Below are 288268 nucleotides of genomic sequence, written 5' to 3'. Positions count from 1 at the left end.
AACCGAAGGAAGAACCAAGGACAAATATACCAAGTAAATTTTTTTTATATATATTTAATTAGGATTAGTTTTATTAATACTTTAGCTTTTCAGTTATATGACTATGAAGATAAAGAAATGAAAAACAGAAGGAAGACCAAGGACAAATATAGCAAGTAAATTTTTTATATAGATTTAATTAGGATTAGTTTTATTAATGTAATAGCTTTTCAGTTATAGGACTATAAAGATGAAGAACCAAGGACAAATATACCAGATAATTTTTTTATATATATTTAATTAGGATTAGTTTTATCAATATTTTAGCTTTTCAGTTATATGACTATGAAGATGAAGAAATGAAGAACAGAAGGAAGAACCAAGGACAAATATACCAAGTAATTTTTTTATATATATTTAATTAGGATTAGTTTTATTAATATTTCATCTTTTCAGTTATATGACTATGAAGATGAAGAAATGAAGAACAGAAGGAAGAACTAAGGACAAATATACCAAGTAATTTTTTTTATATATATTTAATTAGGATTAGTTTTATTAATATTTCAGCTTTTCAGTTATATGACTATGAAGATGAAGAAATGAAGAACAGAAGGAAGAACCAAGGACAAATATACCAAGTAAATTTTTTTTATATATATTTAATTAGGATTAGTTTTATTAATACTTTAGCTTTTCAGTTATATGACTATGAAGATAAAGAAATGAAAAACAGAAGGAAGACCAAGGACAAATATAGCAAGTAAATTTTTTATATAGATTTAATTAGGATTAGTTTTATTAATGTAATAGCTTTTCAGTTATAGGACTATGAAGATGAAGAACCAAGGACAAATATACCAGATAATTTTTTTATATATATTTAATTAGGATTAGTTTTATTAATATTTTAGCTTTTCAGTTATATGACTATGAAGATGAAGAAATGAAGAGCAGAAGGAAGAACCAAGGACAAATATACCAAGTAATTTTTTTGATATATATTTAATTAGGATTAGTTTTATTAATATTTCAGCTTTTCAGTTATATGACTATGAAGATGAAGAAATGAAGAACAGAAGGAAGAACCAAGGACAAATATACCAAGTAATTTTTTTTAAATATATTTAATTAGGATTAGTTTTAATAATATTTTAGCTTTTCAGTTATATGACTATGAAGATGAAGAAATGAAGAACAGAAGGAAGAACCAAGGACAAATATACCAAGTAATTTTTTTTATATATATTTAATTAGGATTAGTTTTATTAATGTTATAGTTTTCAGTTATAGGACTATGAAGATGAAGAAATGAAGAACAGAAGGAAGACCAAGGACAAATATACCAAGTAATTTTTTTTATATACATTCAATTAGGATTAGTTTTATAAATGTTATAGTTTTCAGTTATAGGACTATGAAGATGAAGAAATGAAGAACAGAAGGAAGACCAAGGACAAATATACCAAGTAATTTTTTTTATATATATTTAATTAGGATTAGTTTTATTAATATTTTAGCTTTTTAGTTATATGACTATGAAGATGAAGAAATGAAGAGCAGAAGGAAGAACCAAGGACAAATATACCAAGTAAATTTTTTTTATATATATTTAATTAGGATTAGTTTTATTAATACTTTAGCTTTTCAGTTATATGACTATGAAGATGAGGTAATGAAGAACGGAAGGAAGACCAAGGACAAATATACCAAGTAATTTTTTTATATATATTTGATTAGGATTAGTTTTATTAATATTTTAGCTTTTCAGTTATATGACTATGAAGATGAAGAAATGAAGAACAGAAGGAAGAACCAAGGACAAATATACCAAGTAAATTTTTTATATAATTTTAATTAGGCTTAGTGTTATTATTGGTATAGCTTTTCAGTTATAGGACTATGGAGATGAAGAACATAAGGAAGATCCAAAGACAAATATACGATTTTTTTTTCGTATGGTCCATGAAACGGCTGGAACACGTTTTGTTGTAGTGCACTTTGTTGTCATTATATTCATAGAAAAATATTAGCCAAAAACTTTTCACTGTAAGGTGAAAAAAAATACCCAAGAATTAATTTCAGTTAAATATTTTATTGTAGTGGAATTCGGAAAACTAATTGTCTTTTTATTTAAAAAAAACTTGCCACTAATAGGTTAATGTAGGAACAGGCAAGTTTCGACACGTACATGGTTAGGTAACAAATATTATGAATGACTAAAAATTTGAATTTTTTGTAAAATTGAGTTACCTAAATTTAATTGATATCATAATAAAATATTTACTTACCTTTGCTGTTCTTTCAATTAGAAAATTATTATAATAGATACATCTAGCCTACACTACATTAAGTCTTGTATATTTATTTTCAGCTTTCCTGACCTTTGCTTGAAAGTTTGCAAGACAATTTATTGTTTCATCAAAAGTTATGCGACATTGTCAACTGTCTGATATGCATCACTTGGTGAGTTGGAAGCCTATCGAGTCCAACCAGCAAAGCAAGTACGTAATTAGAAACTTTTTGATATTAATTGAAATATCATTTTTAGACACTGTTAGTCGGGTGTTATGAGTGAGTTATCTCATGCAAACAATTTTTGATATTTGAATGATTAAGATTTAATATGTAGCCTATAAACATATTTTAATTTGAAGTTAAAGTCATGTAATGGATTTATTGAAATATATTTTTATTTCTAAATATTTATTTAATTATCTCAATCGGCCATATACGGTTTTCAATTAGATCGGGAAATTGTGGCATTGTCATAACGCAACAATTATGAAACAATGTAACAATTAAAATTATGCGTTGTGTCCTGATAATAATTCCAGTACGCCCCTACATGTTGTAAACTGAACCTGATGTAGGCTGCTAAGTAGGCTTCCAATACGTCCCGCTTAAGGCGGGACAGTCCCGCTTTTTAGCGTCTTGTCCCGCCGGCCCAACAAGTCAGCCAAAGGTCCCGCTTTGGCGTTCAGCCATCCAGCACAATACACGAACATATTCTCGTTACTGTTGTTGCTGTGTAGCGCAACACTAGCCTACTTACTGAAGGTAAAAGCGTTATTTTGTTTGTTTCCTTGTTTCCCGCTAACATTGTTAACGAACGTATAACATGTAAAATCAATTCTAATTGGTTTTGTTTGGACGTTCACGTGAATGTAACATTGAACAACGTCTTTTTGAAGGTGTTATCTACAGAAAAGCATGCTTGGGCAAATAAGTAAATTTTAAATGCTTGAAAACGGCAGACTGTTTCATTATTCGTTATTCTATTTGCTGTACATAAGAAAATCTAAATTCGGATAACTTGTATCGCTAGCGTCTATTCCTTTCTATTTTTTTGAAATGAACCCGATATTTAGACAGAGAATATGCACATGAACTCTCGATGACAATATGGTCAATGAAGACAGCCGGGATGGCTTTAAATGTAGGCCAACGTAGTAAAATCGGCAACAGTAAAGTTACAGGATCACAGCCAAAGGGTCTTGTCTTTGGAGGCGTTCCGCTTTAAAGTCAAAAAAATATGGTAACCCTACTGCTAAGCAGATGAGTATCTTGCTGAATTCGGGTGGACAGCAACGTCGCTGGTTTGGCGCTAATGGCATAAATTATTTGTTTATCGTTCATCTATATTATTCTATTATATGAAATCCGAAGATAATAACATACCACCGGCTTCATGACTAATTTTTTATACTTACAGATTTTCTCAATCATTAAACTTGGTCACACCAGTTAATCAAATATGAGCATGTAACGGTGAAGATAACTAAGATGTGCTCACAGACAAACGCATTGCAGCCGCACGTGTGCGATCCAAGGCTTCAATATAAAAGACTGAATGTAACACAAATTGTATTCAAACGCTTCTACAAATCAAGACTATTTAAACAAATCATTGTTTTGTAATTTTTATATGAAACCGCATAAATGATCATTGCTATTTGTTTTTATATATATATCTACCAAACTTTGTAGTACATATGTCTATAATATATTTTTATTTTTTTGCATCCCTCCATTTCATTTATAAACATATATCTCTGTAATATTAAGATAATCTGGCATGAATTAGAAACAATTTCCATGTAATTTGATATTTTGCATCCCTACATTCCATTTGTAAACAAATATCTCTGTAATATTAAAATAATCTGGCATGACTTAGTAACAATTTATTATGTAATTTTCTATGTTATTTTTAATGAATGGGAATGAATGATTAAGACGCATATCTGATTATTATTTGTTTTCATATCAACAAATTATGTTCATAAAAGTATTGTTTATATTTTATTGTATTTTAATTTTCTCCCATCCCTCCATTCAAGTTTAAATTAAACATCTATTTCCGTTAGATTATCATAATCTGGCATGATGGAGACGGCGTCATTCGACATATATGTCATATAGCTTAATTATACAGTTACTGTCCTAATTAATGCCAAATTGGCATTACAAATATATATAATACATAAAAAATCTTTTTTGGAACTATCTGTTTGCTAAATTACGGATTCTGTCGATAAACAACTGATGTGTGATTTGACCTGTATCTAGTACAAACTAAATAAAGTCTATTATGATTGTCGATGCTACCAAAACACAAATATACTCTAATACTTCATCAACACTGCCGGTTTTTGTTTGGAAATCATCTTCAGGAGACAAACCAGGCCGGCATGGTTTGTATATTCTGTCGATGACTCTCCTTCAAAAAACAAAAAACAAATACAATACACTCACATACACAGGGGTTGGGAGGGGGGAAGGGGGTTCTGGGAAGGGGTTGGGCCCTGGGAGGGAGAACACAGCATCGATATCATTAACAGGCGATATTTGTTTGGCCTATGCTAAAATAAAACCCGTGACGGGATAACATGAAACTATTGGCAGAATCCGATATATTTGAAGTAATTTTTGCAACTTTTGAAATAAATTACTGTTGAAAGACGGTGCTTTCTTTCTGCAATCAGAAATAGTATAACAAACAAAGCGTTTTACTAATTAAGTATAGTAAACCCTACGAGCCTCATTGTTTGACAAGCCTCTGTTTGGTGGCGGTAATCATTTCCAAACACTCATTCTGCTGCCAAATATCCCATAATACCTATAAATAAGATATATATATATATATATATATTGTCAGTAAAAAAACAAAAGTGTGCTTTCCATGACCATTCCATGAAGTTCAGTCCCATTTTTATTTGATGACTATTTTTATAATTTATCTGAACATAGTTTTTTATTTTTATTACTGATTGTGAAATGAAGTTAAATTTTCCTTTACCGATTTGTTATCTCCCTGATTAATCTTTTTTCGTGTATAAATTCGAATATACCAAAATTTGTAGGGTGTGTTCACCAAGCCATAAAATTCCATGATGGTAGCATTACTTCTACGGTCCAATATTCAAAAATACCTGAAAATGAAACATTCGTCGGGCACTGAAACAAAAAATATTTTTCTATAATATGCTGTCCAATACCCAATATAGAAACATTCGTTTGGATTTTAAAATGAAACCATTATCAATAATATGCTGTCTCCATCTGGCTATCTCATTTGTCATATTCATGATGAATGGTTAATCACCTTGGACGGTGAATAGTAATGTCAATATAGAAATTTTGCATATTGCACTTTGTACTTACATGACCAAAATTCATCTTGATTTTAATTCAATTACCATTATTCTGGCGAATCCTCTCCAAGTATATGCACAAAGTTTATATTTCTGATTGTGAAATGATGTTAAATTACCCTTTCCGATGTGTTGTACCTCCCAGAGTAGTCTCTTTTCGTATGCAAATTCCAATATACCTAAATTTTTAGGGTGTGTTTGACAAACCACTATTTGTTGTTTTTTAAACTTTTTGATTCTCCGTGTTGGTAGCACTAATGCTTCGGTCTTAAATTCCAAATTGCCTAATATAGAAACATTCGTTTAGCTTTCAAAATGAAACCATTTCCAAAAATATTCTGTCCCCATTAGGCAATCTCATTCTTCCTATTCATGATGAATGACAAATCACTTTGGATGGTAGCTAGTGATGTCATTATAAAAATTTTGCTTCACGTTGCACTTTGTACTTACATGACCAAAATTCGTCTTGATTTTAATTCAATTACTCTTATTCTGGCGAATCCTCTCCAAGTATATGTACAAAGTTTATATTTCTTATTGTGAATTGATGTTAAATCACCCTTTCCGATGTGTTATATCTCCCACAGTAGTCTCTTTTCGTATGAAAATTCAAATATACCTAAATTTTTAGGGTGTGTTTGACAAACCACTATTTGTTGGTTGAAAACAGTTTTGACTCTCCGTGTTGGTAGCACTAATGCTTCGGTCCTAAATTCCAAATTGCTTAATATAGAGACATTCGTTCGGCTTTCAAAATGAAACCATTTTCTTTAATATGCTGTCTCCATTTGGCTATCCTATTCGTCATATTCGTGATGAATGAATATAACCTTGGATACTGACTAGTGATGTCATTATAGAAATTTGGCTACACGGTGTGCTTTGTATCTACATGACCAAAATTTGTCTTGATTATAATTTAATTACTATTTTTCAGCCGAATCCTATCCAAATATATGCACAGAGTAAATTTTTCTATTACTGATTGTGAAAATGTTGTTAATACCCCCTCGCCGTACCTCCCAGATTAGTCTCTTTGTGTACAAATTCAAATATTCCTAAATTTGTAGGGTGTGTTTGACATCATATTCTTGATGAATGATAAATCACTTTGGACGGTGACTAGAAATGTCATTATAGAAATTTTGCTACTCGTTGCGTTTCGTACTTACGTGACCAAAATTCGTCTTGATTTTGATTCAATTACTCTTATTGTGGCGAATCCTCTTCAAGTATATGTACAAAGTTTATATTTCTGATTGTGAATTGATGTTAAATCACCCTTTCCGATGTGTTATACCTCCCAGAATAGTCTTTTTTCGTATGCAAATTCCAATATACCTAAATTTTTAGGGTGTGTTTGACAAACCACTATTTGTTGGTTGCTAAACTTTTTGATTCTCCATGTTGGTAGCACTAGTGCTGCGGTCCTAAATTCCAAATTGCCTAATATAGAAACATTCGTTTGGCTTTCAAAATGAAACCATTTTCAATAATATTCTGTCCCTATTAGGCGATCTCATTCTTCCTATTCATGATGAATGACAAATCACCTTGAATAGTGACTAGTGATGTCATTATAAAAATTTTGCTTCACGTTGCACTTTATACTTACATTGACCAAAATTCGTCTTGATTTTAATTCAATTACCATTATTCTGGCGAATCCTCTCCATGTATATGTACAAAGTTTATATTTCTGATTGTGAATTGATGTTAAATCACTCTTTCCGGTGTGTTATATCTCCCACAGTAGTCTCTTTTCGTATAGAAAATATACCTAAATTTTTAGGGCGTGTTTGACAAACCACTATTTGTTGGTTGTTAATCTTTTTGTTTCCATGTTGGCAGCCCTAATGTTGTGGTCCTAAATTCCGAATTTCCTAATATAGAAATATTCGTTTGACACTCAAAATGATACAATTTTCTATAACATACTGTCTATTTTTGGCTATCCATTCGTCATATTCTTGATGAATGATAAATCACCGTGGACGGTGACTAGTAATGTCATTATAGAATTTTTGCTCCACATTGCGTTTTGAACTTACATGACCAAAATTCGTCTTGATTTTAATTCAATTACCAATATTCTGGCGAATCCTCTCCAAGTATATGCATAAAGTTTTTATTTCTGATTGTGAATTGATGTTAAATCACCCTTTCCGATGTGTTATATCTCCCACAGTAGTCTCTTTTCGTATGCAAATTCAAATATACTAAAATTTTAGGGTGTGATTGACAAACCAATATTTGTTGGTTGGAAACCTTTTTGACTCTCCGTGTTGATAGCACTAGTGCTGCGGTCATCAATTCCAAATTGCTTAAGATAGAAATATTCGTTTGGCTTTCAAAATGAAACCATTTTCTTCAATATTAATATGCTGTCTCCGTTTGGCTATCCTATTCGTCGTCATATTCATGATGAATGATTAATAACCTTGGATACTGACTAGTGATGTCATTATAGAAATTTTGCTACACATTGCGCTTTGTTCTTACATGACCAAAATTCGTCTTGATTATAATTTAATTACTATTTTTCAGCCGAATCCTATCCAAATATATGCACAGAGTAAATTTTTCTATTACTGATTGTGAAAATGTTGTTAATACCCCCTCGCCATACCTCCCAGATTAGTCTCTTTGTGTACAAATTCAAATATACCTAAATTTGTAGGGTGTGTTTGACAAACCACTATTTGTTGGTTGTTAAACATTTTGACTCTCCATGTTGGTAGCCCTAATTATTGTAATGTCATTATTGAAATTTTGCTCCACGTTGCGTTTTGTACTTACATGACCAAAATTCGTCTTGATTTTAATTCAATTATTCTTATTCTGGCGAATCCTCTCTAAGTATGTGTACAAAGTTTATATTTCTGATTGTGAATTGATGTTAAATCACCCTTTCCGATGTGTTATACCTCCCAGAATAGTCTTTTTTCGTATGCAAATTCCAATATACCTAAATTTTTAGGGTGTGTTTGACAAACCACTATTTGTTGGTTGCTAAACTTTTTGATTCTCCATGTTGGTAGCACTAGTGCTGCGGTCCTAAATTCCAAATTGCCTAATATAGAAACTTTCGTTTGGCTTTCAAAATGAAACCATTTTCAATAATATTCTGTCCCTATTAGGCGATCTCATTCTTCCTATTCATGATGAATGACAAATCATCTTGAATAGTGACTAGTGATGTCATTATAAAAATTTTGCTTCAAGTTGCACTTTATACTTACATTGACCAAAATTCGTCTTGATTTTAATTCAATTACCATCATTCTGGCGAATCCTCTCCATGTATATGTACAAAGTTTATATTTCTGATTGTGAATTGATGTTAAATCACTCTTTCCGGTGTGTTATATCTCCCACAGTAGTCTCTTTTCGTATAGAAAATATACCTAAATTTTTAGGGCGTGTTTGACAAACCACTATTTGTTGGTTGTTAATCTTTTTGTTTCCATGTTGGCAGCCCTAATGTTGTGGTCCTAAATTCCGAATTTCCTAATATAGAAATATTCGTTTGACACTCAAAATGATACAATTTTCTATAACATACTGTCTATTTTTGGCTATCCATTCGTCATATTCTTGATGAATGATAAATCACCGTGGACGGTGACTAGTAATGTCATTATAGAATTTTTGCTCCACATTGCGTTTTGAACTTACATGACCAAAAGTCGTCTTGATTTTAATTCAATTACCATTATTCTGGCGAATCCTCTCCAAGTATATGCATAAAGTTTTTATTTCTGATTGTGAATTCATGTTAAATCACCCTTTCCGATGTGTTATATCTCCCACAGTAGTCTCTTTTCGTATGCAAATTCAAATATACTTAAATTTTAGGGTGTGTTTGACAAACCAATATTTGTTGGTTGAAAACCTTTTTGACTCTCCGTGTTGGTAGCACTAGTGCTGCGGTCATCAATTCCAAATTGCTTAAGATAGAAATATTCGTTTGGCTTCCAAAATGAAACCATTTTCTTCAATATTAATATGCTGTCTCCGTTTGGCTATCCTATTCGTCGTCATATTCATGATGAATGATTAATAACCTTGGATACTGACTAGTGATGTCATTATAGAAATTTTGCTACACATTGCGCTTTGTTCTTACATGACCAAAATTCGTCTTGATTATAATTTAATTACTATTTTTCAGCCGAATCCTATCCAAATATATGCACAGAGTAAATTTTTCTATTACTGATTGTGAAAATGTTGTTAATAACCCCTCGCCATACCTCCCAGATTAGTCTCTTTGTGTACAAATTCAAATATACCTAAATTTGTAGGGTGTGTTTGACAAACCACTATTTGTTGGTTGTTAAACATTTTGACTCTCCATGTTGGTAGCCCTAATTATTGTAATGTCATTATTGAAATTTTGCTCCACGTTGCGTTTTGTACTTACATGACCAAAATTCGTCTTGATTTTAATTCAATTATTCTTATTCTGGCGAATCCTCTCTAAGTATGTGTACAAAGTTTATATTTCTGATTGTGAATTGATGTTAAATCACCCTTTCCGATGTGTTATACCTCCTAGAGTAGTCTCTTTCCGTATGCAAACTCCAATATACCTAAATTTTTAGGATGTGTTGGACAAACCACTATTTTTTGGTTGTTAAACTTTTTGATTCTCCATGTTGGTAGCATTAGTGCTGCGGTCCTAAATTCCAAATTGCCTAGGTTTCAGAATGAGACATTTTTCAATAATATGCTGTCCGATCTCATTCTTCATATTCATGATGGATGAAAAATAACCTTGGATAGTGACTAGTGATGTCAATTTGGAAATTTTGCTTCACGTTGCACTTTGTACTTACATGACCAAAATTTGTCTTGATTTTAATTTAATTAACAATTTTCCGACGAATCCTATCCGAATAGATGCACAAAGTTTATATTTTTATTGCTGATTGTGAAATTGTGTCGAACATCTTTTACCAATGTGTTATATCTACCAGAGTAGTCTTTTTGTGTACAAATTCAAATATACCAAATTTGTAGGGTGTGTTTGACAAACCACTATTTGTTGGTTGTTAAACATTTTGTTTCCATGTTGGCAGCCCTAATGCTGTGGTCCTAAATTCCGAATTTTCTAATATAGAAACATTCGTTTGGCACTCAAAAAGATCGATTTTCTATAACATACTGTCTATTTTTGGCTATCTCATTCGTCATATTCTCGATGAATGATAAATCACCGTGGTCGGTGACTAGTAATGTCATTATAGAAATTTTGCTCCACATTGCGTTTTGTACTTACATGACCAAAATTCGTCTTGATTTTAATTCAATTACCATTATTCTGGCGAATCCTCTCCAAGTATATGCATGAAGTTTTTATTTCTGATTGTGAATTGATGTTAAATCACCCTTTTCGATGTGTTATATCTCCCACAGTAGTCTCTTTTCGTATGCAAATTCAAATATACCTAAATTTTAGGGTGTGTTTGACAACCACTATTTGTTGGTTGAAAACATTTTTGACTCTCCGTGTTGGTAGCGCTAATGCTGCGGTCTTAAATTCCAAATTGCTTAAGATAGAAATATTCGTTTGGCACTCAAAATTCTCTCCAAGTATATGCATAAAGTTTTTATTTCTGATTGTGAATTGATGTTAAATCACCCTTTCCGATGTGTTATATCTCCCACAGTAGTCTCTTTTCGTATGCAAATTCAAATATACTTAAATTTTAGGGTGTGTTTGACAAACCAATATTTGTTGGTTGAAAACCTTTTTGAATCTCCGTGTTGGTAGCACTAGTGTTGCGGTCATCAATTCCAAATTGATTAAGATAGAAATATTCGTTTGGCTTTCAAAATGAAACCATTTTCTTTAATATTAATATGCTGTCTCCGTTTGGCTATCCTATTCGTCGTCATATTCATGATGAATGATTAATAACCTTGGATACTGACTAGTGATGTCATTATAGAAATTTTGCTACACATTGCGCTTTGTTCTTACATGACCTAAATTCGTCTTGATTATAATTTGTTTACTATTTTTCAGCCGAATCCTATCCAAATATATGCACAGAGTAAATTTTTTTATTACTGATTGTGAAAATGTTGTTAATACCCCCTCGCCATACATCCCAGATTAGTCTCTTTGTGTACAAATTCAAATATACCTAAATTTTTAGGGTGTGTTTGACAAACCACTATTTGTTGGTTGTCAAACATTTTGACTCTCCATGTTGGTAGACCTAATTATTGTAATGTCATTATTGAAATTTTGCTCCACGTTGCGTTTTGTACTTACATGACCAAAATTCGTCTTGATTTTAATTCAATTATTGTTATTCTGGCGAATCCTCATTAAGTATGTGTACAAAGTTTATATTTCTGATTGTGAATTGATGTTAAATCACCCTTTCCGATGTGTTATACCTCCCAGAGTAGTCTCTTTTCGAATGCAAACTCCAATATACCTAAATTTTTAGGGTGTGTTTGATAAACCACTATTTGTTGGTTGTTAAACATTTTGTTTCCATGTTGGCAGCCCTAATGCTGTGGTCCTAAATTCCGAATTTCCTAATATAGAAACATTCGTTTGGCACTCAAAATGATCGATTTTCTATAACATACTGTCTACATTTGGCTATCTCATTCGTCATATTCTTGATGAATGATAAATCACATTGGACGGTGACTAGTAATGTCATTATAGAAATTTTGCTCCACGTTGCGTTTTGTACTTACATGACCAAAATTCGTCTTAATTTTAATTCAATTACCATTATTCTGGTGAATTCTCTCCAAGTATATGCACAAAGTTTTTATTTCTGATTGTGAATTGATGTTAAATCACCCTTTCCAATGTGTTATATCTCCCACAATAGTCTCTTTTAGTATGCAAATTCAAATATACCTAAATTTTTAGGGTGTGTTTGACAAACCACTATTTGTTGGTTGAAAACCTTTTTGACTCTCCGTGTTGGTAGCCCTAGTGCTGCGGTCTTCAATTCCAAATTGCTTAAGATAGAAATATTCGTTTGGCTTTCAAAATGAAACCATTTTCTTTAATATTAATATGCTGTCTCCGTTTGGCTATCCTATTCGTCGTCATATTCATGATGAATGATTAATAACCTTGGATACTGACTAGTGAAGTCATTATAGAAATTTTGCTACACATTGCGCTTTGTTCTTACATGACCAAAATTCGTCTTGATTATAATTTAATTACTATTTTTCAGCCGAATCCTATCCAAATATATGCACAGAGTAAATTTTTCTATTACTGATTGTGAAAATGTTGTTAATACCCCCTCGCCATACCTCCCAGATTAGTCTCTTTGTGTACAAATTCAAATATTCCTAAATTTGTAGGATGTGTTTGAAAAACCACTATTTGTTGGTTGTTAAACATTTTGACTCTCCATGTTGGTAGCCCTAATGCTGCGGTCCTAAATTTCAAATTTCCTAACATAAAAAAATTCGTTTGGCACTCAAAATAAAACAATTTTTTATATTATGCTTTATCCATTTGGCTATATTATTCATCATATTCTTGTCATTATGTCATTATAGAAATTTTGTTACTCGTTGCGTTTCGTACTTACGTGACCAAAATTCGTCTTGATTTTGATTCAATTACTCTTATTGTGGCGAATCCTCTTCAAGTATATGTACAAAGTTTATATTTCTGATTGTGAATTGATGTTAAATCACCCTTTCCGATGTGTTATACCTCCCAGAATAGTCTTTTTTCGTATGCAAATTCCAATATACCTAAATTTTTAGGGTGTGTTTGACAAACCACTATTTGTTGGTTGTTAAACTTTTTGATTCTCCATGTTGGTAGCACTAGTGCTGCGGTCCTAAATTCCAAATTGCCTAATATAGAAACTTTCGTTTGGCTTTCAAAATGAAACCATTTTCAATAATATTCTGTCCCTATTAGGCGATCTCATTCTTCCTATTCATGATGAATGACAAATCACCTTGAATAGTGACTAGTGATGTCATTATAAAAATTTTGCTTCACGTTGCACTTTATACTTACATTGACCAAAATTCGTCTTGATTTTAATTCAATTACCATTATTCTGGCGAATCCTCTCCAGGTATATGTACAAAGTTTATATTTCTGATTGTGAATTGATGTTAAATCACTCTTTCCGATGTGTTATATCTCCCACAGTAGTCTCTTTTCGTATAGAAAATATACCTAAATTTTTAGGGCGTGTTTGACAAACCACTATTTGTTGGTTGTTAATCTTTTTGTTTCCATGTTGGCAGCCCTAATGTTGTGGTCCTAAATTCCGAATTTCCTAATATAGAAATATTCGTTTGGCTCTCAAAATGATACAATTTTCTATAACATACTGTCTATTTTTGGCTATCCATTCGTCATATTCTTGATGAATGATAAATCACCGTGGACGGTGACTAGTAATGTCATTATAGAATTTTTGCTCCACATTGCGTTTTGAACTTACATGACCAAAATTCGTCTTGATTTTAATTCAATTACCATTATTCTGGCGAAATCCTCTCCAAGTATATGCATAAAGTTTTTATTTCTGATTGTGAATTCATGTTAAATCACCCTTTCCGATGTGTTATATCTCCCACAGTAGTCTCTTTTCGTATGCAAATTCAAATATACTTAAATTTTAGGGTGTGTTTGACAAACCAATATTTGTTGGTTGAAAACCTTTTTGACTCTCCGTGTTGGTAGCACTAGTGCTGCGGTCATCAATTCCAAATTGCTTAAGATAGAAATATTCGTTTGGCTTTCAAAATGAAACCATTTTCTTTAATATTAATATGCTGTCTCCGTTTGGCTATCCTATTCGTCGTCATATTCATGATGAATGATTAATAACCTTGGATACTGACTAGTGCTGTCATTATAGAAATTTTGCTACACATTGCGCTTTGTTCTTACATGACCAAAATTCGTCTTGATTATAATTTAATTACTATTTTTCAGCCGAATCCTATCCAAATATATGCACAGAGTAAATTTTTTTATTACTGATTGTGAAAATGTTGTTAATACCCCCTCGCCATACCTCCCAGATTAGTCTCTTTGTGTACAAATTCAAATATACCTAAATTTGTAGGGTGTGTTTGACAAATCACTATTTGTTGGTTGTTAAACATTTTGACTCTCCATGTTGGTAGCCCTAATTATTGTAATGTCATTATTGAAATTTTGCTCCACGTCGCGTTTTGTACTTACATGACCAAAATTCGTCTTGATTTTAGTTCAATTATTCTTATTCTGGCGAATCCTCTCTAAGTATGTGTACAAAGTTTATATTTCTGATTGTGAATTGATGTTAAATCACCCTTTCCGATGTGTTATACCTCCTAGAGTAGTCTCTTTTCGTATGCAAACTCCAATATACCTAAATTTTTAGGGTGTGTTTGACAAACCACTATTTTTTGGTTGTTAAACTTTTTGATTCTCCACGTTGGTAGCACTAGTGCTGCGGTCCTAAATTCCAAATTGCCTAGGTTTCAAAATGAGACATTTTTCAATAATATGCTGTCCGATCTCATTCTTCATATTCATGATGAATGAAAAATAACCTTGGATAGTGACTAGTGATGTCAATTTGGAAATTTTGCTTCACGTTGCACTTTGTACTTACATGACCAAAATTTGTCTTGATTTTAATTTAATTAACAATTTTCCGACGAATCCTATCCGAATAGATGCACAAAGTTTATATTTTTATTGCTGATTGTGAAATTGTGTCAAACATCTTTTACCAATGTGTTATATCTACCAGAGTAGTCTTTTTGTGTACAAATTCAAATATACCAAATTTGTAGGGTGTGTTTGACAAACCACTATTTGTTGGTTGTTAAACATTTTGTTTCCATGTTGGCAGCCCTAATGCTGTGGTCCTAAATTCCGAATTTCCTAATATAGAAACATTCGTTTGGCACTCAAAATGATCGATTTTCTGTAACATACTCTCTATTTTTGGCTATCTCATTCGTCATATTCTCGATGAATGATAAATCACCGTGGTCGGTGACTAGTAATGTCATTATAGAAATTTTGCTCCACATTGCGTTTTGTACTTACATGACCAAAATTCGTCTTGATTTTAATTCAATTACCATTATTCTGGCGAATCCTCTCCAAGTATATGCATAAAGATTTTATTTCTGATTGTGAATTGATGTTAAATCACCCTTTTCGATGTGTTATATCTCCCACAGTAGTCTCTTTTCGTATGCAAATTCAAATATACCTAAATTTTAGGGTGTGTTTGACAACCACTATTTGTTGATTGAAAACCTTTTTGACTCTCCGTGTTGGTAGCATTAGTGCTGCAGTCTTAAATTCCAAATTGCTTAAGATAGAAATATTCGTTTGGCACTCAAAATTCTCTCCAAGTATATGCATAAAGTTTTTATTTCTGATTGTGAATTCATGTTAAATCACCCTTTCCGATGTGTTATATCTCCCACAGTAGTCTTTTTTCGTATGCAAACTCCAATATACCTAAATTTTTAGGGTGTGTTTGACAAACCACTATTTTTTGGTTGTTAAACTTTTTGATTCTCCATGTTGGTAGCACTAGTGCTGCGGTCCTAAATTCCAAATTGCCTAGGTTTCAAAATGAGACATTTTTCAATAATATGCTGCCCGATCTCATTCTTCATATTCATGATGAATGAAAAATAACCTTGGATAGTAACTAGTGATGTCAATTTGGAAATTTTGCTTCACGTTGCACTTTGTACTTACATGACCAAAATTTGTCTTGATTTTAATTTAATTAACAATTTTCCGACGAATTCTATCCGAATAGATGCACAAAGTTTATATTTTTATTGCTGATTGTGAAATTGTGTCAAACATCTTTTACCAATGTGTTATATCTACCAGAGTAGTCTTTTTGTGTACAAATTCAAATATACCAAATTTGTAGGGTGTGTTTGACAAACCACTATTTGTTGGTTGTTAAACATTTTGTTTCCATGTTGGCAGCCCTAATGCTGTGGTCCTAAATTCCGAATTTCCTAATATAGAAACATTCGTTTGGCACTCAAAATGATCGATTTTCTATAACATACTGTCTAGTTTTGGCTATCTCATTCGTCATATTCTCGATGAATGATAAATCACCGTGGTCGGTGAGTAGTAATGTCATTATAGAAATTTTGCTCCACATTGCGTTTTGTACTTACATGACCAAAATTCGTCTTGATTTTAATTCAATTACCATTATTCTGGCAAATCCTCTCCAAGTATATGCATAAAGTTTTTATTTCTGATTGTGAATTGATGTTAAATCACCCTTTTCGATGTGTTATATCTTCCACAGTAGTCTCTTTTCGTATGCAAATTCAAATATACCTAAATTTTAGGGTGTGTTTGACAACCACTATTTGTTGGTTGAAAACCTTTTTGACTCTCCGTGTTGGTAGCATTAGTGCTGCGGTCTTAAATTCCAAATTGCTTAAGATAGAAATATTCGTTTGGCACTCAAAATTCTCTCCAAGTATATGCATAAAGTTTTTATTTCTGATTGTGAATTCATGTTAAATCACCCTTTCCGATGTGTTATATCTCCCACAGTAGTCTCTTTTCGTATGCAAATTCAAATATACTTAAATTTTAGGGTGTGTTTGACAAACCAATATTTGTTGGTTGAAAACCTTTTTGACTCTCCGTGTTGGTAGCACTAGTGCTGCGGTCATCAATTCCAAATTGCTTAAGATAGAAATATTCGTTTGGCTTTCAAAATGAAACCATTTTCTTTAATATTAATATGCTGTCTCCGTTTGGCTATCCTATTCGTCCTCATATTCATGATGAATGATTAATAACCTTGGATACTGACTAGTGCTGTCATTATAGAAATTTTGCTACACATTGCGCTTTGTTCTTACATGACCAAAATTCGTCTTGATTATAATTTAATTACTATTTTTCAGCCGAATCCTATCCAAATATATGCACAGAGTAAATTTTTCTATTACTGATTGTGAAAATGTTGTTAATACCCCCTCGCCATACCTCCCAGATTAGTCTCTTGTGTACAAATTCAAATATACCTAAATTTGTAGGGTGTGTTTGACAAACCACTATTTGTTGGTTGTTAAACATTTTGACTCTCCATGTTGGTAGCCCTAATTATTGTAATGTCATTATTGAAATTTTGCTCCACGTTGCGTTTTGTACTTACATGACCAAAATTCGTCTTGATTTTAATTCAATTATTCTTATTCTGGCGAATCCTCTCTAAGTATGTGTACAAAGTTTATATTTCTGATTGTGAATTGATGTTAAATCACCCTTTGCGATGTGTTATACCTCCTAGAGTAGTCTCTTTTCGTATGCAAACTCCAATATACCTAAATTTTTAGGGTGTGTTTGACAAACCACTATTTTTTGGTTGTTAAACTTTTTGATTCTCCATGTTGGTAGCACTAGTGCTGCGGTCTTAAATTCCAAATTGCCTAGGTTTCAAAATGAGACATTTTTCAATAATATGCTGCCCGATCTCATTCTTCATATTCATGATGAATGAAAAATAACCTTGGATAGTAACTAGTGATGTCAATTTGGAAATTTTGCTTCACGTTGCACTTTGTACTTACATGACCAAAATTTGTCTTGATTTTAATTTAATTAACAATTTTCCGACGAATTCTATCCGAATAGATGCACAAAGTTTATATTTTTATTGCTGATTGTGAAATTGTGTCAAACATCTTTTACCAATGTGTTATATCTACCAGAGTAGTCTTTTTGTGTACAAATTCAAATATACCAAATTTGTAGGGTGTGTTTGACAAACCACTATTTGTTGGTTGTTAAACATTTTGTTTCCATGTTGGCAGCCCTAATGCTGTGGTCCTAAATTCCGAATTTCCTAATATAGAAACATTCGTTTGGCACTCAAAATGATCGATTTTCTATAACATACTGTCTAGTTTTGGCTATCTCATTCGTCATATTCTCGATGAATGATAAATCACCGTGGTCGGTGAGTAGTAATGTCATTATAGAAATTTTGCTCCACATTGCGTTTTGTACTTACATGACCAAAATTCGTCTTGATTTTAATTCAATTACCATTATTCTGGCGAATCCTCTCCAAGTATATGCATAAAGTTTTTATTTCTGATTGTGAATTGATATTAAATCACCCTTTTCGATGTGTTATATCTCCCACAGTAGTCTCTTTTCATATGCAAATTCAAATATACCTAAATTTTAGGGTGTGTTTGACAACCACTATTTGTTGGTTGAAAGCCTTTTTGACTCTCCGTGTTGGTAGCATTAGTGCTGCGGTCTTAAATTCCAAATTGCTCAAGATAGAAATATTCGTTTGGCACTCAAAATTCTCTCCAAGTATATGCATAAAGTTTTTATTTCTGATTGTGAATTCATGTTAAATCACCCTTTCCGATGTGTTATATCTCCCGCAGTAGTCTCTTTTCGTATGCAAATTCAAATATACTTAAATTTTAGGGTGTGTTTGACAAACCAATTTGTTGGTTGAAAACCTTTTTGACTCTCCGTGTTGGTAGCACTAGTGCTGCGGTCATCAATTCCAAATTGCTTAAGATAGAAATATTCGTTTGGCTTTCAAAATGAAACCATTTTCTTTAATATTAATATGCTGTCTCCGTTTGGCTATCCTATTCGTCGTCATATTCATGATGAATGATTAATAACCTTGGATACTGACTAGTGCTGTCATTATAGAAATTTTGCTACACATTGCGCTTTGTTCTTACATGACCAAAATTCGTCTTGATTATAATTTAATTACTATTTTTCAGCCGAATCCTATCCAAATATATGCACAGAGTAAATTTTTCTATTACTGATTGTGAAAATGTTGTTAATACCCCCTCGCCATACCTCCGAGATTAGTCTCTTTGTGTACAAATTCAAATATACCTAAATTTGTAGGGTGTGTTTGACAAACCACTATTTGTTGGTTGTTAAACATTTTGACTCTCCATGTTGGTAGCCCTAATTATTGTAAGGTCATTATTGAAATTTTGCTCCACGTTGCGTTTTGTACTTACATGACCAAAATTCGTCTTGATTTTAATTCTATTATTCTTATTCTGGCGAATCCTCTCTAAGTATGTGTACAAAGTTTATATTTCTGATTGTGAATTGATGTTAAATCACCCTTTCCGATGTGTTATACCTCCTAGAGTAGTCTCTTTTCGTATGCAAACTCCAATATACCTAAATTTTTAGGGTGTGTTTGACAAACCACTATTTTTTGGTTGTTAAACTTTTTGATTCTCCATGTTGGTAGCACTAGTGCTGCGGTCCTAAATTCCAAATTGCCTAGGTTTCAAAATGAGACATTTTTCAATAATATGCTGTCCGATCTCATTCTTCATATTCATGATGAATGAAAAATAACCTTGGATAGTGACTAGTGATGTCAATTTGGAAATTTTGCTTCACGTTGCACTTTGTACTTACATGACCAAAATTTGTCTTGATTTTAATTTAATTAACAATTTTCCGACGAATCCTATCCGAATAGATGCACAAAGTTTATATTTTTATTGCTGATTGTGAAATTGTGTCAAACATCTTTTACCAATGTGTTATATCTACCAGAGTAGTCTTTTTGTGTACAAATTCAAATATACCAAATTTGTAGGGTGTGTTTGACAAACCACTATTTGTTGGTTGTTAAACATTTTGTTTCCATGTTGGCAGCCCTAATGCTGTGGTCCTAAATTCCGAATTTCCTAATATAGAAACATTCGTTTGGCACTCAAAATGATCGATTTTCTATAACATACTGTCTATTTTTGGCTATCTCATTCGTCATATTCTCGATGAATGATAAATCACCGTGGTCGGTGACTAGTAATGTCATTATAGAAATTTTGGTCCACATTGCGTTTTGTACTTACATGACCAAAATTCGTCTTGATTTTAATTCAATTACCATTATTCTGGCGAATCCTCTCCAAGTATATGCATAAAGTTTTTATTTCTGATTGTGAATTGATGTTAAATCACCCTTTTCGATGTGTTATATCTCCCACAGTAGTCTCTTTTCGTATGCAAATTCAAATATACCTAAATTTTAGGGTGTGTTTGACAACCACTATTTGTTGGTTGAAAACCTTTTTGACTCTCCGTGTTGGTAGCACTAGTGCTGCGGTCTTAAATTCCAAATTGCTTAAGATAGAAATATTCGTTTGGCACTCAAAATTCTCTCCAAGTATATGCATAAAGTTTTTATTTCTGATTGTGAATTGATGTTAAATCACCCTTTCCGATGTGTTATATCTCCCACAGTAGTCTCTTTTCGTATGCAAATTCAAATATACTTAAATTTTAGGGTGTGTTTGACAAACCAATATTTGTTGGTTGAAAACCTTTTTGAATCTCCGTGTTGGTAGCACTAGTGCTGCGGTCATCAATTCCAAATTGCTTAAGATAGAAATATTCGTTTGGCTTTCAAAATGAAACCATTTTCTTTAATATTAATATGCTGTCTCCGTTTGGCTATCCAATTCGTCGTCATATTCATGATGAATGATTAATAACCTTGGATACTGACTAGTGATGTCATTATAGAAATTTTGCTACACATTGCGCTTTGTTCTTACATGACCAAAATTTGTCTTGATTATAATTTAATTACTATTTTTCAGCCGAATCCTATCCAAATATATGCACAGAGTAAATTTTTCTATTACTGATTGTGAAAATGTTGTTAATACCCCCTCGCCATACCTCCCAGATTAGTCTCTTTGTGTACAAATTCAAATATACCTAAATTTGTAGGGTGTGTTTGACAAACCACTATTTGTTGGTTGTTAAACATTTTGACTCTCCATGTTGGTAGCCCTAATTATTGTAATGTCATTATTGAAATTTTGCTCCACGTTGCGTTTTGTACTTACATGACCAAAATTCGTCTTGATTTTAATTCAATTATTCTTATTCTGGCGAATCCTCTCTAAGTATGTGTACAAAGTTCATATTTCTGATTGTGAATTGATGTTAAATCACCCTTTCCGATGTGTTATACCTCCTAGAGTAGTCTCTTTTCGTATGCAAACTCCAATATACCTAAATTTTTAGGGTGTGTTTGACAAACCACTATTTTTTGGTTGTTAAACTTTTTGATTCTCCATGTTGGTAGCACTAGTGCTGCGGTCCTAAATTCCAAATTGCCTAAGTTTCAAAATGAGACATTTTTCAATAATATGCTGTCCGATCTCATTCTTCATATTCATGATGAATGAAAAATAACCTTGGATAGTGACTAGTGATGTCAATTTGGAAATTTTGCTTCACGTTGCACTTTGTACTTACATGAGCAAAATTTGTCTTGATTTTAATTTAATTAACAATTTTCCGACGAATCCTATCCGAATAGATGCACAAAGTTTATATTTTTATTGCTGATTGTGAAATTGTGTCAAACATCTTTTACCAATGTGTTATATCTACCAGAGTAGTCTTTTTGTGTACAAATTCAAATATACCAAATTTGTAGGGTGTGTTTGACAAACCACTATTTGTTGGTTGTTAAACATTTTGTTTCCATGTTGGCAGCCCTAATGCTGTGGTCCTAAATTCCGAATTTCCTAATATAGAAACATTCGTTTGGCACTCAAAATGATCGATTTTCTATAACATACTGTCTAGTTTTGGCTATCTCATTCGTCATATTCTCGATGAATGATAAATCACCGTGGTCGGTGACTAGTAATGTCATTATAGAAATTTTGCTCCACATTGCGTTTTGTACTTACATGACCAAAATTCGTCTTGATTTAAATTCAATTACCATTATTCTGGCGAATCCTCTCTAAGTATATGCATAAAGTTTTTATTTCTGATTGTGAATTGATGTTAAATCACCCTTTTCGATGTGTTATATCTCCCACAGTAGTCGCTTTTCGTATGCAAATTCAAATATACCTAAACTTTAGGGTGTGTTTGACAACCACTATTTGTTGGTTGAAAATCTTTTTGACTCTCCGTGTTGGTAGCAATAGTGCTGCGGTCTTAAATTCCAAATTGCTTAAGATAGAAATATTCGTTTGGCACTCAAAATTCTCTCCAAGTATATGCATAAAGTTTTTATTTCTGATTGTGAATTCATGTTAAATCCCCCTTTCCGATGTGTTATATCTCTCACAATAGTCTCTTTTCGTATGCAAATTCAAATATACCTAAATTTTAGGGTGTGTTTGATAAACTACTATTTGTTGGTTGAAAACCTTTTTGACTCTCCGTGTTGGTAGCCCAAGTGCTGCGGTCTTCAATTCCAAATTGCTTAAGATAGATTCATGATGAATGATTAATAACCTTGGATACTGACTAGTGATGTCATTATAGAAATTTTGCTACACATTGCGCTTTGTTCTTACATGACCAAAATTCGTCTTGATTATAATTTAATTACTATTTTTCAGCCGAATCCTATCCAAATATATGCATAGAGTAAATTTTTCTATTATTGATTGTGAAAATGTTGTTAATACCCCCTCGCCATACCTCCGAGATTAGTCTCTTTGTGTACAAATTCAAATATTCCTAAATTTGTAGGGTGTGTTTGACAAACCACTATTTGTTGGTTGTTAAACATTTTGACTCTCCATGTTGGTAGCCCTAATGCTGCGGTCCTAAATTTCAAATTTCCTAAAATAGAAAAATTCGTTTGGCACTCAAAATAAAACAATTTTTTATATTATGCTTTATCCATTTGGCTATATTATTCATCATATTCTTGTCATTATGTCATTATAGAAATTTTGCTACTCGTTGCGTTTCGTACTTACGTGACCAAAGTTCGTCTTGATTTTGATTCAATTACTCTTATTCTGGCGAATCCTCTTCAAGTATATGCACAAAGTTTATATTTCTGATTGTGAATTGATGTTAAATCACCCTTTCCGGTGTGTTATATCTCCCACAGTAGTCTCTTTTCGTATGCAAATATTCCTAAATTTGTAGGGTGTGTTTGACAAACCACTATTTGTTGGTTGAAAACCTTTTTGACTCTCTGTGTTGGTAGCACTAGTGCTGCGGACCTAAATTCCAAATTGCTTAAGATAGAAACATTCGTTTGGCTCTCAAAATGAAACCATTTTCTTTAATATGCTGTCTCCATTTGACTATCCTATTCGTCATATTCATGATGAATGATCAATAACCTTGGATACTGACTAGTGGTGTCATTATAGAAATTTGGCTACACGGTGCGCTTTGTATCTACATGACCAAAATTCGTCTTGATTATAATTTAATTACTATTTTCAGCCTAATCCTATCCAAATATATGCACAGAGTTTATATTTTCATTACTGATTGTGAAAATGTTGTTAATACCCCCTCGCCATACCTCATAGATTTGTCTCCTTGTGTACAAATTCAAATATACCTAAATTTGTAGGGTGTGTTTGACAAACCACTATTTGTTGGTTGTTAAACAGTTTGACTCTCCGTGTTGGTAGCCCTAATGCTGCGGTCCTAAATATCAAAATTCCTAAAATAGAAAAATTTGTTTGGCACTCAAAATAAAACAATTTTCTATATTATGCTGTTTCCATTTGGCTTTATTATTTATCATATTCTTGATGAATGATAAATCACTTTCAACGGTGACTAGTAATGTCATTATAGAAATTTTGCTTCACGTTGCACTTTGTACTTGCAAATTCCAAATTTCTTTTTGGATACTGACTAGTGATGTAATTATAGAAATTTTGTTTGACAAACCACTATTTGTTGGTTGTTAAACTTTTTGATTCTCCATGTTGGTAGCACTAGTGCTGCGGTCCTAAATTTCAAATTGCCTAATATAGAAACATTTGTTTGGCTTTCTAAATGAAACCATTTTCAATAATATGCTGTCCCCATTAGGCGATCTCATTCTTCATGAATGAAAAATCACCTTGGATAGTGACTAGTGATGTCATTATAGAAATTTTGCTTCACGTTGCATTTTGTACTTACTAACATGACCAAAATTCGTCTTGATTTTTATTTGATATCTAATTTTCTAAAATATCTCATCACAATGTATTTTCATAGTTTTAATTTCAATACTGATTATTAAATGTTGTTGCGATCTCCTATCCGAATTGTTATATTCATGAGAACAGTCTTTTCGTGTACAAATTGAAATATTACCAAAATTTGTAGGGTGTGTTTGACTAGCCTCTTTTTGTTGGCAATCAAACTTTTCGATTATCCAGACTGCTCTTACTGCCAGATTCCTGCTTGCCAAATTCCCTAAAATAGTTGTATTCATTTGACACTAAAGAATGGGCATAGGGCGTTTCAGAGTTTTCTGGATCGCGATAGGACCCCATCTACAAGTCCTAACGAGTGGGTCAACCGACACCTCCTGGGTCCACTTGGAAGCTCGGTAGAATATTAAGACAAATTTTATAGGAAAATTATTTTCTATACAAACTAGTTTTGATTGTTGAAATATGCAATGTTGTCTATTTTTTTTGTGTGTGAAAATAAATAAATATTTTTTCATAAAAAAATGGTTTTGTTTTCTATTTTCGAATTTGACAGTATCTATATCGAGATGACAGATCAATTCGGGTTATCGTTAAATTACGTTTTCCTTCCCAAGTTGAACTGTCCGTATTAGACAGCTATATTGAAGAGTGCTGGATTGAGCATTGAGCGAAATAGGACGCGCTCGGTGTATCAAAGAAAGGGGGTAACCACAGAAATTTCTGTAGACGACCCACTTAACATTGATTTGCTCAGTATTGGCGTAGAGCAGCGGAAAATGTTCAGGTGGTACGCGAGCAGTTTTGAATTATTGCAACAATTAAACTTTCTAAAATATGCCGACAACGCTTTATCTTCCATGCTGTATGTATTCGCTGTGCGGCCTTTATGCATCTTTTCCCGGGCATCAATTTCCTTGTTTATTTCCATAACCATAACCAATCAACAAAGGGTCAACATTGATGTAACAATTGCAATTTCTGCAGTCGCTCAAACACTTCTGTCCCTCAGACAGATATTCAAGTATGGTTGTAAAGTAAACATTGTCTCGTTTTTGTAGTTTAGCGGATTATTTGTTAGTTTTCAGTTGTGTTTCGAAAAAATAGTTGTGGATTAAATATCTTGATTATTTTAGTTGCTGTAATAAAAAATGAGTCTCACAAATGCTGCGATAGACTAGTCTAAACTAAGCTATTAGTGCCTGTAAGCGTCACATGATTGATTAATTTTAATGAAAGTGAGGGTTTTAAACACGTAAATAAGCTCATAAGCGCCAATACATCAAAACATTCTCAAAATAAGTATAAAATTTTTTGCAATAGTAAAGTATAGGAAGAATTTGTCTAGGGTCAAAGGTCGGAGAAACGTTCTATTGACCAGCCCAGTCTTTAGCTATTGTCCACGAACGAATCGAGATGGACTTTTTGGTGCACTAAGTGTTTTATAAATTTAGAAACTGTGAACCAGAGATAACACGATCAGTTTGCACAAGAGATAGAATAAATCAAATTGATGAATCGAATGAGTTTTTATCATATAAATTTAGAATTGTTACAAATATTAGATTATTGATTTGGGGAAAATTTTGAAATTTTCGAATTTACAAGTTGTCTATTCTGAGACCCGAATTTGGCATCAACCAAGTAGCATAGGTTGATCAGATTCATGCAAAGAAAATGTGAAATTATTGAAATTTCATGTTTTTCGCATATTTTGATTTTGACCAAATGGGAATTTTCGGTAACGGATTACACATGAATGCAAACATTTTTACTTAACTCAAATTGTGGGATGTAGATTGTTTAAACTGAAATAATTTTAAATAATGAATAAAATTTCGTCCCTCCTAATTGAATAGACAAGCTGTTGTGGTTTAAGAATTGCATAATTTCGCGTTCTTTTGCCTATGTCGATTTTGACCAAGTTGGGATTTCCCAGTAACGGATTGCACAATAATGCAAATTTGTGTTCCGAACAACCCTAATTGTATGATATACCACATATTTACTATTGCACTTTTTAAATTTGCTGACTGCTAATTTTAAATCAGCAGTTTTTCTTGTATTTTTTATGCCAAATCCTTTAATAATATAAATGCTTTGTTTTTCGGGGCTGATAGTTTGTATGAGGAATTTTGTCATATAGGACAGGGGTTCTCTTTTGGTGTTACGGAACCGTTGAAGAGGTTGATTATTATTCACGGATTCCACATTAAATTTCAAAAATAAAACAAGCAAAACATTGTAAACAAGCAAAACACAAGTAACAACACATTGTTACTTGTGATGAGCTGGATTGTCCATTAGGCGAAATAAGCACGTGCCTAAGGAACCAAGGATAATGGGGCACCCCAGAAATTTCCATATACGAACCGCAATGAATGCATTTATAATAGAATGGAAGAGTAATTGACTATAGCCTTCACATTGATGAGCTGATATTTCATCAGATTCGGATGAATAGAAAGATACATAGCACGCGCAGTTTACTACATTTCATCTTTAGTGCATGGGGTAGCACGTTTTACCTGTCGCGGGGCTCTTCAGCAGGGGCGTGCCAAACATTTCTGCTGCCCGAGGCGAGTTTTTGATAATGATGCCCCTTATACCTAACTTCAAAAATATTAAATGAATTAAAAGTCAAGTAAGATAGAAACGTTTTGTTTTATTGAATAAGTATTCAAACTAGACAACAAACTCACATGTATAAGTTCAAACTCATTCATTAACAAAAAGCAAGTCACTTATTTCTATGTCCAATCGCTAATTTTCTGGTAACAAATGTCTGAACGACAGCCTTCTTCACCCCGCTCTTCAGGAATTTCTTTTCGATGCTAATCAAAGATAAACTTGACAGATGCTAATTCGACATCGAAAACCTCGAATATTTTCCATCTGTTTTAACTCTGAGAAAGATCGTTCGCAACTAGCAATTGAGTAGACGATTGTGAGTAATAAACAATATGGGACATATGCACCCATGAACGTTTTCACCCATGTAGCCTACATTTGCGGTTTACACACACGAACATTCGCACCCACGGAAATTTGCACGCGCGTATATTTGCACCCCCAGACATTTGCACCCATGTACGTTCGGATGTGCGGTGAGTTCGTTTTCATTACTAAGTATAACATTAGGAGGTCCCTATTTTGGCACAAATAGCAATATAACTTCTTTAATAAAGAATGGTATAAATGAGTGTAAATGTTTGGTGCAAATGTACATGCAACGTTGGTGCAAATGTACATGGGTCTAAATATTTATGGATTCAAATGTTCATGGATGCAGACATACAGGCTGTATTTGGTGTTAAGAGCTGTGGATGCAAATCTCCGTCGGTACAAAAGTATGCAAATGCAATTGTCCTGGGTGCAAATGTAAATGGTGCAAAGATAATGAAACCCAATGATTATACTGTGTTCTCATATATTTTAATTGCATCAATCATAAATTAGTACAAAAATAGCTGTGACGAGGCTAAAATAATTTACCGGTACTTTTAAATAATAGGGTTGAATATTTTGAATCAAAATGATTGTTCAAAACATATAAACTAGTATGAGGCGCTTAATCGCGAAACCACCCAAAAATGTGCTCCCAAAATGTTGCAATTGTAAAATAGGAAAAGAAGAATTTTTCTAGAGTCAGTGGTCGAGAAAACATCCATCGTTGACTCTCCATCATCACAATCGGTCACTCATAATGTCAGCTTTTGATTTGATACAAGTCGGGAAAAACATGTATAACAGCGACTACTCTACCGCATGGTTTTGCTGTCCCCTACAACGCTCTGCCCGGGGCGGTTGCCCCTTCCACCCCTTCTAGGCACTCCACTGCTCTTCAGACAAAATTTAAGGTGTTTTTTTTATTTTTTTAATGTGTATGATATCATTTCAATCTATAACTAGGCATAACGTCGCTCCAATTTTGATCTGAGATGTTTTATAAATTCAGAAAAGTAAACAAGAAATACGACGGCCAGTTAGCACGAGAGACAGAAAGAATTAAATTAGTATTTCTCCTTTGACAGTCAGAAATTTGGTTTGCACATTCACTAATTTGAATTATCTTAGCATTTTCATTAAAAACTAAACTAAACTGAAACAAAAAATTAAAAGGGTAATTACCACATTAAATTTTTGTTGTTAAATTGTTAAAAAGAAATGTGGGAGAATAATTCGAACAAACCACACTACCCTGACAGGGGATGAGGATCCCAGTGATCGGGGCGGGAGTGAAAATTACGAATGTTAAAAGAATGAATATAAGGGAAAATCCACCAAAAAAAGAGAGCCAACGAAAAAGCGGAGATATAGTGGAAAAAAATCGAGAAAATGAAAAAATTGTTAGGTTAGGCCAAGAAAAATCAGCGATCAGATATTGAAGAAGCCGAAAATAGCTAATAAGAAATGAATAATGCAAACCACACTGGCCTGTGTTGTGATTTGTTAGGTAGGGAGCAATAAAAAGTTACATCACTAAAAAGTAGTTAGTTATTCAGTAGTAAAGGAATGAAAACGCAAAATGAAAAAGAAAAGATAACGAGCGAGAGTGAAAATTACGAATGTAAAAAGGCCCAAAAAAAATTCTATGAGAAAGAAAGAAGCCAAAAAAGCCCTAAGGAAAGGACGGGACAATATAATGCAAAAAGATTTCAAAAAAGAAAAGTGGGAGTGAAATTGTAGGGTTTGAGGATCAGGACTGGCCTGAGTTGTAGCTGGTTGGGGCAGCAATGAAAAATTAAAAATGAAGAATAAACGCAATTAGTAAGGGTGAGTAAAAATTCGAGGAACTAAATAATAAAAATTCGGCGAGGGGCCTAAGAATAAAGGAACTAATGAAATAAGCAAAATGAAATAAAATGGAGGCCAAAAGCAAAATTAGGATTCAATGAGAATAGAAAACGAAAGTCAAGGGTATATAAAATAGAGATGGAATGAAATGGAAAAACCACGTGGACTGACTGAAGCAGAAATCACTGAAAATAAAAACAGCAGCCAAGTTGCAAGAAGTTAAAAATGGAAAATAAAACCAGCCCTATTAGTAAAAGAAATAGAAGTGAGTGAAAATATAATTTCAGCGAGGCCTCAACGGAAACAGTAGGAGAAATGTGAAAGAAAATAGAAAAATCATCGAGGCTGGCTGGAGCAGCAGAGTTTTTGCACAAAATCATGAAAAATAACACTGGCCGACAAAAATTTTTTTTTATGATACCTAAGATGTTTTAATCGTTTTTAACAAATTTGAGGGCGCTGATTCCAGAAATGATGTTACTTTTTCTCTATCAAGTCTAGTTTTTTTATGGTATATCCCTGAATTTCCACAATGTATGTATCATGTTTATATTCATTTTACATTATGTATTTGTGCAAATCAAGTATGGTCTATTTATAGCAACTAACCCCCAAATGTACCCCATTTCATGTTAAAAATATGAAAACAAAGTTAATTTTTCTCAAAATTCGAACAAAGACTTTCGTAGGAATCAAATTACACCAGTTTTAAGAACATAACAGGTTTCATCCAGTCATTATCAAATTAAAATCTATATTCTCAAGACCTTTGGCACTGATTGAAATAATTATATCTAAGTTCCCATCCGTACGATGTACCTAATTACCCTTATTGAGATAATAGAAGTTTCTGTTTATAACGTGAATCACGAGCTCACGTTTACAGTATTTAATTGGATTTACGACTAGGATATCTTTCGATAAGGAGAGAAGACGATGTAAACTATTCTAAGCTAGTCTGGATAAATGTTATAAAATTTATATTCTGTGTGTTGTGGAAATTTACGAATAAAAACATATAGAGATTTTTAACGCATCTTCATTCACGTGGGCGTTGAAGCTGAAGGGTGAACGGGTGACTTGCAAGTCAGAGACAATCTACGAAATAGCAATATACGGTAACATACATACTTTTCTCAACATATATGCTATAAATGGTGACAAAGCCGACTTGAATTAACCTTCTGAAACGGACCAGATCAACGGACAACAACCAGGACAAGCAACAATTGGACGGAATCAACCAAAAAGCTGACCAAGCGAAAGCTTTCAACAATTGCCGAGAAACCGTCTCTACAAAACGTGCGAAAATCAAATTCGACCAACTTACGAACGTCGGGGAGATTCAAATTGCCTGGAACAACGAGTGAAGTATCAAATTGCTGACAAGCCGAAATAATCAAAAACATTATGAAAAGACAATAATCTCAATTGAAAACAGTTGAACTATGGTAACGGACTCTGGAAACGTCAAAATCATGAATATGGACTGTATTGAACATCGATCGAAATGAACTTTTTTAGAAAATGATATATGTTCGAGGTGAAAAACCTAATCAAAAAACGAACTGTTGAAAACAATGAACTCTATGGACTGTTTTACGGTAAATTACGCGCTCTATTCCAAACAATAGAGATATTTTCGCGCATACCTAATAGATATACATATCAGGAGCATGTTAAATCTACAATTTGTTTCATGATTTGCAGGTTTTTCTCCTCATTGAGACAGACATTTTTCATTCTTCCACTAATACTAAGGTAAAGTACTTCTTTTTCTTCTTATATATACATGGCGTTTCATTCGGTTTTCAATTTTTATAAATTAATTAATGGTAAAACTTTGAATATTCTAATTTCAAATACCTTTCAAGAGATTTATATTATTGAATATTTGTGGTTAGAATTCCTTTTCGATTAAATAGATTTCGTTAGAATTAAAATGCTTTCTAAAAGTAGATTCGAGCGAGTCATACTTTTAATTATTTACAAAGCCGTCACATAGAACGGTAAAATAATAAGCTCGTTTAACAAAAATTGTATCCAAAAGCGTTATTTTTTCAAAAAAACCCTGAGATGGCATAAACTTAAAAATGCGTTTTTTCTTCCCGACATGGGACAAGCATATATTGACCAACTAGGTCTACAAAATCGTAACAATGCGATAAAGCGAGTATAAGTATTTTAACTTAGCGAAATACATTAAATTGAAAACATGTTTCAACCGTTCAAAACCAAAATTTTTCAAATATAAATACGCCATCTTTCTGTAATTCTACTTTACAATCTTTACTATTTCTATAAACTCTTCTTTATATCAATGTCGTGTCTCATTGTAGATCATATACATGTAAATATTTTTTTTTGACTTATATCCTTAATTTTAGCATTGTGTATTGTATTTTTCTATATATTTTCAATTTATTAGAGGGTGCCAAATCTTTAAACTTCCAGTTAGTAAGATGGGGAGATAATATAGCAACTAACCCCCAAATGTACCCCATTTCATGTTAAAAATATGAAAACAAAGTTAATTTTTCTCAAAATTCGAACAAAGACTTTCGTAGGAATCAAATTACACCAGTTTTAAGAACATAACAGGTTTCATCCAGTCATTATCAAATTAAAATCTATATTCTCAAGACCTTTGGCACTGATTGAAATAATTATATCTAAGTTCCCATCCGTACGATGTACCTAATTACCCTTATTGAGATAATAGAAGTTTCTGTTTATAACGTGAATCACGAGCTCACGTTTACAGTATTTAATTGGATTTACGACTAGGATATCTTTCGATAAGGAGAGAAGACGATGTAAACCATTCAAAGCGAGTGTGGATAAATGTTATAAGATTTATATTCTGTGTATCGTGGAAATCTGAGAATAAGAACAAACAGAGTTTTACCAATCATATATGCTATATATTTACAACTACTTTTTATTCATAAAAAGAACAGTTGTGATATTTAGCTTAGATTTTAATTTTTTTGTTCTCGCGACGGCGAATTTCATGCTTGTTTACCATCATATCTGGCAACACTGTATAGACATATTATGTTCAGTTGATTTTGATTCATTTTCCCGGCAATTGTGGCCATTTTTGTGTCATCAATTGCCGGACTCTTGAGAGATTCTGGTGCTGAGATAAACATGGATATGTGTTATTACATTCGTGGGATGCCAGCCCACACTCGTGTGACGCTAGCCCACACTCGTTTTTGTTAGGCCATATTAGGAGTAACTGGGCCGTGTTTAGTATTGCATTTGCGTTGCGTATATCAGATATGGTCTCTATATTGTCAAAGCCACCAAGTTTTTATGTGATAACGTTTATAAAGTTAGTAAAATAGTTGGTTAACCCGTTGACGTCAGGCTGAGTGTGGGCTGAGCGAGTGTGGGCTGGGGTAACTTTGGTGTCTGGCAATGGCAAGACTGTCTGACCGTATCCGCCTGATTCTCAGCTTCTCATATTTTATTTTATAAAGTCACAATAATGACTTCAGCCAGTGATAGAGAGTCTCTGCAAATGTATGAACTTGCCTTAGTGAGGCTAAATAAATATTTTCAAGTCTATAATCAACCAGATGTGGGTTGCACTCCGAGAAAGATGTTACATTTCACATCACAGCAATTGAGGAACTTCCCCAAGTAAGTTTAAACACATTATTAATATTAAGCACTGTAATCACAGAATTACTATCACAAGTAGGTAACATCATGTTGCCATGGCAAATTTGGTAAATATTGTCAGATTGTATTTCAGATAAAACTGTAAAATGGCAAGCAGGTGATAAACACCTGAACACAGAAATACTGAAATAGCTGTCTAGTGATATTCTGACCTGCTGAATGGAATAACTCTATTTTAAAACTTCATCTTTATACATGTAATTGAATTATCCTGAAGATTTAAGTTTGAATCATCTATACAACCTTACCTTAGCCATCAGTTTTGAAATATCCTGATAATACCGTAATAATTTCAATAACATTTAATTTTGTAATATACATCTGCTCTGTATTATAATATCACAATATAGTTTAAATCAGAGTTATTCAAACATTTTTCATCTCGACCCACCTGGCACGACCACATTCGCCCTCATGAACTAAAATAAAGTAAAATTTGATGATACAGGAAGTAGTTTGGAAAAGAATAAAATTGACAATACCTATCCAATTAAAGATGAGACCAATGTGCTTGCATATTCACGCACAAAAGATTGAATCCTGGCTCTATTTTGGGGGTCTCAGTACTGGTTCCAAATCTTTCAAATTTGATCGATATTTTGTTTTAATATAAGTTAGTGTCGAAAAAGATTTTACCACGATCCCCATTTCATGACCCACTGGCAGGTCAAGACCCCCAGTTTGAAGAGCACTGGTTTAAATAACTCAAGACTCAAGTGTTTTGATAGATGCAATCTGTCGAGGTGATATTTCGATATTTACAGAGTCATATCTCACTATTGAGTCATCTTTCTTTTTTATTTAGTTTGCTGAACTTTTACCAAAATGGCCCAGAATTTTCTTCTAATTCCCGTCAAGTCGCACCAGACCAGTTTGAAGAATTTTTCAATAATGTTCAACTTCTCAAAGACTTGAAGGTAAGTGGCTAAAAGTTTTGAGAGTTTGCTTAGAATACCAATTTCAAAATGAAGAATATAAATAAGGTTCCACCCACACACAAGAAGCTTCTTGACAAAATGTTACCAATTATAGCTTTTATATAAAAAATGATATGGCTGACTCTCTTTTGTGTTAGAACCCCCGCATAAAATGCTTCACAGTCAATTTTGATATTCATTATTCGGGTCTAGTTTAGTTTCGTACCTAAAGTACTTCTAGTGGGCGTAGCATAACAATTTTTTCATTTGTTAATCTTAACCCCCACCTGATTGCATCATCCAAAAATTCACACTGATATAATAGAGCCCTTCAAACTATACGAATTGTCATCCAAGACGCGCAGACGATCACCGGCAATCAAGCAAGCTATTTTTCTCGTTTTCTCGTCACAATGATCGCATTAGTTCTTTATCATAAGCGCATATGCCAATCGGACGATCATACAAATATTTTGGCAAGCTCTATGCCGTGATTGTGACATCATAGTGATGTAATTTTGGGATGGCATAGTCAGGTGAGGGTTAGGATTGACACATGAAAAAATTGTTATGGTATGCCCACTAGAAGTATGTTAGGTACAAAACTACAGGAGACCTTATTGTTTATTAAAGTAGTACAGTAATGACCTGATCAGAATACTTATATATATCCATAATTTTTAGTTCAAAAGTACATTTGCTTTAGTATGTTTTCATTTTAAGCATTTTAAATTGATAATCTATGACTTGTCAAAGTTGTAACATGTAACATCATGTCATTGTATTTTTTTCATTACTTTGAATCTGTTTTTTTTTAGTAAAAAATTCAATGGAAAGAATTATATAACTAAATATTCTTGGTTAGTTTCAAAACAAATTTTTTAAGATATATGAACAATTGACTAATTTATCTCAACCATACCACCATGCATGTTATGCAGGAAATTGTTAGAAATTTGTAGATCAATAGCATTCATTTTTTGCTGACTTTTTCAAATTACTCATTTTAATGTTGAATATGACTCTTTTATCAAGTATGAATGATACCTGAATCAGATTATCACTCAACAAGGTTCATATTTGTCGTAGTTGAGATAATAGGTGATGATTGTTTGTCATTCAATAAAAGATGTGTACATGATTATATGTTATTGCGCAATATATGCATTTGTGTTTACTGGAAAGGTTATACGAGAAGCTGTGCTTTGCCATGTAATGATTTGTCATATACTCAATTTATGATTAAGTCATCTTATTGGCTTACTTCCCCCCTCACGACAAACGTGAAAATTTTATCCATCTTTGTAAACACTCCCACAGATTATCGCTTACCTTTACAAAGACTTGTTCACTGGTTCATATATTTTATTTTTTATAGCTACAGCGCTTCGTTGCTTTGTTGCAGCTTTACTTGGATTTACGTTTTTTGCTTTATGTGATACTGCTCCATAAAAACTGAGTCTACTGTTTATCATTGAAACGAGGTATTTATCTAGTGTGGATTGTTTCAGGTATCCTGTTCTGGAGAATTCATTGCCGAATTGCAGCACTTTCGATCTTTGGAACGAGTTCATATAGTCGGACCATGTCTCAACTCCGTCAAAGGCTTACGGGCTGTCAGCACAAATTTGCATACGCTGATTGCAGAAAAGTATATAATACGATTATTGATTATGAATATGTCAAATATTATTAGAATTTAATAGGATGTATCTGTTGTATATGTAGTTTTCTTTTCTGAGTAATTTGTTTTGAAATAAGCTTGGATTAGTCATGAGATATAAGCAAAAAACTGTTTGAGATACAATAATAAAGTTGCTAACTGCATTGTTCTGTCAATGACCCTACACTGACTTTTTAGAAACATTATTATTTTCCCAAAATGCTCATTGGACTGGAAGTAAAGAATTAGTTTCTGTGTTGAAATTAGGTTATAACTGTTATAAAGGAATGGAAAGTTTGTGTTCAATGTTTAGTTATATACATATTTATATACGAGATTGCTGTTATTATAATTTCAGAATAACACTTTTGAATAACATAAATTTGAGAGTTTAATGCCAACAAAAAGACATGGCTCTGTCTCGTATTATGGAGATTTTACAAGGGCTTTGACGACTGTTACGGTAATTTTTGGGGCGCACTTAGGTAATCGCCCCCCTTGGGAAACTGCTGGACTATGGTCATTCACCTGCTTTATATGTTCTGTTTTCTCAGAGGGACAATCACATTGCATGAGTTATTATCCTCATGCTGCATGGATGAAAGCGGACCAATGTCATGGCCTAAACTACTTTGCCTCGAAGTTTCAGAATGTTTTTTGACGAGCCTGGACTCTTCACTGGTATGAAAATATATTATTACAGAATCATGAATCAAATGTTATATTGCCAAAATTTATTCAACCAATACATTTGAATTATTTTTCAAGTGAGTGTAAAACTAAGAGCTAGCTAAAACTACAATACATCTGCTTCTAGAATTTGAATTTTTCTTTGAAAAATTCAATATTGAATTAATGTGAATATGTTTTTGTGTCTACAGTAGGCATGATTATAAAGTCATAATATTTTCTTAGTGTTTTTAATTTTGTAACTTGGCATTGACCTGAATAATTTCGAATGTTGATGGAATTTGTTTGAGAAAACTATAGCCAGTAGGGCTATACTATAGAAAATGATTTTTGATATTGATCACGGAAGTGGAAAGCCATTGAGGCATCCTAATATAGGGCACCTGGTCACTCGCAAAGACACTACTGGCCATAAAAAAGCCAGGTTCAGCCAATTGAGTGCCATGCATGCATCGATGCATGGCCTTTGATGAATGATGAAGGAAATTGAGCAGTAAGTTTTTGAACTAATTTGCAATTGTGGGGACTCCAGTAATCTTTCTGTACGTAACCATTGTCTTTGGAAGTCTGATTCTACCCATAATCAATAAGAATAATGGTTATGTAATCAGTCTTGTCATACCTTTTTCTTCAAATTATTTAATTTCAACATTTTTCATTATTTAGAAACTTCTACCAAACTTACAAGAGCTGGACCTTAGCTTCAATCGAATATCATCGATTGGGAATGAACTTTGTTACCTGGATCGCCTTACACATTTGAATCTTAGTTACAATCGTTTGCCAGAAATTCCACAGGTATGATTTATTTGTTCTTCGAAATATATATTTTCTGTAGCAAGGCACCAATTTAGGGTCCACATGGTCTGTGAAATTTGTACAGTGGGGACCACAAAAATGTGACAAACGTGGCAATATCGGTTATAATATGATTTGCTTATAAAAAATCTCGGTTGAAACCTTCATCACAATACACCGCAAATATCTTAGGTGCTTGTAGTGAAGCCTTATAATTCAGATAATCATCACTATCATCAATGGCTTCTCCGACACGCGGCACCGTCTAAAATTTAGGAAGCAAACAAGTTTCACCAATAGCACAATGTCTATAATGCAACATAACATAATAAATTTTCACTCAAGATTCATTCTTAGTAGCATAGCATTGTTGTCAAAGAATATGCCAGCGAATGCTTCGCAGTACTTGGAGCCAAAATTTACAAAATAAGAAAATTGAAAAAAAAATAATGAGAATAAAGACAGTTATGTCAGTCAGATGATTGAACCTCAGCATCTTGTGCCTGAAAGAGCAACAATTACGATATTTTCGATGAAGAATCCATTAAGCTCAGTTTTATTGAATGCACTTCCCATACTCAGTGGCTTGATGACCTGCAAACTCTGAAGCTTCTTTGGGAAAGTCCCCATGGCGAGTGATGCTTCATTGATTCTCACATGTGTATGTGTGCTGCGCTTGGTGCCAGTGATTTGAGTCGAGCATCATTCAATGAATTTATAATTCATTTGAAGTTTTCTTCGCTTTCCAGAAGTGAGCTGTCTCATAATTGAGTGGATAGTGGGAATTTTGAACTTAAATATGTCTATAATTAGATAATTTTGCTTAGATAAGTTGGTGGGTCTGTGATCGAAAGATTGTCTCTGGTCTGTCATGTCATTGTTTGTAATGTTTCTCTTATAATGTTACTGAGATGCTGATGTCGAATGTTAAATTTATGGTACTCCCATAGTATGTGTACCAGGTTAGGGTTGGGCCATAATTTTATTCCGATTTTCTTCATTTCAGTTCTATTACGAGTTCGTGGACTGTTTGTATTGGCAATGTTTATCCCCCCTGCCTATGGGTTTCCGTCCTTTTACTCTTTTACACAACTGTACAACAAAATTAGTTACCTCCATATTGGTACACATACCATGATGCTTACCAAGGACATTAAAGCAATTGAAGATTACCATTGGACATAGGCCAGTACAGAAGTTCGTGTGAAATACCTAATGAACCTTAAAAAATCAACGGTTTTGCTTTTCTTACATGTAACCATTTCCATAAGACCAATACCATTTCATTGTGGAAGAATTTTTATTTTTAAGGGACAGAAATGCTTCAATATCAAACGATAAAAAGAGGTAATGCGAAACATGACATGTTGTATACACATTTCACAGTATAAAAACAAGCGAACAATGACAAACAAAAACAGGAATGGGCACATTCATGAAATTAATACAAATACCAACGCAACACCAAAATGTAGCTGAGAAATCAATGTGATTCATTGTAAACTTTCAATGCTTTTTAATCAGCATATTTTTCACAGTGCTGCTTACACATCAAATTGACTTTGCAAATATGACTTTACAGCAGAGTTATTTACCACTTTTATAGCTGCATAACCATATACTGCATTGTCATTGCCAATTCCTATGTCTATAACTTTATCGTATTGATTTGAAATCCTATATGTTTTTCATTCAATGCAATGCGAAAAACAGATATTTCAAGTCCTTTTATTTAGCTTTTCAATCTAATCTTTTTGTTGAGTGTACATACCATAAATTCGCCTAAAAAGAAAATATTTCTAGTATAATGTGGTTGCACTGGGCACGCACCAACATGGATTGCAATGGTGATTTTGGCGTTTGAAATTAACATTTATGCTCATTGAGCATGATAATTAAGTTGGATATTGTAAATTCGGTTTACTGCTTTAAAATAAAGCTTAATGCAGCACTGCTCAGGCAAAACTTGAATGAGAATCTGGGGTCTTATTTTCACGGTAACCAAACTTGTAACTTGGCAGTATGTATACCATGCATAGGTTCACAGTGATTACGTAATGTTCATCAGGCAGGCAGAGATGTCCAAAGCAAACAAGGTCTGTGTCATCAGCCTTATCCTTGCTATTTCAAAATTGACTGTGCATATGCAAATTAGTTTCCGGAAAGCAACATTTGAGTTTGAACATTAACGATGTTCTGAGGAGGAACATATTAAAATATGTAACAACACAAATAAAACTATTAAATATTGATCGCCAATCAATATCAATTCTGTAATTGAGAATTGTCTATAATTCGTCTAGTTTTGTATTATGAGCTAAATGTTCTCAGTGCTAAGAGTCTATATTTTTAGTTAAAGGTTTGCAATATTCACTTTTAGTTTCACCGAGTAACCAATGAGTTGTTTCTGTCCACCAGCTATTTGTTTTAGAAACGTGGTGAACAAAGTTTGATTTCGTTTCATTTCTGTTTTCTTCATGAATAGTTATAACTGCTATTTCAGGTTCTGATTTCTGTACTGTAATAACATCTAAAGAACAATATAATCCCCAAAGTAGAAGAAAACAGCCTGATAGAGCAATAAGTTTGAGAACTCGTTCTGTTGGTGGTTTTTCTGTTAGCGCTGATTCATATTGATTTAGCTCTAATGGAGGGCAATATCCGACTTGCATATTGTCTGATGATGTTAAGTTATTGCTCTTGTTTTTATTTGTTGCAAAGTCATCAATATTGAAGGGTTTGAGATATTCCCCGCTCATTGCCTCCTCTACTCTTTCTCTTTGAGCCTGTAAAACATGAATAGTTTAACAATTGGTCTTGTTTTGCATTCGAATGATTTTAAGAAATTTTTATTTAAGTATTGAAATGGTTCATCCATTTGATATTCCAAAATACTCCTACCTTTGCCAATAAATATAAATTATAATTAATCAGATCTTCATCAAATGATGAATTTTATGAATTTAAGTTTATTTTATGAAATGATTAATAGATTTTACAAAACATTCCATTTGAAGTTATTTATGCCAGCATTTTTTTAGGAAAAAACATTGATTGATAGAAACACATCGACTCCATTATTACCTATTCATGAGTTGGCTGTCTGATCATGTGATTGAATGCAATACGGGTGGCCGAGTCATAAAATAAACATTTGTGAGAAAAAAAATGGATTCGTTCCTGTTGCATCACATAGGTTTAGACAAAAATGCTGATCAATATGCTCGATTTGTGTTTGTAATTGATTGATAGCGATATTTACTGAAATTCTGAATGTATGTTGTAAATAGATTCACTTTATTTAGATGAGTAAATACCAGTGAGACATTGAATCATCCATAAAGTTGTTTTATATTCGCTTGAAATCGAAATTCGACTTACTTCAATATCAATCTGTGTTAGCATTGATCCATATAAAGTTATTTTCCAATTTCTTAGTTCTCCCATCATTGTTCTTGGTCGATCAACTGTATCATGTATGATCAACCTTGAAAAAAACATAATAAGTTTAGGCACTTGTTATAGGCTTTTTTGACTCGACTACTAAAGAACTTTATAAAATAATTATAATAAAGTGAAGTGGTATCATCATAAATCATTAATTGTAATATAGTAATTTTCATAGCAATTTATTGCTTGGAGGCAATAAATCAATATTTGTGGTGTGGCTGAACCACCATCCTTATCACATACCTGTAGGTACCAAATGGTTGTTCGCCCCAACACTTAACGGTGGCGAAGGTCCAGTTCCACAAGCCACTTGAAGAGTCGTCATTTTTTCGTGGTCCGCCTATAACTGATGTTGTTCCACTGGGGCACACAAGTGAAATAAATAAATCTCCTCTGCGTGGATGCTCAATGTCGACAGTTATCTGAAATTGATGAATGTTTATAGTCTGTAGAAATAACGCTTGCAATGTAATTTATCATATTCACTCTCCTCCATTCGTTAGATTTTGTATTTTGATAAACATTGGTTATTAATTTAAAACTACTATTTCTGCTGATTCATAGCATATAACAAATATCTATTTTGAGTTTACCTAAAAAGGCTGTGGTAATAATTTAAAACCAATTGAAACATAGGCAAAAATGAAATATTCTTACCAAAACTTGCTCCAATGTATACACCATGTTGTTGCGGCATTGTTTTTCAGTCACCAACATTTTTACAATGAGAGCTCGCTTCTTTGTATTCGGAATGATTTGATGCCGATCAGGGCACTCCAAATCAAGAGATGTAAGCCAAGGTACTGGACGCCACACTCTAGCAGCATTTACCATTCTCCAAGCATTCAACAGTCCAAAACTGTAATCAAAAAAGAAAATTAACGAATGTTAGTATGTTACTACCTAATTAATACTGCAATGAATGTTGCAATACTGCAATGTTTATTAGCAATGAATGGAATGTTATAAAAATATAATAATCCAATCAGCTATCACTGCAAAATCTAAACCTTGGTCAATTTAAAAGTCATTAGTGGTTGAATAGGAAAGTAAAAAAAAGTATATTAGCATCTGTGAAAAGCGTTTATAACCAAATATGTAAGTGTGAGAGTGCTAAAAACAATCACAGCAATGTGATAATTTAAGATATAACAAGCCTGGTCAAAATGTTCATGTTTTAAGTTAGTAGTGTCATTTTACAGAGGACAGCGTTTTATTAGGGTTTACATTTTCCTCTTACCCTCTTTCATCACTATGATGAAATCCTGCACTGTTTGTAGTCCATTCTTCGCCATCAGGTTTAATTTTTATTGCTGTCATAACCATGATGTGCTGAATATCTCTCCAAGTAAGGCAAGGTCTTGCTTCTAACATCAGTGCTACCATACCTGACAATGAAAGATTTGTAATCACCCAGAACTAGATAATTTTCTAATACTATTACGGAATATTTTAAGCTCTTCGATAGAAGAGTTAACAAAATCTGAACTTCAGTACACAAACTTTTTTATGCAAACTTGATACCAGTTTCACTAAGTACACAGAGTGATCTTTGGAATTCCAATACCATCATACCAATATACAATTTTTACAACTCCATCCACATAGAAAAATGGTTTTACCTGCTGCAAGTGGAGTGGCGGCACTTGTGCCAGTGTGGGACTCTGTGCAGCCGCTTGTCCTCTTCTTGTTCTTTCCCAATGTCCAGTCTGTAGTAACTATTTTCCTTGCACTTCCATCTGAAAAATCAATTGTTATATTTTATTGTACATTGTACCGTAGTGAAGCCAGCTATATGGTATGCATAAAAGTTCGCAAAGCAATACTGGTTGAAAGGAAACTCACCTTCATTACCTGCCCCACTGCTAAAGGTGCACGCAAGCATAGAGGCACATTTTTCAGCATAACTAGGAACACGACCAAATTCATCTACAGCACCAATAGTGATAGTATAGATTGAGTTCGCATAGCCATCATAGTTGCAATTATCACCCTGAATGTAAAAGATGAGATATCAAACATGATTACTATTAACTCAAGTCTGAAGTAAATACCTGTGTCAGTTCGTGAAATATCAGCATCATATTAGACAGACAGGCAGGCACTCTATACATTTAATCTAAGAAAAATTGATTTGTACTGTAATGCAGTTATTATATATGCCGGAACTATTCTTACTTTATGACCACCGTTTCCACTGGCAACAATGTAAATGCTCCCTAATCCATGTCTTCCTGCAACTACTCCATGCTTTAGTGCTGCCTGTGCAAGTGGATGTGGCCCATCAATTGTTTTTCCGTCATCTTCTGGACCCCAAGAACAACTAAAAAGTTAGTGTTAGTGTTATTTGTGAAGAAAATTAGAATATTACAGGTTGAAAGTAGATGAGACAGAGGCGCATTTAGCATTTAATTTGAGATAGGTCCCGTGAAAAAATGGTCAAGTTCCACCAAAAATTCTATATCGTTATAGTCATGGATGTGAAAGTTAATGCTTTATCTCAATATATATACCTGTATATATCATTGATGTCGAGATGTTTGTTAAATGCTGCTGCTTCCATAGAGTCTGTCAAAGGTCCATCTAGAATTCTTATTCCACTAAATTTGGCGCCATATGCAACTCCAACACCACAATGGTCATTAGGCACTGCTGCTATTTCTCCAGCACACCTTGTGCCATGTTTATTCTCTTCTTTGTTATCTCGCACAGGCATGGGGTCATCATCATTTGCATTAAGGTCGAAACTTCCCTCGGGGCAGTAGTTGTCTATAAGATCAGGATGGTCCCATTGGACTCCATCGTCGACAACTGCAACCACAACCCCTCTTCCAGTAATTCCGTATTTCCATACACCCGTTACATTGCAATCACCGACACCTGCTTTGCTTTCTGAATTCTGCAGATGCCATTGTCTCAAGAATAAAGGATCACTGAATTTACCACTAGTTCCATGATTGTTTTCCAGAGAATCTGCATTATAAGGTGGCCACCAATCTCCTGCTGATTCTTCTTCCTCTGTATCAAGTCCCATTCTTCGACCACCTATACCTCCGCCACTCGATCCAATTAAATCTTTATATTTTTGGTTATAAGTTATTTCCAATTGTTGTGGTGTTACTGTAGTAGGATGAGAATGTTTATTGACGATCTTTATATAAAAATTATGTCTTGATTCTTCTTCACTTTTTTCACTCGGATTGGGAGAAGATGGTATTAGTTGTGATTTAGTACTAATGAGCATTGTTGTATTTGGTACTGATGCAAAATCTAATGTAGTTGTAGTAACATTTTGTGTGATCTTTTGATTTTTGAGTTTTAATCGTTTTTCTGCTTGTAAGTCTGTTTTATCCATCTTCAATATTGGAAGATAACCTCTTTTGCTGCGTGTCAGCAGAACCTGCAAGAAAATAGAGCTAATTTAGTCATATGAGTGATTATTTTATATTGATTATTATATGTTTAGGGCATTAACTTTTATAGAGATAAAAAGGAAACACATTTTATATTATTTCAAGTATATGAAGAGTTGTGAAAGTAATTCGGCAAAATTTCAAATTCTGTGTTATTTTAGTATTTCCTGGTACCTGATGACCCTGCCATTCCACTTGATTGTGCTGTATAAGCCCCTTCTCAAGCATCCTTTGAGTAGGTTCTTGAGTACTGAATAAATGTGTTGGTTCTACCTCACCATCTGTGTATACGTCAGTCGTCACTGGTGAATCTGTCGTTGTGGCAAGACCTGATAAAAAATGTATTTGAATTTGTGCAATACAAAAAGTTTATGGTTAAGATAGCATTCTGAATTTTTTGCCCGTTGTATAAATTTGAAAGTGGTAAACTGATGTAATCAGTAATTTAATTATACCTTGAGTAATATCATCTGAACTTTAACTATATACTGTATGTTGTTTCCTTTACTGGTAATTTTATTTATTTTGTTTTATTTTTACCTTTGCATTTCAAAAAATCGAATATAAGATCTGACCTGCAACATAAGGTGTAGTATGGGATGTTATAGACTTTTCCTCTGTCTTTGGCGTTTGTTGCTCGTCCCTTTCTTCTTGTATTGATGATGATGATGCAATTGCAGATGCCATGGTGGTCCATGTTTCTGGACTGTCTTTTTTCATGAAGAGATAATACCCTGAAAATATATGAATGTTACGAACTTTTCGTTTTATGCCTAATGGAACATATTGATTTGTAAAGCTATTCTTACCTTTCAATTCTCCTATTTGCCCGTGGTTTTCTAAACCATGTTCTTGTGCTATTATATCAGCAGATAAATCAAGTTCTTCTCGACTATCTTTGTCATGTTCAAATTTCAATTTTACAGCCCACATTCCTGTAATCCCATCCTCTAGCCTTTCTTGTGAACTTTCATCCAGGCTGTTCATATAATGTCTCATTTTTTTACTATGGAACAAAAATTTGAAGCTGTCTAGTGGATTGTATGAGCTTATATATTCTTTTCCAATCCATCTTGGTTGATTTGAACGAAATTGACGAATAAAATCTTCATGTACAATGTTCTCTTTGGGGTGTGCATTACAACTGGTAAAAGTCAACCATATGCATAAGATAACTGTTGTGTAGTATTTGAAGTATCCCATTACTTGATGAGTACCTAGGGTTGCAAGCTTCGCAAACAAATTTTGGTGTTGCCACCTTTTACATTTTGATCTGCATCTTCCAGTTGATATATCCTCTTGGCTTTTTGTAGTGTTGAATATGCATATTCCGCAAGTTGGTAATGGATTACTTTGGCGCATTTCACGCTTTATTGGACTGTCTCTGCTGATTTCATGTGTATCTGAAGTTGAGAATATATTCTCTGACGAGTCATTTCCCATCAGCCTCATTGTCTAAAAATCCCTGTTTTTATCTAGTATGTAAATATAACCTGGTTGCGGTCAAATATTATTTATTTATCTGCATTATGACCTCTAAAACATAAGTGTTTGGTATTATTAACATTTCCTGAAAAGCAGTTTGTCATATGCAAAGGGCTACTGCCATATCAGAATTTTCCTTTCAAGGAAATATCATTTTGAAAGTGTTGATGAATTAATTATACAGTTAATAATAAGAAACTATACGGTGCGGCGGTGTGGCTCAACGGGCTAAGCGTTAGGAATACGCTCGCCACCGCACCTCTAATTACTCTGCGTGGGTTCGCAGGTTCGAATCCAATGCAGGGATGGTTATGTGCGAGACGATTGCTGGACTCTTCGCCGTCGTTGGGTGGTTCACGTAACCGCTGGTCGGTTACGGCTTCCTCCACCACCAAGTCCATGCCTCCGAAAACAAACAATATAACTAATCCCATACCCGACTTGGAATGGTAACCGGACGAGAGGTCGTGGTTCGCCATATGGATAAGCCGTCTTATCGGCTTTCCTCTCTTCCTGGATAAATATGTAAATCCTATCCTATACCTTATTCGATATAAGATGATTTGTGACTGTGATGATCTGATTGTGACATCTGCACTATTTTTTTTTGTGCATGTGCTACCTGGGGATAAATAAAAATACTAAAAATACACATTATACACTGCATGATATCCAATTAGTATGCTGTACATAGGACAACTAACCATTTTATTATTTAACTGCTTCCTTTGTGACAACCTCTCCTTTTCAGTTACTTTATTTTCTACTTCAAGTTTGGAAAGGTTATCTTATGGAATGTCTTCTGATGGTGAACTATCCTCAATATTTGGTCATCAATAAAATAAATAATATAACTATTTAACATCATGGCGGTGTTTATAAAATATACATTTCCTAAGATTGTGCATGCCCTTAATTCCATCCTCAACGACAAAATAACATCGACAAAATTGATTCACAGTAGATGTGAACCTTCCTATCCTTGTGATATCTAGAGCGATTTTATTCATTATATAAACCAGGCCATATGCACATTTCTGTTCCCATTGTGTTATAAAGCAAATCGCTTCCCGTTGAGAACGAACATAAGGTAATTTGATTAGGTTTCCAACTAATCGCTTATTTTGTCGTTTGTTTTTCGATAGTACAGTATGGCAAACGGATTAACTGACTTCCTATTTGGCGCTATAGAAACCGTATATCAGGAATGAAATTTAAAATATGATAGTGATTAAACGTTTCATCCTTTATGCCGCAGCCGTAACCGCAAAAGCGTACCTTACATTGAACATATTCAAATCATGACTGGGAAAAATTTAAAGGCAGCAATTTTGAAAAATCGTACAAACAAAGTCTTGCGACATATTCACACAAACCTTCCCGAGTTCCGTCTTACGACTCTTTTACATATGACCTCGGGACACGTCTTTATTGCATGGCTGGCGTATTATTTGTGCAAACAGTAAGTGCACGGAAGTTATATTATTGTGATATTTCATTTAAACATATATTTTCTTAGTGTTGAATGTCAGCTTTGCCAGCGATTGTCATCCTAGTGTTTATATTATTATTTATAATTCCCTTATGTTCATAGATGAGATGTTAAAACCTATAAGTGTAACTAGGTTCATAATGCATGCCATTTATTTAAGCTTGATAGAATAACGGACCAAGTAAAGGTCCTTGAGGGACTCCGTGCTCCATGACACAAATATTAGTGGAGAACAAATTGCCATTTCACATCTCGTTAAAACTGAATCGTTAAATTGTATAATATTCTAAGCGCGTTTAACATATACAAGGTATATCAACGATACAATCACGGGTAATTTTGGTAGGGTTCGCGCGTTTTTAACAGTCTGTCGCTAATACAGGGTGGTCGCTAGAAAATCAGAAAATTTGAAGGTCAAATGAGATCACGAATAAAATGCGTGCTTACTTATTTTTTTTCGATACGTTCTTATTTTTTCAGTTGATATCTTTCAGGTTGTATTTGATTTCTATTGTGACACCCACACCATGGAAGCAGGCAGGAAATAGCTTTGTAAAAGTTATTCTTTGTGAAAATGAATAGCTGTTTGACAAATTTTCTGTTTATCTAGCGACCATCCTATATATATACTATACACTTTCCTTATATGTCAATTTACTCAATTGTATAGACACGACTAGCGTACTCAACAGCTTCAATTATACGAACTAGATATCGATAGCTAACAGCATGCGATTGATTTTGAATTCGAGTAATTGGCCTATTGATCCATTGCTAATTGCTGAGCTAATGCAAGTATCCAAGTAAAATAATTAGAAAAAGTAAAAAAAAAAGTTTTGGAAACACTATAAAATAATCGCGTGACTTTCGCGCGATTATCGAATACTCCAATGAAGTGTTAAAGTCTACAGATCTTTATTTGATGGGCAATGACAAATGAATGGAAACTGTTTGCACGAAGTGAAAATACTTTTGTATTGAAACAAATGTGCAGACCGCATAAAACATTTCAAAATTTGTAATGAAAATCAGTGCATTTTACTTTGTGGCGTGGAACATTTTCAATACTCAGCGAAGATAGCTTATTATGGACATGTCACGTTAATAACAAATGCTGAAAGTTGTTTCTCTGATATACGGGATGTGACCGATCGAACGAACTTCCGTTCAGAAAGAAATGATTCATGGGTAAATTTAATATTCCAGTAGCAGCGTATATACTGCACGCGCTTATTAAACATTCAGAAAGGCGTCTTCCGACTGGTGATAGTAACACGTTATAGGGTTAATTCAGGCTGCTAATTATCTGGCCCGCAGAGATTTGTGTTTGCGGGTTTTGCCGCCTGTATAAACGATTAAGCACTACTGTCCGACTGTTTGAACGACTACGACTACGGTATCTTCCATAGCTATTTTTTTACTGTAAAATTTATCCGTTATAATCAAACAAAAAAATAATAACCCAAATACAATTAATATACGACTTCTCTCATACCGCATTCGGCGAAACATTCTTTTGGAATGTGCCTTTGTCATAAATTATTACATATATTTCGTATCCAAATACGTGACTCAATTTTGAAATATAAGTCACAATGCGGTAACGTCCCGCTAAGCTTCAATTGGTAAACTCATTTTGAACAATCGAGATATCACAATGACTTGTCATCGTGTCTTAGTCATTTCAATACGTCGGAGATATTGTTGAAAATATTCCGTTATCGAAATTGCTGCAATCATTGCAGGTAAATAACAGTATTTTTGATACTCCTTTATACGGTCTGGAATTTGTTTTGATGTTACTTCCCAAGTGACGAATTAAAAATATTTGAAAATGAAAAAAATCCAAAGAAAAGTATTTTAATACGGACACTCCTTTATACCGTCTGGAATTTGTTTTGATGTTACTTCCCAAGTGACGAATTAAAAATATTTGAAAATGAAAAAAATCCAAAGAAAAGTATTTTAACACGAACACAATCGTCATCGTTGCATTAACATTGTGCTTGGACCAAACAAACTTAATTTCACATATCAGTCTCCTGGTACTAAAACTTTTAATAAACCTAATGTCACTCAAGTCGTATCTCACATCTCGATATTGATATAGAAGTGATTTATTTTACCATTTCGGAAATAGTCGTGAGTCGATAGTCGTTTTTTCTGCAATGTATGACTGAAACAAGTATTAACTATAACTGATAATATATTGACAAAGTAATTTTATCTCTCTCAAGTAAAACCGGAGACCTAATTGTTGAATCGTTATACTCTGACTGCAACTCGATACTAAGTTAAGATTGCTGAAATACGAGACTTAAATTGATTCGTCTTTCTAATTTCAATCGCACAAGTCCTCTAAATATTTGAAAAACCAAAGACATCTAATTTTTACACACAGCTCCGAATCTCGTTTCATGCGTAAGTATTCGATAGCCTACGGCGTTTTAATATATCAGTTCAATTCAGGCACGCGTTTTTTTTTATTATTTTATATGGCTATGATGAACGGTCATGTTCACGACAGTGTATTTTTACCACATTACGACCTACGGTATTTGTTATTAGCTCGATCGCCACAGGCTGAATTATAATTGAAGACATTTGCGCTCGTTGCAAATTTCAAACGGTTTTGTGTGGGTGTGATCAATTCAATACTGCGTCTTTTGTTGTGAATCGCGACTTTCTTTTGTTTTCTTAAGGCTATGCTCTTACTTCATATATAAAGATTCCTGGGCCTTTTAAAAACAGGACGTACCCAAATGATCACGTGACACTCGGTATTATTAAAATGACCATCGAGCAATGTTTTTGTGGCGACCTGGTCATGTTAGCGTTTAGGGACTTCAGTTATTATTTATTTATTTAGAGACATACTGACATGCGTCTATAAAGTTCCGTTTATTCTATGGAAATCCGTGGTTGGTCCGAAAGTTACACAAAGAAATTTCACCATCCGCGGACATATAGCATACTATTAATACTTCTGTGAAGGTTCATGCTTCTGAAATAAACGCGTTTATGTAAATAGTGACTGACGCAATCCGCCAAATCAAATATAGAAGAACTATTTATAATGGTCGACTTCACAACTTGTAAATTTCGTTTCGGTCCTTCATGACGGCATAAACCATAAAAGTATACAACATCATTCCATAATGGCGGTCATGTTATTGATCAATTATCGATACTTAGGATTAATACTAGCATACTTTAGGAACTACATTTTGATTCGTAAATTATGGATGCCGCAAATTTTTGGCTTCGTAACATACGAAAGTGCTTTTCACCGATTTAATTTTGTTTTTAACGGTTAAAATACTGCCTTGGATAACACAAAGGAGTCATAAAATCCCTATTTTTATAATACAAATATACGAGAAATGTTTTCTCGTGAAACCTTCTTCCGCTCGTGAGCACAACCCTGTTCCATTCTGCAGTTATCGAAATAAAAACCTGCTGTATCGCGCGAACTGTTTCTGGTTCAAGTAATTGCTTTTTATCTGCACTGAATTGCGTGCTTTTGTACTCGGCTGACCTTGAGCGAAAAACAAAGCCGCCAGCGTGATCGATGTCGTTCCATATTCTACCTCATAACTGATAATATACAACGCCTATTCACAGCTTGCCGTTATTAAAATAAACACTATTCACTAAAATACAGAACTCGACGACTGAAAGTGAACGAACGCACTGACGTATTGATTAGCCTGCTGACTTGGTCGCATAGAATTACGCAGCCTTAGACCTCGGTATGTCGTTCGCATGGTTCGATATATCTAATCCTAAGCAAAGAAAGCACTGGTGGTGTAGCGACGACACGCACCACTGCTCTCCCGCGAATGACTAAGCAACATGTCGCACGTCCTTTTCAATAATTTTGTTGTGTGAGCGTGTGTGTGTGTATTTCTAACTTATAATGGATTTGATATAGCAGCCATAGAGTTGAATCACCAGCCGTAGAACGTGATAATTGTTCCGCTTACTGTCCACTTGATTTTAATAGTGTTTTGTACAAGATATAAGTAGGATTTAATAGTGTCAAGTATGAGCCATTGATATCATGCTATGTTGTTCTATTTATGGATTGTTCTTGGCAATAAATGACATCATTTTGTTTGCTAAGGAGGTCAGTAGTTTTAATAACCATGGAAGATGTAAACATCATTCTGCCCTGCCATATATCCTTCATTCATTCAATTTATCATCCATACAAGTTAGCCGGATATAAAATTTCCTGTTTTTTTCCTCAGTCTGTCATGATATTTCTAGATTGCATCCCCTATCTTTATTAATGGATTGCGAATGTCCTTTGTCCTCCTGCATTCAGGTGGTCTCTTACATATTGTATAATATTGATAAAAACTGAATTTATCTCATTCAAGATCAATTGTATTGATTATGTTGGACGTAAACAAAATTCTGACAAAACTAGGTTTACTTACTCAGTTTTGTCTCAAATATAGAAATTATAAGTAAATGAATTACTATTGAAAATTTAATGATATTCGATGTCAAATGACAAGGTATGGAACAGGGGTGGGCAGGGTTTTGGGACCAGGGGCTAAAAATTTTGCCCACCTTGACTGACGGGCCATGTAAGTGTGACATAAAAAGTTACATTTTATGAACAATATTTACAGTGTTACAAAAGCAAAAGTGGGAATCAATATGCCTATTGCCAAAACTAAATTTAATTGCAATTTCAACAAATTCCTTGAGCTCTTTTTAGCTAAAACATCGAAATTTGGATTTAGTTTGGTTGTGGCAGCATCAGGTGGGCCAGATTGAATTACCCAGCGGGCTGAATTTGGCCCGCGGGTCGTAGTTTGCCCATGTCAGGTATAGAATGTTCAAGAATATTCCTGTAATTCAGTCCAATATGTTTTTATCTAATTCTTCTTGGTTTTTTTCAGCTGCTTGGTAGAATTCGATGGAGATTACAATATCTTTACTTATCATACAATGAAATATCAACATGTGAAGGTTTGGAAACGTTAGAAAGTTTAATCGAACTCAATATCTCAAATAATCTACTTATTCAACATGATACGTTGGTTCCACTGAGACGACTAAGTAAATTGCAAAAAGTAAGTATAATTACTTTCTATTTTAAAGTGAAAGTAAATAATACCCATCATAGTGTCGTGCATGGAAATAGCCGTATTTTGAACGCTCCAGAAGTGTGTGTACCAATATGGAGCTAACTAATTTTGTTCGCCTACTTTACATCAACCTGTGTAGGGGGACTGATTACTATGGGCAGGGTTTATATTCTCTTGGGCTAACACAGACAGTCCCCAAACTCGTAATAGAACTAAAATAAGGAAAATCGGAATGAAATTATGGTCCAACCCTTACCTGGTACACGCACAATGGGACTATCATATTTTGTGTCATGAAATGTCCCTTTGTTATAAGAACCCCAGGATCAATAGAATGTTAGATTTACAAAAAGTTGATTCTAAAATTGAGATAACGAAAGTTATTATATTTTTATTTTAAAACTTCCTCATATTTCCCAGCTGCAGTGACCAATGAACAAATTTTAAATCACCTTGTCTTGTTTTGAATTACTCACTCTTATTTTTCTCAAATCACAGCTTGACTTGCGAGGAAATCCACTTTCTTTTAACAAAAACCATCGATTTTTGAGCCTACAGTCGATATCTCCAGAATCTGTAAAACCAGAGTTTCTATTGGATGGAATGCTCCTTTCAAAGAAAGATTTAAAGGTTTGATAAATTGCTAAAAATTTGTTTGAGCTTTTGAATAATAAATGAGAAATTTTAATAGCTCTTCTGGTATTATTTTTCATAATAATATATTGATTATAACGAACATTTTTGGAATGGTAGAAACAGTTCGACCCTTTCACGGCATATGTCCCAAGCTTGGAAACAAAGTTATCATAAGTGATAGCTTATTTGGTATTCATTCCGGAGAGAGGAAAAATGAAAAATAAGACTCTGAATAATGTGGCCAATGTTGACACCTCTTTCAGTTACCATTTTTTATAAATAGCATTATTAAGGTTGATGTTTGTTTATATACAGTTCTAGTATGGCCCTCAAATATATTTGATTTTGCTTGGAGGTCATCCCTGTATAATTTATTACTGTTTAATTTTAGGATGTTATGTATACTCCTATGGCAGTATCAGTGCAACCCTACCCAAGCAATCATGAATTTATGAGTATAAATACTGCAGAGCCAGAACTTTATGATGTCAGTATGTCATCTGCTGCTGTATTCACTCGGAGAAGAACAGAAGGAGATTTAATTCACAAATTTTCAAGTTTGAAGGTTGGTTTATTTTTTAGGTAACTTTAGGGTCTCACTATTTTCAATAACATTTTAGGCTGCACTTGTTATCAGACAAGGTATTATTTTCACATATACACAGCCATGTCCCTGAAGACCTGCCTAATCCCAAGTAATATCTCTCGGTCTCAAAATATTTTATTATATGGCTGTTCTGGAATGCAAACAAAACCAATATTTATACAAGTTTGATACTATTTGCGTTGTGTCTAGATTGAGACAATCTAAATTTATGTTGTTCTCATTAGTTCTAAGATTGATGGAACATTTAATTTAAAATACAATTTTGAGGGTATTAATAATTCTGGGTTTTTGTTTGGGCATGGTGCGAATCTTGGCACTATGTAAACTGCATTTAGTCAATATTTACAGCTTCAATTTATTTTGTAATCAGATCGAATTGGCAAGTGAGAAAATACAATCATTCTTTAAAGTTTAGTTAGTTTTTCTTACTTTTATTTGCCTTACTTAATATAGTGAAAAACACTGAAATTTTCTTGAAAGTTTGGACATAAAGTCATATTATAACGTATATATTATATATAATAAATATATTCTGAATTGTGAAATATATCATGATAAATGAATTGTTACCTAATTATTCTGTTGAGAAGATGCATTATTCCATTAAACTTCTTGTCTAGTGACCCTATGAAAAAATTGTTCTCTTTCTAATTCCAGAACAAAAGAATGCCAGGTTCAACGTCTAAACTCAATACAAATGATGATATTTTTGAACCTGATGCCTCAGGTGAATTTATATTCATTCTAAAACTATATAAATTATATAGAGTTGTAAAATTATCAATTACCTTTAACCAACTTTTTTAATTATTAAGTTTGGGCTATTAAATTTTTGATTGCAATAATTACATTAGAAATGATGATGGCATTTTAATACAATGCTCTTTGTCCACCTACAACTGTAAGAATAAACCATTTGTGAAAGAGTCAATTACTAGGGCTGGGGAATTTCAGTGAAAACACTTTAACCGTTAACTGGGTAAAATGAACCGGTTAACCGCAGCGTGACATTTGACGTAATAATTTATAATTTCAGCGTGTTACGTCGCAATGGTTAGAAAGCAATTTCGCGTGATCTTATCCCGATATCGCTCAAAATTATTCACCATTCGAGATAGGACATGATTGCTCTGCTGCAAGAGATATGCAGCGTTGTTCGGACACGTGGAAGTATTTTAAAAATCCCGATTCTGTTATCAAACGTCATTCATGTGACAATGTTTAAGTGTTCGATGTACAAACTCTACTTCGAGATATCATAAAGAAAAACGGCATAAACTGCGCACTTGTTTGATGACATTGAATATACGATTTTGCAATAAAATTGTGGAAAATATATTTCGACCGAAAACTGATTCTGAATTTATCATTGTAAATTTTCATAATAAGCAAACTTGGTACTTCAATTATTTTTCACATTCATTGAGACCGTACCCACACAGTTAGTGATATTCTTTTGAATTAAATGCCACAGGAGATAAATTTGCGATGACATAATCATTTTTGAAGAAATTGTACAGTATAAAAATGATTTGTACCCAAGATGTCAGTTAACGGTTAAAATAAATCGTAACCGTTAACCATCTAAAATTGGTTAACCGGTTAACCATTCCCAGCCCTATCAATTACCTTTGTGCTTGACTAAATTGGGTCGTCTTATATTTTTCGTAATATTTCATATAAGACTGTTGAAGTGTCTCATCGTTAATATGAAAATCATGATTTTGATATTGAACTGTATGGATATTTTAATGTATTTTCATACATTATCACTTTTCATATCCTGGAGAATTTGCTCAAATAAATCTTCAAATTCAATTTATTTATATGCTGTCATCCTATTATTTTATGAAAATATCAACTAAACAGGGTTTAGAATTTCTGATGTCATTTAAAGAGTTGAAGATGAAATTTAGCTATTAATAAGTTATAAGTACTATCCGGGGTTGAAATGCTTTTATCAGACATAATTCTTCATTCAAATCAAGGGTGTGCAACCTGCGGCCCACGAAAGAGGTGCCAATTTTGAATGGTGCGCGGCCGGCGAAACAGTTTTTAATTTAGTTTAATCTGGTACGTGCGAGTAACTCCAATCCCTTTGCGTTGCATAGCTTGTACCTGGGGCCCATTTATTATCTATCTCTATGACGTTACAATTTCCGAACAGCTAGCTTGTGCAAAGCGAACAACGCATGTCATGAGATCAATATACAAAATTTTTGTGCCTGCAACTATTAGAAAGCTTATGTTAAATGAAGGTTGCACCACCCTGATTTAAAACATTAGCCAACTTATATATCCCACTAGACTTCTTTAGATAAGTAATGTTGAGCAAAACTTTTGTTATCAACAACAATTCAGATTAATAAAGCCAGAAGCAAATGTTTGTTGTCATTGGCTACCTTTGGGTAACATCCTGGGTTGAGTGATCAACAAAAGCCCAATTCATTGTTATTTCAACATTGGAATTTTTCTTGCCCTTCATCAGATAACACATATTAATGTTAATAAGCTATTTATCCTTTTATTCGTCTTGATAAAAATAGCATTTCCTTACTTATTTTCAAGTTATAATAATCAAGACGTCAGACCATCCATTCTATAGGGAGTAACAAAGTGTGCCATATTATGTTCTTTTCATATGCAAACTTGTAGATTATTTCAAGTTGTGAATACTAGTTACTCCTGTAGTATGAGTACCAGGTTAGGGTTAGGCCATAATTTTATTCTGATTTTCCTTATTTCTGTTCTATTACGAGTTTGGGGACTGTCTGTGTTAGCTAAGTGAATATCCCCCTGCCCACTGGCTTTCGTTGTACGCCGAATACTAACTAATACATTTGCCTACTGGTACAAAAAGTTATGCATACAATATTAATTTATTTAAAAAAGTTTGAAAATATATCTCTTAATAAATATGAACTTTTATTTTCGCAAGGTGAACTCACTGATGAAGATATGCCTTCGATGGATTTTGATCCTCCAAATTCATTTACTGTGGAAAAGAAAACATCAGTTAGTGACAATTCAGATGGGACATCATCCAACGGAACTCCGCGAGACTTTGACCAAGACTCAGATGCTTTATCAATGGGATCTGCAATTTCTCAAAATTCTGTTAGCGATTTACAAATATCGCATGTATCACTTTCAAGAAGCCCTGCCTCTTGTCAAGATGAAAAAAGTTGGTATCAGTTTGTCATGTATTGAGATAAATTACCTTTCCATTATCAAGCATCAATCAAGAACTCAAAATTTCTAAAAATTCTATGGGTAATGACTAATTAGGTATATTCAAAAGCTATCCCAGGGCTATGTACAATGATTGCAGCTCAAATTGAAAAAAATAATACTAAATGGCCATTATTATTTGCATCAATGTAATAGTCACTGTATCAGAAGTGGCAGAAATCTGACAGATTAACTCAGGTGCTATAACTTGTCGGATTTAAAATATATAATGGCATAAACAATCGATTTGGTTGCAATCTTGTTCATACAAACTTTGTCAGCCATAAATATTTAACTGCTTTTATTAAGCAACTCCTTCAGTTCATTCAGGGTTGTGCTAGTTTACTATGCCGGTATGATAAGCAATACATTATTTGGCGCTCCAGAAGTGTGTGTACCAATATGGAGGTAACTATTTTTTTCGCCTACTTTCTATCACATTGAGCCTGATATTCACTTGGCTAACACAGACAGTCCCCGAACTCATAATAAAACTAAAATAAAGTAAACGGGATAAAATTATGGCCCAACCCTAACCTGGTACACACACTACGTACGGGAGTACCCATTATTTTCCTTGGAAAATTGGTTTATTCATATTAAAATTTCTTGTTTTAGAAAGTAGTAAACTGACAGGGAACAGCGATGAATATGCTTCGCCAGTAGATGAATATAATGTCTATGATGAATCTTCATCTTACAAAAATGGAGATGACAGTAACAACTTATTTACGAGTGCAACAAATGATTCCAAAACAAGTGGAACATCGACACTGACAACAATTGACAATGGGGAAATTGAATCAGTTACTCTTCCACTACATGTGAAAAGGTTTGGCATTCATTTTTAGGTTTCGAAATCATTTTTTAGGAACCTTCTTAACAAAATATCTCATTGTCATATATTATATATCTCATCTTTAATGTAACTATCAGTTGGGGCACGTCTAACTCCATATCCTTCCTCTGCACCAGTTGATCTGTATGCGTATAATGCAAGGGTGCAGGAATCAGGAATAAACATGACGATACTATGTAATTCAAAACTCCTGCTGCTCAGATATACATTTGTGTTAGTGTGCGACAGAACTTTCAATATAATGGTATATTTTATTAGTTTTTTTAATGTTTGATTAAATAATATTATATCAGGAGCGTTACGAATGAATTGGATACTGAAACAATTTTGTCTGGTCCAAGTGAAGTCTATCTTGCTGCAACACATAATCATCTCATTGAAAAAGATATTGAAACTGGAAAATTATGGGAAGAATTGGAGCTATCTACAATATCTGATGTCTCATTGAATCTAAATCAAAAAGTAAAATTTTTTCAATTTCATCTACCTTGTCAGACTGGTAAAAACTTTGACTCCCCCCCCTCTTGACTTCAGCTTGAAGAAAATTTTTAGCTCTCAAGCTCGAGAAAATCGAATTTTGACCACGAAAACATAGGTCAGCATTAAGGGTTAAAGAATCCTCTGGAATTATAGCACTTTGAAAAGTATGACCCCAATACCAATAAAACGTGCCAAACTCTTAGGCTCCAGCATCCACACACCCTTTTGCATAGTGGGTAAATTTTAGGGTTTATCAATTCATTTTATTTCCATCTTCAGATGCCAGTTATTGATTTGAAATTTACATATTTACGAAAAAACAGAAGGACAAGACGTTATGTTGTTTTAGACATCGGTGCAAATGAAGCAATCGAACTTCTGTATCGGTTAGTGGGAAATATTAAAATATTTGATTTCTTAGGAAACTTTGAATTCAAATTTTAATTCTTTTTGATGATTTATACTGAAATTTTAATTTTTGCCAAATTCCATCAAGTAGTGTCATGATTTTATATAAAGAAATGAGTATGGTATCAATATTTGCTGAGCGTCGATATTTTCCATTGTGCTTTTTTGTTCAGAGAGCTTGAATCAGTTGCATTTCGGAACAGAGAAGTGAAAAATCGTAGTTACATATGTCTGAAATGTTCTAAACATTTCACACTGGGTCCTGGACAAAATTTACCTCCTGGGAAAGATATGTCTGATGATACAAAATCTTCCAACATTCTTGGAGCAATGAAGAAATCACAAAGCGACCAATCAAAATCTAGTGGAATATTGTGTTCTTGTGGTAGTGACAAAGTAAGAATATTTTCTGTCCGATAATATTTTTGGCATATGAATACCAGAACAATTACAAATTATTTCATCCCCTAATACTAGACAGAAAATGATTGAATAGGGTCTCATGCTAGGTTAGTGACAAAAGAAAGAGATATTATCATTATTTTATGACAATTGATAAGAAACTGATAGGAAACGCTTTTAAATTTAGGGCTGTCCAAGCGAACCAAATAAAATAGCAAAAATAGCATCTACAGGCTTCACATGTCCTATCAAGACTGAATCCATTAGAATTGAGATTGCAATTTTTGAATTGTGCAATTTTTACTCTTAACACTTAACAGCTTTCGAGTCCCAGATTTTGGAGTACACCAGTCATTGCTCCAGTAAAAGTAATGTTTATTGTCTTATGAAGGTTGTTGAAAAAGAAATTTATGCAAATACCAATAATCTAATCACTGTGAATGAGGATGAATGTCAAGAAGCCACAGAATATGTTGCTGAAGTTACGAGAAGTCGAAATATACCTCGCAAAGATTTACATCGATCTGCAAGCATTGATGTCGGAAGAACACTAGGTGGTGTAGATGCAAGTTTGTCGTGGATTCATACACTTCAATCTGTCCCCGATGCCAGTTCAGGTTTTCATGAACGACAACATATGCATGTGACGGAAAATGAAAGACATTTATCGGGTTCTTTGCCGACAGATCTCTCGTCCGTTCTCATGCAAACGAAGGACAATCTTGAAAATGCTGTGTCTGTACCCACAGTCGATATGTCTCACCAAGCACAGACCCCTTTTAAAACGTTTTCTCATTTGTTAACGACGCATGATTTATATAAACTCATTAATGTTACACCATCTATCGTGACAATGAATAGCAAAAATTTTACTCAGTATGATCAACAGACACATGATGTCTCAGAAAATGTCAGATTTACACCTCAACCAAGGGATAATCACACAAGTATGTTATCCATAATATATACCGGTAATCATATTGGGAAATATTACTTGAGGTTCTACTTTACATATATAAATTAATTTGGTTCAAAAAGTGCCTATACTTATTTTTAGCGAGTAAAATTTAACAATAAAATTTTCTTGTGGGTCTCAATTTTGAATATGTATATGCTGCAAAATTGTCAATTTGTGCACATCATTTCAAGGTATTTTGTTTCTTATAACCATATGAAAACCAGGAATTGAATAGCTTATCGCCTTCACACTTGATTTTTTTCATCACATTTAATTCACTTTAGTTGAAACATAATAACTATTTAAGAAAGCAGAATTCAAATATGTTTTAAGAAAGTCAAATTAAAAATTATTTCTTAGGTGCAATGTCATCTATACCAAGCCACAAGAAAATGATTGTGACATCAACACCACGAAGAAAACCAAATAGACTCACAACTGACAATGTTCCTTTGTCAGTCGGACATAATCCTGTGATTCGCGATGATGGAGCTTCCATAATTGTACGAGATGCGAAACGACGCAGAGGACTTAATTTTGAAGGTTCAGAATCGAAACATAAAATCGATAGTTTAACGATGGAAGATTTAGCAGGATTGCCTGTGGAATATTATGAGTTCGATGAAGCTAACGAATCAAAATCTTTCGAATCTTGTGTCTTCAAAATAAGCACAAAGTTAAAACGTTTCATTGAAGAAGAATTATTAGAGGCAGAGGAAGAAATTTGTTCAATAGTGCAAACTAGATTGATAAGAGAACGCGGAAAAGTTTTGAATACAACAGTGTCCAACACTCCACCCCGTGTTACAGGCAGCGGAAAAAAGAGAGGATTGTTTGGATCAGCAAAAAAGAAAAAAATGACATCACCAACACAGGGTGTTTCTACTCTTTCTCAAGAAATATCGCCACCGAATGAAATTGATGTTCTTTTAATCTTGACAACAAAAAATATTCAGATTTTACAGATTACTGACACAAAGTGAGTGAGGGTGTTACATTTTACATAAGACCCCCAAACTATATTAACTGTCATCTAAGACGCGCAGACGTTCACCCGAAGTTGAGCAAGCTATTTTTTTCATCGAAATGATCCCGATATGAGCGAGATTGCTGGCGATAGTGAGTTTGGTATCGTTGGCAAAGATTCCATTTCATGCGCTCGTAGCTATACTTTAGCAAGTTATTTGATGTGATTGTGAGGTCGTATCGATGTAATCTTTGGATGCTTGCATTGTTTAGTGAACCATGTGCCAATATATGTATGAATTTAGATGTGGGATATTAGAAGCAAATTCCAAGCTATACTCATAACTAATTTTTTTTTTCAAGTTTGAAAAAAGAAAATGTATAATTTATAATTGTGAAGAAGTTCATTTCTAGAATACTTTCATTTATTATGCTCCTATTCTTCAACAGGGTAGAAATTGGTCCAGAGTCATTGGAGTGCATGTCATCCTACCATCTCAATCAAATATTGGGCATAGATCTTGGATTGTCAAACTGTGCTTTGTATTTTGCTGTCACTGGAAACAATTCAGACGATTCGGATATCAAAAGTGAATTTTCTCCGAGAAACACATCAGGAAAAAAATTTGGATTTGAAAACATAGAGCAAATATATGCCGTGCATTTCAGAGATACAGAAAAATGTGAACGATTTTATCAATGCTGGATGATGTTGTACGATGCTAGACAAAATATAAATTCCTTATCTGCGTCACTTCATTCAAATCATAGCAGTGCTTCCAATAATCAACCAAACTCTGTTCTTATTCCACCTGTCAATGGAGACTGCATGAGTGCATTCTCAGATGCATTAGAGAAGAATTTTTCTGAGCATGTTTTAATGAGTTTAGATCTGAGTATACTGGAACCTAAAGTGAAGAAAACAGAAGTTGAGTCGAATGATTTCTCTAACAAATTACTCACTGATAAACTGTTTGTCTACAAACCGTGTTGGTTATTTGATGGTGAGCAAATCTAATATTCTCAAAGCTTTTCAAGAGTTAATTTTGCAGAAGCATGTATATTCTGCAATCACATTTTTATTAATGAAGAAAATTAGGTACTCCCGTAGTATGTATACCAGGTTAGAGTTAGGCCATAATTTTATTCTGATTTTCCTTATCTTAGTTATATGACGAGTTCGGGCACTGTCTGTGTCAGCCAAGTGAATATCTACCCATAAGTTTCAGTCCCTTTACACAAGTCGATGTAAAGTAGGTGGACAAAATCGTGTTCGTGTTGGTTCACATACTTCTGGAGCAACGAAAATTATAGTTTTAGATAGAATAGCAATTGATCATAGCGTATTACTGAGTCTATGCATCTGAAACGAATAGCTGGTTAACTAATCACATATCTGACATTGATTTGTAATCATATGAGATCCAGAGATACACCATAAAATTAGGCTTTCTCGTCTTTTCCCTCCATCGGGGTAAATGTGAAAAAATTGATCCTACTTATTGAAGCTTTTTCTACTCTATAGCTCTATATTTATATATTGAATTTTTATTTTGTAATTTTTGAAAGTGAATAATATCTAATCTTTTTTACGCTTTAATTAATAATGATATAAGTTATAAAATCTTCACTTATCAACCATCTTCGTAAACCGATGTCCCATCTCCGCAAGCCAAGACTTTTTTTCCACATTCTTTTTATTTTGTTTCAGTAAACGTAGGAAAGGAGGTTCCCGTTGGTGTTGTTATATCATGTGGCGGATCTTTATCATTAGTTATAGAAGAATCATCTCTCATTATGTATGAGTTTGCATCTGCTCTTGTTCAAGCAAAAAGAAGCAAAGCCAAGCATGTGTCAAGATCAAATTCATTTTCTTCCGATGTATCATTAAGAAATCAATCTGTTATGTCACCATTGCAGCAAATTAATCATTCAGACCTAAATTCACTCAGCAGACAAGTTTATGTTAAAAAGATTTCAACAAAATGTTCTGAAATTAAAAGTATTGTTCGGTACAAGGATCATCCTCTCTGTCTAGAATTAAATTTTGCAGAGTCAGCGGTAAGAAGCGTTTTATGTTGAGAATTGTCTACTTCTGTCTACATGAATTACAATCTCAAAAGTTATCAGCGTTTTTTATGCTCAGCCTTCAGTCATCTGTAGTTTCTTGATATATTAGGGCGGCGTTTCTAAACCTTTTTTCCCTGTGAAATCATGAAACGATTCTTGCATCTCAAATTCGTTAATTGATGAAAAATATTGTTTATTTGTGTAAATAGAGAAACAATTGCGCTGTTTTCATTTATCTTATGCATTTACCCTTACGTACAGCTTTTGCACCCCTTAGGAGTGTTTACACCCCTGGTTAGGAAACCCTATGCAAGCATTGTTTGATATGTTTTGTAATCATGTTTTTCAGGTACCAGAAAATATCTTCTTAACTTGGCAACTCAACTTTTCTTCACCATTTTCACTTCTTGATACTGAAGAAATTCTACGGGCATATTTTGAAGCAGAAAAGGGTTCCGATATTGCAGTCAATTGGAAATGAATGTACTTAGCAAAAGTTCAATTTTGATATATTTCTTAAAACATGATTTTGCCCTGAATAAGATGTGACCATGTGTTACATGTTGTGCTTTGTTTTGTTGTTTTTTTAATTTTTTTTGCTGATTGTTCGCTTATGTATAATCATATTAATGTGCAATGATATTATATCACCATCTATTTCAGATCTATTGAGAATTTATATATACATCCAAAATTATTGCTGAAATAGATCATTTCAAAACATATATATATACATTATGCATCTCATTTTTTTAGTTTTTCTCAAAATGGCCGTTTATCAGAACTGTGATGTACATTGTGAAGCTGATTCTACACCATATATAAAACCCCCAACCTTTAAAGCTTCTACGGGTATTGTGTAAGGGGCTTCTGTTGAAAGCTTATGAGATTAAAAGTTTTTTCTTGTAATTTTTATGTTTTATGTAATCATCTCTCATTATGAGTCCTTGCCGATTATTGTAATTCACCCATTGACAGCAGTATGAAGGATCTTTAATACTATCATTTCACAGTTTTAAAGAATGAAAAAGTTGCTATGAGCTTGTCGAGTATTCCTACTTTGCGTAGTATCGATTTACGATTTATATATGGGATTCACTGGATTTTAAGATTGGGTACAGTACCACAAGAGAAGAAACGACGACTCGCTTCTTTAATCCCAATTTAAAAAATTCACAATTGTGCTTGATGAAAAATAGTAAGATGCATCAAATCTTGATCGAATTCTGTTGTCAAAAATAAAAGCAGGGTATGAGAGTTGGATTCAAGGAGCCGTGTCGTTTTGCTGGAGCCGAGCTGCCAGAAAGTTTAGTTTCTCTGATTCATAACCATCAAATTATTTTTTACACATTCAAAATCTTCTAATAATTCATACAAATAATAATTTTTTTTTCATCTTAACCTATTGCAGTTAAATTTGTATATTTATATTATTTAATTTCCAACCCTTTCATCAAACCGGAACCCAGAAAAAAAATGCAGTGACAAAGCGAAGCCACTGTTTCCAAACAGATCCCCACCCCCGAGTAAAAGTTCGAAACTCCTGACCAGGCGTGCTTTTATTCTTGATCTATCCAAAACCAGTCCGAAAGTCGATTCCACCTTGCGTCAAGTCGCGCGTAGGCTAGGGTCTTTGACTGATAGTGTTCAGTAAAATTAATCGACAATCTGTTCAAATATGTATATGCTCTGATAGCGGGAAAGCTGTGCATCTGCCTAAAATGTCTGGGCATTTAGTTGCCAAGTTATCACCTACGTGCGTGTCGGTACGCATATCACTCTCTGCTAGTTTAACTCCGTTCTTAAAATCGTTTACAGATGCTTTCATGTGTATGGTTCATACTCTGATCGAGTTGTAATCTATTCTCAGAAAACAAACGCAGGAGACGAAGAATGAGGACACATTTTTCAAATACATATATATATATATATGGGGCATAAAAGCTCTATGACGTATACGTTCTACATAAATTGTTTAGTTTATGTCTGATTTTCCGATCTCTTAACATATCTTTCGAAAAAATTGGCTAAACGATTAGAATAAGGTAGAGTCCATGCTAAAAATTGGCGTAGGAGTTTATCATTCGAGGTTTAATGGTATTGGACATTGTTACGTCATAAAGGTATAGTTATATTTTTAATTTAGGGCAAATAGGGATTATACACTAAATGCGATTTACTATGGGCGGTGGGTAAACCTCCGTTCTTTTATGTTAGGGTTTGAATGGCAAAATGCTCGTAGATAGGTTTTATTCTACGCTTTCTGTCCAAGGACTAAGTCGTGTAAGCATTTTCGTGCAATTTATGCTGGGTTCTTTGATCAGAATTTTGACTTCTGTCGGCCAGCGACTTCCTTTGATACTGGCTGCATGGACCGTTTCATTGTCAAAATTGCTGCTTATATCTATGGTGGGATTCACCGCCTGGGTGAATAGCTTCCCCGTCGAACAATTTTCTGCTACATTTTCATTCGTGATTCTGTGTATTTCCGCCGCTTATTCATCTTATGTATATCTCGGAAGAAATGAAAGTGATGCTGTATGCAAGAAGATTGATTTTTGGTGAGAATTTCGTTTCTAGTGCTAATTTAATCTCCGGTATCTTATTAAAAATATTACTGAGAATAATACTGGTGAAAATTACTAATTTTGTTATACTTGCCAATCAATAGTAACGATAATGAAATTTTTTTTTTTTTATAAGTTTGCTCGAAGCTAGTTATATACGGGAAATACAGGTGGAAAATGTCGATAATAAGATATTTAAAGTGATTCAATAGTCTTGCTGCACACTTACACAAAAATATATTTGTGCTAGTGTGCAGCGAGACTATTGAATCACTTAGGATAGTTATCTTCACTCTTGCTACAGCATCCTTGCATTATATGCATACGGATCCACCGACGCAAAAGCATAGAAGACTGAAAAGTAGAAACCCAATCGATAGCAAAAGATATTTATATTCACATAAATTCCAAGTACCGAAATGCGATTCCACATGCGTTTCAGGGCTTTCTAATAAATTCCAAGTACCGAAATGCGATTCCACATGCGTTTCAGGGCTATTTAGTATCGAACTTTAGGTGACTATGGATAGCACACTCACACCTCGGATGTATAGCTCATTGAATCTTTACTTTTTTGGTAGTGAAAAGAAAGCCTTATATATGAGATAGTATCGTTAAAAAGATAAACTATTTGTATCCAGGGATCAAGAAATGAAAACCATACGCGAGAAATGGATATGCGCAGTTGAAGACGGGAAAGCGAACAAAGGTGCTGAACAACCTGAGCGGCAATGTGAAAAAACTCAAAGCGAAATTAAGAGAATGCAAGATTTGTTGACGAAATCTACTGAACAAAACAAAGAATTGGAACGTGAAGTTCAAGAACGAAGGTATGGCATTGATTTAATCGTTATTTGTATTACATTTAAGTTTTTTTAGCGAAAAAAAAACTGAAAGTTCCAGTCATCAGCAATACTGGGTTTGGTTTAAGTGGATAAGAATGCATGTGATGACCTTATGATCGTATCGCACCCTTCAGTCTATACCGAATTAACTTGTATATTTTGTATATATATATATATATATATATTATTGTACCATTACTTGTTTGCTGGTTGACGAAACAATCTCTCTCTCTCTTTTTCTCTCTCTTTCACGGGAGCTATACTATTGGAAATGATGGCGCTATACACCATATTGTTATTTTTTCATTCTGTTACAATTTCCCAAAATATCTTTTCACATGTATCATACAGGAAAGATGCAATCACTGCCAGCAAAAATTTTCGTCGTAAACTTGATGAAATGGAATCAGTCATTGAAAGCATGAAGGTTCTTGAACAAGATAAGAAAGCAACCGACGTCCAGCTACGAACAGAATACGAAGCGAAGGAACAATTTAAAAACGATATCCGCATGCTCCAGGATACTATCCAGGTTAAACCCTGAATCACGTAAATCTAAACTATGCATTAATAATGTTTTAAGGACGGAATGACATCATAATTTGTGAAAACTAACCAGAAAGTGGTTTATGTTATGTTTTATTGCAACTTATATATAAAATTTAAGTGGGTACTCTCTTATTTTTAGACTCTCAACAAACAAAACAGAAAACTGGCCGCTGAGAACAATAGACTGAGAATGCAAATGACAGAGCAAACTTCAAGAGATGAGGAGGAATATATAAGTGACGTGCGAGAGGTATTTAACTTTTCCACTTATGAATATGTGAAGTCCTAGCAATAAGTTTTTAAAAATCAGAAATTAATCAAATCTTCGAGTTACATCCTATTTCTTCATCTTTTGCAGATAGCACAACGCCTTCAGACATCCCTTTCCTCTGCCAAAGGAAAATTAAGCAGAGTTGGAGATTTTCTCAAAAATGACGATTCTGTTGTCATGAAACGAACCTACAAGAGACCACGAAATCTGTCAAATCAATCAGCACGATGAATATTTCTCTAATATTACATGAAAATAGATCTTTATAGATTAATAATGTTAAATGTTAAAGCAATAATTACAAAAAATGTTTGGTAAGATGTTCAGACCTTCGAGCAAGAGTTGGATAAAGCTGTTTAATTGACGACCAATCAAAGTTTCGTTAACATGTAACGTATCTCGCGCTAATGGCACATTGATTTCATCTCAGTATTATTTGCAACATTCGGCTTTCTTTTCCATGTACACCAGGAAATGAACTTGAATAGGAACTGGTAATCTGATTTAGTTGATTTCGAAAAGGGATAATGCATGCTCCAAACTTTTAGTGGGTATGCTGTTTGAATTTTGCAACTCACAAATTAGGGCTGAGCATTTTCGAATACCTGATGATTTCAGAATCAGATCGAATATTTTTTCGAATCGAATCCCGAATACTTGGGAAATATATAATTGTATGTAACTTTCTCATTGTATTGGGTCCTCCAGACACATAAATTACTGACATAGAATAATACATCACCCAGACAGATTGCTGAGTGTTCACGCACATAAAAACACGTCAAACACAATAAAAAAGTTGAAATATTTACCTCAACCATTGGCAAAAAGAAAAAAAAGATGGCGGCGATTCGAAATTTTGTTCTGAACCGATTCGAATAATTTACTACTTGATTCAAAATGCCCAGTCCTATCATAAATCAGATCTTTTAGTTCATTCGAACAAAAATGCATTTGGCAGTGTTTCCGATGCGTTACGCCTTTGTTAACCCCCTCCGTCGTTTTATGGAAATATTGCTGCTGAGTGCGGCGCTCAGCTTAACAAATCTTAGATCTTTTACAGGCCATCTCTCATCTTTGTGGAGAATTATATATCGTCGTCTGTTAGTAATTTCAGGTAATTCCGTTACATTCCGATGTTTTGCGTTGGATAAATTAGCATAGTCTTGAATATTGGCAGATTGGACAGCGTCAATAACTACTTTTGAATTGTCTAAAATGTGAGGTAATATTTCGTTTCTATTTGTACGCTCAGTGACAAAAGTGACTGTTTTTTTCTGGTGGTTGTCGGATTCAGATACCTCTGTTTCAGAAGGCGCTATTGTAGCGTTGTCAACCGTTTTCGACGCTTCTGATTGGGTAAAGGTCGAGGCATATCCAAATTGTTCATTAAAAAATGAAGTTCTTTTTGCCAAACGATTTCTTTGGTTTCCGCTTCTTTGGACTCTTCCTAAATCCACATTTTTCAACAAGTCTTTCATGACGGATGTTTTCTGCTTCTGCTTTTCCATGAAAACTTTTTGTTGCCACTTACTATGTAAAATGAAATTGTATCTTTGCTTCGACATCTCAAACAATTTAGCGTCCAGCATTTTCTGTTCAGTGATATTTTTTGGCGGTTGAGCAGATACTCTGCTGGAATTTCCTGAAGAAATAGAAAAATATACATTGTCAATAAAATCAAAATCAAACATATAAAGTAGTCCCGAACAAACTTTCGAATATAATTACCTCTGCCAAATTCCGATTTTGCGTCTGATATCCAACCTTCTATCTCGTCCATTGCATCTCGTTTTTTACCTTTGAAAAATCGACTTGTTAGTCCCGTATTACCAACTGCGCTTGCTGGCATGATGTCCAATATGCCCTACAACACCTCCGAATACATCAACTCAAATTGTATCACAGCAGCCTGCCGAAGAACTTTACGCCGCAGGAGGGTATGTTGCCACAACGCCACGATGGTATAAACGTGAAATGGCGACACCCCCAGAGTTAGCAAACCAATTGCCATAATTGCTTTGAACACTGGCAACATTTTCACTACACATTCAAGAGACAACAGACGAAATGTTACACTTTTATCAGCTTTGTTTACATGGTAAGCACTGGTTCTTTCTAATTACGCGTTCTCAGATTGTCGAGTAAAGCATTTGCTTGTCGTAGGTATCAGGTGTCGACGCTGCTCAAAAACGACAAATTACGTCGTACCGCATATTGAATTCCACACAGTATATATATATATATATATATATATCATACAGTACTTCTCGTTCTCGTGAGAAATTTTCGTCCCCAGTCACCCCATTGGAAAGTATTTAACATTCTAATGGTTATCTGCTTTCAATATGACGCATTTATGATAAAACAGTTAGGCTTGCATGGTGTTCTCTTGAGCACAGACTAAGTGCAACGGCTGTATGTGAAACCTGTTTTAACAGACAGCTACGCATTGTTGGCAAGGTGACCGTCCATTTGAACCCATGTGTATCTCCGTTGGTTCAATCTATATGCGGGTGCTAAAACCCATGGATTAGGGTTAGTATGGGTTCAAATATCCGTAAAACAAAAAAAAAGGTGCAATGGCATGAAGTGCAATTTTCGTGGGTTCAAATGTACATGGTTCAAATGTAATGGAACTTGTTGGCAATATCACTCGAGACATTTAAAATACCTATCGCTCGGCGGCTCTCTACCGCCACTGAGTCGCACCATACACGTTACCCTGCGGTAGATATGAAATTACTTTCAAGTAACCTCAATAAGTGAACCAAGACACTAATGAAAAAATTTAGGGCTTTGTAGATTCAGGAACTTTCGTCTGATGGGCAATACTTTGGGTTAGACAAGTGGTTCTCAAACTTTTTAAGCCGCTCCCCCTTTTTAGAATTTCTCATGTCTCGAGCCCACCTCATAATACCTAGCTAAGAATAAGCTACAAATAACAGATAGTAAGGCGAAGGTATGTTTTATTCAAAAAACACGTTAAAAATACGTGGATGGAACGTAAATAATAAAATAAATGAAAAGTTATAAAAACAAATAAGGCGGGCAAGATCAAAGACAAATAACAAATATTTTTATTTTTAATTAGCTTCACGCCCTCTCAAAAATTGTCTACGCCTCCCTTGTGGGGATGCGCCCTACCGTTTGAGAACCATTGGGTTAGAGTTAGACGTGTTGCGAATGTGCATTGTAACTATTGATTATACTCAGTGTTGGGATTCAGGCGGTTCGCACCGGTTATATGGAACCCTCTCACTGAATTTTTTGAGATCAGCGAACCGGTTAGCATTACCGGTTATCGTCAATGACTTTTTGTAACAGAACCGGCTGAAAAAATATGACTTTTGTGATGGAACCGGCTGACAAAAAATTTGAATCCCACCACTGATTATATATACTGTTAACCCCTCCATATTAAAAGTGTCGCATTCTGTGGAATATGTCATTTTTATTATTGCTACAGCAAGAAGACTTCGTTCTATGTATAAAAGCCTTTCTTGTATCGATCAATTTGATGACGTATGTTTTCCGGATTATGCCAAGGCTGGAATATTTAGATAGTGTTTTGGATGTTCTTCTGATTTTGACTTCTGATCTAACTGTAAGGTTTTACGTGTAAATTGTTACCTGTTTTTGGATCAATTGGATTGTGCATCTTTACAAAATACAAACATTTGGCAATCAACACATTGTGTGCTTATGAACGTCTGAAGGAGCCCAGGTTGGAGCTACAATCCCATAACGTGTGTACACTAAAACGGGGAACAAACTATAGACTTATAGGTCCACTTGTCACCCATGTCCCATTCGTATCACTTGTGTCACCGATGTGTCTTACTTGTCACAAAGGACAAGAATAAAACGTAAGATGCACGTAGGGTTTGTCTATGCGCTGAGTTAAACTCAATCCACGTACGGCGTGAGAGGTACATTACTTGGATGGCTTCATATGTATATTAAATTTGTAGTATACGCATATGACATTGTAGGACATCGCTGTATATGCATATTTAGTTGGCGCTATGTGTATATTTTTGACTGTATATGTATGTCACGTTACCAATCCCACTCAATATTTTTGCTTTTTGGACTCAGTCATGTTAAAGCAGAGTGTCCAACACTAGAGGCTCAATTTACCTAGTCATGCATCGAATAAAAGAAAAGAGTAACAAAACAATGGTCATTTCATCTAAAACCTAAATATCGATTATTTCCAGTCTAACACATCATAAGTGACACTTGACATCATCATCGATATATACACGTAGAGAAATTTTGTGGGTGTCGTTTATATACGACGATATTGTTTGAATTGGTTATGAAATTTTAAGCTCTGAATATAAAACAGTTAGCCTTGATATTGATTAAGAATGCCTGCGATAAGGATACTGTAAAGCTTCAGGATATCTAAGAAATAATATTCCTAGTATAGTATCGTCCTAACATTACCAATAAAATAGTGATTTATTGATGCTGGTCGAAAGACTGATTCCAACAATTTATATGTTGTATAAGTCGGTTGGATAGACAAAAAAAGATGACTTGAACATACTCTATATATATCGATGTTAAAGAAAATATGATCGCAAGAATGACATAACGTTCCTTACGCAGATTGCTGAAAAAAAAAATATATTTTATCTTTGGCGTTTTACTTTTTATACTTTTTTTCTTCTAAAACCTGACTCAAACACAAGTGCAATTTAATATGCATTGTACAAGAAACTGAAGCGATAAAGTATATATATATTTTTTATACCTAACCCAAATCAGGTATTAATCAAAAAAGAAATGGTTACGTTATTTGACAACTCTTGAGTAACAGATTACCACATCAAACTTGAAAAATGCGTGTTTCAAGATTAATAAGAAATTGTGGCAACATGTTTCTTGCTACTGGCTTCCTGATACTGATGTATTATGCCATGGACGAAGGAGATGCTGAGACATCGCGTTATGTAGATAAATCATTTTCCAACGACGTTCGTGCTGCTCGAAAAGAGCATGCGAAAAAAAGAATCCGAGACAATTGGGATGATACAGCTGATCTTGAGAATAATATTGAAGTTCCGCCTGCTGAAGGTGTGAAATCAGACTCCATTAATCAAATTAATCCCCCGGATAAACCTATCCAAGGAGAGGTGGTTGTTGTGGTAGTTGCAGCAAATGAAAATGGCGGAGAAATAAAAGCTGTGAGAGCTGACGATTCATACGATGCTGATGACGTAATTGAAACATTAGAAGCACCTGAAAAGCCAAGTGAACAAGACGTCGAGGATGAAGATATGTTGCGCGATAATGATGTACTGGTAGGCGATGTTGTTATCGATCGGAGTGACGAACTCTTAGCCCAAGTGAGTAATATTGCTCCATGTACCGCATTGTGGATCGGTAATTGCTTTTTCTGTTTGATTAGCATAAGAACCGTTAAAAAACTCATTGTGTTTTTCAAAAATTTTTTTTTTCAAAATAAACAATTAAGCAATGTCGTCAGATAATAGAATATTATGGCAAACTATGATCGAATGAGAATCGCTGCTCAATTTTCTTCACACCTCTGTTATTTATTCCTCAATCACAATATCAAATATGCTCACTCACACATTATTTTAAATAGAATATTTATAAAACTTTATTTCAAATATTTAGGCAAATGACACAGAAGTACTTGGCAACTTACTTCACATCGGTGGCATAGCTGTAGATGACATTGACAGTTCAATTTACAGTCCATTGGAACTGTTGCCAGCTTTGAAGAAACCACCATCAGATAGAAATTCTCCAGGAGAATTCGGTCGTGCGTTTCATGTTCCTAGAAAGGTCGGAGCTGCTCTTGCACCGATGATAATGCAAGGATATCAGCAGCATGGTTTTAACACCATTGTCAGTGATATAATATCCGTTCACAGAAACCTTGGAGACAAGCGAGAAGAACAGTGCAAGGTATCAGCCAAGATAAATAACTTAGATCGAATTTCCCGGGTGCATTTTGCGCTCTTCAACTTATGACCTGACATGGGCAAACTACGACCCGGTGGACAATTCAATCTGGCACGCCTGGTGCTTCCACTACCGAACTAAACCCAAATTTTGATGTTTCACCCAAAAATATCTTAAGGAATTTGTTGAGATAGCGATTAAATTTAGCTTTTGCGCGAAGCGTATTGTTTTTCACTTATGCTTTTGTAATATTGTAATATTGTTGTAAATATTGTATATTTTTCATAAAATGTAACTTTTTACGTCACACGTACATGGCCCGCCAGTTTAAGTGGGCAAAATGTTTGGCCCTTGGTTCAAAAATCTCGCTCACCTCTGCTATAGACTGTTATATCCAAGCTTAGGTTCGTTGGTATGGAAACCATAAAGCGTATATCCTCTTAAAATAGGATACATTACTATAACCATTGTAGGTAGGAGAGCATTTCCTTGCTAAAAACTTACTTCAAGAGTATTTATTCCAGGAAAAAATATTCAGAAAACCACTGCCCAGCGTATCTGTTGTTATAAGTTTTCGCAATGAAGCTTTTTCCATACTGAAGAGGACAATGTACAGTGTATTGGAAACTATACCTGCTATACTTCTCAAGGAAGTTATATTGGTTGACGACAACAGTAATCTTGGTAGGAAACAAGGATATAATGATTTTTTTTCTCTGTTCAGTTGCAAAGAATAAAAGATTAGGTGTTAAAAGAAGTACTTTTTGCTTTGTGATTAATTATGAAGTTGATTGGTGATAACCATAAATACTTAATCTTAATTCTAATCCATCCATGAATATCAGCAACAAAAAGTTTCGAGATTCCTCTTTATCTGCTTCATCATATATACAAACTGATTGTGTTTTAAATGAAATGTTTTATTATTCACGTTTGATATGTGTTTTTAATTTTCAGAGTATTTGCGAGAACCACTCGAGCAAGAAGTACGGGAAATAGCATCATTGGTGAAACTAATAAGATCGCCTACAACACTTGGTGTCGCCAAAGCCAGAATGCTCGGACTGAAACATGCGAATGGACAAGCTGTTGCTTTTTTGGACTCACATTGTTTGTAGAATATGTCCCCTTTACTATTCTACTTCTGTATTCATAAGATTTTTTACACGATCAACTCACTTATAAAGCTATCCAAGCGGGGCGCTGGTGGGCATCGCTTTTTCGAATTTATGTGGTGAAGATACAAGCCTAGAAGGTGTACTTAGATGCCAAAGGCTACGAGTAAACATTGTCCCCTAGAACAATTTAATTATACTTGTTGAGGCGAATACGTTTCGACAACTAGGTAAAATTGGACTTGATCTAGGACTTGAAGAAAAATAACGCGATCTTTACTCTTCAGGTGAATGCTATGAAGGTTGGATAGAACCTTTGCTACAAAGAATACAGGAAAACGAAAAAGTTATTGCAGTTCCTATAATAGAAATTATCGAACCTGAAACATTTGCCTTTGGTGTGAGTCCCATGCAAATGGTAAGCAAGAGCAATTTGTATTTTTAAAATATTTCGGTAACAATCGTGTTTTAGATATGGTAATATCCAACTTCAAATAATATAAAATACTTAATTCAAGTTATACAACACGGATGTTGTTGAAACTCTTTGTAAAACTAGTCCTACCTACAAATGAACGTATACACATTTCATTACCGAATATAAGATTATATTTTGTAACACATGGCTTTTTACTGGAATGTTCTCCCATCTTATTACTAAAAGTCACATTGAATGTTGAATTTAGCCAGGATTGATGTTGGCTCTTTGCAATTTTCTTGATAATGATAAACAATTAGGACAATATAAGCCGGTTGTTTCTGGATACACCAACTGAACATTGCATTGTTCGCAATATTTTTATTATATGTCAATTTTCCACATAATTCTATATCACACTACAGGCTCAGAGAGGAGGATTTGATTGGACGTTGTCATTTCGATGGATAGCACCACACAGAGAACGCTTTGAAAACCCGGATTCAGATATGTCCCTTCCTATTCCCACACCAACAATATCAGGAGGAGCATTCTGTGTTGATAGAAAATATTTTCTAGATACGGGAGCATACGACGAGGGAATGGAAGTTTGGGGAGCAGACAATCTAGAAATGTCATTTCGAGTAAAAATACTTCATATTTCTGTATACCTAAGACACTGATAATGACTGCAATATATGTGTATATTTATTTAGTATTTTAGCGAGCACAGGTAAATAGATTCAGAAATCTGGATTCAAAATCTCTTGTATTTTCACAGACTTGGATGTGCGGAGGTCGACTTGAAATTATACCTTGTAGTCACGTGGGTCACGTTTTCAAAAACCATGCACCTGACACCGTAACGTTACAAACCGTTTTGTCAAATAAAAGGCGAGTTGCCGATGTTTGGATGGATGATTACAAAGACATATTTTTGAAACGGTTGCCATATGCACAGGCAGTGAGTTTTTCTATTTCTAAGATGATGAGGTTTTCTATTTGTACTATCCTAAGTAAACGTACACGTACATAAAAAACGTACACGTCAATCAAATAACATATTTTAGTATTAGCAATAGAAAACTCGAAATAATAATTTCATCTACCAACAGGCTGATGCTGGGAACGTTACAACTCGGCAAAAACTTCGAGAAGAACTCGAATGCAAATCTTTTGAATGGTATCTTGAAAACATATATTCGGAACTCTACATTCCTGAACTCAACCCTTTACATAGCGGATCAGTAAGTTGTTTTATCGAGTATGTGGTTGTCAATGGCACTTTGCATCGCTAATATCTTATATTATAAGGCTGAGGTTTACAAGATTAGTTGTTCATCATATCGAAAATTTATATCAAGATCGGACAATTTTCAGGCACATATCTGTTATGCCCCAAATTTTCCCCCTCAATTCAACAATACAATGTGTAATCATCATCATTTGATACACCATGTAGTGACTTGATAATTAGGATAGATTCATGATATTGTTGTGCCGAAATGAGCGGAGCATATACTACACGTTGTTTTGTTCTTCATATACATTTCAAAATAAATTATCTTATCTATATATACAAAGAGTAGTATGGTGACTTTTGCAGGTTTGCTGCCGTTTTGGATATCAAACTGACGTTTGCCTTGACACCCATAACACTAACGCAATACCAGGTCGCCCCATATGCGTGGATGCATTCCAGAAAGGATTGGTAACACAGTATTTCGAATATACGAAGCAGGTATATAGACCGGTTGCTAAAATTCAATAAAAAGGTTTCGAAGGTTGCCAACCTTGTTGCAAATAAAATTCGAAAAACTTATGTTACCGTGATTATTTCAGTCTAATGTGAATCAATTACTTCCTACTTTCTTTCATGGAATAGCATTGTCTCTCGCTATTTTAGAACCTGTATGAAATATTATTTTTTTTATATGTAAACTTGACATCGATAAAAATCGAAGTGTTGAAAAATAATAAATAATTTAATTTGGACAAGGCCAGTTTCATGCTTCGGTATATTTGCACGGCGCGTCTTTGAATCGTATGGTACAAATTCAGCATTGATCGAAAACTTGGCTAAAGACTTCAATAAACTTCTTATCTATAACTACGAGCGCCCGAAATGGCATCCGCCCGGCGATAAGGAAAACACTGGCCTTATTACGTCACTGTGACGTCGTAGTGTTTCGTAATTTTCGGATGACGCAGTCAGGTGGGGGTTAGGATTGACATAGACAAAAATTGTTATGCTACGCCCACTAGAAGTACTTGAGGTACACTACACTAGGCCCCTACTTTTACCTAAAATTATTACTGATAATTTCATTGTATTATATGTAATAGCCTACGATACCTAACTTAAGACAAACGCTTATATTAATTTCTCGTTTAGGACGAATTACGACAGTCCGGATCACGTGATATATGTCTGGGCGCTAAAGGCAACAAGGTCGAAGTTCAAAGATGCGGTTATCCGATTGCAAATAAGGAAATGGCGCCCGATACCCAGAGATGGGAAATAGCAGAGGTAAATTAATATTTGCTATTTCACCATTATGAAAATTGTAGATAGAGGTCCAATGACATTCTTCGCACATGTAGGCCATTTAAATGGAATGACAGTTTTAAATCGTCTGTTTCTTTGAATTAGTTCAAAAACTATTCCTGGCTTATTGCAAAATTGATACAAACCCGGAAAATGAGTACATACACCTTTCCGCTCACTTGTCATTATTTTAAATTACATATTTTGTATATTATATTATATAGTATATATATATTGTAACCTTTCAATATTTACTATATTACTTCTCGAAGGATGGTACAATCATGAATTTCGGAACAGCCGAATGCTTAACAGCTTCGACAAATAAAGTATGGCTTGAAAAGTGCAATCCAGCCAACAAAATACGACAAACATGGAAATGGAAATAACGATATAATGAGTAAAAAACACTATCAATGACTATTTATTTCAAGTCGAATTACAGACAAATATTTCCCCCGTAAATGCGAGGTTTGAGGTCATCCACTCGTCATATTTATAAGAGAGATATTTAATATTTTTAATCGTACATTTCTGCTCTTCAACTTGCAAGTATATTATTACGTTGGTGATGTTCTCCAGTTTGATTTCATTTGGTCAATATCAACGCCATTTTTGAAATATTAAATAATCGCGGGTGAATTGGCTATAATTACTATTCTTGCTCAACCTGGGAATAAACCATCGATAGAAAGATGATCAATTCTGTTTTGACTTCCCGCGCATGGGGACGTCTGGCGGAACGGTGTCCTACCAATTTTCTACAACAAAATTTTGAGTTGTTTTTGTTGCCATTTCTTATTGGAGAACTTAATGTTGTAATTGAAAATTTAACCGTCGGTAGAGTAAGATATGTATGGTACGGTACAGAAGAACAACCAAATAAACATCGAGACAATACCAAAATTGGGCCACCAGTTAAATTGAGAAATGTTGCATTTTCGGAAATGACAGAGGTGAGAATTCGCCCGTGTAGCGGTGTCAGGTGTTAACCACCTGACAAGGAAATATAATCTTAATACAGTTACTAAAGGTTTACGTGAACAAAACGCCGAATATTGCGCTGTGGAGGTTTTTGGCAAGTGGGGAACTATTGGTGGATTGTGGTGGTAAATCTCAAATAACTTGTGAACAACAGGGTGACGCGAAAATTCCAATTAAAGCGGAATATAAACAAACAAATGGCCAGTCGAAAAGTGCAATTAGAATTAGATGATTGTCGATTGACAAATCCGCCACCGAAGATGTTTTAACTCCCAATTATCAACTGGGTGCACGACGGGGGACAGCATGCAGAGGCGTATCTAGAAGCTGCATAGGATCAGCCGACCCGGACAGCGCGTTACAGGGGTGAGTTTGTTGCTTAGTTTGATAATATGAAATTTATAAATAACATTAAAACAAACATTTCAAACAAGTTTGACACGCCTCTGACATCATGTTAAAAAAGCTGAGCGAACATGTTGTGAAGAGAATCATAGCGCGTAGTATGCAGATGTCCTATAGATCAGTGCTTTCCAATCGGCGTATAGAACACCCCAGGGGTTTACATGTTATGTTTACTGGGGTTTACCAAATGTTATGGGTTAAACACAGTAATACACAATAAGCTTCTATCAAACGTATTTTGGAAAATTGGCAGTTTGTCACAAATAAAGCACCACGCATGCGTTTAAACTAATGCACACAGATGTCTGGTGTTTCCCAAGTTTTGTTATCTGCTTGTCATAATATCTTCTGTAGCGCATCGATAGACTCCTCTCGTATAAAATGGCTAGGGCAGAGTACCTCGAGAAAATGTCATTGGGTCTTCAATCTTCCTAGCGCAATATGTTGTTACTGCGGAAAGCGTTTCTGGCGAACTTCTTGAATTACGATTAGAATTGGCACAACAGGCAGAGTTCAAAACATTTAAAAGCTACAACGAATTCTGGGTGCACTACCGAAAGTTTCTAAGTACTAGTCTTGCATAAAAAAAGCTGTTTTCATTCCCGTTCGAATGCCTACAGGCCCTGCCTACAACATACCTTCCCAAACAAATGTTTTGCGCTCATGAAAATAATAAGAGGTAATTCAATTACGAATGCAGATACTACACTAATGAGAGGAGCACTCGAAAAAAGTTTTCGCTTTGTACGACTGGTTTTTAAAATACGAGAGCAACGTTCACATTTTAAATAAATAATGTAGTGTTCTCGCAATATATTAATGCATATTTTTTAAACATTACAAGTGTAATATACGTATGTTCGCGGATAACTCCTTTTCATGCGCTCCATTACCATTTAACCACATATCAAGAAATAGAGACTCAACGTATTATTGATGAAGGTTTTAATCACGATTACTGGTGTCATTAGATATCACTGGTAAACAACATGTTTACAAGAAGTTCATCAAATCTCGAGAACTTGTATTCATTCTTCACTTAGTTTCATATATATTTTATGATTTTATTTGTGTAATATTCATTCACTTACTTGATTCGCTTACTGTGCGTGCGTAATTTTTTAAAGTGACGCAAATTCCCCGCCAGCACCGCTGGAGAATTACCCATAGGTTGGAAAAGACTGCTTTGGATGGATCGCAACAACGATGCCGGAACTCGTATTGATAATGACGGATTGTCTTACCGGCCTTTCATCGCTTCTAAACTATTCAGAATTTAACAACAAATTAATTGCGAAAATAGCAACCATAAACTCAGTAGAGGTTGCGCGTGACTAATCCCCAATCATCCCTCAGTGCCTTTGCGCTAGTGGATTCGTATGCGTATAATGCAAGGATGCTGTAGCAGGAATGAAAATACCATAATATGCAATTCAAGAGTCCTGCTGCACACTAACACAAATATATTTTTGTAACGTTTCGTCTGACCAACAATCACTGCTTGCCTGAGGAAGTCTGATTTTGGCCAGACGAAACGCTACCGAAGTATATTTGTGTTAGTGTACAATGAAAACAAATTGAACAATGAAAACAAATTGCATTCTTATGTGGGCACCAGCTCCCGTAGGAATTTTCGGAAACGATGTTGTGGATAAACTTTTTATCTACGCAATACTTCCGCCTCAGAATTATTCAGGTTCAATTACATATTATAAATAATTTATTTTTATTTTGATTCATTTGCAAATATCGTATAGTATAGTCATATGGATTTTTTTCGCATTGGTTTATATACCACTGATGTTGTAAACGCTATAAAACAGCTTAACAACAACAACAACAAGGAACCACTAATCCTGTTCACGTAATTGTTTATCAAATTTTATATTTAGAACCTACTGAAAAAGTTCGAATCCCGTCTCATTCATGAGAAATGACGATGTGCGTCAGTATTTACCCCATTATAAATGATAGATCGACAGGGGTTATCAATACGCCAAAAACCCTCCAAGCGTTAAGCGTTTTTATCCGATTTCATGAGAAGATTCATTTTCCTGGCATTAGTTTTATGTAACTCAAGCTGTGAATGTTTTTGAGAGCCTCACCACCAACTAGCTTATGAATGCAATAGACTCGTAACATATTCTTGCTATACCCATTCAAATTCCCTGAACTATCAATGTTTCTTAAAAACCGCTTCTGAATTGGCGCCTAACAGCTCCTATGCAACTACAATGACAGAATCTATTTTCGTTTTTTTTTTATTAGAAATTTAAATCATATGCAAAAATATTTGTGACAGCGTAGAAAACACATGCTAGAAACCCAATAAATAATGCAGTATATATATATATATATATAGGAACCGATACAATATATCAAAATATGTAAAGAAAATGGCAAAATTCAAAATTTCTTGTGTTGTATTTAATTAGGTTTATAAAATCATCTAGTAATATTACTTATTCACTTTTGCAATTAGATGTCTCAATGTAATTTATCGGCTTTTCACGGTAATATTGTGTGACAGAATAAAATTACACCGCGACGCTTCGCGTGCAGCGGTGTTGGGATATTTAATTACTAGCCATCACTTTCAATAAATTTGATAGTTTGCTAATACAAAATGAAAACATTTACATTCCTTTGAATGCTCAAATCAAAAATTTAGCAGTTGAAAAATATAGTGTTGTAAAACCAACAATAAATAAGCAAAAGCCTCACTTCACCATTAAAATAAACTTGCTCATACGCAAACCAATGACAAAAGAAGTATCAAAAACAGTATTAAAAACATAATACGTTGGTAAGAAATAATAGGGAACTTCTCGTATACAGATTTGATACGTTTTAACACTAAACAAGATTCGAATAGATATATTCAAAATAGTGTAACTAAGTAATCCAAATACAAGATATCGAAAATTGTGTCAATAAACTACACGTTCAAAAATTGTAATACATGTATACGAAAATTTACAGCAAAAGAAATTATGACTTTATTTCATATACGAAGAAATTAGCTTTTATAAAATGACGATAACCATAAAAATTCCCGAACATTGATAGACCTTGTCCTAACAACGACAGAAGTGTCTTCTCTCTTTCGTAGATTTCTGTACCTCACAGTTTTTTTTAACTATACTTTGATTCATGTTCAATCGATGGTGTGTTTCTAAAAACGTGTAATAAAAATGAGAGGTTCAAAACGCATTCATATTAATTTTAAAAATCAGACAATGTTTATCAATAGAAAAAAATCTTCAGATATGTTGCGAAATGTAGGACGTCGTTCAAATATAATTAATCATTGTTCAATAACATTAATTTTTCGATGGTATTTGTAATCGTGTTACTGATCAGGCATCAGTTTAGATTTCATCTAAAAAAAAATTACATTTAGATGAAATCCACTGTTTGATAGCGCATCAGAAAGATTATAAAAGGTTAATAACGTGTCTATCTGTGTCAGGTTTAGTTTCAAGTGACAACATGTTTTTTGTGTCACGGGGCTTGCCATAACCCATCAATTCATTATCACATACGATAATCCCCAATACACGTTTTCGACAATCAGAAACTGAAACCTTGTTATCACCGTTATCCTATTAGTAAATTATAACTCGGTCCAGTTGTTACTACGTTACAAATATAAAGTTATCCAGCTGTTAATGAAGCAGATGCGATCACTCATCCGTATCGCACGTGATCATTTCGCGCGCGCCGTTAAAAATAAGTAATGCATCTGTTACATGTGCCGCACAAAGAACTCACTCGCTCACGTGACACTCTGAGAAACTTTCGATATTAATTTCATCTTTGAACATACATGTGACTTAGTTAATACATACATTATACAGAATTGTCTGATCAATTCATATTATTATCGTAAATGAGCGAATGAAACGAACAACCTGGCGACAAGTTTGATGTTTATTATCGGAGCTTTCACCTTGCTAAATGCCCAAACCTACCTTTGTATTTATCTTTGTCTTGCTCATACAAAACGTACAGACTGGACCTTCTGTCACTGACAAATATTCCTCACCATTGGTTGTTCTTCGTCTCGATAAACAAGGCTGTTCAATCCATTCGTCAGAATGAAGCGTCATACCTATGCATTACGAAAATAAATATAGTCATAGTGGTATTGTTACTATGACTAAATGTGTACATTCTAAGACTAGGCCACTAACAGAATCGATTATCATTTGTTTGGCGAATAATTATTTCTGTTTTTCCGAATTTTGGATTTTATTTCCATCGACAGTGAAAATTTGTAAAAAAATCGGAGAATCTTCAAATGCTTTATAATTGAATAAGTGGGGTTTTACTAGTATGACATTGACGGGAATAAACAAGAAAACGCATTGCTATTACTGAAGACTAGTACAATTGTTTATATACATACCCAAATGATTTATATAGCTTATTGCCAGCCTCAATGTTTCGACTTTCGATAATTTTCTGTCGATTGGATCCGTTGGAATCAACATTCGTAGATTCTGTAAAAATACAAAGATTCACACAAAAAATGTAAACACCTGTTAAGAAACTCTATAATAAAATGCTCTTAGGATACTCCGGTAGTATGTGAACCAAGATGGCGGAGACCGGAACGTAGTATGTGTACCAGGTTAGGGTTAGGCCGTAATTTTATTCCGATTTTCTTTATTTTAGTTCTATTACGAGTTCAGGGACTAGCCAAGTGATTCCCGTAGTATTTGTACCTGAAATTATGGCCTAACCCTAACCTGGTAAACATACTACGTTCAGGTGTCCGCCGTCCTGCTCCACATACTACCTAGGTACCGGATTATTTTGAAAGTAGACTAACCGAGAATTGAGATCGTTAGCTCAACTTTAACTAAAAATGATTTGGGGATGATTTCTTACCTGGAAAGCAGAATTAACGTTGTGTGTTCGATTTTTCTCTCTGTCGTTAGCTGTTCTTTTCCTCGGACGAGATGGTTTTTTCGATTCTACTGATTCAGAACCTCGACATTGATTCACTGCTGAGAAATTCGATATCGGCATTCCATTTACTGCGCCCGAAGGACAAATCAAAATCCGGTTATCGTTGGCTCGACAAACTTGGGAATTAGGTATTTGCTGAGAACTAATAAAATACGGTACATTCATCTCTAAAACGGACTCAGCGGGTTTTGAATTACATGATAAATTTGGAAATATCATTGAATCGATATCTATAGATATTCCCTGGTCCACCATTTTGTTACAGAACACAGTTGACAGCGGAGGTAACCTTGAATCCATGGGGTTATTGCTAACATCAGCCGTTGCTTGTGATAAAGGAAATGGGATTTCTCCAGAATCTATACTGCTGAGAGAAGATTGTGATGAGCCGTACCCCGATGAGCATGTAGGGGAATTGTTCGCCAAATAATCTTGCTCGCCGTCTGTCAGTGGAGCAAACAGGTCATCAAAATCAGCAGGTAGTCCATTTAACCCGGAAAATTCACTTTCGCCGTCTTCTTGTGCAATATACGGGTGCAATTCTTGCGTTTCGAGCGACTCGTTTGGGTAAAAAAATTGACCGAGTTGCTCAAGTAAATCATTTTTGCGTGTGTCCTGTGATATTTCCGTGTTGTCTGGGCATAGTATTGAACAATCAACGTCGAATATGTTCGCGCCCCATGATACACTCAACGAGTTTGTGTCTATTTCACTTTTTACCGTTGTTGATAATCCGTCCATTATTGGATTTTAATGACATATATTCTAATTTATCTGAGACATTTCAAACAAAATATGAAGTACAAGAATGTGAATAAAGCTCAAATAGGAATGCATTCTATTCACGTCAAAATTTTCCACTGAACTTGATATTCACGTTGCCGCGATTGGGAATAATACACGAATACACAAAATACTGACCGTAGAAATTCTTCGGCGAAAATACATTTACTAAGCTAACTATATAGCTTATTAGCATAACAAAAATTGCAGGCATTCGCAGAAACTCATCGTGAAAATACATTTATTAGGCTAACTATAGCTTATTAGGATAATAAAAACTGCAGGCCTACAGAAGCCCATCCTAACACTGATGTCAGTTTTCAGAAGGGCGTCCGAACATATGCTAGAGCTCGGCAGCTGCGCAGAGCTAGTCGAGAAGTAGCAGAAGCGTCTGCTGTCAGTTGCAAGGTAATGTTTCGTCGCGAGATTTAATTGTTTGTTTGACGATGAACGGTCTGACGCGAGAAGTCACCTAGATTTTGTTATCAGCAAATCAAATCGACAGCGTCTAGTAGGAGAAATATGTCATTTATATTAGAATCAAACTCGACCAAATTTATTTTATTCTTTGATATGACTCGAGTTATGATTTGTACAACTGTGAAGTTACGGTTTAATTAGTAATTATTTATTAATTTTTTAATTGTCACGAGACCGATATGAGAGAAGTTTGATCAATCACTGCTGAATTATCTGACCAGGTGTTGATGTGTCTTGTAATGGAAACGGCAAACCTAACATTTACAACTAAGTCCTAAATCCCTCGAGCTTAAATCAGAGTTCTAGAATAGAGAATAGAATATACACACTAATGAAAAAAATAGGATGAAACGCAAAACGATTCCTCACGGTTCACTTCTGTAATAATTGTTGAAAGATTTTTTTTTAAATCAAATGTAGCCTTCTTCATAAGCCTGTAAGTATAAAATTTTTTTTTACCAAACCGATGAAATCGGTTCTTGAGTATACACGCGCTTGTGTTTTCCAGGAGTAAGACGTCTTACTTTTGTGCCTTTTTTGTATTGTACATAGAAACTGTTTGTTTTATTATTAGATCTATCTAATTTATGGATTATATAGTTACATCTTGGTTCATTTTTATATTGACTTCATGCACTATTTTTTGATTCTCTGGGTTACAAAAAATTTGAATTCCGGCCACGCATTTCATGAAATTTACCCAGGTGCCATCCTACCTCTCCAAGAATAATTTTTGTCAGCAGTATGCACAGCCATTTCGACAAGTCACCAAAATATTAGTGGAAACACATGAAAAAATCACGATTATGAAATCAATGCTGAAAATTTTACAACATAATACAATACTCAGCATCGATGGCTGTCATTTTATCTGAAGTTTCTTGCTCAAGTTGTAGTTCAATGAATTGTATAAACAAATAAGTGTTTAAGTGAACAGTACTAAAACTCACGGAATGTTATACGCATCACGCTTATGAAAGATTCATACCCGATACTATAAATTCGGCCATAAAAGCTGCATCTCTGACATATAAATATTTGCTGCAGCGAACTCAGGGGTCATATTCGGGATTAGAATTCATAGGTTAAATACGTAGCAAATTAAAGCATAATCAAACATTTATTCTCTGTCTAAACCAGTGCTCCATGTTCTGGGGTACATGTACCCCAGGGGGTACATTTCGCCTTTCAAGGGGTACATTAGGTATGGTAATGAATATTATTTCCATAACTTCAGATTTGCCTTATACTTTATTACCTGATGTTAATAATTTGAAAAACTCAGTTTAACAACTCTTCAGGAAGACACATTTTCATCAACGTAAGCGGCTGTGGCTATACCTACAGTAACTAACAAGACTACTTTCGCAGATTACATGACTTATTTTGTTCAATCACAGCACGCAGTATTTTTCAGGGATACACGAGTGAATCCTAAATTGTTAAGGGTACCTAGAACAGAAAGTTTGGGAAATCCTGGTCTGAACCAAGTCAAATTTTTGAAATTTTCAAATGCTGAAAATATAGAAGAAAAATGAGTCCCGATAGCGAGCCATGTATCGGGAAAGATGAACATTACCGCAGATATGATGATGCCTGCGGAGCAGCTGTTTTCAAGATAAAAACAACTGTCATGAATAATCTTTCATTCAATGAAGCTTCATCTTGAGCGAAATGCGATTTGCATTCGATTTGCTTGTTAGTGTTCATTTCCAAGATTTCCACATCTTTATCTGAAACGTCTCGAAATTATGTTACACCATATTTCAGAACGTTTACACCATCATTTGTATACCGCACTTTGGGATCAGGTAATTGTTTGTCTTCTATTGCATATGATGTTTTATTCATTTCCGTACCACCAAGATCACTTTATGATGATGATAATATTCGAAACAGTTGAAATCATCAAAAACGAGATGTCAAGTCCGAGGAAGTAACTGTATTCGTGATGTTATTGTTATCAATTACTACAAATAAATAAAAGAAAATTAAAAGTGAGAGGTTTATATCGGTGTCTCAAAAATGCCGTACTCTGCATGTCCCATTGTTAGCATATTTGTCCTACTCCGCTACACCATTGTGGGTCAAATGGTAAAAGTAAATAGTGTAATTCATGCTATTTTTCTGGATTAAGATAGATATTAAAAGTTGACAGAAGGTATGAGTATTCATGTGGAGCAAAACATATTTCCAGTCAGATCTATCAAAAAAAGCGATTATGGGCGATATGATCCTGTAAATATAGGCCTGGTTCATGAATTTGTAGAATAAACAGAAACGATTCAATAAATTTGTGATTTTAATTCATAATCGATTGATTGACTCTAGTTGCCATAATAACAATGGGTGAATTAGGAAGTACATTAACACTCAGGTATCGATGTTTCGAAAAAATTTGAAGACGTTAGTGACGAAATTCATTACGTAAATTTAAAACATTTAAAATAATACTATTCTTGTCATGTGAAATTTTTGTTGATGGAAAAACTAAGATTCCATATTCCTTCAGATGAATATAACATAATGAATTGTTTATTAAAGCATGCTGAAGCACCTTAAACTAACTGTTCTGTTGTATAAAAATATTGTAAGTGCTGGAGTCGTGGAGTCGAAGAACATTAACAATCAACTCCGGTTCCCGACTCCAGTTCAACAATAATTTTGGTTCCGACTCAGGGTCAAGAAAAATTTTAACTCCGGTTCTAGATATTTCTACTTCAGATCCGAACTACGATGATATCAAATTTTGATAACAAAAATTTTGGCGTATTCAAGTCTTCATTAATGGACAGTTAAAAACGACTAAAAAACTTAATGTCTTCTGAGTTTCTGTACAAAAAGTTTGGAATTTTTATCAACATTGAATGTCTCCAATTCTGACTCCGACAGATTCGAAAATATGACCCTGACTGCATTGAAAACGTACCAAACTCCGACACTTCACACATAATATATATAATACACATAGTATTCACAAGGGTTACAAGGGTTAGCGAGATTGTGGTCACTCATAGGCAGAGCTGGATTTAATATTAGGCAATTAGGCCCTGAACCTCGGCATTCAATTTTGAAGTAATATCTATTACCATGCCGTTTTTAAGTTGTGAAAGCTTTAAAAATGTTGGAATCAGGTTTTTGATCTTTTTTTTAATGTTTCTGTTCAAAATATTAAACAAATTATTACGTCGAAAAATGAATTGGTCCAAAGTCTACGCCTTTATCTCTAAGAACAAAATATGTCAATTAAAATTTGAAATAGTTGAACAGTTTTTACCTTAATAATGCCTTCACTTGAAAAATTAAATGAAAATATTGATATAATATATAGTTAGTATTATACTGATTTCATCCAAGCAACAAAGAATCTAGTAAACATATTTTTCCCTGCTTGGATTTTTTTTATCGTATACCCGTTAATTTCACCAGTTCATTTATATCATATCGTTCATATGATATGACAACTTTATTTATCAGTTATGTCAAATTTATCAATAATTGCCACATGCCCACTTCCCATCGCGACTAAACCCAGATATTATGACGTCGAGCTTTCTGGTGCAGTGACGTTTTATTACAGTAGTGTTTCTCAATTCAACTTATGATCCAACCTATTGTGGTGATTATCGTACGTATCTTGCCTGTTACTATAATTTCGCAGTTAGCGCAACCTTCAAAATTCTTCATGGAGTCATAATACATCTGCAGGGAAGGCCTATTATGACATCCTAATGGATACACATGCCAATGTGTTAAAAGGGATTTCATAATTTCTGTTGTCCAAGGAGTCTGTCTCATCGTCCAAATCCGGCCCTGCTCATATGGAACTTCAGCATCACGGAACATATTCTTATTAGTTTGATTTAAGATTTTTTTTTTGGAAAGAGTCATCGTGCGGATGACTTGACTGTGAGCAAAAAGTCAGCGACTTCACTATTATGAGCTTGGTTTTTAAGTACATTTCAACTACGAAATTGCTTAGATCCCTGACAAATCAAGTTGAGAGGACATTGTCAAGTCAGGTCAACAAAACAAACAATATTCTCATCTACTTTTCCTTTATTGCAAATAAAATAAAGTCATGGTCGGAATATTGAAGGATAAATAACAGAAAGTGTAAATATAAAGAATTATTACGTCATAACATTGTGAAAGCCGCAATAAACAGGGATAAGGCGGCAAAATGGGCGCGTATAAAATGCAGCGTTCAAATTAAAAAATAATAATCACAAACTACTGGAAAACATAAACAGTGAAAGAAAATGACTATATAAATACAGTATAATCGACAATATTTTTACCTCGATAGAAAAAGCTTTGCTTCAAATGTCAAAAATTGCATTCATGCGTTCTTAAATGGACAACTTGCTGCTTTTCTCATGTATGTCCGGGAAGACTTATTTGAAGCCTATATTCTACATATTAACTAAAGTCAGTCTCCCTTCTGTGTCGCTCCGAGTTGTGCATTAAAGTGCATACAACCTTGTCTATCGAGTGAAAAGAACATATTGATTTCGGGTGGTAGAAGTGACGCTGGCAGAAGTTTATCTGATTACTTATAGAATATAAACAGAAGGTGGTGTTCTAGAAACCATTCCATCCAATGTATCAGCACGTCGTCCAAGTTTGGGGGTCAACATAATTCGTAGCAATCCTAATATATTTCCTGAAATAAAAATAACAAGGTATTGATACATTATATTTGGAGTATTGCATTGAATATAGATATTCTTTTATTAACAAAATACATTAACTCTACATCACGCGAGGGCTTGCATCTGTCAGTCAATCATAGTTAACGGCAGACACAAAAAATGAATACGCAAGATGTCGCACATGAGAGCAATTACCATTACTTCGTCAGACAAATAGGTTTTCACCTGGTTGGATTCCAGAGTACGACGAATTCTTCGGGCTTATAATGAGCTATAGACACACGATCCGTGTTAGGTGAATTAAGTTCGAGAATGAAACGTAAATTACAGCATTCAGTTTAAGTGAATATTTGAGAGATTCATTATTTTATGAAATTAAGTCGTGACTTCCGACTTCTGATTAATCATACACAGCGTGGGGTTAATTTAAGAAATAAATTATAGTTAATTAAAATGCTTTTCTCTAATAATAAGCTTACCGCCGCGTGGTAACTTGTCACATACTGTGGGAATATGCCGTAAGATTGACGGTACTGTATCATAACTTGGTAAAAAAGTGCTTGTATGTAACTCTAATTTCACAGAAACAGTATTACACTCACATTTGAGAGGTTCGTTTTGAAACAAGTTGAAATTGAAAGATAGTTTATAGGATTTTGTCCCTCAACATCACCCAGTCAATTAATTGGGCGGATTATACCCAACGTGTCTAACCTATGTGTCAACATAATGTAAACGTATTATGAAAAACAAAACATAATATTTATTAGTAGATACCTCAAATCGGGCGACGCGAGGAGTGACGAGGTACATCGAAAGGTATAAAAGCGCCGACACCTAACTAAAAAGCCGTTCTCCTCTATTTATAAGTGGGTATTATTCAGGCTTTTGTCTGCGGCGATGACACGAAACACACAATATAAAATCGCAAATGCAACATTATCGGATCAGATATTGAATTGATCTCCTCATTGGTTATGCGAATCGATTCCAAAACATTTTAGCGTGCTTAAATGCGCATTATGTGAGTGAACTGTCCACCATAATACCTTATGAATGTATTTTAATCACAAATGTTTAGGCTTGAGTATCTGTATTGTCAAGTCAGTTGATTGGATAAAGGCTTGAGGAAAACCATAAGAAAACAGATCAATATCACGAGTTTGAACCGTTTTGGCTTCTAAAAATATGACAGGATGACGGCTGTCAAACTAAGATGTCTTTCGTCGAGTACGTCATGCCACTCAAAGCCAATCAAAAACGTCGGTTTGCTGAAATAATTAAGCCGCAAAATCAATGGTGTCAGCGACGGGGTCCTAAATACCGTAATTTAAGTAAGTATGCTGTCAAGAACTCGCATGTCGGTTCGATAGAAATGGACAGACGAATGAAGAATTGCAAAGTTCTTTTAATCAGGCTTAAAATGGCTTAATGGTTAAATTTTGACTCGTGGCAAACGAGATAGAGGGACTGTACAATACGCTAAATTACGCAATTTCTTTTGCATCCTCGATTTTCTAGCTCGCCTGGCGTAACTAACAAGCGAATGAATGAATGAAATCATACTGTAAATAGGACAAATTGTGCCACTACCTCGCAAATATGACGTCACAATACCCAATTTTATAAAATTGTAAGTTACATATAATATTGCATTGAAAAATGAATTTGACATTGGTCGTGAGAGTTCATTCTAAAAATAGGTGTCTATTCAGTGCGCTTTGTATTCAGTAATATTAATATGTCTGCGCTCAAAACAAAATGCCCTTTACTGTTTCATGACAGTCCGACAACGGATAAATATAATAAAAATGAACAAAAAAAAGCATCGGACTTTCGTTAATCTTTTCAAATATTGTATAAAGCGACGAATTTACAAACAATTCACAATCATTTATAAAATAGTGTTTCAAAGCATCAAAATTTAAAAAATACGTCGTATCTAGAACACTAAAATTTATGAAGATAACTATAAATTACTCGTATATTACAGTTCATTTTCTGAAAAGTGTATATGACAGAACCAGCGCTTAATCTTAGAACAAACTCATAGTATTCCAAACTATGAGACACGTCATACATCAACCGTGACACCAGATTTAAAAACGTGGCGTGCGTAACGAAACTGTGACGTGCTGACGACAAAAAATCGGATGCTAAAAAAAGCAGTGCAAATTTGTTCGCTAAATGTTGAAGTCAACTGAGGTTAAAATAGGGAATTTTTGGGCGTATCGTATAACCATTATTTTATAATTAATTGAGAGGAAACGAAAATAAATTATAAACATTAAAAAAGAAATGATTCATTTTTAATCATTTACAAATACGTAATTAGAGCGTTAATTAGATGTTGATTTTGGTTCAGAAGTTCTCAAATTTTCCTGGAATGGACAGAGTCAAAGTAACGTTAAAGAAATATATCAATCGAGCAAAGTTTGAACGAATAATCAATTACATTTATTACTGCTGTTATTTCGATTGATTACGGGCCGTAGTAGTTATTACATCGGTATCGGGTCGTTTGATACCTTATCTTCTCTCGAGATGTTTAGAAAATTATAAACTGCGATAATTTGGTCTTGTATGTATTCAATTTTAACTAATTATGATGAGTATTAATTGCGAGAAAAAATTGAGGAAAATGTGCTATCCTCGCCATTATTCCATACAGTACCATCAAAAACACGAAAATAACATTCTGAATAGATTTTTTTTATCATTGACGAATGTTGTAAATATCTCTATAATCTACTCAAGAAGAGTGAGTGTAGTTTGGGAAGTTGAGTGTATAGGTCACAAAGTAAATGGATTTTGATTTTAAACTTCACAATATTACACAGAATTAGAAAAAAACATTTTCGAGTATATTCAACTACGAACTTCAGATTTTTTGACAATCCAAGTAAACGAATAAAAAGATCGTTTCAATCTTTTCATTTGATAAAAATAGGTTCTACAAACATGTATCGGAAATACCATCTTCCTGAACTGCAGTTTTACCATCAAAACGTGTTTCCGCAAAAACACATTTGTCGTCATGAATTTCTGTCATAATTAATATGTAAAATAATTTGATTTATGACATTTTTGATCGTTCCAAGAACAAAGACAAATCTTTCAAAAAGCGTGTCAAATGTATGCAAATTTTTTTGAAATAGAACAAAAACAAATCTTCCCCAAATTAATTAAAAATCATTTCATGACTAAAAATCTTGACCCAATTGAACCTGAAAAATTGTGTCCTTTTTTCCCTCAATTCACAGATGAAATGCCGGTTTCAACCCTGCACAGTTATTCAGCCAACTGACACTGAAATTATTACAATCACCAAACTAACACACATGCAAATGATTTCTTGGTTATAGCTTAGTTGCGAGAGAATCCACCCCCCCCCCTCCCCCCAAAAAATAAATATAGAAAACAACAGTTTATGTGATGAAATTTTAGGAATTAAAGCGGTATTTGAGCAGATTCAATTACACAACCAATAATGGTATATTCACAGGATATTTATTACTCGTGGCAAATATTCAGAGCGGAAAAACGATGATAAATTGAAATTTTTGGTTTAAATACTTTAAATTGACATTTTTACAAACACTTTGGATCAAAATACCAAATTTTGTTCTGAGATTAAGTATAATATAAAATATGACCAATTCGTCCAGACGAAGTCAAAACGAAGATTATTGATTGATTTTATAAAATAAATGACATAAATGTGTTAATGACATTTGGAATTATTTTTATATATTTTCCAAAAAAAATTTAAATGGAGGTATGGAAGTTTAGTTTTTGTAAGGTCATATATATATGTGGTCGCTGATAACGTCCAATTGCGACTCATAAACGAAAGTACGTCAAAATGAATTCGCCCTATTTGGTCAATAACTAAATACATTTTCGATGGACCGCCACTAAGACTGTATAGTAAGTCGCGAAATAAAGAAAATCTAAATCGACCGTTAAATCCCCGACATATTCATGACTTATTACATTCCATGATATTATCCGACATTTGAGTGATGAGTTAAATCGACTGACTTGTTTGGAAACGTTCATCACTTGTCAAAAACCGGTTTGATCCGGAATTTTCCGCTTGGAACTGGAAATTTCCGATTAGGTTAAGTAAAATCGTTCGAGGTAGAAATATGATATTGGCGTTGATAAAACGTCTTAGCGGACATTTGACTGACAATCTAATTTGATTATTTTGGTGAATATAAACGACATTTCACCGTATCACTACTTTTTTAAATTTGATATTAGCTTCGAAGAAGTCTCTGAGCAAGCGCTCTTTTGGCTGTCACACGATACGTTGTAACAATCAATTAATCCAAAATTGTAAACAAATACCTACCTCGAATTAATTTTGACACAATTCCCCTCATCCTGAAACTTGAATTGGACTGTCGTCTGTGACCTTTAACCCTTCGCCACATCTTTTTTGTTTTTGTTCCGTAACTACGTCATCTGTGGGAGAAGGCGGTGAAAATTCATGCATGAGTGGCTCTGTCTTAGTCACGTGAGCTGTCAGAGAATATGACGTGGGTGGTCCTTCAGTATTCAAAGGCCTGGAAGACGAATATGAATAACATTCAATCAAAAAATGCATTTGCTAGTTTACACTCAAGGACCATACGAATCCAAACATGAGCCCAAATGTTTGCTTGGGTATATAATATTGACTTTGACCGTTTGGCATATTAAACTAACCACTAATTCACGTGAACAAAATATTATTACCAAATGTGGGATATTTATTTCATTTTATTATGAACGTTGCGGTATAAAATTGTCAACTCTGTGAATTCGAATATAGCGAAATACCAAAGCTAAAGTGAAAAGCTACTTCGTTATCATATGTCACGGCGTACTAATCATAAAAATAGGAATGTTTTAATATAATTCTCAATAAACAAAATTATGTTAATTAACTCCAAGGTGGATAAACCTGGCTTCGGGCAAAGATGTAACCATCTACTGCAGACGGAAGTATATATATGTATATATCCGTTGACAAGATAAAAAGTTTAAAACTCATAAATTTCTAAACCCCGCCGCCATGACAGCTTCAAAAAATTTGTTTTATTCAAGCTACATTATCTATTGGATTCTATGTCGCTATTTGTGTCTCTTGTTTTACATTTAAACGTTTTGATTTCGAGCTGAGACAATGGCTTTGTTGTAAACATATTACATGATTTATTTAATTTAAATTTATTCTATTTTAATCTTCGACAGACAAAATTGATTTGAAAATGAAATATTTCTATTCATTGTTTCGAAATCTATACAAATGTTATAAAAATCAAAATTTTGAGACAGAAGTTTTTCTGAAAACATTAATATTTTGAAGTTTACTTGTTTGACAAAAATTGTTGATGAAATAACAATGAGAATTGATAAATCTGATGCAATTTTTCGTTGTTAAAATTTAGAATTTCAATTTTGTGAACGTCAAATGTCAGTTCACTTTTACGATTTTTAGTCAGATTTCCCAGACATTCACAATAACTTCTATTTACGCAAGAAAATTTAAAAATCGAACTACACATTCGATAGAAATGAAATCTTTTAATGAAAACATCACAAAGAAGTACTTTGTGCCTATAAGTTGTGTAGGAAATAAATTATATTTAACAATCAGCCTTGTATAAAACGTAGATAAATCGAGCCTTTCAGCAATGGCCCATATAATTTCCAATTCTTGACTGATTGATAGATGGGATGTCACGAAGAAAATGGGATTGTCTATCCAAATTCTAATCAAGAACGACGACGTACGTCAATATCGAACATTCGTAACAATTATTTGATGGCGAAATGAGATCACACTACAGTTAATCGGGTAAAGTGAAACAGCAATTTATTGGGGTTAAAGGTCATAGACAGTAATTGGATATCAATAAGGAAGATTTCTTCCAATACCAGAAAGTTCCAGGGTGAAGGTGACATGGATGAAGTCACGTGGATAACAGAATAGGGTAGACATATTTATTTGAAAAGTCAATTAGGACATATTTTGTGTTTGTTTATTTTTTATATTCACAGCTGAGAATGGTTAGGTGGTTAAATGGTTAACCGGAATTTGTTTAAAAAACCAATTCTTGTCTGCATGACTCTGGCAAAAACATTCAGAAATAATGATTATTTTGTTTAAAAATGAAAAGAAGCAAATGAAACTGCGCTTCTCGAATTATTTCTTGCGTGGCCCGATGATAGGTCGAGTATAAATCACTTTGAATGATTTCTCAATTCAATTATACAAATAACAATTTTTCCACACGCCAAAATCAGTTGCCATGAATCAATAGTAAATATTTCTTTGTCTTTTCGAAACGAACAAAACAGAAATATTCATGGTCGATTTTGTTTGGCCAAGTTAATTTACGTACAAGTTATGTATAATTTATCGTATTATCGAGAATGGTCGATGCAGAATATAACATCAATATATGTCTACAATTGTCCGTCGGGAGACAAGACCGCATTTGTTGTTTCCCTTGATTTTTATAAATTTTTCACGCCCGTTTCGAATTTCACTTACAATCAATTATTTAGCGCAGGATATCGACCAGGTACGATAGTTTATACTTGATTTATATGTGATTATATACGGTTCATACATGTATTAAAAATTCGTAGTATTCCTGCATACAATTTCAAATGTCTTTCATTCTTTTTTTAAAATAGTTTTTGTTTGTGTAAAAAATCGTACGAGGCCGCCTAAGATTTATGGTTAATTATAAAAGTAAAATAAAAAATTTAATTTTCATCTGTGATCAGCTGTCGTAGATTAAGCGAATTAATTGATGTAGCTCTGAACGTACATTGTGCGACAATCGGACGTTCGAATGAAAAGATTTTTTAAATGAACCCACGAGAGACGATGAATAAAAAACAAACGCGAAAATAAAAACAAAAACTTTGCATTGAGCGAATTAAACTAAATTCAAAATATTGAAAACAATTCATTTTGGCCTTTTTTCGAAAAAATTATTAGTGTGCTAGCCATGTAAATGCACTAAAAATGCCCGTGTAAAGAATTGAATAAATTGAAACAACTACACCAAAAATGTAATCTGATATTCAACGTTTGAATGAAAATAAAACAAGAAACCAAATTCATGTAAAGGTGAATTAGACTAATTTAGGTTAGGTGGGATTAACCCCAATGTGAAAGAATTTACCTTGGCGACTGTTCTACTTTCTCTTTTACTTTGAAAAAAAAAATAATGAGAAATAATAAAAAAAAAATAACGTACTCAAAACGCATGGCTCCTCTATATAACATTTTCCAATCTTGATGGACATGGTTGGAATTTTCCTCAATTTGTTCATTTTCAGGCAAATCTGTATCTAAAAAGAGAATACCATTAACATGAATGACAATTCAAAGTGATTTCACTTGCTTTATAACAGTATGGATATTATTATTTAGTCTTGGGAATTCTCGATATCACCAAGTCCCTAGCATGCTTGGCCCACTTAAAGAAAATTTAACATTTGACGAACTGATAACTTGTTAATGGAAGGAAATTAAATATCAAGTATTTCCTAATTAGAATTATTATCATTTTATCAATGGCCAATAACAAAATTAATATATTCAGCTCCGACCATAGACGAGGCCGTAAGTAACTTAAAATTGTCCACTCTGAATATGAAGAGAGGTTTTTCGGGTATGGCCCAAAGATGTATCTTGCTTGGAGTTTATATTCCAGAGTGCATAGACATAGACTATGGGCATAAAATAAAAACTGGGTCTAGAGATTGAAATATGCATAGACCATATATGATTGTGCTTACTTATATGTGTTGATATATGTTTGAGGAAGTCGGTTGCTGATAAATCATTGGTAGATTTAGTCTTGTTATTGTCATTATTACTGCAATGTGTGCAATTGTATTTTGAACTCTCTTCAGATTCAGATGATAATCTCATAAAACTGCATTTTCTATTCTCTGATAATTGTTCTTGAATGTCTGATATCCATTCCTAGAAGAAAAATATGTTTGAAATGTCACAACGATCGATTGATATGCAATCAAAAAAACAAAAATGAATTTGTAAATTTAAATTCATGATTACAGTAAGTCTCTTGCTTGTAGCTGTTTCCAGAGCCAGTAAGTTCTCGAATCAACAAAAGATTCAAAAATTCAAAGTACATCCCAAATTTTTTTTTCGAAAATTTAGGCATGAAAAACAGAACGAAAGCTGGATAAGATGGCATCCATTGGTGAATGAGTTAACTTGACAAATTTGTGATTTTGTCAATTGGACAATATGTTGTTTCCAATCACATAATCCAGCGAGAAGTGTCGAATCCTAACCTACGTCAAGATAAATTAGTATCTATATGGTGGCGCGAATCTCAAATGCAAATTATTAAACCGAGATTAATTGGACTTCAATGTCCAATCAATCACAAGAAATATGTCAACGGACGACTTTCATCAAAATCAAACGTACGGTATGGTATATATTGCGATTTCGATGCGAGTGTTGTAGGCGAGGCATAACAAATGATCAAGTCTGCCAACACAGGTTTGGAAAATTTCATCGGACAATAACAAAGATTCTCTTTATAATTATCAATAAACTTTTCTTTATACGAATAATAAATTTGAGTACACCCTCTTGAGTTGGGCCTTGAATGATGACTCAAAAAGACGTCAAGTTATTTTCGTGTGTGTGGTGCAATAGGCTTACGTCGTTTTTCGGTAGTAAAGTATTTGGTAAGCTATACTAGACCCTATCGATTTCCACTGTTGCGACAAAGACGGTGCTTGTCCGGGGGTATATTTGGAGAGTGTATGATGGTAGTTCATAATATCATGAATGTAATCTAATCATAATTATGGAAATTCACGAATACATCAATATTTGATCTTGGATCTTGGATACTAAAAAATCTAATAAACACATATAATTGTGCAATAACAATAGTAAAACCTTCCAGTTAATCACAATAAATTCTTATCATTAGATGTTGGATGAGAATTCCCAGATATTCATCGGTACAGTTGTATACTGTTAAAAACAACGTTAGATTTTTTACAATTTTTCTGTCACGATTAAATATGAACCATGCATGAGCAATAAATGAAAGGCACCATCAAGGCAAGAACCATCTACAGCCGTACTCAATGAAGAACAAAATTAGAATGGGATATTAAAACTCTAGTAAAGCGAAGAATAAAGATTTTATAACCAAATTTTACAGTTTGGTAAATAAAAAGGAGATCCAAAAATGGCTTCAGTGCGGTTGGATTTGTCTGAAAATATACCACCATTCTCAAAATTTAGTAATTTGTCGATATGGTACACCGCCACAAATAAAGCATTGTTTATTATCTTTATTGTACACTGCACGAGCTTTCCATACCCAAAGCGCAAGGATCTTTGGGGAGACAATCGTTTTTGTTTGGCGTCGCTACCCAGTTTGTTTGATGTTGGGCGAAAAAGTGGTGAACTTCGGCTAAACTTGAACCGCCCAAAATCTCAAATCCAGTAGTAAATGTTAACGACAATTATCGTTTCAATTGAATATTTTTGACATGAAATAAAAACTTTGATATTTTTCATTCAAATTGTGGCGTTTAATGGACTTTTGTTTATAGTTACAGACGCATAGTTATTATCATCAGCGTTGGCAAATTTGAAAGTGTATAAACAGTGAAGTTTTTGCCGCCTGGTGTTTTATAATAAGGTAATAAGGCTTTAGACAAATTTCATAACTTTAATACCGCACCGAGGTCTTCAGTATGACGGGTGTCAGTATATAGGCTGTGTTTTACGAGCAAGAACGCCCCGGAAACATGAAAGGCGGTCACTACGATACCTTTATTACCAAAGCCGATTGATTAAAACGTGAAACGACGGCGACGACCGTGAAAAACCTTTGATGAAAACTCGTGACGTTCAATGATTGATGGCCTACGCGAAGACGGCCATTTTACGGCACATTACACACGACCAGTTTATTATTATTTTGTCAAATTTTAGGCGGAAATTCATAACTTTCTAACAGACTAAAGAATTTTGTAACAATATTATTATTTCACGGATGGTTGCTATTTTGGCAAATCGCGGTTAATCGAATAACAGCTGCGAAAGACGGAACAAATAATACTCGATTGGTCGAGAGTTTCGTTATCACGTTGAAATTATTCATTATAAGTGGTCTGAAACAACCAGGTGCCACTTATTTTCTTTCGTCATTTTGAAAATTGAGAGAAAGCGCAACAAAGGGTCATCAAAATTCGAACATAAGGATTCCGTTTTGGAGTGAGAATAAGAAAAGTATCGGAAGATTATATTTTATCATAACACACCACAGGAAAGACTGTAAAGTATTGCGAGTCTGCAGAGATTAAAGTATAACACATTCTCGTTTACAGGTCACAATTTTGTTAACCATGTATTTTTGAGTAATCCAGTATTACATATGATATGAATGGGTTAATATTTGATCGATTGATGGGAAAATAAAAATCGCATGGCGTAAGTATGATAGACGACAGCCCATCAATCACTAGCTATCTCTCGACGTTTACCGAAATATCAACGTAATAAAAGAAACAAAGCTCGTCCGCGACTCGCGTGACGTCACCGCACTCCGGTAAAGAGATGAAACTTGTTGATTGGACCCCTTGAATAAATATTATACACTTTATCAGGGTGCTCTTGATTTCCTGCGACAGCGTTGAGAATAAAATGACAGTTAACCCCGAGATTACTTTACCGAGGTTAAAAATTCACGAATAAGAGGGATGACAAATGCTTGCGGTGGGGAAAGGGACATTTTCAAAATATTAATTTATTGACGAAAGGCAAAGACACATCATTCATCATGAAATCTGTCGCTCCGGAACTTAACCGACCCTGGTTTAAATCGATATTGTATCACACACGGTCCATAGATAAAAAGTGCTTCAAGATGTGCAATGATCGAAGGCCATGCATGTAAATGGTGATATATGACTTTTAATTTCAAATTACCTTGTTATGTTCAAGGCACATGATGTTGACGTCAGATCAACTCATATATTCATAATTCATATAATTCATAAATGCTTGATACAAACGTTTTTATGACTTTGGACGGACAGTTGAGGACATCTATTCATAATTAATATTCTTGACTAACAATTGACTATATGCTATATGTTGCTATATAAATGTGACAGGACCGTACCAATACTCCTATATGTACTGAATCAGATATGATTCGATGTATTCTATGTGTTTTACAGGTTCACCCAGAACACGGATTTACACAAGCAGACACTCATACATGATACATACAAGTCTGAAAGATAACTAATACTGTACCGCGTAGGCGAACTTCGCTAGCTAAACGTCTTTGCTTTAAAAGTAGGAATTTGTCCCAAATCCTTCCCTTTGTCGAAAGAAGTGATTTACGAATGGACAGTTATTGCGTCATTAAACACAAATAGACTTTACATGACAGGTCGAGGGCAAATATAGAACATATCACAGACACAATATATTCATAATATCATAAATTTGACAAATTGAATACAAAAATAGAGATATTGGATTTAAAAACAATCTTGAAAGGGAACACCAACAAGTAAAAATGTCGAATCATACTGATACAAATCACGTAACCCGTGGAGCGTGCGACAAGACTTCCGTAATAGTTGAAGAATGAGCCAATCACACCTGACAGGCAGGAAGTTCAAGGGTCATATAGTGATCCCAAACAACGTAATTTATTGTTTTTTGAATGGGGATCGAATGGGGGTCAATGACGATATAATTTGACAGATTTATTGGGGCAAACAGGACAAGACCTCAGAAGGAAGATAACATATTCATAATTTTAATATATGACCTCCTGTCAAAACTAACCCAGTGGTGACAAAATCGATTTTTAAAAGTTTGATAAGGTGGCAAAGTCATCAAAACCTATGGCGTTCAAATGATCGTTGCCACATTTTGCATGTAATCAGACAAAATAAAGTTGTAGGCTTATGAACCAACCTTTATGGTTTTTATTGATATTCCCGTGGTGAGTGACAATTTCTTCATTTCTTGTTCTGGAATTTTAATTTCTTTTAAATTTTCATCGAAATGGGAAGCAAAAATGATTTGAAGTTGAATTTCTTGTAGATTTGAATCACTGGAACATGAATTCTCGATTTTACACTTGTGAGGTGTTGCATCTTTATCGGAGTCGGATATGTGTGCCGGATATTCATTTTCTTGACAAGGTGATTTTGGTTCTTCTTTGATTGATGACTGCTGTGGGAAAGAGGCAAGACGGTCTTTCGCAATCATACTTCGAAAAAAGTCCGCCATTTTATCTCGGAGTTTAGCAGTTTCGTCCGGAAGTGATAAATTTTCATGAATTTTTGTGGCAAGATTTTCTTCAGTTGGCAGTTTATTTTTAGGTTGTTGATTCCTGTGTCGCTTTGCCTTTTTCGGTGGCTTTGATATTGAGTTTGATTCTCTATGTTCACGATGCTTTATTTTGTGATTATCAGCGCTTCGGTCGGTTTTGTTACAAAGAACATCGTTACCTGCTTCCTTAAAAAGGTTCAGCAGAGCGGACATCGGATTTGTGCCGTTACAAGCCACGTTTGCATCGTGTGGAGGAGATAATGTATATGGTTTGGCAAGATTTGAATTTTTAGATATTGAGTTGGACAATGTTTTCGAATTTGATACGTTTTCGCCAATTTTAAGATTTACGAGATGTTCCATTTGTGCCAACGGATTTACAGCTGGTGGGGAATCGTTCTCATGTCTCACCAAATCCAGCAAGACAGAGTCGGGTTTATAACGCTTGGCATCAACTGATTTGAGTCCGTTTTGTAAATCTGAAGATCGTTTTTGAAGGCCGACATTCGTCCGATTTATAAGAAAAGTCGGATCTTTTGAAGCAACTTCTGTCAAACTCTCTGGACGCCTTGTCAATTCTGTCGCATTCACTATTTTTTGCATCTCTTTTAGAGGATTTGTCTTTTCTTTTTTGTGGGGGTTCTTTTCGTCACGACTTATTGTCTTCGAGTCTTGATTTCTTGCAACACTTTTTCCCTCGTGTCTACTCTTCTCTAGTATTTCACTAGATTTAGAAGAAGGTACTGAACGCCTTCTTACGTCCGGATCGAACCATGTTCGCATGTTATCTCTTATGCATTGAAGAGGGTTTTTAGCAAGGCTCGTTGTATCGCCTGCTGACGACGTCTCTTTTCTTTGTGTTTCCTTTGATTTTCTCTCCATTTCGTTACCATTCGAGCTTTTCTTTTCTGTTTTTGATGGAGCTGTAGCCCCGTTACACACACTTTTGGAAAGATCCAAAGGTGGAGAATAATTCAAGCGTTTCATCTTTGCTGAGTGTGTTTCTCCGTTATTTCTATGATGATATTCTTCTCCGTCAGAAGAGGGTCGCTTGAGTTGTCGATTCTTAGAGTTAACGTGAGACGACTGATTGAAAATCATTTCTGAATGAGATCCGAACAATTTAAACTCTGATTCCCTGGAATTTTGAACAGTTTGACTCGCATTCTGATGATTGTAATTCAGTGATGATTTCCTTTTTTTATTCTGCTTAGGAGACATGGATGGTTCGTTTACTTTGCTAATAGCGCTTTGTATTGTCGTTTCTAACGATTTAATAAAATCGAATCCAGTTTTAGGAGATTCTGAAGAAGTTGGTTTGGAATTGTCATCCGGGTTTATGTATTTATCACGAGAGGGCGACGACATGTTTTGTGGAGATTTAGTCGAAGAATCTTTTCGATTACTGATGTCCGGAGAAGATTTGATCAACTGCCTACCGACTATGGAATGACTTTTCGAACGTAATGACGTATCGGAACCGAGCTGGCCCAAAGTTGACTTGCCACACGCTAGCTTTGCAAGATGTTCTAAAGGCGATGACGACGGTCCAGTGATGTTTGCATTCGAGTGATTGGAAAAGGTTGAATTGTTTCGTATAGATCTTTCAGGAGATTCGCTATATTTCCGGTAATGATGAAGAGACGAATTCTCAATGGGCGGTGTCGTGGCATTTGGAAAGTGTGTAGCTTCACGCATATGATTGGTCAACTTCTGTAAAGATGAAAACGACTTTCCACATTGAGAGCAGCGAAGTATTTGAGATTTTGATCTCGATATTTCATCGTATCTATCATTTGGTGTATGCCGACCACTTGGTGTGGTGGATCTACCCTTGGGGGAAGGGGTAGCAGAAGCTGGTACCGGAGACGGCGTTAATTTGTCAATATTAGCTATCGGAGACATTTGTCTTGAATGAGAAGACAAAGAGGCTGGAAGAGGAACAGGATTAAAAAACGGCGATAATATATTTGGACCAAACCCAGGTACCTGCATCAACCATGGAGCTGATAACAATAAACTGGCGGCAGCGGCGGCAAATGCAGTCGTGGCGTTGTTATATCCATTCATGGCACCTGGGAACGCCATTGGCATATATGGCGGGAAACCAGTCAACAAATTCTGAGTTACAAGAGCTTGCATATTGGCAAGATTTGAAAAACCTCCGTACATAGATTGTGAAACCCGTTGCTCATAATTATTCTGTTCGTGTGTCGGGCTTTCACGATGTCCATTTGATTGTAAACCTATCGACCTATCGTTTGATATATTGTTATTATTTATCTGGGTAAGTAAAGGTGTGTTCTTTTCTTCATTCGATGTATGCGTACTCCCATTAGCAGAAGCACAGAATTCATTTTTCTGGCTGTAAAATCTTAGAGATGGAACGTCTTCATAATGCTTAGTTTTGATCATGTGAACAGTCAAATCCTGCAACAAATAAAGCAAATGAATTTTTTTATATTTTCTAATAAATTATCAATCGAAATTATAACAGTTCAATAAAATACAACGGTACTCCTGTATAGTGTGTACCGGGTTACGGTTAGGCCATAATTTCATTCCGATTTTCCTTATTTCCTGTCTGTGTTAGCCAAGTGAATATACCCCCTGCCCATAGGTTTCAGTCCTTTTACACAACTTGATGTAAAATAGGCGAACAAAATTAGTTACCTCCATATTGGTACACACACGTCTGGAGCGCCAACACAACAACATAATATGAACTACAATAAACGCATATCAGCAAACATCACCTTACATCGACAATTTATACAAAAAGTTTCATTTTTTACTCATATTTTTAAGGCGCATTTACACTCAGAACAATGCTCTGTCTTTCGAAGCTTCCACTGGCATGCAGGTCGCTACTATTCTGAATTTAGTTCAAAACCCAAAATTAGATACCTGTAGAGAGTCGAATGAATGTCCACATCCTAAGCATTTCAACACTTTTTCAGCTGATTCCGTTTCCTCCATTTCCATCATTGAACGTTTTTTCGGTTTTGCGAATTTTCCATTGACGTCATTTTGACCTGATGACGTAATCAATACAAAAAATTCAGTTCCTAAGAAATGTCTTTCTTTCAAGAATGAAACTGAAATATCGTGACTATAATTACGGGGTAATTCCTTGTTTTTTAGTTTAATAATTTTTACCATTATTTATTTTTGACAACAATTCTCAAAATATCAATCACAGCCTTCAAAAAAGAAAAAATTGCATCGAATTACATCCGGTTAAATTGTGCCAAATGGTGCGTAATACATTTACGTCAAATCAAATATACCGTTCATTTTTTTATGCGTCAGATTATTGACATTATCATAATTGCAATAACGAAATTAAGATTAAATATCTATAAGCATTTATTTTTAAAAACATCTCACGATTTCTTTTTGATATCGCAAATGCAATTTCACGAATCGTTATATTTTAATGATATAATAAAGTGTGAAAATACACAATATAAAATGTAAAAATTAATATTTTTTTCAATCAAATCAATGTAATGACAAATATGTTGAGCATAACTCATGCTTCAGACTGCTTCGTCGACGGGCAAAGAACCGATATACAGATTTAACGCGAAAATGCGATTGTAATTCTAAAATTTTCGGAAGTTATAAAATTTCTCTCATAGGAAGTGTTTTACACGACCAAGAGTCTATCAAAGCATCCATTCTGAACAGGCCATACGGAATTGCCAAAATCCCTATGTTTCTATATTGCATTGTCAATTTGCAACACCATGGGTGGGTGATAGCCTGGGACTAGTATCAGAGCTTGAACTCGAATTGCTAAGAAAACTTACCTATCACCCCATCGCACCCACGAGTTCAGATTTTCAGTGGTGCAATTTTAAATAATACAACATATACAAAACACATAAAAGTACAAACTTTTGAATTCTGCGATGTTCTGATCTCGATAATGTCCTGTTTTACTCATATGAACAGTTAAATCAACCAAAGTATTAAATGGATTTCCACAATCTCTGCATCGAAATTTACTTGCTCCAGTGAATACAGTACCGTACAGTTTATCCTGAATTTGACGGAAATAACCAAAATTAAAATTGTGAAAATTCAATCCTCAATTGAAAATATCGTACAAAAATTTTAGAAAAGGAAGCATTGTTAACCACAATTGTTATTACTTATACCACACCACAAAACAAGAATCAAAATAAAACCAAGGACGGTGAAAAACTATTTTTAGATCTATCAGTTTTTAATCAGTTGGCCACACTGGGTGGTGGGCGGTGTGTAATCAAACAAACATAATCTAACAGTCTTCTGAACAGCCATGGTTGGTTCTAGCTAACTTATAACATTTCTGGACGAAAATTAAAATGATCTTGTCAAACATGACATCTGTACGATAAAAGGTTTCTAAACAAACAAGACATTCTGGGAAATATCACAAAATCGACAGATGAAACGGTTTTGCGACCAACTTATATAAAATCTATAAAACGTCAAGAGACTTAACTACCAAAGCTGATAAAAGACAAAAAAATCTGTTATCCCAGGTTTATACATAAACAAGCATGGTATACTAATTCAAAAAGGATTATAACGGCTCGACTATAATATCACGATGCGACGTTCTCCTTCAGGACGATTTGAAATGTTATTGACAACCCACTACAGTCTAATTGACGTTCGACGGATTGAAGTGTATAATGCTCGGGTGCAACTATGCGAATCGAAGGGATTATCGTTGGTTAAGAAAATAGTCTTCGTGGCATATTTTGGACTCTTTTACGATGCTGTTTTGTCGTGATATTTCCGAATCGCTATTTGTGTTTGCAAATTCGTGCGGCCGAGTTCGCATGACATGACAGGAATTCTTTCAATAACCGCCATTACAGAATAAAGGGTGTTCATAAAGTCACGTTACAATTTCAATTCAGTTCTCAATATATTGACCAGGTTAGCTTTATTTTAAACAGTGTTTATTTAAGATTTTTTTACTTTATTTAATGTATGATACCTGAATTGGTATATCAAAAAAAAAACGCTTCAACTGCTCAAATTTAGCGCCTTTTTCTTCAAAATGACAAGTTTTTTGCGTGACCAGAAAGGTATGATTACCCTATTACCTCGAACTGACAAAACTCTAAGATTGATATTATAATAATTAATTACTGACAACAAAAAATTGTTGATTATTTTGTTATGCAAATTTACTTAAAATAGATTTGAATTGTCATATTTAAAATGAATATGCAATAAAATGATGACAGAGAAAACCAAAATAAAATCAACATAACACGAGGTGTGAGTATCCAACAGTAAATTATATTCGACCAGACAAGGGAAAACATAAATTTTCAACCTTACAGACATCTAATTAGAGTTCATTCTTTTAAAATTGGTGTCGACGGGCGGATATCAATCAAATAATGAAGCAATAACGAACATTTGAAGAAAATTCGATTTTGTCAATTTAATAAATATTATGATGGAAATTAAAACACGGATATTATGTGTGAATTAATTTTTTGGAAACTTTTGAAATAGATTAAAATATCAAATTGATAAATGTTACTTTTTAAATTAAAACATTTAGAGGCAAACTAATATTGTATTTAGAATGAATTGGGTGGGCTGTAAAAAATTAAAAAAAATTCGTCTTTTTAATTGTTCACTCTAATATTTTTTGAGTATTTACTCAAAGGCCACGTTAACTCAGTTACAAATAAAATATACTTCTCGTCTATAAGACAAGTAACAGGCGATCACTGATAGGCCAAGAGCTGTTCTATATTTTTTAATAAATAAAACGTGTCAAAGATGTTTGTAACGATGACAGTTTTACTTGAATTACAACACCGACATGAAAAATGTCCTTGATGACGCAAATAAACAAATGTCGCAGCGTCATTGGTGACGGGACTTCATTTTATTTCCATAAATCTGTAATATTTCATGCAAATCATTCAAAAACGTGTATTAGATCAGTAAAATATACTAAATGACGGGATTTTTCAGATCTGGATGCAATTCATCATGTAATGTATCACAGACAGGATTTTAGGTCATTTGGTAGTGGCCCGAATAAATTTTCATGTTAATTACGATCTACACAGTTACCAATTCTAGTTAGTTTGGTCAAAAAGTTTCCTGAACGATCGTTTTTGGCAACAGATTAAATTTAATCGCCTTATAAATGGTTACATAAATATAACTAAGTTTATTTATTTGTTTTTATAAAGAACATTAAGTTTGAATAAAATAAAAATTTAGAATTATGCACCTTCATTTGCGATAGTATTCATTTAAAAAAAATCATCCACTCTAATAACACGCAAATCAACATTTTAAAATTGTGATTGTTCGACATTTTATCAATTTAAAAAAAAAACAGTAAAAATTCCTTATTTTACCAGCAATTGAAAGATATTAAAAGCAAGACATTTGGATATTCATTTAACTCGAAAATTCTTTTGAATTTGACCAAAAATTTCAACCATAAATTTTTTTTTATATTTTGCGTGACAAGTTAATAAAGTGAGTGAGGAGCAACAAAGGAAATCATGTCGGGGACTTTGACAATTGACGTGTCGTTACGACGCCAGGCTGGCAGCAATAGTAGTTTATCATTCAAACTGATATATAAAATAAAATTGTGGATCGTTTTAAATTATTTATGAAACAAGAATGTAAAATAAACAAGCAGTCGAGATTGCGTGGAAGAGAAAGTGACAAGAACAAGATTCTGAATTGGGGAAAATAACATTACCAAACTATCAGAAATAACAACGAAAAATTGCCTGTCTCATGCTTACAATAAGCTTGTCTCTATCACCATTAATAACAGTGAATAAAAGGAATTATTTTCGAGATTTTGAAAATTCGAGAAACGTGTAGTATCATGTGTTTTATAATTTGATTGTAAATCATTTGGGCAAATTTAGAAATATGGACAGGCAGGTTAACTCATTTCAATCCAATCAAATGTAATTTCTAGGGCAGTGCTTCAAAAATAAGGAAAGTGAACGCGGCGCAACAGATTTCACCAAAAACGTATTTACGGATATTTTAAAAGAGTGGTGCAAACATTTTAAAGTTCGACACAACTCTCTACCGTGACCTCATTGTAAAACCCATTTGAACTCTCCATCCGAAGAAAGCTTTAAACAATCATTGACTTGAACGCATGGATTTCCTATGAGTTTTTTTTTTAATTTTGCGTTTACAGCGTTTTATGTATGCGGTTGCTAACATTTAGACCGGATTTAGACTTCAGGAAAACGCCATAAGACGCAAACTCAACAGAATTAGTATGTTAAAAAACTACAACGTCTGTGGACAGTTATGTAACGTAGAATTTCAGTTGACGAAACAATAACCAAGTTTTGAAATATTCAGAAAGTAAATGGTGTAGGAAAAGTGCTGGACATACTTGCATAGGATTTGGTTGTCGTTTCGTTTGTACTTTCTTCACATTCGACGAAGAATTGGAATTTTGTTGATGGTTTTGATAATCGTTAGCTGAAGATCTCGTTGGTACAGTGGACGTTGTTGCCGTTTTAGTTGTTGTTTGTTGATTTTGATGAGAACTTCTACTGGTATTGGGGCTTGCTGTAGAAATTGAATCTTTTTCTTGATTTTTCTGCACGCACCAACGATACCTTTTTGCTTTGCTTTTACTCAAGCAATTATTGTCATTTCGCTGAAATTACAAGTTAAATTATGATTAATAGATCTAAAACTTCCTGATTGTTATTTTGCGCCCTATCTCAACCCGGACGTATTTGGATTGGACGCTTTTTATTTGGTCTAAAATATATCTCGAGATACCACTTGAGATAAATCGCTCTTTGCCACTGATGGATGAAATTTTAATTCAATAAATTGCTATGAAATATTCATAAATGATATATCACAATATTTGACATATATCAATATTCAATTGCACATTGAGCAATTTCCCTGAAAAGTGTATTTTCTTGACAAAAGAACTCCACGAAATACTATATGGACTACGGGTTATATTCAAAAATCAAACCGAAAGCACACTGGTATTACAAGAAATATTTTGAAAAGTAAAACGGAATTGAGAATTTGTCGTCCTAGCCACAATGAAAATATACAACGAATTCAGATAAAATCATAACCAGGTGATATAGTCCATAGACTGCAAAATTAACCTAAAACGCGTGAAATTAACTTCAAATTATCTGGTTATGCCAAATTAAGTTAAGGTAAATTTCAACCTTTTATAGAATTTTGTGTAATGTTAGAGTGACCGATCAGAGCCGCAGAAATAGCTTTCATAATTTTGGTAGATTTGGCGGTAATGACTTTGATAATTACATTTAAATTCGCGTAAGTTTTGAAAAAAATTTGAACAGTATTTAAAATTCTGTATTCAATTCTGTATAAAATAAGGCAACTTGTGTTCAAAGAAATCTGACATAAAAAAACTAACCAAACAACAGCCAAGAAGATTAGCAAGATAAAAACTATCAGCCATGTTGACAACACCTCAAATTAGTGTCTCTAAATATAAGCGGGCGATCTTTTTCGGCTTTTAAAATTTGAACTTTAGATCGATAAACCTCAAACATTAACAAATCGTAAACAATCAAAATAGCACGATATCGCCGCAACAAAGCAATGGAGAAAAGCATTTCCACTTGTAGCAGAACGATACTTAAAACAAAATTTTTGATTCTAAAAGCAGGCAAAACTGGCGTAGTGTTGAATTTACAGCTAATGCAATAGTTTTCGTCTTCGAAAAGGAGTCGAAATTGTAAAAATTAAAATATTTATATAAAAAATATTCAGTTTAACGGAAATACTAAAGTAATTTGAGTTTGAATGGAAATTCAAAATTATTGCTATTCGAAATAGTGTTTTTTTAATATAGGGATAATTGACATTAAAATTTTGTCACATTTTACGATGAAAAAACTGTCATTATTCTTATTCACACTATATTATTCGGAAACGAATTAAACTGAACCCAAAATCCTATTATGGCATACCAATATAAACACAGAAACATCTTTTTATCTTAGATAACCAATTTGGAAATCGAGTGACATACAGCCTACCTGCATTTTCATCCAATTATTATTTTGGTTGTCGGTACATTCTTCGTAGATTTGTCTTTGTCGTTGCATCATTGCCTCCATAAGATGCAATTGATTAGCATGTTGCATTGCAGCAGCTGGAATAATATTATCGAATAAAACTTAATATATATTAATATTTAATCTGTTATTAGAAAATATAAATTAGATAAATATTGCGATTTGTAAATTTTTGTCTGTAACACAATGTCAATTATATAAATAAGAAGCTAATCCCGTTTGATAATGTAAATGTCGTTAGATGAATTCGTCAATATATTGATTGACTTATCGCCGCTTCGATTAAGGGGGAGCCGCTATGGGAAAGTATATTTTCAATACAGTACTCCATTTTTTTCTTGTTAGTTAATAGATAAATACAACATTGTTAAAATTGGATATATTATCAAAGTTTCGGAAAAGCATCTGCAAATGACTTTCGTACATATATACACCGTGCAGCGGGGTACGAATCGACAAAAAAACAAAAAAGTCGGATGCATTTACCGACTCTTGTAATGTGATAGTTACAACATATTGCCAATAAGTTCAACGATATTCGTGTAGAATAATAAATCCTCAATCCCGTTCTATCCATGGCCAAGTGTAACAACAATGTATATTGATTTACAGGCTAACAAATGCCGCTAAGTGCGCATCTGCTTGCTTGTTACGCGAGATCTTTCGGAAGGAAAGATGATTAATGAGTCGATTATAGAGCAAACAGCAGTTTTTCGATACAATGGAGAGCTTCAAACTAGCAAACGCCACGGCTTCCGTCTATTTATACAGGCAAAGATGTCCCGACGTAGTGCATTTGAATTGAAAATAACGCAATTGAACAATATCACAAATCGGGTAAAGTTTGACCGGTTACAGCTGTACAACACGATGAAAATATAGAATGACAAATGCTTCACAAGTTATAATACATCGGCTACATCCATCTTCTCAATTAGCTATCGGAGACGCGTCACTGTATAAAACCATCAATTTAGTGACATGTCCAGACACGGATATTTTTAGGTCAGAATTTCTATATTTGCAGTTGATTGACGGACTACGACTGTACTTCAGAACAGTCTACGTTTCCCATGCGAGTTAGTATAGTTAGCACATAACAAAGTCATCAGCTTTCAAGTGATATATGCACCTAAATATGCACCTCTGCAGGTATAACTAGGGTTGGGATTTCTGTAAACGCGAATCATAGATGCGCCATTGATGTATAGCTAAAACTAAATCATCCACACCTTTTTATCATTAGTAATTCATTCACAGTAAATCGACAAATGATTTAATCGCAATTACATTTTGAAAAATAATTCTTGAAGAGATAATAGAATAGGACAATACGTTATTAACGAACGGGAACAAGTATTAACATTTAGGAAATACCGTTTCCTACGTTTCGAAATGTGATCACCTATGTATTATTATTGTACATTTACATTGTTAATAAACGCATAGATTACTTGGATGCGCGATTATTAATACACCTTTTATTATATATTATATATATAGGTAGGTATGCGTATTGAATCACAACACTATTCTATTCTGGTCACAAAATTTTGCCAACAACGATTGACTTTTATAAAATTATAAGCCATCATAACCGAAATATTTGTTTTTTCGACCAATTTCCAACCATGACCAAAAATTCCCCCGTCTAAAAAACGTCGTATTTTAGGGTTCTCCCATTTTATCCCGAATATTTGTGAGTTAGATAGATTTAAATTTATGTCATTTGCCAGTTATCGGGGAATATTTAACAAAATATTATAATTTGACTTACTTCACACAAAATCACAACTGGAAATCTTATTTATACTTTTTTCATGATTATAACTTATTATTTAATCAAATAACATCTCCAGAAAACAAATTTACCAGAAAATCGAAATATTCATCAAGTTGTCCCACTAAATTAAATACTCTATATATGATTTTACTGTTACCACATTCTCTTCAAATATTATAAAATCAGGTAGCACGTTTCCTCTGAAACCGGAAACTCAAATACACGAATGTTGGCAAAACAGAAATCAAGTGGGCTGATACAATTACCGTCAATCATCGAGAGAGGAAATAGCTAACACGGCTCTTTGAGTATTGACGTGGCAATTTATAGCATGAGATAATATTTGACACATTTACATTGAAAGAAAGTTCGGTACTGAGTATAAATTGAGCTAAAAAATGTTATTTGAAAAATGTAAATTCGCTTCGTTAATTCGTGGATTAGACCCTTACGATACACAATATTATGAACGTCATACAATGCTACTCACCCCATTTGGAACATATTACACAGAAAACATAACTTTTGTGCTCTAAATTACTGAAACATGAGAAATTTAGGCGCTCCAGAAGTGTGTGTACCAATATGTAGGTAACTAATTTTGTTCGCCTACTTTACATCAAGTTGTGTTAAGAGACTGAAACCTATGGGCAGGGGGTATATTCACTTGGCTAACACAAACAGTCCCCGAACTCGTAATAGAACTAAAATAAGGAAAATCGGAATAAAATGATGGCCTAACCCTAAACACATTACGGAAGTTCCGAAATGTATGTGTTTTGTTTCGGGTTACCCTGCGGATAATGATTTATCGCTTCTCGTGTCTCACTTTAATGCTTCAAATTAATATGCAGTGATATATCAGCTTAGAAACAGGCTTGGTGTGCAACAAGACGGTCGATAATAACTCTGATTTTGAACGCAATTTAGTACTCTGAATCCAGCGAAGAATTCGAAATAAAATAAAGTCTAATACGTTCACAATAAAACCCTAGAAGGCGGTCACGTCTACGCACAAACTAATACTATCGATCTTCAACAATTAGTCTATCAAGCAGTTTTAATTATCGTTAGTATAGTAGGCAAATTTTTCTAAACTATAAAATCTAAGTGATTCAAGAGTCTTTCTGCATACTAACACAAATATATTTCTGTAACATTCCTGTAAAAAATAGATTTCTGACGAAACGTTACAGAAATATATTTGTGTTAGTGTGCAACAAGACTCTTGAATCACTTAGGATAGTTATCTTCACGCTTGCTACAGCATCCTTGCATTATATGCTTACGGATCCACCGGTACAAAAGCATAGAAGAAGGATAAGTAATACTCAAATTTCTTTTCACTTCCCTTCGCATTTAGATACACAACAAACGCAGGAAAATTACAGCAATATGATCGTTTATCTATGCAAGGTCAGATGCTGTCAATTTCACAAAAGTACTAACGTCCGTACTAAACGAGGTCAAATTATCTCCCATGCTCTCTTGCTCGCATAAAATTTCTCTCTCACACCTAATCGCATTTTCGTCGTTTTTTAATGTTGAATCGTCAATAATCGCATGTGCTATCGTGTTGGCGGTCGAGCGTCGCCATGTTTCACACGAAACGAGTGATGCTTGCACCGTGTATTCCCATGAGTCCAGCACCCGCCCCTTTTAGGTTTAAAAACGCCATATCACAGTAGATTAAATTTCTTTACTACGGTTTTTCCTGGTACGTGGCTGCAAAACAGATTTTATCGCATACGGGTGGTTTTTCTGCAACGTACTCCCAATAACAAAACGCCGTGTTGGTCAGTGTTGAAAATAAGAAAATTGGCAGTTAATATATAATAGTCCGTACCGTTTTCCCTCCGAAATAACCTTTATAAATCCATCCTAGTCTTGCAGAGGATAAGAAAATGATATGTTCCTGTTTCATATGGGTTGGTTCACTCGTGAGAAGGCGATGAGGAAGAGATTCTGGTCACACCATCCCGCATTCCACATGCCAAGATCAACAAATCACTCACTCTCTGTGAGTGAGTGAGTGAGTGAGTGAGTGAGTGAGTGAGTGAGTGTGTTGATTGCGACGGCGAAATTTGATTTGCGCATTTGTGTTTTTGCTTGCGATTTTTACAAGCAAGCTGTCAGATAATGATGGTAATAGAGCTAATCGCCATAAATTGAGGCTAATCTCTCCAATGCTGAGATTAGAAAAAACAGTTTTATGTTTTACGTACCACAGTTCAAAAGCGATATGATGACGATTTGCACCTTTTTTCGTTTCCGGCTTTCCGATCCAAGTTCAGTAAAACAAAATGGATGTAAATCACATTGTAATAAAATATAACAACAGTTTAACACAAACCAAACTGAAATTTCCGGTATTCAACAGTGCTTAGGACTTTGAAATGGCCAAAAACGGCAGACTCATAACCCTTATGCTATCGACATAAAATCAATAGTTTTGAGTAGATTATGTATGTACATGACAGAATACAAGGTTGAACATGGCTTCGTTCGCTGTTCGCACTATTAAAAAACCTAAAGTATTTTATAATTTTACATGGTAAACCCGTTTTATAATTAAAATTCTAATGATGACACAGACCGTTCTTAACTGCTCCGGTTTCGTTTTCGTTCTCACAAGTACGTGTTTTTATGTTATCAACTTCATTGTATTCCTTCCTCAATACACGGAAATGATGATTACACGCTAATATATTATACTATTATATACAAGGATCACAACTTACAAGGTTCATAACAAGGCTCTGGTAGAGTATACATGGGCAAACTACGGCCCGCGGGTCAAATCTGGCCCGTTGGGTGATTCAATCAGGCCCGCCTGAGGCTGCCATACCCAAACTAAATCAAAATTGATGTTTTACATAAAAAATAGTTTGAGGAATTTGTTGAGATTGCGATTCAATTTAGTTTTGGCACGAGGCTTATTGTTTTCAACTTTTGCTTTTGTAACACTTTAAATATTGTTCATAAAATGTAACTTTTTACGTGGCACTTATATGGCCCGCCAGTATAAGTGGGCAACATTTTCGGCACCTGGTCGAAAAACCTTGCCCACCCCTGCTCTAGAGTCTAGGACGTATCGCGTTGCACCCATGCACGGGTTGGCAAGTTCGAATTCCGTAAGGGATAATTACGTGCACGAGGACGGCTGGACTCTTCGTCGTTGTAGGCTGCTTCTCCAGCATAGAATACATGCATCTGATAAGAATAACTAGTTAAAACTATTCTAGGCCTGATATACTCTGATATATGTAGTATGGGCCGGACGATAGGCCCCATCCAATATAAAGTCTACTTTCAAAGTGTCTGTCTCTATCTTCTCTTCACGCGTGGTATTTACATTTCAATACAAAGCATATAAATTATCAACAACTATAGATACTCTTACTTGACCCTTTTCTATGACGTCGCAAATATAAATCCAAATTCTGGAAATAACAGAAGAAATAGACACACGGATAAATCATTGATTTATATCGACATTAATTTTGTTACAGTTCAGCTGAAGACATACCGAAGTATTAGCTTTCAAATTGAAGCATCGGTTATTATTACAACATTTTCAGTCCCAAAACGTGCATCCAAAGTGGCGATAACTGACAATAGTGACAAATTAAAATCGTGATAACGAAACGTCACGAGATACGACAGCTTGAATTCTATAGAGTATAGATGACAGTTTTCAATTTGTTCGAGTTAACTTGTGTAATTTCCAAATTAAAAGATATTTTGAATATAAGAATGTCCGATCGGGTCATGCGAGTTTTCCCAGTTTATAAAAAAATGTTGGAAGACGAATTTTTGTGTGGGCCAATGGTTTGAAAGATTAATTGAGCAATTAATAACAAAAGCAGAGATGTTCGAATATTGCATCGCCAAAATTAACAGTTTTAAGTATTCGGGGTAAAAGCTTAATTTCAAATATTACTTTTGCGTGTCTACCTTTTTCGTTATTTTGTAAATTAAATTTATACCTGTTTGAGTTTGGAAAATCATTTCATTTTCACTATACTCTCCGCTCAAAACATGTCTCTTTTTGCTAACTCTTCAACTTTTTAGTTGCTACTAAATTTAAAGTCTCACAGATACCGTACTATTCACGAAGACATCTTACGAAATAACATTATTTAACTTAACGTCAAATATCAAAAATTATTCACTGAAAACGTGCATCACAATTATCCATCGAAACTAAAATAGCTTAATTACTAGATAAAATACATTACGCAAAGTAAATTAATATTCCACGACAAAATTTACCACAATTAGATTCAAATTTAAGAGCCAGGTACTATGAAAACAATTTTCTTGTAATTATTTTCGAAAGTTAAAAATAAATAGGAATTTTCCGAATTTTGTGATTGACTTCATGACAATTTGTATCATTATAAAAAATATATTTTTTAAATGTTTTCAATTGTACTGAACGGTGGCCATCCTAGATAAATATTACACAATAAAACTCCTAAGCCTCTTGACATTTTAGCTTCGAAAATATCAGCTTGCGACAAATTTGACAATAAGACAAATGTTAAATCACATTGAACGATGTGTCAACAGATTATATATGATAGGTCGTGACGAATTCAAGACATGTTTCTAAGGAAATATCAATTCCATATTAATAAATATTAATATATGTCTGGAATAGTCTATGGGAAGTCGAAAATGGAAACTACAAGGAATATACTAATTTCCATATTATAAATACGCACTGGGTTTTTACTGCTTATTGGACACTGACTGGAACTATGGGTCGAATTGCTAAATGGATATTTTCGTTGGTATTGTGAAAAAAATGCTGTTGTTAGCAACTAACACCCAATCAATTTCAAATTTTCAATATTCGAAGATTTGGAGATAAAAGGGGCCTCTAAAGGGCTTTTCCTTTTTTTTTCTAATTATTACTTCATGGGAACACTTCTCTATGCCATATGTGAACACTGTTATAGGACATTGGGTCTTCGTGTCCATTACTCCTTCGTTCAATTGTATTTTGTTGAAATCAAACCAACATATCCTAAAAATGAATTATTCAATATACAGCGACGACTTAAACAGGAAATGTTTGATGTATTTAAAATACCGAGACAGATAATTCAATACAATTCAGTATTTCTAATCAAAGTCTGTTCGAAGTTCAGATTAATTAAATAAGTTCTATACTCATCAAGCATTGTCAAGACAGGATATAGAACGACTTATTAATCCACATTAACCAGAATTATATTCGTAATTTTGTAAATAGAACGGAAGACACGCATCATTATAGAATGGTACATCCATCTATCCGTCTATTCACCAGTTTATTGGAAAAGAATTAATTCGGGGAATTAGGATGCATTATGTTCTTGTCTTGTAATAAAACGTGTTTCATCGCTGTCTTAAGATTGTCAATTCATATATATGTGAAAACGATATGCTGTTGACGTGTCATTTATTGCAATTCTGTAATGAATTCCGCTGTATCCAATTTCGGACATGTATGAAATTTAAAGTTGATAAAATTGTTTATAATCAACTGAATTTAATAGTACATCTAAAAAACATTGAAGTGGAGCATTAAACATATCACATAATTGCACTGTTTTCGATTTTGCAGTTCCTACATGTTGATTAAATCAATTTGAAAGTCGTTAATATGTTATTTTTCTAATATAAGTCCAAGAAATTGACATATTATTTTATCATTCTTCATTTTAAATAATACTATCTAACAGTTATAAAATACCAGTCGTTTGATTTCTCACGATCGAGTCACATTTGAAATTGTCAAATTTACTGTATATTTGCAGTAATTTCAGAATAAGAATGGCTTATTGACATATATTTTGAATCAAGAATGAGCGGGAAGTAATGTATAAGAATAAAATCGCATTAATTTAACGATTTTTGTTGAAAGTAATTTAAGCATTTCAATATCAGCATACATGATAAGAATATTTTGATAAACAGAATATTAAGTAATATTTATACAATAGTGCTGTTGAATTGAATATTGTATAAATTTGAAGGCTTAACCTTTGGTAATACATATTTTTGAGAGCTTCAGAACTAACATGAAATATAATAAAAAAATTTGATAAACTAATGATGTCCGCAGATAGGGCTTCATAAAATATAAATTCATATTCTTGATGTAAATGACATGTATATATTAAGAGCTTCATGTAACCATAGCAACATGATCATGGCCAAATTGTCCCGAACACAAGTAATATATATCTGAAATGCATAAGCTTTGCTAAAAGTTGTAGAACGTTAATAAAACAACAAAATCATGCGTCAAGAAGGTACAATCGCTGTCACTCAATCAATTACAAATAATGCTGGAAGGAAGACGTAGTAAAATGAAATTAATGAATAAATAACATCGATGGCATTTTTAAAAAGATGTATGTCTGTTTTTCCCGGTATCTTAAACTTGATATAGGGGAAGGTAAACACAATATAAGCAATAAATAGAAATCAGTCAACAAGGCAAGGGTTGACCTTGTATTCATCCCCGCGGATTGACGTGAAACAGCTTTCGGATTTATGCTTATGGAATATTTCATTTTTTATTGTTTGTCAAGATAAAGTGTACCTCACCACGCACGGGGTATCTATAAACGACTTTTTATTAGTACATCGTGCGTAATGAAGAATAAATACCGAATGACAGGTTTAAACGAAGATAAATAAAGAATTCAATAGCAAGCTACCAAGATATCAATGACGGATGGTCGACTGATATGAAAAACACTCGTCTAGCAACAAATAACTATGCAATAAATCACATTTCATCATTCGCAAGCATGACATTCGGTAAATTAACTTCATTTCTCAAACCTACGGTGATTGATGGGTGTGACACCCGGTCAAATTAGGGTCACGATTTGCGAAAAACAATACCAACCTATGATGACTTATTGGTTTGATAAAAAATGCAGCAAAACCAACTAGTTTTGTGAGTTGTGACGTCATAATATGAAACACGATGACATAATACGGCAACTGTGGCGTCACACTATTCTTCAATATCCCATTTGCCCAATCCTAAATATTGAACTGACGTAAACAAGAGTCTCAATCCTGGTAACCTACACTGCACTGACAAAACCATCCTGACTTAAGATTGCTTTCCCTCCATTCCTAAATTCTGCTGACATTATTTCTTTAAATATTTATATCCTGTCGAATTGACAATCGAATGCATTATTGCAAGGGTTTGTTTTTTTCTCAATAAGATGACAGCTAAATGACAATTTCCTTTTCTAGGTTCGATCTGTCCCATTTCTATGAATGAGTTCATAAACACGTGCTCTGTTTACAAGTACTTGAAATTCAACATCGCAATAATATTACAAACAATGCCAGTTGCTTATTGGATGAACGAGGGGCCGATAAACATCGACAATATTTTAAGAGCTGCTCAACGTTCAAAACGAAAGCTCATACGTTAGTAATGTCTCGATTCGACCAATTTTACAAATACATAGTCTTAGTCATAGTTATTTATTACGCTTTTCTTATAGTAAATGCCTTGTTGCATTCCCGGCCTTGAACTCTAAAATACCTACTGAATTGAATAAATCACGCAGCAAAAAATTATCAAAGGCCACATGTTTGAATATTCCGTATATGGAATTAAAATCTTGCAGTTCTTGTTACCTGTTCTAATGTCTTCATTTGCCGTTTTGTGAAACACGTGGTCTGAAGCTTGATAGTGATTGGTTGAAGAGTGTTCAATGCGTGAAGATTTTTTCTTAGATTCGACTGATTTATCCGTTGTTTTTTCGGACGAAAACAGATGCGAGGACGCTGTGCCAACATGATCAACGCAAGAATCAGGAGTGGAAATACGTTTCCCGCGTTTTTTGATTGGCATTGAAGAATCCGATCTGTAAAATAAACAAGTGTAAACGAGATTTTAGGTCAGTAATTCAAGAAACGATAGCAACCCCGTGAATAAACTCGGTAAAAGGCATAAAATCCTGTACGGTATTTCAGCAATAGATGCCGTGACAGTCTTCGTCCGGGTGAAATTGAAATTGACAGCAAGTTTATAAAAAAGGACCTTACCCAGTCGACGACTGACGTTTTGCTTCTTTTTGTGTTTCTTGCGTGGGTGAGGTCGAACGTGAAGCCGCTACGGTAGCTAGTGCATCAAGAAGAGAAGTATCATCACTTGTTTTAACAACATTACTGTGCTTTCCCACCGATTCACAACCGTTCGTAAACGATTCGTGAACTGATCCTGCAACTGTGTCATGTAATTCGTTTTCGCCATTGGCTTTATCTGGCAAACTCGGCTCATTTACCTTTTCCTCGTGAATACTTTCATCCGGACTATTCGAGTCACCTCCATTTGTTGTACTCTCTTGTTTATTGTTGCTTCCTCCATGCATTGTTTCGTGCGAAGTTATTGTGTTTTCTTGCGCACAAATATTCGAAAGTTTATCTCCTGATTCTTCGGTTGGTTCTGTTATCGCTAGTGACGTAACATCTTTGCAGCCTCGTTTGCCTTCGCAATTTTGGCCTCCTTTTTTCTCAGAAATGTTTCCTAGATTTTCCTTAGCTAAAAATAAAAAAAAAAGTTTTAATATTATATCTTAACACCAGGTTTGAGAAAACTCATTATAGTAAAGCTATAAAAGTGAAAGATTCATCCCATCTCTGAACCCATTCAATAACAAGGTATCAATGAAGTTCGCTGGCAATAAATGCTTTTTATTTATTTTATCCTATTGTACGACTAATCATCGGTGAACGCTTCTAACTAGGACAAGTGCGGTGAAAGTAGCGGCGTCATCCATCGTCCGCGTAAACAAAAATTTTCAATACTATCTCTGATAGTCCACTTCGAATGACAGATTTATCGCCGTCCGTTTGTCAAAAGTTTTTAAAGAGTTCGTTCGGCGGAATCACACGCTTTCTCATCGAGATCATGACTGCTTCGACGTGGGTGAAAAGGTCACACGAGGCGGTCGAGGGCACTTGAATGTTAGACTACTACTCAATCTTCCGAAGTTTTTGTTTCTCCCGGAGGAGCAAGCATTTCTGTGACGCCTCCCGACGATATGGAATTTTTTATTTGTCCGTCGTTTTGTCGTATTCTGCAAAACATGTCAATCAGTCAATCGTCTTGACATTAGGCTCTTTCCATCACGCATATCACTAAAGTAGCAACGCGGGAGGCCCGTTCAATTTGCCTTTGTATCCATTACCGCCGATAATAATTCGTTTAACTCTCAGATGACTTGAAAGTTTTATCCTATAACTTATTTAATAGTAAATCAACCAATGGGTTAATAGCAGCGAAGGAAAATAAATATGCATATCTATACGTCGCTCAAGGTTAGCAATGTGCAACACAATAAATTATATATGGCTAGGTTTCAATGCATCTCACAGCATAAAATACATGTTGCCAGATTTAACCATGATGAAATTTCTACATCAAAATGGGATGATACAACAAATGATAATGTATAGTATAGAAGGCTATGCAAGTTCCTAACTCTAAAACATCACTTGATTGTGCGATATTAGTTACAATAATGCGTGGAGAATTAAAATAGCGATCCAGCCTGGCAACCGGTAGGTAATATCATTCATCGAAAGGTCGCCGAGAGAAAAGAACAAAGCCACAAAAATTAAGCTGAATGGTGACGGATGGCTCGTAAATAAATCGAGATAACACATGATCCCGCAATGAGTGTTCGAGCGACAACGAGAGCTTCATTATTTTTAATTAAATGAAGAAAAAACGCCGAGAAAATGAAAATAATACGGTTTGCTGTGACATGAAAAAGCGATCACTCATGCTTTTGCGTAATCCGTGGATTTATTACAATGAAATATCATGTAGGGTTTCAGATGAGCCGCCAGCCTGCCACAAATAAAAAGGAGAGAAAAGGGAATCATTTTTAGGTCATGAAATATGGCGGTTGGGTGGAAAATACCAAAAGATTGAAATAAACAAACAGGCGATCCTGAAACTAAGAAACTACTTGAATGAGAGACATATGCTATGCTGTAGCCACGCAGAATACATAAATGCTCGGTACTGATGTCCGAGAATATCACCCATACACAATTCAAAACTAATAAATTGAAACTATTTATCAAAATATATTGCTAAGAATTGAATTTACTGATTATTTTCTGAAACTTCGTAAAAGATATCTCAGTTCTCTTGCATCAACGCAAATTGCAAATAAATTGCAGAAAAGAATTTTGAAAGATCAAGCTATTTATAACATACCACTTAGAAGAAAAAAACTAAACATTGCGAATGTTTGACTTGATTTGCTGCATAACTATAAATCGTCTTTATTAAATTGGTCAGCGGTAAACATCAGAGAAATTTCTGTAACTGTTCGACATGAAATGATAAAGAAAATTAGCTTCTATTGCGCAAAAATAAAGCGACAATTAATCTTCAAATACTGACAACTACCGTCGATGAAATTAGAAACAGTACGTGGTTAAAAATTAACCCGTTCTGCACGGCGAAAATGTTCTATATGGGAATTCTACACAAAATAATCACTAACAGTGGCGAAAAATGGAAGGAGGGAATGTAAACTCGACAAATGATGGTGAATGACAGTTGTGTCTCTCACGGGAAAGGAAATGTCAACCGCAAACGTCGACTCTACATTTTTATTCTTAATTTATCGCACGAATCGTTACGATTTCATTTCCAGAAACAAGACCTGATAATAATACGAAATAATCTTGAATGAAGAGTGATTGATAATTCAAATATTTAATATATTATTAAAAAACTAAATAAACAGCACAACCTTTACTTTGAGACAAGGCATTTATTTTTCGTTTGCGAAATGCTACGCACTATTCCTTCGAGCAAGGCGCCGGACAAGAATCTCTATAAACATATAGGGTTACAAATATTTGAAATGAGCACTGGAATATTTGCATATACAATACCTATTTGTTGTTTATAGATGTTAAGCGCGCATCCCTCTAAATTGGTAATGAGCACCGATGTGGGAAAATTTGATTGGTAAGAAAAATATTGACTTAAAAATAACTTTTTAGCTAATCTGTTGTTTTGGCCAACCCAAAAATGAGATATGATCAATTTTGCGTATCATACTGCCATATTTCAATACTTTGTCATATATATAAACAAAGCATATTTTTCACAATCACTTCCAATTTCTGATAATTTTTTTGATTTTTTGAGTTCATTGATATGTATAGTTATAATAAATTTAGAAATACCGCTCTTCGGTTCATTAAGTAAAATGATTGAAAATTCTTTAATTCGATGTTACATGACGGTGATAATATATCGACATAAAATGTTATTAAATGTAAATTTAATACAACTCAATTACATTCTGACAAGAACCGGATTGTCAAAGTCAGTTAATATAATGGATTATTATTTTTCGTGCTTCATAAATATATGACAGACATGAAATATTAAAAATAAATTGTTATTTCTACTAGCAATTCACTGTTTGTCGAATCGACGAACAGTCAAGTAATTTAGATCGCGAAGGGGTCACTTAAATATTTCAAGTGCAGGCATCATCCATTAAAATACTGTAATACTAGGAAAAAATTGCCAAACAAAGTATTGCGATTCCATCGCTCCATGAACCTATTTGCACTTCCAAAAATAGTAATTCAGATACACAACAATATTGGATACACTTTTTTGGAACGAGTTGTATATTTTCAATACATATCCATGTGGCCGCTGGCTGTATATCAGCTTGTGTTATTTTCAATAAATCAGTGTCAAATTCAGTTCTTTTCAAATTTGGAATAGTCGTTCAAAACCTATTAATCGAAATTGGGCACTGACAGACTTGTTGTCTGAAATTTTTGAAACAAGAAATAAAATGAATAACACACAAAAGCGAGCAATGTTTGCGCGTCGCAACACCTATGCGGTTCAGTTTCAGTCAGCCCCGTAATATTTCGTCCCAGGCCAGTAGGATAAACAGTAGCCAAAAATACCCAAGTGAGTTGAAGCCAATGGATTCACCACCTGAATTACCGTATGTTAAACTCAAAATATGTAAATTTGATTCATTCTTCTTAAGCGGACTTCACACAGCAATACCAAATTGGTATTATAATCATAATATATGAAACGTATTTGTATAAATGATTACTTTATCGAGTATATTATTGAGTGTATTATAATGGAGTACTTCACTTTCCAGGCGCATCATCACTCAACCGTGCGAAATTCATTATTAATCCATTTTAAATTTGACCGAAGAGTCGTTGACAAACTAAGCATCATTTGAATTGAAATATAATTCAGCAGGGTAAAACTATCAGACGGCCGCACGATAAGGTCTGATTGACAGTCGAGTGATGAGGAGAAGTTCTCAGTAACTTGAAACTGAACTTCTACTTCACTACAGCAGCTCAAACGTATGGACAGTGTGCTTTTCATTCGTAAGCATATTTTTACCTCAGATGATGCGAAACAGTCGTTATTTAAAAACACGAGCAAAACGTGAGTTACTCAACGCAATAACAAACAACAATTCGAACCTACCGCCTTTCTATAATGCAATTACCCCAAACCCCTCAAATACTAATAGCTTCAAGTTGAACTGTAATACGCTAGAATCTAAAAATTTCAGCCGCATTTCCTGATCTTAGTTTGTCTGACAAAGGACGTATCTAATGCAGTATTCATATACCTCTAAAATGTTTAATTTTTTAAAACATTTCAACATTTCTATGTCTATGATCACCTATTACAATATTCACGCAAAATACGAGCTCACACTCAAATGCAAAATACAGCCGACAGTAATTACTGTAAGGCAAGTAATAAATCCGTGATTATTAGCAAACTGCTTAACTAACACTTCAATTAGTCCCAATCGCTGCAAATAACTAATTCCTTTACCTCGTCAAGTTTACTTGTAAACTACAATGCTACAAAAGCATTCATATCTGTGACTAATAACCTTGCCTCTATAATGTCCAAATAACGCATTCTAGTCGCGTGCTCTGTTATTGTTAAAATTGGGGCGAGACCTCGATAGCGAACGAAGCAGTAAAGTTGAAAAGTTCAAGAGCTGTAATTTTTATGACGCTTGTCAGTCATTCCGTACGAATATGATTAGGAAAGGCGACGACGGGATAGCGGGAATGATCATGCGAGGCGCCGAATATCAAATCGCTTTTCAAACCAATGTCAAGACCGTAATGCCCCTTGGAAATACTACACACGAATATACGGAAGGCGCCGACAGTACATAGCAAGCTTTGAGTGCAAGTTCATTGAGGGTTGAAATCGTTTCAAACGATTCGACGTCTTGTATCTCATTAGCGACTGATTGGTTATTTACATTTGATTACTCAATCTATGCGTGTTGTATTGACTTTGTACTTAAGTTATCGAGATTTCTTGGGATATAATTTGTCCATATTCGATTCAAAATTAAATATCCGAAAGTGCAATTCTCCTGTCGAAAGATTTGGATCGAAACGAACGACTGCCACCTGTGACTGACATTATCGTCTGATCAGCCGATCGTTTCCATCCAACGCTAAAAATAGCAGTTTGTTTATTATGAAAAAAAAACTCGCCACAAGACAAGAGAACTCACGGGAAGTAAAGAAATGAGGAAACGTGCATAACTGATTCGGAATAGTCCCAAGTTCGAAAGTTTAAAGGTACAACAATATATCTGATCACAAGAATAATATATTTTAAGAATTAAGTATGCAAACGTGTTTGATATGAAGATAATGCCATAATCAATTCGCTTATACCGATATCTTTTAAACCTATAGATAAAACATAAAAAGTCTAAGTTCAGTTATTTAAAGTTGTAATGAACTCTCATTAATTCAAAATTGTTGTTATTCACTGCATTATACCGCAGCAGTTGATGTGATGAGTAACGAAAAACATATGGTTTAAATTTCCTGTCGTGATTATCCAGTTCCTGGTATCTTCAAGTTTGCACAGAAAAATACAGGATATGCAAACGGGGCTGAGTCGGATAGATAATTGCAAAAATTATGTAGAATTTTCTGCTTGAATACCCTATGAAAGTAGTGGAATTCCGACAAAAATCCACAAATAAAAATGCACGCAACATCCTAATAACAGATAATACTTTTTCAAACTTGTTAAATCAAAATTTCACTGAAATACGTGTTTACGATCAGGCTCATTTAAAATGCGGTAAAGAGTCAACATTTTGAATCGATCTGCAATTCAATATAACACAAGTGGCATAATGACATTACAATATGGAATTACGAGTCATGCGTCCCCAAATTACCGCCGAATATCTATTCTTTCCATCTATAGAAAACACGTTTACTGCATTTTGAGTAAAGCTCAAGCGATTTTCTGTCAATTTTGACACGTGACAATTGATAAAATCGTGAAATGGAGTATTTGAACCTCGCACCTGTCATCTTGTCCTGAATTGGGGTGTCGTGACACAACGGCAATATCAGAAAACCAAGGATAATCGTGTTTACCTCATGCCTAAATGAAACGATTGCTAGATTGAGTATTCATTAGCGTACCGTATTATTGTAGGTATGGACTATTACAACATCTAAAAATCTTCTCTTGGGCTGCTACACAAGAAGCAGATTTGAATTTTGGGTGGGGTGAGCTAACCACAATATACTAATACAAATCATATTTGACGCTTTCGGCCACTTGCTGAAGATTATTGATGTTAAGAAATAGGAATAACGGATATTTCTATCGCATATATTCAGAATATAGAAAATCAGAGAAAAACCAGACTATACAACGAAGTTTAATACCGTCAAATTTAATGAAATAGTGCAATAGGGGATACCCAATCCAATTTATCGTACCAAGACCATTTTAATACTCTACTGGAAAGGTGAATTTAACGTACCATGTCTTATGGTCATAATCGCTTACAATAGAATCATAAATTGCATGATGAAGTGGCAAATTGCATCGATTGTTCGTAATCCACGTCCATAACATTTCAATAAACACATACTTGAGCGAACAGAAGAATGTTTATTATTTATTGCCAGTTGATAACCCCAAAACAAGGTAAATAGCTATAATTAGAATAAGCGCTTAAATTCGTACATGATTATTGGTTTTAGAAAAGCGATTCACGAATAATAAAAAACAAAAATTCATACGCCTCAGAACTTCGCAAAGAAAATTTTTCATGGCATTCACAGATGACTATGATTTTTTAAAATGATTAAAAAAGATGCATGTGATAAAATAGGTTTTCATTTCAGGTGTCAAAATAGCGTTTTACAGATATCTGGAACCTCTAAAAATTGTGGGGATGTTGTGTCCGCATCCTTCCGGATCTCTTCCAGTAAATAAGCCTTAAAAATCGACACAAGAAAATTATGGTCACTTATCGTTTCATCTCGCGACAGATGTTTGCGATCTCCCAATCGCTTCGTGTTCTGGCTTTTGACAGGTGGATTATAAAGATCTTTTAACACAATATGTATCTAAATCGCCAAATCTTGTCCCACATCTGTTGTTGCATGTATTAAAGATATATCGATAGAATCCTATCCGATATTGTCCTTTTAAAATGGGCGATATAGTGGCATAAATGGTAATATTTTGTTCAAATTGTGACTATTTTCAATGTTGTCAATTAGATACCTGTATATGCCAAGATAAAGCTAATGTCGTGCAAAGTAGTGATACTGGTTCAATTTCAGTTATATCGACGATACATGCTCTAGAAAGGCCACCTAGTGTATGCTGAAATCTGTTACGTTTGGCAATCATTTCGGTCGGGCGGAGTATGCGCCCTTTTGACATGGTATTCAGGTCTGCGTCTTACACCAGAAAATTGCATTTCCTTCTATTCTTATGCTCAGATATGAGATACAAAAATTGCTGTTTTGAACGACCATCCATTTTACTCACAATGCTTTTCAGAGCTTATTTGCTAACAATATGTTATATTGGAAATAGGATGTACATTGCATTTCCTCTGTTTGAAGCGATTGTTTCAATGCCAACCTACGCAGATCACAATAATTTGCTTTTCTGGTTAACAATAAGGCTTGTAGAAATTTAAACCAATTTTAACAAATGCGTAGTATTTTTTTTTTAATTTTGTTTCAAATTTAAATTAATATTTTTGGAAGAAACTCGTGATTATGGGCAAACTATCAAAATATTATAAGAATTTTGAATTTTGGATAAAAACTCTATTCCACTGTTTTTTTCATTGTAATTGTCTAGTATATTTTCATACTCGAAATCGTAGATCGTTACTATCTTCCATCTTGCTATAGCATTTTTGCCTTAGAAGCATACGGTTCCACCACACAAAAGCATAGAAAAAGGATAAATATTTATTCCCTCGTATACCAAATCAATAGCACAAGAAACTGCTGCAATGTGCAAAAACTGGGTATTGGTGTAATCAATCAGAATTTTGCGTGACAGATATCGGTTCAAGAGACCTGATCAAGTCAACGAGACTGGGACAAAATCAAAATTGGTGAATATGAGATCAAAAAAACACGTCTAGTAATTTATATTTCAAACGAATCTTATCGAACAATAGAATGAGTCAGTCGGGTGAAGTGCATAAAACACTTTCTTGGCATATTCGAAAGAACAGACTCATAATAAATAATACCCACAAAGTAAACAACCAAAACAAAAGCCACGAAAATGAGAAAAGGTATGCAAATCAGTGACAACTTCGATTCGCCATATTTAAAATATGGTATGATTTACTAATTTATCTATACATTGAACCACATATGATGCGGGTCCCTGGGACAGTTTCATCACATCACATACGTCATCGCAGATTTGTGTAGGCTGGTTGAGGTGGTGACGTGAAGCATTCGTTCCACTTCTCCACAAAACTGTTTGTAGTAGTTTAAAATTTATGACCAAAAAGTGACAAAAACGTTAAATTAATTGCAGAAAGTAGAACAATAGCGTGAACTGACATCAGGAAACCGAACTTGTATTGCAGACATGTCGAGTGATCATTAATACAACATTTGAGCGTCGACAGAAATTTTGATATATGGTTTTTAGCTGACAAGTCTGTCAAAAACTTCGACGTGGGTCTCGCCGCGGACTAATTTCGGGTTTAAAAATTTTAAATACAAATAAATCGCTCCCGAGGTTAGACTGAAGTTATTGTGAAGGATTGAATGTCGCACTGGGGATTACTAGCTCGAAAGTCAACACGGAAACGTACGATTTCGTTAGATTGACTCAATTGTGAAATAATCATACACATCACAATCGACAGTTGTCGTGTAACTCGCAACTTTCCCGCGTTAGGAAAAGCGTATACAAAAGGCTTGTACGTGACGGAACAATTGAATTCGGGCAGTTCATGAAAATTTCGTGGTTACCCAAAACCATGCAGACTTCAGGTCACAACGCCGCTGCTATCGTATTTGTGTCAAATCACGCAAGAAAACTGGTATTTAATTGATATCACCATAGTGCTTCATAGTTTAAAAGTCAGATAATAAAAACAGGCACATCCACACCCAAAAAGTGAGTACGCATAACAGAATATTGCGCCGCTAACTTGCCTCCATTTCATATTAGAATAGTTGCAGTAGTAATGTTATTAGTAGTCATTTGAATGCACTCTCTGTATTTTACCCCACTATTTAGATCAGATATTCGTTTGGTTATCTATGGCCGCGTTTGGCCCTTGGATAAACACTGTGGTGAATGCCCGTCAGGATAGCGAACAAAGTTAAATTCGGAAGAGCACAATCGATTAAAATTCGACATTTTGATTGATGTTTTGTTGAAAATAGTTCTTTCCTCATGTGTAATATTCATTCTCTCTGCCATTAATCTTTGTTATTTCCGCGTTGTGATTATCACGAATAACGATGAACGGTTGCTAGGTAACGATAATAATTGATAACGTAATAAATTTATTAACGAATCCATCATTGTTGAACTGAAATAAAAAATTTAACAAACAACCCACCCATGAAGAAAATATATCAAACTTTAAAGGTTAATAATTTTGATTTGATTTTTAAATTGGGAAGGGAAGTTTCCAAATCACAGAAATACTATTTAACAAACTGTTTTCACTTTAATTGAAAAGTAAGTAATTTGTCAATTTTAATATCAATATAAGAAATACCAAGTTGTCCAGTAAGAAATATTTAATGAAACTTATGCAGACATATATGTAAAAAGGTTCCCTTGGAGTTTGGAAGATGATTTTATTAACAATGATTGCGCGACAAAGGTGAAATTTTTTAAAAATATTATAAGTATAAATTGCTATTTGCTATATATCCTATTATAGGAATATGGGTGGATATCTGGTCCCAATCGCCAATTGAGTGACCTCCTCGCAGAGGGCTATTGGTTTACCATATTAAGGAATAAAAAACAAATGGTATACCGTCTTCCAACAGCATCTCTAGCTTATGGAATTGAGACATTCTGAGACTAAGAAATGATTAACAAAGCATATTCAAGATGCAAATCGTTTCAGTAAAAAAGATTTTTTCTGAGTGAGGCCTTTTCTGAGGTGACTACAATTTTCAAGATCAGACGGCGTCTTGTTCCAATCGAATTAAATGGCTGAACCTCGGCGGTTGAAAGCCCCTTCCGATTTATGTACATGACGTTCGGAGCGATAATTAATGTCGCCTTACAAAGCGCCCAGCATAACATGAGTTAGTCACATAAATCACGTTTGGCGGTTGTCAAACATGGCCTGCTACGAGGAAAAGTAATTAGAATAAAGACGCGCCAGCCTGTTGTATCTCTATCCCAAAAGCTTCCTGACTGACGCTAAGCAAATTAGTGTTGAATATAAATTGTTACCGAATTTTATATACGAAAAACCGATGAAAATTGGAAACGAACGAACAAGGGATCCTTGTTAGGCATGTCCTGGATAATCATTTCAAATGTGAATTCATACATTGCAGTTAAAAGAAAATTATACTTACAGAATTAAATTTATATTTTACACTGTTGTGTCGTGAACAAGGGGTAATCATATCATATAAGACAGTAGACAACAATGACCAATTTTAAATTTATTAGGTTTGTTTTATGACATCATGTATTCTGTAGTTATTCACTTCAAAGTTGTTTGTTCGTACAATAAAAAACAGGCAGTCGTAACATTTAGGCGTGAGAATCTACTGGGCACCAAAAAACCATAATTTGTCCAGTTCTGGATAGAATATAATCAATTACCGTTACATTCTGGGTGGAATGGTCGGTATGAACGACAAACTGAATTGCTGTTTTATTTGGCCGCAAATTTGAATTATCGAAAATCTGCGTTGGTTATAAAACATGAGGAAATCGTTTGGGTATCGCTCAATTACATGGGTTTTAGACTGTGAGTAAGTGACATGTTTTTTGGGGAAAATATTAATCTTTGACAAACAGATAATGTACTTTATCTTAGAACCACGCATGTTTTTCTATGACATTGGTGTAAGATTTTGACAGGGTAAATAATATTATCGGGAAATCCTGCGTATTATCCATCACCAGCAAATTGTCAAGATCTGGATGGCAGGACGATATCAATCATACTGTATATGTTTGTTCATCCATTTATACGCTACAATGTTTTCTATGGCATATGCATGGCCAATGACGTACCGAGAATGTCATTTTGCTCGTTATTTGGAAGAATTACATTTTGACTAACGTAGTGAACAGGGCAGTAGTAGCGCCTAAACATGACCCGGTAATGTTTTCGTTGGCGTTTGACAAAGATACAACATTCACTGCTAGATATGTAAGGACTCTGATGTAATTATTAGAGGCATTTGAATGAATCTACTGCAAGAACGGTTTGATTTATCATAAATATCTCTAACACACCTAAACTAAAGTTTATATCAGTGCCAACACAAATATTTTATATCTAAATACAAGTCATAAAATCAAGATTATACCCGCCGAAGTATGCACCAAACTGCCAACTAGGTGACATTAATTTTAAAGTTGGGAACAACCTTTAGGAACATAAATACCATACGATTCCAAAATGTCCACTGCGGAATATTATTGGAGATAGCTTCAAAATAAATTTGTAGACATTGATTGCTCGATAATGTTGACAAAAGATATATCGGTTCAAAAAAATGCATGGCTCAATAATCAAGGCCAGAGCAAATTCCGACAAATCTTTTCCATTGATAGCCTACGACACGCTTGATTTGACACATAGCGAGTGATACATAATCCAGTGCCGACTAAATCATATTTATTGCGAAACGCAATTCGAATCCGTTCGCACTCTGAAATTGCTTGTCAAATCAATCGGACACTGGTATGCAACCCCGTATTTGCTAGTTTCCGAATGATAGAAATCGGCAGACATTTATAAATTGACACTTGTGCCAGCACAGCGAAGTTGAATTCATGTTGAATGAAATGTGGACGAAATGCCTCATCGCAGTCAATACTCAACTGCAGCCAAATGAACATATTAAAAAATAGTGTACGTGCAATAAATAATGTTCAATCCACTCCTTTAAATGCGGCTCTTCTATACATTCAATCAACTCTAACGCATCAAAGCGTTCGAGGGTTATTCCATTTTGGAACGAAATAGTAAGCGTTAAATTAATTGCCATTCTCGTTATGAGTAGGTCACGAACCTTATTTGAACTACCAGAAACAGACCTATATAATTACAGCCTTTGCTCGCCTTCGGGATGTCAAATTGAGTGCGCGTCATTTGAGTGATAGCAAACGACATTCTTTGACAATAGAGTTGATAGCCAGCAATACGAAGCGAAAACTAAATAGCGTAACATTGCGAAGCGACGTGATTGGCGAAGTACATTTATCGATTTGGAATATATCTCCATTGTACGGCATAACTGACAAATTAACAGAACAAGTAAATAACAATATAAGAACACTACATACATTTCAGTCGCTGTGGTGTGTCTTGCTTCCGTCTTGGCATGCTGACGCGAACGACTATGTCTGATAAGATTGTGGATGCATCGGTCGTTGCAGATTAAATATACCACGAGCCATGCAATGAAGCCTAACTATTTTTTACGAGATTCTTAACAGAGAGAAAATAACTTAACAGCAATTCATTCGAAATTAATATGATTTACAATGGTGAAATGTTGCAATTACTTTTTTGCAACACAATTTTGTAAAAATACCTTCAATTGCAAAGGGGAAGTAAGGAACGTGAACAAGCTAATCATTGAGTCATCCAATGGCGAAATTAGGTCATCGTTGATATCCTTCAAGACAAATTAATAATTCGCACTTACCATGCTTTGATTTCTAACTACAAATACCCATCTCCAACAATTTTATGTCGAAGATTATCATCAGAAGTCGATAAAAATCTTTCTGAACTGACTTTCCTTTTCCGAACCTGAACCTTAATACCGCGGTAAATGATTAACAACTTTAACTAATCCAGTAGTATGAATGCACTCACTACGACACTTGTAAATAGACTGACAAAGATAACGAATGGACAGAGTGGGGCCGAGTCGTCCCAGTGCAAACCCGCCGCGACATAGCGCCGCGTCGATCGGCTGAATAGGTTTTCTGTGCAAGCATGTGTTATCGTTTTCAACCTGCTCGACATTTCCGCGAACATTAATTTCACACGCATCAACGATCAGGTGCAAAAACTGCTCTTTAGAGTCGTCTAGCGGATAGTTTGACTGGACTTGGAAAAAGACATTTCGCATGGCGTTCGCTTCTTTGTTATGATTAAAATGGCCATCGCCCAACAAGAGAGAGAGAAAAAGAAATATTTTTATAGATAACAAGAGAGCGATGTTCAAATAAATGGACACTAAAGCCAAAGCGAAGTAGTAGTCTACTTCACCTTTTACAGTACCCAGGGGAGGATTATGCCCCTTCGGTGTCCTAAGCACTGAAGACTTTGGTGCCCCCTTATGTGTACTTTAAATATAAAAACAATAAACCACATAAGTGTATTATCCATTAGAAATAATCATAACCAACAGTAAATAAAACAACTTTTACGAACATTTTTAGATTTTTTAACCGTTATATATAGCCATCGCACACACAAAACACACAACATCGGGCCGATATAACGGTCGAGCTCTAATCCTGAAGAAGTGTGACAATAAAGATTCATGCCTCCAGTCTCAGCGTGAATCGAAATACCAAAGTATACAAGTCACAACTGTAGTTTGAAATTTTACCGGTACCTAGTAGTCTACGTCAGGGTGGTTCTAGGTTGACCGCAAAAACTTTTGAGGAGGTCTCGCGGGCCACAAGTCGGAGAACACCCAAAAGTGATCGAAATATCGCGAGTTTACTTACTTTTAATTTAATAAACAACTAGAGTTTACCGTTCTAATCAGACCATTATCATGTTGCATGGGTGGCGTTCTTTTGAAGAAGATATATATATATAAAGCCTTCAGTTATTTAAAAATTAATTCCCTAAAATTACCGTTTTATTTTCCGCATCTCGCGTTTGATGTCGCTTCAAATTATATTCTTTCGTGACAGATATTACTTGAAATCAAACCAGACACTGTGTGATGGGCAAGGAAATACGTTTCCGCCGTGTTTTCCTTATGCGACTTTTCGTGTGACAATCCTTTTATTACGAATATTTGAGTAATTTAAAAACTTGCAGTGTGAGCAAGCTTACTGCCATCTTCAAATAACCACCAAGTCCGTCTAAGTTGGTATTTCGGGAACTAGTTAAAAAAAATGGATTGCGCCGGCGTTAAGTCGGCTCTGCGTTTCGTCACTACTGTGTTCTGTCCACATGGCCGACGCTTAAAAACGGAGGAGTGTTTTTACTAAAATAAAGGCACAAAGCGTTAGAAAAGAGGTTTGAATCTCGGGTTCTTGACCCCAGTTGGAATAGCTAACGTTCCTCAAAAGCGTTCTTCCATTAGATACAAATATACGCTAAAATTGTTTAGTGAGCCGCACGGAATCTATCAGCATGACAGGGTTTTGACCACCCTGGTCTACCTGATCAAAAAACTCCCTTCGCTGACCACTAGGTCGTTGGAATGCGATCGTGGAACCGACACATAGTGTAAATAGTTCATTTGTCCAATTGTTGAAGAGAAAAGATTTTTTTTTAAAACAAAAATGCAGCAACAATGAGAATACCAGTAAGAAAAAACAACAACAATTCAAGAAAACGGCTCAAGTCCAAAAAAATAAGTTTCAGTGTTTATTTTTAATAAAGAAGGTTAATATTTTAATAAACACTGATAAACTATATAAAATTCTGCTCTAAAATTTCTGTGGTGCACCTCGTTGCTTGGTGCCCTAAGCACGTGCTTATATGGTCTAATGGTTAATCCGGCGCTGACAGTACTCCATCTAGTCTACTGTACGTACGGCCAAAAAACAACTTGCGATTTTCGCGTAGCACGAGAAAGTTCGTGGAACCGCTACAAACAATTTCTATTAATTTTGAAGAGGTCATCACACAAAATTTTAAAGTGAAAACCAAATCACATAAAGCCCACAGAAAGTTTTTAAAAAAAAAATTAAGGAATAATCTTTCAACAAAAAGTACTATCTTTACCCCTTCGAAATTTCGAAGCAATTGGTTCAGTATAGTTGATGAGAAAAGCGAATATTTCATAAGGAAAAAAAGAAAAATACCAACAGGAACAACAAAACATATTAATAACAATAACAACAAAACGATATGAGTCAGTTGCCAATAATAAACACTAAATAAAATTACACAAGTTCTCTTTTATTACACTTTCAGTATAAAATATACACTATGGATATATATATACACTATATGCACTATGTCAGGGCTGGGCAATTATTTTTGCTCGAGGGCCACATTGCAAATCAAAATGCAGTGGCGGGCCGGACTAATTTGAGTCAACCCACATTGCGTTTTTTATTGTATTTTATTACACAATTGAATGAAACAAAATCTAATACAATTGTTATTTTTAATGAGACGTGTGTATGCTCTGCTGCGCCTTAACAAGTCCTTGAAGGTCGGGTTCAATGGCAGACGTAGATATTCTCAGCAAATCAGAAAGATGTTCATCGGTGAGAGACGACCGAAATTTCGATTTGGTAAAATTCATTACTGAGAAGGTTTGCTCGCAAATATAAGTGGATCCGAAAAGAACTAGCATCTTTTGAGCATGTCTCCTTATGTTGGGAAAACTTTTTTTATTTAGAGAGGAATAAAAATCCAGAATTTCAGATGATTTAAATTTTTCCTGAAGTAAAGTGTCACACTGCAAATCAATAAGCTCGAGTTGTGCGTCAGATGGTATGTTTTCCACGTTACTGGTGAAAGGAGAAGAGACCATACTCATTTTATTTTCAATTAATCGGAAATCTTCAAATCGTCTTAAAAATTCAGCATGCAGTGCATCTAGCATTGTAGAGTACTTTTGAAAATCATTTGCAGATGTGGTAGCTGTGTTGAGTGTGGGAAAATGAGCGAGATTATTGTTCTGTAATTGGCGTGAAAGAAACTGCAATTTCGTTATGAACGATTTTACCAAGCTGTGCATATTATGCACAAACAGTTTTTTACTTTGGAGTTTGCAATTCAACTCATTCAATAGAGCAGTGACATCAACAACAAAAGCAAAATCAGATAACCATTTCTTATCTGAAAGCTGCGGAATATCCTTGTTCTTTGTTTGACAGAATTCTCGAATCTCCTGCTGCAAGTCCCAAACTCGCTTCAGTATTTTGCCTAAACTGAGCCATCTCACAGTTGTATGATATCCTATGTCAGTGTGCTCATTTTCTTGCTCTTCCAACAGGGAAATAAACTGTCTGTGATTTAGTGCTCGAGACCTGATGAAGTTAACTAGTTTTGTAACAACATCAGTGACATGGCTTATTTTTAGCACTGACTTGCACAATACCTGTTGATGCATGATACAATGTAAAAACACTAACTGCTGCTTTGGGTCAATTTCATTAACTCTGTCTTTCATGCGCTTCAACAATCCCACATTTTTTCCTGTAAGATTTGGGCACCCATCTGTCGTCACTCCCGCCAATTTTTCCCATTTAAGTCCCAACTTATCCATGGATGCATCTACCTCGCTAAAAATATCTGCACCTGTTGTTGTTCCTTTCATTGGTCTTATAGCAGCTATTTCTTCAGTAATTTTGAAATCACAAGTAATTCCACGAACGAAAATAAGCAACTGAGCAGTGTCGCGTACATCACAACTCTCGTCTAACGCTAAAGTGAAGAAGTCAAATTGTTTGACATAATGTAGCAACTGATCTCTTAAATCTCCTGCGATACACTCAACCCTTCTGGTGACAGTTCTTGTCGATAGCGGAACTTGTTTAAAAGCATCTGTTTTATCAGGACAAACAATTGCTGCCGTCTCTACTAAACATTCTTTGACGAACTCCCCTTCAGAAAATGGTTTGCTGTTTTGAGCGATTTTGTGAGCTATTACGAAACTGGCCATGACAGCTGCATCATTAGATGCATGGAGTCTTGTGAAAAAACTTTGCTGTTTTTCGAGCTTTGCTACCATACTCTCCGCTGTTTGCGCCATTTCATTATTACTTAGATTTTTGTATTTTTTTGCATGTTTTGTCTCAAAATGCCTTTTTAAATTAAAAACCTTAATAACCGCGACCTTCTCCTTGCAAACCAGACAAACAGCTATCCCATCGACTTCTGTGAATAAATACTTCGCTGTCCAACTTTTGTTAAAAATTCTGCATTCTGTGTCAACTTTTCTTGTTTTCGGCTGACATTTTGCAACTTTGTAGATCTAGCACAGGTTTAGAATTGACGCTACAGTTCAAGTTACATAAATAAAAGGATAAACAAAGAATAAAATAAAGCTGGGCGCAATTCAACAATTTATCTACATACCACTACTTCTACAATATTTGAAACGCTGAGTAGCGCAGAGCTGACTAGCCTAACTGTATCCTTCTTAATTGGGACACGAATCAAAACGCGACTCATCGAAATTACGCGCGCAAAATTCACGCTTCGATTACTCTGCTGTTCAGTAATCACGTGCAAAAACAAGCGCTGATCGTTGCGACAAAGATGACTACAGATAGCAGTTGGTACTATGCCATGGTCTAATCTAAAATACACAAAGCTACCAAAACGCTTATTTCTATTACATTAATGAAATTTGCCCTCAAAGTATATTTTATATGTAAATAAAAAATGTAAGTGTCTTAATTTAGAAATCTGCTCGCGGGCCGGATGAAACGTTGCCGCGGGCCGGATGCGGCCCGCGGGCCGGAGCTTGCCCAGGCCTGCACTATGTACTAAAACAGGGCTGGGCAATTATTTTTGCTCGAGGGCCACATTGCAAATCAAAATGCAGTGGCGGGCCGGACTAATTTGAGTCAACCCACATTGCGTTTTTTATTGTATTTTATTACACAATTGAATGAAACAAAATCTAATACAATTGTTATTTTTAATGAGACGTGTGTATGCTCTGCTGCGCCTTAACAAGTCCTTGAATGTCGGGTTCAATGGCAGACGTAGATATTCTCAGCAAATCAGAAAGATGTTCATCGGTGAGAGACGACCGAAATTTCGATTTGGTAAAATTCATTACTGAGAAGGTTTGCTCGCAAATATAAGTGGATCCGAAAAGAACTAGCATCTTTTGAGCATGTCTCCTTATGTTGGGAAAACTTTTTTTATTTAGAGAGGAATAAAAATCCAGAATTTCAGATGATTTAAATTTTTCCTGAAGTAAAGTGTCACACTGCAAATCAATAAGCTCGAGTTGTGCGTCAGATGGTATGTTTTCCACGTTACTGGTGAAAGGAGAAGAGACCATACTCATTTTATTTTCAATTAATCGGAAATCTTCAAATCGTCTTAAAAATTCAGCATGCAGTGCATCTAGCATTGTAGAGTACTTTTGAAAATCATTTGCAGATGTGGTAGCTGTGTTGAGTGTGGGAAAATGAGCGAGATTATTGTTCTGTAATTGGCGTGAAAGAAACTGCAATTTCGTTATGAACGATTTTACCAAGCTGTGCATATTATGCACAAACAGTTTTTTACTTTGGAGTTTGCAATTCAACTCATTCAATAGAGCAGTGACATCAACAACAAAAGCAAAATCAGATAACCATTTCTTATCTGAAAGCTGCGGAATATCCTTGTTCTTTGTTTGACAGAATTCTCGAATCTCCTGCTGCAAGTCCCAAACTCGCTTCAGTATTTTGCCTAAACTGAGCCATCTCACAGTTGTATGATATCCTATGTCAGTGTGCTCATTTTCTTGCTCTTCCAACAGGGAAATAAACTGTCTGTGATTTAGTGCTCGAGACCTGATGAAGTTAACTAGTTTTGTAACAACATCAGTGACATGGCTTATTTTTAGCACTGACTTGCACAATACCTGTTGATGTATGATACAATGTAAAAACACTAACTGCTGCTTTGGGTCAATTTCATTAACTCTGTCTTTCATGCGCTTCAACAATCCCACATTTTTTCCTGTAAGATTTGGGCACCCATCTGTCGTCACTCCCGCCAATTTTTCCCATTTAAGTCCCAACTTATCCATGGATGCATCTACCTCGCTAAAAATATCTGCACCTGTTGTTGTTCCTTTCATTGGTCTTATAGCAGCTATTTCTTCAGTAATTTTGAAATCACAAGTAATTCCACGAACGAAAATAAGCAACTGAGCAGTGTCGCGTACATCACAACTCTCGTCTAACGCTAAAGTGAAGAAGTCAAATTGTTTGACATAATGTAGCAACTGATCTCTTAAATCTCCTGCGATACACTCAACCCTTCTGGTGACAGTTCTTGTCGATAGCGGAACTTGTTTAAAAGCATCTGTTTTATCAGGACAAACAATTGCTGCCGTCTCTACTAAACATTCTTTGACGAACTCCCCTTCAGAAAATGGTTTGCTGTTTTGAGCGATTTTGTGAGCTATTACGAAACTGGCCATGACAGCTGCATCATTAGATGCATGGAGTCTTGTGAAAAAACTTTGCTGTTTTTCGAGCTTTGCTACCATACTCTCCGCTGTTTGCGCCATTTCATTATTACTTAGATTTTTGTATTTTTTTGCATGTTTTGTCTCAAAATGCCTTTTTAAATTAAAAACCTTAATAACCGCGACCTTCTCCTTGCAAACCAGACAAACAGCTATCCCATCGACTTCTGTGAATGAATACTTCGCTGTCCAACTTTTGTTAAAAATTCTGCATTCTGTGTCAACTTTTCTTGTTTTCGGCTGACATTTTGCAACTTTGTAGATCTAGCACAGGTTTAGAATTGACGCTACAGTTCAAGTTACATAAATAAAAGGATAAACAAAGAATAAAATAAAGCTGGGCGCAATTCAACAATTTATCTACATACCACTACTTCTACAATATTTGAAACGCTGAGTAGCGCAGAGCTGACTAGCCTAACTGTATCCTTCTTAATTGGGACACGAATCAAAACGCGACTCATCGAAATTACGCGCGCAAAATTCACGCTTCGATTACTCTGCTGTTCAGTAATCACGTGCAAAAACAAGCGCTGATCGTTGCGACAAAGATGACTACAGATAGCAGTTGGTACTATGCCATGGTCTAATCTAAAATACACAAAGCTACCAAAACGCTTATTTCTATTACATTAATGAAATTTGCCCTCAAAGTATATTTTATATGTAAATAAAAAATGTAAGTGTCTTAATTTAGAAATCTGCTCGCGGGCCGGATGAAACGTTGCCGCGGGCCGGATGCGGCCCGCGGGCCGGAGCTTGCCCAGGCCTGTACTAAAACGTAATCTAATTAGAAAGAAAATATATTAATTACAGTGAAAGAAATGAATTTTTACACAGTACTACATGAAAATATATGAGATTAGATTATGAACTAGGCTACCTATCAAATGTATCTGAATTACAATTCAAGATACACAGTTTCGGACTTCTGGGATGGCATAGCACCATACATTATATTGTGTATAGGAGAGAAATGATTACAAAATGAGATATCGCATTCAATTGTCGAGCAAGCTGAAGCTAAAAGTTTTCCGGCGTTCCCACGATTGATGTCCGTGTGTCAGGGCTTTCTAAATCAGAAAATAATAAGAAACAATGTTTGTTTATCTGGATGTTTGAATGGGGGCTCCAGAAGTGTGTGTACCAATATGGAGATAACTAATTTTGTTCATATCCTCTACATCAAGTTGTGTAAAGGGACTGAAAGCTATGAACAGAGGGTATATTCAACTGGGTAACACAGACAGTCCCCGAACTCGTAATAGAACTAAAATAAGGAAAATCGGAATGAAATTATGGCCTTGTCCTAACCTGGTACCCACACCACAGGAGTATCGTTTAAATGTACTAAGACAACCTTGTATCTATTGTTCGCCAGAATCACAGTCATAGTACATCTGCGCAAAGGAGGTTCTTCTTAATGTTGGAGGATAATCAAATCGAGATAAACAAGATCATCTTCCTGCTTGAAAAGTGTGTGTGGTCTGTTTATTGAAATTTTCATCAGCATGGTATCAGAGTACGCTAGAATATTAGTGTCCGCACCAGATTCACACAAAACACTAATTGTATAATATTGTTGAAATTGGAGATATCTGAATTCGAAGTCCACCAAATCAAATCAGAAGTTTTGAACTAGGTATAGGTTTACCTTTTGAAATTGCGTGGTTGTATGGTCTGTTAGTTTTGTTGACAAACAACAAAAAATTTTTAGCGAAACAGAACAAACGACAGTAACCAACAGTAAAACGAGAATATCGGTCGGAGACCGAAGACTTATCGATCGAAACTGCGGTTTCGATTCGTGACTCTATACTGTGACACCGCGTGTCTCCTCACTAATTATTTATATTAACTCGCTAATTATACGACATAACTCGTTATTACCTCGCTAATTATACGACATAATTCATCCAAAATCAATAGGCTTCTGGCCTGAAATATGATGAATGCACATGCAAAATTTGGAGCAGATTCAATTTCGCCTTAGTGAGATATCGCGTTAATCTAACAGACAAACAAACAGACAGACAAATACTTATCTTAAGATCGATAAGTAACAATTGTGGAGGTTCGACGTTGGCAAAGCAAAACCGAATGTATGTCACTCAGACGATAGCATACTCCTAAACAAGTCATATATATATATATCATATACGTGTTAGATCCCATATGTGTTAAGTCGGTAAATATCGCTGCCATCACCCCAGACCTGCAATCGGAGGGAGGGAGACAACTCTTCTCAGAGCGAAATGAAGTTTATTATTATTCAACGTACAACTCAACAAGGGTAACGCGATCAGTGTAGCCAATCTAATGGAGTAATTAATTTCATCCTATATCAACGTACAGATTTGAACTAAACACGCACGGCCATGCCTGTCGGTGATATTAAAATCGCTTCACCCAATCTCTCCTCCGCTCTGGAAATCAGGTTGTTGAAATTTAATTTTTGAGCATAGCTGTGGTGAGATATTAAGCTCGTGCTTACTTGAGCTCATTTGCTCAGGAAGCTTCAGTTTGGGCGATTTAAAGATTCGAAATGAAATTTCAAAATGAGATTACTTCATAATCACCTTGCAGAAGCGTTTTAAACAAGCAGTTAATTTATCTTATTCACAAACTCGAAAAATCTTGATTTGATTTTGCGAACAAACAAAAACGATATAATGATGTCGAAAATGTGTCCGGCGTGCCAATCTCTATCAAAAGCAACTGAAATATGCAGGGCAATCGATTTCGTCTCCAACTTCGATTAAATGCGGGAATATTCTTTCAGTTATCACAGTTAACAAGTCAGCGGTAGAACGTCCTCGACGAAAAACAATTTGTTTTACCAAGGTCCGTCCAATCACCTCTGTTTTCAGGTGGGAACAATGGTACCCAATTTCCAGAAGTCTGGGAAAGAGGATTCAGATATTCATTTGTTGAATATCTTTGGCAATATCGGAGACAGCTCAGGAGAACCTTTTTTAAACCAGAACATACCGTCCGTCCGTATACCGTCTGGCTCGAAAGCAGTGGAAGAGATGAACGCGGCAGTTGCTCGGGAAACCATGCCGGCTGTTATATCAACTTCGTTCAATTTTGTATTGGTACGTTTAGAAAATTCCGGTAGATTATTTAGGTTCAAATCAAGACTGCAGTAATTTGAAGTTAATTTGGCGAACAATTTTGATTTGCCTTCGGATAAATGTATAATTTCAGTGATGTTAGAGGAGAGAGAAGGTAGATTTTCTGTTGTTAAATGTTTTTGGCCTCATCGAATATTTCTCTGGAATTGTTTCTAGACTTCAAATATGAATGTTGTTTCTCAAAACTGCATTGCGCCGATGGAAATGAAAAGATTTATTCCGTCCTACTAACGCCGCAGCACATTCCGGAGAATGCTATGGCGCAGAGTGTATTACTATGGGGTAAGAACTCTTCATAAAACATAACATACACATTACGTAATAACTCCTCCATCCATGCATATCTTGATGTTTTTGAGATTTCGAAAGGGTGGCCAATAACTAAAAATAAAATAAACAAAATAATAATGAACGAAAATAAAAAATTAAAATTGAACACACATTTTTACCATGGAAGGAAAGCCGCTTGAAACCAAAATTGGTAAATCGAGCAGCGACGCCCCCAAGGTTCAAAATGTAATTGAATTTCTGTTGTCGGACAAACAAAGTTCAGAAATGCTGAACTGTGTAAATTGACGTAAATAGTCTATCAGAAGTGGGCAAGGTTTATGGATCAAGGGCCTAGAGTGGCGGGCCATACAAGTTTGACGTAAAAAGTCACATTTTATAAACAATATTCACAGTGTTACAAGAGCGAAAGTGGAAAACAATAAACCTCGTGACAAAACTGAATTTAATCGCAATCTCAACAAATTTCTTGAGCATTTTTTTAGCTGAACACTAAAATTTGGTTTTAGTTTGGTCGTGATAGCATCATGCGGGCTAGATTGAATTACCCAGCGGGCCGTAGTTTTCCCATGTCAGGGTTGCTAACTCTGCCATTCAGTTAAATCCACCTGATGTGTTGGAGGTTAGACATTGGAAGACATGATTAAATGTTAGAGTAAGCAGTTAATATAAATATTATAACTCTAAATAGAAATACCAGCTCTGTACGATACTAAATCAGACGAAGTATCGAAAATGTGTGGTAATCCCTCATACACACGCATATTTTATCAATATATAAGATGTAGTTCATTAAAACAATATTTGACGATAGACGACGATAGGGTCGTTGAGTCAGTTGTTATTGAACATACAAATAACAATGTCTTACGCCTCGACTCCTGAATACTCTAGTGAGGGGGATGTCACGTCTTTTGATAGTCCGGAATCTATATAGACGAGACACAATGAAAACGTATCGAACGCGCCACTCTCAGCCCTTTTATCCACGAATAAGACTAGACACACGCATAAATTAGCTTCTTTATACACTTGACAAAGAACAGCGGTTTTCTTAAATGAATAAAACACAATTGATTAACCTAAGTCACAAAGCATATATCAACAACAAAAGGCAAAATTCTTACCAAACGTTTTCTGATCCCGGTGGTTAATACAATTACAATAATATATATATAATAGATAAGTAAACAGTCCTCAATACGGGCGAATATCTGCGCTCTTACACGACGAATACGTGATGCGGAAATGACCGAAAGGAAAACGCTAAACCAGACAACAGATAAAATTACTAATTTACGCTACAAGCAAAAGGAAAAAAGATTAATAATGGGCCTACAATGATTGGTTACAAGGCAGCGCAAGATGCACTGCATACAGAAGCAAAATGTTCGACAAATTTGTAAACAACGTACGTTTACAATGTAACAGGGGTCACCACCCACCGCCCAATGCGTTCCATGGAAAAAGCACTTGTCTAAACTTTTTTACTCATTTTATATTTTTTGAAATTATTTCATTCATGAAATTCTTTTCCGTGCAATTTGTGCTGTTCAATATTGTTTTCGCGGCCGTGCATATGCATTCGCCTTTTTCCTGAATTCCGTAATGGGTAATATAAACGCTGAAACAGCATGGAATTTAACGCATATATTAGGGCTTAGGCTATGATCGTACTAAAAATATTTACTTTGAAAACAGTAAAAATACTAACATAATGAAAATGATTTTTTTTTTGGTTATATTATTTTATTATTTTTAGCCTCTCACACCAGATTATGGGATGAAATCGCGATAGAATAGAAATTTCCATACCATGTTATAGGCTCGGCATACGTGCATTTTTTATTATATTTCTAACGTTTGTTTTCACACAAGAGCAAAACTACTTTTGGCCACATTTTAACTTTTCAAAATGATTTAGCCACGGGTCAGAACGAATCTTAAAATCAAGTTCTGCCATAAACGCACAATATAAACTTTATAGTGGCAAATAATTTGTTTTGGATAGGCCCCAAATTAAATCAGTTAGTTTCTTTTTTTTTTAATTCGTCAGATCGACAATAAACGATTAAATAAATGAATAAACAATTCAGCCAATTAGATTGACGACAAAACGATTTGGACCAGGGAGGTAAAACTAATTTTAAAATCAAGTTCTGCCATAAACAAAAAACAGATATTTTATGATGACAAATAATATATTATAGATAGCCCCGGGAGGCACACTAGAAGAATAAGATACGTCTGCAACCACGTTTCAAGGAATTGTCAGCAGAGTGGATAACTAAATGTATTAGGACATGGCTCGATGCTGTGAAGCACCTGAACGAATTATTTCTTATCCGTGTCATACAAGTCACCTTTGGTAACAGTAGTACCCGAAGAATATAGGCAAAAAACTTGAATTTCTATTGACGTGAAAAATAGTTATCAGGCATGCAAAAATTACAGTAAATACCATGGAAATCGATATATACTAAGTCTAGTTTAACTCCATCAAATAATTATATTAAAATTTAGCATATATAAATTTAGAAAGCGAGAGCACGGAATTTCTAGATAACCAGACTTTTGTACACAATTCTAATAATAATTCTAATCATGTTTTGAACGAAAACTGGTGTGGGATAAGATCTGCTATCACTAACACAGAATGCGTGAAAACGTCGGCGACGTCGCCTGGAGAAATGTTTAGAAGTCAAGAGAAAAGGGGAAAGGGTTATTTCATGCTCTCGCCTTTGACTTGTGTCGTTTCGTCACTCTAATCAAGGTCAAGAAGCGAATGCGAGACATGTTTACTCGTGCTATATTAGACGGTTTAGATCTGGGAAGTAACCATCAAAAGCGAAAGGTTTCGTGTTTCTTTTGACGGCATACGCTATTTTCATTATGCCCTTGAGCAGCATAAGCATCGCATTGCGTGCGCATATCAGCTGAGTAAAAGCTAGTCACAAAATTACAGTCAGAGACATGGTCTGATTTTCGAAGTCAGATAACGAAGAATACTTAAAATTGGCAACAGTAACACTTAATAACAGAGCAGTATGTTTTGTATGTGAGATCTAACTGGAATCATTTCAAACTGGGATAAGTTTATTGTGTAAAGATTATTTGTATGTTTCGAATATAAAAAGATATATACATAGCTGATGTGGTGCTGATTTTACCTATCAGCGAGTTTAAGTTCGGATATGTGACTTGGTTTATTTAAGCAAGAATACACTTTTGCTAGAAGCAGAGGACAAACGGATACCGGTAGTGTTCGATTCACACTTACATAGACTGTAGTAGCAAGTGAGAAAGCGAGATCCCTTCAATAGGGGGTCTGTCCTAACAGGCTTGTAACGTTTTTTTATATGTTACACTGCCATTGCGCACAATTGCTATGAATTGGTTGTTGGCATAAGCAACCCTTCCAGATCGTCGATAGACCGTAGTACTGATACAACTCTCAGTCCAGATTTCTCATTGGGTCTGAAATTCTTTATAAGTTGAAATCGAGTCGTCGCCGATTTGGGGCACAGTTCCAAATCTTTTCTGAAATTTGGCACACTTGACAGGCTGAAAAAAATTAACCATCTTGAATATTCACAGATTTTGGACAGATATGTCTGCGTGATAGGTACCTCCGGTAATTGTAATAACTAATAACATTTCACCATCGATTAGAAGGAATGCATCCACACACCGACCTCAGCAATAACAGTTGTTCTCGCCTCGAGTCAAAACGATTGATCAAGCCATCTGTGAACGTATGTAGTTACTTGAGTTTGAACCGGTCTATGCTTATGTGCAATAAATACAACATAGTGCTAACATCTTTTCGGTGATCTAGGGTCAATCACACTGCAAGCATATATCGAACGGCTGTAAAAATAAGTCAATCAACGAGGAAGACGACGAACCTCTTGCAAAAAGAAGACGACACTCAGGAATGGGCGGAGCCAATCATCTTCAAACTAACTCGTCAGAGCAAAGCCCGGGATCCGTGACCCTTGAACCCTATGTTCACCAGGTAATTCGAATTATTTCCACAGTTTGTACTTTACGTACAAACGTTCGCAGATGTGTTATGGCGAGATATTAATGTATGATTATAACCTTTCCAAGTTCTCAATTCGAAAGGGAACAGTATTTCAGAACACGAATTATCATTTAGATTTGAGAACATAAATATATTGATTTGTTTTGTAGCAAAATGTATTATTGATTTGAGTTACGATTGGATATCGATTTATCATTTATTTCACACTATAAAAGTTAATATATGTCAAAAATTTGAGGTGACATTATTGAGAGAGTCTTATTCCAAAATCGGCGAGAGACATCTTTTATAGAAATATGACCCTCTAGTATTTTGTAGTCACATCAAGATACGACCGAGCAATTGCCGTAAATATTTATATTGTTCAATCAAAACAAACTGTTCATCAATTAACAAAAACTTAGCTGATTTTAACATATATCGAAAAAACATCTTTTTTAAAAATGTGTTACACTTTGGGCGAAAAAGATAATTTTCAGCTCATGAGAGATAATTAGTAAATTTTTAATTAATATTTTTAAGGTGACTGGGCGTTCCCACATGCTTGCATTGAACAGTACCACCATATGTAAGTCTCTCATTCCTCGAGAATTATTATTTTACACGAGCATACCAGAAGACCTCAAACCTTTTGTACCGGATGTAAAAGGCAAGTAAAAATATTTCTAATGTAAACAAATCAGTGTTTGTTATAAATGTTTCTCTTACGGCAATTAGTGCCATTTTCAAGGACTTTTCTCGATGAAGCAATGGAAATACGCTAATTCATATTTAAATGGGTGCTGTAGGGCGATGACCAAATTTTGAAAAATCGATATTCTGAACTGAAACAGCACCAAAAATGCCATTAAAACGTAAAATTTATAAAATCCCCTTTGGTTTAGGCAAATTGGCTTTAGGTCAACGTGCTGTGCTAGCCTTGATCTTAGGCAGATGATTTATGATGACGTATGAAAGCAATATAGATGACAAAATGATATACGGTTTAGGGGAAATCTTCATAATATGAAAGCAAATGATTCATTTTCAGAATAAAATCATGGTTTGAAGAACCATACATTGGCTTGTTTCAAGTCGGTTTTTATTCAAACCGATAGGTTATAGATGACTTCAATTCAATTCAAATTCTGAGTCATAAATTTGAATAATTAAAGTACAATAATTCCCGAGGAAGTCAATATTTGGGTGTGACACCCGCCAATTTCCCTTTTTAAATTGTAATAATAGGCGTATACACTGATAATCAAGGTAGATTAGATTTAATAAAATTTTGTAAACGGGAACAGTTACCAAATCTCTCCCGACTCGTGCAAATCTCAAATATAAAAAATAATTTTCTTGTTATCTCATGTCGGCTACGAAAGCAAATAATTGATTTATCTTAATCCTATTCATTTTATCTCCAAACGACTCGAGTTATTTTTGCAACATCCGGAATTAATCTAAGATATATTGTAAGGAGAAATTCGTTTGGTTAGTGATGTGCTTATATCTTGAAAGATATATGATAAGATAAATTATGTTAAAAGTTATAGAAATAGTATATAAGATGGAGTAATTATATAATCGATTTGTTATCGACCTAATATATGACATTAAATGATAGTTTTGATAAACTTGTTCATGTTTTATAAGCCAAAAAATATATAAATAATATTTTAAAGTCATTTCTATTTATTTCAACCTACTACAATCTACATACATTAATGACTATTTTGAATTGTTTTTAGTTTCTATATTCGAAGTTTCAATTCGACGTAGTCCGGTGATCAGTCTTAATCATGCAATATGACTCTTTTTCCATGCGTAGTTTCAAACAGATAGAAGAACTAATAAAAATATCTTTCAGGTGTTCTTTATGCACAATTGGCAGAATCAGAAGAAAACAGAGATTACAAGTTTTCAACATCTCAAGTTTTCATGAAATCAAATCCCGTTAACATAAGTCCCCATAGCTCAAGAAGTGACGGAAGAGATTGGGTGCCTGCTTACGAGTAAGTGTTTAGCAGTTTATGCTGCCAAAAATTTACATAGTCTGCTCAGCATCATTCTTTTGCACCATTATCTGCTGCAATTATTTCTTTGTTGATTACTTGAAATAGCAACACATATCAAATTTTTCATCAAATTGATTTTGCTGCACCAAACGTCAGATATCTAAATTTAGTCAATACGTACACACCAGATTACCATTTCTCAATTAATCTATTTAAAGAAATATCTTCAAGTTTATTCACTTTTATAATATTTTCAGGTCCTTACTTTGGTTAATTGAATGCTACTTTTGAATGTCCTAAACTGATTTTCCTATCAACCAGTATATCCAGCCCTAAAGACGAGCCTATGTTCACAAAAGAATTATTTTTATTGTTTAAAATTTAAATCTTTATTTAATCTCAATACCACTATTTTAATGCTCGGATTGATAGGATTTTTGTTTAATAACATCCAATACCTCGGATTTTACGTATAGCATCAGGTCCATATGTTAACATTAAGATTTATTTGGATTATTGCTCGTTATATATACGTACTAAGCTTTTGCAAAATAGGATTGCACAAACTGCATATTATAGTAGTCGGCGCTCCAAAGTGTGTGTACCAATATTGAGGTAACTAATTTTGTTCGCCTACTTTACATCAAGTTGTGTAAAGGGACTGAAACCTATGGACAGGGGGTATATTCAGTTTGCTAACACTGACAGTCCCGAACTCATAATAAAATTAAAATAAGGAAAATTGGAATAAAATTATGGCCCAATCCTAACATGGTACACACACTACGGGAGTACCTAGTACTCATCATATAAATGGTTTGGCAAAGTAGTCACTCTCTGCTTCAATACTATTGAACTACTAACTTGAGTTGCCGTTCCCGATTATCGGCGTGTTTTAAGCTTGTAATTAATTGCAACTTTATTTTACAGCAAAGTACTCTTCAAAGGGCTTGAACGATTTGAATATAGTTCGAGTCATGGTTTTACGAGTCATCCATGGACCGTTGACAAAGACATTGAAGCTGTAACCGAATCAGTTGGAGCCAATCCATGGGCAATTCGTCAGCACAAACGTGAAATAAATCGAATGCTTTCACTGGATGAATCTGGGACGGATACGAAGTCACTGGATCATAATGAAAATAAAGTGCAAGATGTTGTGACAAGTTCCCATGTCCCAGGAATTTTTGTCAGAGGTGATTGATTTAGGTATTTCCATATGCCGACATGAATAGTTGTGATAAATCACGAAATATAATGTTTTTCACAGCATTTATTAGTCAAAAAACAAAAATAATTTATATGGCGTGGAGGAATCCATCTTTGTCAAAATGTACAAATGAAATTTGACATAAATTTTGATTTCGATTTATTAGCAAGAAATTTGTAATCTATATTACAACTCGCAGAATGATCGCTAGAGATGTAATTTTTGTTGATGGAAAATTTTGAAAAGTTTATTCTGAAACAACAATGCCTGTAATTGTCGATTCTAATTCAGGTATTGTCGAAATAATTACTGTTGGAAATGTCTGTCTCACTTGACACGAATAAAAGCATAAAACGTGTTTAAGTGATGGTATGGAAATGAATGTTTGCTTTTACAAACGCATGCTAAAAAACAAAGTAAATTCAGTAGTGTTCATGACTTTAAACCAAACTTAAATTGCTGCCCCATAAGTCAAATTCGGTGCGATTTAGCAGCATCATTATGTTCCATACAGAGTGGAAATCGTTATCGCTAAGTTTAAAAAATTCGAAGGTTTGTATCTTTGAGATTTATTTCAACAACGTCGATATTTAAATTTTAACACCCAATTTAAATATTGTTCAAAATAGAAAATATCACGCCAATCTTCTTAGAATTTGGTTTAATTATAGTCCTATTTTACGTGCGTCATTCTGTAATTTTACACAATCACGACAATCAATAAAATGTATTTTGGTATTATTCACAGCGTGAGAATGTAAATCATGATCGTTTTATATCAAATAATAATGACAAACATAATTCGATTGTATTGATCGTTTAGTAATCAATCTTACTCATGTTATTGATTGATAATCTTAAGGAATCAAGATAGACTTGCAGAAGTGTGCGGTCATTGTTGTACGAATTTTTCGGATTGGTCGGGTTTTCACACAACAAACAGTTGTTACTTGTACGTAACGTACTTCACGTTTCTCTTAGCAGGAAACGTGGCAAAATTCTACAACTTTTATCTTACAAACGCAGGGAACTATGCATTAAACCTGCGCCACCAACCATGCTTACCTCGAAAATTTAATATCGGAGGTCGGCATTGAAAAACCTGCGCGGGTTCATAGGATCGAATGAAATCTTATTGTACGACATGTTTGACAAAAAGTAACGTCACCTTTCGATGGAATCTACTTATGACGGATGATACGCCGAGCGACTGAATCATAATAAATTTCGTTTCTGTATTGTCATAATACATGGCTTTGCTGTTGATATACCTGAAATTTCGATTTTAAATTAGATTTGTAACGATAGTGCGTGTACTAGGTGTCAGTTACCTGACATTTGTTATGGCGCCAGATATGCAATCGAAATTATATAAAATGTGGGCGTTTTCGACCTACAAACATTCGTTACCATCATGATGCATTCAAATATTATTTAAACAGTAGTATTTATATTCCATATAAGATATATTTTATAAATTATGTATAAAAGAACACCGATAAATCCTATGTTGTATTACTTTAATCAGTCCTTATTTAACTTCGGCCTCGAAGCCTATTACTTATTAAATGTTTGCGTTGGTGGACTGGATGTGGGTGGATGTTAGGGCGGTGATAGATTTGTTAACGAACCCACGTAGAATTCATCATCTGTTGTATAGGAGGAATTGTGCATTGTGGCGTTTTTTCGTTGTTCATTTGCGACCATATTAGGCTCGAAAAACTCAATGAAACACAAGATTTGATATGACGCACTCACGGTGACGAAACTCTGTAGCATAATTTAAAAACTACTTGGTTTCTTCATACCTTTGTCGCCCTCGGTAATAACTTTCCCACGTATGAAATAATCGTAAACTTCTAAATTATACCCTCAGGCTACCTTATGTTGGAAGATGTCTCGACAGGATTTAGACATCCAAGCGTCATCGACTTCAAGCTTGGTCGACAAATCGAGAGAAACGATTGTTCACAAGAAAAGAAAAACAAGCACGTTGAACTTGCGAAGAACAGCAGCACAGGAACACTAATGCTTAGATTAGCCGGAATGCAGGTAATTTTTCGCCCTTTTCCTAAGTTTCAAATATATTATAGAATTCTGTCCAGGTGTGTTGGTTTATCTATATAATATTAAGAAAATTTGTTACACTTCGTACGGTAGCATGTAAGCCCTATGTTTCTATTTCATGTGTCCCACCTTCCATGCCTAGAATGGACATATATATTACATACAAATCGCCTTTTCCGCAGTGTTTTTTATAATAATAACGAACATGCTGATTATCACAGCATAAACTGATACAGAATATTATGCAGAAGTCGCGAGAAAGCGATTTCTCCTGTTTTCTTCCAGTCCTATTCCGATAGAAAGATACATCTCAGATCGCTATACTCTGATCACTTCCCCCAATCGCAACGTTTCTCGAGCGCAATTCAGATGCATCCCTAAGATAAGCGTAATGGTAAACACATCACTCGTAAAGTTACTTTAAAATCGCATACTTCACGAACTAATTGTATAACTATTTCTCCAAATTCATCCGATTTAAATCGATCCAATTTTTTTGTTAAGTCAAAAGTACATTCAATATGGGCACGAACTCATATATACATGTCACACCACAATGAATACATTTTACCAATAAAAATTGGATATTAATAACAAGGAGTACCGTAACAGTCGCAATTGTATGACGTTGTGAATATATTATTAATCATGAATTGGACTTCGAATGTATGTTTTCTATCGTCATATGATTGTTCTATTAGAGATAATGTTGAAAATCACGAGAACAATGCTCAAATACCGGCGATACGAAGTTCTAATTACTGACCAGTTTTGGTAGCTGTGCGTCCTACACCGAATGAGGCTGACGGCTAGTATTTAAAAAATGCAAATATAGTGAAAGCCTTTTGGCAACTATTTCCAGCATCAAGTGCTGAAAATTTGATATCCTTAATCTTTGAAAATTTGATTGGTCACGAGTTTTAGTTACGATTAGTTTTTTAGGAGTTTTAGTTACGATTTTCCCATCAAAAAGTCACTCGAACGACAAGAAGAATAACAGCAACAAAAACAACGATATAGCAAATCCATCCACGCCACTTCGTGTCCAATACAGGAGATGACTTCTCACCACAACCTATAATACAATTTTGATATTACGAAAAAAAACAATACCCGCATTATAAATATACCATAGTGTTTTGATTATGTGAAGAGTTTCAGATCTTCAAATAAAGCTTTTGACCAACACTCACTTAGATGTAGGGAATGACTAGGCAAGCAAGAATCGAATTTTTTGATTCGGTATAGCTCACCCAATTGTTCACATCCTGGTTTATTGAACGACTGATGGTTAAACAGCAAATAATTGTGATCGAATCAGAGGTATTTAAACCGTGATGAAACATATTTGATCAATGTACATGGAATGCCAGAATTGAATTCTTATGATATATATATGCGCCGAAGGGCACCCATAGTTTCGGCGGGTGTTCTGTATTATGGTAAAAATCTTTTATTGGATAACGGAGTATTTAAAAATCTGAATATTGTTTCACGATATAACCTAATGAAAGGATGTTGTTTTATTTTTAAGTGTTTTTTCGTATTTATTTTCAGGTTTATCAAGTGAATACTGGTCATTATTTGTGCAGAGATAAATATTACGGACGTGGTTTGTCAGCGTCGGGATTCAAAGAAAGCGTAAACCAATTTTTGCACAACGGCTCAAGATATTTGATAGAAGTCATTCCTCCGATCATAGAAAAATTGAAAACATTGCTAAAAATTTTAGAAAAACAAGATACTTTCCGCTTCCATGCAAGTTCATTACTAGTCCTGTACGAAGGCGACGATATTCAAGACTCAAGTAACAGCGAAAATCAGTCCAGCAATGAAATGACAGAACCCGAAAGAAAAATAGAAGTCAAACTTATTGATTTTGCACACAGTACTTACAAGGGATTCAATGGTGATAGGACGTTATACTCGGGACCTGATCATGATTGCCTGCAAGCCATTTCCAACATTATTACCATGCTACAAGAGTTAGAGTCTAAAGTATTAAATCGATAATAAGAAAATTTTGCACGATATTTGTATAAATCTATTAATCGAAACTATTTTTATAATTTTATTAACAAGCCAAAACTATAATTCCCTTGTCGTACATCCACATTTCAGAGGGAGCTCTTTTGCGCCATGGTTTTAATACAATTTACCCAACTGAGAAAAACAAAATGCACGTCCTACCTTAATTGGACTAAACGGTACATATGACATAAATTTTATATTTTTAACTATATATAATATATATAGCACTTTTTTCGGTATTCCCATAGTGTGTGTATCAGGTTAGGGTTAGGCTATAATTTTTGTCCCGATTCTCCTTTTTTTAGTTCTATTACGAGTTCGGGGACTTTCTTTGTTAGCCAAGTGAATATACCCCATGCCCATTGGATTTTAGTCCCTTTACACAACTTGACGTAAAGTAGGCGAACAAAATTAGTTACGTCCATATTGGTACACATTTATGGCTAAATTAATAGTTATTACTTTAATTTTGTGAAAGACTGTAAATTCCACAAATTAGCACATAAAATAAACATTACTAATTCGAATTGCTATCATTATTTTGGTTTGTTTCTTTTACCTGTATTGTATATGCAAATAGATAATATATCTGTTTTCATTTTATTGGTTTTACTAACGCCTCAATAAACCATCCATCAGATACTTTTATGATGCAAAATCAAAGAAAAAGAGAGTTCTTTTTTGCGAAGATTCAACAATCATGAATTGTTGAAAAGCGAATTGAGTGGTTTAGCTGGGATCATCTTGGTCAAATATCATTTTATATAACCTTTGACCCAAGAACTACACTCAAGTGATGAGTGAGTAGATGACCTCGGGAAAGTCAAATCCAAGTATAGATATTAAATGAACTTAATTGGAATAGAGATGAGCCGACTAGAACCAATGAATTAGCATACAAGTCCAGCATTTTAACTGGAGTTTCCTGTGCATTCATAACCCTTCTTCCAGAAAAGTCGCCATGATAAGGAATCGATTTTTTTATTTACCATCGCGTGAAAAGGGTCTAACGAGTTTCAGGTGTTTGCGGTATAGGCTAGAGATGTACCGATGTATCGGTATCGGGTATCGGCAATATCGGCCATTTTTTCGGTATCGGCCATGTATCGGTATCGGTTAGATTAAGGCCGATATTACCGATATATTTACCTTTTTGATATGGTCCAGAATGTTTTAAAAGATAAGTTGGAATACTACTTTTTAATTTATTTTTGTCTGGAGAGATCGTGAGCTATGAGCCATACATGTCCCCACCCCTGCGAGAGAATAGGATTCACGTGTTTTTAGCTATTTATCAGCTAAACTAGCTCAACTAATTCGGCTTTTTTCGCTGTCAAATTTTTATATTGACATTTTTAATATTACATAGTTTTTATGAAGAAATATATCAACACAGCACATAACAAAAAGCAACTAGGCGCCCAGTTTTAAATCATACAGTGGAATTGGGGTCCTTCCTTATTAACGGCACATGGACTTTTGGCACGGGTATAAATTCTGACTGTTTGTCGTCAAGTACAAGTGTCATTTAGTCCGTCGACATCGATAAACTAAATTCCGACACAATTATCCCACTACACAGGTATTAATTTTAATTCTGCTTAACTACACGATTTCTTTATAGATATATTGACTTGACCGCCTAGCCCTAGACTGTCTCAAAATATAGGATAGCAATTATTATAAAATATTATATTATAATATTTTATAATATTATAAAATAGTGAAGTAAAAAAACATCCTCAACGGTTATCGGTGGGCCTTCTTTTTGTCGTTGCTGATTGATATTCTTTCATGTCGGCTTTGACTTATTGCGTCGACGATTACGATTAGCCACTAAATTAAATATTTGTAAAATGCTTTTAATTTGAACGTAGGGCGGCGGCGCTAGAATGTGTGGGTGATATTCGATATTCTTTTAAACACGAATAACGATATTTGAAGCTCGCGATATTAACATTAAATTCAAATTGGACATCCCGGCTTATGAGTTTTCTAATTGAACACCGAGATTACTAGCGTTACTGTACAATGTATCTTAATCAGTTACAGCATATGGATACCAAACATTAATTTCATATTATGTGATATATATATCTTTTTTTCAATCCGAAATAATGTGTACTATGAACAACGCTTAAAGACCATTGTTTTAACCCGTCTGCCCTACACAGCATACCTAATAAAGTAATAATTACATAGTATCGGTATCGGAATATCGGCCTTTTTGTAGTATCGGCGTATCGGTATCGGTATCGGCGTTTTTAGCTGGTATCGGATCGGTATCGGTATCGGCGACAAAAGTGGTATCGGTACATCTCATAGACTTGAGTTACAACATTTACAACATGATTTACAGCTCGTCATCTGCCTTTCCTAACTTTTTGGGAATACAAGATGCTGCCCCAAGCGGAAGAATTTTTTTAAATCATACCCTAACTCGTTATTGTGAAATATTGCACGGAAAATAAAATTCTAGATAGCCAACATACCGACAATAATATCACAACCACTTATGCTTTAATAGCTTATTTTTGCGTGGCTTGAACAACGTTACATATGTTTCAATCCAACAAGCTGCAAGTACTTCACTCGCATGAAGTGATCTGTCGTATCCTGTATCATCAGCCTGGTAAAAATATTTGTTGTATTGATGTTCGATACGTTGATGGAAATTACAGAGATTTTATTTATTCCTGCAAATTGAAACAAGTAAAAGAAACCGTGAGTATACAATAATTATATGTCGGGATTTATTCTTCCTGTCATTCCTTTTATGTAGAATATATATAATTTATTCGTTGCTTTTTGATAGGCAATAAGTAACATTATAATTGCCAAATTCATTCACTATAGTCTTGTGTGTGGTCATTATAATTAGTTCCAGCCTCACAGAGGTACTATGATCCAATGTTTTGTGAATGTACCAAGTTATACGTCCACAGCAGGGGTCGGCAAACTTTTGTCGTTCGCGGGCCAAAATTAAAGGTTGCAAGTCATTGGCGGGCCGCACATATTTTTAGAAAGTTAAAAACCGAAGAAATGGCCAATGAATCACATTTTTTCACACAGATTTCAGTTAAATTTCAAGCAGCGCGCGAAGATTGATCATTTGAATATTTTCTGCGCCATTAAACCATTTGTACCATTCAACTTTTTTACGTCCTGTTGCCATTTGTCTAATTATAATCAATTTATGGGCTCATTAAACGAGTGATTGCGAATTATATATATACTTGTTAGGTTATAATATAATTTAGTGTCCCAAAACAAATTCTGTTACGTAAAGAATATAATAGTCAATACAGTTGTTTTGTTAATATAATTCCGTGAAGCGTCGCGGGCCGGATTATATTGTTCCGCGGGCCGAATCTGGCCCGCGGGCCGTAGTTTGCCGACCCCTGGTCTACATTAATATATATGCAAAATAAATGGCGCTCCAGAAGTGTGTGTACCAATATGAGGGTAACTAATTTTGTTCGCCTACTTTACATCAAGTTGTGTAAAGGGACTGATTACTATGGGCATGGGGTATATTCACTTGGCTAACACAGGCAGTCCCCAAACTCGTAATAGAACTAAAATAAGGAAAATCGAAATAAAATTATGGCCCAACCCTAACCTGGTACACACACTACGGGAGTACCAAATGAATTTAATGAATCAATGCGGTGTGGCTTGTGCTCTTAGGATATATATGCTGTTAAAATTGTTCTTAATTAAGACTTCGAAGTTATGTCAACTTTCTCATTTGAGGACTTTGGGAGTGGTTGGAAAAGTCTGACAAGTGTACGAAAATTTATATTACGTAGACCCCAAATTTACGCCAACATGGGGGGTAAAAAAACTCTCTCTGGAATCAATATTGATTTGATCTCGAAACCCGAATATTTGCGGAACCGTGGCATAAACTGAAACCAACTGCCTTCATCTCTATCTAGTATCAAAATCAACAATTGTTTTCGCATTCGAGACAGTTTTATTGATTGCTGAAAGTCTGGGTATGAACAGCTTTACTTTGCCAAGCAATATTTTCCGTTTTTTTTTAATATTCACCATTCACCTATACTGCCACGGCAGAGGCCATATTTTGCGACACATATTCCGAAAATATTCATTTATAATAAAATAAAATATTCTTTTACTATATTTCAATCTCATAAATAAGTGACGAACATTTGAAAAACGATTTAGAAGAACCTTTATTATTTAGAAATAACGAAGAAGCCAACATTCAAGTCTTTATTTTTCTGTTGCACAAATGATGTCGGCATCATCTGTCTGCAAGCAAAGGTATGTATTTCTAAATAGGAATTTAATTTTATTAGGTCAGCTTTCGGAAATGTCATCAATAATAATGTCGTCAATGGTTCTTGTGGAGCTGGTCCAACTTTTCCACTCTTCAAGTGACTCTGGCTTGTCTTGTAAGGATGTAATTGCCTGCCTCAAGTGGAGTGCGACAGCTCCTTCATAAAAGCAAGTGGGCGAACATTCGAAAGTGAAATTGGCAATAGTCATTTACGTGTTGGAATTTGGGAACAACAGAGTTATTTTTCATGAAGCTTGGCCATTGTCGGGACTTTACTGAGATATTTTTGCGTGTGTAGTGAGCTCATAATGCATTCGTATAATTACAAAGAGGATGAGTCCGGTGATGAACTAGCAGGTTCAAGTGAAAGTGCAGGGTGTGGTCATGTGTCTTGGCAAAACAGTCTATCCCTTCAAGTATTTCGATCACCAGATTCGAGAACCAAAAAGGGTAGGATGAGCCGTAGGAGACCACGAGACTACGACCCAATGTCTCCCTATTTTCCGGATATAAAAGAAAGTTCAGGATCTCCCAGATACAAATCTCCTATGAAGTACGCAAGAAATGTTGAATTTGAACTGAATGAAGATGACATTTCATCGCCATCTTCATTTTCAAAACAGATAGACCGTGCCACTTTTATAACAGCCCCGTTTGACGACGATATATCTATAAAAAGAGGACCTTTCCGCTTGCCTCTAATTTTGTCATTGCCCCACGGAGAAAAAGAAAACAAGTCGAATAAACGTACGTACGATAAGACGAGAAGTTTTCGCCAAGATCGAATGGAAGTAGAAGACTTGACTTTTAGTCCAGCGTTGAAGTTGAAAAACCACGATTTTGAGTCTTCAGAGTTATACCAAAATGGAAACGAGGAGAAACGTTCCCAATTTGTTCTACTTAATTCGGGTCAATACAGTTCATATCTTAGAAAAGTTGTTTCAAGGGGGAACTTTTTACGAAAATGTCCTGAACAAATTGCTGGTACATCTGTTTGCTCACGTAAAAATTCTTTTCCACACAGCAGTGCAGGATTGGTACCTTGCTCTACAGAGGAGAAAGAGCCGATTGGATGTCATGTTGTCGGAGATTTGCATGGATTTACAACAAATACAATGAGGTGACTAAACCACCGTGCTTTCAGTTATATATAATTTATTAGCTATGTGTTCTTGAATCAGTTGGGGAGGTTTGTCAAAAATAACCCTTCTATATTCGGCTATAGTTCTGTTTTAAAGAAAACTTCATTTTTTCGCGATATTCGATGTTTGTTTTAAAAGCACAGGCATAGATTTTAAAATATAATTCTGATCATTTCGTAAAAGCAGGGGGAAAGCAAGGACATTTTATAAAAGGGGGAATTGAAAAAAATCTAGCCATTAACAAAACTCGTGAACTTCTCAGTAACTCACTTTTCAAAACCACAAACGAATCATACTTTATTCATCAAGACTATAAATATATATGTTATAAAATAACTGTGTGGCTTTGATTTTGAGTAATCCATTAAATCACAAATTATTTATTATATCCTAACATGACAGATATTTTGACAATCCTGATTTGAGTGATGTTATTCTTTTGACTGGAGAACATCGATTCTATGCTCACAAGTTTGCTCTCGCTTCTCAAAGTGACGTGTTTCGGGATATGATGATTGTCAGCGACAGATGTACTGGATGTCCAGACTTTCAAAAGGTACATTTCTCATCACAACTATTTCAACATATGATAGGCATTCGGGATGTCACAGTTTTATTGTCAAAGCAAATTTCTAAAGGTGCTTGTTTGGAGTTGAATGGAATATTCATCGTATAAACTCCAAGCCTGGCTAGAGTGTTTTCAAATATTGTGTTTCCAAAGTGGCTGAAATATTCATTTCTATTTCATCATCATCATCATCAGATGTTTATTCGCACACTCAAGCACAGGTATTTCGATTGACGCTACACAAATCATTACGATTTGATAACGGCTTCGGTAAAATAAAGCCAATATTTTTCCAAGTAACTTGAAAATAAGCATGTCAACCGCCGACTTTAGTTGAGGTGCAATCTCTAAGTTTCCTCATCCACACCTAGAAAAGGTCTTAAAATCTTGACCGAATGAAAATAACATAAATAATAACAGTTAATTCACACATATATATATTTTTTAATTTTTATGTTATTAGGAATTGGAGCTGAGTGAATCAAAAGATTGTCAATCTGTATTTCCCCAATTTTTACGATTTTTCTACTGTGGGAAAATTACATTCACAAGCGATACGGCCCTTCCTTTACTGGTGCTTGCTGCAAAATATAAAGTTGAGGCTCTAAGATCTGCTTGTGACGCGTTCATCGCAAATATGATTGAAGATGGCGATCTCAAAAGTGCTATAAAATGGTTGAAATACGCCACTAATTACAAACTACAGGTCAGTTGTGTAATATATACATATACCGGTATATATATTTGCATGTAGGCTATGTACATATTTCACTGTATATAGGCTACACATCGGTGCTCTTTACAGGACCTGGCGACAAAGTGTGTTGATGGAGCAATTGCAGATAACATGGAAGAGTTGGTTGATTCTCCGGGCTGGCAATCTCTTGAACCAGAATGCGTTGAAGCTATCATGCAAAGTTCTTGCTTACTGATTCCTGATGAATTTTTCCTCTTTGAAGCTATACAACGTTGGTTCATGGCAAGAAGAAAATCAGCATCCGATGATGAAATTGGAGAAGATCTAAGACAGGCAAACTATCAATTTTACCGTTCTAGTTGTGGCCAAACAGCATTGATTAATATGAACAACACTAACCTTCGGATTAACTGCCGGAAGCGCGAACTTTCCTTTAGTGTTACATTGTATGATCTAGTCCAGGTGTGCAACCTGCGGCCCCCAAGAAATGATTGTGCGGCCCGCGGAGAAGTGCCAATTTTGAAGGGTGTGCGGCCTGCGAAACGAGTTATTTTATTTAGTTTGATCTTGTACTTGCGAGTAATTCCGATCCCTTTGCATTGCAAAGCCTATACCGAATACTCATACCATAATATGGTCAATAACAAGAAAATTTTGTGCTTGCAACTACCAGAAATCCTATGTTGAATGAAGGTGCGGCCCGCGGTTTCACCCAGTTGTTTGTATTTGGCCCTCCTGTATTTAAGGTTACACACTCCTGATCTAGTCTGTACAAATATGGACCAATGTGCACAATGAACAATATTTCCGCTGAAATGTACTTCTTTTTGCTTAGATACTACCACACATCAGGTTCTCGCAGATGCACGGCACTCAACTACTTGCAGTTGAAGAATCCCCAATTGGACTTCATTATCGATCAATCATACGAACATATCTCGGCGATGCCTACAGGTAAGTAAATGCCACGCGGGAAATGCATGTCTTTTTTAATCACATCGGGCTCAATTCATAGCTGGTTTATACAATCTGATTTTTATTCAGATATCAAATTTTAGCAAGACAGTGCTCTGATTTTCAAGATCCGCAATATTTACCACGTGACTACACTGATAAACAATGGTGTGTTTGCATTAATTTTCATCCGACTCGAAATAAACGTATGGCTCCTTCAGCTCAATATGGAAACGGGAGATGGGAAATTCAACCACGACGTTACTACGACACTGTGAATGTCGTGATTATTTTGAAAGTAATTTTTTTTATTCTGCTGAAAATTCTGCTGCGTGATTGTCTATATATATATATATGTATGAATATGATTCGATAAAAATACAAAGCTAGGGCTGGGCATTTCGAAACGAATATTAGAATCGAATCGAATAATAAATTATTCGAATCGGTTTAGATCAAAATTTCCAATCGCCGCCATCTTGTTTTTTTTCTTTTCTCCAATGGTCGAGGTGAATTCCTCATTTTTTTTTTGTCGAAGCTATATTTTTTCAACGCAATTCTGACATATATATCACTATTTTCTGTAGCGAGTTATTGATGAAACGTGTTTCCTATTGTGTGTTGATTTATTCTATGTTTTCATTGATTCATTTCTTGACAGGACCAATTACAATAAAAAGTAGCATTCAATTATATATCTACCAAGTATTCGGAGATTCGATTCAAATAATATATTCGATTCGATTCTGAAATCATCAGGCATTCGAAAATGCCCAGCGCTGAATGCTAAACGGGCAATAAAAATACAGCTAAAAATAAGCGCCTATCTTTAAATTGGAAAGAAAAAATACTTCTTGTGCTAAATCTAAATTTCCAAAACTCTTTATGATGACAGAGGCAACTCCAAAGCGACGTAAAAGTTTGCATTTCTATTCTGATATACAAAAGAAATGGAGAAATCCTGATGCGTCTTCGACGCAAGCCTTGTATTTTGCGACCGGTTGATATGTCGCCAAGACCAACTATTATTGGAGGCCGAAACTCATTAGCAGATGTACAGCATATTACCAAAAGGTATATACGATTCTGTTATTATGAACTGTTATTCCTTGAATAGTTTACTATAAAATAGAAAAATAATGTCGGAAAAGAGTGAACGTGTTGGCATCTATTTTCCCAGCTGAGTAATTAAGGCACTTTTCCCAGCTGAGAAATTAAATATGGCTTACGGTACTCCCGTAGTATGTGAACCAAGATGGCGGACACCGGAACGTAGTATGTGTACCAGGTTGTGGTTAGGCCATAACTTTATTCCAATTTTCCTTATTTTAGTTCTATTACGAGTTAGGGACTAGCAAAGTGAATCCCGTAGTATTTGTACCTAAAATTATGGCCCAACCCTGATCTGGTACACATAATATACTACGTATCGGTGTCCGCCATCTTGGTTCACATACTATGGGAGTACCGGCGTTTGTAGTAAAAGCAACAAAGTGAACACTATAGCAGGTGGTAGTATATGCGATATAACCGTGATATAGAGTACTTCCCCTTTGTTCTTTGTAACAGTTCAGTTTCTTCGTATGCATACATCGAGTTCTATATTCTTCAATGTTTCAGATCAAATTCGTCGCTAGATGGTCTAATGACCAGTAATACGAATGGAAATGCCGGAAGAAACAGTCAAGCATTCCACAGCCATTCTCACAAAGCACCCCACGGGCCAGTCAATCGTCTACAAGGTCCGCATAATGGTCAAGAATACTACGCGATTGACAATATCGTCAGCGATGCGGATTTTCAAATGGCCCTCAGTCAATCGGGCCCAGGGGGAATAAAATTTGGTGTCATAATACGAACATGGTCTTTCAGTGGATAAAATAGGAGAACTGCCTGAACCTATAGGCAATGGTGGGATTCAAATTTTTTGTCAGCCGGTTCCTTCACAAATGTCATATTTTTCAGCCGGTTCTGTTACAAAACCAGTAATGCTGACCGGTTCGCTGATTTCATAAAATTCCATGGGACGGTTCTATAGAACCGGTGCGAACCGGCTGAATCCCACCACTGCCCATAGGTATATACAATGCATTCCGAAAACTGTGGGAGAAAAATATGATTTATGTAATTTACTGTCTGTCCAACTAGAATGAATTTGTGTCGGGCGTACAAGATCTGAATCACTAAAGATAGAAATATCCAACTTACATTTCTTAGTTATGATGAACAACATGTAAATGAGACATACAGTCTTGTAAGATGTACTACATAACATCTGCAATAAATATATACGTAATATTATACTAAGAAGAATCGATTCAGTAAGAAACGTTGATAACATCGGCTTGTTATTTTGAATATTTGCTACAAAAAGGTGGCAATCTTTTGGATTCCCTTTTACTGACAGAGTGTGACATAGCAATTGCTGTTTGTTAACAATCTTATTCGTATAACCTAGTTAGGCGTAAAGTGAGTGGGATTTGAGAGCTTTTTGTTTACGCCCGTTTTAAAATTCAGCGGGCGAATTTGTTTGAACCGTAGATGCGAGTTGGGAATGAGCAACGCGATAAGATATTTTTATCTCTGTTTAGGACAGAGGTCACCAAACTTCTTTGACCTAGGGCCAGGTATGAATCAAACTGTGTTGAAAACGGGCCGAACAAATATTTTTGTCAATGCAATACTAAAAATTCACAAAAGTTGGGAAATCCATTCAATTTATTCAACAATATGAATTCGACATTCCAGAAGTTTTGAAAATTAAATTATATCTCGCAGAATATTTTAGCCTATTTTATCACAGCTATTTCTGGACAATTTTCGATTACTGCAATTAAACTACAACTCCTAAGAAAGCAAAATGATGGTTGACTTTAAACTACCGAAACACAACCAAAAACTAACGAATAGCATTCAAAATCGCGAAAACAAGGTATTGTTTACAACACCACTGGAGATCTGTCTGAGCGGATGCGAAAGAGCCTATTGTACGCCTTTTTGCATCCAGCTGATTGGCCAATGTTACGAAATAAACAAGGAAGACGATGCTCGGGGAAACATCACTTGGGGAAAAAAAATTCGCCGTTCTTTCGTGTTATTGCGGGCAGTGTTCCCTCTAAGAAAATGTTACACTGAGAAAATGTTTGTTTTAGTGAGCAGATTCTACAGAATATGTGAAATATGTTACAACAGGAGAATATATTATCAGAATCTGAATAAAGTACACATTTAACTCGAAAACATGGAACATTCTAGCTAGGACTTGGAAAATATAACGAGCCATGCTTTGAAAACTAATGTTGCAAGCGCGTGAGATTCAAATTCTACTGCGCAAATGGTCTAGCACTCTAGTGGTACTGTGCAAGGGCGCACCTTAGAGGGAACCTAGATTGCGGGCCAGATGAAAGGACGCCAAGGGCCGCAGTTTGGTGATCCCTGGTCTAACGAATTTATAATGGTTTTGCTCCTAACTTCAAACACTTTTACTACGCCTCGGGGCAGGGGTCGGCAATCTACGGCCCGCGGAGCACCATAATCCGGCCCGCGACGCTTCACTAAATTATAGTAACAAACCATCCGTTTTGACAAATATATTCTTTAGACTAAATTTTATTATAACCTAACAATTATATAATTCACAATTACTTGTTTAATGAGCATATAATTTAATTATACTTAAGCAAATGGCAACAAAACGCAGAAAAGTTGATGCTAAGTGCAAAGGGTTCAATGGCGCTGAAAATATTCAAATGGAATTTTATGAGATGCAATGAGAAAATAAATCTATATTCTATTCTATCGAGAGATGTATCACTGCTTGATTTTTATTCTAAAATTTACCATCCGTTCGATTTTTCAACTTTCTAAATATTCGTGCGGCCCGCCAATGACTTGCAACCTTAATTTTGGCCCGCGAGCGACAAAAGGTGCCGACCCCTGCCTTAGGGTATATAGGCAGGGGTCGGCAACCTTTTGTCGCTCGCGGGCCAAAATTAAGGGTTGCAAGTCATTGGCGGGCCGCACATATTTTTAGAAAGTTGAAAACCGAACGAATGATACTTTTTATAATAAAAATCAAGCAGTGATACATCTTTCGAATTTTTTTTTAAGTTTCCTCCTCATCGCATCTCAAAATATTCCATTTGAATATTTTCGGCGCCATTGAACCCTCCGTACTTAGCATCAACTTTTCTGCGTTTTGTTGCCATTTGCTTAAGTATAATTAAATTATATGCTCATTAAACAAGTAATTGTGAATTATATAATTGTTAGGTTATAATATAATTTATTCTACACGTGTCTCACAATAAATTCTGTTACGTAAAGAATATAAACGTTACAACAGCTGTTTTGTTACTATAATTCAATGAAGCGTCGCGGGCTGGATTATATTATTCCGCGGGCCGTAAGTTGCCGACCCCTGGTGTATGTCATATGACGGCTGGGACTAAATAACATAAATGTCTGCCAAAAACCAAAATTTGATATTCTCAAGTTGTTTCCACGTGCACTGAATCGGCATATTTGAACATACCCTTCACAAACGCGTGGTGATTTGCAAGTCAACGAAATATTTCAGTTGCGAATTAGGTTAAATATTTTGACTGCCAGATCATCTGAAGAACTGATTATGATCGCCGTCGCCCTAAACGCTTCATGTAAAGAAATCAAATACTTTAGGCGCATGCAATGAAATATATATATTCTCTCCATTAAAGTAAAGCTTTGTGAATATATAATAACACAGTATTTAAAGTTTAAATCGTAAAGCAGCTCGCCACATAAAATATAGCTCTGGCAAATGCTAAGAATACAAAGGAAAACTGAGTATAAATCTATTTGAAAATACTTGGCACATAAAATTCCAAACAAAAATTGTTGCTTCTTAAAAGCTATATAAAAAGTAAAAATTAATAGAAGCCTTTAACGGGGAAAGATCAGCACACCTTAGATCCAAACTTGAATTACTAGTTCAGTTTGAAAAATAGTATTAACAAAAAAGCTGTGGCATTTATCGAAAGTCAGGTCCGTAATATTCTATTGATAGAAAAACAGAATATCTGATGGATAAATTGATGTTAAAAAACTTTGGACATTGAAAAAAATGTGACTAAAAGACGAACAACATTATGATTGAAAAACAAAAACTTTATAAGGGCTTTGTTATGTACATCAGCAGTCATTCATCTCAAAAGCAAGATGAGTTAGTGAGTCTGCAAAAGCTGGAAAACTGAGCAATATTTAACATCACAATCTTTAAAATACATCACAGGTAGTAATACTTTAATTTCAAAATAGAAATAATGAAAAGTTATCAAGCCTTCAACACATTCATATAGCAGCTTATTAAAAATCCTACGATTTATTTCTTTTATGCAAGCTTTTCTTCAATTCAGTGTATGGTGACAATTTGCATTGAGAAAAAGATTTACTGAAAAGAGTTTTTGCAATGTGAAGATGCTTGCTCTTCGTAGTGCTTTTTGGTTTTCTATGATGCAGTGGCCTTTTAGGAGAAAATTTTTCTTTTGATCGACGAGAAAGAGAAATTGGCTCAATGTAGATAGCTCTTCTCTTGCAATGAAGTTTTTTGAAACTATTTCCAATCAACATGACATCCTGACTTTTTGTTTTTGATGAAGACTGTTGTTTTAAACGTTCTTGCAAACTGGTTGGGGGAATGATTGTATTATGCGAATGGGAAAAGGGAATTTCTGGAGATGGATGCTCTTGCAATTTCGCACTGACATCATTTTCTGGATTTGTCAATGACAATTCAACAGACACGTCGAGCTGTGGATCAGTTCTTGTATCATCAACATTCATAGTCACCATATTATTTTCATAACCAGATGAATCAGTCTTAATAGATTGTGTCAATTCAGTTATTGGCTTATGCAAAATGGACATAACTTCTTCATCAGACTCACAAATTACAAGGTTACTTGGTGACTGGCAATTGTCACGATTACCACCAACTGTATGTTCTTCACCTAATGGACTCCAATCTGTAATCTCTTCAAATTCACAAACATTGAGTGGGTTCAAGATCGAATCAGGCACTGAAATAACATTAAAAAAATTAAATTTTCAGTCTAAAAATCAAACCATGAAAGACGTAAACCAAGTTCAAACCTGCATCTGAAATTTGTGAACAGTTTCCAGCTGCTTCCTCTTGATCACTGGAACTCTGAAGTAAGTATGGAATGCATTAGCACAAGTAAAAGTGCTGGGAATTTGAAATTGGGACACCCTAATTCCGCAAGAACAATATCATCAATAAATTATAGTATCCAATTAAAGAGTCCAGCTGCACACTAACACAAATGTATTTCTGTTAGTGTGCAGCTGGACTCTTTAATTGGATAGAATAGTCATGTTTATTCCAGCTACAGTATCCTTGCAGTATACGCATACGGATCCACTAGCATAAAGGCATAGAGAAAAGATAGGAAGTTAGTCTCGCGCAACCCAACTCAAATTTAATAAATTATAGCTCGCAAAAAATGAATGCGCAGAAAAAAGAATAGCTTGATATTTTAGGGATTTTTTATATAAAATTAATAAGTAAATATTCAGTTAAAAATTTAAAAATCGATGTGATAGTTTTTTAACTTCACACTTACTCATATTGTAAACTAATTTGATTGCGTACACCAAAAAATGACCACTTTTTCTAGTAGTTCAGCAATATACAATTAATACTTATTTGCACTGAATTGTTTTAGTGCTCCTGAAACACACCTTTGTGATCACCATTAAGACTCTTTAATTGAATATGAAATTACCTACATTGAATGACATCACAAAGCTCAAAAATGAGAAAACAACAAAATGTACTTACATGATCAGAGTCCAATGTCAAGTCTATAAATGTATATGGCTTATGATCCAGTTTCTCAAGAAAATATTCAGCAACACTTGTGGATTCATTGTCATCATCATCTGAGCTATCAGACTCATTACCTTCAAGAAAAAAATGTTAAATTAGTTAGTCTTAAGCCAGAAAACTGTTATTTCAGGCGATGCACGCTGCACAAATAGCTGCACGTCTGAAGTGAAATCTGAGCTGAAAAGATGAATCAATAACATCAAACATCATACTGACTGAAAATGGACAAAGACTAATAACTTAGTCAAAAATGCTTGAACAGACAATGCTGATATATTAATGTTTCACAGTAGCTATTTATATGTGTAGCTGTTTGCCTATGGCTTTGCGCATAATATGATGAAAAAATGACATTAAAATAAATTACATACCACTATCACAAGTTGATTCCTCAACCTAAAACATAAAAATAATACATGGAAACTACGTACCTTGTCAATAAAAGTTAAGTTAGTTTAATATGTACGAACTTTATCTACAACTATAAGTGTTTAATTTTACATCTATGAAATAGTACTGTCCTGCAATACGCAGATTATTTGAATATGTGCTAGAATTATTGTTGATATTATTTCGATAACCAGTAGTCAGTCCCCTGAAATAAAAACCAATTAGCAAATATATTAATTTTCTGAAGTGAATACAGTCTTAATTCATATAATAAAATTTCAATATAAAAACATAATATACCTCAGAAGATGTCGAACAATACTCTGAAGAACTGAGGTTATAACCAGCAAAGCTTGAATGCTGTTCTGGAGAAGAAGATGTACAGTCAGTTTCAACTGCAATATAAAAAATCATTAGCAAATTAAACTCTAATAAAGTCGATGGATTTCAAAAAATTCATGCTCACCGCAATAGCTTGGTGCTTTGTTGAATAGAGAATAAAGATTTTGTTCTTCATTTTCAGTTTCAATTCTCGGTGATCCAGAATGGGTTTGTCTTAATACATCACTTTGAACTACAAGAAGTTTTTTACTTTGTGTATCATTGTGTAACACACTGGAAGAAGATGGTGTATCACCTTTCTCATTTTGCAAGTGATCTGCTGCAGAACATTCTTCATTATCTGAATCCGTGTCCTTCTCGTCAAGGTCTTCATTAGACTGATATGGCACTACCTTATCCTTTTCCAAATAAGATTCAAAATAAGTTTTTAAAAAAGGAAAGTTAGCAGAGACTTGCTCAGAATTGCCAGTTTCAATAACCTTGCAACAAATTGGAATTCCGAACATTTTCTGGTTATTCCTGGCCTTTTCCAGTGCATTCAACACATTTTCATGTTTTGTTACATCAATTCCAAGCCTATCGCATATTTCCTGACTGTTCATCAACAGTTTTTCTTTCGATGGAACATCAGCAATGAACCAAGCATCACTCCAGTATTTAAAAATAGTTTTGACATCTTCGATATTCATTCCTACCAGTGTGGCAACTTCTCCCATCTCTTTTTCTTCCAATGCTGAATCTGCACCTTTCAAAAACCACGCCCAGAGCACCTGTAATTTTTAAACCATTAAAATTAAAATCAACAACATCTGATTGTGCTCTGTGTCCTATTTTTTAATTTCATATTTGAAAACTACTGAACGACTTTGCAATTAATCAATTGTTAAATAGCAATAGTCAGATTTTGAAGAATTTCAGAGATCCAAAAAATTAAACTTGGACAAACATATAGGAATGTCTTATAAATTTCGAAGTGAATATTACAGACAATCAAAAACAGAGATATTTATCTTGAGGTTCTTATTAAGCTACATTACTCCATTGATAATTTTCATGAGCTTGCAGCTTTATACAAAAAGAAGTCAGATCAGATGTAACGCATCAATAGTGGTTAGAATATTAGTACAGATAGGCCTATCAACTATATGCTGCATAAACATCTTCTCTCACCAATATGAACCTGTTTCAATGAAAAGTGGCATACATAATGCCATGTAGAAATATAGCATTCATTTTGGCACTGCTATGAGTTCATTTGCGAGTTTCAAATGTTCCAATGTAAGACGTTTCTGCACTATTTTAAGATACATATTCGTTTTAAAACTTTTCAAACTAGTGAATTTTGTACTATTTTAATGATATATATTCGTTTTGAAATATTTCAAACTACTAATTTTGTATTATTAACAGAGCCCAATATGAACGACACTTTAGATTACATTATATTTATACCAATACAATAATTTGCCAATCTGTACCGGTCTACAACATCAACTTTCTTTTTTTATTATTTATGATCAAAAACTAAATTGTCATGGTTTTCGTATCAGTAGCAATAATCAGTTAATCGTACCATAACATTCCTTGAGTCTTACAAATAAGCTTCAGACCAGGTTCTCGGAAGTTTCAATCTCGGAAAAAAGTTTGTAAATACCATTGCCTGGAGTAATGATTTGACCATTGCAACTATATCCTTGAGCACTTGAATAGTATCAGTATCAGTAGTGGTCACGAAAAGTCGATTAAGATTACTGATATCGACATATTCAGTAGCTTGAGTCATTTTGTAATCATTTGCAACTTGGCAGAGTCACATGCCATAAATCTGAAGGGTTTTGAGTCCCATTATCAGATTTAGTTTTGCATCATAATGTCACTGTCTGAAAATTGATGTCACCACATCAATGCTATGGCTTAACTAGAAACAGCCTGTTGAGTGAGTTGCTTGACTTGCCTTCAGTCTGTACGAGAGTCTGTCAAACCTAGTTTGAAATCAGTGATGCTGAGCATTAGAACTAAAATGTGAGAGTCATATTCTAATAAAGCTCCTCCATAACCAATTACTGGGTAAAAATATTTCCCCCCCCCAATTAAATTCAAAAAACATAGATAATAGAAATGTTGTTGCAAAAACTTAGTTTTCGAATTTGTGCATTTGGAACATGAATGTGTTCATCTCTACATATCATAATAAATATACAGCCCATTATTAGGCCACATATTCATCAGCGAGCGTCACAAGTTAAACTAATGTTATCCAACTGTCTATCAGCACAGACATTTTTTTAGCTTTGCTCAGAGTCAGACCGTATCCTGAAATTCGAATCGAAATGAATGATTTAATGGCTTTATACATTACCTTTGTGCGTATTTATTACGTGCTCATTATCTTGCTGAGACATCCATAAAAAATTCATTCCAGAACAGTATCCTAAGTACAACCTGATTCCCAATTTAAAGCTGATTATGATCGCAAAAATTATGGATAAAAGCTTACTTCTTAATTAAGTGACATAACAGTAACACGATAAATATGAATCACAATAACTACCTTTTCTTCCACTTCTTTAAACTCCATTATTCGATACTTCGCTCTGGAGACTCGAAACCATAGTCGGATTCGTGAAAGTAGGAGTCCTGTTTCGGTCATAAGCATTTGCAAAGAAGCATCATCTGGATACGGTTGACTAAGAAACGATTTATAAAGAAGTTGGTCGCCTGATGATAAATGACCTCGTATTTTCTTCCAATGAAACCATAACTTTATGAATCTACAAGATAAACCAGTCAAGAAAGTCAAATCATTGATTCGTTCCTGAGTAAGCATGCTGTCCTTGGAATATTCTTGTGATAGAACTTTTTTGGCATTTAAACTTCCATGAAGTAATGGTGAGTAGCTTTTACTTAACCATCGTTTGAGTAACATGTCCAACCGTTTTTTTGAGATACGATGCCGAGATTGCAATTTAGGGTAAGCATTCTCTGGTGGCCAGTTGGATAATAAGGTTGAAAACATAGCTTCTGTTCTAGTCATGTTTGTTTTTTTCCTTAATATTTCCATGGGAGCATTTTGGTTTTCATCCACAATTTTATGAGATTTCCATTTTATGTTGATTGATTTTAAATGTTTTGCTTCAAAATGAGACGTTCTCCTTTCATCGCTGAAGAAGGAACGTGAACATTTGTTGCAGCGATACAGTTGCAGCTTCGTAGTTGATTTGTGACAATCTTCCATTACAATTGGTTAGCAAATCAAAACACACCAACATTTCTAGCAGCTAGCATATGCCTGTATATAAAATTTTGATGTGGCAAATATAAAACAACTGATACTAAATGTTTTAGATGAGAATATTGCAGTATTGTTCATACAAAGTACCTTCAGTAAGATGAAAAAAAAGATAGGCTACTTGGATAGGATTTACATGTTTATCCCACAGTGGGGACCTAACCATGCGGTGCGACCCCTTTTTAGAACTTGTCAAATCTTTCGCTCAATCTCAAAAATAATTAGTAACGATAAGCTACAAATAACAGATAGTGAGGCGAAAGTATGTTTTATTAAAAAAACACGTTCAAAATACGTGGGTGGAACACCCAAAATAAAGAAATGTAAATATTCAAAATAAGGCGGGCAAGATAAAATCTAACAAATATTTTTATTTTTAATTAGCTTCACGCCCGCTCAAAAAATTGTCTACTGGACATGGTGTCGTCTCATGCATCGTTTCGACCCGCACAGTTTGCTGAAGTTTTCATTGTTTTGCATTTTTTTACTGCAGTACTGCACATGAAGTGGACTCATTGTTTGTCTCAAGGTTAACTTCAACTCTCTCATACAGTCATAATGAAAATTGAATTTTATATTTCCATCCTTCAAATATAAATTGAGGCATATATTGTATCAGATTGAATTGGTTATTATTAGCTGAGTGTTTTAAAAGTATGACTGACACTCTGACAGTCCAAAAGTTTTATACTGTCGGGCATTTTTGTTTGTTTATTTCTGGTCCTTCTTTACTAGGTTGCTTTTTTGATACATTTTATGTGTTTGCGGGTAAGTGGACACAAGTCAAGTTTATTTTTTCCAACCAGTAAAAAATATAACAATCATAAATTATGACAAAGATATAATTCACAGTTTTACTGGGGAAAGGAAGTCACAGGGAACAGGGGAACCAAACGGGTTATCGAGTGGCGACATCAAAAGTTCTAATATCTAATTAAAAAAGTATCAATCCAAGAGTTTTGAAACTACTATACCGGTACCTTATATTTACAGTGAGTACGGTACGGGTACCCGTATGAAATAATTTTTTTTCATGTTTTAATTTTTCGGTTGCATCCGAAATAGGCATGCTGCAACACTCTTTTTTTCGTGCGTCTGAGCTTACTACAATGTTTATACCAGTGTTTTTCAACCGGGGTGCCGTAAAATATTGTCAGGGTGCCGTGGGAAATTCTCCAATTTGTGTGTCTATGCGGTCTAGAACCCGGCAGAGTAATCATGTAGTACTGCTCTATATCAAAAGGTTGCAGCAGCAGGTGGTGATTAGCCGTTTTGTCTTTGTTTTTATTTCATTACTATTCAAGATGTCCAATTCAACATCTTTCTTCAATGTTAAAAAAGCTCATATTAAAAATATAACTTTTATATTGTGAATATTAGGTCTTTTCCCCACATTTCAGCTGGTGGTGTGCCGCGGGGCGGGGTTTTCTCAATGAAAAAAGTGTGCCTTGGCTCGAAAAACGCTGGTTTATACACTACAGCACATACGGTACCGTATACATAAGGACTGAATGGGGGTAACGGGGTTTACAAACTTCTGGACTTATCGGTCTTCCTTCATCCGCAATAAATACTATAATACAATCCCAGTAGGCCTATACTTAACACCACTGTGAAGCTAGTAGCAATTTGACCTTTGTGTGCGGCGAAGCGGAAAGGTGAATATTGGCAGCAGAAATGAAGGAGTGTCATAATCTACATCCGAAAAAATGTAGAAAAACGAATTTAGAATACGATCAATGAGAAGATACTAATCATTTACGATAAATTAACAGCTACAAAGCAAAAAATAACAATAAATTACATGATAAACAATGAAAAAACAATAAAAATGACACGAATTTTATTTAACTTCCTTCGAAATAGCAGATGAGCAATTCCTAAATCAAGTCAAGTTGTACAGTAAACAAAACTAAGGAGATGGATGACGAGTTTAAAAAATGGGGAGTCAGCGTACCCCCATAGGAGAACATAAGCCTTCCAAATTTTAAAACCTAGGGTATTCTCATAGCTAAAAAACGTCCTTATTCGGAAAATTACCTATAGCTAAAAAAGCTGATTAAGTCAAATTTCAAAGCCTAGCAGCACATCCTTCCGCCTAAGAGGCATCCGATTTGATTATTTATTATTAAAGAGGTTTATCTGAAGTTATTCACACAACTCGAACCTAAGTCTTGTTTTTATTAGAATCTAGGGTATTATCGAAGCGAAAATGGCCTATTTTGGAAAAATTGCGTATAGCGAAAAAAGCTGATTTAGCCAAATTTCAAAGCCTAGCAGCACGCCCTTCCGCCCAAGAGGCATCCGATTTGATTATTTATTATTAAAGATGTTTATCTGAAGTTTTTCACACATCTTGAACCTAAGCCTTGTTTTTATTAGAATTTAGGGTATTATCGAAGCGAAAATGGCCTTATTTGGAAAAATTACTTATAGCGAAAAAAGCTGATTTAGCCAAATTTCAAAGCCTAGCAGCACACCCTTCCGCCCAAGAGGCATCCGATTTGATTATTTATTATTAAAGAGGTTTATCTGAAGTTTTTCACACAACTCGAACCTAAGCCTTGTTTTTATTAGAATCTAGGGTATTATCGAAGCGAAAATGGCCCATTTTGGAAAAATTACGTATAGCGAAAAAATCTGATTTAACCAAATTTCAAAGCCTAGCAGCACACCCTTCCGCCCAAGAGGCATCCGATTTGATTATTTATTATTAAAGAGGTTTATCTGAAGTTTTTCACACAACTCGAACCTAAGCCTTGTTTTTATTAGAATCTAGGGTATTATCGAAGCGAAAATGGCCTTATTTGGAAAAATTACTTATAGTCAAAAAAGCTGATTTAGCCAAATTTCAAAGCCTAGCAGCACATCCTTCCGCCCAAGAGGCATCCGATTTGATTATTTATTATTAAAGAGGTTTATCTGAAGTTTTTCACACAACTCGAACCTAAGCCTTGTTTTTATTAGAATCTAGGGTATTATCGAAGCGAAAATGGCCCATTTTGGAAAAATTACGTATAGCGAAAAAAGCTGATTCAACCAAATTTCAAAGCCTAGCAGCACACCCTTCCGCCCAAGAGGCATATGATTTGATTATTTATTATTAAAGATGTTGATCTGCAGTTTTTTACACAGTTCGAACCTAAGCCTTGTTTTTATTAGAATCTAGGGTATTATCGAAGCGAAAATGGCCTTATTTGGAAAAATTACTTATAGCGAAAAAAGCTGATTTAGCCAAATTTCAAAGCCTAGCAGCACACCCTTCCGCCCAAGAGGCATCCGATTTGATTATTTATTATTAAAGAGGTTTATCTGAAGTTTTTCACACAACTCGAACCTAAGCCTTGTTTTTATTAGAATCTAGGGTATTATCGAAGCGAAAATGGCCCATTTTGGAAAAATTACGTATAGCGAAAAAATCTGATTTAACCAAATTTCAAAGCCTAGCAGCACACCCTTCCGCCCAAGAGGCATCCGATTTGATTATTTATTATTAAAGAGGTTTATCTGAAGTTTTTCACACAACTCGAACCTAAGCCTTGTTTTTATTAGAATCTAGGGTATTATCGAAGCGAAAATGGCCTTATTTGGAAAAATTACTTATAGTCAAAAAAGCTGATTTAGCCAAATTTCAAAGCCTAGCAGCACATCCTTCCGCCCAAGAGGCATCCGATTTGATTATTTATTATTAAAGAGGTTTATCTGAAGTTTTTCACACAACTCGAACCTAAGCCTTGTTTTTATTAGAATCTAGGGTATTATCGAAGCGAAAATGGCCCATTTTGGAAAAATTACGTATAGCGAAAAAAGCTGATTCAACCAAATTTCAAAGCCTAGCAGCACACCCTTCCGCCCAAGAGGCATCCGATTTGATTGTTTATTATTAAAGAGGTTTATCTGAAGTTTTTCACACAACTCGAACCTAAGCCTTGTTTTTATTAGAATCTAGGGTATTATCGAAGCGAAAATGGCCCATTTTGAAAAAATTACGTATAGCGAAAAAAGCTGATTCAATCAAATTTCAAAGCCTAGCAGCACACCCTTCCGCCCAAGAAGCATCCGACTTGATTATTTATTATTAAAGATGTTGATCTGAAGTTTTTCACACAGTTCGAACCTAAGCCTTGTTTTTATTAGAATCTAGGGTATTATCGAAGCGAAAATGGCCTTATTTGGAAAAATTACGTATAGCGAAAAAAGCTGATTTAACCAAATTTCAAAGCCTAGCAGCACACCCTTCCGCCCAAGAGGCATCCGATTTGATTGTTTATTATTAAAGAGGTTTATCTGAAGTTTTTCACACAACTCGAAGCTAAGCCTTGTTTTTATTAGAATCTAGGGTATTATCGAAGCGAAAATGGCCCATTTTGGAAAAATTACGTATAGCGAAAAAATCTGATTTAACCAAATTTCAAAGCCTAGCAGCACACCCTTCCGCCCAAGAGGCATCCGATTTGATTATTTATTATTAAAGAGGTTTATCTGAAGTTTTTCACACAACTCGAACCTAAGCCTTGTTTTTATTAGAATCTAGGGTATTATCGAAGCGAAAATGGCCTTATTTGGAAAAATTACTTATAGTCAAAAAAGCTGATTTAGCCAAATTTCAAAGCCTAGCAGCACATCCTTCCGCCCAAGAGGCATCCGATTTGATTATTTATTATTAAAGAGGTTTATCTGAAGTTTTTCACACAACTCGAACCTAAGCCTTGTTTTTATTAGAATCTAGGGTATTATCGAAGCGAAAATGGCCCATTTTGGAAAAATTACGTATAGCGAAAAAAGCTGATTCAACCAAATTTCAAAGCCTAGCAGCACACCCTTCCGCCCAAGAGGCATCCGATTTGATTGTTTATTATTAAAGAGGTTTATCTGAAGTTTTTCACACAACTCGAACCTAAGCCTTGTTTTTATTAGAATCTAGGGTATTATCGAAGCGAAAATGGCCCATTTTGGAAAAATTACGTATAGCGAAAAAAGCTGATTCAACCAAATTTAAAAGCCTAGCAGCACACCCTTCCGCCCAAGAGGCATCCGATTTGATTATTTATTATTAAAGATGTTGATCTGAAGTTTTTTACACAGTTCGAACCTAAGCCTTGTTTTTATTAGAATCTAGGGTATTATCGAAGCGAAAATGGCCTTATTTGGAAAAATTACTTATAGCGAAAATTGCTGATTTAGCCAAATTTCAAAGTCTAGCAGCACACCCTTCCGCCCAAGAGGCATCCGATTTGATTATTTATTATTAAAGAGGTTTATCTGAAGTTTTTCACACAACTCGAACCTAAGCCTTGTTTTTATTAGAATCTAGGGTATTATCGAAGCGAAAATGTCCCATTTTGAAAAAATTACGTATAGCGAAAAAAGCTGATTTAACCAAATTTCAAAGCCTAGCAGCACACCCTTCCGCCCAAGAAGCATCCGATTTGATTGTTTATTATTAAAGGGGTTTATCTGAAGTTTTTCACACAACTCGAAGCTAAGCCTTATTTTTATTAGAATCTAGGGTATTATCGAAGCGAAAATGGCCCATTTTTGAAAAATTACTTATAGCGGAAAAAGCTGATTCAATCAAATTTCAAAGCCTAGCAGCACACCCTTCCGCCCAAGAGGCATCCGATTTGATTATTTATTATTAAAGAGGTTTATCTGAAGTTTTTCACACAACTCGAACCTAAGCCTTGTTTTTATTAGAATCTAGGGTATTCTTGAAGTGAAAATGGCCTTATTTGGAAAAATTTCTTATAGCGAAAAATGCTTATTTAGCCCAATTTCAAAGCCTAGCAGCACACCCTTCCGCCCAAGAGGCATCCGATTTGATTATTTATTATTAAAGAGGTTTATCTGAAGTTTTTCACACAACTCGAACCTAAGCCTTGTTTTTTTTAGAATCTAGGGTATTCTCGAAATAGTTATGAACTACTTACGCGACGAGGCCTATTAGTGAAAAATTACGTATAGCGAAAAAAGCTGATTCAGCCAAATTTCAAAGTCTAGCAGCACACCCTTCCGCCCAAGAGGCATTCGATTTGATTATTTCACTTTAAAGAGGTTTACCTGAAGTTTTTCACACAATCAAAACCTAAGCCTTTTTTATTTTAGAATCTAGGCCGATCTAGGGTATTCTAATAGCGAAAATCGCCTTATTTGGAAAAATTACTTATAGCGAAGAAAGCTAATTTAGTAAATTTTCAAATCCTAGCAGCACATCCTTCCGCACAAGAGGCATTCGATTTGATTATTTCATGTTAAAGAGGTTTACCTGAAGTTTTTCACACAACTAGAATCTAAGCCTTTTTTATTTTAGATTCTAAGGTATTCTCGAAACCTAAAAAGGACCTTAATCGGAAAAATTATTTATAGCAGAAAAGGGTAATTTTGAACTATATTTAGATGTATCGATATGTCGGTACCGGCAATATCGGAGGCATTCGTATAAATATCGGCTAAATGTAGCCCTTTATTTCCTATTTGATTCGTCTGATCCAAAACATGGTAAAAGATATGTTTAATTCGGGTATTCACTCCTCAGAATTTAATTCTAATGTGATTTTGATCTTACGTAATTTTTGGTACATCAGCAATCTGCGCCAAATCACTGGATCAAGTTTTGCAAATGCGGGAATTATATTGTGTAACATTCATTTCTATATTCCTTACCGATACATTAGTATATTATATTCATTGACACGGGTTGTCTTCGTAGAAAGTCACAGAGAGTCTTAATCTTATCGAGTAATACACATTAACTATATATACTGTAATATAGACTTATATAAACGCCAGTCAAATATAAATGTGACAAGATGAGTATATGATATATATATTCCAAGGGCAAGGAAAGCCGATATGTAAGCTTTCTCCTACGGCAAATTACAAGCTCATATCCGATTCCGAATATAGGTCATATCTTATAATAGCTGACCAGCTAATCCAATCTTACAGGGACTGGGATGCTGGAGAAAGTGCGTTCTACCAGTGAGAGTTAAGTGAAACATGCCGGTACGGCGGCTTTCAAAAATTTTCTGTTTCGGATAATTCTTTCCCGTTTTCACTAGCGGAAGTAAGCGAGAATTACCGTTGCGATGGCGTAAGATTCATCTTTTGTGGTCTATTTTGAACCCTGAAGATATGTATGCAGATGTCAATTGAAATTGTATATCGTCGCGTAAGTAGTTCATAACTATTTCGAGAATACTCGAATTTCGACTTTATTCCCAAGTTCATTTATTCCCGAGTTTAATTTCATGTCATCTGTATATTTATTGCCAGATTACATGCAGTCGTTGAAAGAATTTCAATTCACGCGTATGACTCATGGGCAGTACGTAATGTTGGCGTCTGACGTAACAATCGAAAAACAATTTCAAATTTGAAATTGACGCGGCGAGAAGAAATATTAACGGCGTGATCATTTAAAGTTTAGAAACTCCTAGAGATTACGTTCTTATCCGTTTGTGCGACTTGCATTCATTCAAAACCCAAACGCCTTTATCTGCTCGAATATCTAATAATTAAAGCTATTTGCTTAATCATTGTCGGATTTTGCGAGTATTTACAAAGTTGAGGAATTGTTGGCGCTGGTGGAAAAACGAGATTGAGGGTAAGCATTTTATGCGTATGGAGTTTTATTTTGAATTAAAAAATGAATTATTTTGAAGTACACGCATTACAAAACATATTACAGAATATGCGACCGGGGTACCGAACCAGGCCTGTCTTCTATCCCAATGGCATTAGCGGGAAGCCAACAGCATATCTCCGTGCTTCGTGTTCTAACCATCTTCCGCACGTCTTACTTCTAACCGATAGCAATGGCCGTAATTTGGTGAAACCCAAGGTAAGAAATCATTGGTTGTTTATTTCAACAACAGTAGGCACAGCAGTTTATGATGTTATTTATTTCATGATTATGATATGAGAAAATTTTCCACTACCGACCACTGACTTGAAAGAAGCGTTTTTAGCAATACCATATTGTAATATAACTGGATTGTGCATATCATAAACCGACTGAAATATCCCCAATCTGAAACATAATTTTGTCAAAAAACTGTCAAGGATCTCTGAAAATTTAACCAGCGAGTGAAGGATGATTGATTTGTCCTGAGAAATCCATTCACTTATCAATGCAATTTCCACAATTGTGAAATCAGAAAATGATAAAGGAAAAAATAGAATTCGTTGGTATTTTTCATTGACCACACGAGGCATGTTTTTTTTTCTTCAATTCCATCCAAAACAAGTCAACAAGCCTTGACCCTTATGTGGTTGGAAGAGCAGGCTTTACTCTCCAAAATACTCCAGTTGGCAAAGCCCGCATGGTTGAGATCTGGATAGGAAGGAAGCCATCATTTATTCAGCCCGATCTCAGTGATATTTCGCCTGCATCATTCTTGAATTCGATTAGCTGTGTGACTCCATCCTGCTGAAAGATAATTCGACTTTACCCGAACAATTTGTTCACCCAGCGCATAAAGTTTTAATTCTATTACAGATACACGTATTGATTCAAATTTATTCCCCAAATCCCCTCCCCCTTCAGTTAAGAAGGTAGGTGTTTCTCTCCAGTTGTGGTTACCCCGACCCAGACGAAAACTGGTTTTCATACGCTAAATCTGCTTTCTCTACACTTAAAAGCTTGCAAATTTGACTTAGAAAAAACAGTTTCAAAGAGTTTCTGAATCGCTACGCTAGACATGTCATAATAATCTAAATATATGCACATAATAGGAACTGTTCTGATTTCTTTTTTAAATTAATATTTTTCTACACATGGTCTGATCACCCTGTATCACCCCAAATACTGAAACACTTCAAATATAATAATTGGTAAAAATGTCATATGTGATACCATTGAAGGTGAATATTTGCATCTCAGTAATATTACTGTTCAACATAATTATCCTTAATTATTGTTTATTTTTTTTTCAGAAAGTCAGTATTTCAAAGAAGTCTCAATTCAATTTCTCGACATGCACGATCCCCGGAGGTAAAATTTCTCACGGAATATCTGAAATTTCAAGTGGCACAAAGTTTGAAAATGTGGATCTAATTATTTTGGCCCTGGGTACCAACGATCTGAGGGGATCGTGCGTGTCACATGAAAGAATTATAAAAGATGACCTTCTTTCACTTATAAATGTCGTGGGCCAAGTATACACCAAAGCAAAGGTGATAATTTTTTTGTTATTAACATTTGTAGCAAAATTTGCAGTGTCAGTGTCAACGAACTGCGAAATATGTAATAGTTGCAAGCTCCATTTATTCTCTACTGTGAATCCTACCTAACTCGAGTCCCGACTCTTCGAAGTCAACGGTCCTACGTCTGAACCCAACTGCTAGACATGTAGTCTATTGGTGAAAAATAATAAAGGTTATCGAGAAACTTGACCAACACTGAGAAGAGAACAAGGTTACTTTAGTCCAATGCAGCACAGTGTGTATATAAATAGTGGCCTGTGCGAAACAATTCGATGTTCTGGTTAAAGGTAACTTGCATTCTGAATGTTACAATCCAAAAAAACACAAAGCGTCAATAATTCTCAAATAATAGACACCAAGGCAAAAACGAACTAGTACGAGTATGTCTTCCCAGCTTCGAGTGTCCACCAGAACGCGAAACCGCACGAAGTGCAGAATTTTTAATTTCGATGACATATTTGCACAAAAATTCACACTGAAAACGAATTTCGTTGAAGCTACATATATTATGGGAACGAACAAAAATAAAATCTTTCCATCGACAAATACAATCTTTGGCCATAACTAAATATATCAGAAAAATTGGTCCGACAGTTTTTTTCACGACAAGAATAACAACGACAACAAAAATACCAACAGAAACATAATTACAAAACAATCCATATATCTATTTCGTGTCCAATAAATCCTATTCGCCAATGCCTACTATATTTGGTAGTTTAATTGATGTAATGTTTGTTTAAGAATAAAAATATTAAAATCCGATAGAATTCGGACGTCGCTTGGGACAGAGATCATCTTAGCCAGCCTGAGTTGCGAATTTACGATGCCAATTTAAAAGAAAAATTCTTTACAGGTGGTTTTATCCATGATACTGCCCCAAACAGGAACACATTCTGGCTGCGTAGCACGTGCCAACAAATCAATAGGCCAAATTGCAAAATCCAACAAGCTGGACACAATCTGTTTTGATATATTAAATGCAAATTGGGACAATTGGACTAATGACGATGTCCATCTGTCTGACCTGGGCTTAACAAAATATTTGTCCATGTTGGAATGGCAGGTGGAGGCCATTCTGAATAGAGGTTCGTGATAGAAAACTTTTTATTCACGGATAATTGATAATAATAAATATGTGTATACTTTCCTTTTTATTGAATTAATTAAAATCTAGTGCTGAAGATTCTGCCGAATATTTTTTATAGTTTATACTATTCTATTGTCAACTTTGCTGTAAAACTACTATGGCCTTCATTTGCGTATACCCTGTTGTTCTTTTAATATTCAAATGATGGTTTACAAAAGTTTAGTTCAACTTACATAAATGTCAAAACGATCTCAACAGTTTGCTTGTCAATGTCAATTCATGATGTATATATATAAACCGGCGACATTGTCATTTGCTCCTCTTGCTGAGCACAAGAGTATATTATATTGCTTTCGATTTGAATATCGATAGTTAGTTAGTAGTTAGTTTTGACAATCATTTGTAATTTTATTCACATTTGCCTCTTAGCGTCTATCGGGTATACAGACTGGCACAAAACAATGCTGGTATAATGTATTTTAATTTATCATCAGAACACTAAGATTTATTTTCAGAAATTGCCAACTATCAGAAAAACCTGCCTGCCACGTTTGCATCCGTCACCGTGCCATTTCCTAAACACCAGGACGAAGTGGAACATACTAACTATGCACCAAATATTTTGAAGATTAATGATACCAAGGGTTGGTTTTAGCTTTTGTAAATTATTAGCTGTCTTTATTTCGCATTTTGATTATAATTTAGTGTAGTTTAAAGCATTATAGTTACCTATTGCATATTGCTAGTATAATCCAAAAACCGTGCCCACTCCTGCTCTAAGGTCTAAATGTTAATGTGCTTTCCAAAAAATAGCTATCTTTTTCGCAATGTTGGAAATATTTTTGACTTCTTGTTAATAAACTGGGCGGTATTGTATTGAAGGTTTGTTGAAGTTTTATGGACTTCATCTCCCTATACCTTGTCATGTTTTTTTTTAATATAAAGGTTGGTATGTGTGTTTGCTTTACTTGTCGATAAACAGATATAAACAGGTTGCATGTCATTAATGATTCACGATGAAAAGTAAATTGTATCATATATTGGTTATATATATATATCAATAGTAGCAAACTGTTTTTTTAGAAAATAATAAACCGGCGAAATTGTCATATACTCCTGTTGCTGAGCACAGGAGTATATTATATTGCTTTCGATTTGAAAATCGATAGTTAGTTAGTTAGTAGTTAGTTTTGACAATCATTTGTAATTTTATTCACATTTGCCCTTTAGCGTCTATCGGATATACAGAGTGGCCCAAAACAATGCTAGTATAATGTATTTTACTTTATCATCAGAACACTAAGATTTATTTTCAGAAATTGCCACCTATCACAAAAACTTGCCTGCCACGTTTGCATCCGTCACCGCGTCATTTCCTAAAGACCAGGACGAAGTGGAACATACTAACTATGCTCCAAATATTTTGAAGATTAATGATACTAAGGGTTGGTTTTATCTTTAGTAAATTATTAGCTGTCTTTATTTTGCATTTTGATTATAATTTAGTGTAATTTAAAGCATTATAGTTACCTATTTAATTGATAATTTCACATAGAATTCCCAACACTGAAAAGACGTCTGCCGTCACTGCCTGTAAAAGCGATCTCTAGCATCCGTAAATCATTTTCATCAGTGATATCGTCTCAACTTGACAAGCAACCAGGTACACACTGCGGAAAACATGGACCAATACGAAAACGTGGTATGTATCCTATCTGTTACTTATCGAGGCAGGCAATAAATGGAGTGTGAAATAGAAGGGTTGATTTATTTACTATTTGCTCTAAAGCAAATATGGGCAAAGCACTGCCCGTGGGCCCAATCTGGCCCACCTGATGCTGCCACAATCAAACTGAAACCAAATTTCGATGTTTTTACTAAAATATAGCTCAAAGAATTTGTTGAGATTGCGATCAAATTTAGTTTTAGCACGAGGTTTATTTTTTTCCACTGTTGCTTTTGTAACACTGTAAACATTGTTCATAAAATGTAACTCTTAACAGTTTATACCATACTTACACGGACCGCTATCCTGAATGGAAAAATTTTTGGCCCTAATCCAAAAACCGTGCGCACTCCTGCTCTAAAGTCTAAATGTTAATGTGGTTTCCAAAAATTAGCTATCTTTTTCGAAATGTTGGGAATATTTTTGACTTCTTGTTAATAAACTGGGTGGTATTGTATTGAAGGTTAGTTGAAGTTTTATGGACTTCATCTACCTATATCTTGTCATGTTTTTTTTTAATATAAAGGTTGGTATGTGTGTTTGCTTGACTTGTCGATAAACAGATATAAACAGGTTGCATGTCATTAATGATTCACGATGAAAAGTAAATTGTATTATATATTGGTTATATATATATATCAATAGTAGCAAACTGTTTTTTAGAAAATAATAAACCGGCGAAATTGTCATTTACTCCCGTTGCTGAGCACAGGAATATATTTTATTGCTTTCGATTTGAAAATCGATAGTTAGTTAGTTAGTAGTTAGTTTGACAATCATTTGTAATTTTATTCACATTTGCCTCTTAGCGTCTATCGGGTATACAGACTGGCACAAAACAATGCTGGTATAATGTATTTTAATTTATCATCAGAACACTAAGATTTATTTTCAGAAATTGCCAACTATAACAAAAACCTGCCTGCCACGTTTGCATCCGTCACCGTACCATTTCCTAAACACCAGGACGAAGTGGAACATACTAACTATGCTCCAAATATTCTGAAGATTAATGATACCAACGGTTGGTTTTAGCTTTAGTAAATTATAAGCTGTCTTTATTTTGCATTTTGATTATAATTTAGTGTAATTTAAATCATTATAGTTACCAGTAGAGGTTGCGCGAGACTAACTCCCACTCCTTTCTCAATGCCTTTGCGCTAGTGGATCCGTATGCATGTAATGCAAGGATGCTGTAGCAGTTGTTGTAAACTGCTTGTTTGAGGAAGTCTGATTTTGGTCAGACGAAACGTTACAGAAATACATTTGTGTTGGTGTGCAGCAGGGCTCTTGAATTGCATATTGCTAGTATAATCCAAAAACCGTGCCGACTCCTGCTCTAAGGTCTAAAATCTAAATGTTAATGTGGATTCCAAAAATTAGCTATCTTTTTCGCAAAGTTGGAAATATTTTTGACTTCTCTTTAATAAACTGGGCGGTATTGTATTGAAGGTTAGTTGAAGTTTTATGGACTTCATCTCCCTATACCTTATCATGTTTTTTTAATATAAAGGTTTCGATTTGAAAATCGATAGTTAGTTAGTTAGTAGTTAGTTTGACAATCATTTGTAATTTTATTCACAATTGCCTCTTAGCGTCTATCGGATATACAGACTGGCCCAAAACAATGCTAGTATAATGTATTTTAATTTGTCATGAGAACACTAAGATTTATTTTCAGAAATTGCCACCTATCTCAAAAACCTGCCTGTCACGTTTGCATCCGTCACCGTACCATTTCCTAAACACCAGGACGAAGTGGAACATACTAACTATGCTCCAAATATTTTGAAGATTAATGATACTAAGGGTTGGTTTTATTTTTAGTAAATTATTAGCTGTCTTTATTTTGCATTTTGATTATAATTTAGTGTAATTTAAAGCATTATAGTTACCTATTTAATTGATAATTTCACATAGAATTCCCAACACTGAAAAGACGTGAAAAGACGAATTAATGATACCAAGGGTTGGTTTTAGCTTTAGTAAATTATTAGCTGTCTTTATTTCGCATTTTGATCATAATTTAGTGTAGTTTAAAGCAGGGATGCACAACACGGGGCACGCGTGCCAAATTTGGCAAGCGAACGGTTTTGTAAAAAGAATTTTTTTTATTTAAAATATAACGTTTATATCAAAATCAGCAGTTTTTCAGGACATTAAATTGTTTCAATAAATAGATATTCGTTATTACGTATTATTATTATTGAAATTTGTTTGATGTGTGCTGTACGGGAGTTAATATACAACACCAACGATTGTGCGTAGCACGCGACAAGATTATTTTGAAAAATTTGGCTCGAGTCCTCATTTGAGTTGTGCACCCCTGGTTTAAAGAATTATAGCTACCTATTGCATATTGCTAGTATAATTCAATAACCGTGCCCACTCCTGCTCTATGGTTTATTCTAAATGTTAATGTGGTTTCCAAAAATAAGCTATCTTTTTCGCAAAGTTGGGAATATTTTTGACTTCTCTTTAATAAACTGGGCGGTATTGTATTGAAGGTTTGTTGAAGTTTTATGGACTTCATCTACCTATAACTTGTCATGTTTTTTTTAATATAAAGGTTGGTATTTGTGTTTGCTTTACTTGTCGATAAACAGATATCAACATGTTGCATGTCATTAATGATTCACGATGAAAAGTAAATTGTATCATATATTGGTTATTACTTATCGATCTTAAGATCGGTAAGTATGTTGATAGGTATTTGTCTGTTTGTCTGTTTATCTGTCTGTTTGTCTGTCTGTTAGATGAACGCGATATCTCACGAACGCGAGGTTGAATCTGCTCCAAATTTTGCATGTGCATCCATCATATCTCGTACCTATTGATTTTGGCTTAATTATGTCGTATAATTAGCGAGTTATTAATTAATTAGCGATCTTCGATAGATAAGTCTTCGATATCCGACCGATATTCTCGTATATATATCAATAGTAGCAACCTGTTTTTTTAGAAAATAATAAGCAGGTGAAATTGTCATTTACTCCTGTTGCTGAGCACAGGAGTATATTTTATTGCTTTCGATTTGAATATCGATAGTTAGTTAGTAGTTAGTTTTGACCATCATTTGTAATTTTATTCACATTTGGCTCTTAGCGTCTATCGGGTATACAGACTGGCACAAAACAATGCTAGTATAATGTATTTTAATTTATCATCAGAACACTAAGATTTATTTTCAGAAATTGCCACCTATCACGAAAACCTGCCTGCCACGTTTGCATCCGTCACCGTGCCATTTCCTAAACACCAGGACGAAGTGGAACATACTAACTATGCTCCAAATATGCTGAAGATTAATGATACCAAGGGTTGGTTTTAGCTTTTGTAAATTATTAGCTGTCTTTATTACTTATCGACAGTGGCGTAGCCAGGGGGTGGTTTTCAAATGTAAAAAAATATATCGTTTATTCTATATCGTAGATAGCAATTTTTCGTAGCCCAAAATGCTTTTTAGACCCTCAAGACTAATAAAAACACGCATATTCAAGCGTTCGATCGGACACACTAGCTGTTTCGATCTAACTTGGCAAATAAAAATTTCAGACCCCCCCCCCTTTGCAAATTTCTGGCCACGCCCCCGCTTATCGATTTTAAGATCGGTAAGTATGTTGATAGGTATTTGTCTGTCTGTCTGTCTGTATGTATGTATGTATGTATGTATGTATGTATGTATGTATGTATGTATGTATGTATGTATGTATGTATGTATGTATGTATGTATGTATGTATGTATGTATGTATGTATGTATGTATGTATGTATGTATGTATGTATGTATGTATGTATGTATGTATGTATGTATGTATGTATGTATGTTTGTATGTATGTATGTATGTATGTATGTATGTATGTATGTATGTATGTATGTATGTAAGTCTGTCTGTTAGATGAACGCGATATCGCACGAACGCGAGGTTGAATCTGCTTCAAATTTTGCATGTGCATGCATCATATCTCGAAGCGTATTGATTTTAGGTTAATTATGTCGTATAATTAGCGAGTTATTATTTTTTTTACGCTCGATCGATAAGTCTTCCGTCTCCGACCGATATTCTCGTTTTGCATTTTGATTATAATTTAGTGTAGTTTAAAGCATTACAGTTACCTATTTAATTGATAATTTCACATAGAATTCCCAACACTGAAAAGACGTCTGCCGTCACTGCCTGTAAAAGCGATCTCTAGCATCCGTAAATCATTTTCATCAGTGATATCGTCTCAACTTGACAAGCAACCAGGTACACACTGCGGAAAACATGGACCAATACGAAAACGTGGTATGTATCCTATCTGTTACTTATTGAGGCAGGCAATAAATGGAGTGTGAAATAGGAGTGTTGATTTATTTACTTATTTTTTCTAAATATTAATGTGGTTTCCAAAAATTAGTCATCTTTTTCGGAATATTGGAAATATTATTGAAGCATTGAATTTTATGAATTGGCACTATGACTCTATAACGTTGTTATTCCTGAACGAAGCTTCCAATATATATCCAAACAAACAGTAAAAGAAGTCCCGATACACCTGAAGATTGCTAAAATGGCTTGTTGTAGAAAATGTTCACATTATTGATTCAATGAGTAATACTTACTTTGTTATTTAGTTATATTGAAAGTAAGAGGAGACCAATCCAAGGATAGTTCTCATAAATGAGTAATTAACTACGAATGATTTATAATTTACACCTAGTTCATGAGTCTTTTTATAATTTTAAATCTATATTGTGTTTAAATTAATCCCATGTGTAATATGATTTTCATCATTACCTCATTAATCTAGTAGCGATACATCAGAAATAAATCTTCCTTAGTTAGTTACATGTTTTCGGAAGCATGGAATTGATGGTGCATGAAGCCGTCGTGAATCACCCTACGGCAGCGAGGATTCCTCATCTCGCACTCACCCAACCCCGCATGGGATAAACACACGCTTAGTAACCAGAGGTGCGATGTCGAGCGTATTCTTAAAGCTTAACATGATGAGCCACGCCGCCGCGCCATGTCCTATCTATACTATACGGTAATTTCTGCTTGTGAATCGTATATTTTTGTTAACAGATATTATATCTCGGAAACAAAATGTTTGTGGGGGGACGAAGAAACTGATGGCCGCGGGTAAGATTTTAATATGAATTACGTATTGTTGCTGAATCTGAATTATGTAAGTGTTGTATATACCCCACAATAGGCATATGTAGAGTATCTTGTTTAGTTTTACAGTGATTTGACAGTTGTCAGGATTTTAACTCGCCAATGCCTCATTGTTCAATCATGACAGTATAAGCAAAGCAAAAGTGAAATTTCATCTTACTATTCTGTTGTTTTATATTTACACATGGTAAGAATGTCTGTTTATCTTATTTGTGGTACATTATTTTTTATTATTTTAACAGAAAAAGCATCAGGAGGCAAGAGTAACAACGCAAATAAAGATTCAACAAATAAAGCTAAGTATTTTTCAAATTCTTCAAGTTATAGCAGTGAAAACCAAAAGGTCAAACAGAATTCAGGAAATGCAAAATTTGTATCAAAAATATCCAATGCGTTTGCACAATATCTTGTCAATCATGGCATTTATAATTCGGCCAGTATAAAACTAAAACATCAGACCGATTTTTTAATCTCAAGTTCATTTTGGGGTAAATGCAAGTTAAGTGATAGAAAATTGAAATTGTCAAATTTTTTGAAAAAAAATGACTCTCTTATTCATGCTGCGGTACTACGTCTTTCTGGAAAGGAGTCTGACATAACCGATTTGGAATACAATGTGAAACGTGAAATAGCGATACAAAAACTAAAGTCTTTGCATAAATCTCTAACTGAATATAATATTCGTCGAATGGTAGAAAATGTACAGCGTCCCAGCGGAAATATTGATTTTGAATCAAAAGATAATAAACAGTCTACACCTGCGCTACTTAGTAATAGTCCCATTCATGATAAGACAGAGTCATTTAATGTTTCGGACTATGAGGGTCAAAAGTTTTGTGAATGTAAGAGTGAATGGACTGGGTATGACATGATGGTTGAATGTGAAAAATGTAAAAATTGGTATCACCCCAAATGCGTAATTCAAAAAGACCATTTAAAATATGTTAGTGAAAAAGATTGGAAAAGTGTATTACTTGTTTGTGCCAAAACTAAGGTGGCTTTTCACGATAAGGGGTCCAAGGGTTATATTACCGAAGGAAAGGAAGGGCACACTGAACATGAAAATGAATTTGCAAATTGTGAAAAAAATGACCAAAAAGTTGAAACCACGCACACCCAGACAACACCTTGTAAAACATCCAGTAGCGATAAAACAATAAATAGTGCAACCAACAACCAAGAATCAGGTTGTTTGCCCCAAAACTTTCATTTGAATGAATGTGAAGATATTAATAACGTAACTGAAGCTCTAGACATGTCATTGAAAAATCAGGAAAAACATAATAAATATGCCTCGAACAGTGAAAATCAAATAGGACTTTTTAGCACATGTACAGAGGTCAATTTGCACAGTGTATTTGAAATATCTTCGGAAATTTGGAATCAAGTTGTGGCTGATCGGACAGAACATCGTTTTAGTCCCAGGGGATGTCGCCAAATAAGAGATCATATTCTTGACGGTTTACAGAAAATTTATAAGAGTTGCATACCTTCCACCCGCTATCATTATTTATACAAAACTGAATTTAGTTCTGAATCTGCAGAGGTTATTTCATCACATTTGGGGTATATAAAATTTCAGTGTGCTCATCGCACTTGCTGTGGTTGTGATGTTAATTTTTTGGTAAATTTCTATAAAACTTTGCAATGTTTTGAGGCTCATATTGAACTAATTGGTCAACGAAAACACCTTATTGGTTGCAAGCGCAGTCTGTATATCCGTGGCGAAGCCAGAAAAACTTTGAGAGAGAAAATGCGTTTCATCCCCCCATCTGTGCAATTTAATGAATCTTACAACAAACTTTCGCAAGCAGAAAGAGATTACGGTTCCCACACAAATGCCCCTTCGGCTGACGTTTTGAGAAAAATAAAAAGTGAGAAAAGGGATTTCAGGGAAACTAAATACACATCCATAAATTTAAAAAAAATGATGGAAAGGGAGGGACATGACAAGTATATTAGATTTATTGGAACTGAGCCACCCAGTGTAACAATTGTGAGTAGAACTCAATTAAAATACTATTCCATGAGATCACAAGAGGACATTGTTTATTTTGATGCTACAGGCAGCATCATCAAGCGCGATACTCAAAGCAGAGATTTCCAAATTTACACTCTACTTGTTAGAAATCCGTACCGTGGCAATATTTCCTTGCCTGTGGCTTCGTATGTGACATCGAGGCATCGAGCTATAGATATTAGTTCTTTCCTAGATCAAGTACAAGCTCTCCAAGCCTCTGAATTAGGCCATTGTAAAAAGCCCCGCCAAATAATGATAGACGGATCTATGGCAATGTGGAATGCAGTTTTGAGGTCATATTGCGGAGAGACAAGAGTAGATTATTACAATAGATGCTTCCGCATTGTGTCTGGCATCCCGAATAAACAAGATTTTGACCTTCCTGTTGTTCAGAATTGTTATAGTCATGCCATGCATGCTGCTAAAATTATGTGCTCAAAACACTTTCCTGTTCACCCCACAATTGCCATGGCCTGGATGTCAAAATTTTTTAATTGTCAAACACTGGGTGAGCTCGATAAATTAGTTGAAAATTTTTTTATTATGACCAATTGCTACAAAAATACTGATTGCGTTAAAAATGCGCTTTCAAACTTTCTTGTTGGGGGAGAATACAATATTGAAGTTGATGAAATCTTAGACAATGTGGCTGCTGACTCTTGTGATGAATTTTTTATTGCGACAAAAGATGTTGATATAAAACAAGAGGAACGATCACCATTTTATGTCAGATATTCTGATATGCTCAATGATTTTCATTCTTCATCAACATATCTGAGTCATAAAAAATGTGATGATATCCATGAAATTAATCCCCTTTACAATGAAAATTTTTGCCAAGTTGTCATTAAATTTGTGTTGAGCCGAGTTTCATCTACTTCCGCTCTAATGATTGGTGACCTTTCACGTCATATAAAAAAATCTTCCAATGGTAATCAAAATGCATATTTTAGTAAATTTGCTAAATTTTACACAGAACTGAAGGAGCGCCCTGTGCAAAACATTACTTTGGACAATCGGACACAGGGCCCTATTGAACAACATTTCGGTTATATGAAAAAAACATTTTTTAATTATACTAGAGCTTCTGGTCTTGATGATTTTGTTGATAGATACGTTGATCAGTTAAAAATTATCGAAAAACAGTTTGATGATTTGGTGAAACATAAGGGTTTTAATCAAAGAAAACGAAAACACATTTCAAAAACTACAAGTCCAATGGTTGAATCAAAATATAAAAAGCGTGGTAAATGTCGTGGAAAGGGAGCCTATAATGACAATCTTCTGGCAAAAATTTTCAAACGCTATAGTTCCTCAAAAAAACGCACGTCAAATGAATTGAAATGTAAGCCACAAACTGAAGAAGGAATTAAAATTGATACTTTTTCAAGTCTACCGTATAATTTTGTAAACTTTACTAAAGTAGTGTCCTGTGATGTTGGTGGTATGACTGTTTCAAATCAAGGTCACAAAACTATTCATAGGCTTGCATCTGATGATTATGTTTGGAATTTAATGAGTTCAAATATGCAAAACATTATAACATTCTCTGAAAATGTGTGGAAAAACATAATGAAATTGGAAGACATGTCCGAGCTAGCTTTTGGCACTAAATTTGGACCACTTTCTTGGACCGATATATGTTCGACTTGCCCACCTGATAATGAAATTATAATATCAAATTTGAAAAACAAGGCAAGGCATTTAAATTATGAGCCGGGACAGTTAACTGAGAATGTTGTTAGTGCATATATTTCTAGCACTGTGTCTTACCACAACAATTTGTTTGGAAGTACTTTGATTGGATGCACGGACACTATTTTTGTAAGGCAGATCATAAATGGTACACAATTTAAAGACTATAGAAACGCAATGAATTTTATTGAAAATATTGATTCAATTGAGCTTATACTTTTTCCTATGCGCTGGGGTAATCATTTTGTTCTCATGAGTTTGGAATTAAAACTTAATCGTCTCACTATCATTGATTCCTTGGGTGTCATAAACAAAGGCTTGGAAAAAATTATACGTAATCTCTTCATACCATTTTTAGAACAAAATATTTGTAACAAAGCAAAACTCGAATGCAACAAAAAATGTCTAATTCTCCAAAAAGATAGCAGTAGCTGTGGAGTATGTGTATGTATTGCTTCTGATATATTGTGCTCTTTTCAAATTCCGCCCAATTTTGATCCTACAGTAATTTATCACTATAGGCATTGGCTAACATACCGATTGCTTATTTCCGTTGACTGTGAGAAATGCAACATAATACTTCCATCCTTTGATATTTCGAACCAAAATGAATACAGCAAAATGGCTAATAATTGGAACAACTGTTGGTTCAACTCCGTATTGCAGGCATTCTCATCAATTGTACATAAACTAAATTTAGACGTTGAAGGAAATTCTAGCAGAAACGGGTTTACTAAACATATCTGTGACATTTTGGAAATTTTGACTGATTATAAAAACTTGGAAAAAGACTTTTTGTATTTGGTGTTGAATATTGTGTGTGCGGAATTTAAATTGATATTAGGCGAGCATCAAGATGCAGCAGAGTTTGCAATATTACTTGTACAGCGAGGTATATTAGAAGAATTTGGAATAACAACAAGTTGTGTTTATTCTACAGCATCTAAGTGTAACATTTGTGACCATTCCGGGCAATTAAACAATGACAATTTTTTTTTCCAGATTTCAGTTCAGCAGGGAAATAATATTTCTTTGCAAGACATCCTAAATAACCAAATAAAACCCCAAAACCATGAATGCAGAACCTGCTGTGGCACAATACAGTATCAGAGCGAAATTGTATTTACTCCACAGCTGCTGATTTTTAATGTCATTAGAAATACAGAGTCAAATAAATCAATTCTACCTATTGTTTTAGATGAACATATTACCCTATACGATAAATCATTGGATATCACTTATAAATATGAATTAACCAGTTGTGTTGTTCATTTGGGTCCCAGATTCCAAAGTGGCCATTTTGTGACCTACACATTTATACCCAATTCTTCTGCTATTTTATTTGATGATGAAAGGATAGAGGTAATTTCTCGTGATAAGTGCAGTAAATTAATTAGTGAAAACTGTGTTCTTTTATTGTATGCCAAGGTTTCATATAGTAGTGCCAAGGAGAAAGCAAATTCCCATGAACCTGTTCACATGAAAATTGTCAAACGAAAACGTAAGTTAGTAACACCTTTTGTGGCAAATTTACCAAAAGTTCGCAGTAAAAGAAAAAAAATCAGTCTTGATTATGAAATTAAAGATAAATTTTGGAATTCTATTGAAAATTCTACATTAGAGTCAATATGTGCAAGTTTAAAGGAAATGATGAATCGCTCATTCGCAGAATCAAAACGCCTCCACTCTGGGTTTCGGCATTCTCTATTTTTGAAGTGTTTTAATAGACAATTAGCTTCAATTAATTATCAAATTAAGATGGATGTTAATGAGGCAACATTTTTAATAAATTTTGATAAATATTTGCAATCAAAGTTTTGTGAAATGAAAATTACCACATGGCCAAGTGCAAAGAGAACACAGCCCTCTCCTCCCAAATCATTAGTGTATAAATCTGACTGTTTTGAACCTAAATCTGATATTTTGCTGCTTCTGGAATCTGGTGAACAACACATACATAATTATATAAAGCAAGTGCTTGTTCACGAAGCACTCATTTATTACCGTAACATAAAAAACAATGATGAATATTTGACAACAAGTAAAAACCTGAATGTTTGTTACACGTTTGATAGTTTTTTTGAACTTGAATGAAATATGGAATTGAATTTATCATTTATGTTATATATATCCTCTTTTTTATTGACCTTATGCACAATTTCTCTGTCCTTCAATATGCCTTCATTTAATGTTGTCTATTCATTAACAGTTCGGAATGTAGATTTCTCATTGTTGTCTTCAGTAATAATAGGCTAATATAATAAGGGTTCCACATTTCCCATCAAGTTACTAGTTTGGGTTGGATATGACTAACCACTAGGGGGCAAATAGACAAACCTAGACTTACCTTCTCTGTTTACTGTACTGTACACTGTTTCGGTTCCATAGTCTAACAATAGTTATAGGGTATGGGTTTAGGTAATAGATTTCAAAGTTCCAGATGCATAGAAGTATTTGCGGGTTAAGTAAACAATTATGTTGAATGTCCCGAAATCCAGCGATTTTCAAATGGGTCAATCAAAGGATGCGAACCTGAAGACAGTTTTAATGCACACCCCCAGGATTTATCAAAATGAGCCAAGCTCAGTGAGATGGGTATTTCCACCGGTGCTTAAACATACACTGGTTAAAAAATAGACAGTAATTCGTATAATTTGCACTCACTTCACTTACATATTACTTATCGTTTTGTACAGTGCTTTTTTGATTCCTATAAATTCAATCATAAAACTTAACTTTCGTTCATCTATTCTCTGTTATTCTTCACTTTATCTTTGACTATGTCATTTCTTCAATCTGTTCATGTTAAAGTAATAGGACTAAGAATTTATATATGTATATCCTGAGTGGGGTAGCAGATAATAAGCTAAATCAGGTATCAACTATATTTTTCACTGTTTCGGGCTGTTGCTAGTTCTAATCCGGTAATGAGTAAGAGAATGGCCAACCCGTTCCTTTTCAATGACTGGACTTTTTATGGTTAAAATTGGTAATTGATAAGCATTTACATTAAACATCCCACCAATAATCCCTCAAAATGTGATCTAATCGTGCCCACTCAGAGTATTCACGTTGTGATAACTAGCCTTTCTGTGAACTTTCTCAAATCGTCAGCTTGGGAATTTGTGAATAAGGGTTTGATACACTGTGCAAAAACCTTGACACATTGCAACTTAATATAGAAGATCAAATAACTGTCATATTATGTATCAAATAGCTACATTAAGTTACACAATTGATTTATAATCGGATGCTTGCAAATAGGTAGCAATTAGATATTCTGTGATGCGAATACTTTTAAGACTGGCCCTGATTCATCAAAACTGCGCATCAAATCACTAAAAAACAGAAATATCACGTAAATTATACAGTATCCTGCAGGTGAACTGCCACATTATATAGAAAAGATCATTTCAATGCAAACCTTAAGTGAATTTTATCTGCACCATGTTCTTGTTTTGTGAGAATGCACTCTATCAACTTTATTTAGCTGTCAGTCCAGATGTGTCAGAATTATTACGCCATAAGAGCGGTTTAATTACACATCAGGTCTAGAGATGTATCGGTATCGGCAACATCGGCCATTTGTATCGGTATCGGCTAAATTAATACCGATATTTCCGACATATTTACCTTTTTGATATGATCCAGAATGTTTTAAAAATGAGTTATAATATTACTTTTTAATTTATTTTTTGCCTGGAGAGATCGTGAACTATAAGCCTTGCATGTCCCCACCCCGCGAGTACTAACGGGAATAGATATCACCTTTTTTAACGATTTACTGGCCGAACTAGCTCAACTAATTTGACTATATTCGCTGCCAAATTTTTATATTGACATTTTTAATATTACATATTAATTATGAAAAAATATATCAAAACGGCACAGAAAAAAGATCAACTAGGCGCTATAAATCATACAGTGGAATCGGGGTTCTTTTTACAGTACATGCACTTTTTGGCACGGCTATAAATTCTGATATTTTATGGTCAAACGCGAGTGTCATTTATCGACAATGAACGACGTTAAACCAAATTCCGACACAATTATCCCCCTGCGCAAGTATTAAATATTGTGATTTCATCAATTTTAATTTTGTCTAACTACACAATTTCTTTATAGATTTATTGACGTGGCCGCCTAGACTGTTTCAGAATATGCGATAGTAATTGTAAAATATTATCAAATAATAAAATAAAAAACATCATCGGCGTATCATAGGCACTTCTATAGTCGTCGCAGATTGATATCCTCTTATGTTGGCTGTTATTTATTGCCGCCACGATTACGATTGAACACAAAATAAAATATTTGTAAATTGCTTTTTTTTAAACATCCATTTCTTATTATGTGATATATCTCTTTTTCAATCTGAAATAATGTGTATTATGAATACGACTCAAAGACCATTGTTTAAGCGTCTACCCCACACATCACAATTAATTCAGGTAAATATTACATAGTATCGGTATCGGCAATATCGGCCTTTTTGTAATATCGGTGTATCGGTATCGGCGTTTTAGTTGGTATCGGATCGGTATCGGAGACAAAAGTGGTATCGGTACATCTCTAAATTCAAGTCAGGCATATCAATAGCATACTTTAAAAAGAATTAGGGAAGTTTGTATGGCAATTGTGAGTGATTGTTATATTTGTCTGAAATGTAAATTAAGGGCTTACTGCAGCTTTTCTTATGGTAAACTAAGAAAACTAATGCACAAACTTGGAATATGTTATCACCAATTTTCAAAATATTTGACAATTATGTATCAAATGCAGGGGCGCAGCCAGGGAGGGGAAGGGGGGGGGGGGGGCTATCATGGGTCGTAACACCCCCGTTCGAGAAAAAATTTCGATGCTTCGAAATTTCGATATTATTCTGTGCATCAGTGTAACGCAATTATCATCGCCAGACTTTTTCGTCTCTACGATATGTTATTTTTTTTATTCGGCGCTGGTAATGATAAATAAGAATGTGTAATTGTTGATTGCAATTCCGGAAGGCGTATTTTCCTTTCTCTCCATGAAACGAATTTAGCCGCGTTTATGGGACTTTCTCTACCCGACTCAATCACTTTTATTACAGCGCATTGGAAAGTAACATAGGATTTATTAACATTAATTTACAACGAGTTACGGGTAAAAATTAACCGACGGCTATCACTAACAGGTAGAAACGTTTTCGCAAAAAGCGCATCATCACCGTTTTTGTAAATTTAGAAACGTCGAAACAGATAAGTAAGACAAGTGAACATAGTATTTTGTGGAAATTTCTTGAGGTATTGGGGAGAAATATTATTTTGACCATGTAGAAATGTCATTATTGCCTATTTATTCACGTGTTTAGTATCAGTGTTTTAACCCAAACCCAAATCTGAGTTACGTGAATACTGAACATTGAGTATTCTAAAGATTACCAATTTGCGTTTATTGATTATTATTTAATACGAAAGTAACACGGACACGATCTAAAATTAAAAGCATAGAAATGTGAACAATACGCTTCACAAATATCGCATCCCGGGGTCAGTAATAATAATATTGTTGGTCTAAAATTGGGACCGTTATTTACAAATTGTGTTGCAAATCTTACACAGAATATAAAAATCACAATAAAATTAATTTGTGTTGTAAATGCACTCCTCAATAGTTGTCTTTAACATCTTCGCCGATGTGAACTCAGAATTCTGTCCGAAATATAAAAACCAAACTACGATCATTAATGTTTGCTAGTGAATAATAAAGTGCTTTGATATAGTTTAACAACATTAATTGGAATGTCAGCCTCCGAAACGATCGTGGTGACAACATTTACTGCAGCCTTCGATTATGACAAAATTATGAAATAAAAAAGCAGCATTGTTATGGAGTTTTCAGCCATCTAGTAAAATCCGAAAAAGAAAAAAAAATTATTGTCACAGCATCGTTTCGGCGGCCTATATCCCAATTAGTGTTGTTTAAAATGACAATATTCATTATTCGGTGTTTGTTAAAAATATTCGAATAACTCAATATAAAAAATACGATTGTGCCCGCCACTCATCATGGCGCATGTAAATAATCAATGAATGGCAATAAAAAATCAACTTCATTAACATTAAATTCCAAGTATTAGTTTCACATTTCATGAATTTGATCGACGATACATGCGAACGTGTTTTTGTACATATAAACACTTATGACGCTACTGACATCTGCGAGTTATAGTTCTCTCCAAAATTTATTTTTCGCGATTTTTAAGGTTTTATTTCTAAATGCGGGTATCCGCGGACTACGGATTAATGGTCCATGTTTGAAATAGGACTTGCAAAATATTCACCAAACACCGCCAGGCAAAGAGAGGCGGGCTACACGTAACTGTGGAATTTCGCTGTGAACAATGTATACTTTTTAGTTTATTAACTCTTCCAGACCCTGGAGATTAACCCTAGGGCTTACATTGCACTACCTTTCATTCTCAAAATATTCCAACTGATTCGCCGATTTTAAACGCCAAACTAACGGAGATTTTCACTTCAACGAAAATTGAGCAAAAATTTGTAGAAAAGTCTTGAACGTAACAATTAGTGTGTCTAGTAGAGGGTTAATAACTATTCCTAATTAAATATTTTTTATTTAATTTAACTGTAACCCCCGTTGAAAAATCCTGGCTGTGCCCCAGATCGTATGCTTTTACCCCAAAATTCAATAACAATGTTGAGATTTTGCGTATTCAACTTATGATCCATTTAAATAATTTCATAAACTTCAGTGAATTTCTATTCAACAGCCAAAATGTACTCTTCCCCGAACAACTCACTGCTATAGCTTGAGAATAACTATCCAAATCTATACTTTCGAAATGTTTGCTTCTTCCCATCATAGAATTGGTGGTACATTTATTCTTTGAGGTAGATAGGCTGAAAAGTTTCAATAGATTACACCTCTGTGATTACTTGTCAAAGATTTTAAAACTTAGAATTCACCACTCTCATAATCGTATTTAAAATGTTGAGACTACATAATGAGTGAAGTTTGAAGGCACCAACCCTCACTATTATGATAGATTTATGTTAGTACAAAATAAAAATGCTATGTTTTTTTAAGGAAGGATATTTTTCATGAAGCTTGTTATTTCGCCAATATGCAGAAGCATTACTTGTCATCACATTATGCTTGAAGTCCTGTTTCACTGATGTAAGTTGTATGTTTAACTAAGTTTATTAATTTTGGAAAAAATTTGGGACTTGAAAACTTAATTTGTATTATATGTTTTATTCTTATGTCTTACATATTATCGTTGTAATCCTTGCATTGCAAATTAGAGGTAAATGTGAACCGTATTAGACACAGTCAGTTTTTCACCAAAATCTCAATGAATGAGGTGTGAATTTTGATAGCCCATTAATTAATAGAAATATATAAATAATAAATTGTACTTGAATTAGTCAACTTATCACAAGATTATTATTTTTAGAAATCGAGTCAACGTCAGGAATGGGTCGTGGCTTTACTGTTACTAGAGGTTTCAGTAAAGAATGGAGTTTTAAGGCATCTCCATCCCTCCACTAGCCCGGGGGCTCACCTTGGGTAAGTGACAGCACCCCCTAAACCTCCCAAACTGGGGTAACAGTTGAATTTTGCAACATGAAGTCTGAAGGATACTTTTCAAGACAATGTTACTTCTTGTGTTTTATATTGCAGTGTCGTAATATCGCATATTTAACAAATGCTTTGATGTGTTCAGAATCATACATATTTAATTTCTATAATACAATTTAAACTAACAAACTTCGAATAAGGTATTCACAGCAATTGATTACATCGGGGGGGAGAGATTCGCTATACGTAATTTTTCCAAAAAAAGCCATTTTCGCTTCGAGAATACCCTAGATTGTAAAAACAATAAGGCTTAGGTTCAAGATGTGTGAAAAACTTCAGATAAACATCTTTAATAATAAATAATCAAATCGGATGCCTCTTGGGCGGAAGGGTGTGCTGCTAAGCTTTGAAATTTGGCTAAATCAGCCTTTTTCGCTATACGTAATTTTTCAAAAATGGGCCATTTTCGCTTCGATAATACCCTAGATTCTAATAAAAACAAGGCTTAGGTTCGAGTTGTGTGAAAAACTTCAGATAAACATCTTTAATAATAAATAATCAAATCGGATGCCTCTTGGGCGGAAGGGTGTGCTGCTAGGCTTTGAAATTAGGCTAAATCAGCTTTTTTGGCTATAAGTAATTTTTCCAAATAAGGCCATTTTCGCTTCGATAATACCCTAGATTCTAATAAAAACAAGGCTTAGGTTCGAACTGTGTGAAAAACTTCAGATAAACATCTTTAATAATAAATAATCAAATCGGATGCCTCTTGGGCGGAAGGGTGTGCTGCTCGGCTTTGAAATTTGGCTAAATCAGCTTTTTTCGCTATACGTAATTTTTCTAAAATGGGCCATTTTCGCTTCGATAATACCCTAGATTCTAATAAAAACAAGGCTTAGGTTCGAGTTGTGTGAAAAACTTCAGATAAACATCTTTAATAATAAATAATCAAATCGGATGCCTCTTGGGCGGAAGGGTGTGCTGCTAGGCTTTGAAATTTAATTGAATCAGCTTTTTTCGCTATACGTAATTTTTCAAAAATGGGCCATTTTCGCTTCGATAATACCCTAGATTCTAATAAAAACAAGGCTTAGGTTCGAGTTGTGTGAAAAACTTCAGATAAACCTCTTTAATAATAAACAATCAAATCGGATGCCTCTTGGGCGGAAGGGTGTGCTGCTAGGCTTTGAAATTTGGTTAAATCAGCTTTTTTCGCTATAAGTAATTTTTCCAAATAAGGCCATTTTCGCTTCAATAATACCCTAGATTCTAATAAAAACAAGGCTTAGGTTCGAACTGTGTGAAAAACTTCAGATCAACATCTTTAATAATAAATAATCAAATCGGATGCCTCTTGGGCGGAAGGGTGTGCTGCTAGGCTTTGAAATTTGATTGAATCAGCTTTTTTCGCTATACGTAATTTTTTCAAAATGGGCCATTTTCGCTTCGATAATACCCTAGATTCTAATAAAAACAAGGCTTAGGTTCGAGTTGTGTGAAAAACTTCAGATAAACATCTTTAATATTAAATAATCAAATCGGATGCCTCTTGGGCGGAAGGGTGTGCTGCTAGGCTTTGAAATTTGATTGAATCAGCTTTTTTCGCTATAAGTAATTTTTCAAAAATGGGCCATTTTCGCTTCGATAATACCCTAGATTCTAATAAAAACAAGGCTTAGGTTCGAGTTGTGTGAAAAACTTCAGATAAACCTCTTTATTAATAAATAATCAAATCGGATGCCTCTTGGGCGGAAGGGTGTGCTGCTAGGCTTTGAAATTTGATTGAATCAGCTTTTTTCGCTATAAGTAATTTTTCAAAAATGGGCCATTTTCGCTTCGATAATACCCTAGATTCTAATAAAAACAAGGCTTAGGTTCGAGTTGTGTGAAAAACTTCAGATAAACCTCTTTAATAATAAATAATCAAATCGGATGCCTCTTGGGCGGAAGGGTGTGCTGCTAGGCTTTGAAATTTGGCTAAATCAGCTTTTTTCGCTATAAGTAATTTTTCCAAATAAGGCCATTTTCGCTTCGATAATACCCTAGATTCTAATAAAAACAAGGCTTAGGTTCAAGATGTGTGAAAAACTTCAGATAAACATCTTTAATAATAAATAATCAAATCGGATGCCTCTTGGGCGGAAGGGTGTGCTGCTAGGCTTTGAAATTTGGCTAAATCAGCCTTTTTCGCTATACGTAATTTTTCAAAAATGGGCCATTTTCGCTTCGATAATACCCTAGATTCTAATAAAAACAAGGCTTAGGTTCGAGTTGTGTGAAAAACTTCAGATAAACATCTTTAATAATAAATAATCAAATCGGATGCCTCTTGGGCGGAAGGGTGTGCTGCTAGGCTTTGAAATTAGGCTAAATCAGCTTTTTTATCTATAAGTAATTTTTCCAAATAAGGCCATTTTCGCTTCGATAATACCCTAGATTCTAATAAAAACAAGGCTTAGGTTCGAACTGTGTGAAAAACTTCAGATAAACATCTTTAATAATAAATAATCAAATCGGATGCCTCTTGGGCGGAAGGGTGTGCTGCTCGGCTTTGAAATTTGGCTAAATCAGCTTTTTTCGCTATACGTAATTTTTCCAAATAAGGCCATTTTCGCTTCGATAATACCCTAGATTCTAATAAAAACAAGGCTTAGGTTCGAACTGTGTGAAAAACTTCAGATAAACATCTTTAATAATAAATAATCAAATCGGATGCCTCTTGGGCGGAAGGGTGTGCTGCTAGGCTTTGAAATTTGATTGAATCAGCTTTTTTCGCTATAAGTAATTTTTCAAAAATGGGCCATTTTCGCTTCGATAATACCCTAGATTCTAATAAAAACAAGGCTTAGGTTCGAGTTGTGTGAAAAACTTCAGATAAACCTCTTTATTAATAAATAATCAAATCGGATGCCTCTTGGGCGGAAGGGTGTGCTGCTAGGCTTTGAAATTTGATTGAATCAGCTTTTTTCGCTATAAGTAATTTTTCAAAAATGGGCCATTTTCGCTTCGATAATACCCTAGATTCTAATAAAAACAAGGCTTAGGTTCGAGTTGTGTGAAAAACTTCAGATAAACCTCTTTAATAATAAATAATCAAATCGGATGCCTCTTGGGCGGAAGGGTGTGCTGCTAGGCTTTGAAATTTGGCTAAATCAGCTTTTTTCGCTATAAGTAATTTTTCCAAATAAGGCCATTTTCGCTTCGATAATACCCTAGATTCTAATAAAAACAAGGCTTAGGTTCAAGATGTGTGAAAAACTTCAGATAAACATCTTTAATAATAAATAATCAAATCGGATGCCTCTTGGGCGGAAGGGTGTGCTGCTAGGCTTTGAAATTTGGCTAAATCAGTCTTTTTCGCTATACGCAATTTTTCAAAAATGGGCCATTTTCGCTTCGATAATACCCTAGATTCTAATAAAAACAAGGCTTAGGTTCGAGTTGTGTGAAAAACTTCAGATAAACATCTTTAATAATAAATAATCAAATCGGATGCCTCTTGGGGGGAAGGGTGTGCTGCTAGGCTTTGAAATTTGGCTAAATCAGCTTTTTTGGCTATAAGTAATTTTTCCAAATAAGGCCATTTTCGCTTCGATAATACCCTAGATTCTAATAAAAACAAGGCTTAGGTTCGAACTGTGTGAAAAACTTCAGATAAACATCTTTAATAATAAATAATCAAATCGGATGCCTCTTGGGCGGAAGAGTGTGCTGCTAGGGTTTGAAATTTGATTGAATCAGCTTTTTTCGCTATACGTAATTTTTCCAAAATGGGCAATTTTCGCTTCGATAATACCCTAGATTCTAATAAAAACAAGGCTTAGATTCGAGTTGTGTGAAAAACTTCAGATAAACTTCTTTAATAATAAATAATCAAATCGGATGCCTCTTGGGCGGAAGGGTGTGCTGCTAGGCTTTGAAATTTGATTGAATCAGCTTTTTCCGCTATAAGTAATTTTTCAAAAATGGGCCATTTTCGCTTCGATAATACCCTAGATTCTAATAAAAATAAGGCTTAGCTTCGAGTTGTGTGAAAAACTTCAGATAAACATCTTTAATCATAAATAATCAAATCGGATGCCTCTTGGGCGGAAGGGTGTGCTGCTAGGCTTTGAAATTTGGCTAAATCAGCTTTTTTCGCTATAAGTAATTTTTCCAAATAAGGCCATTTTCGCTTCGATAATACCCTAGATTCTAATAAAAACAAGGCTTAGGTTCAAGATGTGTGAAAAACTTCAGATAAACATCTTTAATAATAAATAATCAAATCGGATGCCTCTTGGGCGGAAGGGTGTGCTGCTAGGCTTTGAAATTTGGCTAAATCAGCCTTTTTCGCTATACGTAATTTTTCAAAAATGGGCCATTTTCGCTTCGATAATACCCTAGATTCTAATAAAAACAAGGCTTAGGTTCGAGTTGTGTGAAAAACTTCAGATAAACATCTTTAATAATAAATAATCAAATCGGATGCCTCTTGGGGGGAAGGGTGTGCTGCTAGGCTTTGAAATTTGGCTAAATCAGCTTTTTTGGCTATAAGTAATTTTTCCAAATAAGGCCATTTTCGCTTCGATAATACCCTAGATTCTAATAAAAACAAGGCTTAGGTTCGAGTTGTGTGAAAAACTTCAGATAAACCTCTTTATTAATAAATAATCAAATCGGATGCCTCTTGGGCGGAAGGGTGTGCTGCTAGGCTTTGAAATTTGATTGAATCAGCTTTTTTCGCTATAAGTAATTTTTCAAAAATGGGCCATTTTCGCTTCGATAATACCCTAGATTCTAATAAAAACAAGGCTTAGGTTCGAGTTGTGTGAAAAACTTCAGATAAACCTCTTTAATAATAAATAATCAAATCGGATGCCTCTTGGGCGGAAGGGTGTGCTGCTAGGCTTTGAAATTTGGCTAAATCAGCTTTTTTCGCTATAAGTAATTTTTCCAAATAAGGCCATTTTCGCTTCGATAATACCCTAGATTCTAATAAAAACAAGGCTTAGGTTCAAGATGTGTGAAAAACTTCAGATAAACATCTTTAATAATAAATAATCAAATCGGATGCCTCTTGGGCGGAAGGGTGTGCTGCTAGGCTTTGAAATTTGGCTAAATCAGCCTTTTTCGCTATACGTAATTTTTCAAAAATGGGCCATTTTCGCTTCGATAATACCCTAGATTCTAATAAAAACAAGGCTTAGGTTCGAGTTGTGTGAAAAACTTCAGATAAACATCTTTAATAATAAATAATCAAATCGGATGCCTCTTGGGGGGAAGGGTGTGCTGCTAGGCTTTGAAATTTGGCTAAATCAGCTTTTTTGGCTATAAGTAATTTTTCCAAATAAGGCCATTTTCGCTTCGATAATACCCTAGATTCTAATAAAAACAAGGCTTAGGTTCGAACTGTGTGAAAAACTTCAGATAAACATCTTTAATAATAAATAATCAAATCGGATGCCTCTTGGGCGGAAGAGTGTGCTGCTAGGGTTTGAAATTTGATTGAATCAGCTTTTTTCGCTATACGTAATTTTTCCAAAATGGGCAATTTTCGCTTCGATAATACCCTAGATTCTAATAAAAACAAGGCTTAGATTCGAGTTGTGTGAAAAACTTCAGATAAACTTCTTTAATAATAAATAATCAAATCGGATGCCTCTTGGGCGGAAGGGTGTGCTGCTAGGCTTTGAAATTTGATTGAATCAGCTTTTTCCGCTATAAGTAATTTTTCAAAAATGGGCCATTTTCGCTTCGATAATACCCTAGATTCTAATAAAAATAAGGCTTAGCTTCGAGTTGTGTGAAAAACTTCAGATAAACATCTTTAATCATAAATAATCAAATCGGGTGCCTCTTGGGCGGAAGGGTGTGCTGCTAGGCTTTGAAATTTGGCTAAATCAGCTTTTTTCGCTATAAGTAATTTTTCCAAATAAGGCCATTTTCGCTTCGATAATACCCTAGATTCTAATAAAAACAAGGCTTAGGTTCGAACTGTGTGAAAAACTTCAGATAAACACCTTTAATAATAAATAATCAAATCGGATGCTTCTTGGGCGGAAGGGTGTGCTGCTAGGCTTTGAAATTTGATTAAATCAGCTTTTTTCGCTATAAGTAATTTTTCCAAATAAGGCCATTTTAGCTTCGATAATACCCTAGATTCTAATAAAAACAAGGCTTAGGTTCGAACTGTGTGAAAAACTTCAGATAAACATCTTTAATAATAAATAATCAAATCGGATGCCTCTTGGGCGGAAGAGTGTGCTGCTAGGCTTTCAAATTTGGCTAAATCAGATTTTTTCGCTATAAGTATTTTGACATAAGGGCATTTTGTCTGTGACAATACTCGAATTTCTAAAATTTTGCAGGGATTGTTTCGAGTTGTATGAAAAACTTAAGGTAACCCTCTTAATTATTGAATAGTTGAATCTCGTGCCTCTTGGGCGGAATGGCTTTGTATTAGGATTTGAAAATGGTAATTTTACCCTCTTTTTGGCTGCTTGGACTTGTAAATGGTAATCTTTACCATTTTTTGACATATGTGATTTTAACAAATGAATCCATTTTCGCTGTGAGAATACTCTAAATTCTAAAATTCGAAAAGCTTTGTCCAAGTTGCGAGAAATACTTCAGTTAGCCCTTTTTTCTATTAAATATTGAAACTTGACTACTATTGAGCGGAAGGGCATGCTGCTTGGATATTATACGTCATACGACGTAAAATAAACCAACTTTTGAATTCACGTAATCGAGACATATTGAAATAACAATAACTCCTTTACGCTCTGATTACTGCCTATATACCACAAAATGCATGTGAAAATTCTGAAATAACCAAGATATAATAATGAAATTCAACCATTGTTACGTCATACAATACACAATTTCATACGAAGTAATAACTCGTGTACGGCAATCAAATTTTTTAATAATTTACTAGGCTTTGAAGCATTCTAAGTCATTCATTTGTCCATCTCATTGTTGGATTAACACTTGAGGAAAATAAGCACATGCAAATGGGGAACCGCGTAAGTTTTCATAGACGATTTTCCAACGGTATCTTAGTGTTTAGTAAATTAAGTCTAGATCAGCACTTCTTAACCTGGGGTAAATTTACCCCTGGGGGTAAATTTCTTCGTTCTTGGGGGTAAATTTGGTTATTGTAAAAAATGATTATGAACATACATAAACCACGGCTCGTTATGTTGCGATAAATCAGTGTTATCGTATTATTAACAGTAGTCTTATATTTCAAACGAAACCGAAAACCAACACCTTCAATTAAGTGGTGTTCTTTGTTATTTTAACCATTCCATTAAATGTTGTCCCCAAAATAGCACACTAAAAGTTGTTGAAACAAAATGCTACTAAAAATAGCACAGAAATTCTCAGGGATTGGAGGAAAGACGGTTCTTTTAACGAGCGCGTAATCGCGACCACTGTTTCAACAGTGAATGAGATTTTTAGATTTCGATCCCCTCCCCCCTTTCTTTAAAATCTTGGCTGCGCCCCTGATCAGGACGAATATTTAGATTTTGAGTTTACGTATACGTATCTTCTGTGCATGGAAATCTTTTCAAATAGTATCATGAAACCTGTCCAACTAAAACAGCACTTAGCATGATTAAGTAAAAACCGGTCCTTTTTTCAATACAGAAGCGAATATGGATTAAAAAAGAGAGTAAAAAAAGGCTTCGCGTCTACAGTTAGGGCCCTTTATACTTTATTTGATAACTTTTAATTAATGATGTTTTAGGGGTAAATTTTGTAATCCTGTTTGATGAAGGGGTAAAATATGCAAAAAAGGTTAAGAACCACTGGTCTAGATGGTCATATGATTTAGACCTCAACATTGGATCGGTTGAAATTAATAATTTCTCTCCTTGGAGTGCCATCTAACACCCCCGTATAAAGGTTTGCGGTCATGAGAACTATTACCCCAAAATGTCATGTAAAAGAATCATAACTTTTAATTAGTAGTAAATACTTAAACATATGCAGATGACATGGAAGACTAGTTTCATTATTTTTGTTTTATTTTTTTTATAACACATATGAATACGTAATCCAACATTTTGTCAACGGATCTTTCCTGTTCCCATTTTATCAGGCGAGTATATAAACTTTTCGCCAATGTAATTTAACAAATGAAACGCCAAAGTCGATCGAACCGCCGGGATGATCTCCACTCATTCGCAAGTTGCCGTAAATATATTTGAATTTACTGCTTATCGCAATGTATTTCTTCTGTATCTGTAAACTAAGTGTTATTCTCAGTGTGGAATTTAGGACTCGCCCATGATTTACACCAACGCCCTTCAATAAGCACAAAACTGCAATATCGCGCTTCAATGAGCACAAAAACGAGATTTAACGCACCGCTGCGCAAAATTAGAAGAAGGTTTGCTACTAGCTTCACAGTGGTATACTTAACGGGTACGGTTACTTTTAACTTAGGTAAACGAGTTTCAAATCAAACAAATACTCCCACCTATACCGTTGCCACCGTCTGCGTCGAGATTAGTTGATGGCGTCACAAAGGCTCGAACCTAAATGTTTTTTAGAAGGTTTCGCCATGAATCTAATCTCAAACATCTACAAATTCTGAGATATACTTAAAATAGCCTTCAAATATTTTGCTGTAAGTAAAGTGTGGAAAAAATCTTCTTTGATCAAGAGTCGGGGTAACATCAATTGCTAGTTATTCATTACATCACCGCTCCAACATGTAAAATTTGTGTTACGTCACAATAACTTTTCTAATATATTACACAATGACGTCTGCGCAATGTTCACATACACGGTATATCCGTGGGCTACGGGTATTGGCTTAATTCAGGTTTAAAAAGCAGGGAAAATAGCTAAAGCTTGATGTAACTCAGTGGACCACAAGTGAATCAGTTTTTGAATAATCAGTTCTCCTTTATATACATTGTAAAGTCAGATACACCTGGACGAAAAGACCTGAAATGAATTGTTCATCGTTTGTTGCTTCAATCGAAGGCAAGTACCATGTGAAGTTGTATTTCTATTATGATATAAAAAATTGAAACATTCTGTTCTGAATACAATAGCTAGGGATAAAAAAGCAGTTGCTTCAACTATCAAACGTAAAGAATATACTTTTTATCAAGTAAATTTGACATTGTCTTGAGCGGGCGGCGTGTTAGTTAATTGCTCAAAACTCAAAACGGATATACCGCAGGAGAAATTTTGCAATCAAAGTTTGATGTATCTAGGATTTAATTTTACGACAGTAGTAAAACTCGACACGACGATCGCGTTAGTCTTGATTTGCATATGATATTTAACTGATAATTAGTGCAAAAAATATTTCAGGGCTAAGGCTTTCTGTTGAACAGCAAAACTATGGGGATGATAGACTATTATCCGATGTAGAAAAAATAACGTCAACAGTTAATTCCGAATGGATGAAACGAATGGTTTCGGCAACAAATGCTGATGATTTTAAGAAATATGGAAGCTTTGAAAAGGTACGGTGTATAGACATGGCTAGAATATAGCCCGGCCGTCGCCTTAGTAATGCTATTGCATGACTTCACTTATAATTCCTTACAAATGTTACAATCACCCTTTGAGATAAAGCATACGGCTTTAGCTAGAGTGGTGGTGCTCTTACCTGATGGCCAATGAAAATAAAAGTGGTATTTTTCGCAATTTTAACGCTAAGTTAGTTATTATAATGTATGCGAATCGACTTTTCCATTAAAGTAAACACGAGAATCTAATTATAAATTGATTAATTTTGTAAAGATTCGGTAGTATGAAGCTATTTAAGGCGATTTATGCTGCAAAAGATGAATAGAGATAAAGCGATGAACAGCTGCTCAAAAACAAACTGGCTTCAACTCGTAATACACGGCTCTTAGCGTAGAAAGTCGAAAAAGAAAGCAATAAATTATAATTTTTTACCTCAGGTTACCCAAGCTGCTGTTAAAATGTGGAATACCACGGTTGCTAAACATGCCGGCAGACTTCTTAGCGACAAAAACAATGCGATACTTCGTCAAATGTGTTACGATTTGCTATCATGCGGAAAGATAAATGGTGGAGATAAAAATGAAATCAGGCGCGGTATAATGGTGAGTGTGTTTTTTAGAAAAGGGGGGAAATATTCGAATTCTCAGGACGGGATTTCATTATGTGAAATAACTGCTTAATGGTAGTTTTGGTCGTAGGTTAGCAAATTTTATCTTAAACAATCATCGCAGTTACAGATATTCAGGAATATCGTATACGTCGTAGACTCGTAACGTCAGAATTTGATCTGATGGTTACGATGATTGCCTAGTAGGGAGCGATGGGACTCAATCTAAAGTTCTAAACGATCCTCCGAGACCCGAATGATCAGGTATTAACGCACTCACACTACATTGACTACATATATGTATATATCTTAAAATCCTGTGTCAAACAAGGCTGGCGAAGAAAATATGATGACATGAGTGAAAATGAAAGACCAGTTTACTTTATTTAACAGATGGGGATGAAAGTAGGCAAAGCATGGATGGATGTTGGAGATCTTGATAAGTCATCAGATGTTTTGACAGACACAAAGAATAATATAGATTTGTTGATAGATACAATATCCAAAGAAGGTATGCTGAATGTCTGTTTATATTTTAATCAGAAATAATCTTGAATACAGTTATATAGTAAATGTAATACAGGGTAGTCGAAGGGTACTCATACTCGCAAGTATGCGCACCGAGATGTCGCATAACCTGAACCCTAACCTGGTACACAACCTGAGTTCAGGTTGCGCGCCATCTTGGTGCGCATACTTCAGGAGGTCCCAATATAGTAACAAATGGTCGACTTTTATTGATCTACTTTATTATTGTCAATTGTATCAGTACAAAACCACTTTGGTGTAAGCATAATTTAAACGAGACACCTTGGATTCGTAAAACACGCAATTCCACAATTGATTTAGCTTCATTCAAACATAGAATACAGCATTATCAAAATAGGATTCTGGATGGTCTGTTAAGAGTTATCACCCCGATTTTGTGTCATGAAACACACCTGTCAAACACTCTACCAGTTGGTAATATGCAGCTCCAAATTTTCGACTCCACTATTTTCGTACATTATGTAGTTAACGCTATCAACAGATGTAAATGATTTGAGTTTACATGAATAAGGATTCTAATAGCAACCGTATAAGTGCAAAACATTTCTAAGATCTTAGCACAAGTAATTTTTCCTGGCGTAAATTTCAAGAAAGTTTCTAATACTTGGATTAGTTGCATATAAGGAACAGCCATGAGCAATAGGATTGCTATGTATATCTGAGTATCCATTCCTAACAGATGTTGGCTTTCGCTCATCGTGCTCTCGAAGTTCATAATGATTTGCGAGACTTTCAGTCTTATCGGTATATTATTTTCAAGCAAAATAAAATAATACCGAAATTGTTATAATAATATTCAGGTCCCACAGATTGGTATATCGAGGACCAAATGAGCCTTCAGCAGGATTTATTCACAGTTTATTGTTTGATGAGCGAAATAGTGAGTTCATTCGTCGTTAAATATCGTTATTTTGAGTGATTTGCATGAACGAAAATCATACACATACTGGCAAGATATCCTTCAATAATAACAATTAAATTAAATTGTAAATCTTCATTTCCGGAAACAGGCAACAAAATTGGTCTAAATTTTAAATTGGTTATGTCCTCAAAAATGTGTCTTTAAACGAAAAAGTTAGATTCTTGAAACATGGCTTCAGTGAGTATGAGCAAAAATTTAACTTTGCTGAAAAGTTAAATGTAATTCAATATCACAAGGGTAGTTTTGAGCCTTTTGTTCACCAGTGTGCAGGATATGAATTCATTTCAACAATTAACACTGCATATTTATTTCTATTTTTTTCATAATTAAGGCAAATGTACGTGGAATTCAAGACGATTCTTTCAAATACATCGAAAAAGCTACTAATTTACCTATATTATCTGGTAACATGGGAGACCGTGAAGGAAAATTTCAGAACGAATGGGAAAAGTTGTGTGCTTTGACATACAACTTTGGTGTGCGAGCTGCCAATGAACAAAGATTCGATGACGCTGTACGCTGGTTGAGCAAGAGCTTTGAAGCTGGGAAAAACAAGAAAAATATAAGACATTCAGTTCTGGTGAGTGATTATTAAACTGCGCGGAGGTAGGAACTTAAGAACGTTTTCTGATATGTTTCTTTTAATCGATATATAGATACTATTGACCCCCATATAAACATAGCGCATGTGTTGTTGTTTGTTTGGATTCAAATATCCATGCTTAGGGCTTGGTTCTGGTTCGTTTTTCAATTGCAGATAAAATTCTAAACATTACAGCAAAGCAGCAGGAACGTGACGAAAGCGACTTGATCATATAACCACGCCCCTCGTTCAGTCACATGACGCTTGAAACGGTTTGTCTTATCTGCAAGTCAAAAAGAAATTCATAATAATTATGACCCTTTTGTAGAAGAATCAAATTGAAATTAAATTCAGAGCGAAGAGCACGTTTGAAGCTCCTACATTATGTGTTCAATAGGCATTACAATGCTATTTATTTAGCGAGTTGCGTTTTCTAACAGGCGAAAGTATTGCGACTTCTGGCACACGTGTATTCCGAGTTGCGAACAGAGGATGGCGATAAAAAAGCGTTAAATGCATCGGAGCTTGCAAATGGATATGTCAGTCATCCGTCCGGATTACATATAAGGTAATATGATTTGCAATAGTTGGACTAGTGTTTTGTGTAATCGTGTTATGGGCACTCAGTAAAATCTGTTTTTTCTCAAGTTTGCTTTTGCTAAGACGATCATTTGCTTTTATTGACTGACAGGCATTGTTCATCGAGCTTGTAATTTCTAAAACAAGTAAATACGAAGAAAAACAATTTTCTTCAATTAAAGGGTTTTTACCTATACCAACTTATAACCATGACTGAGTATGCAGCCTTATGGTAATGCAAATTTCACAAATCGTGATAGATGAAAAGTATGGCTTGTTTACCTATTATAAAAGACTTTTCTCAGACGCGACAAAATTCGACACGACCATTCCCATAGGTGATTGAATAGGTCAGTTAGCGCACGGGCATTGAAAACAAAGTTTAATAATGCTTCAATAGAATAATAGTTTTGGCCTATAATGTCAAGCTTTCTCAGTTGGATACGTTCATTGGACACGTTTTGTTTACTTTAGTAAATACAAATATTCTGACTAGATCTCGTCTGTATTACAACGACAAAAAAAAAAGAGTTTGTAAAGATCTATAATATTTTGCTAAATTTATGAAATGACCATTTCCAATGAATGTTTTCATAGTATAATTGGTTTCTAAAGATTTGTCAAACAATTGACAACTTTCAAAGAGGTGTCATAAACCATGATATACCTTTCAGCGACCACATCATAACAATAGGTGATTGTTCATTCATGACACCTGACTTGCTGTTTGTAAAGAATTGAAAGGTAAAATGGTTTTCAAGATTATTTTAAAATAATAAAAAAGTAAAAAAATAAACGGTCTTATCCAGTGGTTTCCAACCTTTTTTTCAATCGACCCAAATTTTTTGAAAAATAAATTTTGTAAAATCTTGCGACCCACGGATATTCTCAAATACTAAAAGTCAGCAAAATTTGCTGACTAACGAAAAACAATTTTTTTTGCATGAAATTTATTTTCCCAAAAATTAACTCAAAGTGAGAAATCTGCACTTATTTTCCATAAGCCAGTTTTTGAAATCGTGGCGTGGCTTTACTTAAGATAAAAAACAGCTGCCAAGTTTTTACGCTGTGTTAGACGCACACATATATACAATTATTATCGAGCAACACTTCAATACAAATATAAAATAATCAATAAAATTTACTAGAAAATAAAATTGGTAACAGCTAGTTTTGTTGAAAAAACAAGCAACCCAGGAAAATTTTTAGGCGACCCAATTTTGGGTCTCGATCCATGGGTTAGGAAACACTGGTCTAATCGGTACGCCTTCTGGTTTGACCCCCTCCCAATCACTACACCTAAAGAAATATTATTTTCCTACATATAAAAAACAGTGCACAAAAACAGACCAATCGTCCAATTGTCACTATATGTGAGTTGAAGTCATACATAGAGCGTATATAAACTAAAGGCCTAAAACATAAATAAACAAGAACAACAGCAACATAATAACAAAACGATCCATATGTCCACTACGTGTCCAATAAAGGAATGCCATATAGCCTACAATTAGTTTACGTAAAACAAAGGAGAGGAAGCGAACTGTTATTGGAATACGCCTGTTTGAAAGTGAGTTGTTGACTCTTTTCAATATAAAAAAAAACATAATATAAAACAGTACTTTTGTTTTAATAGTGACGACAACCAGCGTTAATTATTTTTCACAATACACATTGACGTCACTTGTAGCGTTTGACGTAAATTCTTTGGCATATTCTGGAATCGAATTTCTTTACAGGCAACGCAGCAACCATAACGACGAGTTGTGACTCTTTCCGAATCGAAGTATTTAAATTATAGTTTGAATTGGAATTTTGTACTTTTTTAAAGATATCCAGCTTACTCCGGATCTAACTTCTTTTTGTTTTTATCTTATTTTCTTGGTTATGATCAGATTTCATAACTGAAAAAATTCGGTATTTCCGTAGTATGTGTACCAGGTTGGGGTAAGGGCATAATTTTATTCCGATTTTACTTATTTTAGTTCTATTACGAGTTCGAGTACTGTTTGTGTTAGCCAAGTGATTATACCCCCCGCCCATGGGTTTCATTCCCTTTACACAACTTGATGAAGTAGGGCTAGGCAAACAAAATTAGTTACCTCCATATTGATACACATACTTCTGGAACGCCAAAAATTCTATTGGTTCTAAGCAAAACATAAACACGGTATATTAAGTACGGGAGTGAAGAGCTGCCACTTTTAATTTTATTGTGGCGCTGTGTCATTTTCCGCTCTTCTGCATCAAATATTTTATAGAATCTATTCTATGGAAATAAGCTGCTCGACCCTTTTCGGTATACGCCATCTTCGTCTTGCTAGTATCATTTAATCTCTGGCCCTATGACTTACTATCTCTAGAAAGTAGGAAAATATGGCAAAAGGGTAATTGTTTTCCACTGAAGCCAAAAACTAATAAATGTAATTTGGGAAATTTTCACTATGTAAGTTAGATTAAGTGATACTATTAACAATTACAAACTCACGTCACGTTGAAATGTAATGGTATCTTTGCCTGAGCACTTTTGTATAGCTTAATCAAATAATAGTTCGAATCCGTTCAGCGCCATTGCTAAGTACTTTCAAAACAAGATGCTATTCTACATTATAAGCCGTCATGTTTGGATGTCGTTGGCCGGTGCGGATATGAAAAACCAGCAAAGAAAGAGGTGTATTTCTTGTGATTCAATTCGACACAATGAAGTATCATTGTAAATTCAAGTGTAAAATCGGACAATGGTCTATAATAGTATATATGACGCACGAAACATGGAAAATCGTGACATAGCGTTTGCCAAGGCTATTATCTCCTTTTGGTCATCTGTTAGCAAGTTAGTTTTTATTTCAAATGAAGTTCTAAAGAGGATTCATGCCACCGTTAAACTAACAAAAACGTAGAAAATAGGAAATACCGAAGACAAATATTTCAATACTCCAAACCATGTCGCGATATGGTATTGAGTGTCGTAAACACGAGCAATATGATCTGGAGTGTGCGTCAGGTATTTTGAAGGTGGGGCAGGGTACAATGACGCGAATAACAGTGTATCTCCGTCCGCTAGCGATAAGCGTACAAATGTAGGCGTTTCTGTGACGAAGAAAGTGGTGTGTACAAAAGATGTTTTGTTATGATATCAGGAACTTCTTTCTCGTTTCTGCGTTTTTGTATGTATAACTGGTAACGTCCAGATCAAAACAACTCAAAAGTGGTCAATCTCTGCTACGATACTCGTCAGCGACGTCGCACGTAAAACGGTCAACACAGTAACTCAAAAATTTTCTTGTCGCCCAGTAAACCAAATGGTTCTATCACACGACGCCATGGATCCGATGATCGATCGAACAACTTCGGAACGAAGGACAAGTTCACCAATTGGAATTCCAAACGCAAAGGTAAACACAATTAATGAATATGAATGAATTAATTAATATAAATTTGAAAGATGCAAAGGATGGCATCAATTGTTATTTCTGGAATATTACTTTGAAAGATAATTAGCGGGAGACCGATCAGGAATTATCTTCTTTTCGACTTTAAACATACCGGAATTTAACTATAAATCCACTTGAAATTAGGTATTACTTACTATTATTAGTTGTGCAATAACTTGCATACTATATTATATAATTTTGTCGTTAACAGTTGTCTACACTCACGCGGACTCATCAAAACATTCTTGAAACTTCCGAATCTCAAGAAAACTCTCCGTCATCTTATTCACCTTCTGCTATTCCGACAGTGAGCACTTCTCTTCCTGCTATGCCACACAACACACATATCTCCAGATTTTTGAGCGATGGCGGCCAATTCCCTCCTTTGCCTCAGAAAACCGATTCCATGGAAAGTATCGGAGAAATACTGGATCGTCTTCCGGAAGGATCTCCCGCGTTTGCCGCAGTGTTTTCAGAAATCGTCAAACTCACTGATGGAGAGAAAAAAAGCAATTCAGCAATTTCACAAGATGATATACCAACAATAAAGGAGCCCGAACAAAATGAACCAGAGCACCAAGACCAACATCCAAACAATTCTCCTAGAAGAATTCGCAAAGAAATGAAGAATTTAAAGTTCGATCTGGAAAGTTTGCAACATAAAGGCAACTACCGACGAAGAGCTGTCAGTGCTTCTTCATCGCGAAAAACAAAAAAAGAATTGCCGTCAAGTACCCATTCTACACCTGCGCTTGCAAGGAGGTCGAAAAACAAGAATGCAGAACAGCAAGCAAAAGTTGTTCATTTGTTACCGAAATTCAAATTTTTAACTGAAACGGTCACTGTTTCCCATGAAGATATTGTAAAGGAACAAGAACACGAAGATAGGTTAAGAAACGGATTTTCGAGTCCCAAGTCAATTTTTGGCGGAGTCGGCGACGCATCTCCGACTCACTAACACATTGTTAAGAATATGCGCATATGAATGCTGAGAGAATGAAATAAAGAACGATGAAGCAGTTATAAACAATTTCGCTTGGTATTGTCCAACCATGGCTGTTTGCATTTAACAGTTACATTCGGTATAGAAATTTGAGATGTACGATTGCATTTGGATATTTGGTTTTTAATGATTCAGCTGCTTATCTTCGATCCAGTTTGAGATGAGTTGTAACTACAGCTTTAATTAGCATTCAGCAATTCGAATCAAATATTTACAAGTATTTCAAGACATTCATCCAATCAAAGACGACGGACGGATTTTAATGTTTTAATTTTTTCTTCCAATTTTTCTTGTTTTCTTTTTGAAAAATATGAATGTACATTAAATAAAGCTTACCTATTTTTATTTATTTATTATTTGCACTTCTGACGACCTGTATAAATATTTCCAATCATTCACATCATAATATATATTTCATGTTTTAATAAATAAAAGTTAGCATACACTCAGTGTTATTTGTTTGCAGTAACTTGAGTTGAATGCTCGATTTTTTCTGTAATACCCTGACATTATTGGGTCTGGATAGGTTCTTCAATGTTTAGTTTTAAAGCGACATGTATGTAAATTCGCTTTTACAGTTAAATAACTCGGTTGTGGTTTAACTACCCCGTTTCAAATATCCTCAATTATATTTTGTCTTGTTCGTATTATGAGCCACAATGCATGGAAGTTTGTACTTTATTTCGTCATAGGACGAATGTATTGTTCTCCACAAATAACACACACTTCTCTATACAATAAACTCGTGACGATTTGACGAAGTCATATACGTATTATTTACTAAACCGTCGAATTGTCTTTGTATCCGTCATAATAAGCGAGGGCGGTATGGAGAAATATTCCTTTTATTTCAGACCCTAACAGAGAAGCTAGTATTGATTAAATTTTTATGTAGAAAAAGGCACGAAACAAACATATTCCTAGTTTCAACCGTAAATCATATACGCTGATAACACCATAGAAAAGGCAATTTATTTTTTACAATAAGCATAAGCGCTTCAGTATCTTTTAGTATTAATTGCACAATATGAAAACGCTCAATAACGCTGACAAATTAATAACAGATCGTTGAATATCATATAATCCCATCAGTGATTCATATGTTTTTATATTTGCTATTTAGCTTGTTTTATATCTTAATAATTTGTGACTTTCGTTCTATTCCGTACTCGAATATGCAAATATTGTTTAGTATCAAACCATACCATGCGAAATATCCAGTAATTAAACGACATCTGTGAATTCGAATTCATAAGAAATTTTATTTAGTAAGACATCGAGGAGTACAAAATAGGGTTTTATTGAGAAAAGTTGCCGTAATCTCAAATATGAGATTTCAACATGCGACTTGAAAATAGGACAAGAAATCTCATCTTGTGACATAAAATATCACCGAAAAACCATAATCTGAATGAGCCCTGTTGGGGTTTAAACATTAAGACATCGTGATACTTTATGCCATACCCACAGGATCAGCGAAAATACAAGAAGTGATAAGTAAGATACATATTAGCATAGGCATTTTATGCCATATATTATTCTTAAAATCAAAACAAAATATAACATAAATTGCGTACACATACATAAGTTTACGTTAGTAATCAAATAACAGAAACGTGTGTATGTTGTTACACACATTGTTCTCCGCTCGAAAAAACAATATTTATGATTGAGTGTTTTGTAAATATTATGTTCCGGAACGAACTTTAATTGAATATTTTCGTATTTATCAAAAACTTCATTAACTTGTGTTATGTTTACCAGATATCTGAAGGCTTTCATAACTAAATTCTAAATTTAAGAAATATATATATTATTCGTAAACAACAATACTTGAAAGTAAATTATTGCATTTGCAGACGATATGAAATAAATTTCGGAGCTTTAATAAGTCAACTTTGAGTTGGGTTGCGCGAGACTAACTCCCTATCCTTCCTCTATGTCTTTATGCTAGTGGATCCGTATGCGTATACTGCAAGGATGCTGTAGCAGGATTCTCAGGAATAAACATGACTATTCTATCCGATTCGAGAGCCCTGCCGCACACTAACACAAATGTATTTCTGTAACGTTTCGTCCGACCAAAGTCAGGCTTCAGTCTGACTTTGGTCGAACGAAACGTTACAGAAATACATTTGTGTTGGGGTGCCGCAAGACTCTTGAATTGGATTTAAAAAGTCAGTTGACTCCATTTCAAGACAATTCATACCAAAATAGTACACAATGTTTGGCAGAAGCTTGATTTTGTCTAAATGCTTCCATTCGTATTTTACGATTTATTGGCATGTTCCTTCACTGTAAAATGCTTCGAAAGTCCAGAAGTATTTTAAACCCATGTATAATACCATACATCATTATAGATTGAAAGTTTTAGCACGAAATTCGTCCACTCCTGATGCTCAAATTAATGAAGTTTTACTTGAATTATTGCGCCACAAGGATCTATCAGTCGAATTGGGATTGAGTGCATGCAGACATCTGAACACGAATAGCAGGTATGGTATCATTGTAGGAAAAAATTGCAATACCGACGTAATTGGTTTTCTGGAATTTGAAAATAAACTTTTTATATCGCAATTTGAATTTGTTGAACCATATTTCGTTTAAAGTATCGTTTTTGGTATTAATTATTTTCAGCTTTTTGAATCAAATCGTCAAATAGAATTCAAGACTAATAGAATTCAGGCAGTTGTTCGTTTTATATTTCACGCGCGTTTTCCCGCCATTTCAATAATACAATGTATAGAATTTTGATGTATATTTCCCTATACAATGTATAGAAAATAATGAGCTATTTGCAAGTAAACCGAGAAAAGGCGGAATAGTAATGAATATAAAACGCAATGATGATGTGATGAAATATTATATTTATTGATGAAAACCCTTCACGACTATCTTTGGATCTCTATTCAGAAAATTTGAATGTGCATTGTTCCGTGCACTATTTTTTAGCGTTAAAACTAAGAATCATTAAAATAATTTATCCAATACTTGGCTTTCATTTTGATGATATATTAACAGATTTATGTTATGTGAAAATGGAATAAAAGAACTATTGAAAAGATATTCTGGCTCTTCCCATGTAGCAAGGATACATGCGCAACATTTCCAGTGCAAGTTGCAAAAACTAGATGGGCAGGAAGCTCTGGTCTTCGCTGAGTCGTTTTTAAAGGGTGAGCTACCTTACTTCAAAAACCGATATTCGAAAATAATTCTTTTCCACGAAAACACTATCAATGTGAAATTTACCCGTTTCATAACTTTTATGGATACTCCCGTAGTGTGTGTACAAAGTTAGGGTTAGACCCTAATTTTATTCCGATTTTCCTTATTTTAGTTCTATTACGAATTCGGGGACTGTGTTAGCCAAGTGAATATAGTTTTCAGTCCCTTTAAACAACTTGATGTAAGGTAGGCGAACAAAATTAGTTACCTCCATATTGGTACACACACTTCTGGAGCGCACTTTTGTGCACTGATTTATGGCTTGATTTAGATTTTAGAATGTTCCAAATAGAATGTGGATTTATGAAATTTAGAATCTAAACCAGTCAAACACGGATATTTATTCATATAGAATAATCCTATTCATATTAGCTTGATGTCCCTCTAATTCCATTGGTCCCAATAAAAGCGAAATATTACAACCTGACTCCATTAAAATGTAAATATCTGTCCTAATATTACTACAAAATAAAAATTACTTTACTGTTCTTTTTAACAGACGTAGAGGTAATGCAATCAATGGACCGGGAATCAATGAAAAGCATTCACCTTTTAATGTGGGAACAGGCTGAAAAATTTCAAGAAAAAAGTTGGTATCGTTTTCATTAAGATCAGTAATCAGTAGTTTATTTTCTTACAATATTGGAAATAGGCACAAGACATACAGACTGCAAAACAATTACAAACAATACATAACTTGTGTAAATCAAGATTTCAATTAGATATATTTTCTATTTTCAGACGATATAACAAATACTTTAGCTTGGTATGATCTTTCGTTGAAATTGAACGGGACGGATTCTGATGATTTTGAAATGAAGGAAAACATTGCTAGAATACAACGCAATCGATCATCATGTCTTATTACTCTGGGAAGATTTCGCGAGGTTGTTTTTACTTTAATCATTCATTACTTGTCATTTTGATTGAAATATCGAATCTAACTTTGGCCCCAGTAGCCCCAAGTCGACCTGTATAAAAAAGCAAACCGATGCCAATCTAGTATCTAAAATACACTTGAGTGATTTTTGCCAAACTCATACTGTATAAGTGAATCAATGACAGGTCGATTTTAGAGTTTTGATAGACCGTTGGTGTTATTAAGAGCTTTTATTTGTCCAAATGTCAGAAAACATGCCATTGAATGTTGCGGAAAATAATTCGTATGCATTTGTTATTTTCATTTCATTTTGTGTTGGTTGCTGTGCAATGAATCGAATGAAATAAAGACATCTACAGCCCCAGACCGATGAAAGTCTTAATCCAGCCCTGCTACTTTCTTCATATATATCCACTGGAAAGCCATTGCTCTTCGTCTAAGATAGAGTCAAATTCGGATAATTAACGACACCTTGCACTTGTGTTTAGGACTGTGTTGTAGCACAGTACATAAAGGTTACCACTTTACTATTCTTTTCTTTCATGAAATGTCAGGCTAAGCAGGCCGCAGAAGAGGCTGCCAAGTTGAGCAACGAAAATCCTAGAACCGATTTCGCCTTGTTCAAGATTGCTGTTGCTGAAGGCAATAACACCAAAGGTAATGATGTAGCCAATATTTTGACGGAATAGTTATTCTCACAACAAAAAACATGTACTCCAATAGTTTTGTAAGTATCTTCCCGATTCGCATTGCTACATAACGATATTGTAAAGTTTTAGGTTTGATGTGAGCCCCGTTTAGGTCTGTAAACAGTCTTACTTTCTACCACATTATCTATCGAATTTTCTGGGTTTAATTAACTTTCAATATGAGGGTGAAAAATTATGCATTTAAAGCATGCAGTTCTGAATAAGGACATAAAAGAGTGAGCCGTCGTAAACGCATTATGGTATTATGATAAAAATTGGGCGCTTCAGAAGTGTGTGTACCAATATGGAGGTAACTAATTTTGTTTGCCTATTTTACATCAAGTTGTGTAAAGTGACTGAAACCTATTGGCAGAGGGTATATTCACTTGGCCAATATAGACAGTCTCGAACTCGTAATAGAAATACTATAAGGAAAAGTGGAATAAAATTATGGACTAACCCTAACGTGGTACGCATACGACGGGAGTACCAAAAATTGTATATAATTGAAAAATAACCGACTAATAGTTGTGAAAAAAGACTTTTATTTTCACAACGAGTTATAATCTCATATTTATTTTCAGCGATAGAATCAATCGAGCGACTGGTCGGTAACTTCAAAAAAAATTATTTACGTGATGATGATATGCAGATTGATGATGAGGAATCTTCTGTCGGGGATTCATCATCGACTATTCATGGATTAGTTTGTCTTGCTGCGCAACTTGCTTTTGAAAAAAACGAACGTTCTGTTGCTATGACAGCCTTGCAACATGTCTCAGACACAACTGATGATAGAACAGCAAAATTACTTTCACAAAGGTCAGGTTTTCGTATTAAAAATAATACATCGAACACGTAGATGTGCTGCAACATAGATCAAAACGATATTCCGATTATCGGAATTTTTATATATAGCAAGTTAATGTATCGTTGCACTATATATATGTTCGAAAACAATTTTAGTCCATATTTCAGAAATGAAACATTGGTTTATTTTACATCATTACAACTCACTCGGAGTTGATACACAATCTCCATTTTATACGGCTTAAATTAAATCTATATGAAACATTTTTGTAATTCCTCAAAACGTCGAAAAAAACAGTAAGATTTAGAAATTTTGAAGCTAAAGTTTCACACGATTCTTCAAACTGTTCGTTAGACGAAGTTCACCACTGCTTTTCTATGAGAAAATACTATGAGGCCATTCTCAATTCTCCGATTAAGTACCATCAATTTATCATTTCTACTCTGCATCATGTATAAATTTTCAGATGCCTGGTAAGACTGCATCTTCAACAGATGGAAGAAAGCACTGATATAAGCGAAGATCAATCTGATGTAAAAAATTCAACAACAATGAATATCTTAAATAAGGCAACTACCAGTGTAGAAGAAGCTTTGAAGGTATCGACGAGTGTAATTCAAAATCTGTTTGCGAAATTTCCAATTAATTTTTTTTTCTTCCGTTAGATTTTAGAAGATATTTCCGAACGATCCTTGAACGAATTCGAGATAAAAAGTAGAAGACAAATGTCTGTATCATCACAGAATGATGCGGCAGAAATTACGAGAGAATTAATACAGGACGAGGCTGAATGGTTCATGAAAATATGTAAGAATAAACATTTTTAATTTTGCATATATCTTGGTGTTCTTCTTGATTTTAATAAGTTGATCGTTCATACTACCATACTTAACTAGTAAGTATATAGGTATAACTTGCATTCATACCTCCAAAGTGGCGAGAAGTCTAAAGTCTCGCTCAAACTTAAACATTTTTCATGGCGGGACTGACATGACTTGATCATGGCACGCAACGCTTACTAAAATTATTTTGTTATTCCTTCTGAAGAGTTATATTATACGAATCACAATTAGCATATAAAGGTCCAATTTGTTAATTTAATACTCAAAATAAATGATACCAATCGATGTATGAAAAAAATCTGGATATTAAAATAGATATTAAAATTGCAAAATTTAACGTCTCATTTTCTGCAAAATATGCCTCATCAACTTGAAGATTTACACGAATCAATTATTTTAAGGTTGGAATATGGCGCTGGAAAGTAAATCGTATTCTCATTTAATGCAGAAACTGTTTCATCTGTGCTATAAGGCAAGTATAATTTATTCATCACATATGTAAACCAAGTTCAAAATATATTTCTGCATGTAGGCGGAGTAGTCTATCCAAAACTTCATAGGTATGCATTGCTCAAGAAAAGTATTCCAGTCTAAGTTTGCATATATATAGTAATATAATGATAACCCACAGAAAAATCCTAATTGATTTTGAACCATTAATTGTCAGAAATTTGATTTCTTCAACGCTGGGTCTAACCCAGGTACTATGACTATTCATACAGTTAAACGTATCTTTTTTTGCAGTTTTTATGTTTGTTGACAACTGACAAGGCAATTCTCACACGACAGAAGACGTGTCTATTGATGAGTTGTGCTGCTGCATTAGAAGCTGGAAGAAATTCTAACAATAAATCAGAAATGGTCAGATTTACAGCATTATATATGACGGGATATGATTTACATATTTATCCCGGGGGAGAGGGAAGCCGATAAGACGGCTTAGTTATATGGCGAACCACGGCCTCTTGTCCGGTTACCATACCATGTAGGCGTAGGGTATGGGATTAGTTAGTTAATTTGTTTTCGGAAGCATGGACTTGGTGGTGAAGGAAACCGTAACCGACCAGCGGTTACGTGAACCACCCTACGGCGGCGAGGAGTCCAGCAATCCACTCGCACATATCCATCCTTGCATGGGATTCGAAACTGCGAACCCACGCAGAGTAATCAGAGGTGCGGTGGCGGGCATCTTCCTAACGCTTAGCACGATGAGCCACACTTTACGGACACTTTATAAAGTACAGTAGTATACAGTAAGAATAGAATACGGTGGATATATATGGGTTATTAATACATTGCTTATGCTTTGTCAGAAATTGCCACTTGTAGGAAATGTACTTTGGGTGATAAACCGATAGTAATCCAACCCTTGGATTTATGCAGACCTGACCGTACAAATACGAACCAAATGTCATATTATGTTCGTGTACATTTTGTGCCAATAATCTCTCTTTCCAGGAACATCACCTTCGGTTTGCTTCAAACAAAGTGACAGAGCATAAAAACATTTGTAACCAACTGCAAAAGTTCGACGGTACGACTTCTCAAAGAGACGAAAAGGAGACTGTTTTGAGGGCTTTGTACGAATTCGAAGCATTTTCCAAGCTATCTAGACGTGAAAAGATGACAAGTAACAATCCAAAAGCAACAGATTTGACTGAATTGGAACGCTTGTTTGAAAGTATTATTTTGCTTCCACAAGCAACTGTGAAGACGTTCGAAACGATAGCAGGCAAGTTTCGGGACATCTTCTTGGCGCTTTCACGAATGACTTTTTTACCACGAAAGGGCACGACTAAAATGATCGAATTAAATGCAATTCTATATTCGATCAATACTTTATTATTACTGCAGTAGGAAGAAAATTTTCTTGGTGAGGCATAACATGACGAAAAATTGATAAATCAATTAATAAGCAGTGCAGTATATATAGTAATTTACGATGGTTATTATTATGCATCACATATAAATTCTTTGTTTAGCTTTGGCTGTGCAACCGCCTGCCAATCATATGAATCTGAGCAAAAGAGCTTTGAAAATAGCTATCAAGAAACTCGACTCGCAGGATGGCGACGATGACCAATATCAAAGACAGAAGGCGATCAAATATAGGTAGATAGTAGAATTATTCATAGGTTAATGTAATCGCTACCAAAACATTTCAATATTATAATATAGTTAATTGTTCCAGATGCATAGATGGATGAATAAAGCCACAGTTGACTAGTGGAAGTTGACTAGCGTATCCTGAGCAAACTGTGTCTGGCAATCCTCTTGCACGTAATCGTCCCAAATGAAATTCGAATCTTAACAATGTAAACTGAAGTTCGATGGCAGATATTCATAACTCTTTGACAGCATTTTATTGAGCGGGACCAGTACAGGTTTTGTATTTATATGCGAGGAAGAGCCAACATTCGACGTCGTATGGCCATGATGTAACTAGTTTAACGTTGGGTTTAATAAATGAAAAAGAAATGGTATTTCAATTAATTGCCATCTGTTCAAGATGTGGTTACAGTTTTATCATGTAGCATCTCAGTAAACTCTCGTAAATATAGTTTGAATGACATTTTTTAATTGAATATTTTTTGACGACGAAATACAATATTTTGTTTTGTAGCACTCTATATAGAAGCCTAATTGATCTTGCTCTTCAAGATGGAAGTAGAATTGATCCATCTAGTAAAGAAGAAGCGTTGAGTTATTTCAGAAGTGCCTTGGAACTCGTTGATGGAAAATTAAAGGCAAGCTAAAATTGTCAACGCCACTATTATGTCTATGATCATTGGTGCAGACAATGAGAATATTTTAGTCCAACACTACAGCAACTCCAACAGTAAACAGGAACTCATTTTTGAGATTGTGTTTACATCACAAGGAGTCGCTCACTTTTCTATTACATTTTTCTTTGTTTTTCTGCATATATAATGAATTCATTACATCTACAATCACTTGTAGCGTCTAGAACTGACATGGGCTAACTACGGCCCGCGGACCAAATCCGACCCGCTGTGTGATTCAGTATGGCCCGCCTGATGCTGCCACAACCGGAATGAAATCAAATTTTTATGTTTTAGTTAAAAATAGCTCAAAGAATTTGTTGAGATTGCGATTAAATTTGGTTTTGGCAGGAGACTTATTGTTTTCCACTTTTGCTTTTGTAACACTGTAAATATTGTTCATAAAATGTAACTTTTTACGTCACACTTACATGGCCCGCCACTATTCACTTTTTCCCAATTTTCTGATTGTGTTACTGCAGAAAAATGTTCGTCTATTATCAGTTTGTTAATTTTCAGAAATTCTATCCTGAACTTGAGTGTCTTTGGTTGACTATCAAATCCTGGAACGTCGGGGCTAGATTATTCATAGGCGAACACATAACAGAGGCCGATAAGTGGTGTTCAATGGCGATGCGATTTCTGTCTCATTTAAAACATTACAAGTCAAGCTACGATGCACACGTACGTACTATTGTGTTTGTTATTGTATATACATACATAGGATATAATTTGCATATTTACCCCGAGAAAGAGGAAAGCCGATAATACGGCTAAATTATATAAGGAACCGCGGCTTCTCGTCCGGTTACCAGTCCATGTCGGGTATGGGATTAGTTAGCCATAGTTATTTGTGTTCAGATGCATAGACTTGAAGGTGGAGGAAAACGTAACCAGTGGTTACGTCAACCACCCTACAGCGGCAAGGAATCTAGCAATCCTAGGGTGACCATATTTCCAACCCCTAAAAGGAGGACACATCGTTTGGTGGAACAATATTACACCGTGCCTGAGATATATACATTATGTATGTACTAAATTCTCCACAATTAAAAATCTAAGTGACGATAGACGATGTGACGGCAATATGGACCTTTCCGCTAGCATCGTCTTCCTTGTTTACTTCGTGACATTGGCCAATCAGCAAGATGCAAAAAGTGTCGTTGCTCAGACAGATTTTCAAGCGTGGTCGTAAACATTACCTCTATTCGTTAGTTTTCTGTTGTGTTTCGGAAACTTAAATATAAATCATATAATTCAATGATCACTCTTGTCTAGGTGTCTTCCTAGAAGTTTTAATTTAATTGCAATGATAAAAAATTAGTGTAGAAATAGCTGTGATAGACTAGGCTAAAATTATTTACCGGTACTTTTAAAAAACCTATTGTTGTACGACGTACGCGATGAATAAAATGATGGTTTGAAGCACATACTCCATCATACAGGCGCCAACTCGCAAAATTACTCCCAAAATAGTCCCGAAAATTTTGCAATGGTAAAGTATAGAAAGAATTTTTCGGGGGTCAAAGGTCGGGTAATCCTGGCAACGAGCAACTGTAGCCACAAGTAATGCACTCCGCTTCGCTATCAAATCTAGAGCATGAATACTTTTGCTTCAGTAGATGGGTAGAAAAAAAATATTTTTCTTTTCGGCTTAATTTACTGTGTCTACTGACGTAATTTTCTGCTAAAATCGAAACTCCTAGGCCGCAAGCCGAGGCCATTTATCTTTCAGTTTCGTAGCGCACATCAGGTAACTACCTGAAAATGATTTTAAAATGTTCCTTAGAAATTTAGTAACAAATATTGCCTTGTTCCCACTTCCAAAAGTTGCACGTTTTACAGAAAAGACGCTTTTACTACAATAAATATGTGTTACCATCTGTCCTATTTTCTCTGCTTTTCCGGTATCATGGGCCAATGAACGCAGACTTCTGCACGACGTAACAGTCAAGTTAGTCAGCTGTAGGTGGATCCCCAGTGGTCGGATGAATATCAGATGTACTCAACTGCTCGCTTTTGCGTTGAGTAGCCTTTCCATAGTTTTTTTCAGTTACCGGTAATATTAGTCCAGTTATTCTAAGGAGGTGTTGAAAAGTATAGGTAAGATATTAAACACTTGTATATCCTTGCCATAAATAGCAATTTTAGTTGAGCACTAGCTCATAAGACGTTGTTAAATAGGTACCGGTACGGTGCGGTAACTCCAAGGAAGGGTAGACCTAGAATAATATGTCACAAACAACGATATTTTCTGGCTTGCATGAAATGTTTATGATTAATTTAATGACTCTTCTTGACTATTCAGCAGACTTATACTACTATATAGGCCACAGCATATTTGGAAATAGAAATGAATGGCTGTTTCTGTAATGCACGGTTGTGTGAAAGAGAAGAAATTAATCAATTTTACTAATGTCGGTTGGTCTAAATCTAAATTCATAGAGTCGACAAGAACCTGGGAAGCAATGATAAGTTATGCCGGAGTGGAAAGAAAGGTAGCATTGGAAATGATTGAGAGGTGAGAAATGAAGTTGTAGACAAACAGTTGATGTTTCAAAATATAGTCTATAGTCCATACTCATACTGTCATAGGACATTTCAGACTGTGATATATCAAAATTTAGTGTAGATATAGTCTAGTAATGGTATGCAAACACTGCTGGACTTTAGAACATGCAATGAGCATATATACGCTCATTTAGTACATCAGATAAAATGCATTATGTATTCAAGGTATTAGTTAGTATTTAGGGGTATTTTTAAAATCATGCTGCTCCAAATATTATTTTCTTCCTTATTTTAGATACTGTACTACAAAAGAAAACGCAATGTTCCACCAATCCGACCTAACGCAGGCTCTGATCCCTGCTGCTATCAGTGCTATAAAATGGATTAAACAAGAAGTCTTGAAGCTTAAAGGTATATGAGAATCATAATAGTTGCAAACAGCTTAGATGGGCTATTCATATTGAAATACTTTAGCACTTTTCTGCAATTGGAACTGCCCATCAAATTCATGTTGGAGACTTCATTGAGATTTTCAATTCATTTTTTTCCCTCGACTATGAAGATCTTTCGAGGTTAACGAGGTATTAATAAATAAAGCTGAGGAATTTGAAGAGGATATGAAGAATGTAAATGATACCAGGGCACGTCTATTTAACACTGTCAAACATAAGGATTATACTCTTCACCCAACAATGATTCACTGAAGAAGCATGTGGCCCTCAAATCAGTTCTTGAGTTGGCAAACTGCAAAGAAAAATAGTCAAAATAATTTATGAAAGTGTGCCAAAATCAACTTAAATTGCACAGATTTTTGTTTTTGTATTGACTGCAGAAATCACAGTACACCTATAGAGGAAAAGTCGATTTTTGAGATAGTGGATTTCGAAAACAATTCAGAAGAAAGTGAATTAGATATTACAGTTGATTTAATAAGTATCATACATTTGTTTGTTGTTTCGGACATTTGTTAGTGTCGTAGTCCTGTTTCTAGAAATATTATTGCCTTTGTTCAAATACATAACCACATAAACTAAAAAAAGATTAATTGTAAATTGTAATATTTCTGTTCACTATGTTATGTACATATTGTACATTCATTTAATTTTCTTGACTTTTGCGGTAAATTTCTAAGTGAGAAATAACTGATTTATTTGTGTTTTCGTGCTCACGATGTTAATTTGTGACTTCATTGCTTAAAAATAAATACGTTTGATACTTGATAGCTTCTATAAAATGGATGTAGCTTTTTATGCTGTTCTTGTTGTAAACTGCTTGTGGTTATTACATAAAATTTATTCTCAAATGTGAATCAGCGTTGTTGGTGTCGCTGCTTTCGAGGTCACTCCCGACTCCTGTCACACAATTAAAGTATTTTTTGTTGTTGGTTACGTGTATGCCATATTTTTCGTAATCTACCTAATAAATTATGATTGACTGAGGAAGTCCGATTTTGGTCAGGCAAAACATTACAGGAATACATTTGTGTTAGTGTGCTGTAGGGCTCTCGAATTGTATAGTTCTTATGTATGCGTTGTAAACTTATGGTTATTGAATTTCCGGGAACCTCTTATATTCAATTTCGCACCAGGATTGTGGAACAAGCTGTAATGCGTTCATTATGTTCGTTTTCACACAAAACTGAAGAATTTATTTAGTTACCAGATGTGCGCTACGAAACTCATTTTCTGGGCGTTTTCATGGTTTCGTCTCACGGCCCATATCCGTGGTAAGGATCTACAAGTGTTTAATAATTTACTTATACATTTTTCAACAACGTCTTAGCATAACTTAACTAATAATAAATAACTAAACAGGGCTATGGAAAGCCTGCCCAACTCAGCGCAAGGTCGAGCAGAAATAACTAATATTCATCCGCTCGCTAACAGCTGGTTTAATTCAATTGTTACGTCATGCAGAAGTCATTGTTCAGTGCCGAAAATGTAGAGAATATAGGACAGATCGTAGCACATATTTCTTGTAGTAAAAGCGTCTTTTCCGTAAAACGTGCAACTTTTGGAAGTGGGAACAAGGCAATATTTGTTACTAAATTTTTAAGGAACCTTTTAAAATCATTTTCAGGTAGTTACCTGATGTGCGCTACGAAACTCACTTTCTAGGCGTTTTTCAGGGCCTCGGCTCGCGGCCTATCCACCAAATTGCTAAATACAAGATGCAATGACACGATTTTTAGGTGATGAACAAGTATGCATTTAACACTGAGCAGTGGTTCTTAACATTTGTGAGTCTGCCAAACCCCGGAAGCTATTGTACAAGCTCCCTTTAAACCCCCATTCAACGGCTGAAAATAGGAGCGCAATTAGAACTCACAATAAAGAAACTAATTTTGTGCATGGTTATAAAAAATGATCTTTGTGGTGTAACCTTAGATACCAATATGCAGCGCGGAAATAGTCATTGTTGTTTCACAAAGGCACTGGCAGCATTAATCTTTCGCTGTATTATAATTGCTCTTTGGAGATGATATGATACCTCAAAAATGTCGGTATCTCAGTTGTTTCTCAAACTGCATTCGAATGCGGATTAGAGCGTTTTTTCATGGATTTTTGCCGGAATTGACATAGTCTACCATATGACTTAGCGCAGGGGTCGGCAACCTACGGCCCGTGACGCTTCACTGAATTAGTCAAAACAGCTGTTTTGACGATCATATTCTTTACGTAACAGAATTTATTGTGAGACACGTGTAGACCCATAACAACCGAAGATATTTTGAACCCATTTTGTATTTGGGGTTTATTAGGGTATTTATGAACCTATATGGTATCTCAATGCCTTGCTTGTCATATGTGTATTGGTAATGACAACTTTCTACTTACTCTAAAATTTTCTTAACCCATCATAAAATGTTGATTATGTCATAGAAGAATTTTAAATATTTGACTCCTTAAAAAAGGAGGACATTTTGACTTTTTAGAGCGTCCTCGGAGGACATAAAATTTTTAACGAAAAGTGAGGACAAATCCTCTAAAAGGAGGACGTATGGTCACCCTAAGCAATCCTCTCGCACATAATTGAACCCGCATAGAATTCGAACTTGCGAACCCACGCAGTGTAATCAGAGGTGCAGTATCGCACGATGCGCCACACCGCCGAGCCATATACAAAAATAACTATATATGTAGAATGAGCTCGAAATTTAATAACTCCGCATATAAACATTTATCTTCGTCAATAAAATGGGTATATTTTATTACCCGTTACCTCACCTTTGGTCCATTTTGTATATTGTTAAAATTTAACCTTTTTATTTATTTTTTTGATATACTAACATCGATTATGGTGACTTCTATCCATAGATGAATGAAGTTTATCAAGAAATTCTTTCAAAAAAGGAATCATTGCCAACAGGACGAGAAGTGAACAGCATGCAAGTCCCATAATTCACAAGAACGCGAGCGATGCCGACGCAGTATCACACTTCTTCCCCCAGCCGGCGGTTTTATCCTTCGCGTAATGATTGTCGCAGGATTTAAAGATCAGTGCCTGGGGCATGTTTTTACTATTTACGTTTGCTGGTTTTTGTTCTCTTTTCTCAATTTGCTAATTCATCAGGACAGCCAAAAAAATATTTGAGAGTCGAGTGTTAGCGTATAACTTCACTAAACGAGGAAGGCCACATGTTTCAAAAATTTCCGTTTGCAGGACAGCTTTCAGCCTTACGCTATACCATACTTTGTCAGGTTTTGTTTTTCGAAATACTGAAAGTCCCTCGGACTGCGTTCTCTCAGGGCTAGTTTTGTTGGAATCGCCGCTCGTTTTGGTGAGCGTGATCAAATACGTATCGGTTCGCAAATTCTGTCAACGCCACGAGGACATTCGATAATCATATGGCCATTTCTTATCGCTTGTGTAGTGGACAGACTTATCTCCGCTCTTCCTTATCGCACCGGCCAAGGGATTGTAATTTGGTGCCCTCTGGTTAAGCACGTTGAATGGAAGATGCCCAGACTTGGAAAATTGGCGGTCTTACATCCCGAAAAGCATCACAAGCACATGATTTATTATTATAATCACATGAATAAATTTATAGGAAATATCGGACTAATCAAAAACATACATTATATACACATTAAAATAAACACTACAAATTAATATTAAAATTTGGCTGGTACACAAAAGGAAATGGAAAAGCATATATTACAAAACAATGGGAAGCAAATTACAGTAAGAATCACAATATAATTAATCTAATCTACCATCCCTTTCAATTTTTGCAAACATCCGTTTGGTGTCTTGAATAAAAGTGGAATACATAATATGTGGGTATTCCACAACAAGTTTCTCGACTTCCTCTTCAGGAACCTGAAATTAAAAACAGTATTGAAAAGTGTCTCCCATTTTTCACTAATCATATACTGCCCATCGTCTGAGTTCAAGAGGGGGAAATCGTTTACTATCAGCTTTTATCTAACATCATCTATATCAGGGTGGTCCAAGGTTGACGACTCCGGGTGCCACAAAATTATTTTTGCATTGTTCGCGGGCCAAAATGGTGTCAAGTATAGGTAAACAGTGCCACACAAAACAAACCCCTTTTATTGTGCAAACAGTATTTGTCATTTACCACGCTAAAACATGTGAAAACCACCGAAAAACTCACTAAACCGAATAACACCAAATGCGATTTTTTGATTACTCTCCGAATGTGATGCAGGCCCCGGATGATGAAGCTGCGGGCCGCAGCCTGGGTTTGGATCACCCTGATCTATATGTTTACAAGATAAACAATACAAAAAAATTCAAACTAAAATCTGATCGGAGAAAATCCTTACTAAATATGAAATTTGTCCTTACCGAATCGCATCTTATTAATCCCAAATATTCTAAACATGCACAATTTTCTGAGACATAGCGAGCACCGAAACCCGTAACTTTAGTATATCCAATATCGATCACGGATATTTTTTTTCCCTTTTTCCCCATGATGACCAACGCTGTAAAAGGAAGTTGCTGAATTTATAAATCAATTTACCATAATATTAGATATAAGTGTTCAGCGATATCTTGCAATCATAAATCAGCTTTTCGAGTAATATGGGAAAAAATATTTTTGGTTGAATATCCTAAATTTGTGAAATAGAGCAAGTAAATCAAGAATCCTAGGATACTATTTATTCCCAGTCACTAGAGATATCTACGGTAAATATCAAATTGGAAAATGATGTTTTGTGAGGTTACACTATAGAACTGACATGGGCAAGCTACGGCCCGAGGGCCAATTCCGGCCCGTTGGGTAATTTAATCTGGCCCGCCTGATGATGCCACAATCAAACTAAAACCAAATTTTGATGATTTAGCTGAAAAATAGCTCAAGGAACTTGTAGAGATTGCGATTAAATTTAGTTTTAGCACGAGGCTTATTGTTTTCCACTATTTTTTTGTAACACTGTAAATAAAATCATAAAATGTAACTTTTTACGTCACACTTACATGGCCCGTCAGTCTAGGTGGGCAAAATTTTTGGCCCCTGGTCCAAAACCTTGCCCACCCCTACTATAGAATCTGCAGTGTAAAAAGTGAAATCATGATTTTTAGAATTGAAATCGAGGGAATTTGAGGATAAAGACTCCAGTTTCAATACCAATGAAAAAAATGCCAAACACCATCTGCACAGTCCTGGTTGAGAAGTATCACTATTAAAAATATATAACGATCGACCAACCTTCATCTGTTATCGTAGTTGAAACAAGATAAAATTTTTCCATATTTGGTAATTTCGTGAGAATGATATCGATAAAGCTGCAACAAAATTTTTTAAAACTATTTTTCACAATATATATCTACACAAAAGAAGACAAGATATTTGCAGCGATTAGCATCAACATTGTTACCAGAGGGAGTAAAATCCAAATACCTTGTTTTTAACATACTGTAGTAAAATTGGGAATAAGCAGTCTATTTTAGAAATGTTTCAAAATATGATTTATTTTTGGAACCTCAAACAAACGAAATGTTTATCTAGTCAATGATATAGGAAAATAAAATGATCTGAACCTGTTTCTGCTCAAATAACAAGAGCGGTGGTTCTCAAACGGTGGGGCGCGCCCCACAAGAAGGGTGTAGACATTTTTTTTGAGGGGGGCACGAAACTAATTAAAAATCAAAATATTCGTTAGATTTGATCTGGCCTGCCTTATTTCGGATATTTACATTTCTTTATTTTGGATATTTACCTTCCATACACATATTTTCATCGTGTTTTTTGAATGAAACATACTTTCGACCTACTATCATTCAACATGTTTTTCGAATAAAACATACTTTCGCCCTACTGTCTGTTATTTGTAGCTTATTGTTAGAGAGTTATTTTTGAGGTGGGCCGCAGCTCGACAAACTCTAAAATGGGGGCGCAGCTTAAAAAGTTTGAGGATCACTGAGCTAGAGGTTTCAAATTGGACTCTTATTGATAATATAAACACATGAAAATTTATCAACTCACTTATCATCAAACTTTTTATTTAGATTCAGACTGATCGCCTTTAAATTTTTGCATCCTTCCATGATTGGCATCAGATCATCTGTTGTTAAATCTTCACATTTACTTAAATTAATATCTTCAAGATTTAATAATTCACCGAGAATTGCGATACCATTGGGATTGAAATTACACATCAAAAAGTCCAATGTCTGTATTGACAAACTACTCTCAGGAATAGTGACCAAACATTTCTCAGTTATCTGAAAAATAGAATTATAGAGGTTTATTATCTTGGGAAGACAGAAGCATATGCAAGGAGAACCCCTATTTTTTGAGAGTTTGCTCTTCAGATGGAAAATAAATTATTCTATGCTACTGCATAGATCACGAGTCAGCAACCTTTAGCATGGAAAGAGCCATTTGGCATCATTTCAATCAAATTCAACCCTACTCGGAGCTGCAACATCTACTCTAATGTCAGTGGCTAGTAAAACTCCCGGAAAACCATTCGTGATGCAATAATCTGGTTGTTACTAAGAAGAAACCAAATGAAATACAAATGCTGCAATAGTTCAGTCTACGTTGAAATGAAAATAACCTGTAAAATGAAAAGTAAAAGTTTGTCTTGAATCTCTTGATATACCAAAAGCAACCCATTTTTTACCGCTCATGATTTATACTTTGGGAACCATTGTGGGATGTAATTAGTGATTAGTATTTGGCTTCAGACCTCATTTTTTCATTGAATCCCTACTGCTTTTAATAAAAAACTGCTGTAATCACTTTGATCTGTGGAAGCCAGTGCTTCATGAATAAAGAGTCACATGCGACTACGGAGCCACAGGTTGCCGATCACTAGTATAGATGTATTTTCACTTTCAACAAGTTGCCTGTCTTGAGATTCAAAAAAAAAAGGAAAAATTGTATATGATTAAAATGTATAACATATCTTCTCACCTGTTTATTATGGCTGATTTTCAACAATTTTAATTTTCTACAACATTTTATAACTTCTGCAACAGCTTCATTTGATATATTTGATATTTGACTTACACTTAAATGTTCAAGATCATGTAGATTGTGAGCTATCTGTTGTACATAAAGAAAATTTTAACAATATTTTGCAACTGAAAATATAGTGTCAAAAGAATATCTACAACAACTTAGTCTCGTAATCGATGAATTTTGCATCCGTCACATGTTGAAATCTAGTGTGAAATGTAAGATAACATAATTTTGATATGTGGGACTGTGGGTCATCATTTCGAAACGCTCAAAATAATAATGACATGGATATCCTAGGGCAGTGGTTCTCAAATGGTGGGGCATCACCCACAAGTTGGGGGCGTGGACAATTTTTTGAGGGGGCGTGAAGCTAATCAAATATAAAAATATTCGTTAGATGTAATCTTTCCTGTCTTATTTTAGATATTCACGTTCCATCATCGTATTTTAAACGCGTTTTTCTTTAATAAAACACAGTTTCGCCTTACTATCAGTTATTTGTAGTTAATTATTTTTGAGGTGGGGCGTGAGACTTGACAGTTTCTAAAAAGGGGGGGGGGGGGGGCGGCTTAAAAAGTTTGAGAGCCACTGTCATAGGGTATATTTTTTGTTCATACTCAGGAATCTACAATGAAAAGTATAGGGATATATATCAGTATGGAGAATTATGCACAGTTTTGCACGCTAATAAAGTGTTTAATTCCAGATAATGATATTTTTATTTATCTACATTATTTGGTTGCTAATCACATCCAATAGTACAAAAATAAACTTACACTGAGAACTGTTTTGTCTGTGATCTCCAAACATTCCAGAACAAATTTTTTTAAACGAGGACAATTTTCAGCAAAAGCAATGAAAACATCATCAGATAATTTTGAACCTACTCTGTAAAAATAATAATTAAATTTATCATCTGTAATGAGAGAAATAATATCCATAAAGCTGGCAAAAACATGCAAAAAGTAAATTCAATTAGCTCAATTACCAACATGAAATGAAGTTCAGCCAAACCCACACAGTAATTCAATCTAAACTACCTCAAACTTATTTCTATTCAATATACTAATGGCCATTGGACAATTCTCAAATACAAGTGCAATATTCTGTATCATATTTAAATACTGTATCATATATATAGGAATAACAACCAAAATTAGTTCAATTCGTCTACACAAAGTGAACTACAATGATTTCATTGTTATTCTAAACTGATCCAATTTTTTGACAAAATTATGTTGCATTTGATATCATCATACTGGTAAAACTAAGATATAATATAATAATAATTTATATTGGATACATTCAAAAAAATCGATATCGAGAATCTTTCCAAGCCATATTTCTTACATTTCAGATATCGTATTTGCTCGTTTTGTAGCCCGGGCCCATATTTTTTCCAACCAACTCACTAACCGGGCCCTTATTCAAGCATGGGCGCTTGTTATTTTCGATCATTACAATAATTGATATATTGTTATTTCCAGTTCTCAATGTGATTTAAACGAGAATAGCGAAAATTTTGACTTTTTCTATGCACCGCAGGTACAGATCCGCAAAAGAAGAAAAGTTTTGCGATGCCCTATCAATATTGAAATGAGGCACTTGGACGTCGCGACGCCCAGTTTGAGAAACATGGTGTTACGTAATCAATGCTATCTATTATGTACTTGGACGCCAAAGGCGTGAGTGTTATCTACCGGGCCTTAAAATTCAACAGCATTGTGACAAAAGCTTTTTATTTCTCATTGTTCTCTACCACTGAAAAATCAGCTTTTACATCGGGCGGGTATTCACGCACCGGCCCTTATTTATTTTTATGTTCTGTTCACACGGCGGCTATTCAAACGGGCCCTTAATCAAAAACGGGCAGTAAAACGAGCATATACGGTATTTTAAATTAAAATGAAGGATTCCAAATTGCATTGATATTTCTTTTCAATCCATTGAAGCGAGATCATATCCAAACTCCATCCAATTAAATCTAGTACCGGTACAACACACACTCCTTTCTGCAAACCCAAATTGGACTTACCTTATATCTACGAAAGTCAATTACACACCAAAGAGATGGATCAAACGCCATATTATGCCATGATTTACATACTGGACTCACACTGTGGACTAAATCTTTGTACGAAAGATAGCCAAGAATCTGAAACAATAAATAGTGATAAATTAATATGAATAAAGACTGTTCTACAGTTTTTCAAATTTATGCTTATAGAGATCCCAAATGCATTTTGAAAAAAAAAAAAAGTTGACACTGTTGAAATGCATATTATAATAGCTAGATCTTCAATTTAGAAATACATTATTTTGCTACTGATTCATCAGATATATATAGGGTACTAATATATTTATATGACATTAATTTCTATACTTATACCTTCAGTACTACAGTGGATGGACATCTGCTTAACAAATCTTCAAAATCATCATGGCATTGATCAACATCTTTACTTTCGATCACCTGAACCAAATCGCTGTTGTCAACGTCAAGCTTTTTAGATTCGTGAATACCATTATCATGCAAAGCACCATTACAATTTGAAGGTTCAGTACAATTTTCATGCGAAACATTCCTTTTTCGGAGATCCAATGTATGTTGAATGATGCTTTGTTGTTTGTCGAGGGTTTGATCATTCCCAACATCATCATCATTGCCAAAAGAATTTTTATCACTGATTCCATTATCTATTTCAGTGTTTTTATCTGCCATGAGGCTTTTATTTTCCAAGTCTCCATCCACTGGTGATTGCGTGACAGCTTGTTCTCCAGAGCATCGGAATACTGCTTCATATAGGCCAACAATCTTGGCCCACACACATCCCATTCAACTTTTTTAATGTTTGTACCAAACCAAGAAGTAAGTTGTTGAATATCCTACTACATATAATTAGTTTTAAATGATCGAAAAATCGATCTACATTGATTCCATCTGGACAAAATTTAAATGGCGTATCAGCGTTAGAGGTAAGATCGGGCCCAAAAATTCCGACCCAACCCAGGCCCGTAGGTATTAAACCCTACCCAGCTCGACTAATTAACTGGATTTGCAGGCCCGAGCCCGGAGCAAATTTCATATTTTATTTAGTTCTTTGAATTGTCATTGCAAGAGTTTAGTACAGTATGTCTGTATGTGTCTTGTTGATGAGTATACACACATAGTTTTAGTTTATATTTTTTATAAACATATATTTATTTTAAAAAAAAAGTCAGCGATAGAAAGCCCGACCCGGCCCAAATTTCGGGCTTGAGATCTTAATCTCTAATCTGTGTATATGATGTCAGGATATACAGATATAGAAGAAAAGCATGTCTGCATGTGCACAGCAAAGTACTAACCTATCCTATCAGTGATGAATGCAATTACATCAAAAATTTGGTTCCAATATTTGAAATACAGTATTGAAATAGAAAGGAAAATTCGGTGAATCTAGTATAGCCTAGTTTAATACTTCTAGTAGGAGTGGCACAAAATTTTGGCATATTTCTTTTCTAACCTCCATCTAACTAGGTCATTCAAAATTATGGTATGTCAGAGTGACGTAATACAGTAATCAGGGATGCCAAAATGAAAATCGAGCAAGCTACGTCGTATACAAAGGCATACCAGTACAGGTGCCGCACTGTAGAAAGCCAACATTCTAAATAGGGTTTCTGGAGGCGGGAAGTTTCCAAATGTTGAAAAGTGGACTAGAATACCGGTATCATTTTTGCACGACAAGCTGTCTGCAGCCAGGTATAGCACAGTCAAACCCTAACCTATTCGCGAAATTATCCCGAACGCTGAAACGCGCGCACGGACTACAGTAACGTACAGTACACTGCAAATGCAGAACTTCTAACGGTCAGACGGTTGGCGAGTGGCGAACTCAGCGCAACGCGCTAACTCAGTGCTTCTCAACATGTGGTACGCGATCAGCTTTCAATTTAAAACAACAATTACCTTTTGGATTGGCTAAAATACGCCGCCAACGCTTTATCTTCCATACTGTATGTGTATGCCACCAAGTCCATGCTTCCGAAAACAAACAATACAGTATAACTAATCCCATACCCGACTTGGAATGGTAACCGGACGAGAGGCCGTGGTTCGGGACAACACTAAAAGGCTGAAGGAAGAAACGGATGAAGTGGAGGGAAAACGGAAGTTGAAGTGTTCCCAAAGGTGAAAAATTAAAGAACACTAAAAGGCTGAACACTAAAAGGAAGAAGTGGATGAAATTTCTTCCGACGGGTAGTTAGGTGGCTGAAGTCACTAAAAAGCTGAACACTAAAAGGAAGAGGTGGATGAAATATTTTCCGACGAATAATGAGGTGGTTGAAGTCACTAAAAAGCTGAACACTAAAAGGAAGAAGTGGATGAAATTTCTTCCGACGAATAATGAGGTGGTTGAAGTCACTAAAAAGCTGAACACTAAAAAGAAGAAGTGGATGAAATTTCTTCCGACGAATAATGAGGTGGTTGAAGTCACTAAAAAGCTGAACACTAAAAGGAAGAAGTGGATGAAATTTCTTCCGACGGGTAGTTAGGTGGCTGAAGTCACTAAAAAGCTGAACACTAAAAGGAAGAGATGGATGAAATTTCTTCCGACGGGTAGTTAGGTGGCTGAAGTCACTAAAAAGCTGAACACTAAAAGGAAGAGATGGATGAAATATTTTCCGACGAATAATGAGGTGGTTGAAGTCACTAAAAAGCTGAACACTAAAAAGAAGAAGTGGATGAAATTTCTTCCGACGAATAATGAGGTGGTTGAAGTCACTAAAAAGCTGAACACTAAAAGGAAGAAGTGGATGAAATTTTTTCCGACGAATAATAAGGTGATTGACGTCACTAAAAAGCTGAACACTAAAAGGAAGAAGTGGATGAAATTTTTTCCGACGAATAATGAGGTGGTCGAAATCACTGGTTGAAGTCACTAAAAAGCTGAACACTAAAAGGAAGAAGTTGATGAAATTTCTTCCGACAAATAATGAGGTGGTTGAAGTCACTAAAAAGCTGAACACTAAAAGGAAGAAGTTGATGAAATTTCTTCCGACGAATAATGAGGTGGTTGAAGTCACTAAAAAGCTGAACACTAAAAGGAAGAAGTTGATGAAATTTCTTCCGACGAATAATGAGGTGGTTGAAGTCACTAAAAAGCTGAACACTAAAAGGAAGAAGTTGATGAAATTTCTTCCGACGAATAATGAGGTGGTTGAAGTCACTAAAAAGCTGAACACTAAAAGGAAGAAGTTGATGAAATTTCTTCCGACGAATAATGAGGTGGTTGAAGTCACTAAAAAGCTGAACACTAAAAAGAAGAAGTGGATGAAATTTCTTCCGACGAATAATGAGGTGGTTGAAGTCACTAAAAAGCTGAACACTAAAAGGAAGAAGTTGATGAATTTCTTCCGACGAATAATGAGGTGGTTGAAGTCACTAAAAAGCTGAACACTAAAAGGAAGAAATGGATGAAATTTCTTCCGACGGATAATGAGGTGGCGGAGGTCACTGAAAAGCTGAACACTAACAGAAAGAAGTGGATGGAATTTCTTCCGACGGGTGGTGAGGTGGCTGAGGTCACTAAAAATCTAATCACTATAAGGAAGAAGTACGTTAGGGTTAGATGATATTTTGTCCTATCAATTTTGAGGCGGTTGAAGTCACTAAAATACCGAACATTGGGAGAGTTAAATAGCCAAAACATATCCCGACGGAAGTGAGATTGGATGAAGACCCTGAAAGCGGACTGATGAGTAGGCATGCCCCTTTTAGATTTATGAATTGAATCGATTCAAATCGTAATTTTTTTCGAATCTGATTTACGCATTTCGAAAGAAAGAGAGCCGTTTAGCGAAGAAAAACAAACACTCCAAATAACACCAATTGCCAGACGGGAATGTAAATGAATTTTTCTTTATTAATTTTATTGATCTGCCTTCATTCATTTTCATGTTCAGCGCAACACACCCTGATCATCACTCGAGATGCTGACGTGCTGTGTGGGTAATTAATTTCCTTCAATCTGTCAGTTGAGTGACTGACCTAAGTTTCTATCACACGCAAATTTAAATGGATCGTATACCCGAAAGTTCGTTGCAATTTTGTTAAAAATATGCAACAGCACACCTTCTCTGCGACTAAGTTATGGTACGCCTTGACATGATTTGATAAACGATCAGATACCGACTTCTAGAAAACATTTAATTTTGATTGAAATTTAATTTAAACTTCGTTGAAATTGAAATATTGGTACTACTGAAGTATGCGCACCAAGATGTCGCACAACCTGATCCCTAACCTCGTACACCAGTGATTTTCAACCTTTTTTGTATCGCGAAACACTTTTTTTATTCTAAAATTGTGACGGAACACCAAATGAGATTTTTGGAAATAAACTATATTATGCAATTAACTGACATCGATCATTTCGGAAAAAAATAAATTAACGAGATTTAATATTAGCTTGTCAACTTCAGCTGGAAAAGACGTTACACATATTCCGATTCAGAGCTACCGATGAGCTAGGAACAGAAATGGTATTTTAATGTAATATCTGGGCCTGTTTCGATGAGTTTCAATTTTTTATTCTGGCTGGAATTTAATTGAGAGAGACAAACACGCAGCTCTTTCTCGACGACTCTCAATTTTTCGTGTTTTTATACTCTTATGGCGGCCAAGAAAAGGGTGGGCAAAATCGAATATTTTTTTCGAATCAAATAATTCGAATATTCTTAACAAATACCGAATAGTCCAATACCGAATATTTTTTATACGCAGCAGGGTCCAGAACGTCGGAGGTAGATTTGGAAATCAATAGAAACATTGAAAATCGGCAACAAAGCGATTTTTACTGGTTAATTTCGTCATATGCGCTGATATTTTGTCCCCCTGAACGTTTTTAAATTCCCGCCATTTGTTCTTTTGCGCAACTATTAATTCCCGTGGGTCGGCGGAGATCGAAGTTTCATATTATTGATATAACTATGAGTTCACATCAGCGACAGATTTTAATGACATTAAGGAGTGATTTCAAAGCCAAATTAATTGTATTCTGATATTTATCTTTTGCGCCGACTCTGATCTAACTTATCGCCGTTTGCAAATTAAATGTCCCAGTTTCAAGCAAATAATATTATCATTATCGTCAACGGGATGCACACATTTATTATTAAGACGACAATTGACTTTCTTAGGCTCAGTGTTATTTTCGAAATAAATCAATTTGATACTGTGATTAGATAAATCTGTGAAGCTTAAATCTGTGAAGATTTAAAATCTGAAATAAAGGCATTTCTACGTTGTCGTTTGGCAGCACTCTTGAACGATATTTTACATACGCGACCTGATACCAAAAAAATTGTAAACAATTTTGTGCCCAAGTGCTTTTCGTACCTAGTAGAAGGGAAGACGCTAATTATAATTAATCACCTCAAGTCACCATTTATTTTACAACAAATCAATACCCCGACCAATATCATAGCTAATATCGTCACCGGGAAATTTTATTTACGGAATTTGCAAATTCAACACTCCAAAAAAAACGTCTTTGTAACTCTTAATTTCCGAAAATGATTTTCTATTCGGGTCATGCATGCGGAGGCTAATAACATCTTTAAAATCTGGTAACTTTATTTTAGATATCTTATTTGTGTTGACGTTTCTACATTTACGGACTAGTGTCGGCACGATTTTTGCATAATAACAGTGGAAGCCGAGGGTGAATTCTCGCGTAATCCAAGCGATCGATTTACCGGCGTGAATTCCGTGCCCAAGCAAAGCGGTACAGATTATGTGGTATTGTACATACGAATAGTAAAATGGCATTCGAATATTTTAATATTGTATTCGCTATTCGAATATTTTGCACAGCCCTAGACCGGCCATGCTTAAAAAGTCATTTCGCAAAGATAGGTAGTGGAAAATGATAGCAAGATTGGAAGCGGTTGTGAACCGCGCTTTGTGAAATTTATATAAATCCATCGGACGGTTAAATATCAGTTATGACGTCATAATACTGCAAAAAAAAAACAATTTTCTGCGGAACACCCGGAGGTCTCCCGCGGAACACCGGTGTTCCGCGGAACACCGGTTGAAAATCAATGATCTATAGCAGTGGCCGGCAACCTTTTTTCAGTAACGGACCGGTAAAGCCTGACCAAAATTTTGGCGGACCACCTTTATACAAACGAACTAATCTAATGTAATAAATAATATGCGTTAGAAAATGTATGTTGACAATACATTCAAAAACGAAGGTGATACTATTCACGTAACGTATTTCTTACGTTAAACCCACTTCGATCTTTCGTTTTTGTAATTGCCATTTTAAAAACCCAACCTCACATGAAGATAACAATGGCATTGTACGTTTTCATGTCACCTTTCTGCGGACCGGTAGTGACCTTTCCGCAGACCGGCGATGGGCCGCGGCCCGGTGGTTGCCGACTACTGATCTATAGTATATGAAGGAATTTGCATACAATAAACAATGGAATAACTGTTATCTACAACATGACTATATTACCATGCATTTCATGTTTGCAGATTACTGCGATATATTTTTATATACCATGAGTTACGTTATCAGAATTAAATTAATACGGCAAGCATTTAAAATAGTGCTATCGGTCATAGATTTGAACATTTTGCGCAACACAAAATCATCCTAGTAAAAGTCCATACTTTTAAATACCAACCATTATCCAAATTATTTGCCAAAAAGCGGGATAAAGTATAAATTATATTTCTGACTTGCGACAATTTTTTCGTGAGTACGTAAATACGAATGGATTTTTTTATATTCGGGCACTTCAATGTCCGCATATATATCTTTTATTATTTTATAAATACGAAAATATGTATCAAGAATTAATTATAATCGGGCAGTTTACCACACATTTTAAGTCCATGGATCGCCGTTGTATTTTGTAAATACGAAAATAGGAATAAAAAATTAATAATAATTGCCGTGATTAATAATAGATTGCCGTGATATTGTGCCCGAATATAATTTATTTTTGATTCCGTATTTCATTCCTTGAACTTAATATCTGTTTTTATAAATTTTGCAAGCAGTTCACGCACGAAGACTTTGAATAATGATGTATTAGTCAAATCGAAGTCCTGTTAGACCACTGGTTCTCAACCAATGGGCCATGGGCCACTGGTAAGCCTCAGAGGCATTTTGAGGTGGGCCACAAACATATTATAAATTACAAGGTTTGTTGATCTAGAACAGCTAGATATGAAAATATATATATATTAATTTGTTTGCACATTACATCAAAATTAAAAAGAATATAACGAGAATGTCATGGCCTTCAATTCGCCAGGCTCGAACTGAGCATAACATATAAAAAATTAACAAAAAACGAATCCACGAGGACATTGTCTCATAAATACGAACAGAACAAACATTAAATTACCCAATTCCTAATATATTGAATTTTCAAGTATTCCTCACTATCCATCGGAAGAAATTTCATCCACTTCTTCCTTTTAGTGTTCATCTTTTTAGTGACTTCAACCACCTCATTATTCGCCGGAAGAAATTTCATTCACTTCTTCCTTTTACTGTTCATCTTTTTAGTGACTTCAACCACCTCATTATTCGTCGGAAGAAACTTTATTCACTTCTTCCTTTTAGTGTACAGTTTTTAGTGACTTCAACCACCTCATCATTCGTCGGAAATTTTTTTATCCACTTCTCCCTTTTAGTGTTCAGCTTTTTAGTGACTTCAACCACCTCATCAATCGTCGGAATAAATTTTATCCACTTCTTCTTTTTAGTGTTCAGCTTTTTAGTGACTTCGACCACCTCATTATTCGTCGAAAAAAATTTCATCCACTCCTTCCTTTTAGTGTTCAGCTTTTTAGTGACGTCAATCACCTTATTATTCGTCGGAAAAAATTTCATCCACTTCTTCCTTTTAGTGTTCAGCTTTATAGTGACTTCAACCACCTCATTATTCGTCGGAAGAAATTTCATCCACTTTTTCCTTTTAGTGTTCAGCTTTTTAGTGACTTCAACCACCTCATTATTCGTCGGAAAAAATTTCATTCACTTCTTTCTTTTAGTGTTCAGCTTTTTAGTGACTTCAACCACCTCATTATTCGTCGGAAGAAATTTCATCCACTTCTTCCTTTTAGTGTTCAGCTTTTTAGTGACTTCAACCACCTCATTATTCGTCGGAAGAAATTTCATCCACTTCTTCCTTTTAGTGTTCAGCTTTTTAGTGACTTCAACCACATCATTATTCGTCGGAAGAAATTTCATCCACTTCTTCCTTTTAGTGTTCAGCTTTTTAGTGACTTCAACCACCTCATTATTCGTCGGAAAAAATTTCATCCACTTCTTCCTTTTAGTGTTCAGCTTTTTAGTGACTTCAACCACCTCATTATTCGTCGGAAGAAATTTCATCCACTTCTTCCTTTTAGTGTTCAGCTTTTTAGTGACTTCAACCACCTCATTATTCGTCGGAGGAAATTTCATCCACTTCTTCTTTTTAGTGTTCAGCTTTTTAGTGACTTCAACCACCTCATTATTCGTCGGAAGAAATTTCATCCACTTCTTCCTTTTAGTGTTCAGCTTTTTAGTGACTTCAACCACCTCATTATTCGTCGGAAGAAATTGCATCCACTTCTTCTTTTTAGTGTTCAGCTTTTTAGTGACTTCAACCACCTCATTATTCGTCGGAAATAATTTCATCCACTTCTTCCTTTTAGTGTTCAGCTTTTTAGTGACTTCAACCACCTCATTATTCGTCGGAAGAAATTTCATCCACTTCTTCCTTTTAGTGTTCAGCTTTTTAGTGACTTCAACCACCTCATTATTCGTCGGAAGAAATTTCATCCACCTCTTCCTTTTAGTGTTCAGCTTTTTAGTGACTTCAGCCACCTAACTACCCGTCGGAAGAAATTTCATCCATTTCTTCCTTTTAGTGTTCAGCCTTTTAGTGTTTTTTAATTTTTCACCTTTGGGAACACTTCAACTTCCGTTTTCCCTCCACTTCATCCGTTTCTTCCTTCAGCCTTTTAGTGTTGTCCCGTGGTTCGCCATATGGATATGCCGTTATATCGGCTTTCCTCTCCCCCGGGATAAATATGTAAATCCTATCCTATGCATTCGCTGTACGGCATTTATTGGGCTACCGGCCCTTGTTTTCAGACATCGCCCGTTCCTACCCACCTAAAACGAAACGAGCATGTTTTCGCTGATCGGCTGATCGCCATAATCCTAAGTTTTAAGTCTAATCTATCAGTAATTTTTTTAACTTAATATTTAAGCAAGTCAAAGCGGAAGTATACCTCCAAATACACCAAGGCTGCTATCGATGTCGATGGCCGCGAGCCGAGGCCATTTATCTTTCAGTTTCGTAGCGCACATCAGGTAACTACCTGAAAATGATTTTAAAATGTTCCTTAGAAATTTAGTAACAAATATTGCCTTGTTCCCACTTCCAAAAGTTGCACGTTTTACAGAAAAGACGCTTTTACTACAATAAATATGTGTTACCATCTGTCCTATTTTCTCTGCTTTTCCGGTATCATGGGCCAATGAACGCAGACTTCTGCACGGGGTAACAGTCAAGTTAGTCAGCTGTAGGTGGATCCCCAGTGGTCGGATGAATATCAGATGTACTCAACTGCTCGCTTTTGCGTTGAGTAGCCTTTCCATAGTTTTTTTCAGTTACCGGCAATATTAGTCCAGTTATTCTAAGGAGGTGTTGAAAAGTATAGGTAAGATATTAAACACTTGTATATCCTTGCCATAAATAGCAATTTTAGATGAGCACTAGCTCATAAGACGTTGTTAAATAGGTACGGTGCGGTACGGTAACTCCAAGGAAGGGTAGACCTAGAATAATATGTCACAAACAACGATATTTTCTGGCTTGCATGAAATGTTTATGATTAATTTAATGACTCTTCTTGACTATTCAGCAGACTTATACTACTATATAGGCCACAGCATATTTGGAAATAGAAATGAATGGCTGTTTCTGTAATGCACGGTCGTGTGAAAGAGAAGAAATTAATCAATTTTACTAATGTCGGTTGGTCTAAATCTAAATTCATAGAGTCGACAAGAACCTGGGAAGCAATGATAAGTTATGCCGGAGTGGAAAGAAAGGTAGCATTGGAAATGATTGAGAGGTGAGAAATGAAGTTGTAGACAAACAGTTGATGTTTCAAAATATAGTCTATAGTCCATACTCATACTGTCATAGGACATTTCAGACTGTGATATATCAAAATTTAGTGTAGATATAGTCTAGTAATGGTATGCAAACACTGCTGGACTGTAGAACATGCAATGAGCATATATACGCTCATTTAGTACATCAGATAAAATGCATTATGTATTCAAGGTATTAGTTAGTATTTAGGGGTATTTTTAAAATCATGCTGCTCCAAATATTATTTTCTTCCTTATTTTAGATACTGTACTACAAAAGAAAACGGCAATGTTCCACCAATCCGACCTAACGCAGGCTCTGATCCCTGCTGCTATCAGTGCTATAAAATGGATTAAACAAGAAGTCTTGAAGCTTAAAGGTATATGAGAATCATAATAGTTGCAAACAGCTTAGATGGGCTATTCATATTGAAATACTTTAGCACTTTTCTGCAATTGGAACTGCCCATCAAATTCATGTTGGAGACTTCATTGAGATTTTCAATTCATTTTTTTCCCTCGACTATGAAGATCTTTCGAGGTTAACGAGGTATTAATAAATAAAGCTGAGGAATTTGAAGAGGATATGAAGAATGTAAATGATACCAGGGCACGTCTATTTAACACTGTCAAACATAAGGATTATACTCTTCACCCAACAATGATTCACTGAAGAAGCATGTGGCCCTCAAATCAGTTCTTGAGTTGGCAAACTGCAAAGAAAAATAGTCAAAATAATTTATGAAAGTGTGCCAAAATCAACTTAAATTGCACAGATTTTTGTTTTTGTATTGACTGCAGATATCACAGTACACCTATAGAGGAAAAGTCGATTTTTGAGATAGTGGATTTCGAAAACAATTCAGAAGAAAGTGAATTAGATATTACAGTTGATTTAATAAGTATCATACATTTGTTTTTGTTTTCGGACATTTGTTAGTGTCCTAGTCCTGTTTCTAGAAATATTATTGCCTTTGTTCAAATACATAACCACATAAACTTGTAAATTGTAATATTTCTGTTCACTATGTTATGTACATATTGTACATTCATTTAATTTTCTTGACTTTTGCGGTAAATTTCTAAGTGAGAAATAACTGATTTATTTGTGTTTTCGTGCTCACGATGTTAATTTGTGACTTCATTGCTTAAAAATAAATACGTTTGATACTTGATAGCTTCTATAAAATGGATGTAGCTTTTTATGCTGTTCTTGTTGTCAACTGCTTGTGGTTATTACATAAAATTTATTCTCAAATGTGAATCAGCGTTGTTGGTGTCGCTGCTTTCGAGGTCACTCCCGACTCCTGTCACACAATTAAAGTATTTTTTGTTGTTGGTTACATGTATGCCATATTTTTCGTAATCTACCTAATAAATTATGATTGACTGAGGAAGTCCGATTTTGGTCAGGCAAAACATTACAGGAATACATTTGTGTTAGTGTGCTGTAGGGCTCTCGAATTGTATAGTTCTTATGTATGCGTTGTAAACTTATGGTTATTGAATTTCCGGGAACCTCTTATATTCAATTTCGCACCAGGATTGTGGAACAAGCTGTAATGCGTTCATTATGTTCGTTTTCACACAAAACTGAAGAATTTATTTAGTTACCAGATGTGCGCTACGAAACTCATTTTCTGGGCGTTTTCATGGTTTCGTCTCACGGCCCATATCCGTGGTAAGGATTTACAAGTGTTTAATAATTTACTTATACATTTTTCAACAACGTCTTAGCATAACTTAACTAATAATAACTAAACAGGGCTATGGAAAGCCTGCCCAACTCAGCGCAAGGTCGAGCAGAAATAACTAATATTCATCCGCTCGCTAACAGCTGGTTTAATTCAATTGTTACGTCATGCAGAAGTCATTGTTCAGTGCCGAAAATGTAGAGAATATAGGACAGATCGTAGCACATATTTCTTGTAGTAAAAGCGTCTTTTCCGTAAAACGTGCAACTTTTGGAAGTGGGAACAAGGCAATATTTGTTACTAAATTTTTAAGGAACATTTTGAAATCATTTTCAGGTAGTTACCTGATGTGCGCTACGAAACTCACTTTCTAGGCGTTTTTCAGGGCCTCGGCTCGCGGCCTATAATGGAGAACGTTTACTGGAGTGCGTGGTCTGCAAGAAAACCCTTTTGAATGTCATGGAACCAAGTTTGTTTGAGCGAAATCTTCAGTCCAAGCACGGAGATAAAATGAACCGCGATAAAGGTAATTTTGGGGGAATTTGGGAACATGTGAAGCAGCAGCGCATGGACCAGACCATACGCTTTGTAACAGACCGGCCAGTCATACCAAACAAATGCCGGGATTGTGAAGGCATCATATACTCACAGTACTACTATTTTCCAGTTTTAATTCTGAGATGGCTGTGTCCTCTCTTGTCTTAATTTTGATAATCTCATTGATGGTTTGCCATGTGCGCTTGATATCGCCTTTGTTGTTGACTAAAATATTATGGCAGTACTGTTGTTTCGATTTCCTCAGCAAGTGTGTCAAGATATTTTTGTATTTATTGAAGTGGTGACGCTGTGATGCGTTGCCATTGCCACTCAGAAACATTTTTTTGAACATATTATTTTTGTGTTTGATGGACTTCTGAATTCCCCTGGTAATCCATGGCTTAGAATATAATTTATTTTCTCTACGTGTAAGTGAGCGTAATGGTGCGTGTTTGTCCATTATCCACTTAAAATGGCTAAGAAAGAGATCAAATGAGCTATTAAAATCTTCTTTTGAAAAAGTAGCACTGGTATAATTGTTACACATCACCTTGACTTCCAATCTGAATGTGTCAGCAGAAAAATTTGCCATATAACGCTTCATGCGTGTTTTTGTTTGGACTTGAAGATAGGGTACACATAATAGGAAAATGATCAGTGAGATCACAAAGTATAATAAATGATGATGAGCAAAATTTTATGGTGTTGGTGTAAATGTGTCGCGGCGATGTGGCTCAACGGGCTAAGCGTTAGGAATACGCTCGCCACCGCACCTCTAATTACTCTTCGTGGGTTCGCAGGTTCGAATCCCATGCAGGGATGGTTATGTGCAAGAGGATTGCTGGACTCCTCGCCGTCGTTGGGTGGTTCACGTAACCGCTGGACGGTTACGGCTTCCTCCACCACCAAGTCCATGCTTCCGAAAACAAACAATACAGTAAAACTAATCCCATACCCGACTTGGAATGGTAACCGGACGAGAGGCCGTGGTTCGCCATATGGATATGCCGTTATATCGGCTTTCCTCTCCCCCGGGATAAATATGTAAATCCTATCCTATTAACGTGTGGGAGGATGAAGTAACTCTTGTGCGTTTAATGATGATTGGGAGTACAAAATTGGACGTGAGCCTATCTCAGTATTTGGAAGTGGGGATATCGAGGGTGTTGAGGAGGTTTATATTAGGGTCACCCAGAATTATGAATTGCTTTTTAGACAATGCCAGCTTTTCGAATAGAGAAGACATCGCTTCGGTGAAGGATAGGATGTTACGCTCGGGATGCTTATAGATAACACCGATAACAAGGCTTTGGGTTTTTTACAGAGCATTTCAGCTCGATTCACATGTCCTCACAGTTTTTAAATACTAAGTCAAAATATTGCGTTATTTGATAATTAATGCCATTTTTAATATAGAAACCCACACCACCCGCTTGAGTTAGGGATGGCGCATGGATAAAGGTGTAGCCAGGGATGTCAACGTAATTAACGGTGGCATCCCTCCTTATCCTGGTTTCGCTCAACGCAATAATTTTAGGAAGGGATTACAATTTAGTAATAAATTCAACAAGGTTATCCACATATTTACCCAGGGATCTTATATTGAGATGTAGAACACTGAGATCTGAGGGTAGAAAACTATAGATGATACTTTGTAGATATCCGATATTTCAATATGCCAACATGGGATTGAAGCAAAACGTGGATGAAATCTCGCTAAATCCCATTGCAAGTTGGGGTTAGAAGTTAGCTCTTGGACCAATCAAGTTGGATAATTAGAATTTTTGCACAGGAGATCTCATGCACCATCACAGAGTCTGATGTAGGGAGGTAAAATACATGGCATATGGGACAACTTATGGCATAAGTCACACTGCAAGTGCCAAGTGGGTTTCAAATCATACGGGTATTAAACAAACAAGTAACTGAGTGGTTTATGGAGAATAAAGGATGTCATTTTTAAAAAAAGTTATAAAGGTTCGATTCATCTTATTTTATTTAAATCTTCTTCATCATCAATGGGAAAAGTGTTGGTGTCTTTACTCTTTTTAATCAACAATTTTCCATTTGGAGTCCACAGGAAAGCGTAGCCACACTGCTTTTTAAGGACTTTCGCTTTGTAGAACAGGTTCTTATTTCTGTCGGTCAGGTTCTTCACAATAAATACTTTTGAGATGTTTCTTGTAGATGTTGTGTTGGCGGTAGTTTTAACGAGGTGGCAATTCTTAAGGATCTTGGCACAAATTTTTCTGTTAGTAAATTTTGCTACTATGGGCTTGTGAATTTTGTTGTTGCGCGTTGGACAGCGATGGGTAATAGAAATGTCGGAAGGTTTTATGTCAACATTTAATCATTTTGCCTATTTTCATAATGGTCAGTGTCCTCATTAACTTTAGGAGCAATACCGTAAAATTCTAGGTTGTCCAGTCTGGATCGTCGTTCATGCTTCTCTATTTTTTCTGTGGCATTGAATAGTTCTTCCTCGGGAAATACGAATAGAGCACAGTTTATATAGTAAATATCACATTAAAACACCGCAATATCAGCAAAACTAACAGCTAATATGAATCAAATTCACAGATAAATCACGCAATATCGGCAAAATAACAGCTAATATGAATTAAATTTGTTCATCATAAATATGCAAAGCAAAATGTTGAAAGTAATTGAAAGGGACACATTTAATATCCCAATGTACCCAACAATTGAAGGATCTAATAAAGGCCCCGACCCGGTTGATATCAGGTATTGAAGGTCGAAAATCTTGAATAAAACAGCGGTGCAATAAGCCTGTATAGTTACTTTCACCACAAATGTCACCATTTTTGTTCTTAATTATAGGCTGAATAGAGCTTGAAAAGAGAAGATGCAGGTATATAACCATGATTCATACGGATGTTAATGTGCAAACATAAAAGCACTGACAAATTTGAATGAGAATATACCAATTGCTGCTTGCTTATCTTATCAGGACCAGGGGAGCAACATGATTTTAGAAAAAATAAATAATACTTTCATCTGCATTGGCAGTGAGCAAATAATCACTAAAACAGTTGTCAAAATCAGAATTCAAAAAAGATAACACAAAATCTTTATCAAAACATATATCATGGTTAAATTTATCCGTGCTTTCACGGTGAGAACAACAATTGCTATTACGACATTGCATAGCCCCAAAGGAGTTTTATAGAACTTAGGTTTTAAAAACTCGAGACACTTTTCGAATCATAAACGAGAGGAATGTGTGAAACATTGGATAACATCTATAGATTCAATATGATTGTGCATTTTCACACTTGTAATGCAATAATCTAACTAACCAATTGGCTGTTGCAAGGGCATCACTTATGTATGTAGTAACCAGGCTGCATAAGTCCCATATCAGATAAAATGTGTCCATTTTCTAAGCAAAAATCTTCCAATAAACGACCAAAAATCTTTGAATTGCTAGCATGGAAATCTCCAATGATTACAATATTGGATATAGAAGAGTTTTCGATGATAGACTGAATTTTACAAAGTAAAGAGACGAACAAATCTTCTCTTTCACTGCTGCAACATGGCATATAAACAAAAAGGACCCCGCCCATCAGAAATATAATTTGGCCCTTTTTCAAAGCAAAATAGCGGGCGCTAAGTTTGCAAGATTTTCAAAGAGGGGCGCGACTCAACAAATTTAGGAACCATTGATCTAGGCCCTTTTTGTTTCCAACAAGCTAAGGCATATAACTACGTCGGAGAATGTGTCTGAGTGAAACCAAAGTGACTATAAAAAGTCACTTTGAGTGAAACCTCTGACCCTCTATACCAGTGGTTCTCAATCGGGGCCGGTGCCCCCCTGAGGGGGCCACGACACAAGGCTAATAATTGGTTATAAAGCGACTTCGTTTGCATACATTCCATGTAAATAAATATTCCCCGCTCACTTCAGTTTCATTACCAGAATAGGTTATTTCCGGTCACAAGGTGTATTCACTTTCTCGTGCGCGGATTGTTTGATCATAATGGAATTTACTAATCGGAATAGTTCGCTGGCAGGCCGTATAACCTGCGGACGGGCAGTTTCAATAGGCTGCGAGTTAACCGTCGGTATCGTATTATAAACGCAGAAGCCTATATGTAAATTCCTAATGCCCAAAATACGAAAATGGAACGACAGCTACGTTGGCTTTGGCTTTACCAAAGTAAATCGAGATGACAGAGAATGTGCTCAATGCATGTATTGCTCGTATGTAATGAGCAATGAATCATTACGTCCATCCAAACTCCAAAACCACCGTGACAAAAATCATCCCCATGTAAAAGACGTTGATATTGGTGCATTGGCTGCCAAGCGAGTCAGATTCGACAAGGAAGCAACATTGACAAATTTCGGGTTTCTGCCGGAGGAAAATCCTGCTCTTGAATGCAGCTATGAAGTGGCATATCGTGTCGCAAAGTGCAAAAAGCCGCACACTATTGCCGAGGATCTTATCAAGCCATGTGCGGAGAAAATGGTGGAACTGCTGATAGGTCCCAAAGAAAAAAGAAATATGCAGCAAGTTCCTCTTTCCAATAGTACAATCCGTCGACGTATTGATGACATGGCAGCCGTTGTATGCCAACAAGTTTGCTCCGAAATCAAGCAAAGTAAGCTTCAAGCCAGCCTTCAACTCGATGAATCCACTGATACCACGCTGGAAAGATTCCCATTGATTGTTTAATAAAAAGCTTTGACTTTCTTGCCTGTGTTGTGTTTTTGCATTCTATAAAAGGTCGCAAATACATAGTACAATCCAACACGTCTGATTTTTGGAATGATGAACAGGGGGGCACGAGTGTAAAAAGCCTCCGGAAGGGGGCCACGAGCCATAAAAGGTTGAGAACCACTGCGTCTCTGAGCGGCTTACAAAATTTTAGTTGTGATGTCACATTTGATATATTGCATTTAGCCAATTTCACGGATGTAAACAAAAAAATCGTTGCGACCCTGGTATTTTAATTCTATTTAGAGACACTTCTCACAAACGCCGAGGTGAACAAGTTCAAAACAGTGCGTTCGCGTCTGAGGGTGGAGATCAAAAACCTCATTTAAGTTAAATCTGGATTAAGACTGATACCGGATTTGTTGAACTCAGTTTAACTTTAAAACTTAATCTGAGATCAAAAACCTAGTTTACTGTTTACTTAACTAATCCTGGTTTAATTTCCATGCCACGAGGCATTTTACCAAAACGTCGTGGCGTATTGCCCTTTGACCCTGTATTTCCATAGTGATACGTTTGTAAACAGTTACTCCATATTTAGCTGCAGAGCGTGTTGTGCTGTTTCTGTGATTGAAGAAGTGAAATCTGTAAGCCGTGTAATTTTTGTGATTAGAAATAATTTAAAATGGATGTTATAGACATTGTGGAAATAGTAGATGAAGAGGAATTGGGCCTGGGGAGACAGGGGATGATTTTGAGAACGTATTTGCGTGACTTGCAAGATCCGTTTGGGCTGTTTAATGAGAAGGAGTTCATACAAAGGTACAGATTTTCGAAGGATAGTGTACTGATTTTATTCGATATAATAAAGAACGATGTCGAAATAACTGTTCGCAAGCATGCCCTCCCACCTATGCTTCAACTCCTAACTACTTTACGGTTTTTCGCCTGTGGCCATTTTCAAATGACAGATGGTGATTTGATGGGAATGAGTCGACATACCGCACGCAGATCCATTCACAGAGTTGCGACTTGCTTCGCTAAACGGAAGCCTACATTTATTGATTTTTTCAGTCAAGATTTGTCTAAAGTAAAACAAGATTTTTTTGATGTGGCTGGGTTTCCGTCGGTTATTGGAGCTATTGACTGCACGCATGTGGCAATTCAGTCACCAGGGGGCGAAGACGCGGAGATATTTCGAAATCGAAAAGGATACTTCTCTATAAATGTTCAGGCTATATGCGATTCCAACAGAGTCATTACCAACATCGTCGTAAGATGGCCTGGATCCACACACGACTCCAGGATCTTTGCAAATAGCATCATACATGATAAACTAGAGGAAAACGGGATTAATGGTTATTTATTAGGCGATAATGGTTACCCTTGCAAACCGTATTTGTTAACCCCTCTTTTGAACCCTGCAAGTGGCAAACAAAATAGATACAACAAGGCCCACATCCACACCAGAGCTAGAATTGAGCAGTGCTTTGGTATTTTAAAACAACGTTTTAGAGTACTTCAATACAAAATGAGGACGAGGCTGGACAACACGCTAACCATAATTGTGGCAGTTGCTTGTCTGCATAATTTTGCTGTCAAAACAAACCAATCCCTGGAACAAGATGCTTTTGTAGACACACGTGATGACACACACCAAAGTCACCAAGTACAGTCATCTCAAGCAGGTCATCAAGCTCGCGCAAACGTTATTGACCAATATTTTTGACCACTCTCCTAGTTATTTACCAATTTTCAATTCCTGCTTAGTAAACTGTTAACATTGATTTTATTATTGCTAATATGTTCCAACAAGGTCACACTCCGTTTTGGATAATAGCGACAAGACACACATTTCATTGTGGGATACAACTCCTAAAACTTAGAAAGACTTTACAAGAAACTATTAGAAAATATAATATCAGCACTGACATACCCACCAAATATTTTTTAACAATAATCTATTATCAAAGAAATGTTTTAATTCACCATTTTGCAACAAGAACAAATAAAACAATGAAAAAAACTGCTTCATTCCAACATTGCTATTTTTTTTCGGTAATACTCCATTTTTATGACATGCTCCTCCCTTCTCATTATCCTCTCCTCAACCATTGCCTCCAATTTCTCTGTTAAAACCCTTCTTTTCAAGTCTTCCATTGTGTTGCCACACTGTCTATCTAGAAATAATGTTATGATGCCGCTACTGATATTTTCTATCATGACATGATAACTAAACTAATATTGCTCTCAAATTGAATGCCTGCCTGCCTGCGTTTAAGCTACTTCTGTCAATATTTGCAATAAAAACAGTTCTTGAATTGAATACGGCTTAAACTTTCAATAATACTGCTGTTCTGTTTATCTGAGTAAGTTGTCAAGTTGCTACTGCTGAGCTACTATATCATGAAAGTATTTTTAAAACATACATCGCAGGGACGGGAACATCATAATCATGTGAATAAACTATCCATATGTTCTGAACAAACAGAGAGTCTTGCCCAAGTGGGATATATGTTGCATCTGAATGGCAATTATCACTAGAATACCTGTACTTGCAACTTCAGATGTCTTTTGCAAAACTGTTGATTTTTGACCTGAAAAACAACAAAAGTAAAATGAAATACAATTCTCGGTACTAGACCTCAAATCATTAGTCAACCGTCAAAATTGAGTATCGAAAGTCGCCTCTGCCATGAATAAAGCCTTAAATTACAAAAAAGCAAGTTTCTCACTCAAGCAGATATTGATTATATGACCCACAGTCCTTCTCCTTAACAAATACATATACAGGGCGTCTCAAAAAAAAGTATACACTTTCAATTTTAATTTGCTTTCCAGCTTATCATAGATCATTCATTTCTTCAGGAAACATAGTATGGATAACTACTAGTGAAAGGTATTGTTTGCATTTTCATCAACCCACATAATGACAAGGAGATTAACCCAAAAATGAGGTACAAATTGCTGTTAGGCAAGAAGCATCCATAAAGCACTGAGTGTTTTCCTAGGAGCATCCCATCCTTGGTCTTCCTCATCCTTATGCATCAACTACATATCCAATTTCCATAAACTTACGATGAATTGCATAAATTGCACCTTTTTCTTTGGGTTAATCTCCATTTCATTCTGTGGTTTGAAGAAAATACAAACAATACCTAAATTTTACTAGCTATCCATACTATATTTTCTGAAGAAATGAACGATCTATGATGAATACCTGAAAAGCAAATAAAAATTAAAAGTGTACACTTACTCCTGAGACACCCTGTATATATACCTATTCATTAAAAAAGTCAGGCCATCCCTGCACTAGTTCATTGAGCCTTATCAAATTTAGTCCTATATTGCGGATCTTAGTAATATTTTTTTGATGATTGAACTTACCAGCTGAGGAAGATGACAACTCCTCCGCTACTGGGACAAGTGTGTCTGGAAAGCGAAAAGAAATTGGGAATCTCAATTATACAATATCACTATTTCACCAGTTAAGTTGTAGATAGTGACACAACAAATGAAGAATTCGTTTTAGGCACTGCAGATATCCTTGTTGCATATATATTACAAAATGATTACCGGTAAATATCTGCTCATTGATATCGAAAAAGGCTGGTTAATGAAATTATAAACAGACATTATTAAATTTATGTGGAAACTACGAATATCCAAGCAGCAGTAAATTTTGCAACCATACGTACACAAAATGCATTTCATGAATACAGAGAGAAGCAGAACTAGTATTTCAGGGGGCATAAGAAACTAAAATCGGTTATATATTGTGGTGCCATATTACTTTAATGCCACCAATTACTGGCAGTAAATATAAACTGTTAATAACATACATGTCTCTTCTTCAGGTGGTGAGTATGAGCTTTGACTTTGATAGTCATCGTCAAAGTTGTTCGTGAGACAATTGATCTGCCTTGGAATTAGAGCTGAAAAACAATTTGATAATTAAAGCAAATCAAGTCTGAATAGAGAAAATAGTTAAACACAATTGAGGAAAATTAGTAGGTACATTTGATGATATGCATTCATAGTCACAAGATATATATGTTGTATCAATCAACACATCATATTTGAAACAGATCTACAAATATGTGAAAAATGCAGATAACATACCCTCCACTTTCTCACTTAACTCATCGCAAGGCAGATCAGGACCACCTCCAGTCCCCCTTAAATGACGTTTCCTCTGAGCATTGTCCTGCTTGGCCTTATTTTTTATATTTTTCCACGCAACTTTCAAGTTTTTCTCAGTTCTGCGACACAAGGTGCCAGTTGCATTGAATTTGGCTTCGATTTGCTTCCAAGCCAAATTCTTTTGTTCAACTGACACCTTGTCCGTTTTTTTGCACTCCACCTCAGGATGTTCACTTATGAGCTGTACGAGAACATTTTTTTCCGCTAATACAAAATTTGCTGATCTTGCCATTATATAACACTGTAATGTATTTAATATATGAGTATAAGATATAACTATATGGGCTATTCCAAGTGATTTTGCATGCATGTTGTTAGATGCAATATATTTTTACTTTTCCAGCTGCATGTCTTGTGTTAATCTCCAATCAGTTGTTTTTTTATGGGGTTGAAACAAAATTGCACAAAACTTACAAAAAAGACTTACTTAGAGGATATAAAATATATATTAAAATATAGCGTGACTCTACAGGACAGCAAATCCACCATATATTAACGTTTCACTGTGTTATAATGTAAATTGCTGCGATGGTCCAAGTCGGGTATGGGATTGTTTTCGGAAGGATGGACTTGATGGTGGAGGAAGCTGTAACCGACCAGCGGTTACGTGAACCACCCAACGGCGACGAGGAGTCCAGCAATCCTCTCTCACATAATCATCCCTGCATGGGATTGAACCTGCGAACCCACGCAGAGAAATCAGAGATGCAGTGGCAGCGTATTCATACCGCTTAGCAGTAACTTAATGTAACACTGTATATCCATGCCAATAATGGGGCACAATGTATGTGAATGTGACTTTATAGGACGTGACTGAGTGACAGCACTCTCTATCATCTCTTAGAATTTTGGTAATAAATCGTTAGATAGGAGATGACATGTCCTACAGCAGTGGTCGGCAACCGTTTTTCAGTGACGGACTGGTAAAGCTTGACCAAAATTTTAGCGGACCACCTCTATACAAATTATATACATTAGAAAATGTAGTTTTACAATACATTCAATAACAAAGGTGATACTATTCATGTAATGTGTTTCTTACGCTAGGCCTACTTCGATATTTCGTTTTTGTAGTTGTCAATTTTGAAAACCTGACCTCACATAAAGGAAACAATGCTATTACTGTATTAGGGCATCGTACGTTTTTTGTGTCACCTTTCTGCAGACCGGCGATGGGCCGCGGCCCGGTGGTTGCCGACCACTGTGACCTACAGCATTGCAGACATCCGAGCTTTATAAACTTAAATTCAGTGGTGAGTGCATCCCATTGAAATGAAATAACTGTACCAGGCAATCAAAACACTTCAGTTCAGGATTCATCACAAAACATGTTGAATATATTAAATTTCGGGTCACCGCAAGTACCTATTTCTAGTTGGCCTGGCTCAACAATTTTTGCATATGTCATTCCTAACCCCCACCGGACTATTTCATCCAAAAATTACATTACTGTGAAGTCGCAGTGGCGTAATACGGCTCACCAAAGTATAGGTATGGCTGGTCGTGCAGACAATCATCCGAAATCGAGCAAGCTATTTCTCGTAGAAACGATACTGATAAGAGAGTAAACGCTGACTTTAGTGAGTTCATTATAGTCGGCACAGATGCCATTTCGGACGATTATAGTTATACCTCAGCAAGCTCTACGACGTGATTGTGACGTTTCAGTGATGTAATTTTTGGATGACGTACTCAAATCGTCGTTACAAATATTATACTAATAAAATCGTTATGCTACACCCACTAGAAGTACTTGAGGGCGAGTACTTCCGGAGACCCAAAATTTCTATATTTCAGATCACTTTGTGTAAATCATCAAAAACCTGGATGAAATTTTAAATTTTTCTGTGAAATGAATGCATTCCACTAACATTCAAATGTCTTTTGATAAAAAATATATCAAACAATTACCCACTTTACAATACAATACTTTACAACTTTTTAAAAAATTGAGGGAATTCAACTTTTGCTTGGAATGTCCCATATAAATATATATATATTGATAACCTATTTGAAACCAGAATATATGCTGTTGATATCCGTACGGTACGCAGAAGTTACCGCTGCCTGCAGTGCATGAACCACCCATCCCGCAACGACCGCACCTAATCAACGTCGCCAGTACCGGTACGGTACTGCACCTATATATCGCTCCCAGACCTCTCTGACCAGCGCTACATTAGCCCATCTAACAAATACCCAGTCAGTGCACGCGTAGAAAACCCAGTTAAACCACCTCCAGACCAGGTTTAAAAAATCGCCGATTTTAAGTCGAGATTTACGTCACAGAAAGTTAAACCACCTTTTTGATCCGGATTTAAACCACCGATCCAAAGTTAAACTCCGATTCGAGGTTAAACTACCTTTTTGATCTCCACCCTGAGTGATCTAATAGTATACGCGTGTACTATAAAGTGTGACAGAATGGACCTAAACTTGAGCTGTCAACTGACAGAGTCTGCAGAGCGGTCTGTCCACTAGAAAACACAGGTACGGTATCGGCAGTTGCAGAAGTACGGTAGGTAATTTAGCTCTGTATCTTGTATACGGTTCCTGGTTACTGCTACTGGTAACGTAATTGAAAAAAAGTTTTTAGCAGGCTACAGCAGTCAGGCAGTACTGTAGCTGACTTACAGACTTATATTTTGACGGAGGAATAACTTAAATGTAATCATACAGATACAGTCATAACTGCATACGCTGTACGGTGTAATTTATGTAATCCTATAATATCTACCGGTAAACTATTAGTTTGTTGTCAGATAATAAATAACATTACAGCATTACTGCATTAGTAAACAGATAATAAAATTTGCCCATTTACCGTAATTATTCTGAAAGGAGTAACCTGGATTATTATTTTGACTTCACTTCTTTTTCTGGTCATATTGCAGGGATTCTATAAGTATTTATCTAAATTTGAAAACTTTGTTGCCATGCTGAGTGAGTGTTACCTTCATGCTGTTATCGGTATGTCTGTATGTGTTACCAGTATTTAAACTTTTTGCAAATAGTTTTGTAGTCGATTAATCTTGGATAACGCTTAATACTTGATCATTCGCCGCTACCGCTATACATCATGCCAATTTATCTAATTATAAAATGTCATTATACTGGGATCTACTACAGTACTAAACTATTATATTTTCGTATGTGAGACTTTTCAATGCCATATTCTCAATACCTTTGTTTGTATTTTTATTCATCACTCATACAGTATAAAAAAACATTTATCGAATATAATTATGATATTTTACAATCTTCGTGCCTTATCTTTGTGATACTTCTAAAAAGCAGATGGCGGGATATTACCATGCTGCCACTGATCGTGTGAAGCGAATATTTTCTGCAACTGAATCGTATCTTTACCAACTTAAAGGTGCTGGAACAGCCGTTCTTAGTGTATTGAAACCGCGAATACGACAAAAAGAATATTCATTGGAACCTCAATGGAAAGAAGGAAATGAGGTCAATCATACTGTTTTCAATACTGAAAATGAGAATTTGAATTCAAATGAAAATTTGTACAAACAACAGAATGAAGGATACCAAGAAAAGTGGTCAATACTGTCATGCATCCTAGGTTCTTTATGTTATCCATTTTTTCCATGTGCCCAGTTCATTTTGCCAAGTAAATGTGTTTCCAATGTAGCAAACTCAAATAAATTTTGCACATCTTGTGGATGTAACTGTTGTATATGCACCGGTGTATCTTCCAATGTTGATAGTTCTGGCAACTGCATTTGTAACTTGGTCAGATCTCAATGGTTTTTCAACACTGTTCTCTGTATGTGTCCATTTCTGCTTGTGTTTTACCTCTTCTGGACCTATTATGATGACTACCTCTCAAAGCTACTGACATCGTTTGAAGAAATGGATCAGGAGCTGGCATGCGTTATCTTTGTTTTATTATTTATTATAGCCTCTCTACCACTTGTTTGGGGTTACGTTATTCTGAACTTGGCTGCTGGCTACAGGTTTGGAATTATAGCTGGTGTGTTTGTCGTAATGGCATCAGTGACTATCGGATTGTCTTTAACCCATCGTATTTCCCAAAGATTTTGTGCCAACTGTATAATGAAATTAATAAAACGACAATCTAATGCTGACCATCTGGAGGGGATACTAAAAGTTCTTGATGGCCCGGCTGGTTTAAAGGTTATTGCATTGACTCGATTGACACCAATTCCATTTGGTCTGCAGAATGGAATTTTTTCAGTAAGTTTCTTTATTATTCTTGTGAAAAATGTTTCTCTGGTATGGTTAAATGTATTGTTAGCTTTATCGTTAATTAGATAATAGCCATCAAGAAATAGATAAAATCTTTAGTGTACATTATTAGGCTAAGAGTGTAACTCTTACCTACTGGTATCCTAATTGAGATATTTAAAAGGTGTTCCAGTTGCTAAAATAGTTTATAACTGATTCTGGATTGAATGTTTATCTACAAGAGATAAATAATGTAAATTGGTACATAAAACGGTATTAAATTTGTTGAAATCTCATTATATTACTACTATTGAAACTGAGCATTTTGAGGATATATCTTATTTTGATCAGATTTTGTACTTTAATTAACCAGCGTTTTTACAGAAGCATAATTATATTCTTTTGTTTATTAGTAGTCATGGTGGTGTGGACATTTACTAGTCATATCATGTTTCTATGCTGGTGGTAAACATAAAACAAATTATTATCGATCAAGATTATATCAAACATCAACAAATTGTTCCATATTTTATCACTTGTATAAGTTGTATTATTATTTCAACAGTAATACAAATGTTTTTTCTACTTGACTATAATATAATGCTTATTTACACCAAACCTTTTTCGGTCTTTATAAATATTTGGAGTGACTAATACTTCACAAAACATGAAAATCATACATATTTTCCGCCTGATTGCAACTTCCTTCACGATTTTACATATTTCCTCAAATGTGTCATCATTGCCTGTTACCTTCCCTTGTTAATAGTATTCATATTAAAATATTATTTCAATTCAGATGTCAAATATCAAAACTCGACATTATGTTGCGGCCTCAAATATTGGTTTGTTTCCAACTCAAGTTTTGAATTGTTATATTGGATCTACATTCCGATCTGCTGAAGATGTTCTAAGTCGAGGTGGTTCTATTGGAGGATATGTTGTGTTCTTAATACAGGTAATTGTATTATAGCAGAGCAAAGGGTAGTTGTTTAAACAAGACTATTTTTAATGAACTTCCCAAATTATTTAAATTGGTAGTTATTTATTTTTATTCTAAATATTCGTTACATTCTTAGAATAGATCGTCACAAAATAGGCTTTCAAGTTTTTGGCATTCAATTTAATATACTACAAATTACAGACTGGGGTTTTCCAAATATTGTTTATATACACATTTTATTACAGATTGGAAATGCATGAATTGAGGCTCTAGGAGTGCAGCAAATTTATATAGGCTTAAAAATCTGAAAGGAATCAGTCAATTCAAATGTAACGACTCTTCTTAACCTTTGTATTGGCATATTATATTTGTTGTTTCATAGTGGTATGGTCAGGGATGTCCCAAATTGTATTTCATCAAGTTAATTTCAACTTGAGGGTTTTATTTATTAATTTGGGGTATGATTTTTTGATAATTCGTTACCACTGTTTTTTCGATCGACAACAGTGATACTCGATACACAATATCATAATTTTTAGTTGTCTATTGGATTTGCACTGATGACATTTGTTGTGCGACATGCAAGAAAAGAGTTAGCATCTGCACTGAAGGATTCTACAAAGAAGCCAGAGGTAATATATATATTTATAGAGTTTTCAACACCCTTGCTTCAAACGCAGCTCTTGTCAGGCAGTTGTTGACATGTAATGAGTTACTTTGTTGATGGGTTGGCTAGAATCTTTCAGGCTGGGAATTTGACCTTCCCAATTTAATTTTGTTCAAATTGGACTTGGGATTTGATTTAAATTTTTAATAACCTGAGGCACTAACATGATTAATAAGCACTAGGCAGGATGGTATGGAATTAATATTAGTCACAATATGTAGATATTATTTAAATCTCCATCATAAAATTTTGCATGAGATGAGCGAAAATATTTATTTCGATATTTGTATGCAACGTTTTTAACCCCCTCGCCAGAATTACTGCGACTTCGCATCTTTGTAGTGCAGATACCTATCGCAGTGTGCCTCACATGTACAAAATCTCACAAATCCATCACCACTATGTCAAAAAAATATAATGAGAGATTACTGTAATGAGAAGAGCTTTCACTAGTCTTTGTTGACCAAGCTTTGCTAGCCCATGTTATTGACACTTGGGAATTAAAGCATAAAGGAAGCTCATTAATTAAATCTATATCTAATTATCAAGTTTATTACACCTAGTAATCATTTCTTATACGAATGGTCAATGATTTAAAAAGCATATTGGCTGCAGTGTACAATAGTTTCAATTCAATTTGTTATTGTATTTAGACAAATTGTGAAAACCTTGGTAATACTTCTGATGGTGAAATCTTAACTGATGTTCGAGTGACACAACCTGGCCATGGAAGTCCTTCTCACAACTCATCGTAACAAATCTATCTGGTTATATTTAGTTTTGACCAAGTAATAAGAGCTGTATCAATATGGTTCAAGAAAGTCATTTTGCTTTTTTAAAAGGTGGATTCCAAAGTTTGGGAATGTTACATTACAATACAACTGTATCTATAACAAGCTTTAGCTGTTATTGTGTGAAGTGAACCCACCCTGTTAGTTTCAATTTCAGTAATCAAACTTGATCGAGAGCACGATATCATGTTATAGTATTTTCTATTGAGTTATGAAGCTCTTCGTTTTTGAAGCAATGTTACCTATCTTTGTTTTGTATGCTATCGGTTTATGATACATGAACATTCCTGCATTAGGCTGCATGACTGCAAATGACAATGACATGGTACTGTTTCATCGCTGTGTGTTCTCTTATTTTATTCTTGTTATAAAAATGCAATTGATTATGTTTTTATATGCTTAATTAATATGGGTTTATAATATATAAATTAATATCTTGACAAAAAACAATGCAAATTCAAGAAAGTTTTTTATTTTAAAACACTGAATTACCAATTTGAGTATAAATGTATGGAATGAAATAATTTTAACATGTTTTATTTTCAAAAATTGCTCAGCCGTGAGTTGGAAAACACAAATTTAAACATCAACATGCTCACACAGTCACACACTTACATTTTCCTGGAAGACATCGGGTTGTTTTGTTATTGTTGACACTGAGACTCTAAAATAAGCAGCACAATCAATGGGAAAGCACAGTGCTTACATATATGCTCATATGACCATATGATAACAAGGTATATACATATTTATCCACTTTTAGCATTGAAATGTTCAAACACATCTCCTATTGTTGTGAGGGGACTGTTTCGCACATTACATTTGACTACTGTCACTGACTTGATGACATTGCATTTGAATTCCTAGTATTATTGTATTTGTTGATTACTTTTAGCTACGGTATATTATTCTTTGTAGAAGCTTACTTGATATAGTGGGTTAACTTTTGCTTCAGCATCTTTTCTTTTATATGGATAATGAAGCCGAATTGTTTTCTTTTTGTTCTGTATTTAAATAAATTTAAAATATTTTTTCTTATTCCTGCTTCGATGTTCCATTTAAAGCCATATAGGGTGATAGCGATTTATACAACTCAAAAGTCATTTCAGGCTGAAAATGAATCAGTTTGGTTGGTATTGACCCAATTTGTGGGCACTATGTTCGAAATATTCAATTAATTTCAAACAAAGGCTGAAATTAGTGCCATTTCGAGATATCGTTACTGAAAAATCAGATATTCAAAAAATATTGTTTTTTTATGAAATATGTCATTTCACTGTCATATGAATTTGCAAAATTACAAGGTAGAATTCTAGAATATTATTTTATTCGGACATAGACTTCCCTGCGGTCATATTGTATTTCGTGTATATACCAGAAATGTTTTTATCCGATTTAAATCCGATATGGTTACTCTGCTTATAACAAATTATTTTATTTATAAATATTGTTAACAAATTCATTATTCTTTATTCAAAGTAATGTTGATAATAATAAAGTACCGGTAGCAATTTGGAATTTTCTTCTACCGTTTGCTGTAGGCATGGGTTTTATTTTATCATCATTTTTGAAGATGCTTCAACTTTTAACCACTGTGCTCTTGTGTTTCAAGTATCTAGTACTTTTTATTTTTGATCTTATATATGTAATTTTAAATGCATAATTTCTGTTTATAGTATGAAATGTACGATTAATTCTATAAGTGGTAAACCGGTGCCTCTTCCAAATCACTAATTGAGTGTTAAATATGAAAGAAGTAGATCTGTGTGGAATTCATCTCGTCATACCAAAGTGCTTTTATGATGTCACAATGTTGAAACGATTAGGGTTTTCAGTAAATTCATATTTTTAGTTAATATTTAACAGGGAATATACCAGTTTCATGAGGCTATTTGGTGGTTATACTTATCTCAGTTATCTGCACAATATTTCTCATCTAAAGAAGCACTTTTTTAATTCTAATGAATATAAATTTATTATTTTAAAAGATGTGTTCTTTTGTTTTTATGTGGCTTAAAAAGCTTCTATAATAGAGTAAGGCTAAGTAACAGTTGGAAATTTTTGAAAATGTTTTTCTGACATCACACAGAAAATTTCAAGAGTAAAATTAGCATTGTTTCAGAACCTACAAAGGCAACGAAGTGTGCTACTGTTTTTGCAGTAATGGAACCTCGAAACCATACTACTGAATTACATTATCTTGATCATTCATGATAATGAATGTTGCTTAACTGTTCACTGTGGAAAATATACATTTTCAGACATTTTGCGATCCATTCTAATATGAAATATTCAATTTGTTTGAAGGTATATCATCGCAGACAATCCTCTCATTTTTCATTTGAAATTATATTTTGCGAAGGGTCACACTTCTAGGAGAATTAGGTATCACCGAACTAAAACATCACTTTGATAGTTTTAGAGATAGTTTCCATAATAATTAGTTGGATTTCGCTCAAAACTGAATCACGCGAAGTTACAGCAGAACAGTTGAGGGAATTGCACGGTACGAAAATGACACGTTCAAAATTTCAGCGGGTCTGAAATCAATAACGATTATTCTACGACAGCGATTTGCAACCGCGGTTCTGCAAATTTCCATTCGCTGGCTGCGAATTGGGGACGCTAGATGTCAGTTTGGAGGGGGGGGGGGGGAGTGACAACAAATCGGGCAGGTAAAGGAAATATAATAATATTTGACATTTTTATCCATCCCAGTTTTATGTTTTGGTCTGACCTTGTTTACTTGTGATTTCTATGTTAGCGTAAAATATTATATGATTTTCTTGGTACTCCCTAACCTAAAGTATGAGCAACAAAATGTCGCACAACCTGAACATTAACCTGGTACAGTGACGTACACAATCTGAGTTCAGGTTGTGCGCCATCTTGGTGCGCATACTTCAGGAGGTCCATTTTCTCAATCTATTGAATCGTAATAATACGATTCAGCGCGCGGCTTGCTTTTATTGACGCTTCATTGGGCATAGTCTTCCATGCTGTCCAGGGTGATTCGTTGTTGGAAGCGAGAATGTTGGCAATATGGGTACATAAGATGTTACACAAATGAACTTATCCCAGTCCTAAATTACGTTTTGTAACTGATGCGTTTTTTGTGTTATAAAACGTTTTCTAACTTTGGGCCAATTTAAAAAGCATTGAGTAATATGCTTTCGATTTTATCCTAGAAAAACGATTTGTCTTTGATGATAGCAAAAATGGCAAGCCGCTTACCATGGGCGACGAATTAACCCAACATCAGTAAAGTAAGTTCTGGATACTGTTTTATAGTAAAAGGCGCATTCTGTAGTTATTTCATTCTATTCCATTTAGCAACAAGAGAGCTGTGCTCAAATATATGGACACGTTAACCAGAGCGAAGCAGTATTTACCTTTGACGCCACCGGTACCCACGAAAAATTCCGAGTTTCGCGTGGAAATAATTTACGGAATCAAACCGGACAGCCAGTGTTCCCATGGATAAAATAATTCAGCGAAATTTTAGACGAAATATCAGATTTCGTGCGAAATTTAGAAATGAATAAAAGTAATAGCTTTCTGGCAAAATAATCAATCTTTACTCACTGAAAATTTCAAAGCAATTGGTCCAGTAGTCAAAGAGAAAGGCGATTTTTTTTTAAAATGATGGAGACAAATAATAACAATAACAACAAAATTTTGAAACGATCGTTATGTCCACTACGTGTCCAATAATACAGTACCGAGACGAGTTGATGAAATTGCTGCTGATATAGGATTTACGTATTTGAAGGAAAGCCGATAATACGGCTTCATCATATGGCGAGTCATGGCCTCTCGTCCGGTTACCAGTCCATGATGGGTGTGGGATTAGTTAGCCAGTTATTTGTTTTTCGGAAACATGAACTTGGTGGTGGAAAAAGCCGTAACCGATCAGCGATTACGTCAACCACACTGTGGCGCGAGAATTCCAGCAATCCTCTCGTACATAACGATCCCGCATGTGATGCGCCCCCACGCACGGTAATCAAAGGTCCGGTGGCGAGCGTACTCTTAACGCACGATGCGCCACACCACCGAGGTGATATGCTATGTCAGGGTGGTCAAAGGTTGTCGACTCCGCGGGCCACGAAATTATTTTTGCAATGTTCGCGGGCGACAATAATGCCAAGAATAGGTAAACAGTGCAAAACAAAACAAACACTTTTATTGTGCAATCACATAGTTATCAGGCATAGCCATTCTAATAGAATCCGCATTCGATTTTTAGTTTTCTATGATGCCTATATTGTTAGCATATATACCCGACCAAAAAGTTAGAAAACCAGATAACAATTTAGACTGCCAATCACATCATTCAACTTTGCTAGTTTCCCCAGCTAGCCATAAAACTATTTGATGACAATATGTCAAAAGATTTTTCTGATTAATTTTATGACGAAACAACACGAAATGCGATTTTTTGATTACTCTCCGAATGTGACGCGGGCCACAGATAATGGAGCGGCGGGCCACATGTGGCCCCCGGGCCTGGGTTTGGACCACCCTGTGCTATGTAGTTTAATCAGGAATACAAAGTTTAGTCTTCAACGGGTGAGTCCATATTGCCAGGAAATAAGCCACTACAACACGAATTGCGCCCTTGCCGTGGCTTCATTAATTTCTTTAAGTAATCAAACTCAATTTGCTGACGATTCACTGTGCAGTAATTCATCGCAAACATTCATTGCCAAGAATATTATCGGTCATCTTGTTATCTGACGATAGTGATGAAGGCGGTAAATAAAATAAAGGTCCGTGCGCTAAACACTCGCCCATTTTAGCCAATGAGAATGATAATGTATTTGAACAGCTTTACACGATTTTATTCGTTTACGATACTGTTGTTAGATTCCTGCAAACTTGGGATCAACTGAAGAATAATTAGTCCATGTCAAATGAAGGATCAATTGGTATTATAGGGTTAGGGGAGGGGGATATTCTTCAATTGGGAAACGAGATCAACTGAAGAATCTCCACCCCGACTAAGACCTACTGAAGAATCCCCCCTCCCCCAAAGTGGTGAGTCCATCTGAAGTATCTCCGCCTCAGGCGGGCCCGGGAGGGGCGGAGTTTCTTCAGTTGATCCCAAACTTACGATCTCATGCTTGCAACAATTCAATACCAGTAAAAAATGGCATATCTAATTGATTGATGTGGAGCAAGCATATTCAAGAATTACATAATAGCATGGAAGTTCGTTCCTGTATTTTAATTTGAGTTTCCGGAATGGACAATTGACCAATTCAGTAATATTCACGGAAATTGAATTCCCGAGGATTGAAGAGCGGTTTTGAACTTGAAACAAAATTCAGTGTCTTGTATCAGCCTAATTGTTCTGAATTTATTCAGATTGAATATCCTCACATGTGGCAGCGGGTAAAAAAATTTATTGCCATTCACAGCTTTATACTTGAGTGCCGCGACCGCGCTTGCAAGACATTTGACATAGTCGAAGAAACACAAGACTGTTTCTGGGTAAAATGAAGCGATGGCGGGGGCGATGCTAGAAAAAAGTTTGGGGAACACTGGTCTATCATTATATAAATATAAGCAAATACGGATTAGGTTTGCCACTATTATTAAACTTGTTACAATTCAAAATCTTATGTTTTGGCATTATTAGATTTGCTTTTATATCTATACATCTCTCGGACCGCTTGATTATTTCATTATGGTTTCGACTCAGCTTCGCCAATAAGGTTGAGAAACAACTGTTATATATAATTATATATATTTGTATACAAAATATTTTAAGCAAAATGTCAGTTTTTTAAGATTCGCGATATATTTAAATTCAGTAAAAAAATTGTTAAGTTTCAATGATTTATTATTTTAAACCTCCGCCTGTTGTCCATTTTTAAAATATGAAAAGCCTAATAAAGCCAAGAGTTCAATATCATTGAATAATGCCAGGTTATTATATGATTAATTGAATTGTAACAGCACATAAGCATCCTGGTTACCTTGTGTAAAAATTTTTATACAAACTCCTCACCCTTATAAACGTTGAAAAAATTTTCACGGATGTAATATGTCCGATAAGTAGTATTCGTTACATTATTTTTGTTCGTCGTAAGAAAAGTATATAAGTTCCTTCATCGCCCGATAGCGTGCTGCGGTTTGCGCTGCCTTATTGGAAGTTTGTATAAAATCTCCACAAAAATAACACTTCTAGAAATTTCTGATTGCATAACATAATTATCTTACTGAATATTTGCCTTTGTTACGGTGACATAACATGGACGTATTACAGTCATAAATCGTACATGCTACCACCCATTATAGGGTTTGATTGGTAAACACGCAGAGAAACTTGCCTCAAATATTTGTATCTCACCAGAGTTATTTAATTTCACGCGTGAAACGTGATGCGACTATTGCGTTATATAAGAGAGTAGTATCCACCTTATACGTTAGGATATGAATTACGTATTCATGCCGATGAGAGGAAAGTTGCTAAGACGTTCCCTGCACACATTACACATTATTTACGCCATCTAGTGTGGAAACTATGAAGAACCTTGAAGATTAACAAATATCAACCCAGGAATGCCAGTGAGGTGACAAGCCCACCAGCACTCCAGATATATGGTGTGACGAAGCTTCTTATTGATTAGCTTTCCATCGTATGATCGGTGCTCTTTGCTGATTTTCAAACTGTCTTTAACAGCGCCCAAACTGACTTTGCCTCGAGCTTGCTGAATACCAATCTCGCACGCTTCTCGCATTTTTTGAATTGCTTCACGTCACTAAATGTATGTATGTATGTATGTATGTATGTATGTTTATTCGTCTCGTAAAAGCAATAAAACGAGTTGACAATTATCAATATTGAAGACGGGATGTATGCAAAAAAAACATACGGGTCTGAAACACAAATGTGCGGCACTGGAAAACTTTGCGAGGTGAGAAATCACAATCCCAATAAAGTGCAAATTTCTTTCCGCAGTGATTTTAAATTATCAGTACTCAAAGATGAAGGAAGTCGCTAATATCTTCATTCATTTAAACTTCTTCTGAGGTATAGGACCCGATGTTCGCCCAAAAAGTTTCTGTTTATTTAATTTTAAAAAGAAGCACACTTTTCGTCGGCCACGCGTGAGCGCTTACTTCACATTTTCCGTCGATTTTAATAAAATTTGGTGCTCTTAAACCTAACCGGTGCCATGCCGGTACCTCGTGTCCGTAGCTCTGTTTTTTACTGGCACTTTCATGAAACATGGCGATGAAATGCCATTCAATTCTGTTTTGCTCTGTGCTGTTAAAGGGAATGCGGAAGGGACAGTCGCCTGTGATAATATCTAGTGTTCATCATACTACACGGAATAATTAAGAGAAACTCTTCTTTGCGTTACGCTATACTTACATTAAAATTTATAGTACCATGCTCTGCTTCAATCTAAAATCATGACCGTTTTATGCGGAAAAATACGTCATTGATTAGTGTCGCTAGTCAGATCGTATTCGTTTTTTAAATGGACAAAGTTTATCATGAGTGGAAACCTATTCTGACAATACGCAACCGGATTCCACAAAAAACTGCAATTATTACACACGAGTATGCAATGGAACGATTTTATTGAAATGTATTTCTTTGTATGAGATTTAATAAAAGACATATAATATAGCATACTATTGCTGCCCCAGAAAAAAATTTAGGCACAATCGCGGTTTGGCAACAACGATCAAATTGAAAATATTTGCTAGATTCAATTAAATTCAACACTTAAAGTACGCATATTGTGCTAGATTGCACCTAACATGATTGTTCACTAAATAAAATAGATATCATAAAATAAGTAAATTGGACCGAAAAAGGGGGTTGCCATATAAGCTTGTTGCCCCAGCTTATACCTGACGGGTTTGAATCCATTGTCCACCTCTTCACTCATGATATAATAAATATTTGAAACAAAATGCTTCGTTTTTTAAGAAGCATTGCATCTGTCTTCGTGGCAGTATCCAAGCCCCTGTTCAAAGCTAAGGTGTAAAACATCTCATTGAAAAACTAGTTATTTAGTTAATATGTTTGAATTGACGAGAAATTTGCCTTTCTGATGCTGTCGGTAGAGAAAGACTGACTTTGACTGATATTGCATTTTTTCGCTGCTACATAAAACCGGCTAACCGGGACGGATCAAATGTTATGGAAATATAATTATAAACGTTTGTATAAAATATTGACACAAAGACAAAAAACCTAGAATTGGCAACGATCAAAGTCTTAGTATACCGGCAAATCTTTAGTTAGAATAATCAGTCTTTTCTTACGTGGAAAATATTTCACGGCTGTCATTCAATTCAAACATAGATTCAAAATCGTGGCTGATAATAGTATTGTTAGAGCCATATAGGTAGTGATTCTCACTAGATGTTTGAGAACAGTCTGCTGGCATGTGTTCGATGGAGGTGCCCAACGAAGACTCGACCAAATCTGAAATCGATTGATGCATCTGCGTTACTTTTTTGTTTCCTTTATCTTGCTTAGATGGTGTTGAATTTGATCGCCGCAACTGGGGTCTTACTGGTTCGGACGCAACTCCACTTGCAGATGCCGGGGACAGTGAGCTGTTTTCATGCTTCATGGAGATATCGAACATATCTTTATTTGAATTCAACGCTATACCCTGCGTTGACCTCTCTCCTTTTTGCTTTGAGTTCTCTTCAACACTGACAAGCATTTCTGTGAGTGAAATGATGTAGTTTCGAGCCAAAGTTAGGGTTTCAATTTTTGACAATTTGCGGCCGTTTTTTACATGTGGGCAAATGTCACGCAAACCCTGAAACGCATCGTTGAGCTGGTGCATGCGCATCCTTTCTCGTTCGTTGCTCTCTAATCTCTTCTTTGTTCGAAATTCTTCGGTGTCTTGTTCTGGTTCTATTTTGCTAGCAGCAGGGGTGGAATGGACTTCTGTTGATTTACGTTTTCTAGATTCGAGCTTACACGAATCCGAGGCTAGGCTGTGAAAAATAACAAAAAATTGAATACCATTTTAGTAACATAATCCGTTAAATCAGTCACGTGCTTTAAAAATCGGCCAGGGAATGTTAAGTAGGCCTATATGCTGCATTATAGTAATGGACGATGAAACATATTTTCCTCGGAATTAAAAATTTTCAAGTTAATATGTGGGAAAGGAATCATTGTTATCACGTGTTTCTCAGCCATTCCAGTCCTAGGCAAAAGCTGTAAAATTATTTTATACAAATCAAAAATATGACCTCGATCTTTATTTTAATAACTACTAAATATACTGGTATACAATTTTTGACATATCCCATAGGAGATATGAAAACGATATTTAGTTTATGCTATTCAATTTTTGTGTAAATATTATACCTATTCGTGGCCTTCTTTTGATACAAAGTGTTCAGTAATCTTCTTTGTGTCATTTTATGCCTCGTCGCCTTCAGTCTGTGAATTGGTTCCGAGTTGTGATTCACATTGCTGTCAAAGGTTTGCTGTGTACTTGCCAAATTATGAGCTTCTGGCGGTATAAAGTCATTATTTTCCGCCATTTCGTACGAATTATTGAAACAATTAAAATTGCTTTGTACCTGGTATGTGGGGTCAGATATATCGTAGTAAGATTGGTTGTTTTGTGAATATTGCTCACAACCTGAGTGGTCTGCGTTTGGAAGGGGGTTACCTGGTGAATAACTTGAGCACGAGACAGGAGACATAGACGAGCTAGACACAGATGCTTCAGGTTTGTTTGCTAAGAGAGATATTGGAGGTAGTCGTCGCTTGCCTGCGCTTGGAACACTGAGGTTAGAATAGGTAAGGTTTTGGTCACGGTTCGGACTAGAAGTAAACTCCTCGTCCGGCATTGTAACAGCAGTGATATTAGTACCGTACTCTCGAAAAATGGTAGATTCGGTTCTTTCATTTCCAACGGAAGCCATGGAAGCTGCCGCTCGCAGAATGTCAGCTTCATAATCGCCACCTTCGTACCATGTTCCAAAGGGAACGTCATTTTCAGTGCTATATTCAGTAGATCGGGAATCTCTCATTGACCAATTTGCTGGAAAACCATCATCTTGGTGGATTTTATGACTTGTTCTTCTTGCTGGGGTCCAATGATTTTCGGATCGTACGGAATCTCTAATTTTTGATCCTGTGTTGTTGTTGTTACTAATGTTGTTCAATCGTTGATGTTGATCTTCATCCCACCATGTCGATTTTTCTGATTGGTTATTGCGTGGTTTTGGCAAACAACTGTTGGAAGAGTTAGCACTAAACAACTCATCTAAATCAATTTTATTGTTAGAATATGACTGAGTTTTCACGGGGTGCCAACTTGATACGGGGTTGTCCAAAAGTGCCGGAATCGGGCGTAAGCTGATGGACGTTGAAGTGCATTCCATTTTTTGCAGTCGTTTTTCAGCATTGTGTGTGTTGTTCCCCGCTATGGGATTTGAGAGTGATATGCAAGGGTTGATGACGGAACTTGAAACACTAAAAAAAAATTGTTCAATGATACCTTGGATTCCACAATAAAAACGTTTACCCAGTTTTATTTATATATTGAAATAGATGTTGGTACTGCCAAAAACAGTAAACTTGTTGTCGAAGCACATAACGAAAAATTTTCGTCCAATTTTTTTGTCAAATCATATTAGTATTAAAATAACTACATTTTGGAAAGAATTAATAATTTTATATTATCACGTTTTTAAAAAACCTGAACATTCGAGAAAAGTTAATTATCTGAGAATACGGAGACAATACGGAAAAATAAAAAATGTACACAACCCATTTCATATATCAAGAAGTTAATTTCATTCTCACTGTAATATATAGAAGTTATTGATCGTCATTAAACTAACCTGGAAACTTGTCCGTTAGGCGATGTCCATTGTTCCATTTTCATTTCGAAATTACTTTAAACGTTGAAATATTTGTATATGTAATATTCACGCTTTAAATCTAATAATTAGAAGTGAAATAATCTGCAAAATATGTATAAAATAACAAGTTTATTAACTAAGAGCCATCTTGTTCTAAATGCTGGTTGCCACTTGCCACACGTACACGACGGTACGCAATGTCGCACAGTTCAGTTATAAAATGCGGGAAACACGCGCGTTCGGATTTCATAACTGCACGCAATGAATCGACTATTTTACTTACTGAGAACATCAAGCATAGATCTTGGATCTTATTCTTTTCTGATTATTCAAAGACAATTGCTTCGTAAATATATATATGTTAAATTGGTGGAATAATCAAACAATGGGCATGCTACCTTGTGAATACCCGGGTCTGTAAAATGTTTCAATGGCTCGAATTACTTCTTGATACGGCAATTGCAAAGCACTTCCATGACTGGTATAGCACCGGTTAATTGGAATGAATTACGCGATCGCATTACATGTTGCATTATTCCGAATTTTATTTCACACCTCTTTGCATTTTGTGACAAACGAAGTGATACAAAAGTAATATAATATATTATCCTAACCTAACTGAAACTCGCCTTCGATTAACTCAACATCTTCTGCACTGCGAACCACATAATATACTACATCCAATGCAGAATTCTCGCTAGCGATTTTTGTTACCTCCTGAATTTGAAAAAAATTCTGGTGACAAATAGGAAAACACCATCAATCAATGTTGCTTCAAGCCGTAGAGTACTGCTAAATCCCGGTATTGTTTTCATCATTTCTATATTTTAAGAAATAACCTTAGAACATTTTTTGAATGACCGGGCAAAAATATCTGAAAAAATTCCCAGCAGCGTACAACCCAGTTCTAAGGTTAGTCATTCAAGAAACAATTCAAGTATATATAGAACAATATAATAAAAAAATTCCGTTTGAAAGGTTTATCCTCTAATAGAAAATTGTCGAATAGCGCATGCACCACAGAGAGACGATTTCACACCTCTGTTCAATGCCTGCCTGAAGCTGCGACCTAACACTGTCACTAACTGTCTCAGAGTTGTCCAGTTTTAATCCGATCCAAGACGAAGATAGAACAATGTATGTTATGACTCATATAAGCTTCTGCAACAACCAACCATGCATGTTTCGAACTTATGCGTCACAATCGGGGCACTGTTGGGCGTTTGCGTCAAGACGCACGGGTTCTTCGAGGGGACGTAATCACGCAAAATAGAGTCATTCAATGTAATACATAAATAACTGCAGCTCAAAGGTACAAGATATTTTGTTATGTATCCAGTTACGCATGTTGGATGGATACTTTTGAGTCAACGCACAACATAGCGCCTTTCTTGCACAAAGTAATTATTGTGACGTTCTTGGGAAGACATGGAATGAATAGCACAGGCTTAGCATCCCATCAGTTATTTCTTTCCTGTATTAAATTATTACGCACATAAAACTATGATTAGAAATCGTGCACTATCTAAAAATATGTTTCAATTTCCCTATTTGGGCTAAAATACGTTGTTTCGGTGTCATACGCAGAATATCGTAGTCATAAGATTTTCTCTAATTTTAATTAATATACGTAAACTTATCTAAATATATTAACTTTGCCGCGTCTTGTCTCAAAAATAGTTTCAATCTTGTACGTTCATCCTTTTATGTTATTTCGCGTTCACGGGAAGAGTCAAAAGCGGACGTGAAATTTTTTCCGACTACCATTGTTTCATGGAAGGGAAGGAAGTATATGATATGGACAATCGACTGGTACCGGTTGCGGATTTTCCGCGATAATCTTCAATCTGACATCTCCGAGAAATGAAAGTTTTTATAAATATGCAGTGATTCTGTGAATGCGTGGGCCTATTTTAGCAGTGGTTTTTAGCAAATTTAATATTTAAAGAGGGGAATACCGAAGATGCCAAATTTCAAAAAAAAAAAAATTTGTAATAAATATCCATTTTTCATCTTAGCTTATACCTACAAAAAATTAACGAATGTGCGATTTTTTTTTGAGCTATAAGAAAGCAAATCATCACGAGACGTGCGGTAGAAACCAGTTTGTTCTAGTGTTTCCTAGTTGCGAAGCGTCTTTGTCTTTCCTAAAACAAGATACATATATATACAAAGCTAAGGAATGTACATATCCCTGAGAATGTGACTAAACGGCGTGGGTAATCTGCATATTCTATGCATATTTCGATTCGGCAGATCTGTTGTGAAATATTTTGTAGCAATTGAAATCAGTCATATTCCCGCCAAAAATCACAACCAGCGACAATAGCAGGAACAACCTGATGACGCGTTTCAAATTCCATGCGTCGTTACACGACAAAATTCATTAATGATCTTAGTAAACACAATAATAGCGAGAGTGCTTGTTGCCAACACCGGTAGGAAGTTAGTTGCATCTTCGATGACGATGTCGATCGGTCTTAAGTTGTAATAAAGATACATGATGCCCCTTCTATTGTTTTCGCGACATGACAATGTTTTACCGGATGCTAATATTCTTTATACCGTGAACAGAGTATGGCAAGATACTATTTGATGGGATTCGTAAGAATGGGAGCGGGTAACATGTTTCCGTATCGAAACGCTCATCATGTAAATTTGACTTGGCTTGAAAGTCTACTGATAAAATATCAGGAAGATATTCACGAACATTTTTCATTTTGTATTTGCAATGCAACAAGCCGAATTTGATGTTATCAGAAATCGAGTTCCCGCGTGTGAGTGTTAAATTAGAGATCGTTCCAAACTTTATAAAAGATATGGGTCATTATTTACATTGCTTTGCAATTGATACGTAGTAAGTATATCCCCGTGTTGGACTACGTCCCTGACGTTCTAATCTCTTCGCACGGATCTCATATTTATATTTTATTCCCAGCAAACCAATGACTGGTTGCACCCAGCCCGGTATAACTTGGACCAGAAGACCATGACAACATAACCCAGAAAGATTCATATCATCTTGTTTCATTGAAAAATGTCAGTGTCATTGCGACCATTTTTTAAGATAAATATCGAATTATAAAAAATTTGTTGATTTCGGTGAAAATGTGATACCTCGAATTACCCCAAAGACAACTGTATTGAACGAATCTATAAGAAATGCAAATGTTATATATCATATGAATCGCGATTGAAAAACAGCTTTACCGAGTAGATGAATTCTAAATAACGCAATTTTTAATCATCATTTAATTCGAATTTTTAACAAAGTAAATTGTTCAAACATCCATACGCCCATATTCTACTCAATTGCTGGTAAAGTCGATTGCTTTAGTTTACAGTATATCACACGCACATTCAAAGAATTCCGATCATTTGAATAAGTCAGAATTATGGTACATTTAAATACTGTTTATCGCACCTATTGTGCATAACAATTGTTGCTACATATTTTTATTGTTTATTGTTAAAAATCAGTATTCATAAATTCGCAGAATGGCTCTAGTCTAGGTGAGAAATAGGTGAGAAAAAACTCCTATTTTAGCAGCCATTGAAGACAAAAATGACTACTAGCGTTTGAACCGGCCACGCTTGAAATGAGGTAATTTAGAGATAACCATATTTAGGTAATTTAAAGATAACCATACAAAGGAAATGAGGAACACACCTGGATTGATGAATACAATATATATAATAGTTTCTATTCATCCCATTTGCTACCGTGCAATTGCGGTGAAAATCGTATGATTTTAGTTTATGCTGAAATGCCTCATCAAATAAAATAAAATTGTCCAAATTCACCAATCGAAACAGAATCGCTTCCATTGCATGCTTAATTGAAATTTATAATTTTATTTACTAGATTAGAAATATGTTGATTTCAAGGGTCTCTTTATTGTATGCGGCAAATTGTATGCGCAATTCTCGGACAATGTCATTGAAAAATGGCCCTAAAATTCTGCTCGGGTAAAGTGCAATTAGAAATAGTTGTTCTCTCAAATATATGTCCATTCATTTTAATGTTAATGAATCAAAAGTTACAAATTTGCGTTCATATTATATGAAATTACACCTATATAATTTTCGCAGTTTCAACAATTGTCTTCAAGCGACGAATAAAATTGTATATTTTAATTTAATGAATCATAACTAATTTGCATTTGAGCAAATTAGGTGTGGTTCGTTTTTCTGTTATCTCCCGGTCTTCATAGTCTGAAAATCTTTCTGTATAAATATAGGGCCCAATTGTTCTACATCGAGCAAATTAGAAAAAAATGCAATCGAATGAGTTTAATGAAACGTATATTCTTGTTCGCCATGCGACGTAAATCACGTTTGACTTGATATACTACGTTGCTTTGTTTACTGCAGGTGCAGACAATCATATTTTATTCTGAGTAATTGCATTTGGGGCTTTTGACGCAATTTGAAAGTCTATGCATCTTCCTTGATTTGCATTTAATGTATTTTATCATTATAGTTTATTATTAATGGTATATATTCTATCATTGCTATACGTGACTTACCAAAAACCACGACAACGTGAGTTTTTACCTCCGACAAAATTCTCGCGGTCTAAAAATCTTGAATGATAGTATGATTGCAAAAATGCACGATTGGAAAATATTTATTCGACATTAGGTACAGAGTGAGGATGATGGTTTTTTGTTTTGCAATAAACATTCTACACGCCCTTACTAATCCGAATAATGGAGAACGCTTAGAACGGGCCATTTAGTTAGATGAAACGCACGAAATTCCTAAACCGGCTTTTGACTCATCCCATGCTCATGTCGATCATAACTAAACAAGCATATTTTGATTTTCTTTCGACATGCAGAGTTTGTCTAAAATTAAAAATATGATTTGCATGCTGATTTTCACTTTAGTATCTTGAAGTATCACGCACTGCGTCACTTTTCTAATCTTGTGATGTAACAATGTTTTACGTAGATAACGTAACTATAAATAGTCGCGTCAAGTCAATTCGACGCAAACTATTTTTAACAGTCTATTTATAGTAAAACGAACGAACATAAATATGACAACAAATAGTAGTTTACGTCATAAAATTATTAAAAACATTTTAGTTATTTTCGTTTTGTTTTAAAAAACACAACGACCTTCGATTGAGTTCAACATCTTTCTGTTTTGACAAGATTTGGCAAAGAGCATTTGTGTCCACTGTGACAGAATTTAGTTTTTATTCGAAGAAGTGGTTCACGATAGATACTATAGGATAGAGCAAACATGAGCAAAGTACGGCTCGCGGGCCAAATCCGGCCCGTTGGGTTATTCAATCTGGCCCTCCTGATGCTGCAACAACCAAACTAAAACAAAGTTTGATGTATAAGCTAAAAAAATAACTCGAGGAATTTGTTGAGATTTCGATTAAATTTAGTTTTGGCACGAGGCTTATTGTTGTTCAATTTTGCTTTTGTAACACTGTAAATTGTGTTCACAAAATGTAGCTTTCACGTCACACTCACATGGCCCGCCAGTTTAGGTGGGCGATATTTCTGGCCCCTGGTCCAAAAACCTTGCCCACCTCCGCTATGGGGACACAATAATATGTTGAAACAAACATCTGTATTTAACTACTATTTTGAACATAATATCTTTCTCCCTCTGATCTAATCAGGATGTTCGAAAAATTTGTCTATCTGCTAGTCAAAGACGACCACACCACATCTCGTCCTCACTAGTCCTCGAATCAAACTCACATAACGTCCTGGAATCTTTTCTGTCAGTTAGAGTTAGAGGAAGCACAATCGCGGCCGAAAAATTTTGTTCGTGATTGTAATGTGAGAGCTAAGCTGCAGCGGTTTCATGCAAACTGGCCAACATCGGAAACTGAACACAATGAGATAGCAAAGTTAATATGAAAACGACAGGAACTATGCGAAAGCGCCGGTGTCATATCATTGATAAAATAAAACAGTTCAGATGAATTGTCAGTGTGCGGAAATTTTTGACGACCTGATATCTAGTCGGAGAATTATACGCAAATTATTATCTTTTTTGAATTGATTTGGCTTGAATCGAGTTAGACTATTCATATGTTTTTAAGCTAATTAAATGTGTTCAAATATGGTTCATGAAATGCTGTGTATATAACACTTTGTCAACTAATGATTTCAACGAAACGCTGTTAACCAATTTGGTAAAGGGCACACTGTAGATGTGTAACCGATTCTTGTTCAGTTAATGGATATGACGTGGCTCATCATTTCGAATCAAATGCCAATATAACCAAATTAGCACTTTCCGTCCTTTTATCAGAAGAGTAATTATGATACACTGCTATCTATCCAGCAATGTTTGAATCTCGCATCCAGCAAAGAACAGTGAAGTCGAAATGCTTCGATATATTTTGTCATAATCGTGCGCTTGCGCTGTAATATCTGGCAACCATAAGACTGACACCTACCGAAAACTGCAGTATTGAACTTGTCATATTGTACTTTAAGGTTTCTCCTAACCAGAATTAATTGAATACCCTCTCCAGCTTGTTATTTCGAAGAGCATATTGAAAGTTTATGACGACATTATTGACGCATCAGAAGACTCATTTTTTTATAACGATTCTATTATGGGCAGTTTAATTGAAAGATTAAAAATCTTTATGGACAAAATTCAAATTGACACAATCAAAAACATTTTGTTCTTTAATTTCTATTTACTTTTATTCCATTTAATTCTTATTGAAATTATCGCCGAGGCATTGAAGTTAGACCTTTACACGTCGGTATTGCGTAGTTGCATCGTTCGAAAGCCCTCTCTCTGCACATCCTCTCAACCACAGTAGGGGTAGGTTATTCCATACATGAGCGTTTCCAAATCATAGTCTTGTACGAAACGAAGGAAAGAACCAACTGATTCAAAAAGTTATTTTCTATATATGCGCACGCATTTTTGCATAAGTAAGTGGAATGCATTTTCGACACACGTGACATGGGTAATTATGAAAATTCTTATTAACAATGTAACCATTCCCCGAAGCGTTGTGATAAATTGCATTAATGGCACCAAAGAAGAGTCAACTCCGGATTGTAGTGGGCATGATTTTATGAATGAAATTGATAAGGAGTGAACATTCCACGCCAAGCTCAGATGTGACATCATTGTCCTCATTATATATAAGCTGAAAATAGATAATTAAAAATTCAAATTTAAGATTGGATGAGAGAATTACCGGATATCCGTTCTCCTTGTTGACACTGTTTGGGAAAAAGAAAGCTCTTGCATTTTACCATGCTTATGCAGACATGCTCAAAACACGAATCATTGGTTTTTCTATGATATAAAGCTTTCAATTTCATCAACATTCTATCTAAGTATCAAATTCCCATTAACTTTATATTTTTTTTTCAATGGCGACAATATCTCTATTCTGCTTCCGAGATTATTTATATTTGGTAAAGTACCGGCCATATATGGAAGAATTCCAACATGAGTTGAACAAGGTTCCAATGTAAAATAACTGAACTGTTTAAGATTATGCAGAGATCAGCTTTCACGATGCGAAACATGGAAAGTGCGAAAACAGGAGACAACTATTGTTCAGCGGTGCTAACAACTTCCGGTACCGTGCGCTGTATGTATTAGGATGCTCCGTGATATTCCAATAAATATCTATACCAGGATAAGCATCAACGGAACGGACATATTATGTAACCTAAATACAAAATTCGCTGAAAAAGTTGAAGTGGAAATGTCGCAGCGTTATCGTTAAACTAAGTTTTGATATTTTCGCGTGTTGCCTTCTGTCATTCACGGAAAACTGTGCGTTTATTAGGCACAATACAGTAGAAATAGGTTTTAATTATGGCATTTTTCGCACAATGAAGCTCACTTTAAATCCCATTTTTGGTCGTACGCCTTATAAGCCGGTGAGCCTAATGTATGGATCAGGTAGTACTTCATGCTTTATTGCCTTATTGCGTGTTATAGCCCGGTGCGCATTTTTGTGTAGAAAGCTCAAGGCAAACAATTTATTCACGGTGCGCCTTATGGTCCGTATATATGTGATGTGGCATAATTTTTAGGTAAAATTTTATCCCTTAAGTTTATCGCAAATGACGATAATATACATCACTTCCCATAAAAGATATAACATTCTCTGAGACATTTTTAAAATTGCAGCAAAAATATCATGACAATTACAAAAATATCAAAGATTATTATTTAGCTTGGTCGATGGGAATTGATAATTAGATATTGCGTCTCAGTTCATTTTTTTTTCTGTGAAAGATATTCACGCTCAATGAATTTTGATTCAATTACTCTAGTTCGATGTCCATGATTCCCTGAAAAGTTTATTTATAACTTGCAGAAATCATTAACAACAAAATTGCGCGAATTTAGTAGGAGTTTTATTATAATAATTATTATTTTCAGATCAATTCAGTATTCGCAAATGTTCTAACTTTTGTCCAGTTCTCATGGACAAAACATGCTTCATTATTACAGAGACGACAGAAACTATGCAAGTACGTAAACTATGAGAATCATATTCAACCTCCAATAGTATTTGATTGTCCAATAATTGAACTTTCGTCCAGACTTGACTTATATCACGATGTTATTCATGTTAAATTTGCATAATCCATTGAAACATAGAGAGGTCATGATAGAATCGGGGACCGGATAACATAACCAAGTTAGTCGTATACAAGGTACAAGTCAGAAGGCTTTTTGCAGTGCTGTGGGATAAGCAGAAATTGTCGCTATTTTCCAGAATTCGGCGAT

At 35.0% G+C, this 288268-nt stretch overlaps 17 protein-coding genes, 2 long non-coding RNA genes and 2 pseudogenes across 22 annotated transcripts; 11 read left to right on the top strand and 10 right to left on the bottom strand.

Moving 5' to 3' along the window:
- The first annotated feature begins 32592 nt into the window (after nt 1-32592).
- Nucleotides 32593-63968, top strand: LOC120341513 (uncharacterized). Its single transcript, XM_078120250.1, has 19 exons — nt 32593-33077; nt 33925-34036; nt 35548-35687; nt 36254-36380; nt 37056-37187; nt 51944-52117; nt 52631-52762; nt 53160-53333; nt 54033-54102; nt 56314-56559; nt 57225-57438; nt 57759-57927; nt 58225-58331; nt 58527-58749; nt 59147-59702; nt 60074-60692; nt 61130-61683; nt 62391-62740; nt 63099-63968. Exons 1-19 carry the CDS (start codon nt 32923-32925, stop codon nt 63228-63230), a joined length of 4386 nt encoding a protein of 1461 aa, XP_077976376.1. The 5' UTR covers nt 32593-32922; the 3' UTR covers nt 63231-63968.
- LOC120341514 (uncharacterized) lies at nt 38469-45623 on the bottom strand. The gene is made up of 12 exons (XM_039410040.2): nt 44860-45623; nt 44626-44784; nt 44225-44379; nt 43151-44037; nt 42816-42960; nt 42483-42630; nt 42260-42376; nt 41878-42025; nt 41295-41496; nt 40881-41059; nt 40569-40674; nt 38469-39973 (listed from the first exon to the last, which is right to left on the bottom strand). The coding sequence occupies exons 1-12, from the start codon at nt 45500-45502 to the stop codon at nt 39521-39523; spliced, it is 3342 nt and encodes a 1113-aa protein (XP_039265974.2). The 5' UTR covers nt 45503-45623; the 3' UTR covers nt 38469-39520.
- Nucleotides 63969-64909: 941 nt separating the features above from the next.
- Nucleotides 64910-67280, top strand: LOC120340884 (uncharacterized). Its single transcript, XM_039409270.2, has 5 exons — nt 64910-65310; nt 65958-66146; nt 66513-66693; nt 66850-66960; nt 67069-67280. Exons 1-5 carry the CDS (start codon nt 64982-64984, stop codon nt 67210-67212), a joined length of 954 nt encoding a protein of 317 aa, XP_039265204.2. The 5' UTR covers nt 64910-64981; the 3' UTR covers nt 67213-67280.
- LOC120340885 (uncharacterized) lies at nt 67252-69049 on the bottom strand. The gene is made up of 2 exons (XM_039409271.2): nt 68713-69049; nt 67252-68626 (listed from the first exon to the last, which is right to left on the bottom strand). The coding sequence occupies exons 1-2, from the start codon at nt 68831-68833 to the stop codon at nt 67956-67958; spliced, it is 792 nt and encodes a 263-aa protein (XP_039265205.1). The 5' UTR covers nt 68834-69049; the 3' UTR covers nt 67252-67955.
- Nucleotides 69050-71742: 2693 nt separating this feature from the next.
- On the top strand, nt 71743-77650 carry LOC120341227 (polypeptide N-acetylgalactosaminyltransferase 6-like). The gene is made up of 11 exons (XM_078119902.1): nt 71743-72341; nt 72637-72930; nt 73452-73611; nt 73885-74037; nt 74330-74460; nt 74886-75104; nt 75242-75424; nt 75576-75707; nt 76067-76201; nt 76856-76990; nt 77281-77650. The coding sequence occupies exons 1-11, from the start codon at nt 71835-71837 to the stop codon at nt 77395-77397; spliced, it is 2166 nt and encodes a 721-aa protein (XP_077976028.1). The 5' UTR covers nt 71743-71834; the 3' UTR covers nt 77398-77650.
- Nucleotides 77651-80675: 3025 nt separating this feature from the next.
- LOC120340850 (uncharacterized) lies at nt 80676-84470 on the bottom strand. The gene is made up of 4 exons (XM_039409235.2): nt 83294-84470; nt 82809-82902; nt 82372-82511; nt 80676-81572 (listed from the first exon to the last, which is right to left on the bottom strand). Exons 1-4 carry the CDS (start codon nt 84113-84115, stop codon nt 81555-81557), a joined length of 1074 nt encoding a protein of 357 aa, XP_039265169.2. The 5' UTR covers nt 84116-84470; the 3' UTR covers nt 80676-81554.
- Nucleotides 84471-89004: 4534 nt separating this feature from the next.
- Nucleotides 89005-133626, bottom strand: LOC120341648 (uncharacterized). The gene is made up of 12 exons (XM_039410203.2): nt 133482-133626; nt 120641-121136; nt 120230-120459; nt 110740-110855; nt 109083-109352; nt 105572-105716; nt 104576-104703; nt 101309-104098; nt 97105-97294; nt 96561-96654; nt 93653-93866; nt 89005-89303 (listed from the first exon to the last, which is right to left on the bottom strand). The coding sequence occupies exons 1-11, from the start codon at nt 133519-133521 to the stop codon at nt 93680-93682; spliced, it is 4686 nt and encodes a 1561-aa protein (XP_039266137.2). The 5' UTR covers nt 133522-133626; the 3' UTR covers nt 89005-89303; nt 93653-93679.
- A 2884-nt stretch (nt 133627-136510) lies between these two features.
- LOC120335283 (general transcription factor II-I repeat domain-containing protein 2A pseudogene) lies at nt 136511-138106 on the bottom strand (annotated as a pseudogene).
- Nucleotides 138107-138858: 752 nt separating this feature from the next.
- LOC120326533 (general transcription factor II-I repeat domain-containing protein 2A pseudogene) lies at nt 138859-140596 on the bottom strand (annotated as a pseudogene).
- Nucleotides 140597-147559: 6963 nt separating this feature from the next.
- LOC120340968 (inositol hexakisphosphate kinase 1-like) lies at nt 147560-155930 on the top strand. The gene is made up of 7 exons (XM_039409371.2): nt 147560-147734; nt 147818-147997; nt 148550-148676; nt 149877-150021; nt 150955-151220; nt 153111-153286; nt 154859-155930. Exons 1-7 carry the CDS (start codon nt 147657-147659, stop codon nt 155312-155314), a joined length of 1428 nt encoding a protein of 475 aa, XP_039265305.2. The 5' UTR covers nt 147560-147656; the 3' UTR covers nt 155315-155930.
- A 1969-nt stretch (nt 155931-157899) lies between these two features.
- LOC120341228 (BTB/POZ domain-containing protein 17-like) lies at nt 157900-164924 on the top strand. 3 transcript variants are annotated; one of them, XM_078119865.1, is made up of 10 exons: nt 157900-158056; nt 159546-159625; nt 160669-160761; nt 161186-161339; nt 161815-162057; nt 162157-162381; nt 162884-163002; nt 163093-163300; nt 163898-164076; nt 164623-164923. In XM_078119865.1, the coding sequence occupies exons 2-10, from the start codon at nt 159594-159596 to the stop codon at nt 164879-164881; spliced, it is 1512 nt and encodes a 503-aa protein (XP_077975991.1). In that variant the 5' UTR covers nt 157900-158056; nt 159546-159593; the 3' UTR covers nt 164882-164923. The 3 variants fall into 3 exon arrangements, with proteins under 3 accessions (XP_077975991.1, XP_077975990.1, XP_039265639.2); XM_078119864.1 differs by having other exon boundaries at nt 160666-160761; XM_039409705.2 differs by lacking the exons at nt 157900-158056; nt 159546-159625 and having other exon boundaries at nt 159679-160761; nt 164623-164924.
- A 2763-nt stretch (nt 164925-167687) lies between these two features.
- On the bottom strand, nt 167688-210889 carry LOC120340609 (uncharacterized). Of its 2 annotated transcripts, none has more exons than XM_039408914.2 (8): nt 210872-210889; nt 173175-174497; nt 170748-171393; nt 170582-170676; nt 170263-170287; nt 169844-169965; nt 169135-169189; nt 167688-169061 (listed from the first exon to the last, which is right to left on the bottom strand). In XM_039408914.2, the coding sequence occupies exons 2-8, from the start codon at nt 173856-173858 to the stop codon at nt 168358-168360; spliced, it is 2331 nt and encodes a 776-aa protein (XP_039264848.2). In that variant the 5' UTR covers nt 173859-174497; nt 210872-210889; the 3' UTR covers nt 167688-168357. The 2 variants fall into 2 exon arrangements, with proteins under 2 accessions (XP_039264848.2, XP_039264849.2); XM_039408915.2 differs by lacking the exon at nt 210872-210889 and adding an exon at nt 172197-172605 and having other exon boundaries at nt 173175-173314.
- Nucleotides 210890-211157: 268 nt separating this feature from the next.
- LOC120341229 (testis-expressed protein 11-like) lies at nt 211158-235101 on the top strand. Its single transcript, XM_039409706.2, has 22 exons — nt 211158-211383; nt 211720-211874; nt 212319-212483; nt 212882-212999; nt 213838-213917; nt 214291-214539; nt 214983-215110; nt 221919-222053; nt 222580-222731; nt 223283-223372; nt 223525-223670; nt 224218-224320; nt 224937-225174; nt 225630-225762; nt 225829-225970; nt 226407-226477; nt 226750-226866; nt 227464-227737; nt 227988-228117; nt 228629-228752; nt 229308-229472; nt 234617-235101. The coding sequence occupies exons 1-22, from the start codon at nt 211350-211352 to the stop codon at nt 234698-234700; spliced, it is 3033 nt and encodes a 1010-aa protein (XP_039265640.2). The 5' UTR covers nt 211158-211349; the 3' UTR covers nt 234701-235101.
- LOC144432178 (uncharacterized) lies at nt 218134-220007 on the top strand. The gene is made up of 2 exons (XM_078120331.1): nt 218134-218516; nt 218767-220007. Exons 1-2 carry the CDS (start codon nt 218424-218426, stop codon nt 219511-219513), a joined length of 840 nt encoding a protein of 279 aa, XP_077976457.1. The 5' UTR covers nt 218134-218423; the 3' UTR covers nt 219514-220007.
- LOC144431920 (uncharacterized) lies at nt 230523-232737 on the top strand. Its single transcript, XR_013480274.1, has 3 exons — nt 230523-231309; nt 231595-231710; nt 232132-232737. It is a non-coding gene; the product is annotated as an uncharacterized LOC144431920 (long non-coding RNA).
- A 202-nt stretch (nt 235102-235303) lies between the features above and the next one.
- LOC120341395 (F-box/LRR-repeat protein 17-like) lies at nt 235304-239699 on the bottom strand. The gene is made up of 6 exons (XM_078119693.1): nt 239520-239699; nt 238696-238827; nt 237760-237998; nt 236983-237059; nt 236115-236254; nt 235304-235622 (listed from the first exon to the last, which is right to left on the bottom strand). Exons 1-6 carry the CDS (start codon nt 239682-239684, stop codon nt 235503-235505), a joined length of 873 nt encoding a protein of 290 aa, XP_077975819.1. The 5' UTR covers nt 239685-239699; the 3' UTR covers nt 235304-235502.
- Nucleotides 239700-240712: 1013 nt separating this feature from the next.
- LOC144431993 (uncharacterized) lies at nt 240713-241783 on the bottom strand. The gene is made up of 2 exons (XM_078119954.1): nt 241133-241783; nt 240713-240898 (listed from the first exon to the last, which is right to left on the bottom strand). Exons 1-2 carry the CDS (start codon nt 241577-241579, stop codon nt 240728-240730), a joined length of 618 nt encoding a protein of 205 aa, XP_077976080.1. The 5' UTR covers nt 241580-241783; the 3' UTR covers nt 240713-240727.
- An 8886-nt stretch (nt 241784-250669) lies between these two features.
- LOC144431975 (uncharacterized) lies at nt 250670-252602 on the top strand. Its single transcript, XR_013480325.1, has 2 exons — nt 250670-250891; nt 251177-252602. It is a non-coding gene; the product is annotated as an uncharacterized LOC144431975 (long non-coding RNA).
- A 4672-nt stretch (nt 252603-257274) lies between these two features.
- LOC144431927 (protein FAM200C-like) lies at nt 257275-257847 on the top strand. Its single transcript, XM_078119704.1, has one exon. The coding sequence runs from the start codon at nt 257275-257277 to the stop codon at nt 257845-257847; it is 573 nt and encodes a 190-aa protein (XP_077975830.1).
- A 7389-nt stretch (nt 257848-265236) lies between these two features.
- Nucleotides 265237-270629, top strand: LOC120340845 (uncharacterized). Its single transcript, XM_039409228.2, has 4 exons — nt 265237-266250; nt 267041-267199; nt 267724-267816; nt 268505-270629. The coding sequence occupies exons 1-4, from the start codon at nt 265330-265332 to the stop codon at nt 268604-268606; spliced, it is 1275 nt and encodes a 424-aa protein (XP_039265162.2). The 5' UTR covers nt 265237-265329; the 3' UTR covers nt 268607-270629.
- A 5593-nt stretch (nt 270630-276222) lies between these two features.
- Nucleotides 276223-279648, bottom strand: LOC120340678 (uncharacterized). Its single transcript, XM_039409000.2, has 3 exons — nt 279494-279648; nt 278004-279122; nt 276223-277624 (listed from the first exon to the last, which is right to left on the bottom strand). The coding sequence occupies exons 1-3, from the start codon at nt 279535-279537 to the stop codon at nt 276931-276933; spliced, it is 1857 nt and encodes a 618-aa protein (XP_039264934.2). The 5' UTR covers nt 279538-279648; the 3' UTR covers nt 276223-276930.
- Between the last annotated feature and the right edge of the window lie 8620 nt (nt 279649-288268).

The sequence above is a fragment of the Styela clava genome, chromosome 14, assembly GCF_964204865.1.
Source record: "Styela clava chromosome 14, kaStyClav1.hap1.2, whole genome shotgun sequence".
NCBI lineage: Eukaryota > Metazoa > Chordata > Ascidiacea > Stolidobranchia > Styelidae > Styela > Styela clava.
The sequence above is the reverse complement of the archived record's forward strand: the minus strand, read 5'-3'. Positions and strand labels throughout refer to the sequence as shown.

Bases quoted from the DNA above. Each gene is read 5' to 3' on its own strand.
- LOC120341513 (XM_078120250.1), top strand. From the start codon at position 32,923: ATGACTTCAGCCAGTGATAGAGAGTCTCTGCAAATGTATGAACTTGCC. The intron at 57,928-58,224 runs GTAAAATTTTTT...TTCCATCTTCAG, and splicing joins CATTGAATCTAAATCAAAAA to ATGCCAGTTATTGATTTGAA. The intron at 58,750-59,146 runs GTAAGAATATTT...TGTCTTATGAAG, and splicing joins GTTCTTGTGGTAGTGACAAA to GTTGTTGAAAAAGAAATTTA.
- LOC120341514 (XM_039410040.2), bottom strand. From the start codon at position 45,502: ATGAGGCTGATGGGAAATGACTCGTCAGAGAATATATTCTCAACTTCA. The intron at 42,631-42,815 runs GTAAGAATAGTT...TTTTACATTCAG, and splicing joins GTGGAAACGGTGGTCATAAA to GGTGATAATTGCAACTATGA. The intron at 41,497-41,877 runs GTAAGAGGAAAA...TTTTGATTACAG, and splicing joins CATCATAGTGATGAAAGAGG to TTTTGGACTGTTGAATGCTT.
- LOC120340884 (XM_039409270.2), top strand. From the start codon at position 64,982: ATGCTCGTAGATAGGTTTTATTCTACGCTTTCTGTCCAAGGACTAAGT. The intron at 65,311-65,957 runs GTGAGAATTTCG...ATTTGTATCCAG, and splicing joins TGCAAGAAGATTGATTTTTG to GGATCAAGAAATGAAAACCA. The intron at 66,147-66,512 runs GTATGGCATTGA...TGTATCATACAG, and splicing joins CGTGAAGTTCAAGAACGAAG to GAAAGATGCAATCACTGCCA.
- LOC120340885 (XM_039409271.2), bottom strand. From the start codon at position 68,833: ATGCCAGCAAGCGCAGTTGGTAATACGGGACTAACAAGTCGATTTTTC. The intron at 68,627-68,712 runs GTAATTATATTC...CTATTTCTTCAG, and splicing joins AAAATCGGAATTTGGCAGAG to GAAATTCCAGCAGAGTATCT.
- LOC120341227 (XM_078119902.1), top strand. From the start codon at position 71,835: ATGCGTGTTTCAAGATTAATAAGAAATTGTGGCAACATGTTTCTTGCT. The intron at 72,931-73,451 runs GTATCAGCCAAG...TATTTATTCCAG, and splicing joins AGCGAGAAGAACAGTGCAAG to GAAAAAATATTCAGAAAACC. The intron at 73,612-73,884 runs GTAGGAAACAAG...TTTAATTTTCAG, and splicing joins TGACGACAACAGTAATCTTG to AGTATTTGCGAGAACCACTC.
- LOC120340850 (XM_039409235.2), bottom strand. From the start codon at position 84,115: ATGGACGGATTATCAACAACGGTAAAAAGTGAAATAGACACAAACTCG. The intron at 82,903-83,293 runs GTAAGAAATCAT...GTATTTTTACAG, and splicing joins ACGTTAATTCTGCTTTCCAG to AATCTACGAATGTTGATTCC. The intron at 82,512-82,808 runs GTATGTATATAA...CGTAATGCATAG, and splicing joins AAGCTATATAAATCATTTGG to GTATGACGCTTCATTCTGAC.
- LOC120341648 (XM_039410203.2), bottom strand. From the start codon at position 133,521: ATGCCAAGACGGAAGCAAGACACACCACAGCGACTGAAAT. The intron at 104,099-104,575 runs GTATCTAATTTT...TATTTGTTGCAG, and splicing joins ATTCATTCGACTCTCTACAG to GATTTGACTGTTCACATGAT. The intron at 97,295-101,308 runs GTTGGTTCATAA...TTTTTCTTCTAG, and splicing joins TATCAATAAAAACCATAAAG to GAATGGATATCAGACATTCA.
- LOC120340968 (XM_039409371.2), top strand. From the start codon at position 147,657: ATGCATCCACACACCGACCTCAGCAATAACAGTTGTTCTCGCCTCGAG. The intron at 150,022-150,954 runs GTAAGTGTTTAG...TTTATTTTACAG, and splicing joins GATTGGGTGCCTGCTTACGA to CAAAGTACTCTTCAAAGGGC. The intron at 151,221-153,110 runs GTGATTGATTTA...TTATACCCTCAG, and splicing joins CCCAGGAATTTTTGTCAGAG to GCTACCTTATGTTGGAAGAT.
- LOC120341228 (XM_039409705.2), top strand. From the start codon at position 159,950: ATGCATTCGTATAATTACAAAGAGGATGAGTCCGGTGATGAACTAGCA. The intron at 161,340-161,814 runs GTACATTTCTCA...TTATGTTATTAG, and splicing joins GATGTCCAGACTTTCAAAAG to GAATTGGAGCTGAGTGAATC. The intron at 162,382-162,883 runs GCAAACTATCAA...CTTTTTGCTTAG, and splicing joins TTGGAGAAGATCTAAGACAG to ATACTACCACACATCAGGTT.
- LOC120340609 (XM_039408914.2), bottom strand. From the start codon at position 173,858: ATGGAAGATTGTCACAAATCAACTACGAAGCTGCAACTGTATCGCTGC. The intron at 171,394-173,174 runs GTAGTTATTGTG...TAAAAATTACAG, and splicing joins TTAAAGAAGTGGAAGAAAAG to GTGCTCTGGGCGTGGTTTTT. The intron at 169,966-170,262 runs GTATGTAATTTA...TTTTTCTTGAAG, and splicing joins GGAATCAACTTGTGATAGTG to GTAATGAGTCTGATAGCTCA.
- LOC120341229 (XM_039409706.2), top strand. From the start codon at position 211,350: ATGAATTGTTCATCGTTTGTTGCTTCAATCGAAG. The intron at 215,111-221,918 runs GTAATATGATTT...ACATCATTATAG, and splicing joins CCGTCCGGATTACATATAAG to ATTGAAAGTTTTAGCACGAA. The intron at 226,478-226,749 runs GCAAGTATAATT...CTTTTTTTGCAG, and splicing joins TGTTTCATCTGTGCTATAAG to TTTTTATGTTTGTTGACAAC.
- LOC144432178 (XM_078120331.1), top strand. From the start codon at position 218,424: ATGGTTCTATCACACGACGCCATGGATCCGATGATCGATCGAACAACT. The intron at 218,517-218,766 runs GTAAACACAATT...TGTCGTTAACAG, and splicing joins TTGGAATTCCAAACGCAAAG to TTGTCTACACTCACGCGGAC.
- LOC120341395 (XM_078119693.1), bottom strand. From the start codon at position 239,684: ATGGATATTATTTCTCTCATTACAGATGATAAATTTAATTATTATTTT. The intron at 237,060-237,759 runs GTGAGTTGATAA...ATTTTGTTGCAG, and splicing joins AATAAAAAGTTTGATGATAA to CTTTATCGATATCATTCTCA. The intron at 235,623-236,114 runs GTAAGGACAAAT...TTTTAATTTCAG, and splicing joins GATTAATAAGATGCGATTCG to GTTCCTGAAGAGGAAGTCGA.
- LOC144431993 (XM_078119954.1), bottom strand. From the start codon at position 241,579: ATGGGATGTGTGTGGGCCAAGATTGTTGGCCTATATGAAGCAGTATTC. The intron at 240,899-241,132 runs GTATAAGTATAG...TTATTGTTTCAG, and splicing joins CATCCACTGTAGTACTGAAG to ATTCTTGGCTATCTTTCGTA.
- LOC144431927 (XM_078119704.1), top strand. From the start codon at position 257,275: ATGCCCAAAATACGAAAATGGAACGACAGCTACGTTGGCTTTGGCTTT.
- LOC120340845 (XM_039409228.2), top strand. From the start codon at position 265,330: ATGGCGGGATATTACCATGCTGCCACTGATCGTGTGAAGCGAATATTT. The intron at 267,200-267,723 runs GTAATTGTATTA...CATAATTTTTAG, and splicing joins ATGTTGTGTTCTTAATACAG to TTGTCTATTGGATTTGCACT. The intron at 267,817-268,504 runs GTAATATATATA...TATTGTATTTAG, and splicing joins ATTCTACAAAGAAGCCAGAG to ACAAATTGTGAAAACCTTGG.
- LOC120340678 (XM_039409000.2), bottom strand. From the start codon at position 279,537: ATGAAAATGGAACAATGGACATCGCCTAACGGACAAGTTTCCAG. The intron at 279,123-279,493 runs GTTAGTTTAATG...ATTTTTTTTTAG, and splicing joins CCTAACGGACAAGTTTCCAG to TGTTTCAAGTTCCGTCATCA. The intron at 277,625-278,003 runs GTATAATATTTA...TATTTTTCACAG, and splicing joins CAAAAGAAGGCCACGAATAG to CCTAGCCTCGGATTCGTGTA.